The sequence below is a fragment of the Loxodonta africana genome, chromosome 5 (genome assembly GCF_030014295.1).
Source record: "Loxodonta africana isolate mLoxAfr1 chromosome 5, mLoxAfr1.hap2, whole genome shotgun sequence".
NCBI classification, from domain to species: Eukaryota; Metazoa; Chordata; class Mammalia; order Proboscidea; family Elephantidae; genus Loxodonta; species Loxodonta africana.
This window is the reverse complement of record NC_087346.1, coordinates 110,827,486-111,115,843: the sequence shown is the minus strand read 5'-3', so window position 1 is coordinate 111,115,843 and position 288,358 is coordinate 110,827,486. Positions and strand designations below refer to the sequence as shown.

Below are 288,358 nucleotides of genomic sequence, written 5' to 3'. Positions count from 1 at the left end.
TCATCTTAACCTGGTTTGGGTTCAAATATATCTGATCTTTGTTGCTTCCTCATCTCACCCATCTCCTCCCATAACTTTGCAAGGTAATAGAGGAGATGATCACTGCCCCCTATTCTGCAATGCACCAATGATTGGCAGGTGTGGAGATATCAGAGCATGAGCACTGACAGGACGATTCAATTGCTGCTTAGCCTGGCCTCTTCAAACCAAAACCAAACCCACTGCCCATGAGTTGATTTCAGCTCTTAGCAAACCTATAGGAGAGTAGAATACCCCATAGTGTTTCCCAGGCTATAATCTTTACTGGAGCAGACTGCCATGTCTTTTTCCCACAGAGCAGCTGGTAGGTTTGAACTGCCAACCGAGAGGGCTCCTTGCCTGGCCACTACATGGGTACATTGAACAAGATATACTGCTGTTAGTCCCTTTCTGTATTAAGAGATGTCACCCTACTCCCCTTCACTGCATGCTAATTTGCTCACATGCCCCTTCTATGTTGATATCATTTAAAATTAAGGTTACAAATAGTACTTAAAAAAAAAAAAAAGTTTTACATCATTCAGCTCACTAACATACCCTTTAGATATAACTGTAAACTTCAGTAAATTCTTTGCTCACCAGTGATTTTTACATCCCAAATTTGTTTTTCTTCTCGCTGAGTGTACCCTTTAATACATTTTGTCAGATAGACTGCTTATAAACTTTTAAAGTCTTTGCGTGTTGGAAAATATATTTATTTCCCATGCACCCTTGAATGATAGGTTGGCTGGGTATAGACTTCTAGCTTCATGTTCTTTTTCCTAAGCACTTGGAAATATTGTTCCGTTGTATTCAGTATTGCTAACGAGAAGGCTTCTGACAATGGCATTACTGTTCATTTGTAGGCAATGTAACTTTTATTTTGGTGGCTTTTTATAGACTTAATAAGGAACATCTATTCATTAGTTCATTCCTTTACTTAAAAATATTCATTGGGAATCTACTGTGGGTTGAATCTGCTGTAGATATTGGTGCGGTGAACAAAAAATTCATAGTCCTTCTCAGGGGGCTGGACAATCTACAGGGGACACAGGCACAAAAAAATAAACAAAATAAATAATATAATGCTAGGCAGTGATAAGTGTCATAAAGAAAAGGCAGCAGGGAAAGGTGCCAAAAAGAAGTCAAGATAATGTGAGAAGACATTTCTGAGGAGCACTCTGAATGAAGTAAGCAATGTAACCTTGCAAAGATCTGAGGAGAACACTCTTGGAAGGAGATCTCATCAAAATGTATCGAAGTAGAGCTGTCTCTTTTCTTTATGTTAATTTACCTTGCACAGCAGTGGTCAGGTCATATCAATCTGCCAATCATGATTTGGAAATTTCTGGTATTGTTCCTTCAGATAGTGCCCTCTATCTGCTCTCCAACCTACCTGAAGCATACCTAGTACACTGATGCTGGAGTAACTTCAGTTTTTCTTTCATGTTCTACTTCTTCTTTTTTTTTTTTTTATTTTAATGGAGGGCCAGGCTTGTGGTGCTTGGCTGATGGCAGGTCAAACTTTGGCAAAAATGAAAAAGAGGGTGGAAAGGGCCTCCAGATCATTGAGTTTGTTCTGGGAGAGGAAGTGAGGAGTAGATAGAAGCCTTTTCTCACTCAGCAAAGAAGTTCTTCTCTCAAATCCTCAAATATAAACTGTGGGGAAGGAATGCACTCAAATATCCTGTGACAGTAATTACAGGCCTGAACAGGACAAAGAGAGTCATCTGCTTCCACACATAGGCAATTTTATAGGCCAAGGAATGAATCCACAAACTCAGGAAAGAAAATGTCTCCAGCTCATGAAAACTTTCCAGGAATGTCAAGGAAGCTTCCCCAGATATCCTGGGACTTTTGTCCAGTAGTGAGTAACATTTTGACCTAAAAGGATGTTTATAACTCAGGGACCACTGATTATGCTAAAATTTCCTAAGAAAAACCTTGGAGAGGTGTGGCCACCAGCAAGCTCTTTAGTTCCTGGCATCATCCTCAGGTGGCTTCAGGCTGTGTGTAAATTTTAGGGTGTCAGGTGATTGGAAACAGCCATCCCTTGTGGTCATTTTCAACAGACAAGCAGGAGTTCATGTGTGATTCTCCCCCCACCAAACCCTACATCAGAATGAAATGCTTGGAAAACATTCCCCTTCTCCCACTCCCTGTTTGGCTATGAGATATTTAGAACTCTTACTGTCCATTCTTGCTCTCATTCCCAATTCCCAGGCTTTGCTCAGATAATTTAATACTTTTTTTTCCAGATTTTTATTGGATATTTTTTCCAACTCATCTGTTTTCTCTTAGGTGTTCTTTTGGAGCCCATCTGTCACTAGGAGGCAATGAAGCGTGGGCTCTGGAACAAGATGCCTGATTTGATCTTAAAGACACCACTTATCAGCTAGATGAGTGAGGCCAGAAGTTTAACTTATCTGTGCCTGCATTTTCTCACTTGGATTATGACAGCACCTCCTCATGGGTGGTTGGAAATTAAGAGAATTGAAGTAAAATGAAGATGATGTCATGCCTTCTCAGTGGGTGGTTGGGAGGGTGAAGAAGTTTAAGAAAATATGGAGATTTGATAGTACCTTCTTTGGAGGTGGTTGTAAGGGTGAATTGTTTGATGGAAAAGGAGATTATGATGTAAATTCTCTGTGAGTTGTCAAGAGAGCTAAGAAGGTTGACAGAGTATGGAGATATGACAGCATCTTCTTTGATTGGGAAGATGAAGTGGCTTCACTGAAAATGGAGGTTATAACAATCGCTTTCTAATGGATGGTGTGAAGATGAAGTGGGTTGCTCTCTGTGGGTTGTTGGGCAAGTGAAGTGTGTTAATCGAAAAAGGAGATTGTAACAGCACTTACTTCACAGGTATAGAAAGGTGAAGAGGGTTAAAAGAATATGACGGTTATGACAATGAAGGTTATGACAATGCCATTTTCTTAAGTGGTGGAGAGGATGAAGTGTGTTGATGGAAAATGAATGTTATAATATGCCTTCCCCATGAGTTGTGGAGAGGGTAAAGTGGGTTGATTGAAACTGTATATTATTACAATTCCACCCCATAGAGGGTTGGGAGTAAGATACAGTTTGCTAAGTAAAGAAGAGTAGGATATGCCTTCCCCTTGAGTGGTTGGGAGGGTGAAGAGAGTTTATGGAGTATGGAGAACATAGTATAATAAATTAATTCCCATGGGAATTTACGAGGGTAAAGTAGTTGATAGAAAAATGTAGATTACGACAATGTCACCACATGGAGGTTTGGGAAAGAAACATGGTTTGATGAAAAAGAGATAATGATGTGCTTTCATTTTGGAGGGCTTTTTCTTATTGTCGATGGGTTCAGCTTTTTTTTTTTTGGTTCTTGTTGTTAGGTGCTGTGAAGTCAGTTCCAAATTGTAGCAACCCTATGTACAACAGAACAAAATGCTGCCCAGTCCTATGTCAGCCTCACAATAGTTGCTGTGTTTGAGCCCATTGTTGAAGTCACAATGTCAATCCACCTCTTCCAAGATCTTCTTCTTTAGCACTGACCCTCTACCTAACCGAGTATAATGTGCTTCTCCAGGGACTAGTCCCTCCTAATAACATGTTGAAAGTACATGAGACCAAGTCTCTTCATCCTCCCTTCCAAGAAGCCCTCTGGCTATACTTCTTCCAAGACACACTTGTTCCTTTTTCTAGCAGTACTTGGTATATTCAGTATTATTAACCAACACCATAATTCAAAGGCACCAATGCTTCTTTGGTCTTCCTTATTCATTTTCTAGCTTTCAAGTGCACATGAAGTGATTGAAAATGCCATGGATTGGGTCAGGTGTACTTTAGTCCTCAAACTGACATCTTTGCTTTTCAACACTTTAAAGAGGACTTTTGCAGCAGATTTGTCCAACGCAACATGTAGTTTGATTTCTTGATTTCTACTTCCATGGGGGTAGATTGTGGATCCAAGTAAAATGAAATCCTTGACAACTTCAATCTTTTCTCCATTTATCCAACTCATGGTGATCCCAGATGTTGCTTATTGGTCCACTTGTGAGAATTTTAGCTTTCTTTATGTTAAGGGGTAATCCGCACGGAAGGCTGTAGTCTATGATCATCATCAAGAAGTGCCTCAAGTCCTCTTCACTTTCAGCAAAGCAAGGTTGTGTCATCTGCATATCCCAGATTGTTAATGAGTCTTCCATCAATCCTGATTCTGCTTTCTTCATATAGTCCAGCTTCTCTGATTATTTGTTCAGCATACGGATCGAATAATTACGGTGAAAGTACTCAACCCCAATGCACGCCTTTCCTGATTTTAAACCACGCAGTATCCTCTTGTTCTGTTAGAACAATTGCCTCTTCATCTATGTAAAAGTTCCTCATGAGCACAATTAAGTGCTCTGGATTTCTCATTCTTTGCAATGTTATCAGTGATTTGTCATGATCCACACCGTTGAATGCCTTTGCATAGTCAATAAAACACAGGTAAACATCATTCTTGTATTCTCTGCTTTTAGCCAAGATTCATCTGACGTGCACAAATATATCCCTCATTCCATATCCTCTTCTGAATCCAGCTTGAATTTCTGGCACTTTCCTGTCTATGTACTGCTACAACCCTTTTTGAATTATTTCTGCTAAATTTTACTTGATTATGAAAGTAACGATATTGCTTGATAGTTTCCCGATTTTGTTGGATCACCTTTCTTTGGAATGGACACAACTATGAATCTCTTCCAGTCAGTTGGCCAGGTAGCTGTCTTCCAAATTTCTTTGTATAGACAAGTGAGCACCTCCTATGCTGCATTCATTTGCTGAAATTTCTCTGTTGGCATTCCATCAATTCCTGGAGCCTTGTTTTTTGACAATGCCTTCAGTGCAGCTTGGATTTCTTCCTTCAATACCACTGGTTCTTGATCATATACTATCTCCTGAAATGGTTGAATGTTGACCAATTCTTTTTGGTACAATAACTATGTTTATTCCTTCCATTTTCTTTTGCTGCTTCCTGTGTTATTCAACATTTTGCCCATAGAATCTTTCAAAATTGTAACTCAAGGCTTGAATTTTTATTCCAGTTCTTTCAGCTTGAGAAATGCTGAGCGTATTATTCCCTTTTATTTTTCTATCTCCAGGTGCTTGTCATTTCATTATAATACGCTACTTTGTCTTCTTGAATTGCCCTTTGAAATCTTCTGTTTAGCTCTTTCTCTTCATCATTTCTTTCTTTGGCTTTAACTACTCTAAGTTCGAGAACAACTTTTAGAGTCTCTTCTGACATCCATATTTGTCTTTTGTTTTTTCCTGCCTTTTTAACGACCTTTTGTTCACCTCATATCTTTGATATCATTCTACAACTCATCTGGTCTTCAGCCATTAGTGTTCAGTGCCTCAAATCTATTCTTGAGGTGGTCTCTAAATTCAGGTGGGATATACTCAAGGTCATGTTTTGGTTTTCATGGACTTTTTAAATTTTCTTCAGCTTCAGCTTGAAATTGCATATGACTAATTTATGGTCTTTTCCACAGTCAGCCCCTGGCTTTGTTCTGACTGATGATATTGAGCTTTTCCATCATCTCTTTCCACAGATGTAGTCGATTTGATTTCTGTGCTTTCCGTCTAGTGAGGTCCACTTGTGTAGTCGCCTTTTATGTTGTTGAAAAAGGTATTTACAATGAATAAGTTGTTGGTCTTGCAAAATTTGATCATGCTATCACCAGCATGGAAAGCCTGGTGGCGTAGTGGTTAAGTGCTACGGCTGTTAACCAAAGGGTCGGCAGTTCAAATCCGCCAGGTGCTCCTTGGAAACTCTGTGGGGCAGTTCTACTCTGTCCTATAGGGTTGCTATGAGTTGGAATCGACTCGACGGCACTGGGTTTGGTTTTGGGGTTTTGATCACCAGAATTGTTTCTATCACCAAGGCCATATTTCCCAGCTACAGATCCTTCTTCTTTGTTTCCCACTTTCTCATTCCAATCACCAGCAATTTTATTGCATTATATCTTGATTGCATATTTGATCAATTTCAGACTGCAGATGTTGGTAAAAATCTTCAGTTTCCTCATCTTTGGAATTAGTGATTGATTTGTAAATTTGAATAATAGTTGTATGAACTGGTCTTCCTTGTAGGCATTTGGATGTTATTCTATCACTGACAGTGTTGCACTTCAGGCTGTTGTTGTTGTTGTTGTTAGGTGTCGTCGAGTTGGTTCCGGCTCATAGCGACCCTATGTACAACAGAACGAAACACTGCCCAGTCCTGAGCCATCCTTACAATCGTTGTTCTGCTTGAGCTCATTGTTGCAACCACTATGTCAATCCACCTCGTTGAGGGTCTTCCTCTTTTCCACTGACCCTGAATTCTGCCAAGCATGATGTCCTTCTCCAGAGACTGATCCCTCCTGAAAACATGTCCAAAGTATGTAAGATGCAGTCTCACCATCCTTGCTTCTAAGGAGCATTCTGGTTGTACTTCTCCTAAGACAGATTTGTTCCTTCTTTTGGCAGTCCATGGTATATTCAATATTCTTCACCAACAGCACAATTCAATGGTGTCAATTCTCCTTCTTTGGTCTTCCTTATTCATTGTCCAGCTTTCACATGCATATGATGCGATTGAAAATACCATGGCTTGGGTCAGGAGCACCTTAATCTTCAGGGTGACATCTTTGCTCCTCAACGCTGTGAAGAGGTCCTTTGCAGCAGATTTGCCCAATGCAATGCGTCTTTTGATTTCTTGCACTTCAGGATAGATCTTGAAATGTTCTTTTCGATAATGAATGTGACACCATTTCTCTTCAGTCTGTCATTCCTTGCATAGTAGACTATAGGATTGTCTGATTCAAAATGGCCAATACCAGTCCATTTTACTTACTAATGCCTAAAATATCAATCTTTATGCTTTCCATTTCATTTTTGGCTACTCCTAATTTTGCTAGATTCATACTTTGTACATTCCATGTTCTGATTATTAATGGATGTTTGCAGCTGTTTCTTCTCATTTTGAGTCATACCACATCAGCGAATTCCCAGAGCTTGACTCCTTCCATGCCATTAAGGTCCATTCTACTTTGAGGAGGCAGTTCTTCCCCAGCTGTCTTTTGAGTGCCTTCTAACATGAGGGGCTCATGTTCCAGCACTGTATCAGACAATGTTCTGATGCTATTCATAAAGATTTCAGTGGCCACCTTTTTCAGAAATAGACTGCCAGATCCTTCTTCTTAATTTTTCTTAGCCTGGAAGCTCTGCTGAAACTTATCTACCATGGGTGACCCTGCTGGTTTTTGAATACCAGTGGCATAGATTCCAGCATCACAGCAACATGCAAGCCACCACAATAAGACAAATTGACAGATGTGTGGTTGTTTGGGTGGAATGGGTCGATTGAAATAGGAGATTACAATGTCTCTCCCAACACATCAAGGGAGCAGGAACAATGGAAGGAATGGTGGATATTTGATCTTTTAAGGCTTTGAATTCCCAGCTGAAGAGTTTGGCGTCAAAACAGGATGGTACTTATATCCTTGGAAGGCATAGGATTGGGAGAGCAGGAGGAGGATCTGAGCAAAAGGGAGATCCAATCTAGAAATATCTTAAATGCCAAAGGAAGCACCACACATGCTTCCTTTCTGCTGCCTTCTTGTCAGCCCTCACTAAACCCCAGGGCTCTGTCTTCCTTCACCTTAAAACCTGTAGTGCTGCCCAGTTACCTCCAGTCTCCCTCCCAGAGTCCACTCACACCAACAGCATTTAGAGACCACCTACCAATTCCTGATGCTTTCCCCACCCACAAACTAATCGTCAAACCGACTGGGTAGAGATCAGATCCTGCTCATGGTGCTCCTGCACCTGTGTCTCCTCACTGATTCCCAAAGTCTGTGCTACTCAAGAGCTTTTCCTGTGCCATCCTCCCATATCTGTCAGTCATCTCCACCCGTCCAAAGCTCAGTGACTCAATTAGTAGCCCCATGTACAGATGGGTCTGCTCATTTATCCAGAGTCCATTCCCACAAGATCTCTACTCTGTGTCTTCTTAAGCAGGGGTGGTATCTCCAGCCAGCAGACAGGAAGGTGGGGTGCAGTCATTGTGTGTCCCTCCATCTTTTGCTCAATATTGGGGAGCTGGTGGACTGCCACGACCTTCATCATCAGGCACCTCTGAGTTTGGAAAGTAAAATAATGTCCTCAAGCTACCACAGACCTGGGGAAAGGGAATCTAGAGTTACTTCTGTGTTTCCTTTTGGCTATAATGCATGAGTGAGTGGCTTCTGCCAGATGTGTACCCAAGCACTTCTCATGCACATCTCCTGGATTTCTCCTCATAGCCCCGTGAGATGTGTTCTCTCATCCACCCCATTTCCAAAGTTGAAAGCTGAGAGCTGCAGATGTCATTTGCCTGAAGTTACACAGCAAGAAAGTGCTTGAGCATAAGATCCATCTGACTCCAAAACCCTTGCTTGGTGTCGCCACTCCAGGTATGGCACATCTCAATCTCATAGAAAGAGAAGCATCTCATGGTTCATAATGCAATGACTGAACATATTTGAGCTGCTTCCATACACAAATACTGTGCTCAGGACTGGGGATATGAAGGTGAAGGAAGAACGGGTTGCCTGGCCTTCAGTTTGCTTAGTCTCATGGGGAAGCACCGACATGAATCAGACAGTTCAGTGCTTCATGACAATCGTGATAAGAACTGTGAAGAGGTCAAGGGCATCTATACACTAGTGGTGGGGCCAGGGAAAGCACCTCAGAGGACATGGCTATAATATACGAACAGGTGGTTAAGCATCGGAGGCTGAGGGAACAACATGCGGAGATGTTCAGTGGTGCAAGGGAGTTGAGTCCATTCTAGCATTTGGAAAAAAAGTCATTAAGAGTCATTAAGATTGAAGAGGAGGGTGATGTAGAAGTTGCGAGAGAGGGGACATGAGCAGCCCCATTCCTGGGACTGTAGCAGTTGATCAGGAGACATAGGTCAGGAAGACCTCATCCCTGAGAAGCTTTTTTGCAGGGAAAGATCTCCTAATTGGTTGGCAATCAGTGCATCTGTTGTAGCAAAGAACCGAATAATGGTTGTGAAAAAAGAAAGCAAAATTTTTCTATCTCATGTAAAAGAAGTCTGGGTACTCAATAACAACATTAGAGATGCTATCTCCATCTTTCTGCTCCACCATCTTCCATGTGGCTTCCATCATCAAGTCACCTTATGCTCCATGATGACTGGGGAGCTCCAGCCGTCACGTCTACCTTCCAGGCATTTAACAGGAAGAAGTTACAGCAGTGCAGGGGCTGCTTCCTTCCTTTCAGATACTCTCCAAAAATCCTACACTGCCCTTCTTTTTTTTAAAACGTCATCTTGTGGCCACACCAGGGTGCAAGGGAGCTAAGGAAATATACCTTTCGTAGATGAGTGCTGGCTGCCCACAATAAATTCTTTTTGTTATGGAAAAGGAGTGAGTGGACATAAAGATAACAGAAACTATTTTAAAACCACCAGCAGGTTACTGGCTTATTCCACTAGAAGCTCATGTGACTGGCCCATAGATGAATTCATGGTCTGCATGTAGATTCCCTCCCTGCAGGGACTGAGAGGCTCAGCCCCTGCCATCTTCTGAATCCACACTCCTCTGGGCCAAACCTTGATTTGCCCTCTGACTTACTTTCACAACAGTGACCACAAGGATTACACTGAATCTTTCAGATTCTTTTTCCTTTTTTGGTACTAGTGAGATATTTGTGTGAAGGGCCATGTTCTGTTGCTCACTTTTATTCATTCCACACCTTTAGCACTGACCACAGAGTGAGCAAGATGCTAGGAGACAGGAGGATACAAAGTTGATGAGATTTGACTTTGATTTAAAAAGGCCCACATCTCCTCAGGATAAATGCAAATGTTGGTAGTAAGAAAGTGGGATGGGCACATGAGACATTTAGGTGTTTAGATTTTTCTAGATATGTGCTAGATAAGCTAAGTTACCTTCAGATTCATGTAACATAATATCTGGTCAAGAGTGACTTGAACACAGGTGGTTTTAACCTCAGCAACAAAAAGTCCAGAGGCAAGAGTTTCCAGGGTTGATTAATTTGACTGCTCAGCAAAGACAGGCCTTTGTGATAGCTTCTCCAGTATTTTCTTGACCTCTTTCCTCATGGTTTCACATTGGCTGCTATAGCTCTAAACCTCACTTATCCACCCTACCAGGTCAAAGGCAGAGTGAAGATTCATTCTTACCATATACTTTTCTCTGGTTAAAGAAGGAAATACCACCAGCTTCCTATAACCAACTTCCTTTCAGGTCATATTGTCCTAATCTAGGTCAACTGTCCCCCACAAAGAGGACCAGGAGGACAGTGTCTGGTTTCCTCCAGCCACAGTTCGTTGCCTGGGGACTAGCCTGCTTTCTAAGCACATTGCCTCTTTATCATGACTATTATTTAGTGTGGAAAAATAAAGAAATGGCTGTTGGCGAAAAATACCAACAATTTAATAGGTAGCAAGGAGGTCAAGGACCCAAATGTCCAGATATAGAATGGATAGTCTTTGTGGATGTAGAAGTCACTGAAATTGACTACAGAGAAGTGAGTGGCCCAGCAGCTGGGGCTGAAGTCTTCACTGATGATGGGGGTGATGGAAAGGAGGGCAGACCAAAGCACAGGAGGGTGACAGGTGCCGTGAAGGAACCGGCTATTTCCATGATCTCAGATGAGCAGCCTACTCCCCTGTCCCTCTGGTTCCTGTCATCCTAGTCTGTCAGCTTTAAGCCCCTGTCTGATCATGGAGTCTTGCCTCTCTGTCCTTGCCTAGGCCTCCTGCACCCACTCACCCCTGCACTCGGTACCCCTTTAACTGCAGTCCCCTATCCTCAGACACAGATGTCAGGCCTCAGAAGCAGCAGTGGCAAAGGGAGAGTGTGCAGCATGAGGGCACCAAGCTGGTTTATGGTCACCATGGAAACATCAGGCCTTGGCGGCAGTTAGTGGAATTGGGGCTTAGGAGGGGGCGGAGATGATGCAGAGGGCAGGGTCCCAGAGATAGACTCACACCACAGGACAAAGAAGCCCTGCCTTTGCCCATTTCTCAGGTCCCTGGGGATCTCTGTGCATTCAAGCTTTAGGAAACACCAAATTCTGCTGGCAGAGCTTCAGCGAAGGGTCCATGGGCTACACGTATGTGTATTTCAGGTTGTTACATCTGTACTCTAGGATCTGTTAGGAGAGAGACTGAGGTTGGAAGGAGGAAAAGACTGTCTTGGGGACTGATCGGCCCAGGGCAGGAATAGCCAGGAGCAGCCAGAGCGGGTGGAAGGAAGGGATGAAAGGCCTGTTGCAGGGCATAAGGTTAAACAGAGAAGCTGGGCTAGGAGAGATGACAACTACACTGCTGCTGACATTCCTGTTCTAGGCCCCTCTGTTCTTCTCTGCTGAGAAGTCTCCCCTCACCCACTCATTCTCTCCCTGCGCCCCTGCCCAAACTCTACTGTCCAGCTTGCATTCGCACACACATTCACCCCTCTTTGAGTCCCTGGATTCCCACTAGTCTGAGGAGCCCTTATCCCAAACCACCATCTTTGAACTTCTGCTCATCCACCAGCAACCAGAATCTGCACTGGAAGTCACCTGAAACCATGCCCACCTGTAGTCCGCCCTTTGCCTTTACCACTTCATCTTTGGACCTTTGTCTTTGGACACTTAATCTAAACTCTCTGCCCCAGTCAGCAATGGACAGCTTTGTGCCCACATTCAAAACCCCCTTAGCCTAGACATGTTTCAGCATCCTTCATACGAGCTCTACCTGTAAGACTTCGAACTCACTCATGGGCAGCGACCAACTCACATTTCGAGTCTGCTGGACTTTGGCTTGCTGGTAGAACATTATTTGAAGGTCTCCACTTCTGACTTTCCTCTCTGAAAAGAACAAGGGCTGATGTGCATCGAAAGTCTGCTGGGCTCCATTTCAATCAAGTTCTGTGCTGCAGACCAGCACTCAACTTCTCTCATACTGGTGCCAATCTGAAGATCCTACATCCAAGCTTTCCACCTTGGACTGCTAGCCCTAGGGAGGTCTTAGACCAGTACTAATATCCCCAGGAATCCTGCCTGCCTGAGGAACCGGGACTTCCGAATTAGCAAAGGTAGCCACAATCCAACATTAAGAAGCCCAATCGGCCTGCACTCAAGAGTGGATCTTTCATCCAATATCTTTGCCTTGGATGTCAAGCTTAGCCAATGACAGCCATCAGCCAGCACAGTGTCCCCTGGACCCATGTCCTCATCCACTCTCTCCATCTTCGATTCCAAGCTCAGCCAAGGGCAAACATGGACCAACATTCAGAGGCCCATGAATGACCCCTCATCTTCATTGCAACCCCTCAATTCCCACCGTCCTCCTTCATCTCCCTGCTTAAAAAATGGCAGCCATTGAAAAGCACTAAGTGTGCCCTGGACCCGAGCTCACCTGTAGAGTCTACATCCTAACCACTTTGTCTCCACACTTAAACCAGAGCAGTCACCAATACTCATTCGGCTTACCCTAGACTCCTACATGCCAGTTGTTCCTTTGGACTCCCCAGTCAGCCAAGGGCAGCCATGAACCTGCATTCATAGGCCCATGGACCTGGACTCAGCTGGGGACCCCCAACCCAAAGTATCTTCCCTGGACACCATGCTTAACCAAGGGCACTCACTAACCCACATTCAGGATCCCCTGGACTCCCACTTACCTGCAGATCATCTTGACTTCCCCAATTAGCCAGGGTAAGCTACAATCCTGTGTTCAGAGACCCATGGATCTGCACTTACCTGAGAACTGCCCATCTAATATTTCTGCCTTGCACTGTATGACTAACCAAGTGCACTCACTAACCCTCACTCAGCATCCCCTGGACACCCACCTACCTACCGCTCATCAAGACTCCCCGATTATCCAAGGGTAGCCATGATCTTACATTCAGAGGGGCCCATGGACATGCGCTCACCTGTGGAACTTCCATTTAATGTAACTGCCAAGGTAAGCCACAACCAGGCATTCAGATTCCCACAGACTCCCATTCCACTGCAGCCCCTTCACCCCCACCATCTGCTTCCATCCCCTTGGTTAGTAAAGGGAAACTGTTGACTAGCTCTCAGCTTCCCCTGGAAGTGTGCCCTTTTTGAGATCTTATTTCCAAGCTCTCTGTATTCGAGTCCCCACTCAGCCAAGACCAGCCATGGACTCGATTTCAGAGGCCCATGGACTCCCACTCCAGTGCAGTTCCTCTACTCACAAACTCTGCCTTTAGCTCCTGCTTAAAACATGGCAGCTGCCAACAGGAACTCAGCTTCCCCTGGGCCAGCACTTAACTGTATTGTCCATATCCTTGGCCTCTAAGCTCAGCTAAGGAAAGTCACCAACCCTCATTCAGCATCTTCTGGAATTTTCTGCCTGGTTTTGGACACTCTGGATTCCTCAAGCAGCCAAGGGCAGCCTCATAAGAGCATTCAGAGGTGCATGGGCCCCTGCACTGCTGCATGCCTCCACCCCAACCCTTAACCCACATACCCCTGCTTAAAAAAGGGTAGCTGACCACCTGCACTCATGTTTTCTGTACCCTCGCTCATCTGTGGTGTCCACATCCAACCTCCTCTTTGGATCCCCATTCAACCAAAGACAGCTGAAGAGCAGTTTTCAAAAGCCCTTGGACCTCCTCTCTCTACGATGCTTTTATCCTCTATCTATTTTTTCATTATCCTGCTTTAAAAAAGGCAGCTACCATCTAGTATTCAGCATCCACTATACCTGCGCCAGCTTGGGAACCCTGTATTTGAGCTCTCAGCCTTGGACTTCATGTTCAGCCACTCTATGTCTGTTGGACTCCTGCCTGACTGTGGATCCACCATAGAATTTTCCCACCCTAGACCCTGCACTCATCCAAGAACAGCTGAGGACAAACATTCAGATGCCCATGGACAACCACCCTACTGCAGCCCCTTCATCCTCACCCTCTTCCTTCGTTACTCCCTCCCACCTTAACAAAGGGTAACTGTCAATCAAAAATCAAGATCCTCTGAATTCACAACTGCTTGCAGTTAATACATCAGAGCTTTCCACCTTGGAATCCCTGCACACCCAATGGAAGCCGGCAACACACACTTTGAGTTTGTTTTCCAGTAAACCGAAAATCCAAGGCTTCCACCTTTTATGCACCATTCAGCAAAGAACAACCAGCAGAACCTTCACTCAGATACCCCTGGACCCCTGCTTGCCTGGGGACCACTTTTCTAGTCCCAGGGTCTTACCTTCTAGCATGCACCTCCCAGTCCTGATCTGCTTAGGGCTGCCAGCACCACTGTCTGGGCCAGGTAGCCACTGTGCACATAGCTGCTACGTAGCTAATGTGAAATGCCTCAGACCAGTTCAGAGGGCCTCAAAACCACACTACTCTTTGAAAATTTGAGAATGAGGCTACAGCAAGTGAGAGCCTCCCTCTGCCTCCTGAATAGGTTGATGCTGGCCATGTCCCTGGCTCCAAGTTGTACCCTAACAGCCAGCAAGGGAAGAAGTCATCACACTGACCCTTCCTGTGTGGCCACAAGAAAATCATTCCATTAAACAGGTGAAAGACCAGGAAACAGGGCTGAAAGAACAACCAGAATCAAATAAAGTGCAGCATCATTATTCAAAAAGGGAAAATTTGCAGCCACTAGCACAGACAGAAATGTGCCTTGCAATGGGGAAGCCAAGTCCATGTTTACCATGAAGGAAGAGTTTGCTGCCTCACTACAAGGTGTTCATGGGTATCTAAACCGAATGTTGAAGATCCCCTAATTCTCAGAAGTGTTCAGAGACGGTTCCGATGACTCAGTGTGCTGTGGAGCTAGAGGGACCATGGCTTAAAGACTTTCAGCTGGGGGCTGACTTAAACCTATTGTCCTGACAGCATAGCATTTGGGGAGCCCTATGGAGTCCTGGTGGCATAGTGGTTAAGTGCTACGGCTGCTAACCAAAAGGTCAGCAGTTTGAATCCACCAGGTGCTCCTTGGAAACTCTATGGGGCAGTTCTACTCTGTCCTACAGGGTCGCTATGAGTCGGAATCGACTTGATGGCAGTGGGTTTGGTTTGGTTTTGGTATGAAGTCCTGGTGGTACAGTGGTTAAGAGCTATGGCTGCTAACTAAAAGGTCAGCAGTTTGAATCCACCAGCCCCTCCTTGGAAACCATATGGGGCAGTTCTACTCTGTTCTATAGAATTGTTATGAGTTGGAATTGACTCGATGGCAATGGATTTTGGTATTCTTTTGGGGAGTACTCTTAGTCAGAAAGATTGAAAAATAGCAAGTTCATGAGCAGACCAACCTGAAGCTGGAAATGGTGTCCAAAGAAATGAGGTACAATAAGTTAAACTTTGCTGGAATTTGAATAACAACTTACATTTGTGAAAAGAGCTTTTGAAAAACCCAAGAAGGAAGTGTGTGAGGTAAAAAAGTACACTCAGAATACTTGAAGACAAAAACCAAAGGTTGGAAAAGACACTTCTTAACTTGGGGTTACAGGAAGGCCAGGATTTGAAGAAATTATTGGGAAAGTCTGCTGCCTCTGGACACATTACCAGATGATATGGGGCATTGTGAACAAGCTCCAGAAGAAACCGGGGTCCTGGAAATAAATGGCAAATCCCACTGTTGTTATATCTGTAAACATTCCCAGGCAAATGTTTTTGCAACCATGTTCCTTTGGAAAGTGTACACTGAGAAAGAATCCTTGCAATAGTATTCTTCACCACTTCACTTTCTCTGGATTATTTTAAGACACCAAAAAATGTGTTTTGTAAGTGTTTTAGAAGAATTGAAGAACCCTAAAAACTATGTTGAAGTAGTGCCATTATTGGTTATTTTAGAATCAAAAACAGTGTGACTATTAGAACTAGGCAGGAAGCCCACCCTCCCGATGGACCTGACAATATACTCCCTGTAGTAGTATTCAATTTAATAACACAAAGCAAACCATTTGCCATCGAGTCAATTCTGACTCGTGGTGATCCCAGGTGTTTCAGAGTAGAATTGAGCTCCGTAGTGTTTTCAATGGCTGTGATCTTTCAGAAATTGATCCCCAGGACTTTCTTCTGAAGGCACTCATCCCTGAGATGTCTGTAGTACCAGCACTACTACAAGATGCCCTAGAGTTGATTCTGATTCATTGTGGCCCATGTGTGTCAGAGCAGAACTGCACTCTATAGGATTTTAGATGGCTGATTTTTCTAAAATATATTGCCCGGCCGGGGTGCCTCTAGGTGAACTCAAACCTCCAGTCTTTTGGTTAGCAGCCAGTAGAGTTAACTGTTTGCAACACCTAGGATCTCCAAGGCATCTACACAAATACTGTCTTAGAGTGCTGGTTGTCAGACAGTAAACTTTGCCAGTAAAGTTTTAAAAAATTAAAGCATGCACATGGACATTGCAATAAAGCCTTATTAGAATTCTTAAAAGTTGAGAGTCTCTGTTTAAAAAAAAAAAAAAACTACCATGACCTTGCAAAGTAAATATCTACAGGCCTAAAAATTAAAATTAAATATAAAGATCACTGCACTCCAGAGAAAAGACCGTGATTTTCCATAAAGCTTTGGATGAACTAATTCTTAACAAAGAAGACAATTTAAAAATCAATGTTTTTGTACTAATAGACGATACACCTATAAATACATAAACAGGCATTTTGAATTATATACAAATCCCGAAGCCACGTTCAGTTTCTCGTAAGACCTCCACAAGTTACAAGAAATGTCAGAGAAAACATTAAAATGCCACTGTAAAATTTACGTTTATAATTAAATTCAGACTTGCATAAAACTGTTTTTAAGAAGCTAAATAATTTTAGAAAAATCATTCCATGAGAATCATCAGTTCTGTTGCTGTTCTGTGCCATTGAGTCAATTCTGACTAATAGCAACCCTACAGTACAGAGTAGAACTAACTACCCTATATGGTTTCCAAGGAGCAGCTGGTGGATTCAAACTGCTGACCTTTTGGTTGGCAGCCTAAGCTCTTAACCACTTCAACACCAGGGCTCCAGCATTAGTTCTTGTGGTACTATCTATGAGTTTGGAATTGACTCGACGGTAACAGGCTCATCATTAGTTCTAAGTGTACTAAAATGTGTATTTCAAAGTCTTTATTAGAAACTTATTCCAGTATTGTCATAGAATTATAAAATACTCTTAAAAGTTCCAGTAACAGTTGCATCAGCAGAAAAATCCTTCTCATAAAATATTTTTGTGACTTTTCGGGGAGCTGCTCCACCCACCTGAACTAACCCCGGGAGGCGGCCCAACTGGTTAGCGGAGGCTGTACGGCAAAGCGGCTGGAGGGACGAGAAGTCCCCGGGAGGCAGCGACTGATTTTGGAGTTGAGAGTGCACCATCCCAGTAGGGGAGCCTTGAAGATGGGCGTGGGGCTGGAAGCGGAAGATCTGACCTTGACTCCAGCGGTTCAGACCCCCCGGGGGCAATCTCCACACAGCCAGCACACATAGGCGACGCGCCCCATGGGAATCTCAGATATAATAGTCATTCCAAGCAAGACAAGCAACTCTGGCTATATTCTGAGGTGCTACTCTCCTATCTCTCTGTTCCCTCCCCCACCCTCCCCAGGTGGCTTCATTAACGTCCGAATAGCCTGAGCTAGAGGGAGAACTCTGATAGGGATCTGACTGTATTTTTTTTTAGTGGATTTTCTGGAAAAACTAGTTTCCCAGTGATGGCTCGGAGACAACAATCCATATCAAACCACTTAAAGAAGCAGACCATGACAGCTTCTCCAACCCTCCAAACAAAAGAATCAAAATCTTTCCCAAATGAAGATACAATCCTGGAATTATCAGATACAGAATGTAAAAAACTAATTTACAGAATGCTTAAAGATATCACAAATGAAATTAGGATAACTGCAGAAAAAGCCAAGGAGCACACTGATAAAACTGTTGAAGAACTCAAAAAGATTATTCAAGAACATACTGGAAAAATTAATAAGTTGCAAGAATCCATAGAGAGACAGCATGTAGAAATCCAAAAGATTAACAATAAAATTACAGAATTAGACAACACAATAGGAAGTCAGAGGAGTAGACTCGAGCAATTAGAATGCAGACTGGGACATCTGGAGGACCAGGGAATCAACACCAACATAGCTGGAAAAAAATCAGATAAAAGAATTAAAAAAAATGAAGAAACCCTAAGAATCATGTGGGACTCTATCAAGAAGGATAACCTGCGGATGATTGGAGTCCCAGAACAGGGAGTGGGGACAGAAAACACAGAGAAAATAGTTGAAGAACTCCTGACAGAAAACTTCCCTGACATCATGAAAGATGAAAGGATATCTATCCAAGATGCTCATCGAACCCCATTTAAGATTGATCCAAAAAGAAAAACACCAAGACATATTATCATCAAACTCGCCCAAACCAAAGATAAACAGAAAATTTTAAAAGCAGCCAGGGAGAAAAGAAAGGTTTCCTTCAAGGAAGAATCAATAAGAATAAGTTCAGACTACTCAGCAGAAACCATGCAGGCAAGAAGGGAATGGGATGACATATACAGAACACTGAAGGAGAAAAACTGCCAGCCAAGGATCATATATCCAGCAAAACTCTCTCTGAAATATGAAGGCGAAATTAAGATATTTACAGAAAAACACAAGTTTGGTCAGAGAACCAATAATATCACATATCAGCACAACACAAGGTCACAGAGCAGAGCGTCCTGATGTCAACTCAGATAGGGAAATCACAAAAACAAACAAATTAAGATTAATTAAAAAAAAAAATACACATAACAGGGAATCATGGAAGTCAATAGGTAAAAGATCACAATAATCAAAAAGAGGGACTAAATACAGGAGGCATTGAACTGCCATATGGAGAGTGATACAAGGCGATATAGAACAATACAAGTTAGGTTTTTACTTAGAAAAATAGGGGTAAATAATAAGGTAACCACAAAAAGGTTTAACAACTCTATAACTCAAGATAAATGCCAAGAAAAACGTAACGACTCAACTAACATAAAGTCAAACACTATGAAAATGAGGATCTCACAATTTACTAAGAAAAACGTCTCAGCACAAAAAAATATGTGGAAAAATGAAATTGTCAACAACACACATAAAAAGGCATCAAAATGACAACACTAAGAACTTATTTATCTATAATTACGCTGAATGTAAATGGACTAAATGCACCAATAAAGAGACAGAGAGTCATGGACTGGATAAAGAAACATGATCCATCTATATGCTGCCTACAAGAGACACACCTTAGACTTAGAGACACAAACAAACTAAAACTCAAAGGATGGAAAAAAATATATCAAGCAAACAATAAGCAAAAAAGAAGAGAAGTAGCAATATTAATTTCTGACAAAATAGACTTAAGACTTAAATCCACCACAAAGGATAAAGAAGGACACTATATAATGATAAAAGGGACAATTGATCAGGAAGACATAACCATATTAAATATTTATGCACCCAATGACAGGACTGCAAGATACATAAATCAAATTTTAACAGAATTGAAAAGTGAGATAGATACCTCCACAATTATAGTAGGAGACTTCAACACACCACTTTCAGAGAAGGACAGGACATCCAGTAAGAAACTCAATAGAGACACGGAAGATCTAATTACAACAATCAACCAACTTGACATCATTGACTTATACAGAACTCTCCACCCAACTGCTGCAAAGTATACTTTTTTTTCTACCGCACATGGAACATTCTCTAGAATACACCACATATTAGTCATAAAACAAACCTTTGCAGGGTCCAAAACATCAAAATATTACAAAGCATCTTCTCAGACCACAAGGCAATAAAACTAGAGATCAATAACAGAAAAACTAGGGAAAAGAAATCAAATACTTGGAAAATGAACAATACCCTCCTGAAAAAAGACTGGGTTATAGAAGACATCAAGGAGGGAATAAGGAAATTCTTAGAAAGCAATGAGAATGAAAATACTTCCTATCAAAACCTCTGGGACACAGCAAAAGCAGTGCTCAGAGGCCAATTTATATCGATAAATGCACACATACAAAAAGAAGAAAGAGCCAAAATCAGAGAACTGTCCCGACAACTTGAACAAATAGAAAGTGAGCAACAAAAGAATCCATCAGGCACCAGAAGAAAACAAATAATAAAAATTAGAGCTGAACTAAATGAATTAGAGAACAGAAAAACAATTGAAACAATTAACAAAGCCAAAAGCTGGTTCTTTGAAAAAATTAACAAAATTGATAAACCATTGGCTAGACTGACTAAAGAAATACAGGAAAGGAAACAAATAACCCGAATAAGAAACGAGAAGGACCACATCACAACAGAACCAAATGAAATTAAAAGAATCATTTCAGATTATTATGAAAAATTGTACTCTAACAAATTTGAAAACCTAGAAGAAATGGATGAATTCCTAGAAAAACACTGCCTACCTAAACTAACACATTCAGAAGTAGAACAACTAAATAGACCCATAACAAAAAAAGAGATTGAAACGGTAATCAAAAAACTCCCAACAAAAAAAAGCCCTGGCCCGGACGGCTTCACTGCAGAGTTCTACCAAACTTTCAGAGAAGAGTTAACCCCACTACTTCTGAAGGTATTCCAAAGCATAGAAAATGACGGAATACTACCCAACTCATTCTATGAAGCCACCATCTCCCTGATACCAAAACCAGGTAAAGACATTACAAAAAAAGAAAATTATAGACCTATATCCCTCATGAACATAGATGCAAAAATCCTCAACAAAATTCTAGCCAATAGAATCCAACAACACATCAAAAAAATAATTCACCATGATCAAGTGGGATTTATACCAGGTATGCAAGGCTGGTTTAATATCAGAAAAACCATTAATGTAATCCATCACATAAATAAAACAAAAGACAAAAACCACATGATCTTATCAATTGATGCAGAAAAGGCATTTGACAAAGTCCAACACCCATTTATCATAAAAACTCTTACCAAAATAGGAATTGAAGGAAAATTCCTCAACATAATAAAGGGCATTTATGCAAAGCCAACAGCCAATACCACTCTAAATGGAGAGAACCTGAAAGCATTTCCTTTGAGAACGGGAACCAGACAAAGATGCCCTTTATCACCGCTCTTATTCAACATCGTGCTGGAAGTCCTAGCCAGGGCAATTAGACTAGACAAGAAATAAAAGGTATCCGGATTGGCAAGGAAGAAGTAAAGTTATCACTATTTGCAGATGACATGATTATATACACAGAAAACCCTAAGGAATCCTCCAGAAAACTACTGAAACTAATAGAAGAGTTTGGCAGAGTCTCAGGTTATAAAATAAACATACAAAAATCTACATCAACAAAAAGAACACTGAAGAGGAAATAACCAAATCAATACCATTCACAGCAGCCCCCAAGAAGATAAGATATTTAGGAATAAATCTTACCAAGGATGTAAAAGACCTATACAAAGAAAACTACAAAGCTCTACTACAAGAAATTCAAAAGGACATACTTAAGTGGAAAAACATACCTTGCTCATGCATAGGAAAGACTTAACATAGTAAAAATGTCTATTCTACCAAAAGCCATCTATACATTTAATGCACTTCCGATCCAAATTCCAATGTCATATTTTAAGGGGATAGAGAAACAAATCACCAATTTCATATGGAAGGGAAAGAAGCCCCTGATAAGCAAAGCACTACTGAAAAAGAAGAAGAAAGTGGGAGGCCTCACTTTACCTGATTTCAGAACCTATTATACAGCCACAGTAGTCAAAACAGCCTGGTACTGGTACAACAACAAGCACATAGACCAATGGAACAGAATTGAGAACCCAGACATAGATCCATCCACGTATGAGCAGCTGATATTTGACAAAGGACCAGTGTCAATTAACTGGGGAAAAGATAGCCTTTTTAACAAATGGTGCTGGCATAACTGGATATTCATTTGCAAAAAAATGAAACAGGACCCATACCTGACACCATGCACAAAAACTAACTCCAAGTGGATCAAAGACCTAAACATAAAGACTAAAACGATAAAGATCATGGAAGAAAAAATAGGATCAACCCTAGGAGCCCTAATACAAGGCATAAACAGAATACAAAACATTACCAAAAATGATGAAGAGAAACCCGATAACTGGGAGCTCCTGAAAATCAAACACCTATGCTCATCTAAAGACTTCACCAAAAGAGTAAAAAGACCACCTACAGACTGGGAAAGAATTTTCAGCTATGACATCTCCGACCAGCACCAGATCTCTAAAATCTACATGATTCTGTCAAAACTCAACCACAAAAAGACAAACAACCCAATCAAAAAGTGGGCAAAGGATATGAACACACATTTCACTAAAGAAGATATTCAGGCAGTCAACAGATACATGAGAAAATGCTCACGATCATTAGCCATTAGAGAAAGGCAAATTAAAACTACGATGAGATTCCATCTCACACCAGCAAGGCTGGCATTAATCCAAAAAACACAAAATAATAAATGTTGGAGAGGCTGCGGAGAGATTGGAACTCTCATACACTGCTGGTGGGAATGTAAAATGGTACAACCACTTTGGAAATCTATCTGGCATTATCTTAAACAGTTAGAAATAGAACTACCATACAACCCAGAAATCCCACTCCTGGGAATATACCCTAGAAATACAAGAGCCTTCATACAAACAGATATATGTACACCCATGTTTATTGCAGCTCTGTTTACAATAGCAAAAAGTTGGAAGCAACCAAGGTGTCCATCAACGGATGAATGGGTAAATAAATTGTGGTATATTCACACAATGGAATACTACACATCGATAAAGAACAGTGACGAATCTGTGAAACATTTCGTAACATGGAGGAACCTGGAAGGCATTATGCTGAGCGAAATTAGTCAGAGGCAAAAGGACAAATATTGTATAAGACCACTATTATAAGATCTTGAGTAATAGTAAACCTGAGAAGAAAACATACTTTTGTGGTTACGAGGGGGGGAGGGAGGGAGGGTGGGAGAGGGTTTTATATTGATTGATCAGTAGATAAGAAATGCTTTAGGTGAAGGGAAAGACAACCCTCAATACATGGAAGGTCAGCTCAATTGGACTGGACCAAAAGCAAAGAAGTTTCCGGGATAAAATGAATGCTTCAAAGGTCAGCGGAGCAGGGGCGGGGTCTGGGGAACATGGTTTGAGGGGACTTCTAAGTCAATTGGCAAAATAATTCTATTATGAAATCATTCTGCATGCCACTTTGAAATGTGGCGTCTGGGGTCTTAAATGCTAACAAGCGGCCATCTAAGATGCATCAATTGGTCTCAACCCACCTGGAGCAAAGGAAAATGAAGAACACCAAGGCCACACGACAACTAAGAGCCCAAGAGACAGAAAGGGCCACATGAACCAGAGACCTACATCATCCTGAGACCAGAAGAACTAGTTGGTGCCCGGCCACAATCGATGACTGCCCTGACAGGGAGCACAGCAGAGGACCCCTGAGGGAGCAGGAGATCAGTGGGATGCAGACCCCAAATTCTCATAAAAAGACCAAACTTGATGGTCTGACTGAGACTAGAGGACTCCCGGCGGCCATGGTCCCCAGACCTTCTGTTGGCACAGGACAGGAACCATCCCCGAAGACAACTCATCCGACATGAAAGGGACTGGTCAGCGGGTGGGAGAGAGACGCTGATGAAGAGTGAGCTAATTATATCAGGCGGACACTTGAGATTGTGTTGGCAACTCTTGTCTGGAGGGGGGATGGGAGGATAGAGAGAGAGAGAAGCCGGCAAAATTGTCACGAAAGGAGAGACTGAAAGGGCTGACTCAAGAAGGGGAGAGCAAGTGGGAGTAGGGAGTGAGATGTATGTAAACTTAAATGTGACAGACTGATTGGATTTGTAAACGTTCACTTGAAGCTTAGTAAAAGTTAATAAAAAAAAAAAATATTTTTGTGACTTTTCATTTGCTAAGTGTGACCGACATTGTTTCATTTATCTATTTAAAATAAAATGAAATTTCTAAAAATATAAATTTTGATCATCTAATAAATGAATTTTCAGAACAGCTAGCCAGAAAAACCTTATGATCAATCAAGATGGCACATTAGTAACATATTTTTATTTTTTTTATTTATTGTATTATATAAAATCGATGCCAAAATTTTTTTAATTTGTAAATTTATATTGCCCCCCATGTATCACTATTACTCCTATTGTTTTATAAGTAATAAAATGGATCAATCACTACTTGCTTGTAAACCATAACCAGTTGCCATAGAGTTGAGTCCAACTCATGGCAACAGCATGCATGTCAGAGTAGAGTGGTGCTTGTGATGGTTAAGGTCGTATGTTAACTTGGCTGGGCCGTGATTCTCAGTGGTTTGGCAGTCATATAATGTTGTGATCACCTCCATGATGGTATCTGCTCTGAGCAGCCAATCAGTTGAAAGGGAGTTTCCTTGAGCATACGGCCTTCATCGAATATAAGTGGACATTCTGACAAGGCTGGGGACTTTTCTTGCTATGGATTCTGCAGCTGGCTCCTGTTCATCTGACTTTGGGTTCTTGGGACTTGAACTAGCAGCTTACCTATGGTCTTGCCTGACTATCTTGGAATTTATGTATCTTCTCAGTCTGTGAGTAAGAATCCTTCTCTCTGACCTGCCGATCTTGAGTTCGAAAACCCCTGCAGCTATGTGAATCAGGAGAAGCCTCTATCCTGACCCATGAACTTGGGATGTCTCAACCTCTACAACCACGTGAGCCATTTCCTTGACATAAATGTCTCTCTATACATATTTATACACTTTACTGATTTTGCTTCTCTGGAGAACCCAGCACAAGGCAGTGTGCTCCCTAGGGTTTTCAATGGCTGTGACCTTTCAGAACAGGCCTGTCTTCCCAGGTACCTCTGGGTGGATTCGAACCTCCAAACTTCCTGTTGGCAGCCAAGTGTGTTAACTGTACCACCAGAGACTCCCACTTTCCTGTAGTGGTTGTCAGTTAAATGTCACATCCTTGTTTGGCTTTTCCTCCCATGTTTTACTGCTACTGACGCCCCCCTTTGAGTTACTAGGCCCACATCCCAAATAAACTACCCACATGCAAACTCTTGTATTTTTTAAAGAAAAAACTTTATATTTTAGTAGCTTTAATAGCACTTTTGTCTGTTTTTTGAACAAGGTGACTTTCATTTTCACTGGGCTGTACAATTTATATAGCCATCCCTACACAGAACACACAAATGTAACATGTAATCTTGCTAAAAAAACCTGGAATTAAAGCCAGTTATAATCTATTTGACTTTGGCCAAGCCATATATTTCTGTGTTCCTCAGTTTCCCTGTTTGTAAAATGTGGATATGAAAACAGAGTTCACAGGGACTGACTTAGAAATAAAGAAGATGAAGTATATGTAAGCAATTTGTAAATGCTTTATTATCAGAATGTAAAAGCAATATAGTGACTACAGACTCCACTAAAAGAACATCAGAATAATGTGTTGATCATGCAAAGCTGAGCTTATTTCAGGTTGAGAGTCAGTAGTACCTCAGAAAGGGGAGTAGGGTTAGATAATTAAAGGAATTTAATGTCTTTGATTCAGTGGTTTAAGGTTGGGCTTTCCTTATTGGGATCTAATTGGGGTTGGTCAAAATTAGTGACAGCACAGGATTTGTTGACACAGGGATGAAAGGATTTGAGTGCTGACTAGTTAATAGTTGTTTGATGAGCAGGTAGCTTTCCAGCTGAGTGATTTATTGTCCTGAGAAGGTGATTGTGTTAGTGGACTATTGTACAGATAAATTGATTTCTGGTAAATTCCTAAAGCATTGAATGAAGTAATTTGTGGGCATAGTCTTATCTATCAGCAAGAATTTTCTGGAACAAAGTTTTATTCCTAATAGTTAAGCTATGTGGGTGGAGGAATGTTCATTCTCAAGTATTACTACTATTTCTCAAAATAGACACTGATTAGAAAATGCTAGAGTATGAAGTCTGACTGTCATAAAACTTATAATTTGAGATGAAAATATCCAGAATATACCTTATCACTGAGCTCATCTTTGTGGGCAAGCTATCTCCATGTGACCATAACACAGGGGTGAATCACATGGTCATAGCCCCAGGATGAGGCCATGCTCCTCGATGGAAGACCCTGGAGGTCTTAACTGGAAACCTGTTGTTGTTGTTCAGTGTCATCGAGTCAGTTCTGACCCATAGTGACCCTATGCATAACAGAACAAAACACTGCCCGGTCCTGCATCATTCTTACAATCGTTGTTATGCTTGAGCTCATTGTAGCAGCCACTGTGTCAATCCACCTCGTTGAGAGTCTTCCTCTTTTCCTGTGACCCTGTACTTTGCCGAGCATGATGCCCTTCTCCAGGTACTGATCCCTCCTGAGAACACGTCCAAAGTATGTAAGACACAGTCTCGCCATCCTTGCTTCTAAGAAGCATTCTGGTTGTACTTCTAAGACAGATTTGCTTGTTCTTTTGGCAGTCCATGGTATATTCAATATTCTTCGCCAACACCACAATTCAAAGGCATCAGTTTTTCTGTCTGCCTTATTCCTTGTCCAGCTTTCACATGCATATGATGCCATTGAAAATACTATGACTTGGGTCAGGTGCACCTTAGTCTTCAAGGTGACATCTTTGCTCTTCAATACTTTAAAGAGGTCCTTTGCAGCAGATTTACCCAATGCAATGCGTCCTTTGGTTTCTTATTTGCTGGATCCATGGGTGTTGGTTGTGGATCCAAGTCAAATGAAATCCTTGACAACTTCAATCTTTTCTCCGTTTATCATGATGTTGCTTATTGGTCCAGTTGTGAGGATTTTTGTTTTCTTTATGTTGAGGTGCAATCCATACTGAAGGTTGTGGTCTTTGATCTTCATTAGTAAGTGCTTCAAGTCCTTTTCACTTTCAGCAAGCAAGGTTGTGTCATCTGCATAACGCAGGTTGTTAATGAGTCTTCCTCCAATCCTGATGTCCCGTTCTTCTTCATATAGTCCAGCTTCTCAGATTATTTGTTCAGCATACAGATTGAATAGGTGTGGTGAAAGAATACAACTCTGACGCACACCTTTCCTGACTTTAAACCAATCAGTACCTCCTTGTTCTGTCTGAACAACTGCCTCTTGATCTATGTAAAGTTTCCTCATAAGTACAATTAAGTGTTCTGGAATTCCCATTATTTGCAATGTTATCCATAATTTGTTATAATCCATAATTCACACAGTTGAATGCCTTTTCATAATCAATAAAACACAGGTAAACACCTGCAGATGTGTATTTAGGTGCAAGAGACAAATGCCTCTTGTTTAAAATTCTAGAAATATAAAAAATAATCATTTGATATCATATTTTCATAATTTTCATGTTCACATCGAAGATATCCCTTCCAATACTACAAACAAAAGAAATAGATTCAAAATCTCAGGACATCAACACTCAGGTATTCAGAGCTGTTGTTGTTGGTGTCATCGAGTTGGTTCTGACTCATAGACAGCCTATTTACAAAAGAACGAAACACTGCCCCATCATACACAATCTTCACAATCATTGCCATACTTAAGCCCATTGTTGCAGCCACTGTGTCAATCTGTCTCTTGAGCATCTTCCTCTTTTTCACTGACATTTTACTTTACCAAGTATGATGATTATTTCTTTTTCTAGCTTAATTGCTCTGGGTAGGACCTCCAGCATAATTCTGAATAAGAGTGGTGATAAAGAGCATCCTTGTCTGGTTTCTGTTCTCAAGGGGAAGCCTTTCACATTCTCTCCATTTAGGATGATGTTGGCTTTGTATAAATGCCCTTTATTATGCTGAGGAATTTCCTTTCTATTCCTATTTTGCTGAGAGTTTTCTTTTTTAAATCGTGAATGGGTGTTAGACTTTGTCAAATGCCTTTTATGTATCAATTGATAAAATCACAGGGTTCTTGCCTTTAGTTTATGTAATGGATTACATTGATTGTTTTTCTAATGTTGAACTGTCCCTGCATACCTGGTATGAATCCCACTTGGTCATAGTGAATTACTATTTTTTAATATGTTGTTGGATTCTACTGGCTAGAATTTTGTTGAGGGTTTTTGCGTCTATGTTCATGGGGGATACCAAGAAAAAACCCAAACCCAGGGCCGTTGAGTTGATTCCAACTCATAGCAACCCTATAAGACAGAGTAGAACTACCCCACAGAGTTTCCAAGGAGCATCTTGTGGATTCGAACTACCAACTCTTTGGTTAGCAGCCGTAGCACTTAACCACTACACCACCAGGGTTTCCTCATGAGGGATATAGGTGTGTAATTTTCTTTTTCTTTTTTTTGTAGTGTCTTAACCTGGTTTTGGTATCAGGGTTATTCTAGTCATAGGAACAGAATTGAGGCAATGGAAGTCAGAATTAGTGAGACAGAAGATAAAGCACTTGACACCAACTTATATGAGGTCAAATCAGATAAAAGAATTTTAAAAAATGAAGAAACCCTAAGAATTATGTAGGACTCTATCAATAGGAATAGGCTATAAGTGATTGGAGTACCAGAATGGGGAGGGGAGGGGATAACAGAAAATACAGAGAGAATTGTTGAAGGTTTCTTGGCAGAAAACTTCCCCAGTATCGTGGAAGACAAGAAGATACCTATTGAAGATGCTCATCAAACCCCACATAAAGTAGATCTCAAAAGACAGTCACTGTCAGGGATTGAACTGATGTGGGTAGGTGAGGACCCTGCTTAAGAGGCAGAACAGTGTCAAATCTCATGAACTTGCCACTCCACCATACAGCTGATACAGTGAATTTAGACTTAAGGTACATACCCCGTGTTACGGTGCTAATGCGGGCCTATGCTGTTAAAATGGGCCCACACAAGTCTATGCAGGGGTGAAAGGCATTCAAAGTCCATGGACCCCTTATGCCTGTGTCCAGGTGAAGAAGATGTGCCTGCCCTGAGTTCCTGGCTTTGGGGAGCTGGCAGATTGTTTTTTCCTGTTTGTTAATTTGTTCCCTCTCCAAGGCCTGGAAAATGGCTCAGGATATGTGACAGGTCTTAGTTCAGGCCCGGGGAATGTGGCAATCTCTGAAGCTGACCTGGGACCTGGTGCAGAGTGGGGAGGGAGCAGGTAAATGGGACAGAGGTTCTTCCCAAAGAGAATGTTTTTTGATCTGCATGGTAGGTTAGATGCATTTACTTATTTTTTGCCAATTGACCACTGCTTTTCACTGGTTCTGAAGGCATGAGTAGACCATCTGCCACTTGGTCTTTCCCAATGTGGAAAACACTTCCCGAATGCCACTGCTTGCCTCACCGCACACACTGGCTGATCCGATCTGCAGGGTGCTGGTTCCTTTTGGGTCAGTTCTGGCAACTCCTCGCTGCTTCTGAGTCATCTCTCCCTCCCGATGACACTCAGTCTGATTCCTCAACTTTGTTTTTGATGATCTGGGCTCCCAGACTGTCATATATAATCAATTCACTTGTTTTTTGTCTTTGTTGTAAGAGGGATCACTGGAAGCATCTGACTACTCTGCCATCTTCTGTCCTTTGATTTTTGATGGCTGCTTCCATGGATGTTGATTGTGAATCCAAGTAAAATCAAATCCTTGACAACTTCGATATTTTCCCTGTTTATTATGATGTTTATTGATACAGTAGTGAGGATTTTTGTTTTCTTTGTATTGAGGTGTAATTGATACTGAAGGCTTTAGTCTTTGATCTTCATCAGCAAGTGCTTAAAGTCTTCTTTAAGTAAGGTTGTGTCATCTATATACTGCAGGTCATTAATGAGTCTCCCTCCAATTCTGATGCCACATTCTTCTTCATATAGTTTGGCTTCTCAGATTACTTGCTTAACATACAGATTGAATGAATATGGTTAAAGGATACAACACTGATGCACACCTTTCCTGATTTTAAACCATGCAGTAGCTCCTTGTTCTGTTTGAATCGACTGTCTCTTGGTCTGTGTACAGGTTTCTCATGAGCACAATTAAGTGTTCTGGAATTTCCATTCTTTGCAATGTCATCCATAATTTGTTATGATCCACATGGTCAAATGCCTTTGTATAGTCAATAAAACACAGTTAAGTATCTCTGGTATTCTCTGCTTTCAGTCAAGATCCATCTGGCGTGAACAATGTTATCCCTCATTCCATTTCCTTGTCTAAATTTGGCTTGTATTTCTGGAAATTTCCTGTGGATGTACTGCTCCAACCATTTGGGAATTATCTTCAGCAAGATTTTACTTAAATATGATAATATTTATATTGTTCAAAAATTTCTGCATTCTGTTGGATCCCCTTTCTTTGCAATGGACACAAATATGGATCTCTTCTAGTTGGTTCTCCAGGTAGCTGTCTTCCAAATTTCTTGGCACAGACATGTGAGCACTTCCAGGATTGCACCCGTTGCTAAAGCATCTCAGTTGGTATTCTGTCAGTTCTTGGAGTCTTATTTATTTATTTATTTATTTTGATGACTTCAGGGCAACTTGGACTTCTTCCTTCAATACCATCAGTTCTTGATCATATGCTATCTCCTGAAATGGTTGAACCCCAGCCAATTCTTTTTGGTACAGTGACTCTGTGTAATCCTTCCATTTTCTTTTAATGCTTCCTATGTCATTCAATATTTTGCCCATAGAGTCCTTCAATATTGCAACTTGAGGCTTGAATTTTTCCTTCAGTTCTTTCAGCCTGAGAAAAGCTTAGTGTGTTTTTCCCTTTTGGTTTTCTAACTCCAAGTCTTTGCACATTTCGTTGTAATACTTTACTTTGTCTTTTTGGGCAAAAATCTTCTGTTCAGCTCTTTTACTTCATCATTTCTACTGTTCACTTTAGCTACTCTATGTTCAAGAGCAACTTTCAGAGTCTCTTCTGACATCTGTTTTGGCCTTTTCTTTCTTTCCTGTCTTTTTAATGATTTTTTTCTGTCTTCATAAATGATGTCCCTGATGTCATCCCATAACTTGCCTGGTCTTTGGCCATCAGTGTTCAGTGCATCAAATCTGTTCTTGAGATGGTGTCTAAATTCAGGTGGGGCATAGTCAAGTTTGTACTTTGGCTCACATGAACATGTTTTGATTTTCTTCAGCTTCAACTTAAAATTTCTTATGAGCAATTGATAGTCTGTTTCTCAATGGGCACCAGTCTTGTTCTGATTGATGATATTGAGCTTCTCCATAATCTTTTTCCACAAATGCAGTCTGTTTGATTCCTGTGTATTCCATCTGGCAAGGTGCACTCATATAGTCACCATTTATATTGTTGAAAAAAAGGTATTTCCAATAATAGGTCATTGGTCTTGCAAAATTCCATCATATGATTCAGTCACCAAGGCCATATTTTCCAACTACTGATTCTGCTTCTTTAGACCCAAAGTAATGTAAATGAAGCTGTTAAATCTGTCATTTGGTGGAGTTGAAGCATCAGTGTGTTCCCTCCCATCTCATTGTGTGATATCTAAGCTTTTCATTTATGATGCAAATGCTAGTAGGCAAAGTGCAACTGAAATCAATACAATTTTGCTTAGTATTCATGAAACAGATGCCATCTGTACGGTATTCTTTGGAATAATGTATAACAGAACTATGGAAAGTAATGACTGTTCAAATATAAAATAAAGTTGATTTTTACTGAAAAGCATCCTAAACACCAAAGAAGAAATTGTTGGATCTGCCAGTTCAAAAGACAGTCATATATTTAAAGCAGGAAAGGCATGAAGGCACTCATTCACCCTTATAAGCTTACAAAAAGAGTGACCCACCATTGTTGTAGCAAAAGGAACTGTCAATTTCAGAACACTGTACAAGGAAATGGCAGGATTTAAGAAAGTATTTCACATTATTTTCTAGTCAGGCCATCCAGCACTGGCCATTCTTATTTCTAATGCAATAACTCATGTCCACCTTCAGTAAGACCGATGCCCTGGCTAATGGTGTACTAGGATTTCTCATTTATTTAAAAAAAAAAAAAGCAAACTAAGCAACAACAACGAAATTAAACATCACTCCTTTGGCAGCCAGAACACCAATGCTGCTGCTGTGTTGTGTTTATTTCAATAAATTATGGAAAAGTAAAGCTGCACGTCTGTACCATAAATTCAATATTATAATCATGTATGTCCTCTGTACAGAGTTTCTGCTGACACAAAAGAGATAAAAGGAATCAACAGGTCTGAGAAAATATTGTCCAGGATGATGGGAGTAAGTCTCCTAGAAAATATTACTTTTTAGAAAGTGTTATAGATTAAATTATTTCCTCCCCTCCCCCAAAAAAGATATGTTGAAGTCCTGAACTTTGGTACCTGTAAACGTGACTTTGTTCGGCAATAGAGTATTTGAGGATATCATCCACTATTTTAACATGAGGTCATATTGGATGGAGTTGTGTGAATCCTAATCCTGTATGATTGGTGTCCTTATGAAAGAAGAGAAGAGATACAGACACACAGAGGAAAGAATGCCTTGTAATGATGGAAGCAAATGCAGCTGCAAAAGAAGTAATGCCAAGGATAGCTGAGAGTCACCAGAAGCTGGCAGAGATAAGAAAGGATCTTCCTCTAGAGCCTTCAGGGAGCATGGCTTTGCTGACACCCTGAATTTGCACTTATATCCTCTGGAAATGTGAGAAAATAAATTTCTGTTCTTATAAGCAATCCACTCTGTTTAGTTTACTAAAGTAAACTAACAGAGGGGCTTAGCATTTGGAAGAAATAGTACCCCCACCATGCTTAATCAGTGGCTGGGAGCAGCCCAGAGGTGCATATGGCCTCAGCGTTAATGCCAAAGCACATTCCAAGGTGCAGCAGCTGAAGACCGTCAGCCAATAATACACTCTTCACAGCATGTTCTCTTGATGAAAAGGTTGAGCAGTACACCTCCGTGGCCACCACAATTATATTTGACTTTTCGTAACAGTTAGAGTTATTTTCCAATGACTCTCTACTTTTGTGTTCTATAGAAATTCCTTTAACTCACTAATTTTCTAGGACAGAAATAATTGAACATGTAATTTTTTTTTTCTTTGTTCAAAATGAGTCATGAACATTATAAGTGGCCTATATAGCTTCCCTGAACCAGCCTTTGGCTCTGTTATCATCTCTTACCACTGAACTGTCTACAGCATAAATTTGTACACATCAACTCATGCATAAGATCCTATTAAATAATTCCTAAAATTCATATAGTCATGAACACTGACATAAATAATTTCCCGACAGCTTAGTTTTAAAAATATAGTTAGAAAAGAGTATAAAAGTTGGCAAGTAAAATCTTAAGAGTTAGCAGCCTGAAAGAGAAAAATCCTTATTTGTTTTTCAGAGGCTTAAAATCTCCTGTACATTTTAAAGCATTGTCATACTTGATTGAATAGTAAAAAATAGATTTCCACAAGTCTTCAACTTACAGAAGTTCCTGGCTTCTTAACAGCAAAGATGTCAAAGGCAATGTTTGAAGACACTGGCAAGTGTATTAGATAAAAGCCAGTGGGTTGGTTTGCATTGTTTCCAGGTTATGCATGCTGGAGATAAAAGGAGTTGACACATTTAAGTGCTTTGCTATTTCCAGCCCTGTAACTAATATAAAATGTTATAATGAGTTCAGTGGGTCTGGTTTGTGAACTTACGTAAAAACTGCAGCCCATCTCCAGAGCTGCCTTATACTTGTACGCTGCTGACATGCCAGGAATTACTTCTCTGCCTTCATAGGAACTTGAATTCCATTTTGCCTTTTGAAATCTAGTCGCTATCTAAAAGCATCTCAATCAGTGAGCGCAAGTGAACTTCTTGAATTGCTTTAGATTTTCTAATGCATTTACCTCTTAGTCCAATGAGTTAGAAAACAAATTCACATCCCTTTCAATATGTCTTTTAGTGAGCACTGTGTTCAGTGGTCAAAGTGTATGGTCTTAGCACACATGTAAAGTCTGATGGTCAACAGTCATCAAAGATTCTTGTGTTGAGTAATTCACTCATATATCATCAATTCCTTCTTTATATAAACAAAGTATAAAAATAATTTGTTTTATCCATTGACTATCATCACCGTAATTTGATTCCAGCACCTTTAAACTAAAAAAAGTAGCTTGCTCTCCAATCCTGCTAATGCCTTTTCCCTTAAAAAGGTAGATATTGTTGTTTCACATTATTTGTGCATTTTTTGAGAAAATAATTCTAAAAGTGTACAAAATAAATTATTTTAAATCTACCACTTATTAAGTGTCTACTACGAGCCTAGGCTTTTGTATGTATTAATTCATTCTCTCTCTCACTTCCATTCCTTTCTTCTCCTCTCCTCTCCTTCCTTCCTTTCTTTCTTCCTTCCTTCTTTCTACTCTCCTCCCCCTCTTTCTTCCTCCCTTGTGTCCTCTCTTCTTTCTTTTTCTCTTTTATCCTTTTTTTCTTTACTGAATGCTGGGAACTGGAATTCTGATGACGTGCCCTTCCTCACACTCCACATCATCCATTAAATGCTCATTTTCAAATATTTATGATTGTTGTTGTTTTTAGTTGCTGCCAACTCTTAGCGATCTTATGTATCATAGAAAAAAATGTTACCTGGTCCTGTGCCCTCTTCATGATCATTGGTATGTTTAAGCCCATTGACATAGCTATTTTGTCAGTGGAGGATTTCCTTCTTTTTCGCTGACCCTCCAGTTTACCAAACATGATGTCCTTTTCTAGTGATTGGTCTTTCCTGATGATGTGTCCAAAGTAAGCAAGACCAAGTCTCGCCATCCTTGGTTCTAAGGAGCACTCTGACTGTGCTTGCTCAAAGACTGATTTATTCATTTTGACAGTCCACGGTATATTTAATATTCTAAGAACTAACTCTTTTTAAATTGGTTTTTAACTTGTACTACCGAAAGAGTTGCTGTATTTGTGCAGAGACGTAGGGTCAGGACATGGAACTATTTCTGCATGTTCCTCTTCTATACTTACCCATCTGTAACCTCAGCCACCTACATGAAACCTTTCTAAGGTTCTGAGTAACTTATTTTGAAAACCATACAGTTAAGGCATTTTCAGACCCATTCATGTATAGCAACTAGAAAGAAAAAAAAATATTGAACTATTGGCACAGTTTTAATTCACAGATCAGATTAATTTTGGAAAACCAAACAGTTGAGTTTGAATGTGAGAGGAAAGGCTAACAACCTGGTGTTTTCATTTTCTACTGCTGTGCATCAAGTTATCACAAACTTTACAGTTAAAAAACACACATTAATTAAATCACATTTTCATGGATCAGGAGTCTGAGCATGGCTTAGCTGAATCCTCTGCTTAGTTTCACAGGCTGAAATCAAGGTGTCAGCTGGGGCTGTGGTCTCGTCTGAGGCCCTGGGTCCTATTCCAATCTTATGTGCTTGTTTTGCAGAATTCAGCTCCTGTGGCTGTAGAATTAATGTCTTCAGCCCCTAGAGACCCCCCACAGCCCTCCATAGGGAGTTCATGTAGTGGCAACTTGCTTCTTGAAGGCCACTAGAATAGTCTCTGTAGTCCCAGTCTGTGTAAAGGGAGTTTTACCTAACATAATGTAATCATGGGAGTGACATCCCATCACCTTTTCTGCACAGTGTAACTTAATCAAAGGAGTGACACCCCATTATCTTTGCAATATTCTGTTGGTTAGAAGCATGTCACAGTGGACAGAGATCTTCAGAGTCATGTTAGAACTGTGTTTACCACATCTTGCCTACTACCAGAGAGATCGTAGATGGCCAGAGAGAGTTTAAGATGCCTACAGTGAAAGATGAGAACAAGAACAAACAACAAAAATAGTTCCTTTACAACCTTTGCCAGAGGTTTATCCCAAGATTTTCCATTTTCATTTTTATGTTGTTGTTAATCGTTGTTGAGTTGATCCCAATTCATGGTAACCCCACGTGTGGAGAGTAGAACTGCTCCATAGGGTTTTCTTGACTGTAATCTTAACAGAAGCAGATCGCTAAGCCTTTTCTTTCACAGTACTACTGGATGGGTTTGAAATATCAATTTTTAGGTTAGCAGTTGAGCGTAAACTGTACCACCTAGAAACCTTTTTCACTTTTTACACTGCTTCCCAGTTTACAAAGTACTTTTTATACTTTTTCAAATCTGGCTATTCTTATCATTCCTGTGGCAGATTAAGGGTATCATTCCATTTTCAAAGTGAGGAAAATGAATTTCAGAGAGATTAATCATTATGTCAAGTTCTCATAGGGAATAAGAGGTAGAGCTAGGAACTAACTCAGATTTTTCTGACTTCTGTCCTTAATTTGATATCACATATAATAAGGTTCAGGAGCCCAGGTGGCACAGTGGTTAAGAGCTCAGCTGCTAACCAAAAGGCTGGCAGTTCGAATTCACTCTGTCCTATAGGGTCCCTATGAGTCAAAATCAACTCTATGGTAATGGGCTTGGTTTCTGTTTTTGTGATAAGCTTGAAACCAAGACCAAACCCATTGCTTTCCAGTCAATTCCAACTCATAGTGACCCTGTAAGACAGAGTAAATCTCCCCCATAGGGTTTCCAAGGAGTGGCTGATAATAAGCTTAATGGTCTGTAAAATTTGCCTTAATAAGCACCTTACAATCTCTATAACTATTATCTTAAACCGGTAGTAGACCCCAAATCAAGGCAACCCTATGTGTGTCAGAGTAGAAATGTGCTCCATAGGATTTTCAGTGGATAATTTTTCTGAAGTAGATAATCAGGCCTTTCTTCTGAGATGCCTCTGAGTAGACTCAAACTTCCAACCTTTTGGTTAGCAGCTGAGCACATTAACGCTTATATCACCTAGGGACTCCCAAGAATTACCTTAGGACCCACTAATTCCCCATTTAGGAAGCTCATTCTATGACTATATGGTGCCCACAGCAGGCAAATTGGAAGAGGTATCCACAAATAAGAAAGGTGAAAAAAAATTTTAACTGATGTTTTCGGATGATACAGATATCATGGGATATCTGTCATATTACTTTATTTTCTTCCATCTCTGTAATTATTGTAAGAATTGCCCTTCAGGTAGCATATTTGAGATATCAACCCAAATACTGATGTTATAAGAGAATTTTGAATGAGACCTTAGTTTTTAGTGTACATTTTCAGGACCTATTCACCAAAGCCATGGTATAAATCTCAGAAAATATGACTGGGTTTCAAAGTTCCCTAAGTAAAATATTCTGAATTTGTCACGCCGTATCTCTCGTTATTGCTCTGTGTCAACATGTTCCTTTTGAATAAGTAAGAGTGGAAAAAGTCAGTTGAAAAATAATAGTGTCTTTATGTGAGATAAAAAATTAGATCTGGCCTTTGTTTTTGGTTCCTAAAAGATAACCCTTGGAATTTTCCAAGTAACCAAGATGTCTTTGTTATCTAAAACTGTTGGGCAACACAAGAAAATCTGTGCAAATGAGTAGGGGTCACAGAGGCCACACCTGGTCAGCTAAACTTAGGAAAGGAGGGGGGCATGATTTAGTCAATCATGCATATTTGATGATTCAATCAGTCATGTCTATGTAATAAAACCAATAAAAGGTACTGAATTGGGAGGTTAATGAGGCTTCCTGGGTCTTCGAGAACATTTGCTCTCAGGAGGGTGGTATGACCCTGGGGACAATGGAAGCCTCAAACAAGGACCCCTCCCAGATCTGGCTTAAATTCAGGAAAAGTGTGCATCAGTGTTGTATCCTTTCACCTCATTCATTCAATCTATATGTTGAGCAAATAATCTGAGAAGCCAAACTATATGAAGAAGAATGTGGCATCAAGATTGGAGGGAGACTCATTAACAAAGTTACACCTTGCTATATATTCCTAGTTGCTCTCCTACTAATGAAACAGTAAGCTTCTTCTCTCCACCCTGTACTCCCTTTGTCCATTCAGCCACCTTCTGTCTCCATCTGCCCTCTCATCTTCCCTTGAGACAGGAGCTGCCTACATAGTCTAATGTGTCTACTTGAGCCAAGAAGTCCACTCCTCACTAGTATCATTTTCTATCTCATAGTTCAGTCCAGTCTCTGTTTGGAGAGTTGGCTTTGGGAATTGTTCCTGTCTTAGGCTAACAGAAGGTCTGGGGATTATGACCTCCGGGGTCCTTCTAGTCTCAGTCAGACCATTAAGTCTGGCCTTTTTACGAGAATTTAAGATCCGCATCCCACTCCTCTCCTGCTCCATCAGGGATTCTCTGTTGTGTTCCCTGTCAGGGCAGTCATCGGTTGTAGCCAGGCACCATCTAGTTCTTCTGGTCTCAGGATGATGTAGTCTCTGGTTAATGTGGCCCTTTCTATCCCTTGGGCTCATAATTGCCTTGTGTTTTTGGTGTTCTTCATTCTCTTTTGCTCTAGGTGGGTTAAGACCAATTAATGCATCTTAGATGGCCACTTGCTAGCGTTTAAGACCCCAGACACCACTCACCAAAATGGGATGCAGAATGTTTTCTTAATAGATTTTGTTATGGCAATTGATTGACCTAGATGTCCTCTGAAAACCATGGTCTCCAGACCCCCGCCCCTGCTACTCTGGCCTTCAAAACATTCAGTGTATTCAGGAAACTTTTTTGCTTTTGGTTTAGTCCAGTTGTGCTGACCTCACCTCTATTATGTGCTGTCTTTCCCTTCACCTAATGTAGTTCTTGTCTACTATCTAGTTAGTGAATACCCCTCTCTATCCCTCCCTCCCAACCGTCGTAACCATCAATGAACATTTACTTCTGCATTTAAACTATTTCTTGAGTTCTTATAGTAGTAATCTCATATAATTTTTGTCCTTTTGCAGCTAATTTCATTCAGAATAATGCCTTCCAGATTCCTCCATGTTATGAAATTTTTCATTGTTTCTTCATTGTTCTTTATCAATGCATAGTATTCCTTTGTGTGAATGTGCCATAATTTATTTATCCATTCAGCCATTGATGAGCACCTTGGTTACTTCCATCTTATCGCTATTGTAAACAGTGCTACAGTAAACATGGGTGTGCATATATACGTTTGTGTAAAGGCTCTTATTTCTCTAGGATATATTCCAAGGAGTAGGATTGCTGGATCATATGGTAGTTCTATTTCTAGCTTTTTAAGGAAGCACCAAATCGTTTTCAAAATTGGTTGTACCATTTTACATTCCCACCAGGAGTGTTCAAGTGTTCCAGTCTCTCCACAACCTCTCCAACATTTATTATTTTGTGCTTTTTGGATTAACGCAAACATTGTTGGGGTGAGATGGAATCTCATTGTAGTTTTGATTTGCATTTCTCTAATAGTTAATGATCATGAGCATTTCCTCAAGTATCTGTTAGCTACCTGAATGTCTTCATTAGTGATGTGCCTTTTCGTATCCTTTGCCCATTTTTTATTGGGTTATTTGACTTTTTATTGTTGAGCTTTTGCAGTATCATGTACATTTTAGAGATCAGACGCCGATTGGAAATGTCATAGTTAAAAACTTTTTCCCAGTCTATAGGTAATCTTTTTACTCTTTTGGTAAGTCTTTGGATGAGCATAGGTATTTGATTTTTAGGAGCTCCCAGTTATCCAGTTTCTCTTCTGGCATTTGTGCATTGTTAGTAATGTTTTCTATACTGTCTATACCATGTATTAGGGCCCCTAGTGTTGTCGGTATTTTTTCTTCCATGGTCTTTATCATTTTAGATTTTATTTTTAGGCCTTTGATCCATTTTGAGTTAGTTTTTGTGCATGGTGTGAGGTATGGGTTTTCTTTCTTTTCTTTTTTTTTTTTTTTTTTGCAGATGGATATCCAGTTATGCCACCGCCATCTGTTAAAGAGACTGTCTTTTCCCCATTTAATAGATTTTGGGACTTTGTCAAGTATCAGCTGCTCATATGTGGATGGATTTATGTTTGGATTCTCAATTCTGTTCCATTGGTTTATGTATATGTTGTACCAGTATCAGGCTGTCTTAACTACTGTGGCAGTATAATATGTTCTATCATCATATAGCATGAGTCCTCCAACTTTGTTCTCCTTTTTCAGTAATGCTTTACTTATCTGGGGCCTGTACCAATTCCTTTTGAAGAAGCAAAGTTTGAGAATGTGAGGCATGGTGGCATGAAGAAGGACAGGAGAGAGCTTTCTTTCTATCTGACATTAAAAGTTTTTGAAGCAACATTATATCAAATATTAGCTCTGTAGAACACTAGAGATATTGAAAGGAAAATTTTACAAAAAGCCTTATGCTGTTACGTAAGTGTAGGAATACAGGCTAAAACAAAGTTGAGCAAATGTAATGCTGCAGGACTTCTCAGAAATTTTACAAAACTAATGTGTATTTTTGAATATGTATGTGAAATCAATAATGGCAGTGGTAGTTCAGTGGTAGACTTCTCACCTTCCATGCTAAAGATCTGGGTTTGATTTATACCTCGTTAGCAGCCACTAGTGGTATGTCAGTGAAGGCTTGCATGTTGCTATGATGCTGAACAGGTTTCAGTGGAGCTTCCAGATTAAGATGGACTGAGAAGAAAGGCCTGGTGATCTATTTCTGAGAATCAGCCAATGAGAACCCTATGAATCACAGTTGTCCCATCCACAATGAATCATGGGAATGGTATATGACTAGGAAGCCTTTTATCCCGTTGTGTGTGAGGTTGCCATTAGTAGGGGATCAACTTAATGGAAGTTAACAATAACAAAGTGTGAAATCAATTTCTTTGGCACTAGGACTATTTATTCAAGAAACATTCTAAAATCTCATCAAACATCTGTGTGTCAGTCAGGTCCTCCAGGAAGTGGATCTTGAGGTAGAGTAAATAGTAAAAAAAAAAAAAAAAAAAATAGTACAAGAGTTTTATTAGGAGAAATGTTTGTGGGAAAGGAAAAAAAAAAAGCAGAAATAGCAAGATCAGACAGGGAGACAGGGAGTGTGTTAAACTGTGATGAAAATATGACAGAGTCTTCACCAAACCCCAGGAATGTCTGGAACAAAAACTGCCTGCTAGAAGAGTTCCATAATGGGGAAAAGTGGGCTTATCTCAGTGCCCCCATGATCAGTAATTGGTTGGGAGTTGCTCAAGAAGAATGGCCTTGGCTTGAGTGCTGGGGCAGATTTTGAAGGCATTAATTGCTGGAAGCTATCAGGTAACTGCACTCCTTGCCACCTAAATTTCTTCTTGATATGAGACCCATATGGTGCATTTCCATGGCTGCCACAACTGATATTTTAAGGAACCTAGTTTGAGAAATCCTGACAATGATACATTTATATGAACAGGCCTAATCAATCATTTAAGCAAACTTAATCATGTGTGTGTTTTCTTCTCTCTTATCAACCACAAAAACTCAAACCAAACCTGTTGCCATTGAGTCAGTTCCAACTAACTGTGACTCCATGTATGTAAAGTAGAACTGCTCCATAGGGCTTTTTTGGCTGTAATCTTTACAAAACGAGATCATCAGGCTTTTCTTTTGTGGCATAGCTGTGTGGGTTTGAACTGACAACCTTTAGGTTAGGAGCCAATTGCAAAGTGCTTGTGCCACCCAGGGACCTTTTTCTGTCTTGTTAAAGCAGCAGCAAAAACTGCCAGCTAATATTCCTGAGATTTCACAGGACATAGAGTTTCCTCATTTTTATGTTCTGGTCTGCAGAGCGAATATAAAATGACTACTGGCTTTATTCTTCATGAATACCTTCCATATTCAACTCATATCTGGAAGTAATGTCTGGTGACTGTGGTGTTTAACTCTTGCTTCATAAAGGTAAAGCTTTATGATCCCTCTTACATAAAGCAATAGGTGGGAATCAGAAGGATTAAAGGAATACAAATTACCTGGGATGGCACAATCTATAGCTGAGACACCATCTAAGTAGAAATCTTTCTGGAAATCTACCCAAAGTCCCGCAGACTTAAATTTGTGCTATGATTACAAAACAACAAGAAATTTGTTGCATTCTAGGTTTAGCTCAGGACAAATCCATATCACATTGGTTTCTCGACTGAAGATGATGGATGAGTTTTTCCTCCATCTTGCCCTCAGTTTTTGCAGTTTTATTTGTAGTGACCTGTGAGTCATTCCTGACTTGGGCCAGATGTCGAATGAAAATACCAACTGTAAAATGTAATTATTTCAGTGAACTAGGTCACATTTTGTGATTGCTTTATAAGAATTTGGCTTTGATTTTTAACACGGCCCACACATACAAGGGGAAATAACTTAAATAACATTCTTATATGTTTACTATACTCTATACTCTGTACCTCTACACCACCAGGGTCTCCATTATGAAGACAGCAGTGTCCAAAATGTCTGTTGTTCTCTGTAATAAAATGGATAAAAACATGGATTGATAAGATTGAAAAAATGGTTGAGAGTGGAAAGATGTGATAATCTGATGCTCTTCCAAATAACTGCAAATCCCAATAAACCTAGATTTATAAAAATAGATAGCAGGCCAGGTTTGGACCTCAGGTCATCGTTTGTTGATGTTATTGTAGAGTAACTTTGTAAAAGTTTGGAAACATGGAAACAACGAATCTAAACTTCTCTGACTTCTGACAGCTGACTCTGCTACTTACTCTCACATCTTCATTTTTTCCAGAAGCTTTAACATGGTTGTGATCACTTTTCAGCAGCTGAAACAAGCACTTCGATTTGTAAAATATACAGATCGGAAGTTCTAGAGGAGATTTGCATCAGTTGGGGGCAACCATTTCTTGCTTTGATTCATCTTTCCTCATGCTCATTTTCAAAATCCTGCTATACCCACCCCTGAAAAGAATAGGAATTTTATATTACTCAAACCTGTATCCGTGTCTGGTACCCCAGACGGAGCAGAATGGACATTTATAGAAGGCTAGTACTAGGAAGCTGGCTTAATTGAAGTCACTGAGACATAAGATGTGTTGTGCCTTATGTTCAGCAACTCTGAAATCTGAGCTAGAACTTGCCTCAGAATTGCAAGTATAAAGCCTAGAAAATCATAATGGATCAGTCAGGGTATTGGGACAAATCCAGTGCATGTTATGTCTTCAGTTCATAAAAACGCAAGAAAATATGGATCTCTCTGTGTAGGTTCACTGAGATTGGTAAGCAGAATTTAGGACTCACCATCTGTGTTTCCACTAAGGGAAATTTTATCCTTTTCATACACAGGGATTCCAGCTTTAAATTGTTGTCAGCATAATGCCATTTCCTTATTGCGTGATTCATCAGCTTCAATAAATGAAACTCAGATCATAGCAGAGTTGTATTCAGTCAAGCATTTCTGTCACTAAATTAGTCCCTAAATGTCCCCATCATTATTCACTTAAATCCCCTGACCTGAAGTGAGAAGCCCACAAAGCCAAACTACTATTTTTTTTCCTTGGAAAATATCCCAGATCTTTCTACATATACAGTAGACATTAGAGAAATCTAAGGGCCACTCCAAAAGATGCTATTGTCTAGGATTTAAAACTCTCCTGTCAAAAATGTTCAGAACAACAACAACAAAAGTTACTCCTGTCATAGAACTCTGAATTTATTGATTCTGCCTGACTTCTTTTATTAGTCTTTTACTGTTAAGGATAAATCTCAAAGGCCATTAGTATCATACCTTTGTCTAATATGGAACTTACCTGTTCCACATGTATTTTCCAACACTGGCACTAATTCTGTGTCTCATGAACAGGGTTGCTTTTATTTAGGAATGGATGTTTGGGTAATTCTGTGTTGGTACAGTTTGTATTTCACCATTCATCTGTCAGTTTGTTATACAGTGGGGGCTTTCATGTTGCTATGATGCTGGAAGCTATGATACTGGTATTTGAAATACCAGCAGGATCACTCATTGTGAATAAGTTTCAGCAGTTTACAGACTAAGCAGACTAGGAGGAAAGGTCTGGCGATCTACTTACAAAAATTAGCCAATGAAAACCCAATGGATCACAGAATATTGCCTAAGACTTTGACTAGCTTACTTTGGATATGTCATCAGGAGGGGCCCATAACTGGATAAGGATATCATGTTTGGTAAAATGGAGGTCCACCGAAGATGAGGGAAATCATCGATGAGACAAATTGACACAATGACCATAACAATGAACTCAAACATACCAACAATCATGAAGATGGCAAAGTATTGGGCAACATTTTATCCTATCATACATGGGGTTGCCATGTGTTTGAGCCTACATGATGGCAACCAAGGACAGCAGCTTGTGTATGTGTGACTTCCATAATAATTGTGATAATTACTTTTAATAGTTATTATGTACTGAGTGACTTCTCCTTGAGAGACAAAGAGTTTGATGTTTATCTCTAATCCTTATATAAGCCCTTTAAAAGAACATTATACTCAGTTTACAGTTAAAGATACTGAGTATGCAAGTGTTTCCTTGACTTGTGTAAAGCCACACAGCTAAGAAGTGACAGTGTCATTTTTTAAATTGTGCTTTAAGTGAAAGTTCACAAATCAAGTCAGTCTCTCATACAAAAACTTATACATACCTTACTATGTACTCCTAGCTGGTCTTCCCTGTGTCCATTCAACCAGCTTCTGTCCCCCCGCCTTCTCATCTCACCACCAGACAGGAGCTGCCCACATAGTCTCATGTGTCTACTTAAGCCAAGAAACTCACTCCTCACCAGTATCATCTTCTGTCCTATAGTCCAGTCCCTGTTTGAAGAGTTGGCTTTAGGAATGGTTCTAGTCTTGGGCCCACAGAGGGTCTGGGGACCATGACCTCTGGGGTCCCTCTAGTCTCAGTCAGACCATTAAGTCTGGTCTTTTTATGAGAATTTGAGGTCTGCATCCCAATGTTCTCCTGCTCCATCAGGGATTCTCTGTTGTCTTCCCTGTCAGGGTAGTCATCGGTAGTAACTGGGGCACCATCTGGTTCTTCTGGTCTCAGCTGATGTAGCCTCTGGTGTATGTGGCCCTTTCTGATGTCATGTTTTAATCTCTGATCTGTTTAGTTTCAAAGATCTCCTCTTGTGTATTTTTTATTTTGTTTTGATCTACCTTGTCATGCTTATCTTTCCAGAAATGGAGTAAAAATGTGCCCTTCCAGGTTTATATTTTTGAACCAAACTCATCAGCTCATCACTGGTTAGAAGGCTACCTTCTATCAGCTACCTAGCAGCAAAGAGCTTTTCCTTTAAAAAAGGAAAACTGTCTCATTTATCTCCTTCTCAGAATTCCAATGTTCACAGGGCTGCGTACTAAACAATGGATCACTTAAGCACGTATAGTTTTAAAGAGTTCTCTGATGACTTCATGTAATTTCCCTAATTTAATTGTAAATCTTTGAAGGTAAAGTACATGCTCTTTTTAAGCCTTCACAGCAATAATTTCGCTTTAGTGGACCGAAGTTCTATGGCTATATATGTGTGCTTCAGACAGTGTTGCTATAAACTTTCAAAAACCCACACAGTGAGTGTCCACAGAAATAAGTACAAATACCAAGAGAAAGAAAAAAAAAATTACATATGTTCAAACTAGATGGTGATTGCATATAACTATATATATATATGCTTTGTAAAACTGCAGAAATGTGATATATGAGTATGACAAGAGTATTTAAGAATGATACAGATCACATTTTTTTTTTTTCCTACACTCTTTTGGAGCAATGTTTAATGTATGTATTCATACTGATTTAGGAAGTATGTCCGTGGCTCTGACAAACATTCTTCCCTAGATAGGGAGATATCTGAAGCCTCATTCATCACAATGCCACACAGGGAATCTAGAGACTCAAAAGTTGATGGAATTATATTGCCTGAGTAGCATGCAAGGACATTGTATGAACATGAACAGTACATTTCCTTCTGTCTCGCTTCTCTCTAGTTAAGGATTGAACAGAGCCAAGAAACCAACAGAATGGATTTCAACTTTGCTTAACCAATCTATTCTGACAGTAGACTTTTAAGTATTAGAATGAGTTATTTAGGGATGCTGTGAAATCCACTTCCTCTTGAAAATCTAACACCCAGTCATTCCTACCCAGAATACCAAGAGATAAAGTGTTGGATTAGGGTCCTTTCTCCAATTTTGATTAACAGGATATTTTCTCCTAACAATTAAACAAGATCAGTATATCTAGATAGTCATTTTTTGTTATTGTTTTAATTATTGTTTTCAATTACAGATATTAGTTTTGTACTCAAGGCAAGGTAATAATATTGTATATTCAAGCATTACACTGAGGAGGGATTAAGCCATTTGAAGAGTCTTTTTAGATTCATTTTGAAACAAAACAGAATATAAGTAAACACATTAATTAAAAGTCAAAAAAGTCTTCCTTTGGTCAATTTGTTTCATCTTAATTCTGTTAGAAGTGTTTCTGCATGGAGAATTTTAAAACTAATGAAAAACAGAATGATAAAAACTTTAAAATGCATATTTTGAACTGTTGTTAGGTTGTCGATGTTATAGTAGCATTGGACGGTACATCAAATTTAGTCAAAAACCTCAAAATAATCTTGGTAACATGGTTTGGTTTAAGCATTTATTACTGCAATGGGGCAACATTTCTTTACTCTAACTCCTAAATGAAATCGAGTCTTTTGAACTTAATTAATGTAATTCTTTTCACTGGTAAGCAACCAGTGAAGCAAAGAGGGAAGAAAGGAAGAAGTGATATAAGATGAAAGTTTTGAATTAAAATTTTTAACTTCAAAAACCACCACTTATCTATCAGTCTGTTGTGCTGAAGAGGCTTCTGTGTTACTGTGATGCTGAAAGCTATGCCACCAGTATTTCAAATACCAGCAGGGTTACCCATGGTAACAGGGTACAGAGGCACGTGCAGACTAAGACATACTAGGAAGAAGGACATGGCAGTCTACTTTTGAAAAAAATGGCTTGGAAAAAACTTATGAATAGCCCCAGAACACTGTCTGATACAGTGCCAGAAAATGAGCCCCTCAGGTTGGAAGACACTCAAGGTACGGCTAGGGAAGAGCAGCCTCCTCAAAGTAGAGTCAACGTTAATGACATGGATCTAGTACAGGTTTCAGGGCCTTCATTGTTGAGGTGGCATGATTAAAAATGAGAAGAAACAGCTGCAAACAACCATTAATGATTGGAATGGGAAATGTATGACATATGAATCTGGGAAAATTGAAAGCTGTCAAAAATGAAATGGAAAGCATAAAGATTGGTATCCCAAGCATTAATTAGCTGGAATTAACTGGTATTGGCAATTTTGAATTGGGCAATCATATAGCCTACTGTGCTAAAAAAGCTAAGAATGACAAATTAAAGAATAATGATGTCCTGTGCATATAAGGTGGTAGAAAACACTATGGCTTGGGTCAGGAGTGCCTGAGTCTTCGAGGTAATATCTTTGCTTTTCAACACTTTAAAGAGGTCTTTTGCAGCAGATTTGCCCAATGCAATGCATCTTTTGATTTCTTGACTGCTGCTTCCATGGATGTTGATTGTAGATCCAAGAAAATTAAATCCTTTACAGTTTCTATCTTTTCTCCATTTATCATGATGTTGGAGCCCTGGTGGCATAGTGGTTAAGAGCTTGGCTGCTAACCAAAATGTCAGCAGTTAGAATCTACCAGCTGCAACCTGGAAACCCTGTGGGGTAGCTCTACTCTGTCCTGTAGGGTCGCTGTGAGTCAGATTCCCCTCAACAGGAATAGGTTTGGTTTTATCATGATTTTGCTTATTGGTTCAGCTGTTAAGATTTTTATTTTCTTTATATAGAGGCGTAACCCATAATGAAGACTGTGGTCTTTGATCTTCATCAATAAGTGACTCAAGTCCTCTTCACTTTCAACAAGCAAGGTTGTGTCCTCTGCATAATGCAGGCTGTTAATGAGTCTTCCTCAAATCTTGATGCCACATTCTTTTTCATATAGCTCATCTTCTCGGATTATCTGCTTAGCATACAAGTCGAGTAAGTATGGTGAAAAGATACAACCCGGACACACACCTTTCCTGACTTTAAACTACTCAGTATTCCCTCATTCAGTTCCAATGACTGCCTTTTTTATCTATGTACAGGTTCCTTATGAGCACAATTAACTGTTCTGGAATTCCCATTCTTTTCAATGTTATCCAAAATTTGTTTTGATCCACACAATTGAATGCATAGTCAGTAAAACTCAGGTAAACATCTTTCTGGTATTCTCTGCTTTCATCCAGGATTTACCTGACATCAGCAATGATATCCTTAGTTCTATATCCTTTTCTGAATCCAGTTTGAATTTCTGGCAATTCTGTGTTGATATACTGCTGCAGCCACTTTTGAATGAACTTAAGCAACATTTTACTTGTGTGTGACATCAATGATGTTGTTCAATAATTTCCACATTCAGTTTGATCACCTTTCTTTGGAACAGTCATAAATATGGATCTCTTTCAGTTGGTTGGCCAGGTAGCTATCTTCTAAATTTCTTGGCATAGACGAGTGAGCACTTCCAGTGCTGCATCCATTTGCTGAAATATCTCAACTGGTATTCCCTCAATTCCTGGAGACTTTTTTTTTTTTTGCCAATGCCTTCAGTGCAACTTGGATCTCCTCCTTCAGTACCATTGGTTCCTGATCACTTGCTACCTCCTGAAATGTTTGAACATCGACCAACTCTTTTTGGTAGAGTGATTCCATGCATTACTTCCATCTTCTTTTGATGCTTCCTGAGTTGTTCAATATTTTTCCTGTAGAATCCTTCAGTATTACAACTCAAGTCTTGAATTTTTGTTTCAGTTCTTTCAGCTTGGGAAATGCCAAGCGTGTTCTTCCCCTTTGGTTTTCTATCTCCAGATCTTTGTACATATCATTATAAAACTTTACTTTGTCTTCTCGAGCCACCCTTTGAAATCTTCTGTTCAGCTGTTTTACTTCATCATTTCATCCTTTTGCTTTAGCCGCTCTACGTTTAAGAGAAAGTTTTGGAGTCTCTTCTGACATCCATTTTGGTCTTTTCTTTCTTTCCTGTCTTTTCAATGACCTCTTGCTTTCTTTATGTATGATGTCCTTGATGTTATTCCACAACTAGTCTTTGGTCATTAGTGTTCGATGCATCAAACCTATTCTTGAGATGATCTCTAAATTCACGTGGGATATACTCATTGTTGTACTTTGACTCTCATGGACCTATTTTAATTTTCTTCAGCTTCAGCTTGAACTAATATATGAGCAGTTGATGGTCTATTCTGCAGTCAGCCCCGGCCTTGTTTTGACTGATGATATTGAGCTTTTCCATCATCTCTTTCCACAGATGTAGTCAATTTGATTCCTGTGTATTCCATCTGTGTAATCCCACATGCGTCTGTCAATTTGTCGTACTGAGGGGGCTTGGGTGTTGCTGTGATGCTGGAAGCTATCTCACCAGTATTCGAATACCAACAGGGTCACCTGTGGCAGACAGGTTTCAGCTGTGCTTCCAAACTGAGACAGACTAGGAAGAAGCACCAGTCTACTTCTGAAAAGAATTAGCCAATGAAAACCTTTATGGCTATGGAATATATGTGTATATATACATAAATATGTGTGTGTGTGTGTGTGTATATATATATATACATATATATATACATATATATATATACATATATATATATATTTTATACACATCAAAACCATTGTAGTGGAGTAGATTCTGACTCATAGTGACCCTCTAGGACACAGTAGAACCGCCCTCATAGGATTTTCAAGAAGTGACTGGTGGATTTGAACTACTGACCTTTAGGTTAGCAACTCAACTCTTAACCACTGTGTCACCAGAGCTCAAGAGTCATCAAAATACATGTTTAAATCCCAGCTTTGACATAGACTAGCTATACATACTAGAGTAAATTATTTAGTCTTTCCTCTTTTCACTTTTCTCATCAGTAAAAGAACATAATAAAAACTACTTCATGACTTTAGTGAGGATATGATAATTTATTCAGAGTCTAACTGAATGACTGGCACATTTAGGCTTCTTGCTAATGGTATGTGACATCTTCACATGGGAGGTATGGGTGCTTGAAGGGCAATACCTTAGTGACTGTTCTGATTTTATGGCGTGTTGTTGTTATCAATAGCATAAAAGAAAATGTACACACTTTTCTACTCAGTCTTTCATTAACAACTAGATAAAACCTATTTATGCCAGTGTGAATTCTATTCTTATGATATATTTTTTCATGAAATAGTTTATAGAAAATTACCTCCATTTAATAACTATTATTATTTTTTTATAGTCACTGTTATTAATCCCATTAAAAAGTAATTGTTGTAATTAACATCCAAAATAACTTCCCAACAAACCACGCCTTCTGGTATCCACACCACTGTACAGTTCTCTCCAAAGTCGAAATAGCCTGGCTTTGTGTAAAAATAGAAGGTGGTGAAAAAGACTTCTGAGACAAGGTCATAAGATGTCTTGCGATTTTTCTCCGTGTGTCTTAGAAAGCTTAGTGGATGAAGCTGGTAATCTTGTAAGAAATACAAATATTCTGGATAGCCAAGTCATGAGGAAGTAAAATCTAGACACGTAAAGAGGCAACATGAAGAGAAAGAGATGGTGGCCCATCTCCAGCAGTTATGAATTAAATTGTGTCCCTCAAAAATATATGTTGAAGTCTTAACCTGTGGTGCCCACGAATGTGACCTTGTTTGAATTAGGATCTTTAAATTTGTTATCAGTTAACATGTGATCACATTGAAGTAGAGTGGGCCTTAATGTAATATGAGTAGTGTGATCATTAAGGTTGGGTGTCAACTTGGCCAGGCCATGATTCTCAGTTGTTTGGAAGTTATGATGTAGTTTGGCAGTGGTATAATGATGTAATCACTTTCATAATGAGAACTGATATAATGTGATCACCTCCATGATGGGATCTGCTGTAAGTAGCCAATCAGTTGAAAGGGAGTCTCCTTGGGAGTGTTGCCCACATCCAATATATCTGGGCTTTCTGACTAAGCTTGTGGTCTTTTGTTCTGCTCCGCATCCTACTTGTCAGCATCTGACTTCTGGTTTTGGAGATTTGGGCCAGCAACCTGCCTCCTTACCTGTGGACCTTGGGTTCATCAGTCCCTACAGCTATGTGAGTCAGGAGATGCCTCCAACCTGACGCCTGACCCATGGACTTAGGACTTGCCAGCCTCTACAACCACATGCCCCCATATGTCTGTCAGTTTGTCCTACTGAGAGGGCTTGAGTGTTGCTGTGATGCTGGAAGGTATGCCACTGGTACTCGAATACTATCAGGGTCATCCATGGTGGCAGGTTTCAGATAAGCTTCTGGACTAAAACAGACTAGGAAGGAGCACCCAGAGGTCTAATACTGAAAAGAATCAGCTGATATGAATAGCAGCAGAACATTGTTTGATACAGTGCCAAAAGATGAGCCCCTCAGGTTGGAAGGCACTCAAAATACTACTAAGGAAGAGCTGTCTTCTCAAAGTAGAGTCCATCTTATGATGTGGATGGTGTCAAGCTTTCAGGACGTTCATTTAGTGAGGTGGCATTACTCAAAATGGGAAGAAACAGCTGCAAACATCCATTAATAATCAGAACAAGGAATGTACAAAGTATGAATATAGGAAAATTAGACATCATCAAAAATGAAATGAAGCACATAAACATCAATATCCTAGGTGCTAGTGAGTTGAAATCAGCTGGTAATTGTCATTTTGAATTGGACAGCCCTATGATCTACTAGGAAACCCTGGTGGCACTCCTTGGAACCTCTATGGGACAGTTCTACTCTGTCCTGTAGGGTCTCTATGAGTCGGAATTGACTCAACGGCAGTGGGTTTGGGTTTTTGGTTTTGATGGTCTACTATGCCAGGAACAACAGCTTGAAGATGAACGGCATTGCATTCATCATCAAAAAAAAAAAAAAAAAAAAATTTCAAGACCTGTCTTGAAGTACAATGCTGTCAGTACCAGGACAATATCCATACACCTATAAGGAAGACCAGTTAATATGACTATTATTCAAATTTATGCACCAACTGCTAAGGCCAACGATGAAGAAACTGAAGATTTTTACCAGCTTCTGTAGTCTGAAATTGATCAAACATGCAATCAGTATACATTGATAATTACTGGCGGTTGGAATGAGAAATTTGGAAACAAAGAAGGAGGATCAGCAGCTGGAAGATATGGCCTTTGTGATAGAAATGATTCTGGGGACCGTATGATAGAATTTTGCAAGACCAATGACTTCTTCATTGCGAATACCTTTTTTCAACAACATAAATGGTGACTATACACATGGACCTCACCAGGTGGTATATGTAGGAATCATATTGACTACATCTGTGAAAGGAGATGATGGAAAAGCTCGATATCATCAGTCAGAACAAGGCCAGGGACCAACTTCAGAACAGACCATCAATTGCTCATATGCAAGTTCAAGCTGAAACTGAAGAAAATTAGAACAAGTCCACGAGAGCCAAGTATGACCTTGAGTATATTGGACCCGAATTGAATTTAGAGACCATCTCAAGAATAGATTTGATGTGTTGTACACTAATGACCAAAGACTGGGTGAGTTGTGGAATAACATCAAGGACATCATACATGATGAAAGCAAAAAGTCACTAAAAAGACAGAAAAGAAAGACCAAAATGGATGTCAGAAGAAACTTGCTCTTGAACTTCGAGCAGCTAAAGTGAAAGGAAGACATGAAGAAGTAAAAGTGCTCAACAAAAGATTTCAAAGGGTGGCTCAAGAAAACGAAATAAAGTGTTATAACGACATATGCAAAAGCCTGGAGATAGAAAACCAAAAGGGAAGAGCACACTCGGCATTTCTCAAGCTGAAAGAACTGAAACAAAAATCAAGCCTTGAGTTTCAATTTTGAAGGATTCTATGGGGAAAATATTAAATGACTTAGGAAGCATCAAAAAAAGATGGAAGAAATATACAGTCACTGTACCAAAAAGAATTGGTCAGTGTTCAACCATTTCAGAAGGTAGCATATGATCAAGAACAGATAGTACTGAAGGAAGAGGTCCAAGCTGCACTGAAGGCATTGGTGAAAAACAAGGCTCCAGGAATTCATGGAATACCAGTTGAGATGTTTCAACAAAATGGGTGCAGTACTGGAGGTGCTCACTCGTCTGTGCCAATGGGCTCATGAACAAAATGGCAATGGTGGCAGGGATGGGGGTTATGCATGGGTCCAGTAATACTGAATTTCATTCACCAAGGCCAACTTGATTGCAGCCACTGCTGAGTGCCCAATCTGCCAGCAGCAGAGACCAACACCGAATTCCTGATATGGCACCATTCCCAATGTGATCAGCCAGGAACCTGGTGGCAGGTTGATTACATTAGATGGCCGCAGTCATGGGAAGGGCAGCATTTTGCTCTTACTGGAATAGACACTCACTGTGGATATGGATTTGCCTTCCCTGCAGGCAATGCTTCTGCCAAAACTACCATCCACTCACTTACAGAATACCTTATCCACCATCATGGTGTTCTATACAGCATTGCTTCAGATTAATGGACTCGCTTCATAGAGAATGCTTATGGAATTCACTGGTCTTACAATGTCCCCTCTTATCCTGAAGCAGCTGGCTTGATAGAATGATTGAATAACCTTCTAAAGACACAGTTGTGGCACCAGATAGGTGACAATACCTTGCCAGATTGGGCAATTTTCTCCAGGAGGCTGTATATACTCTAAAATAACATCCAATATATGGTGCTGTTTCCCCCATAACCAAGATTCATTGATCCAGGAATCAAGGGGTGGAAATGGGAGTGGCACCACTCACTATTAACCTTAGTGACTCACTTGCAAAGTATTTGCTTCCTGTCCCCACAAATCCGTGGGTCTAGAGGTCTTAGTTCCAAAGAGAGGAATGCTCCCACCTGGAGAAACACCACTGATTTTATTGAACTGAAGTTAAGAATGGCACCTGGCTGCTTTGAGCTCCTTATGCCTTTGGATTAATAGGCAAAGAAGGGAGTTACCATACTGGCTATTGTGATTGACCTTGAATACCAAGAGGAAATTGGGTTGATATTACATAATGGAGGTAAAGAAGAGTATGTCTTGTATGCAGGAGATCTCCTAGGCTGCCTCTTAGTCGTACCAAGCCCTATGATTAAAGCCAACTGAAAACTACAGCAATCCAATTCTGACATGACTACCAACAGCCTAGACTGGAATGATGCTTTGGATCACCCCACCAGGCAAAGAACCACAATCAACTGAGGTCCTTGCTGAGGGCAACAGGAATACGGAATTAGTGGTGGAAAAAGGTAGTTCTAAATACCAGTTATGACGACATGACCTCTTGCAGAAATGAGGACCGTAATTATTACGAGTATTTCTTCCTTGTATATGTACATCAAAATTTGTGTTTTTTTCACTTACAAAATAAAATATGTACACAAGGCTAGTGTGTTTTTGGTTGTACGCATCTCAGTTATATCATGTTAGGTGCAAGTATGATTTTATAATTTTCTTTCTTCAGAGATTATGAATGGTTTGAAGAGATGTGTACAGGCACCAAGTTAACAGGGGGTGCACTGTGAGGGTTAAGGTTGTGTGTCAACTTGGCTGGGCCATGATTCTCAGTTGTTTTGCCTTTTTGGTGTAGTTTGGCAGTCATATAGTGATGTAATCACTTCCATGATAAGACCTGATATAATGTGATTACCTTCATGATGGGTTCTGCTGTGAGTGGCCAATCAGTTGAAAGGGAGTTTCCTAGAGGGTGTGGCTTGCATCCAATATATATGACTTTCTGGCAAAGTTCACAGGTTTTTGCTCTGCTGTGGATTCTGCACACAGCTCATCAGCATCTGATTTCCTGTTCTTAGGAGTTGGGCCAGCAGCCTGCCATCCTACCTGCTGATCTTGGATTTGTCGGCATTCATGGCCAGGAGCCAGGAGCCTGATTTCTGTCCTGTGGATCTTGGTTTCATCAGTCCCTGCAGCTACATGAGTCAGGAGAAGCCTCCAGCCTAACAAATGAAGCCTGATGCCTGACTCATGGACTTGGAATGTGCCAGCCTCTATGACTGCATGATCTGTTTCCTTGAGATAAATATCTCTCTGTATATGTTTGAAATACATACATATATGTATGTATGCATGTATATATGCTTCACTGGAAACCCTGGTGGTGTAGTGGTTAAGAGCTACAGATGCTAACCAAAAGGTTGGCAGTTTGAATCCACCAGGCAACTCTTGGAAACCCTATGGGGCAGTTCTACTCTGTTCTGTAGGGTCAGTATGAGTTGGAATTAACTCAAAGGCAATGGGTTTGGTTATGCTTCTCTAGAGAACCCAGCCTAGCACAAGTGCTGTCCTCATAAAAAAGAAGACACACAGAAGAAAGATGGTCATGTGGACAGAGTAGCAATTAAAACGCCAAAGATTGTCAACCATCACCAGAAGATAGGAGGGAGGCATAGAACAGATTATCCCTCAAAGCCTTTAGAAGGATTCAACAAGTTCTCATAGTCTCCAGGACTATAAGACAATAAACTTATGTTCTTGTTTTGTTGTTGTTGTGAGGTGCCATCGAGTCCGTTCCAACTCATAGTGACCCCATACACAGCATTATGAGACAGCACCTGGTCATGCACCATCCTCATGCCTAAAGCAAAATGGTCTTCACTGAGCTACTTACTAGGCTTACTTGACTTAAAGATGACTTTCAGAAACCAGTTTTCTCAAAGATCAAGGTTCAAATGAAGATCTCAGGGCAATGACCTGGGTGGGTCACTCCTACTCCATGAGTGCTAGAAATATAGATTTCAGGAAAATTAAAACTGTTCCTCACTGTTCATTTTTTTTTTTTCACTGTTCACCCTGAGTTCAAAATTGATGAACTCAAGGAGGACAAAAGATAAATCTGCTTTTGATCCCTTCCCACCTTCAAGTAGCCTGTGTTTTTTCTATTACTCTTCTTAAGATTCAGGTAGACATAAGTAAGAAGTGAGTTTGTTAATATAAATTTATTTTGAAATAATGAAACATTTCTTTTAGAGCTCTGTTAAAATCTAGACATATTTATGTATTTTATTAGCAAAGCCAATTATAAAAATTATGACATGTAGCCATTTTCCCCCAAACTAGAACACTTTTGTTTTTATAAATGAAAAATATTTTATCGTATGAAGAAAAATTTAAAAGAAAATATAATTTTCTTAATTTAGCAGACTAGAAATACAGAACATAAACTACTTAAAGAATGTGCTTAATTGAACAAGACACATATTACAATGGGCTGTATAAGTTTTCTGTGGTAAGTGTATATATTTGCATTTATATTAACACTGTCATTTAAACTGGCAATAATTAGCCTCTATCTGTTAAGTGAAGCCTGATTTATACAGTTATAGTCCATCAGCTCTGTGATTCCTGATACTTAGACCAAAAAAATCTGGTTGCAAGGCAAGAGTGCACTCTGAGGCCAAAGAGAAGCCAGGAAATGAGAAGACCAACTAACCTCTCATCATTTGGAATAAAAAAGCACTTGTGTTTCAAGATGTCTTTTGTCTTACACCATGCAGGTAGAACACATGTGCAATGCTGAGCTAGATATAATACTGTAGTTCAGCATGTTCCATCACACCTACTTGAATGAGAATAGCAGCATGATAAAGGACAGAAATAAATTTATGCATTATCGATTTGATTATGGAATTTTGAGCCCCAAAGATGCCCTAGCTCTGCAACACAGAGAAGGATTTCTGGTTTAACTTTGATGTAATTTTAAAAATATATAGGGCTTTAGTGGTATTCAAAATCATTTCTATCAAGTTGGAATACATACCCATTTCTCTGGTAGGATAATAATGCCACCTACCATATACCGAGTGCTTATGCTACACCAGGCACAGCATATTAAAGACAATCTTCCATGGAATCATCACAAAACTCCATTATTGCCATTTTTTTTCCTAATGAACAAAATGAATTTTTGAAATGGCTTAATTTTGGAAATTGTTTAATATCATAAAATTAGTAAGTGGTAGAATCTGTCTGATTTCCAAGTACATGCACTTAACTATTTTTGTAGGCACGTTTTGATTATTGAGGTCATCATTTATTAGAAATGCATTTTTTATTTTTCCAAATAGCTTTTATGTTCATTGTCTTATTTAATATCTGTCAAAATTAAATGATCTTGGGAGGGCAGATATTTTTTTTTAATAATAATTTTTATTGAGCTTTAAGTGAATGTTTGCAAATCACGTCAGTCTGTCACACATAAGCTTATATACACCTTATTCCTTACTCCCACTTACTCTCCCCCAATGAATCAGCCCTTGCAGTCTCTCCTTTCGTGACAATTTTGCCAGTTTCTAACCCTCTCTACCCTTCCATCTCCCCTCCAGACAGGAGATGCCAACACAGTCTCTAGTGTCCACCTGATACAAGTAGCTCACTCTTCATCATCATCTCTCTCCTACCCATTGTCCAGTCCCTTCCATGTCTGATGAGTTGTCTTTGGGAACGGTTCCTGTCCTGGGCCAACAGAAGGTTTGGGGACCATGACTGCCGGAATTCCTCTAGTCTCAGTCAGACCATTAAGTCTGGTCTTTTTATGAGAATTTGGGGTCTGCATCCCACTGATCTCCTGCTCTCTCAGGGGTTCTCTGTTGTGCTCCCTGTCAGGGTAGTCATCAGTTGCAGCCGGGCACCATCTAGTTCTTCTGATCTCAGGATGATGTAAGTCTCTGGTTCATGTGGCCCTTTCTGCCTCTTGGGCTCATAGTTATCGTGCGACCTTGGTGTTCTTCATCGTCCTTTGATCCAGGTGGGTTAAGACCAATTGATGCATCTTAGATGGCCACTTGTTAGCATTTAAGACCCCAGATGCCACATTTCAAAGTGGGATGCAGAATGTTTTCATAATAGAATTATTTTGCCAATTGACTTAGAAGTCCCCTTAAGTCATAGTCCCCAAACCCCCGCCCTTGCTCTGCTGACCTTGGAAGCATTCAGTTTATCCCAGAAACTTCTTTGCTTTTGGTCCAGTCCAGTTGAGCTGACCTTCCGTGTATTAAGTATTGTCCTTCTCTTCACCTAAAGTAGTTCTTATCTACTAACTAATCAGTAAATAACCCTCTCCCACCGTCTCTCTCCCTCCCCGCCTGGTAACCATAAAAGTATATGTTCTTCTCAGTTTATACTATTTCTCAAGATCTTATAATAGTGGTCTTATACAATATTTGTCCTTTTGCCTCTGACTAATTTCACTCAGCATAATGCCTTCCAGGTTCCTCCATGTCATGAAATGTTTCACAGATTCATCACTGTTCTATATCGATGCGTAGTATTCCATTGTGTGAATATACCACAATTTATTTAACCATTCATCCGTTGATGGACACCTTGGTTGCTTCCAGCTTTTTCTATTGTAAACAGAGCTGCAATAAAAATGGGTGTGCATATATCTGTTCGTGTGAAGGCTCTTATTTCTCTAGGGTATATTCCGAGGAGTGGGATTTCTGAGTTGTATGGTAGATCTATTTCTAACTTTTTAAGAAAACGCCAGATAGATTTCCAAAGTGGTTGTACCGTTTTACATTCCACCAGCAGTGTATAAGAGTTCCAATCTCTCCGCAGCCTCTCCAGCAGTTATTATTTTGTGTTTTTTGGATTAATGCCAGCCTTGTTGGAGTGAGATGGAATCTCATCGTAGTTTTAATTTGCATTTCTCTAATGGCTAATGATCGAAAGCATTTTCTCATGTATCTGTTAGCTGCCCGAATATCTTCTTTAGTGAAATGCATGTTCATATCCTTTGCCCACTTCTTGATTGGGTTGTTTGTCTTTTGGTGGTTGAGTTTTAATAAAATCCTATAGATTTTAGAGATCAGGCGCTGGTTGGAGATGTCATAGCTGAAAATTCTTTCCCAATACGTAGGTGGTCTTTTTACTCTTTTGGTGAAGTCTTTAGATGAGCAGAGGTGTTTGGTTTTTAGGAAATCCCAGTTATCTGGTTTCTCTTCATCATTTTTGGTAATGTTTTGTATTCTGTTTATGCCTTGTATTAGGGCTCCTAGAGTTGTCCCTATTTTTTATTCCATGATCTTTATCGTTTTAGTCTTTATGTTTAGGTCTTTGATTCACTTGGAGTTAGTTTTTGTGCATGGTGTGAGGTATGGGTCCTGTTTCATTTTTTTGCAAATGGATATCCAGTTATGCCAGCACCATTTGTTAAAAAGACTATCTTTTCCCCAATTAACTGACACTGGGCCTTTGTCAAATATAAGCTGCTCATATATGGATGGATTTATATCTGGGTTCTCAATTCTGTTCCACTGGTCTATGTGTCTGTTGTTGTACCAGTACCAGGCTGTTTTGACTACTGTGGCTGTATAATAGGTTCTGAAATCAGGTAGAGTGAGGCCTCCCACTTTCTTCTTCTTTTTCAGTCATGCTTTACTTATCCGGGGCTTCTTTTCCTTCCATATGAAGTTGGTGATTTGTTTGTCCATCACATTAAAAAATGTCGTTGGATTTTGGATCGAAAGTACATTGTATGTATAGATGGCTTTTGGTAGAATAGACATTTTTACCATGTTAAGTCTTCCTATCCATGAGCAAGGTATGTTTTTCCACTTAAGTAGGTCCTTTTTAGTTTCTTGTAGTAGTACTTTCTGGTTTTCTTTATATATGTCTTTTACATCTTTGGTAAGAATTATTCATAAGTATTTTATCTTCTTGGGGGCTACTATGCATGGTATTGATTTGGTTATTTCCTCTTAGATCTTCTTTTTGTTGATGTAGAGGAATCCAAGTGATTTTTGTATCTTTATCTTATAACCTGAGTCTCTGCCATACTCTTCAATTAGTTTCAGTAGTTTTCTGGAGGATTCCTTAGGGTTTTCTGTGTATAAGATCATGTCATCTGCGAATAGAGATAATTTTACTTCCTCCTTGCCAATCCGGATGCCCTTTATTTCTTTGTCTAGCCTGATTGCTCTGGCTAGAACCTCTAGCGCAATGTTGAATAAGAGTGGTGATAAAGGGCATCCTTGTCTGGTTCCCGTTCTCAAGGGAAATGCTTTCAGGTTCTCTCCATTTGGAGTGATGTTGGCTGTTGGCTTTGTATAGATGCCCTTTATTACTTTGAGGAATTTTCCTTCAATTCCTATTTTGCTGAGAGTTTTTATCATAAATGGGTATTGGACTTTGTCAAATGCCTTTTCTGCATCAATTGATAAGATCATGTGGTTTTTGTCTTTTGTTTTATTTATATGGTGGATTACATTAATGGTTTTTCTAATATTGAACCAGCCTTGCATACCTGGTATAAATCCCACTTGATCGTGGTGAATTATTTTTTTGATATGTTGTTGAATTCTATTGGCTAGAATTTTGTTGAGGATTTTTGCATCTATGTTCATGAGGAATATAGGTCTGTAATTTTCTTTTTTTGTGATGTCTTTACCTGGTTTTGGTATCAGGGAGATGGTGGCTTCATAGAATGAGTTCGGCAGTATTCCGTCATTTTCTATGCTTTGAAATACCTTTAGTAGTAGTGGTGTTAAGTCTTCTCTGAAAGTTTGGTAGAACTCTGCAGTAAAGCCATCCGGGTCAGGGCTTTTTTTTTGTTGGGAGTTTTTTGATTACCGTTTCAATCTCTTTTTTTGTTATGGGTCTATTTAGTTGTTCTACTTCTGATTGTGTTAGTTTAGTTCGGTAGTGTTTTTCCAGGAATTCATCCATTTCTTCTAGGTTTTCAAATTTGTTAGAGTACAATTTTTCGTAATAATCTGATATGATTCTTTTAATTTCAGTTGGTTCTGTTGTGATGTGGTCCTTCTCGTTTCTTATTTGGGTTATTTGTTTCCTTTCCTGTATTTCTTTAGTCAGTCTGGCCAATGGTTTATCAATAGTGTTAATTTTTTCAAAGAACCAGCTTTTGGCTTTGTTAATTCTTTCAATTGTTTTTCTGTTCTCTAATTCATTTAGTTCAGCTCTAATTTTTATTATTTGTTTTCTTCGGGTGCCTGGTGGATTCTTTTGTTGCTCACTTTCTATTTGTTCAAGTTGTAGGGACAGTTCTCTGCTTTTGGCTCTTTCTTCTTTTTGTATGTGTGCATTTATTGATACAAATTGGCCTCTGAGCACTGCTTTTGCTGTGTCCCAGAGGTTTTGATAGGAAGTATTTTCATTCTCGTTGCATTCTATGAATTTCTTTATTCCCTCCTTAAAGTCTTCTATAACCCAGTCTTTTTTGAGCAGGTTATTGTTCAGTTTCCAAGTATTTGATTTCTTTTCTCTCATTTTTCTTTTATTGATTTCCACTTTTATGGCCTTGTGGTCTGAGAAGATGGTTTGTAATATTTCTATGTTTTGGATTCTGCAAAGGTTTATTTTATGACCTAATATGTGGTCTATTCTAGAGAATGTTCCATGTGCGCTAGAAAAAAAAGTATACCTTGCAGCAGTTGGATGGAGAGTTCTGTATAAGTCAATGAGGTCAAGTTGGTTGATTGTAGTAATTAGGTCTTCCGTGTCTCTATTGAGCTTCTTATTGGATGTCCTGTCCTCTGAAAGTGGTGTGTTGAAGTCTCCTACTATAATTGTGGAGGTGTCTATCTCACTTTTCAGTTCTGTTAAAATTTGTTTTATGTATCTTGCAGCCTTGTCATTGGGTGCATAAATATTTAATATGGTTATATCTTCCTGGTCAATTGTCCCTTTTATCATTATGTAGTGTCCATCTTTATCCTTTGTGGTGGATTTAACTTTAAAGTCTATTTTGTCAGAAATTAATATTGCTACTCCTCTTCTTTTTTGCTTATTGTTTGCTTGATATATTTTTTCCATCCTTTGAGTTTTAGTTTGTTTGTGTCTCTAAGTCTAAGGTGTGTCTCTTGTAGGCAGCATATAGACGGATCATGTTTCTTTATCCAGTCTGAGACTCTCTGTCTCTTTATTGGTGCGTTTAGTCCATTTACATTCAGTGTAATTATAGATAATTATGTGTTTAGTGCTGTCATTTTGATGCCTTTTTATGTGTGTTGTTGACAATTTCATTTTTCCACTTACTTTTTTGTGCTGAGACGTTTTTCTTTGTAAATTGTGTGTTCCTCATTTTCATAGTATTTGACTTTATGTTTGCTGAGTTGTTACGTTTTTCTCGGTTTTTATTTTGAGTTATGGAGTTGTTATACCTCTTTGTGGTTTCCTTAATATTTACCCCTATTTTTCTAAGTAAAAACCTAACTTGTATTGTCCTATACTGCCTTGTATCCCTCTCCATATGGCAGTTCTGTGCCACCTGTATTTAGTCCCTCTTTTTGATTATTGTGAAAAAAAAAATTTTTTTTTTTTTTTTTTACTTATTGACTTCAATGATTCCCTGTTTTGAGCATTTTTTTTTAATTAATCTTAATTTGTTTTTGTGATTTCCCTGTTTGAGTTGATATCAGGATGCTCTGTTCTGTGACCTTGTGTTGTGGTGTTATCTGATATTATTGGTTTTCTGACCAAACAATTTCCTTTAGTATTTCTTGTAGCTTTGGTTTGGTTTTTGCAAATTCTCTAAGCTTGTGTTTATCTGTAAATATCTTAATTTCGCCTTCATATTTCAGAGAGAGTTTTTCTGGATATATGATCTTTGGCTGACAGTTTTCCTCCCTCAGTGCTCTGTATATGTCATCCCATTGCCTTCTTGCCTGCATGGTTTCTGCTGAGTAGTCTGAACTTATTCTTATTGATCCTCCATTGTAGGAGACCTTTCTTTTATCCCTGGCTGCTTTTAAAATTTTCTCTTTTTCTTTGGTTTTGGCAAGTTAGATGATAATATGTCTTGGTGATTTTCTTTTTGGATCAATCTTAAATGGGGTTTGATGAACATCTTGGATAAATATCCTTTCGTCTTTCATGATGTCAGGGAAGTTTTCTGCCAACAGATATGCAACTATTCTCTCTGTGTTTTCTGTTGTCCCTCCCTGTTCTGGGACTCCAATCACATGTAAGTTATTCTTCTTGATAGAGTCCCACATGATTCTTAGGGTTTCTCCATTTTTTTAAATGCTTTTATCTGATTTTTTTTCAGCTATATTGGTGTTAACTCCCTGGTCCTCCAGATCTCCCAGTCTGCATTCTAATTGCTCGAGTCTGCTCCTCTGACTTCCTATTGCGTTGTCTAATTCTGTAATTTTATTGTTAATCTTTTGGATTTCTGCATGCTGTCTCTCTGTGGATTCTTGCAACTTATTAATTTTTCCACTATGTTCTTGAATAATCTTTTTGAGTTCTTCAATTGCTTTATCAGTGTGTTCCTTGGCTTTTTCTGTAGATTGCCTTATTTCATTTCTGAGGTCATCCCTGATGTCTTGAAGTATTTTGTAAATTAGTTTTTTATATTCTGTATCTGGCAATTCCAGGATTGTATCTTCATTTGGGAAAGATTTTGATTCTTTAGTTTGGGGAGTTGTAGAAGCAGTCATGGTCTGCTTCTTTATGTGATTTGATATCGACTGCTGTCTCCTAGCCATCACTAAGATATTGTAGTGATTTATTCTATATTTGCTCACTGAGTCTTATCTTGTTTTGTTTTCTTTCAATATACGTAGATGGGCTACTAGATTGCACTGTCTTGATTGTTGTAGCCCTTGACTCACTTATGTCCTATTATCAGCTGGTGTGGGCTGTTACCAGATATATAAGCCTGAGTCCATTCACTATTCTTGAGTAGAATCTGATTTTGGGTCCACCTAGAGAAGTAGTGGTGATAGTTTTGTGCACCAGACCTTAGGCCCCCAGTGCAAGTACCTCTACAGATTGGTAGGTGTCATCCTCCTTAGACCCCTAAGGCAGGAGGCTAGGTGGTCTGGGGGGAGCTTCAGCCCTCAGTTCCCTATTGTGGGTCAGTGAGAGCTCTGTTGAATATGCACAAATATCAGACCTGGGAAACTTGTCTTTCCAGTAAATCTGCTAAAACAATTGCAGTCAGATCCCTATCAGAAATGCCTTTGCATTTTAATAGCCACCTTGTTCCCTGTAGGGATGAAAGCCCAAGACTGGATCACATATGCTTAGCTGGAGCTGGTTCTGTGTTTTTAGTCCAATTAGGGAAGAACTTTTGGTCCCTGGTTTTTTTGTGGTTGCTTCTCTCAGGCCAGAAGAATGGGTTAGGAAAAGACCAAAAAAAAAAAAGGAAAAGAAAAACCTCGGAGCAGTTCTCCCTCTGGCTCAGGAAATTCCAATGTTAATGAAGCCGCCTGGAAAGGGGAGGCAAGGTTCAGATAAACAGGAGAGAGTAGCACCCCAGAATATAGACAAAGTTACTTATCTTGCTTGGGATGACTGTTTTATCTGAGATTCCCAAGGGGCGTGTCGACTGTGTGTGCTGGGTGGGTAGAGATTGTCCCCGATGGTCAGGCCCATGTCCCGTGCTTGTGCTGTCTCAGAAGCCGTGGTTAGTTCCTCCACTCCCAGTCCAAAGCCCGGCACCAAGGTTCCCTGGCAGGGACGCCGCACTCCTGGCTCCAAAACCAGTCGCTGCCTCCTGGTGACTTCTCCTCCTGTCAGCTGCGTCACTGTGCTGCCTGCGTGCACTGGCTGGGCTTCCCCTAAGGCCAGTTCAGGGGGTTAGGGCTGCACCCCATGTTTGCACCATCTCAGGGTGCCATGTTCAGCTCCCCTGCGCCCAGTCCAAAGCCCGGAGCCAAGGTTTCCTGACTGGGACGCTGGCTCTAGGCTCCGAAAACAGTCGCTGCTTCCCCTTGGTTGTTAGTTCTCAGTCTCTGTCACTCAGGTCAACTCTTTAGATCTGTGTTTGATGGTCAGGGTTTGTAGATTGTCATGTATGTGATCGATTCACTTGTTTTTCTGAGTCTTTGTTGCAAGAGGGATCCAAGGTAGCATCTACCTAGTCAGCCATCTTGGCCCCGCCCCCAGACATTTTATTTTTTATTGTATATAGATGAAAAACCTGAGAATGATAAAATTTTTATATATTGTTTATAATCATGCAGTTTACTAGGTGTTCTGGCTGGACTCAAACCCTAGTTTTCTAGCTCAAAATCTAGTGCTTCTCATGGCTTTTCTTTATGTTTGCTTTGCCTCATGTATGCACTCTGGTCAGTGGAGAAAGATTCCTCAGTCTAAAGAAAGTTCCTGAGAAAGAATGCAATTTTTAACTAGAAGACTTGGGCTTCCATGCTACTCGAATGAAAGGTGATGTAAATGGTTAAGGACTCTACTATTAATGGAAATGTTGAAGGTTCAAATCTATGCAGAGACACCTTGAAGGAAAGGCCTCATGTCTACTTCCAAAAGATCACAGCCATTGAAAACCCCATGCAGCACTGTTCTGTTGTGAAACACATGAGGTTGCCATGAATCGGAATCTATTTGAAGGCAACTGATTGAACAAATTCACAGGACTGTGATAACCAGAAACATCATTAAAAAAATAACGTTTTAACTTTCATGCTCCCTATCTTCTGAATATTCCCTACTTTGCTTTTCCCCAAACTATAATCCAGTTTCTTGGAACATGTTCTAAGTTTTCTCCAAGATCTGTGAAGTGAACATTACGAAGAGCTTAAATTATTAAAAATTTCAAAGTGAGAATGGTGAGAATTCCACAGATTTTTTTTATTTTTGGTAGGATAATCTGCTTAATTGTTGCAAGCATAGTTCATGCTCTTAAGAGAAAAAATTTACAGTATAGTTTAAATGATTTATATAAGGCTGGTGCAGGACCACACAGTGTTTCATTCTGTTATACACAAAGCTTCCATGAACCAAAGTCAACTCGCAACAACATACAAGATAAAACAATGTCTTAGAGATATCGCTAAAGAATAGCATCTTCCTCAGCCCAAGGAAGCTGTCCCTGGGATATTGTGTTTGGTAGGAGACAGGTATAGCAGTGATGGAGGTGATTTGGTCCCATTCACCTAGACAAAAGGGTCTTTGAGTAGATGACAACAAACTGACTCTGTAGATGATAGCACCATTCAGCAAGTACCCAAGCCTGTCTGATTCATTGCTACCTACCAGTTCCTGACACAGTCCTGACATAAAGTAAAAAAAAATATATGTGCTGATATTTTGAGTGACCGAGAGAAGAATAGCAAAATGTTGTTAACAGTGTTGCAACCAGGCTGAAGAATAATCTTGAGTGAGTTTGATCAGTTTTAAGATGGCGGAGCACAGAAGCTCCATATCTGTGGAGATTACTCAAGAGGTACTATTTACTTGGGGGGTTTCACTGAACTTGAGGAGCTTGTAACTGTACCCACCACCCTCACCACCTTCGTCCATTACTTGCTTTTTTGTCACATCCATGGGAGAAGCTTTTGGAAAAATAACCTTGGAAGATGAAGAGAAAGGAAAGGGAAGGTCCTCCTGATTAGGGGAAAACAGCTTGGAGGTGTTTTTTTTGTTTACCTGGAGGTATTTACTGGAATTAGGATAGTTAATTGTGAGGAGGTAGAATGTTTAAGATTTTTCCCCCACTTAATATTGACTGAATATGGCTTTGGACCCACCTTTTCAGGGAGGAGTAGTGAAGCTGGAGTCTTTCTGTAGGCAGCTGCCCTGACAAAGCTTGGGTAGGTGGAGGTCCTCATCAGAATACATATTTGGATAAGTAAATATCCAGACACAGCACACATCTACGCTCTTTAAGGAACAACTGAAGAGGTCTCGAGTAGGAAAAGAAATGCCCTTTGCTGCCTGAACTGTAAATCAGGGATGTTAGAAACATATACTCTGGAGCTGGAGCGCCTAGATTTGAATTTTGGCTTTCCTACTTACTAGTTATATGACTTTGAAAAATTTTTAACCTTCCTACGCCTGCTGGTGCAGTGGTTCTGATACTAACCAAAAGGTCAGCAATTTGAGCCCACCAGTTGCTTGATGGGGGAAAGACATGGTGGTCTGCTTCCATAAAGATTACAGCCTTGGAAATCCTATGGGGCAATTCTACTCTGTCCTATAGTGTCACTATGGGTCGGAATCTACTCAATGGCAGTTTTTTTTTTTTTTCTTTCTTTTTTTAATGCTTGATTCATCAACTGTAAAACAGCAACAAGCAACTGCTATGGATTGTTATGAAGATCAAATACCTTAATGCTTGCTAACTCTTAGGTCAGCACAAAGCATATGCTATATTAGGTTGTTGTTGTTAATTGCTGTTAAATTGATTTTGATTCATGGCTACCCTATGTGTGCAGAGTAGAACTGCTCCGTAGGGTTTTCAAGGCTTTGGCTGTTTGGAAGCAGATTGCCAGGCCTGCCTCTCAAGGCGTATCTGGGTGGTTTTATATCACGAACCTTTGAGTTAGTAGTTAAGAATTTAACTGTTTTCGCCACCCAGGGACTCCTATGTTAGGTTAAACCATATTAAATTGTCATTTTTATAAGTGAATAATATTTTGAATATCAGAAATTTCACAATCCCAACCTAATATTACTAGTGTTATGGATTGAATTGTGTTCCCTAAAAATATGTGTTGTAAATCCTAACCCCTGTACCTGTGGTTGGAGATCTGGTGGTGCAGTGATTAAGCATTCAGCTGCTAACCAAAAGACTGTCTCAAATCCACCAGCCGCTCCTTGGAAATCCTATGGGGGCAGTTCTACTCTGTCCTATAGGGTCGTTATGAGTTGGAGTCAACTTGATGGCAATGAATTATTTTTGGGTTTTATAACTGTGCCAATGGGTTTTTCTTTGCTATGTTAATTTGACAGTGTTAGTATAGGATGTGTTTTAAGTCAATCTCTTTTGATAAATAAAAGAGATTAAGCAAGCAAGCCAGCAAGCAGAGATGGGGGAAGAGAGATGCCAAGCCACATGAAGATAGCCCAGGGGCAGAAGCTCAAAGAAGCAAGGACCTTCCTCCAGAGCCGACAGAGAAAGAAAGACTTTCTGTAGAGGCAGGACCCTGAATTTGGGCTTCTAGCTTCCTAAACTGTGAGAAAATAAATTTTTATTTGTTAAAGCCACTCATTTTTGGTATTTCTGTTATATCAGCACTAGATACCTAAGACAACTAGTATTATCTGACTAGCTAAATATATCTGATTATTTAAGAATTAAATCAAATATCAATTCCTTCCAAAGCCTTCCCTAACCTCTTACCTTCTCTACGTGACTAAATTTGGTTCCACATCTCTCTTTTCTGCTACCACAGTGCAGCATATATATCTCTATTAACCTTGCATCATGTGTGTTCTCTGTTTATTTCTAGATCTTAAAACATCTTTTTCAAGATTATGCTTTTAAATTTCATAGCTACAGCACTTATCATGTACCTCACTGTGTTAGCAATATCAAAATTATGTTAAAAATATCAGTAGCAATACCAGTCCACGGCTTTTCTTCTCAAATTGTCACATGCTATACAGCCACCCTGTGACTCTACCCAGAAATAAACACACAGCCCAGTTCATGGGCTTTTCTCTTCATAGCTTTTCCATGCAACTGGCTCTCAAGCTACTTGGGATGCAGAGACACAGCAAAGAGCAGCACTGGCACCTATACCAAATGAAGAGAAAGGGGCAATAGAAAGGAAATTGATCCCACCTTTAGAATTGTCTGCACAACAATCCTCCAGAATGAATTTGGGGTTTTCAAAAAGTAATTTTTCCTGGATATAAAATTATAGCTACAGGAGTAATGGAAGATTTGATACCAGACGGAGCTCATGATTTCTCGTATAAATCTATTGTCATACAGTGAAAGACAAGTACTGCAATTCTACAGACACTTAATCTTGAATATTATGTGCTTTTGTAAGAAGAAAGAATGAAAAGAGGGAGGGAGGGAGAGATAGAGGAAGGAGGCAGGGTGGAAAGAGGCAGGAAGGGAGGAAGGAAGGAAGGAAAAAAGGAAGAGAATGAAAGAGAAGAAATAAAGACAAAACTAATAATAGAAAAAATACCTTTTTGATTGCTTGTTTGTTTTAACCAGGTGTGCATTTATTTCACCATGAGCACAAATGTAGTATGATGGCTAGTAATTGAGCTCAAGAATCATTAAGAATTCTATGGAGCCCTGGTGGTACAGCTCTGCCACTTATTGCCTAGGTGGTTTTCAGTAAGTTACTTTTCCCTATATACTTCAGTTGCTTCACCTATAAAATGGGGATTGCAATTGTAGTATTTACCTCAATAAGTTATGAAGAATAAGTAAAATAATGTGCATAAATTACTTAACACAATTTCCAGTAGGTAGTAATAGCTCAATAAATGTTCATTAATGTATGAAAGAGATAGTGCAAGTTTGGAATCAGATAAGTCAGGGATATTTATTTTAAAAATACAACAATCTTTGATAAGAATATTTTCAGATACCATTATCCAAAGGAGATTTCAAAATGTTTCTGTGGTTCTAAAAACTTCAAGCAATGATTATTCTTACTTATTTTTCATATCCGTAGTGCTGGACACCCAGACTCTTGTGGTTGTGTTCTGCCTTTTATAAGATGTTACTTTTATCCATTCACTAGTCAGGGTAATATATTATGTTGCCAAATTAGCTCTTAAATTCCAAGTACCAGAGGCTAATATGAAAAAGGCCTATTGTTTACTTTCTTACAGCATATCATCACTAAGGGGCTCTGCTCCGCATTTAGTGACATGGGCTGCAGGAGGTTCTACCATGTTACTGTAGCGTCATCAAATGGAAAATGAACTGTCCTTGGTCACCATGGCAGATGTAGAGAGAAACTGCAGAGTAGCACCCGGATTTTTCATTGCCTAAGCCAGACAATTATATATATATCACTTCCACTTCCACTCACAGTTCAACGGCCAGGAGTAGTCGTTTGGCCTTACCTAACTAAGTACATGGCCTGGGATATGTAGGAATGCGTGAAATGTTTGAGGACCATTACTGTTTCTGCTATGGCTCATATTTTTCAAAATGGCTTTATTTCAGCCAAAGGGAGGGGATAAAAAGAAAGTGGAGGGTAGTCCTCTTTAAGGGAAAATATGGAAGGTGTACATATCACTTCCATTCACAATTCATGGGTTGAACTAATGACCACCACTGGACCTAATGGAAGCTGCAAAAAAGACTAGGAATATGGTATTTATTCTGGTAATCATGTGCCTTGCTAATATTTAAGGATTGTGTTACTAAAGGAAAAAATAACAGAATAAATATTGAAAGACAAATTGCGGTCTCAACCACAACATTTGCGGACAGAATTATACAAAGTCACTTCAGTTCAGTTCATCTTTAGGAAACTTTCATTTCCAAATTCTGATATGAACCAAAATCCAGGGTAACCGTGAGGTACTTCCTATAGATCACCAAAATAATTGTTTTAAAATCAATAGTCAATTTATTGTTCCATTGACACATTATCTTTCCACATACTGAAAAGAAATTCCTTCTGAATTACCTAGGCAACCTGCAGACTTCTACTGGTAAGAAATCTTTTAGGCTGTCAGTGATATGAGTTGAATATAGATTGAAGAAAGAAGAAACGCAGATTTATAGCTCACAGTTTATCTTTCTTGGCCATTACACGAAGAGAAACAAGTCATCCATTAACATTTTTCAACAGAGTTTTGATGGTTTTTATTTTCTCTCAAGAACAACCCAATTCTTTGAAAGATACAGATTTGACAGTTCCAAGAACTAATGTTCTAGCTCTATAATTATATCAAAATCAATTTAAGGAAGATAGTTGCTAGTCAGTTTTTTTTTCTTTTTAACTTTTTTTTTTAAAGACAATGTCAAAAGCCCCGCTGATAGCCTTCTCATTCATCCTTAGATTTTTTCTTAATGTTTTGTCATTGACCATCTAAGGATTGAAACGTAGCTAACTGGTAGAAATTATACTACTATGCTAACCCTTACAACAGGAAAGACTTTTTTCATCAGTATCTCCTGCAGTGAATCTACCTTGTTATCAGGAAAAGGTATTGTTTCCTGTTATGTTCCTGGCAGACAGATTTGCAGTGGACTGCTTCTCTTTGGAAACTGCCACCTATCTTGAGACAATGCATGCATTAGAAACGCATGGTAGTTAGCAGAAATGTTATTATAACTCTAAGACAAGGTACAGAAATGGAGAATTATCATCCCATATGTTGAACACACTTGATGGAACTCTCCAAGTTTGCTCAGCTATAACTTTCTACCCTATGCTTGTGATGAACCTGCAAGATCACATAGCATTATCTTCATTCTTATAGGTTTGATCTTCTTGAGAGGAAGTCTCCCTGAGTTCTGATGCCATGTTGTGGTAAGACCTATGTCCTCATGGCAATCTGCCTACTTAGTCAGCCAGACCCTCAGGCTAAGGCTCCTGATCTGTTACATTGCTCAGTTACATGAGTGGACATCACTTCACCTCACAGCTTTAGCTTCACCCATTGCCTTCTGTCCTAAATTCAACTACTGGACCATTGGAGGCTGCTTATTCTACCTTGAGATTGTCTTCCCCAAAATGTTCCGTGCCCGACTGGATGGCAAATCTGGACATTCAGATGTGATGAGCTCTGCAGAGTGAACTTTGATGAATGCAAGATAAGAAACAGGAACTTTCTATAGTACAGTTGTTCTCTCAGACGTCCCTCACTGAACAACCGACTGTGCCTATTATATGGTTGTAGCCAGCTCAGAAATGCAGCCCCTAGAATTGGCTTTCCCTCTCTGGTTCATAAAATGTTAGCACTTAGGTTTTGTTTTTTGTTTTTCTTCAGGCTCTCTTTTATATGGAACCTTGATTAAGATAATTATAATTTATAGATTCTTAATGAAAACAAAATCAGCTATATTTACCTTTCTTCCTTGTTAATTACATTCCTTCTTTTCTGTTTATTCTTCCTTTTTTAATTTCTTGTTTAGAATTTGTAACTAACCATGAGGATGTTCTACAGGATTAACAAGAGTCAAAAAGTTTATACATGATAACATAAGCTATGCTGTTTTTCCCTTTAAATGGACCTAATTCCTCAAACAACCCCCAAATTAGCAGTTATTATTAATGATAGGAGCCCCGGTAGCACATGCAGTGGTTAAGTGCTTGGCTGCTAACCAAAAGGTTTACTGTTTGAACCCACCAGCTGCTCTGCAGAAGAAAGATGTGGCAGTCTGCTTCCCTAAAGATTACACCCAGGAAACCCTGTGGGGCAGTTCAACTCTGTCCTATGGGTCAGAACTGATTCCATTGCAATGATTTTTGGTTTATCATTCTCAATAGGAAAAATATCATCTGGAGATGACTTAGGAGTATTGCTGTCAAATTGTAAAGCATTGCTTATAGGAAAAATTTGGGCATAAAACCTTGATAGTTGTAAGATAATTTTTTAAAATAATTACATAATTAACACATTAATCTGTATTAGGAGTTTTTTTTTTTTTTTTTGCAAACATATAAAATGTAATATATGAGACTTGAAAGGACCTAGCATTCACCTGGTCTTAACTTTTATTTGTTATATAGGCAATTAAAACTCAGAAAGATTAAGTGACTTTCCTACTCACACAGTTTCCCAGGTTTGGAGACTCAACTAAGACCCACATCATCTGAATCAGGGAACAAAGCCTTAAGTCACTTGTAGTTAGTTTGCTTTATGCCTCATCTTTAATGTCCTTTCCATTTCAACTTTGAGAAACTACAACCACAAAGTTCTTGTTGTTAAGTGCTGTTGAGTCGATTCCAGCTCAAAGTGACCCCACTGGCAGAATTAAATTGCCCCCTTAGGATTTTCCAGAGTATAGTCTTTATGGGAGCAGATTACCAGGTCTTTTCTCTTCTGAAGTCACTGGTAGGTTTGAACCCCTGACCTTTTGATTAGCAGCCAAGCACTTAACCATTGTGACATCAGGGCTTCTTATACAAAGTAGAAGGGGGGGGGGAACCCTGAGGAACTGTACACTAGACTATGAAAAATCTTATTAAAATGATGGATTTTATTTATCTCCCCTACTAAAGAAATATCCTATAGCTTTGTTTCTTAAATACCAAAAACCAAACCAATTGCTGTTGTGTTGGTACTGATTCTTGGTGACCCCATGCATTCACAGTAGAACTGGTCATAGAGCTTTCTGGGCTGTGCTCTTTACAGAAGCATATTACCAGGACTTTCTGCAGTGGTGCAAGCTGGGTAGGTTCAAATCTCCAACCTTTCGGTTAGTATTCCAGGGCAAACCATTTGCACCACCTAAATAGGTACTGCAAAAGATAAGGCCATGGATTCTAAATGAGTCAATCTCATGTCTCCCAAAAGGCATGGCTTTAGATCACAGGCAACGAGGCTTTTGGCAGTGCTTTTCACATTTCATTATAATATTTTACTTTGTATTTTGAGCTGCCTTTTTAAATCTTCCGTTCAGCTCTTTTACTTCCTCATTTCTTTCATTCATTTTAGCTACTGTACAGTTAAGAGCAACTTTCGTAGTCTCTTCTGACACCAATTTTGGTCTTTTCTTTCTTTCCTGTCTTTTAAATGACCTTTTGCTTTCTTCATGTATGATGTCCTTGATGCCATTCTACAACTCATCTGGTCTCTGGTCATTAGTGTTCAATGTGTTAAATCTGTTTTTGAGATGGTCTCTGAAATCAGGTGAGCTGTACTCAAGGTCGTACTCTGGCTCTCCTGGACTTGTTCTAATTTTCTTCAACTTCTACTTGAACTTACATATGAGCAAATGATGGTCTGTTCCACAGTTGTCCCTGGCCTTGCTCTGGGTGATTATATTGAGCTTTTCCATCATTTCTTTCCATAGATGTAGTCAATTTGATTCCTGTGTATTCCATCTGACAAGGTGCACATGTATAGTCACAATTTATGTTGTTGAAAAAAGGCCATTGGTCTTCCAAAATTCTATCATGTGATCCCTGGTGTTATTTCAGTCATCAAAGCCATATTTTCAACTACTGATTCTTCTTCTTTGTTTCCAATTTGTGCATTCCAACGGCCAGTAAATCATCAATGCATCTTGAATGCATGTTTGATCAATTTCAGACTGCAGAAGTTGGTTAAAATCTTCCATTTCTTCATTTTTGCCCTTTTGGTTGGCTCATAAAGTTGAATAACAGCCATACTAAGTGGTCTTCCTTGTAGGTGTGTGGATATTATCCTGTCACTGACAGCATTGTACTTAAGGATAAGTCTTGAAATGTTCTTTTTTGATGGTGAAGGCAACACCATTCCTCTTTAATTTGTCATTCTCAGGTTAGTAGACCATACAATTGTCTGATTCAAAATGGCGAATATCAGTCCATTTTAGCTCACTAATGCCTGGGATATCAGTGTTTATGAGTTTATGGGGTAGATAGATATTTATATCTAACTTATCATAGTCTATCATAAAATAATATTATACTACTTTGTGTATGACATCTTTGCATTATCAAAGACGTCACTTTGAGGGCTGAGATGTGCTTGACTCAAGCCATGATATTTTCAATTGCTTCATATGCATGTGAAAGCTGGACAATAAATAAGGAAGAATTGAACTGATGCCTTTGAATTATGTCATTGGTGAAGAATATTTAATATACCATGCACTGCCAGAAGAACGAACAAATCTGTCTTGGAGGAAGTACAGTCAGAATGCTCCTTAGAAGCAAGGATGGCAAGACTTCATCTCATCTGCTTTGGACATGCTATCAGGAGGGACCAGTCTCTGGAGGATGACATTATGCTTGATAAAACAGAGGGTCAGCATAAAAGAGAAGAGACTCAAGGAGATGGAATGACACAGTGATGGCAACAATGGGCTAGAACACAGCAATGATTGTGAGGGTGGCATAGGACTATGTGGTGTTTCGTTCTGTTGTACATAGGGTTACTATGAGTTGGAACTGACTCAATGGCAGGTAAAACAACAACAATTTTATGTATAGAATAAGAACAAAGTTATATTTCCATTTCTTTCCTATTGTTCTTTGTGCTATTATTTTCAGACATTTTCTTTGTACATATGTTACGAACCGTGCAAATTAAATATAAATATCATATGTCTACCTCATAAACTCATAAATGTTAATATTCTGGGCATTAGTGAGCTGAAATGGACTGTTATTTGCCATCTTGAATCAGAAAATCACATGGTCTACTAGGCCAAGAATGACAAATGAATATTTTTCTTTACATAGTAAATTATATTTTAAAAAGATTAAAGATAATAAAAAATATTTTGTTTTATACTTATTTTTACTATTTCTAATTAGCTTAATTTTTACTACAGATCCACATTTTCATCCAAATATTGTCTTCCTTTTGCCTGAAGTACTTTCTTTAAGGTTTCCTTGAGTAGAGGGTTGCTGAAAATAAATTCTCTCAGCCTTATTTTGTCTTCATTTTTGAAGTTATTCTCACTGGTTATTGATTTTTTGTGTTGAGAGTATTTGTCTTTGCTTTTGTTTTCCTTTTTCAGTACTTTAAATGTGTTCCCACTATCTTCTGGCTTGCATAATTTCACATAAGATGTCTCACATAAGTCTTCTTTTTTTTTTTCTCCTTTTTATTTAATATTTCTCTGGCTTCATTCAAGGTATTCTTTTTGTTTTGGTTTTAAGTAGTTTGATTATGATGTAGTTAGGCATCTTTGTCTTTGTGGTTGCTCTTGGATTTCTCAGAGGTGTGCTTGGAATTTCTGAATTGTGGTTTGTTGTTTTTCATTAGTTTTTGGGGAAAAAACTTGGTTATTATCATTTCAAATATTCATTCTTCCTTGCTTCCTCAGATTTTAATTATGTTAGACCATTTGCTAACATCTTGCACTTCTTAGATACTTTAGATTCTTTCCCTTTTTTCACCCTTTTTCTCTTTGTATGTAAGCTTGCATAATTTCAATTGACCTCTCTTCAAGTTTATTGATTTTGTTCTCCTCTGTCGTGTTCAGTTTTCTACATATCATTGATAAAATTCATTATCTCTGATAACACCACAACTTAACAGCCTCCTTAATACTACTAGAAAAGGTTTGTTCATATGACAAAATAAAGCAATTTCTTGACATCTATAAAAGTAAGGAAATAATAGTTTTTATCACGTTTGAATTTTTCCCAATTGTTTTTAGTAGATTTCTTTTTCTCATTCTTATTTATTTATTTTGAGCCAGACAACCCTTTGATAAATTAGTTTCATCTTTTTTAGCTCCATTAGATAAAGAAGATGTAGGTGAATGTTGAGAAAGCAAGTCTTCTAATTTCCCTTCTTAAGCAATGGCCCACCCCTAATTATAAGAAAAGTACATCATAAATTTTGTTTTCTTTTAAATAAAACATAAATTTGAAAATAATAACAGACATACATAAAATTTGAAAATACGTGAAAGGTTTTTTGAAAAAAAATTATATTGCAAAACAAGTTGACAAATTGTACCTACTGTGTGTCATATTTACAGGTATGTGCAAGGAAATTTTTGAGATTTCAAAATGACTATCAGATGATACTAAGGTTGCATAGATTATAACAGGTATAATCAAAAGTAAGAATACAGTAGAGGTACTGAGAACAAACTGAGGTAATCTCTAAATCTCTAAATAAGCATGTTACCAGAAAAAATCTAGAAAACACAAAACAGAAGCACATATTTCATTAACCATCAGAGTGATGTTATTACACATCACATAGTCTCTAGAAAAACTCCAGTAGTTAAATGACGAGACTGAGAGTAAAAAGGCAAATCATGCCTTAGTGTTACTATGATAATACTTTTGACCTCACAGACCTCATGAAAGAGTCTCAGGGGTCCTCAGGGATCTGTGGACTATACTTTGATAATCACTGCATTAGTGTTCCATTTTTGCTTTTTTTAGTTCTCTAATTCTTGGCTATCACTTTTTATATTAAAATTTCCCAGTTAAAACAATCAATAGCATTCTAGCTGATTTATACCCTCCCAGCGACTGCTTCCCAGGAGAGGGCTGCGAAGTGCAGCGCCATTTTTACCACATCTCCTCAGAAAAAGAGACATTAGCTTTGACTGTAGTTTGTTATTGCTGCTGAATAGATTCCAACTCTTAACGACCCTGTGTAACACAGAAGAACTGCCCCATAGGGTTTCTCAGGCTGCAGTCCTTACGGGAGCAGATAGCCAGGTGTTTTTCCTGCAGAGTGGCTGGCAGGTTCAAACCACCAACCTTTCAGTTAGCAACCAAGCACTAAACGACTGCGCCACCAAGGCTGCTTGCATCTATTCTACACGTGTCGTGTATCAGGTTTGGTTGGGTTTAGACCATACAGAGCTCTCTTGCACAAACCTATCAAAAGGTTAATTCCAAAGTAATCCCTCATTCAGCTTTTATCATAGACCATGTAAGTGATTCAAAGTGGCAAAATTTGTTCTCAGAAAAATGTTTTTTTGAGTTAAGTGGCAGCCTCAATAGCTTAATTCCGCAGCTTTGTTAAATTTATTTTATTTTTATAAACCTCAGTTTATTAGTTTGCAATGTAAGAACAGTAACCACCTCTCAACAATAATTGTTTTGAGTTAGATGTGATAATATGTTTGAAATTGTTTTATAAATTTCAAAACTCTACATTGTTACAACAGTTAGTTTTTACTTTTGTCCATTTTTGCTACTACTAATAACTATGCATTATCAAGGAGCCCTGGTGGTAAAGTAGTTAGGCACTGGGCTGCTAACCAAAAGGCCGCTGGCTTGAACCCACCAACTGTTTCATGGGAGAAAGATGTGACAGTATGCTTTTGTAAAGGTTGTTGTTGTTGTTGATAGGTATGTTCAAGTCAGTTCTGACTCATAGTAATGCTATGCACAGCAAAACTAAACACTGTCCAGTCCTGCGCCATCTTCACAATTGGTGCTATGCTTGGACCTATTGTTGCAGCCACTGTGTCAATCCATCTCCTTGAGGGTTTTCCTCTTTTTTGCTGACCCTCTACTTTACCAAACAGTGTCCTTCTCCAGGGACTGATCCTTCCTCATAACATGTCCGAAGTATGTAGTAGTCTTGCTATCCTAGCTTCTGAGGAGCATTCTAGTTGTACTTCTTCCAAGACAGATTTGTATGTGCTTTTGGCAGTTCATGGTATATTCAATATTCTTCACCAACTCCACAATTCAAAGGTGAAAATTCTTCTTCAGTCTTTCTTATTCATTGTCCAGCTTTCCCATGAGTATGAGGTGATTGGTTACACCATGGCTTGGGTCAGGCACACCTCAGTCCTCAAGGTGTCATCTTTGCTTTTTCTGTAAAGATTACAGCCTTGGAAACTCTATGGGTTGCTATGAGTCAGAATCAACTCGGTGGCAATGGGTTTTTGATTTTCAATGCATTATCAACTTAGTCAAAGAAAAATATTTGTTAGAAACTGTCATGGATTGAATTGTAACCTCCCCCCACCCGCCAAAAAAAATGTGTCAATGTGGTTAGGCCATGATTCCCCGTATTGTATGGTTGTCCTTCATTTTCTGATTGTAATTTATATTAAAGAGGACTAGGGTGAAATTGCAGCACCCTTACTAAGGTCACATTCTTGATCCAATATAAAGGGAGTTTCCCTGGAGTTTGGCCTGCACCACCTTTTATCTTACAATAGATAAAAGGACAGGGAAGCAAGCAGTGAGTTGGGGACCTCATACCACCAAGAAAGAAGCACCAGGAGCAGAGCATTCTTTGGACCCAGGGCTCCTGCCTGGAGAAGCTCCTAGCCCAGAGAAAGATTGATAAGAAGGGTCTTCCTCCAGAGCCAATAGAGAGGGAAAGCTTTCTCCTGGAGCTGATGTCCTGTATTTGGACTTTAGCTTACTAGACTATGAGAAAAATAAATTTATGTTTGTTAAAGCCATCCACTTGTGATATTTCTGTTATAGCAGCACTAGATGACTAAGACAGAAACTAATTAAACTATTTATTCAGTCTCATTCAAATAAATCAACTAGTTGATTGACTGTAATGAAATCTTCACATTTTTCTCAGCTTGATCACTGTGAATATTTCATGGAGAACTTCTCCAGAGGTGATGAGATGATGTGAAACATTTTACTTTTAGCTTTGTGAGTTTTTTACATGTAAGTTAAAGAGATATTTTTGGTGAAAAAAAAAACTTTGAAAACAGCATATGTGACAAAAATGAATAAATTATTTCCTTCTTGGAAACAATGGCAATTACTAACTTTCAGTTTTTGCTATGTGGTCTGCATCATACTAAGAATTTAACATGCATTATCTCACTTATTCCTCAAACAGCTTAATAAGTAGCATCATAATTCTCATTTGATACATAAGGCAATTCAGGCTTAGAAAGGTTATTTTTCCAAAAATTAGGCAGCTAGAATCTGCCAAAACTTGTACACAACTCTAAATTTAAATGATTCCAGATTCCATACTCTTAACCACTACAGTGCTTCCAAATGAAAATAATGGCTATAATACCATTATTGCTCCTCAGTGAGGATATACAATCTTTGAAATTATTTGTACCAAACCCCCTCTTTCAGGATTTACAAATAGTAATGGATAGTGTGGTACTTTAGTATATAAAATATTAGGTTCATTTAGTGTAAAATCACTAAAATCCTTTTTACTGGCATTATTATATTAACTTTACCCATCATCTTGTTTTACTGTCAGAGCTGGAATTTTTATCAGCACAAAACCAATATTTTGGAAAGAACCTTTTATCTTTCCTGGACATTTATACCAGTAGCTAAAAAGGTAGTGTCCTCTCTATTCCCTGTCTTTAATTACATAGTTGTAATAATTAATTATATTAAATTGTTTCAGGGTATTTTTTCATTATTGAAGGAAAAAAGGACTCAAAACTCTTTATCTAAATTGAAAAATGTGTCTGAGCTTCTTCCATCAATTAGGAGTTGTTATTCTTTAGAAAGTTTGAGCCAACCTGGCATAAGCAATAAAGATAGTTTTTTGGTGCGTGTAACTGAGAAGGCCAGGGGTATGGTTGCCTTGAGGCACAGTCTGATGTACAGGTATAAATGATATCCTTGGCATCTGTTTCTCTCTACCTCTTAGCTGAACTAGACTATTCTTCAGGCTTTGACTCTGCTCTAGCTGTAGGCTTAAAAAACAAACGGAAGCTTCTCTTCAGCTTCAGTTTCCTTAGAATAGGGCAAGATTCTCTTGCATAGATTCCTAGGAAAATCTTATTGTGTCTCATTGTTTTAAATTGGACCTTGTTATTAACTGCTTTCCAGGTGGTGCTGACTCATGGTGACGCCATGCCCAAGAGAACGCTGCCTGGTCCTATGCTATCACAATGGATCAGACCATTGTGATCCACAGCATTTTCATTGGCTGATTTTCAGAAGTCGGTCAACAGGCCTTTTGTCCTGATCCATCATAGGCTGGAAACTCCACTGAAACCTGTTCGACAACACGCAAGCCTCCACTAACAGTGGTGGTGGCTGCACATGAAGTGCATTGGTTGGAAATTGAACCCAGGTCTCAGTGTGTGGAAGACAAGAATTCTACCAATGAACCACCATTGTCCCCCATAAACTCATTCCTGTGGCAGGAGAATATGGGGCACCAACTGACTTAGGGCCAAGTCATATGATCCACCCCTGTCCTAAGTCAAGTTTCCCAGAAGCAGACTTTAAGACAAGGATTCCCGTGTAAGTGATTAAGGCAGTTTTCTTAGAAGAAAGCAGAAAGGAGCATAGGGAAAGGGAGAAAGTCAAATAAAGATATGATTTTAGGCAGAGTCTAAAAGATGTCTTCAACCTTTTTCTGCAAGGAAATCTGGTGTATAATTTACTCTCACATGCTTCAATTATTGGCTATGGGTAACTATCAACTTTGAACTTTTTGTACACGGGGGAGAGAGGGTAATTATCTGAAAATGAGTCTTAGATGCAGGCCCCAAATTAAATTTCAAAAAATAGTAGAAATGCTCTTTTAATACAATATTGGTTAATAATTGAAATCCTGTCTTTATGTATTTAAGGGTGGTCAGAATCGACTAGATGGCAACAGGTTTTGTTGTGGGTGTTATTAGTAAATTAAGGGCCTGTTGTGTAGTGGAATGAGCGTAAGATTTAGTCAGAAGTTCTGGTTTCTGTCTCTCATTTAGAGTGTAAATTTGGACAAATTAATTAACCTTTCTATGCCTCAATTTCCTTATCTGCAAAATGAGAATTAAATATGAACACCTTTACTAGTTGCAGGAAAAACCAAAAGAGATAATGAATGCAAGAGATTTTGAAACCGTGACATTGTTTGGAATGTTAATGGAGCCACCTTGCTTATTAGTGTGTAAATTCCTGAAGACTGTAATCTTATCCTCAGCAATTCTCAGTGTTTAGCCTAATGTTGTCATTGCTACCAAAAACCAAACTAAACCTGTTGCCACTGAGTCCATTCTGACTCACAGCAACCCTATAGGACAGAGAAGGACTGCCCCACAGGATTTCCAAGGAGTGGCTTGTAGATTCGAACTGCTGACCTTTTGGTTAGGCTGAACTCTTGTTGTTAGGTACCATCAAGTCAGTTCCAACTCATAGCGACCCGGTGTACCACAGAACTAAACACTGCCATGTCCTGCGCCCCGCTCAGTAGTGTCACTAGAGGGGTAGGGGTTGGGGTGGGGACTGCATCAGTTGACACTGTCAGGGGTAGGGTGAAACCAAAATGACTGTCTATAAAATTTTTGTCCAGTGTTTCAGCAGAAGTTTATTATTTTTTATAAAAAATGGTTATAACAACAAAAACATTTTTCGTAAGCACAGTTTGCATGTATCAATACACCTACAAGTCTACAACTTTACGCTAATTTACTTCTTGAAACTTCTAATGTGTAAAGTGTCAGCAAAAAAAAGGAAGACCCTCAGTGAGATGGATTGACACAGTGGCTGCAATGATGAGTTCAAAAAATAACAACTGTGAGGATGGTGCAAGATCAGGTAGTGTTTCATTCTGTTGTACATAGGGTCACTATGAGTCAGAATTGACTCGAAGGCACCTAACAGCAGTGACAACAGCCACGATCTTTTTCCAGGGATTGGGCCCTTATAATAATATGTCCAAAGCAAGTGAGATGAAGTCTTGCCATCTTTGGTTCTAAAGAGCATTCTGGCTGTACTTCTTTTTAGCCTAACACCCACAGTTAATTCACACTTCTTGAAGGTTTAATAAAGGAAAATATACTTGGTAGGCAAGATTTTTGCTGTGGTAGCTGTATGTTCTTAGGCATGATCGGTTTACCAAAAAAAAAGTATTTTGATTGAAAATAATAAACTATTTCAGATTTTTTAAAATACTATCCTATATCCTTTGTGTGATGTAGAGGTTAAGCACTCAGCTGCTAACCAAAAAGTGGATAGTTTGAACCAACTAGCAGCTCGTGGGAGAAAGATGTGACAGTCTGCTTCTGTAATGATTTTACTGCCTTGGAAACTCACTGGGGCAGCTCTGCACTGTCCCATAGGCTAACTGTAAGTCAGAATCGACTTGAAGGCCATGGGTTTAGGTTTATATTTGTCTCCTGTCTTCAGGTTTTACAATTTTCCTTTTTAATGGGGCAGAAATTATCTATGCATAAATTCCAAACATTTGAGAACAACTAGCAGTCATTTGCTGTCAGACTAGTCTGTTCCTTCAGAAGATTAAGTTTGTGTGTGCCTGGAAGTGAGCTGTCTGCTGGTGCTTTTCAGTATTAGGTATCCTCAAACACTTTCTAATGGGAAAAAAACAAACAAACAAAAAAAACATTTGTTGCATGGGGGGAGACATAGATAGAATTAGAGATGACAGACAGCCCATGTCAGGTATTTTAGTGACTAATTTTTTAGACATTGGAACAAGGTTAAAAAAAAAATTTTTTTTGTTTTGTTTTGTTATCCTGGGTTATTTCAGCTCTGTGCTACAGTTTCCTTATCTGTTGCTGTTGTGGTTAGTTGTGGTCCCGGTGGCTCTGGGTTCAGCTCCTGGCCAGTTTACCTCATGTGTAGCCTTCACCCACGTGTTAATGGAGGATTGTGCGTTGCTGTGATGCCGAACAGGTTTCAGAGGAGCTTCCAGACTAATATGGACTAGATATCTACTTCCCAAAATCTGGCAATGAAAACCAAATGGATCACGATAATCCAATCCACAGCTGGTCATGGAGATAGCGCAGGGCCAGGCAGTGTTTTGTTCCATTGTACACAGAGTGCCATGAGTCAGGGCCAATTCCATGGCAGCTAACAACAATAATCTTTGGAAATAGATGGCCAGATCTTTCTTCCTAATCTGTCTCAATCTGGAAGTTCCACTGAAACTACCAGGGCCGACCAGCTGGTATTTAAAATACTAATGGCATAGCTTCCAGCATAATAGCAACATACAAGCTACCACAATATGACAAACTGATAGAATGGCACTGCTTTCACATGTTGTTGTGAAGACTAATTGTTTAAATGTATCAAGAATTTTGTCAAAACACATGCCTTGCTTTACTCTATTTACTTTACTGTTAGCTTAAAATACCCATAGATTAAAGACATTCAGGACACTGCACAGTATCCAGGAACATTAACTGAAAAATAGATCAGCTCCTTTCTTTTTAAGTGTGGATCAAGGAATACTTTGGCATTTGTGTCAATAGAGACAGAATCGTTGATGATTGGCAAAGGAATTCTCAGTTTCTTCCTCTCTTCCCCATATAATGCAATAGTCACAAAATTTGACAAACATAAGCTTTAGATAGACCGTCTTTCTTGAAGGTAGACAAAGAAATAAATCAAACTAAATCACCTATTCTGCTGATAAAATGAAGATTTGGGGCTCATTGCATCGTACTGTGCCCAGGTAATATTGACCCTCAATTACCAGCCTGTGGACAAGTTACTTAACTGTTGTAAGTTACAGTTTAGTCATCACTAAAATGGGGATAACAATCCCTACTTCATAGGGTTGCTACACTTAGCACACTGTCTGATGTAATATGTTAGTCCATTTTCACCAACATACTGTTTTTGTTGTTTTTGTTTTAGTCATATTAATCTGTTTTTATTAAAAAGTCACTCATAGATTATATTGTGTCCCCCAAAAATATGTGTCAACTTGGTTAGGACACGATTCCCAATATTGTGTGGTTGTTCTCCATTTTGTGATTATAACTTTATATTAAAGAGAATGAGAATGGAATTGTAACACCCTTACTAAGGTCACATTCCTAAGCCAATACACTGGGAGTTTCCCTGTACCACCTTTCATCTTATAAAAGATAAAAGGAAAGGGAAGCAAGCAGAGAGTTGGGGACCCCCTACCACTAAGAAAGCAGTGCTGGGAGCAGGAGTGCATCTTTGGACCTAGGGTCCCTGCGTGGAGAAGCTCCTAGCCCCTGGGGAAGATTGACAAGAAGGCAGGCAGAGAGAGAAAGTATTCCTCTGGAACTAATGCCCTGAATTTGGGCTTTTATCCTACTAGATTGTGAGAAAATAAAATTTATGTTTGTTAAAGCCATTCACTTGTGGTATTTCTATTATAGCAGCACTAGGTAGCTAAGTCAGTCACCAAATTTTTTGGCTCCAATAACGACATCTGCTTGCAACTCTATAGACTGTGACTAGTTAGCAAAACCTTCGATTTAAAAAAAGAAAATATAAAAAACAATTAAAATAGTTTTTAAAAAAATATTTTTACTTCAACTTCTAGAACATCCAAGATACTGTCACAAATCAACAAGAAAACAGTACACTTGTTAGAAAAATGGAAAGAGAACATGAGCAGTCTATTTACAGAAACAGAAACCCTGATAAAAACCAAAAAACCACACCCAGTGCCATCGAGTTGATTCTGACTCATAGCGACCCTGTGAAACCTTGATAGCTTTATGAAAAGGCAACTCCACTAGGAATTAGAAAAAAAATGAAATAAGGCCACAGTGATATACCCTTAATTAGACTGACAAACATTAGATAAATACGAAGGGTTTAAGATTACATGACACAAAAGGAACCTTTATGAATTCCTTTTAGCAGGAATGAAGATTGGTACAGCTATTTCTGGAGAATAATTAACAGTGGGAATAGTAAAATCAAATATACATATATAGCATGACCCAGAAATTCCACTCTCGGTTCAAACAAGTGTTCAAATGGTCTCAAAAGGGAGTATTTTGGGGACATGTACAGTAGCATTGTCTGTGGAAGCACCACATAAGAAATAATCCAAACGCCTATAACTAGGATAACAATTAAATACGATGAATGAATGTGCACTATGGAATGTTATGTGGCTCTATAAGTTAGAAGCAAAGAACAACATTTATCCTCACTAACGGATTTATCTACACTAGCCCTGTCTCTGACTCATAGCAACCCTATAGGACAGAGTAGAACTGCCCCATAGAGTTTCCAAGGAGAGCCTGGTGGACTTGAACTGCTGACTTTTTGGTTAGCAGCTGTAGCACTTAACCACTATGCCACCAGGGTATACGGTCACTATGAGTTGGAATTGACTTAATAGCAGTGGATTTGGTTTGGTTTAACCCTGTCTCCTGGCTTTGGGGAGAGAACAAACAAACAAGGAAATTGCCAGCTCTCCTAAACTGGGAGCTCAGGATTAACAGTGCACTAACAAGTTTTTTTTTTTTTTTAACAAGTATCCAGGCTTTAAAAAATCACCACACCCCCAAAGCCAGGAATTCAAGGCAGGCACTCCCCTTTTGCCAAGGCAGAGGCATAAGGGGCCCATGGAATTTGAATGCCTTTCATCCCTGCCTAGACCTGTGTGGGCCCATTCAACAGTGTAGGCCCTCATTATCATAGTACAACAGGGTATATACCTGAAGGCTATTCTCAACTACAAGAGCTAAGGGGAGTGGCAGATTCATGATATTTGACATTGCCTTGCTAATTAAGCAGGGTACTCACCCACCCACATGAGGGGCCTGAGAACTGGTGGATTAACTCATTCCACTTAGGCACCCATGACAGGGGTCTGAGAATAACTGATGCCTCCCAGTCCTTAAAGCCAACAGCACTGAATGCCCAAAGTTTTGCTCTAAAACTCACCCATCTATGTGGTCTAGGGGACCGGGACATGTCTTCTACCTAGGCACTCAGGGGCAGCTGTCAGCGCCCTGCCTTGCTCAGCATATGACCCCCTACTGCAGCCAGATACCTGTGCATGCTCCAATCACCCCTACATAGCCCTGCCCATCTAGGACTGCAGGTAAGAGCCTGCACCACACACTCACTGACCAAAGACCTGGACACCTGAGCTGAATTCACACAAGAAAAGTAAATGGACTCCTGGGCTCACACCTACTAGCAGCTCTAACCATCTGGTGACAGGATGTGAGAATTTCAAATACACCAATAACCAAGGTAGCTCACATGCCCAGCCTATCTGGACATATCAAAACAAAACAGCATAAGAAGCCAGGACACAGTAAAAAAAAAAAAAAAAAAAATTCTGACTCACAGTGACCCTATAGGACAGAGTAGGACTGCCCCATAGGGTTTCCAAGGAGCATCTGGTAGATTTGAACTGCCAACCTTTTGGTTAACAGACATAGCTCTTAACCAGTATGCCACCGGGGTTTCCAGGACACAATAAGCAAACATACAATAATTAAATATAATAACTTACTGATGGTTCAGAGACAACAGTCAATATCAAATCACATAAAGAGGCAGACCATGATGGCTCCAGCAAGCTACCAAAACAAAGAACGAGAAAACCTTCCAAAGAGAGAGTAGTGTTGGAATCACCAGAGGTAGAATTCAAAAGATCAATATACAAAGCTCTTCAAGAGATCAGGAAGGAAATCAGGAAAAACTCAGACCAAGCCAAGGAACACACACACAAAGCAATAGAGAAACTTAGGAATGCTACACAAAAGCAGGAGGACAAATTTAACAGGCTGGTAGAATCCATAAAGAGACAGCGAATATAAATCCAAAAGATTAACAATAAAATTTCAGAATCAGACAACTCAAGAGAATGTCATAGGTGTGGAAATGAGGCAAGAGAAGTCAGAATTAGTGAGATTGATGATAAAGCACTTGACGCCAACTTGTTTGAAGAAAAATCAGATAACAGAATTAAAAAAATGAAGAAGGTCTAAGAATTATGTGAGACTCTATAAAGAGGAATAACCTACAAGTAGTTAGAGTACTAGAATGTGGGGGTGGGGGTGATGAGGATAAGAGAAAATACAGAGAGATTGCTGAAGATTTGCTGGCAGAAATCTTCCTTGATATCATGAAAGACAAGATATCTATCCAAGAAGCTCATTGAACCCCACACATGGTAGATCCCAAAAGAAAATCACCCAGACATATTATAATGAAAATTGCTAAAATAGAAGTTAAAGAGAGAATTTTAAGAGTGGCCAGGGATAAATGAAAAGTTATCTACAAAGAAAAGTCAATAAGACTAAACTCTGACTACTCAGCAGAAACCATGCAGGCAAGAAGGCAATGGGAGACATATATAAAGCCTTGAAGAAAAAAAAAAATTGCCAGTCAAGAATTATATATCCAGCAAAACATCCTCTCAAATATGATGGTAAAATTAGGGCATTTCAGAGAAACAGAAATTAAGGGAATTTGTAAAAATGAAACCAAAATTACAAGAAATACTAAAGGGAGTCCTCCAGCCAGAGAACAAATAATATCAAATAACAACCCAAGACTAGAACACAGGACAAAACAACCAGATATCAACCCAGTTAGGGAAGTCACGAAAATAATTCAATGCTAAAACACTGAAAACAGGGAAACAAGGTCATCAATATGTAAAAGATGACAACATTAAAGCAAAAAAGAGGGATGAAGTAGTATAGTCATAGAACTTTCATATGGAAAGGAAGTTAAGGTGTTATAAAGAAATAGAAGATTGGTTTAAACTTAGAAAAATAGAGGTAAATTTTAAGGAAACCACGAAGCAAGCCAATAAATCTACATATCAAAATAAAAAAGAAGAAAAAAAAGGACTCAGCAAATACAAAACCAACAACAGTGAAAAAGATGAAAAGAAAATACATAAAGAAAAATGACTCAGTACAGAAAATTAAGTGGAAGAAACTGTCAATACCACACCCCCCCCAAAAATACATCAAAATGACAACACTAAACTCATACTTATCAATAATTGCACTGAACATAGACTAAATGCACCAATAAATAGACACAGAGTGGTAGAATGGATTAAAAAATGTGATCCTCCTATATGCTGCCTAAGAGAGACACACCTTAGACTCAAAGACACAAACAAACTAAAACTCAAAGGATGGAAAAAAAAAAATATATCAAGCAAACAACAATAAAAAAAGAGCAGGAGTGGCCATATTAACTCTAACAAAATAGACTTTAAAGCAAAATCCACCACAAAGGATAAGGAAGGATAGTAAGTAATGATTAAAGGGTCAATACACCAGGGGGAGATAACCATATGACAGGGCTCCAAAATACATAAAACAAACTCTAACAGCATTAAAAAGAGAAATAGATAGCTCTACAATAATAGTAGGAGACTTCAACACACCACTTTGAGTGAAGGACATAACATCCAGAAAAGAAGCCCAATAAAGACACAGAAGATCTAAATGCCACAATCAATCAACTTGATCCCATACACATATACAGAACACTCCACCCAACAGGAGCCAAGTATACTTTCTTTTCTAAAACTCATGGAACATTTTCCAGAATAGACCAGATATTAGGCCACGAACCAACCCTTAACAGAATCCAAAAATTCAAAATATTACAAACCATCTTTTCTGACCATAAAATCACAAAAGTAGAAATCAATAATAGAAAAAGCAGGGAAAAAAAATCAAATACATGGAAACTGAACAACACCGTGCTCAGAAACTACTGGGCTATAGAAGAAATGAAGGACAGAACAAAGAAATTCATAGAATCAAATGAGAATGAAACGCATCTTACCAGAACCTTTGGTACACAGCAAAAGCTGTGCTTAGAGGTCGATTTATAGCAATAAATGCACATATTCAAAAAGAAGAAAGAACCAAAATCAAAACATTAACCCTACAACTCAAACAGACAGAGAGCAGCAAAAGGAGCCCTTAGGCATCAGATAAAAGGAAATAATAAAAATTAGAGCAGAAATAAATAAAATAGAGAATACATAAACAATTGAGAGTCAACAAGACCAAAAGCTGGTTCTTTTCAAAGATCAACAAAATCAATAAACAGTTGTCCAAACGACAAAAGAAAAACTCAAGAAAATGCAAATACCCTGAATAAGAAATAAGATGGGCGATATCACAACAGACCTAACTGAAATTAAAACAATTGTAACAGAATACTACAAAAAATTGTACTCCAACAAATTTGAAAACCTAGAGGAAATGGACAAATTTCTAGAAACATACTACCTACCTAAACTAACACAAACTGAGGTAGGAAAACTAAACAGACCCATTAAAAAAGAAGAGATTGAAGAGGTAATAAAGTGTCCCAACAAAAGAAAGAAATGGACATGATGACTTCATTGCAGAATTCTACGAAACTTTGAGAGAGGAGTTAACACCAGTACTACTAAAGGTATTTCAGAGCATAGAAAAGGATGGAGTACTTACAAACTCATTCTATGAAGCCAGCATAACCTAATACCAAAACCAGGAAAAGACAGCACAAAAAAGAAAATTACAGGCTAATACCCCTCTTGAATGTAGTCACAATAATCCTCAACAAAATTCTAGCCAATAGAATTCAACAGCATATCAAAAAATTAATTCATCATGACCAAGTGGGGTTAATATCCTGTATGCAGAGATGGTTCAACATTAGAAAAACAATCACTGTAATCCATCACACAAATAAAACAAAAGATAAGAACCACAGGATATTATCAATTGATGCAGAAAAGGTATTTGTAAAAGTTCAACGCCCATTCATGATAAATACTCTAGCAAAAAAAGAAATAGAAGGGAAATTCCTAAACATAATAAAGAGCATTTATACAAAGCCAACAGCCAAAGTCATCCTAAATCGAGAGAGTCTGAAAGCATTCCTCTTGAGAATGGGAACAAGAAAAGTGTGCCTTTATCACCACTCTTATTCAACATTGTCCTGGAGGCCCTAGCCAGAGGAATAAGGGAAGAAAAAGAATTAAATTTCACCTAGATTGGTAAGAAAGATATAAAAGTAACCCTATTTGCAGATGATATGATCTTATATGCAGAAAACTCCAAAGAATCCACAAGAAAACTACTGAAACTAATAGAAAATTTCAGCAAATTATCAGGATTATCAGGATACATGATAAACATACAAAAATCAGTTGGTATCCTCTATGCTAAGAAAGAGAACTTCAAAAAGGAAATCACCAAATTGATACCATTTATTGTAGCCCCAGAGAAGATAAAATCCTTAGGAATAAATCTAACCAGGTATGTAAAAGAACTATACAAAGAAAACTACAAGACACTACTACAAGAAACCAAAAGAGACCTACAAAAGTGAAAACACATGCCATGCTCATGGACAGGAAGACACAACGTTGTGAAAATGTTTTTTCTACCCAAAGCGATCTACAGATACAATGCAATGCTGATCCAAATTCCAATGACATTTTTTAATGAAATGGAGAAACGAATCACCAAATTCATATGGAAATGGAAGAGGCCCTGGATAAGTAAAACGTCACTGAAGATGAAGAACAAAGTTGGAGGCCTCACACCACCTGAGTTTAGAAACTATTATACCACCATAGTAGTCAAAACAGCCTGGTACAGGTACAACAACAGATACATAGAATGATGAAACAGAATTGAGAATCCAGACATAACTTCATTTACCTATGAGCAGCTGATATTTGACAAAATCCCAAAGTCTGTTAAATGGTGCTGGCATAACTGGATATCAATCTGCAAAAAAATGAAACAAGATCCATACCTCACACCATGTACAAAAGCTAACTCAAAATGAAGTAAAGACCTAAATATAAAATCTAAAATGATAAAGATCATGGAAGAAAAAATAGGGACAATGCCAGGAGCTCTCATACGTGCCATAAACAGAACACAAAACATAACTAACCATGCACAGACAGCAGAAGAAAAACTAGATAACTGGAAGCTCCTAAAAATCAAACACTTATGCTTACCAAAAGACTTCACCAAAAGAATAAAAATACAACTTACAGACTGGGAAAAAAAATTTTGGCTATGACAATATCTGATCAGGGTCTAATCTCTAAAATCTACAAGATACTGCAAAACTTCAACAATAAAAAGACAAATAACCCAATTAAAAAAATGGGCAAAGGATATGAATAGACACTTCACCAAAGAAAACATTCAGGCAGGTAAAAGATATAAGAGGAAATGCTCACGATCATTAGCCATTAGAAAAATGCAAATCGAAACTACAATAAGATACCATCTCACCCCAACAAGGCTGGTACTAGTCCAAAAAACACAAAATAAGAAATGCTGGAAAGATTCTAAAAGAATGTAGCACTTATGCACTGCTGGTGGAAACGTAAAATGGTACAAACACTTTAGAAATTGATTTGGCACTTCCTTAAAAAGCTAGAAATAGAAGGACCTTACAATCCAGCAATCCCACTCCTTGGAATATATCTTACAGAAATAAGAGCTGCCACACAGATAGATGTATGCACACCTATGTTTATTATATCACTGTTCACAATAACAAAAAGATAGAAACAACCTAGGTGCCCATCAACAGACGAATGGATAAACAAATTATGGTACATACACACAATGAAATACTACTCAACAATAAAGAACAAGGATGCATCCGAGAAACATCTCAAGACATGGATGAATCTGGAAGGCATTATGCTGAGTGAAATTAGTCACAAAAGAACAAATATTGTATGAAACCACTATTAAAAGAACTCAAGAAAGGGTTTAGACACAGGAGAGAACATTCTTTGATGGTTACAAGGGTGGGGAGAGACGGGGAGGGAAATTTACTAACTAGATAGTAGACAAGAATCATATTAGATGAAGGGAAGAACAGCACACAATACAGAGGTAGTCAACATAACTAGACTAAACCAAAAGCTAAGAAGTTTCCATAAACAAAAGCAAACACTTTGAGAGACACAGTCATTGGGGCTGTGGTTTGGGGCCCATGGTTTCAGGGGACACCTAAGAAGATTGGCATAACGAAGTTTATTAAGAAAAAGTTTTGCATCCCACTTTGGTGAGTGGCGTCTGGGGTCTTAAAAGCTCACGAGCGGACACCTAAGTTACATCAATTGGTGCCAACCCACTTGGAGCAAAGGAGAATTAAGAACACCAAAGACACAAGGAAAATTTTAGCCCAAGAAACAGAAGTGCCACATAAACCCCCCTCCATCAGCGTGAGACCAGAAGAAATAGATGGTTCCCGGCTACCACCAATGACTGCATTGACAGGGAACAAAAGATACAGTCCCTAATGAAGCAGGAGAAAAGTGTGGAGCAGAACTCAAATTCATGTAAAAAGACCAGATATAATGGTCTGACTGAGGCTGGAGGAACCCCCCCAAAGCCATGGCCCCTGAACAGTCTGTTAACCCAGAACTAAAACCATTCCCTAAGTTCACTCTTCAGACAAAGATTAGACTGGACTATAAACCATAGTATAACACTCTTGAAGAGTTTGCTTCTTAGTGCAAGCAGTTACACTAGACCAAATGGGCAACTCCTGTCCAGGGGCAGGATGAGAAGGCAAGAAGGGACAGGAGCTTGTTGGGTAGACACAGGAAACCTGGGGTGGAAAGGGAGAGTGTGCTTTCACATTATGGGGATTGCAACTAGTGTCACTTAACAATATGTGTATAAATTTTTGTATAAGAAATTAACTTGAGTTGTAAAATTCCACCTAAAGCACAATAAAAAAAGAAAGAGAGAAATTTATTCTCTCAAGGTTTAGGATGCTATAAATACAAAATCAGGGTGCCAGCTCTAGGGTAAGGCTTTCTCTCTATCTTGGTTCTGGAGGAAGTCATCATCAATCTTTCTCTGTTCTAGGAGCTTCTCAGGTGCAAGGACCCTGGGTCCACAGGACAAGCTTTGCTCCTGGTGATGCTTTCTTGGTGGTGTGAAGTCCCCCTGCCTCTCCACTCACTTCTTTCTTTTATATCTCAAAAAAGATTGGCTTAAAACACAACCTAATCTTGTAGTTTGAGCCTTGCCTCATTAACATAACTGCCTCTAATCTTGCCTCATTTTCATCGTTGAGGTAGGATTTACAACACATAAGAAAATCACATCAGATGACAAAATGGTGGAAAATTACACAATACTGGGAATCATGGCCTAGCCAACTTGACATACTTTGGGGAGACACAATTCAACCCATGACATATGTTTATGAGAAACTTTTGATTGTAAGATAAATTATTTTGTAGTTTGTGAAGTGGAGAAGGGAAAAAGAGAGGCTGCCCGGATAGAACTTGTCTATTATTTTCTGACAGCTCTAATCCTAGCACCTATGTGCACGCCTGACACTTAGTAGTTGCGCTACTTTTATATTTGTTAAATTAATGAACAGATATGATAATCAGCAACATGACCCATCTGTCACCGGTGGATTTTGCTTGCATATTTAAGAGTTTAAGCTCTCTTAGTGATTTACTAATCGCATTTCACGAATAAGAAACATAATCCTAATGCTCGATGATCTCCGTCTCTCCATACATGTGTACAATCACTCAATTAATGAAACCTGACAGATGTGGTTGCCTTCTATCCCCATGCTAATGAAAATGACTCTGGTGGTATATCGGAAGTCTTTGGATCTGATGGATATACCAGCATTCTGTTTGCTGTTTGAAGCTCATTATCCAAAAAGGATAAAGTGAGGCCCTAGGCCTGAAATGATTCGCTTGCCATCTTCTCTTCTCTGCCAAGTGTGCAGCCAGTGTGATGGTATTTCTGCCACAGAGTTTCAGCTGTGTTCTCATTTCATTCTCACCCCGGATGCTTTAAAGATTCGCCAAACCCTCATCAGCCTCTTCATCATGATTGGGAGGGCCTTACTCTCTCTGATCTCAATAGGACTCAATCTCCCCGTATTTGGGGTATATGCCAACTCCCAGATCAGAGCCTTTAGATATTTAATGCATATCGATCAGACTTACCCATTGCCTTCGAGTTGATTTTGACTCATAGTGACCCTATGAGTAGAACTACCCCACAGGGTTTCCAAGGAGTGGCTGGTGGGTTTGACCTGCTGACCTTCTGGTTTGCAGCCAAGCTCTTAACCACTATGCCACCAGGGCCAGTCCTTATTTATTCCCCATTTATGGATGCAATATTCTGAGTCTTTGGCTTATCGTCTCCTCAAACCTCGGCCACATCAATTTTCAGGGTACTCCCCTCTTTTTGCCCACCTAATTCCCATAGTGATTTGTGATAGGTATCTGCATGTTGTGCCTTCAGTGATAAAGTGTCTGTACTGTATAAATGTGTTTGCTAAATTTTCTTTTTCAGTTATCAATGATTGGTAACCCTAACTGTACTTTGTTTTGTTAATTAAAAATAATGTATTCCAGTGAATATTTTTATGTCTTGCTTGTATTGTAATAGAAAAAGCATTTTCTTTTTTCAAATAATGGTGATCACTGCCTGTAGTATTTGGAAGAGATAAAATGTCTTTGTATTATAAGTGACTTAAATACTACATAACAATAAAATGTAAGTTTGTATTTTCTAAAATATTCCAGCATTAACAATCTCTATATCACATCTTATTCTTCCTACGCATTGACTGAAAATTTAAAAAAAGTTTTAAAATTTCTTCACAGAGTAAATATGACTTGCTAATTAAATTGACCTCACTTGCCTTCAATACTTACTTAGTACCTATTCATTTTATATTGATGGCAATGATTAAAATAAATGTAGTAATAGTAATAGACTTTATTTTGAAGTATTGTGTCTCACACTCAATAGAAACTTGAAACTATATCCTAAATTCTCTAGCAATGGATAGTAACGCCAACTACCACCAAGGATTGTTGTGAGAATTAACCAAAAACCCAAAGCAATCCATTTGCCATCAAGTAGATTCCAATGCATAGTGACCCTACAGGGCAGAGCGAAACTGCCCCACAGTTTCCAAGGCTGTAATCTTTACGAAAGCAGACTGCCACATATTTCTTCCATAGAGTGGCTAGTGGGTTTGAACTGCCAATATTTTGGTTAGCAGCTGGGCACTTAACCACTGTGCCATGAGGGCTGCTATATGAGAATTAAAATTGGCATATATTAAGTGCTCAATCCATGTTATATAAGATTATTAATAAGTACTGCAGTGCCATATAACGTACAAGAGGAAATACTCAGCATAGCTTTATATTGAAATATGACAGCCAAAAGAGTTCAGTGCAATGGTCACTGTAGTCATTAAAGAATTACATTATTGATAAGCATGGAGGAGAATGTTTACAACTTTCTGTGGATTTTTCTTGAAGCTGGTCTGTCTCCATGGTTCACTCAGTGGCATCAGTAGGGTTAGTGTCACACAGTGTGGTAACTAGTGGTGTCGCACCCCCCTCCCATGGACCTCCATCAGTACCAGACCATACAGAATCCCTATACGATAAAAAAAAATAATAAATTAGCAATATTTGAAAAAAAATGTAAAATGTCAATTTATTGGATATGTTAGTTCTATCAAATGTAAATTTTAATGTCAGTATTTTTTAAATCATAATTCAAACTTAAACCCTGAAGATTTCATAAAAATCAGATACATATTTGCAAGACAGTGATATTTTTAAAGAAAATTTTAAAAAGACTAAGTTTTTGTTTTAAAAACTGAATTCAGGATTTAAGTTATATTTCTAAACATGTAACAAGAAACATAGCATTTCCCCCACTTTATGTTTTAAACTGTCATTCGTTCTATTTAGTTATCAAATAATTATATAATCAATAATTATTACACATGTAAGTTTATTATCAATTTTAATCATAGGATAATATGCGATCAATATAGCTGTAAATTGCTTAAATGTAATATTTCTTAGATTATATGAACACTAACAACAAAATTGCTTTGTAAAATCTTTCTACATTTGCAACATTATTAGTAACTGAATTGAAGCCTTTTTTTTATTTTCCTCCTTCTTTTCCTTAATTACTACTTCTTCTCAAAAAAGGTATGGATGTAAGTTCACAAACACTACTTACCACAATATTGAAGCTAAAACGCCAGAAAATTTGACAAAACCAGCAACTATAAAAACACTAGCAGCAACAAAGACAACAGTGCATGCTTGTAGCACATGCAGACAAAACCGAGTGATTCCAAGCACCGTTATAATTGAGTAATAACGACAGCTGGAACTGGAAGCATTAAAAGGTTCAAAAAGTAAATTAGCATAGATTTTTAGCCTTGTAGGTATATTGATACATGTAAGCTGGCTTTATGAACAATGTTTTTGTTGTTATAACTACAGGGATATTTTTATTAAAAAAATAACAAATTTCTGCTGAAGCACTGCACAAAAGTTTTATAGACAATCACTTTGATGTCACCTCCTCTGAAAATGTCACTCCATGTGGTCCACACCCCCTGTACTTCCCTAGTAATGCCACTGGGTTCACTCAATCTATGAAGACACTAATGAGGGCTTTGGGGTTAACATTTCAGAACAAGATCTCCTTCTGACATCTCCTGTGGTGGACATTACTGCTGGGCACAAAACGTAGTGCTCATCACATGGAGCTACAGAGGGTAATAACAGGACACACTGGTTTCCCTGCTGGACTGTGTAATGCAATCTGCCTTTTTATTCAAAACCAAGGTCAGCAATCTCACTAATCAGGATGCATTTTGTTTTGTTTTCAATTAGAGAGCTATAAGCAGAATCTTTTATATTGACATTAGTAATACAGTCTGTGTCTCAAGAATAAAAATTCAGGCTGGAGGCTTTTTTACCCAGTCACTTGTTTATTTAATGTGCATTGTAAATTTATCTGTCACCCCATTATCTAATAAATCATATTGTTAGATGTTTACATAGTACTTGCTATCTCTAGATTACAAATCATTTCTCAGGCAACTCATGGGAAGTCAGAGAAACTTCATGCTATTTATGAATAAATAGACACAAACACGCACATATATGTACATAAAACCAAAACCAAACCCAGTGCCGTCAAGTCGATTCCGACTCATAGCGACCCTATAGGACAGTGTAGAACTGCCCCATAGAGTTTTCGAGGAGCGCCTGGTGGATTTGAACTGCCGACCCTTTGGTTAGCAGCTGTAGCACTTCACCACTATACCACCAGGGTTTCCATATATGTACATACATAGTTAATATTTAAAAAAATTCTATTTCTGAGAGAATAAAGCAGTCTAAACGATATTTCAACAGGTTGAAAACTGGTTTCACATCATTGAAGCCAGATGTGTATATATAACTTAGTGCACAGTGAATTTATAAGAGATTATTTTGTTTATATTCCCAATATCTATTGGAATATCCTTGTTTTTTACAGTTATCTAAAAGATCTCAGACATCTAAATTCCAGGGCTTCGAACTGGTTCAGTCATAGCTGATGAAGCAAAACCGGAGGAGTCTTGAATTTTCACAATTTGGGTGATCCCAAACAGTAACCAGAATGGGAAAAGTTACAGTTTGAAGCCCTGGAATGGGGTACGAGGAAGAGGTATAGTAAGCCATTTCAGGAACCTTCTGCTTAAGGTGGGACTATGTGGACTGTGAAGAGCAACGTATGCCATCTTTGAGTGGGGCACACCAGTTTCCAATTCGGCTCAAAATCCAGTGGGGAAGAGATCTGGTTGTTATGCAATGCATATGCTGCCCTTGTTTTCTAAGAGGGCTATTAAGTTTCTGGCAGGGCTTTGACCTGTAATTTTTCCCATTCTGATTACTATCCAGTTCACCCACATTTTAAAAATTCAGGTCTGTTCCAGTGTTGCTTCCATGGCCAAGACTGGACTGGGAAGAACCAGTTCAAAGCCCTGCTAAACTTAGCAATTTCATGTAGCCTCTGGGAGTAAGAGAGAGAGAGATCAGAATTGGAAATTAAATATATTTTATCTTATATTCTTGTGTGTGTGTGTGTTTTTTTTTTGTAGTTCTGGTTGTTGTTAGGTGCCATCAAGTTAGTTCTAACTCATAGCAACCCTATGTACGACAGGATGAAATATTGCCCGGTGCTGGGCCATTGTCACAATCATTGCTATGTTTGAGCTCATCGTTGCATGCACTGTGCAATGCATCTCATTGAGGCCTTGCTCTTTTTCACTGACTGTTTATTTTCCAAGCATGATGTCCGTCTCCAAGGACTGGTCCCTCCAGATAACATGTCCAAAGTATGTGAGATGAAGACTTGCCATCCTCACTTCTACACAATTTATGCTACACAATTTAAACATTATGCTACACAATTTAAACATTATGCTAAACATAACGTTTAGCAATCTAAATTGGTGAAACCACATTGTTTGCTACTCAAAAGAGAGCTAGCAGTTTTCTGAATACTATTAAGAATAATAGTGGTAATAAATCATGAAGCAAAGGAAGTCTCTTTTCAAACAATGACATTTTAGGATTAATTTGAATCCTAAGAGAGAGCATGACATACTGCCTAAGAGAATAGGCCCTGATGCCAGATCACCTGGGTTAGAATACTAACTCTGCCACTGCCAATTATTTAATCTCCCTGTGCAATTATTTCCGTATATTACAGTAACGATAATAACAGTACCCAACTGAATGGATTATTGTAAGGATTAACTGTGTGATTACAAGTAAAATATATGCAAGGGTGATATTATGTAATAAGTATATTAATGTCAAAAAACACAGATTTCTTAATATCAAAAGTTAATAGATCTGAAGAAAAAAAGTAGGATAAACAATTTGCAATAAATATGACAACATTTGATCATACTATTTTTTTCCTGTGAAATGCTTAATATAGATCAATGGAGAAAAGACATAGATAATTCACAAAAGAGGAAACACATTGTTTATACAAAAAAGTAAACTTCATTGGTAAACAAAGAAATACATGCAAAAACATAAAATATTTTTATCTTCCAAAGTAGCACAGATATAAGGGAAGCAAGAATATGTGCTGCAGGAAGTTTTTACTGAAAAGGACATTCTTATGTAATGCTGGCTGGTGTGTTAATATGTACAACTCTTTTAGAAATCAATTTGGAAATAATTATCATGGGAGTTAATATTTTTATCACTTGATCTATTAAAGTTTCCCAGAGATAGAAAATAGAGTTTCTTGGCCTAGGAATAAAGGACACCAACCAAAATTTCTATTCGTTACAAATGCCTGCCTTTCCAGAAACTAGAATTTAAGGTCCTCCAAGTAGATTCTGTCAGTTCAGATAAGCTTCTGTAACACACAGTCAACCTTATCTAAAGGACCCCTGGTGTCACAGTGGTAAAAAGTTATGGCTGCTAACCAAAAGGTCGGCAATTTGAATCCACCAGTCACTCCTTGGAAACTCTATGGGCCACTTCTACACAGTTCTATAGGGTCACTATGAATTGGAATCAACTTGACAGCAATAGGTTTCCTTTCGGGTTTTTGGTGGTACGAAGGTTAAGCCCAAGGCTGCTAACCAAAAGTCAATGATTCAAACCCACCAGCCTCTCCATGGGAGAAAAGACCTGGCAATCTGCTTCTGTAAAGATTTCAGCCTAGAAAACTATGGAGCAGTTCTAGCTGTCCTATAGGGTTGCCTTAAGTCAGAATTGACTGGTTGGTACACAGCAACAATATTATGTAACTCAGTGCCCAAGTCCAGATAAGGTAAAACGCTCGGTTTCAATCAACCACGCAAGAAGCTTGCTTCCTTCTGCTTTTGCTGATAAAAGCACTCCTTTCTCATTCCTAATCAGAGCTCCCAGCCACTTGTATTTTGGGTTGCTGCCTAATTCATGAATTTTCCTGTGCTCAAATAAAATTACCAAAATTTTATTAAAAATGAATTTTTCTTTTTATGGATCTAAAAATAAAATTTTATAATTTTGGTTTTAGGATAACAGAACTTTAGGCAAAATGACAATTCATACACAATAATTTGCAACACAAATTATTAGAAACAATCTAAAATTAATGTTAAGTATGTTATTTTAATTTTAATTATTAAAATTATTTTTGTGAATTATATATAACATGAAGTATGCTTGTGATGAAATGTTAATTTAAAAAAGAATAAAAAGAAGACTATGTAAAATGACCACAATTACGTAAAACAAACAAATACAAAAAAGTACACATGGACAAAATGTTGAGAGAACTACACCAAAATATAATAAAAGATTATTTGTGGCTAAATAATAAAAAATGACCTTTATATTCTTTGTTTTTCTAATTGTTTTTTATTTTATATATTGAGAATATATTACTAATAAAATTGAAAAACTATTTTAGATAGAAAAACATTAATAAAATGTTTACATTCTTAAAAAGATTTCAAGTGCAATTAATTGAATGCTACAGGAAAAATAAGATATCTCACTTTTAATCTTTTAACTTAGTAATAATATTGTACAACCATCATCAGCATCCATTGCCAAGTTTCCCATCACCATAAACAGATACTCAATGCTTCCTAAAGAGTTTTTAGCAAATAAAGATGTTGACCTAAATGGACTCAATTTACCTTCCTGATCAAACAATTCACCTTGGTAAGTATTTAGGTGATACACTACAAGGAGAGGAGCATCCCAGCCCTAGCATAGATGTTCAGAAAAATGCAATTGCTATGAAGGACTAGGCTGTGTGAATCTGAAAGAGAAAGATTAAAAGCAGACATAGGAGAAAGGAGAGTTAATGAAATGTCAGCTGAGAACTGCATTGTACAGGCTTATTTACGAAAATTCCTAGGGGAAGAACGAACTAGAGCAGTGTAAAATTTTCATCAGAAAACCCCAAACCACATGAAAATGCCTTTTTCCAGGTTTGTGCACACATTTCATACCAATGGAATTTCTGTCAGATTTGTGGAATGTTGCCCCCTTAGTCCAGGAAATTTTCATCAAAAGAGAGACCTGTTACCCTATCTAGAGAGGGTTCCTTCTTCGAGGTTGATTTTTCAGCTCTTTGCTCTGTGTACCAATAGTTGTACAAGGTGCAAAGGTGTGTGTTTGACTCTCCTGTGTTACTGCATGGAAAATCAGAACAAGGTTTTTTGATAACACCTGAAAGAATTTTCAGCTCCCAATGATCATTAGTGATACGAGAGAAAGGACTGTATGAGGCGCTTCGCCTGGCCTCGTTCTTATACATTACTCCCCCAACTCTGTTGACTCTCCTGTTACGTATTTCCACACCTTCCCCATGAGGGACCAATGAACCTTTAGTTAAAGATCTCTTCATTCCAGTACCTTCTGCTTGGACATGTTTTCACATTCTCCCCTTCATATTTAGTGGGGTTATAATTAGTTATATATAGAATCTTGAAGTTCAAAAGGACTTTCAGAATCATATAATTCAACATCTTCCTCTTAATTCATTACTACATTTTTCCTCAATTTTTTTTTTTTTTTTTTTTTTGATGGCATGTGTTTTCAGTATTGGAATGCATGCTTACAAATTGAATGTGTTTAAATTTTTGGTTGATGATAGGAACCTGAGAAATATGATTTGGTGATACAAGCCACAGATATGGCAGGAAGCACTATGGTGCCACCAATCTGTGGTATGACAATGTGCCAATAAAAGCCAGGTAAGTAATTTATTTGGGGTGCTTTTCTATCAGGTTACATAGGGAACCAATGGTTTTCCAAATATGTCACAGAAAAAACAAAACAAATCCATCAAGTCTCCCTAACTATCACACAGGAAAGCCATAATTATGCTTTCAAGCCTTATCTCAGAGAAGTGAAGGAAAAAAGGGCAAAAGTTTACAAAACTAACATATCCAGGAAGCACCACCTAAGAGAATGCTCAATGACTGACACCACAATGAGGCTCCAACTCAGGTCTGCTGAGCTTCACTCATTCCAAAAGGGACTCATCTTGGCACCAAATGCATTAGAACAGGAATAATGCCTTATCTCTGAGGTTCAGAGGCATAAAAAGTGGCTGATATACTGTTAATACAATGGTAATGAAAAAGTTTTAATTGCTAAAGGAACTGCAAGTTTATGACATCCTCTAACTTGCAGACTTGTCCTGCTCAGGAGGCAAGTGATAGGAAACAGATGCTACATTCCAAGTTTCACAATATTTAAATGAAAAGCCTTCCAGTACATCCCTGTTGCCAACGAGTAGATTCTGACTCAAAGTGACCCAATACAGCAGAGTAGAACTGACCCTTAGGGTTTCTAAAGAATGGCTGGTGGATTCCAACCGCTGACTTTTTGGTTAGCAGCCTTAGCTTTGTTACTGCACCACCAGGGATACCTCCGGTACGTTGATCCATCTATTATCCTGTTGCTTGTAGGATTTTATTTTAAAATAAATAGAGAAACACATAAATTTGTCATAAATAAACTGTTTAGTTTATTGCAAGCTAGTAATGACACAGGATACTGATAAGACCCGAAGACATTCATTGAGACCTGGAGAATCAGGGTAGGGTAAAATTAGTCCAATGATTAAAATCCAAATCTCCAGTCTTCAGGTGTTTATCTTTAATGAATGGTCTCAGGTGAAAGGCTTGACCAGGAGCACTTTCTCAGTGGCTATCCCTCGTAAACTGGGGTTCAAGGGTGACGGCGGTGGGCAGTGTCTCTGGCAGGGACTCTAGCAGAGTGTCAGTCTTTGATGAAAGTCAGAGACTTGAAGGATGGGGTATCTTTTTGCCCCTACCTAGCTCTCAATGGGAAACCCTGGTGGTGTAGTGGTTAAGAGCTACAGCTGCTAACCAAAAGGTCAGTGGTTCAAATCCACCAGGCATTCCTTGGAAACCCTACAGGGCAGTTCTACTCTGCCTTTTAGGGTTGCTATGAGTCTTTTTTTTTTTTTTATGAGTCAGAATTGACTCAGTGGCAATGGGTTTTTAAAATTTTTTTTTTTGGTTTAGCTCTCATTGGAAGAGCAAAAATGTGAGGTTGTTATATGATTTAATCCCTTTGGTCTTGCATGATTAAGGTTATTATCAGGGTATGACCAGCTCGTATTGCACCAGGTAAGTCACATCATAGGTTCACAATCAGGGGTACACATCTGGGGTTTCTCAACATTCTTACATAAATTAACTAAGGGTTAAGTCTCACCATATCGCACCAAAGCAACTACAACAAGGTAGTCACCGATAAGATAAGATTAGAAATTGTTTAGCCAGAGAAGTTATTTGTCAGTTTAGGCTGTTTACAACCTAGGTTTATTGTTTAAGTCACACATTAGGTGTTTCACATATATATGATTTGGGATCACTATGTTATAAGCATATATCACACCATGTATCTATCACCTTTGCTACCTCTCTAAATTTAATGTAAAGAAATGCAATATTTCTGTCTGTGAAATTTTCTAATTCACATGTTAAGGTTTTCCTGAATTTTAGAATAAAATTTCCCCTATCTTTATAGAGTTTTAGCATGTGGGGTTAAGGTAAAGTTGTTGATGAAAATTAAATAAGCATTAATTTTACAAGCATTATACCAAAAAATTCATTGCTGACTCATAGTGACCCTATAGGACAGTGTAGAGCTGTCCCATAGGGTTTCCAAGGCTGTTAATATTTAAGAAAGTAGACTGCCATATCTTTCTCCTGCAGATCAGTTGGTAAGTTCGAACCACTAAACTTTCAGTTAACAGCTGAGCGTTTAACCACTGCACCACCAGAGCTCCTACAAGCATTACAGGTAACATTAGTCTCTTCATTCTTTGTTTTCCTTTAATACATCATTCATTAATCTTTTTTATGGTTTCTGTAATATCGTACTTGCATGTATCTCTTTATAGGCCCTTCTTTTTTTTATAATATAAGCCTCTTGATGACAGGGCCTATGAATTCTTTATTTTTATACCTAATATTGTATGTAGCAAATAGTAAGGACAGAATGACTTTTTGCTAAGTGAATGTTATTTTTTTAAACTAAAGACACAGTGTAACCTTAACTAAATACAGTATAAAAAATCATGCGAAGGTACATATGTCAATGAATTACTTTTAAATTTAATTTTAGAACTTTTGTGCTTATTGAGAATTGAGAGATATTTAAGATTGACTTGTGCGGTTTTTAAAAACTGCTCAATTTCTTTATATAAAACCATAAGAAAAATAAAACAGTAAAGAAGTCTAGATCATATAAATCATGATTATTAAAGCTATCCTATAGTTTAAAAAAACATGCATACACATGGGCTTGAATGGGTACCTTATATCTAGAATTATAAAAAAGGACAGAAAGACTGCCTGTCAAGGATATGCAAAGAGTTTCTGGGAGTTTCAGTTTGTCTAAGACAACACGGAGCACGGTTTTCTGTAAAAGTGGCATTAACATATACTAACTTCAACTTCTAAATCTCCAATTATTCTTTATTCATTCCATGTTGAAATAATTTTTCAATAGCAGAAGTAGGTGTGTAGTGAATGTAGCTCTTAAACAGTATAACATTTTTCATATTATAATTCCAAGTCTGCATGCATTAAAATTATTACTATTACATATTACATCAGGAAAGACCAAATGTTTCAGGAATAAGGGGGCGACAATTTATTTGTCTCCTGGATTTAATTTTAAAAGAAGAAGCTTTATACATATGATTATTAAGCCAGTGACTAGATAACATGTACTGAAACATTGCCTAAGCTGTAAAGGAGAGGAAGTGAAAAATCCCATCAGCATATCCTGACTCAATCTTCTTTTGGATCTTGCCAGAAAAACTCCTCCTTAGATTTTTCATTTTCCAGCCAAGCAAATAATCCTGCATACATCTTGCATGAATGAAAATCATGTTACCTCTAGCTTTTCTCATTTTATACTGATATATCTAATTCTAATTAAACACCACAAGAATCTTCCGTCATTCTCCATTTATCTTTTCTTCCACAAGAAGAACCGTAGCCTCATCTTCATTGCAGCATTATTCACAATAGCAAAAAGACAGAAACAACCTAAGTGACCATCAACAAATGAGCAGATAAACAAATTATTCTACATACACACAGTGGAATACTATGGAATGCTAAAGAACAGTGATGAATCTGCAAAACACCTCACAACATAAATGAATCTGGAGGGCAGTATACTGAGTGAAATAAGTCAATCACAAAAGGACAAATATTGAATGAGACCATTATTATAAAAAATCAAGAAAAGGTTTACATGCAGGAAAAAACAATCTTCGATGGTTAGGAGGGAGGGGAGACATAGGGAGGGCATAAAAAAGTCTCAATAAAATAAGAATAGAAAGGAAATCCCCCAACGTATAAAGGGCATCTATACAAAACCAATGGCCAACATCATTCTCAATTGAGAAAGGCTGAAAGCATTCCCCTTGAGAACGGGAATAAGGTAAGGATGCCCTTTATCACCACTCTTATTTAACATTGTGCTGGAAGTCCTAGCTAGAGCAATAGGCAAGAAAAAGAAATGAATGGCAAATTGGAAAGGAAGAAATAAAACTATCCCTATTTGCAGGTGATAAGCTAATAAAGAGAGAGAACCCCTAAGATTAGACAAGAGAACTGATAGAACTAACAGAAAGATTCAACAGAGTAGCAGGTTATAAGACCAACATAAAAGAACTAGTTGGATTCCTATACACCAACAAAGAGAACTAAGAAAAGGAAATTAGGAAAACAGTACCATTTATAATAGCCCCTAAAAAGATAAAATACTTAGGAATAAATCTGACCAGGGACTTAAAAGACGTATACAAAGAAAACTGCAAAACACCATTGCAAGAAAACAAAAAAGACCTACATAAATGAGAAAACATACGCATGGATCACAAGACTCAACATTGAGAAAGTATTAATTCCACCCAAAGTGATCGTCAGATATAATGCAACCCTGATCCAAATACCAGCAGCATTCTTTAACGAGATGGAAAAAAACTAATATCCAACTTTATATGGAAAGGAAGGAGGCCCTGGATAAGCAAATCATTACTGAAAAAAAAAAGAACAAAGTAGGAGGCCTCACACTACTTGTCTTCAGAACCTCCTATACAGCCAGAGTAGTCAAAGCAGCCTGGTACTGGTACAGTGACAGTCATATAGACCAATGGAACAGAATTTAGAACCCAGATGTAAATCCATCCACCTATGGCCAATTGATCTTTGACAAGGGACCAATGTCCATTAAATGAGGAAAAGGCAGTCTTTTTAACACATGATGCTGGCAAAACTGGATGTTCATATATAAAAAAATGAAACTGGACCCACACTTCACACTATACACAAAAAATAACTCAAAATGAATCAAAGACCTAAATATAAAACCTAAAATGATAAAACTTATGGAAGAAAAAATAGGAACAATGCTAGGGGCCCTAATACATGGGATGAATAAAATACAAATCACAACTAACACTGCACAAACACAACAAGAGAATCTAGATAACTGGGAACTCCTAAAAATTAAATATTTATGCTCATCAAAGGCTTCACCAAAAGAGTAAAAAGAGAACCTACGGACTGAAAAAAAAAATTGGCTATGACATATCTGAAAAGGGTCTAATCTCTAAAATCTATAGAATAATTTAATACTTCCACAACAGAAAGACGAATACTCTAAAAAAAAAAAAAAAGTGACCAAAGGGTATGAGCAGACACTTCACCAAAGAAGACATTCAGTCAGATAATAAACACATAAGGAAAGGCTCTCAATCATTACCCATAAGAGAAAGGCAAACAAAACTACAACGAGACATCATCTCATGCTGTGATTACTAACACTAATCCAAAAGACACAAAATAACAAAGGTTGGAGAGGTTGTAGGGACATTGGAACTCTTATGTACTGCTGTTGGGACTGTAAAATGGTAAAACCACTATGCTAAATGGTATGGCACCTCCTTAAAAACCTAGAAATAGAAATACCATACAATCCAGCAATACTACTACTAGAAATATATCCTAGAGAAAAGAGAGCTGTCACATGAATAGACACATGCATACCCATGTTCATTGCACATTATTCACAATAGCAAAAAGATGGAAGCAACCTAAGTGCCCATCAATAGATGAATGGATAAACAAATTATGGTACATATACACAATGGCATACTATGCAGTGATAAAGAACAATGAAGAATCCGCAAAACATCCCACAACCTGGATAAATCTGGAGGGTCTTATGCTGAGTGAAATAAGTAAATCACAAAAGGATAAATTTTGCATGAGACCACCACTATTATAAAAACTCAAGAAAAGTTACACAAACAGAAAAAAAAGTCTTTAATGATTATGAGGGAGAGGAGAAATCACTAAGTAGATAGTAGACATGTGTTAACTGATTAAAGGAAAGATAACACACAACATAGAGGAAGTCAGCACAAGTTGACCAAGGCAAAGTCATAGACGCTTCCTAGACACATCCAAACACCTTGAGGGACCAAGTTTCTGGGGCTGAGGGCTGGAGACCATTGTCTCGGGAGACATCTAGGTCAATTGGCACCTCGGTCAATTGGCATAGGAGTTCACAAAAAAAATGTTCTACACATCTTACTTTGGTGAGTAGTATCTGGAGTCTTTAAAGCTTGTGAGCAGCCATCTGGGACACACCTATTTGTCCCACCCCGTCTGGAGTAAAGGAGAATAACGAAAACCTAAGATACAAGGAAAATATTACTCCAAAGGACTAACCTACCACATGAACCACAACCTCCATCAGCCTGAGCCTAGAAAAACTAGAGGGTGTCCAGCTACTAGCACTGACTGCTCTGACGGAGATCACAATACAGGGTCCCAGACAGAGGTGTAGAAAAATGTAGAACAAAATTAGAATTCATAAAAAATAAAATAAGGAGGACCAGACTTACTGGTCTGGCAGAGACTGGAGGAAGCCCTGAGACTATGGCCCCCAGATACCCTGCTAACACAGAACTGAAACCACTCCCAAAGTCCACCTTTCTGCCAAAGCTTAGACAGGCCTATAAAACGGCATATTGAATATAGCATGAACTGCCAAAAGAACAAATCTGTCTTGGAAGAAATACAGCCAGAATGCTCTTTAGAAGCAAGGATGGTGAGATTTTGTCCCACATAGTTTGGACATGTTATCGGGAGGGATCAGTCCGTGGAGAAGGACATCATGCTTGGTAAAGTAGAGGGTCAGTGAAAAAAGAGGAAGACCCTCAACAAGATGGATTGACGCAGTGGCTGCAAAAATGGGCTCAAGCCTATTGTGAGGGTATTGAAGGACTGGGCAGTGTTTTGTTGTACATAGGTTGGTATAAGTAGGAACCAATTCTACCAGCACCTAACAACAACGTAAAACAAGCAATAATACATGTTAGGAATGCGTGTCTTACATGAATCAAGTATTCTGTACAGAGATTTTTGAACTGGAGTTGCTTAGCAAATACTAATTCAACAAGGCGTAAAGGTGATAAACCAAGCTGATATATTTTACAATGTCAGAGTTTAAATAAGACTCTGATGAATTCAAAACTCTAAAGTTCTAACTCAAAGCGTGTTTAAATGGGCAACATCTGCCCAAAAGCAAAGACAAGAATGCAGGAAGGGACAGGAAAACTGGATGAATGGACACGGGGAACCTGGGGTGAAAAGAGGAAGAGGAAGAGTGCTGGCATAATGTGGGGATTGCAATGAATGTCACAAAACAATTTGTGTATAAATTTTTGAATGAGAAACTCAAAAAAAGAACCCTAGTTCCCAATAATATCACTGTATTATTTTCTCAGTCCTAAAATATATACAATATAATATCTAGTTCTGTACCCTGGAAGGATGCAGAAGTAATGGAATCCCCATCACTATAAAGATACCTCTCACCTATGTCTTTGTTGCTAAATATTGTTTCCCACTAAAAGCACAACAGAAAACAGAACTCCCTGGAGAAATGCCTGATTCTAGTGAAAGTACAAGGTGATTCTGGAATATCTTATTGTGCAACGGCAGGAACCAGTTTGACAAAACTTTTATTGATAAAACCTAGGAAAGTAAAATCATTAAAATAAAGGACGGTAGTAATAAATTATAACATGTTGAATATAAAATAATTCATGAGTTACATGTTAACACTAAAAGAACAATCCCGCAAATAAATGCAGGGAGAAGAAAAGCACTTCCTTATAGTAGAATGCCCGCTAATAATTACAATTACAGACAGAATTATAGAGTGAGAAAAATCACCATTCTGCAAACATCACATGTTGTTGTTGTTGTTGTTAGGTGCAGTCAAGGTGATTTCAACTCACAGAGACCCCATGTGACAGAGTAGAACTGCCCCATAAGTTTTTCTAAGCTGTAATCTTTACAGAAAGAGATCTCCAGTCCTTTCTCCTACTGATCAGCTAACCCATAAAACCCATTGTCATCAAGTTGATTCCGACTCATAGCGACCCTATAGGAGAGGGTAGAACTTCCCCTATAGGACAGGGTAGAACTGCCCTGGAGAGCTTGGTGAGTTCGAACTGCCAGCCTTTAGGTTAGCAGCCATAGCACTTAACCACTATGCCACCAGGGTTTCCACTGAGCAGCTAGGTGGGTTCAAAAGCCTTCCTTTTGGTTAGCAGCTGAGTGTTTAACTGTTGCACCACCAGGACTCCTTCACAGCCATCATAGTAATAATAAAATATTTATTTATTTATTTTTTAAAGTACAGGGATTTATTTTCTCACAGGTCTGGAGGCTCGAAGTCTGAATTCAGGCCCATCCTGGTCTATTTCAGTTTCCAGTAGCTGGGACAATCTTTGGTCTCCCTGGTCTGCCCCTCCTCCTCCCACTGTGTGTGCCTCTCTGTCTGTCCCGCTCTTTTTATACCTCGGAGGGATTAGGTTTAGGACCCACCCTGCACTGGTATGACCTCATTAACATAACAAAAGAAATGTCACTATTTCCAAACAGGGCTCTATCCACAGGTGCCGGGATGAGGACTTGCACATATTTTGAGGGGATACAATTCAGCACCAGTCAGGTATCAGGGTTGGTAGTCTTTCGAGACACGTGGTACAGACAGAGTCAAATGGGTGACCAGGGGCATTAGGTGGGCTGCAGGGCCAGTGGTTAGTGAGGAAGAGGTGCTGGTTGGAGGTTCCATGGATTCCCAGGTGGGTGGGGGTCAGGGGGTGGGATGTGTGTCTGCAAGGTGGGGCCCTTACAGGTCAGTGGTCCCTGTGTCTCAGGATGGGAAGGAGTTTTTGTGGTGAAAGAAGTGGTCCCCGGGGACAGCGTCAACAGCCTTCTGCGCATCCTGGACGTCATCACCGTGAGTGACCAGGCAGGGGTGTTGGGTGCTGGGCATGAAGGATCAAAGGTGGGGAGCAAGAGTGTAGCCAGAGCCGGGGGGTCATCCTAGAAATCCCAGTGTCTGATACGCCCCTGAACCTGCTGGCGGTCCTTAAAGGGATAGGTGTCAGGAGGGTAGAGGGGCAGCGAGGACCTCTTGGGGCCAAGGGCCCAGCTCCTGACCAGAAGCCCGCCTGCCCCCAGGGTCACCAACATCCGCAGCGCACGGTGTCTGCTTGGGCTGCCCGCGACTCCACGGTGCTGTGGCTGCCAGTGGAGGCCCTCTCTGCCGTTTTCACCAAGTACCCCGAGAGCCTCCCTGGAAGCGCCCGCGGCCCCACTGCTGAGTCGCTGTATCTCCATGCCTGTGGACATCTCAGGTTCAGAGCACCGGGTGGGTGGGCTGGAGGGTGCAGGCCATCAAGCTTCTGGATTTGAATCCTGGCTCCACCACCTGCCAGGCTTGATTTTCTTATAATCGTTGTCATGCTTGAGCCCATTGTTGCAGAGGCTGTGTCAGTCCATCTCGTTGAGGGTCTTTCTCTTTTTTGCCATCCGGTACTAAGCATCATGTCTTTCCCCAGGGACTGGTCTCTCCTGAGAACATGTCCAAAGTATGTGAGATGAAATCTTGCCATCCTTGCGTCTAAGGAGCATTCTGGTGTACTCCTTCCAAGACAGATTTGTTCATTCTTCTGGCAGTCCATGGTATATTCAGTATTCTTCACCACTACCATAATTCAAAGGCATCAATTCTTAGGTTTTCTCATTCACTACCCAGCTTTCGCATGCATATGAGGTGAATGAAAATACTGTGGCTGGGTCAGGCACACCTTAGTCCTCATAGCCTTAAGCAACCACTAATCTACATTCTGTCTTCACAGATTTGTCTATTCTGGTCATCTGATATAAATGGAATCATATCATGTAGTCTTTTGTGACTGGCTTTTTCACTAAGCATAATGTTTTCAAGGTTCATCCATGTTGTAGCATGTATCAGTACTTCATTCCTTTTTATGGCTGAATAATAATCTCTTATAGAGATAGATCGGTTGTTTCCACCTTTTGGCAATTATGAATAATGCTGCTATGAACATTTAAGTGCAAATTTTTTGTGCAAGCATATGTTTTCATTTCTCTTGGGCATATACCTAGAAGTCAAATTGCTGGGTCAAATGGTAACTCTATGTTTAACTTTTTGAAGAACTGCCAGACCTTTTTCCAAAGTGGCTGTACCAACTTACCTTCCCACCATGTATGAGGGTTCTGACTTCTCCCCAACATTGATAACAGTTGTTATCTGACTCTGCTTGTAGCCATTGTAGTGAGTGGGAAGTGGTATTTCATCATCATTTTGACTTGCATTTCCCTGATGGCTAATGGCATTGAGCATCTTTTAATGTGCCTACTGGCTATCTATATGCCTCCTTTGAATAAGTATCTGTTCAAATCCTTTATCCATTTTTAAATTGGGTTATTTGCCTTTTTTTTAATAATTTTTATTGTGCTTTAAGTGAAAGTTTACAAATCAAGTCAGTCTGTCACATATAAGCTTATATACACCTTACTCCATACTCCCACTTACTCTCCCCCTAATAAGTCAGCCCTTCCAGTCTCGCCTTTCGTGACAATTTTGCCAGTTTCTAACCCTCTCTACACTCCTATCTCCCCTCCAGACAGGAGATGCCAACACAGTCTCAAGTGTCCACCTGATACAAGTAGCTCACTCTTCATCAGCATCTCTCTCCAACCCATTGTCCAATCCCTTCCATGTCTGATGAGTTGTCTTCAGGAATGGTTCCTGTCCTAGGCCAACAGAAGGTTTGGGGACCATGACCGCCGGGATTCCTCTAGTCTCAGTCAGACCATTAAGTCTGGTCTTTTTATGAGAATTTGGGGTCTGCATCCCACTGATCTCCTGCTCCCTCAGGGGTTCTCTGTTGTGCTCCCTGTCAGGGTAGTCATCGGTTGCGGCCGGGCACCATCTAGTTCTTCTGGTCTCAGGATGATGTAAGTCTCTGGTTCATGTGGCCCTTTCTGTCTCTTGGGCTCATAGTTATCGTGTGACCTTGGTGTTCTTCATTCTCCTTTGATCCAGGTGGGTTGAGACCAATTGATGTATCTTAGATGGCCGCTTGTTAGCATTTAAGACCCCAGACGCCACATTTCAAAGTGGGATACAGAATGTTTTCATAATAGAATTATTTTGCCAATTGACTTAGAAGTCCCCTTAAGCCATAGTCCCCAAACCCCTGCCCTTGCTCCGCTGACCTTTGAAGCATTCAGTTTATCCCGGAAACTTCTTTGCTTTTGGTCCAGTCCAGTTGAGCTGACTTTCCGTGCATTGAGTATTGTCCTTCCCTTCGCCTAAAGTAGTTCTTATCTACTAACTAGTCAGTAAATAACCCTCTCCCACCCTCCCTCCCTCCCCCCTCGTAACCACAAAAGTATGTGTTCTTCTCAGTTTATACTATTTCTCAAGAAAATCGTTATTTTTATAGGGGGTTTTTGTACGTTTCTACATTACCTATGACTTAATTCTTTGTAAGTGAAACTATGAATAACAGTTGTAATATGTAGCCCACATGAATATAAAAGAATAAAGTTTTATAGAAAAATCCCTATTAAAATTCTAGATGCAATGCTGAATTCTTTATTTCTAAACAGTTCTGAATTTAATGGTGTGACTTAGAAATCCTAGCAACACTTTAACTGATTATGCAAACTGTGTAACTTTTAGCCCTGGTGACACAGTGGTTAAAGTGGTCAGGTGCTAACTGAAAAGACTGATGTTTGATTCAAAGCCACTAGCTGCTCTGTGGGGGAAAGATGCAACATTTTGCTTTTGTGAACATCTGTAGTGTTGGAGACCCAATGGGGCAGTTTTACTCTGTCCTGGAGAGTGTCTATGAGTCAGAATCGACTCGACAGCACTGTTTTTTTTGTTGTTGTTTTGTTTTTTACTTCTCCATTGCTGTTTCTAATCTTCAGAGTCATTAACTCTTTTTCTGATGACTTCTGATGCACCATATGTTCTTCTCTAATTTTCTTTTTGTGTCATTTGAGCAAACTGGTAGTAACATTAAAGTATAAAATCGACTATTTTACCTACACACTCTACCATTTTGCTTTTCTAAAATTATTTAGGTATTTCATTGTTAACCACCTGAGCTACTCAGTACTTCTATATGTATTGTCAGTACTTAAAAACAGTTAGTTATATTTGATAAATTGGTGAAAAACAGTAAGGGAAACAATAAGCAGTAATAATGAAACTTTTAAGAAAATTCCTTAGCAGCAATTTTCTGAATTTATCAATTGTTTTTGTCCAAACTGAGCATATCTTTATAATATTTAAAAGATCATGTAACTTTCACATTCTAAAGTAATGCTGACTTTGTCCTCATAATACCCCTATAATTTGAGTATGAAGGTCATGATTTCCTTCTATTTACAGAAAACAACTTAGAGCCAGACCCTCAATGTGATTGTCATAAAACCGGTAAAGGTGGATTTGGTAAAAACACTCAGTCTTTTTGAATTTTAGTCTGCCTAACATTTTTTAAATTGTGTGAATGTTCCCAAATCAGTGTCATTTATGGAAGACTTTTAATGAAGTAGTATAAAATTTTTTGAGCACAGTATCAATTATACAGCCACTAATTAGACTTTTATTTGCCCATATGTACTGTAAGTCCAGAATAGAGTAAACCACTCTTAAACATTGTCAAGTAATAGAGAAATTTGATGGATGGCTTCCTTAATTATAAAAAGAACAGAGGAGCACTGTTCTCAAGCGTTTATTCATGCTTGTACTAAAAATGCATAGCCTTGCTTCTTCTCCCTTTCCAAACCTTGTATGTTCTTCTCAGGGTCCCAAATTCCAGGTCAAATCAATCAAACTGTCTTTCCTAGCAATTCTGATATATATTGATTTCCCTCCCTCTTCACTCCTCCTCTGCTAGTTGATTATATTCAATTAAGCTAATTTTATATCTCCAAAAAGATTGTAAGTCTCTACAATGTTTATATCTCTTCTTCCAGTTTTACTTTCTATGAGGTGCAAGTATGTATTATGAGTCCAAGAGGCAAACTTTGAATTGAGGCTACGATCTAAGTTAGTTGTAGAAATAGAAAATCAGTTGGAAACTTTTGGTTATCTAAATCTACATATATATTTGAAATGATGTGATTCACACCTTAGTGTAGTCAGGTTCTCTGTCATAATAAATGTCTGTTTCATCGCTGCTTAAAAATCTAACTTGAGATATATTCCAGTACTGCAGACATAAACTTTCTGACAAGTTGAAAACACAAAGAAAGTAATTGAACAACTCATTTCTTTATAAATCTGTCCACAAAGTTTATTAAAATGTCCAGATCATTCTTTGATTCATCAAATTCCTTTGTCTTCTCAGAAATAATGAAGTCAGACATCAAGACATTTGAAAATGGATTCTCTAAAACTAGACCTTGTGTTATAAAAAACATCTAACCTATCTAGAAAACTTCATGTCCTTGTACATCATAATAACTGATGTGTGATATAATTGTTATAACTCATCATTGTGTTAAAGAAATCCTGTAATTGAGGGAAGAATAGAAAAAACTGACTAGTGAGGAAAATGCAGAAATATTTGTTATCAGTCTATATTCGAAGTCAACTAACTGGGTAAGGATTTAGTCTTATTAAAAAAATGCGAACAATTCTTCTCATTATTTAATAATTGTAGCAAATACTATATAAGTTTATGCCCTTGAAGTATGAATATATAAAAGACGTAGGTAGAAGAAAATGGCGCCACTTAGCTTGGGAAGGTATTGCAAGTGCAAATTAATCTTCTTCTTAATGGCTTAAATATACATATATATATATTTTTTCTTTTTGCATGGGAGAAATATAAATGTCTACAGCAAGCCTTAGGAATTAGGAAATGTTACCTGAAATGCTGAAAAATCAGAATCATTAAAATTTACTTCAAGACAATCAGTTTCTGCAAAGGGCATAAAATATGACGTGATCTTAAATATTGCTGACATATAAAGATAATTTATGTAGGCCTGCATTACTGATTAGATTGTTATTTTGATTATATAACACTCTCATCCCTTCCACCCTGCCTGCCCCATTTCCATCCATCCAGTTTTCCTGACCCTCCTTGTCTTCTCCTCTTTGCTTTTGTGTAAATCTTGACTGTTGGGTCAGGTATAGTTGGTTGTTTAAAGGAGCACATTCCTCACGAGTGTTACTGTTTATTTTATAGTCCAATCTATTATTCGGCTGAGAATGACTTTCTAGAGTGGTTTCAGTTCCAGCTTAAGGGCTAGAAGAATTTTGAGGTGCTTAACAGTAAAAGCCTAGATTGCCTTGAAGAGACTGTTGGTAGAATTATGGACATAAAGTGCAATTCTGATGAGGGCTAAGAGGAAAATGAGGGGAGCTATAGAAAAACTTCTATCACCATGAATAGAATTTTGCTGGGAATGTGGACCTTAAATGATGTTAAATATGTTTCTGTTGAGGCCTTAAAAGGAAATGATAAAAAATGTTATTAGACAGTGCAGGAAAGATGATTCTTGTTATAAAGTGGCAAAAAACTTGGCTGAACTATGTTCAAATATCTTGTGAAAACGAGAAGTTGTAATGATAAACTTGGATATTTGGCTATTTCTAAGCAAATTATTAAAGGTAAAATGCAAAAGGGAGGAGATAAATTGAGGAATGAACTATTAAGCAAAAGGAAACAAGAGCTTGAAGAATTGGAAAATCCTGTTGCAAAAATTAATAAAGAATGCTCTAGAGAGGACACCCAACCATGTGGCTCAACAGTAATTTATTAAAGAGATTAGGTATGTGAACCGTAGATCTAGTTAGTAATTTATCTTAGCAGAAATACTCCCAGTTTAGACTGAAGGAACACAGAAAGGACTGAATGAAGGAAAGCTATCCAATTCCTGGAAATCTACAAGAAGGAAAAAATGGGACGACGCAGCAACTTGGCTGCAAACATCTATTGCTCTCCAAGAAAAGAAAAGGACAATCATGGGAAGAGTTTGTAGAACAGCAGGACAGCCCAAATGAGCATGGGGTAGGGTTGTGACTTCCTCAGTTTCAGGGGCTGAAAAGATCACTTCAGTTCTGGAGGAGGGGGGTACTAAGAACAATGAACATCCCAAAGTTAGGGAGTCCCAATTCCCTCATTTCTAAAATTAATTTAATCAAAAATTACTATGGGAATCAATTTTGGTGGTATATTAAATAAAAATTGACTTATATACTGTGTTGTAGTATTCAATCCTGAGGTATTAGTTTTACTCCAACTTTTAAAATTATTGTGGCTTTCTCCTCAAGAGACCTTTTAATATGTGTTTTCTTACTTCTTCTTATTGAAGAATATGTCTTATATTTCTAATTAAGGATTAAATATGAGACAAATTGATCACTAGAAGTGATTATTTATAAATGAAGGAGACTTGGTGGTGCAGTGCTTAAGCACTCAACTGCTAACTGTAAGGTCGGTGGTCGTTACCACAAGCCTTACAGCAGGAGAAAGATGTGGCAGTCTGCTTCCATAAAAATTTACAGCCTTGGAAACCCTATGGACAGTTCTACTTTGTCCTATAGGATCACTATGAGTTGGAGTTGACTCAACAGCAATAAGTTTTGGGTATTTTATAAATAAGTACATTAAATCGAGTTAACCATGGTAGAATATATTGAATTTGCTATGTGACACCATGCCAACCAGGCCTGGGGAAGTTTGTAGTCTTCCCTTTCCAGCTGTCAGTAATTTCAGTATCCCTAGCCCTTTGCTTCATTACTGCCCATCAGGCTTAATGTACTCAGGTATACATTTATCCATAGGGCATTTAAGCTTGTGAGTCCAGTCCCCTCTTAGCAAGAAAACATTTCTCACCTCTCTCATATCTTTTGGGGCTAGACGACCTGGGCTGGCCAAAGTAACAGTAAATAAATCAGAGAGGAATGGTGTTATAGCAGAAACAGCTCTGGAATTAGACGTGAAAGGGCTCAAGTCATTGGCCTTTATTTGCTGTGGCTGTTGTTCTTAGGTGCATTCCAGTCAGTTCTGAGTCATAGAGGCCCTAGGTACAACATAATAAAATGCAGTTGGATGGATAGGTGGCTGTCTTCCAAACTTCTTGGTATAGACAAGTAACCGTTTCCAGCCTTGCATACAATTGTTGAAACATCTCGGTTGGTATTCTGTCAATTTCTGGAGACTTGTGTTTCACTAATGCCTTCAGAGAAGCCTGGATTTCTTCCTTCAGTTCCTTGTTTCTTGATCATATGCTACCCCCTGAAATGGTTTAACATTGATTGATCCTTTTTGGTACAGTTATTCCTTCCTTCTTCCCTTGATGCTTTTTGCATTGTTCAATATTTTGCCCAAATAATCCTTCTATACTGCAACTCGAGGCTTGAATTTTTTCTTCAGTTCTTTCAGCTTGAGAAATGTCCAGTGTGTTCTTCCCTTTTGGTTTTCTAACTCCAGGTCTTTGCATATTTCCTTATAATACTTTACTTTGGTTTCTCGAGCTGCCCTTTGAAATTTTTTGTTCAGCTCTTTTACATCATCATTTCTTCAGTTCCCCTTAGCTACTTTCTATTGGACAGCAAGTTTCAGAACCTCTCCTGACATCCATTTTGGTCTTTTCTTTCTTTCTGTTTTTTTGCTTTCTTCTTGTATGATGTCTTTGATGTCATCCTACAAATCATCTAGTCTTTGGTCAGTGTTCAATGCATCAGATCTATTCTTGAGATGGTCTCTAAAATCAGGTTGAATATAATGAAGGTCGTACTTTGTGTCTCATGGATTTGTTCTAATTTTCTTTAGCTTCAACTTGAACTTGCAAATGACCAGTTAATGGTCTGTTTTTCAGTCAGCCTTTGGCCTTGTTCTAACTGGTGCTATTGAGCTTCTCCATCGTCTCTTTCCACAGGTGTAGTCAATTGTTTCCTGTGTTTTCCATCTGGCTACATTCACATGGGTGGTCACCATTTATGTTACTGTAAAAGTATTTCCAACGAATAAGTCGTTGATCTTGCAAAATTCTATCATGTGATCTCTGACTGTGTTTCATTCACCAAGGCCATATTTTCCTCTTTGTTTCCTATTTTCCTACCCCAATCATCAGTAATTATTAATGCATCCTCATTGTAAGTTTGAAAATTTCAGACCGTAGACATTGGTAAAATTCTTCAACTTCTTCGTCTTTGGTATTGTGGTTGGTGCATAAATTTGAATAATAGTCGAATTAACTGGTCCTCTGTGTAGATGTGTGGATATTATCATATCACTGACAGTATTATACTTCATGACAGATCTTGAAATTTTTTTTTTTTGACAACGAATGCAATGATATTCCTCTTCAATTAGTCATTCCCTGCATAGTAGACCATATGATTTTCTGATTCGAAATGGCCAATACTAGTTCATTTCAGATCACTAATGCCTAGGATTTCAGTCTTTCGGCATTTCATTTTTGCCAACTTCCAATTTTCCTAGATTCATGCTTCATGTATTTCATGTTCTAATCATTAATGGACATTTGCTCTTGTTCATTCTCATTTTGAGTCATGCTATGTCAGCAAATGAAGGTCCTGAAAGCTTTATTGGATCCATGCCTTCCATGTCCACTCACTTTGAAGAGGTAACTCTTCCGCAGTCTATTTCCAACCAGACGGGTTCATCTTCTTGCACTATCCCAGACAATGTTCCACTGCTATTCATAAGGTTTCCACTGGCAAACTTTTTAAGAAGTAGATCACCAGGTCCTTCTTCTGAGTCTGTGTTAGTCTGGAAGCTCCACTGAAACCTGTCCACCATGGGTGACCCTGCTGGTATTTGAAACACCAATGGCATAGCTTTCAGTACCAAAGCAACACGTAAGTCACCATAGTATGACAGGCTAACAGATGAGTGTTGGGGCCTTTATTTACTACCGCTTTAATCTTGGAAAATAACTAGCTCTCTTTTACTTAACAGTGGAATGGTATTAGTGATGCTCTTTGGCTACCTCCTAGTGTTGTGAAGATCTCATGGAATAAAGCCCCTTAAAATGTTTTATAAATAGTAAAATATATAAAGTGCAAGCATATATTATAGTGCAAATGAACTCATCCATACTAATAGATTGAAGCAGAGAAGACTGCCTATCAGCCTCCCGTCATTAAAAGGAGATGTATAATTGTTTAAAAGGAGTCCTAGTGGGGCAATGATCAAGCACCAGATGCTAATCAAAAGGCCAGTCATTCAACCCCACCAGTCACTCAACAGCAGAAAAGACCTGGCTGTCTGCTCCGCATAAAGATTTTTGCTGTTGTTGAATGACTTTGAGTTGCTTCCAACTCATTGTGATCCTGTAGGGTGGAGTAAAACTGTCTGATAGAGTTTCCAAAGCTATAATTTTTTATGGAAGCAGACTGCCACATATTTCTCCCTCAGAACCCCTGGTGGGTTTGAACCACTGAACTTTCAGTTAGCAGAACCACCAGGGCTCCTTTGATCTGTAAAGATGGGGCAGTTCTTCTCTGTCCTATAGAGTTGCTATGAGTCGGAATTGACTTGATGGCACACAACAACCACATGATTGTTTAACAGATGCTTTGCAGAAAAAAGATTTTACCTCTTTTGCTTGAATCCAAAGGAATGGCATAGAAGACAGGGTGGTGAAGGAGATGTTTATTTGGGGAAGGGCTATAGGTATCATTTATTAAGTGCCCATGATATTCTTAGTGTTCAAATATATCTATATTTAGATATACCCAAAATACCTATGAAATAGCTAGCCTTTATCTGCATTATCTCTGAATTTTATGAAAAACATGCAAAGTAGAGATGATAGTGTAGTTATCAATTTTGCCTGTCAAATATTTTCAGTTGTTTTCTCTTCTGGGTACATAATAGACTTGTATTTCGTAGATCCTTGATGTTGGGTGGGGCCATATGCCTATATCTGACCAATGAATTAATAATGGCTGTCATTTTCAAGTCAGACATTTAATTACCAAATTGAAACCCTTTGGAGCTCATTTTCCACCTTTTTTATGGTAAAAAATCAGTTGTCATCACGTGAATTCTGACTCATAGCAACCCTGTGGGTGATAAGCAACATTTGTCTGATGGCTATGCTGTCAGCTTAAGTCCCTAGGTAACTACAATGAATAGGACCAAGAGGCAATGTAAGTGGGAAATAAAATTTTGTTGCTAAAAATTGGGGGTTTGTTACAACAGCATAACCTGGTGTATCATTACTACTACAAGATTTATACTCATTTTAAAAATGAGAAAATTTAGTATCAAATAGTATGTGCTATTTGTTACAGTCCACGCAAATTTCATGTAGAAGATACTAACCTACTTCCATATAGTTCTAATTCCTGATCTCTATTTACTACCATACTAGCTTCCACATTGCGATTGAAGCCTGGAGGCCAACCCCAGTCAATCTCTGCTGGCTGACTTAACACCCACCCTCAGGTGAGAAAAACTGAAAAGGGTAAAGGCATTACCCAGAAAAACCTTAGGGTAAGAGATACCTAGGATAAGGAGAAGGAAAAACAGCCTTGAATTAAACATAATTATTTATTGATCTGTGAAATGGAATGAATGAACATTACCCAGTTGACTTCTCTTTTTGTGAGATGCAAATCCATTAATTTATGCAGTAATAAGGACTATCATGTTCTGAGAATTCTTCTGGAAAACAATGATAACAAATTCAGACATGGTTCCTCACCTTAAGAAATGTAGATTTTGGCAGGATTCTGAATTTATACAATGTGCTTAGAAATGCTTTGCAAACTCCACTATATTATCATTGCATAACATAGGTAATTTATTATGAAAAAAGGAATAGTTTCTTGCTATGAAACTATTTTTAAGAGTAGCTACTGATGATAAGAAAATTTGGAGAATAAAGTAAACCTAAAAAAAAAAAGTAATAAGGAAAAGGAAAGGAGTATTAATTGAATATGTTCTATGTGTCAGGTTCTCTATGTATGTAAGGTGTATTATCACACTAAATCCTCAGAATTTGCTATGAGATAAAAAAAATTTTTTTTATAGGTCCTAATATTTCCCTTTTTTTTTTGATAAGGAATGCTTTGTATATTGTAACATAACGGTTAATTTTTTTTTTTTTTTTTTTAACTATTAGATGGCAGAAATTTTAAGATGCCTTTGTCTAAGGTACAGAAACTTATTGGGCTTGACTCATTTTTAACTATTCATGTTGTTATATTTTTTTCTAACTAAGCAATTTAAATCATATTTTGTAATGCAATATTCAGGAGAGTAGGCAGAACTTTATGACTACATTTTCCCTTGTGAGTGCATTGTTCATCAGAGATATTTAACTAATGATGAACTTTTTCTTTTTTTACTATGAGTTACTCCTTGCTGTAAATCTCAAGAAATATCAGATATTACAAAATAAAACTTTGTGAACTTTTGGTTCCATGTATTTTACAGCTGAATATATTATGATATATTTAAAATATAAATGTTTCATTTTATTGACCATGATGAAATAAGCAATTAATTAATTAAATATTTAATGTATGATTTAAATAAATTATGAACAATATTTCATTAGATGTATTTTTCTGCCAAAAACTTATGTAGAATATCAATTGGCATTTTAAGCTCTGACTTCTCTTCCACATTTTTGGGTAGATTTTGAACATTTTTGCCTTAATGGATCAGTACTTCAAAAATAAAATGAACAAAACAAAGCTTATTGTGTTATCTTCAAAATCTTGCACAAAGATTCTTCAAGTAACATAAATTTGAACACCACTTGTTTTTCTTTCCTCTCTCTCTCTTGCTACTTAAGTCTGTTTAATTATAAAGGTTAGCTATTCTTCTCAATCTCTCATTTGTTACCTGAACTTTGTTTCCAATGTATTGCCATAGTTCAGGTTTTCTCTCTCTCCTTATTTCCTGTCTAATTTCCCCATCCCTAGACTCTGCCCACATATTTCCTGTTACATATTGTCTCCAGTGCTGCTATAACAGAAATACCACAAACAGAAATTTACTCTCTCACAGCCTAGTAGACTAGAAGTCCAAATTTAGGGCACCTGCTCCAGGGAAAGTCTCTCTCTCTCTTTGGGCTCTGGGGAGAAAGGTTCTTGTCATCAATCTTCCCCTGGGTCTAGGTGTTTATCAGTGCAGGGACCCCGAGTCCGAAGGATGTACTTCACTCCCGGCTCTTCATTTTTGGTGGTGGGAGGTCCCACTCCTTTCAGCTGAGTTCTCTCTTTTATATCTCAGAAAAGATTGACTCAAGATACAAACTAATCCTGTAAATTGAGTTCTCCCTCATTAACATAACTGCCTTTAATTCTATCTCATTATTGTCACAGACGTTAAGATTTACAACACATTAGATAATCACATCAGGTCACAAAATGGACAACCACACAATACGGGGAATCATGGCCTAGCCAAGTTGACACATTTTGAGGGGACACAATTCAATTCATAACACATAGTTTACGGATTCACTTTACAGATTGTTTTACAGATGAAGAAAACTAGAAAAGCATGATTAATTAACTTACACACAGCCTCATAACTAGTAAATGGTGGTAAGACCAAGACTCAAGTTCATAGCATATAATTTCTACTTTAACCTCTTCAGTTCTCTGAAGAGATTATTTAATGTGATAGGGCATACTCTCTTTCCACAGCCTTTTGGATTCCCATGCAAAACAGGGATAAAGTCAGGTTTACCCATCCCTGGTAACTTGGTTGATGTGTGTGTATGTGCGCATGCGTGTGCAAACGTTTGTGGAGAGGGAGTACCTTGGTGTAAAGATACACAAACAGAAAGTCAGGAAAAGCCAAAAACTAATGTGGAGAAGATCATGACTTACATGAGATTCGTGGCCTTTTTGGGTATAGACATATTCTTTTTAATATTCTTGATAGATGATCTTAGGTATGCATTCTTCTGTTTGATTATTAAATAGCTCAGCTACTGTCCTTCTGTCTCCTTTTTTCTCCTGTCCTCCTCATCTTCTGGGTATCTTCCATAAACCAATAGCTTTTGTCATGTCAATTTTTTCACATTTTCAGCTTAGCTATCTTATGTATTAATTCAGTTTACATTTATTGAGTCTCAGCTACATGCCAAATACTGTAATTGCTGAGGTACAATGAAAAAATGGGCTTGGTCTCTGTCCTCGTAGATCTGATAGTTCAACAAATAATTCTAAATAATGTGTCATTACAATTTGAGATAAATACTATGACTGTAAAGACGTGCAATAAAAGACTCTTCTGAGAAAATCTGGTTTGGGTTTTGAGGGAGAGCCTAGGAGAGACTTCTCTGGGGAAATTACCTTTAAAATGAGTTTGAAAGCGATCTACCCAATTGTCTGAATATGGCTTCTTCTAAAAAATGCTGTGGAAGATGACAACAAGGATCAGCAGTGAAAAACTAGCGAGACTCATAGAGGAAAGATGAATTGATCTTCGCCATAAGCAATCGAAGCTTAACATGACAGGACCTTCTTAGGAGTGTATAGAATGCCTCCCATAATTTTACACCTTAGATTCCACAAAAAGAAACATCAATCCATTAGATGGCTTTACCTATTTGTTGAGGGCTTATTCAGGAGTTTTTAACTATGTGCTCTTCCAGATTGTACCGGTGCACACGCCAAGTTGACTCCCGCTTCCCTGTGTCCCATAACACTGTGCATGAAAAGGCCCAGGGAAGAAAGTGAAAGATGCAAGTCACCACCTTGCATGGCTGTATTCCTTGAAGTTGACGTGGAACGACACATGCCGCCTACATTACATGAAGTGGGACCTGCAAGGTATTGGTCCACAGATAAATGGCTAAATAAGCAGAATATGTAGATCTCCAGAGATAGGAAAGAAATGGGCATATTCAAAGAAATTAAGAAAGGTCAGTGAACCTGGAGAAGAGTGAAGATAAAGGTGGAGGATCAGTAGAGGCAAATAGTACGCTTGTTAAATTATTATTTATTTTATTACTGAAGCAGTAATAAATATTTAAAAAGGACTACATAAGGGATGGGTCAGCCCCAAGCCATGGTCTTTTCTATCACCTCATGCATATGTATGCAAAACTTGGTGAAAAAGGAAGACAGAGAAAAACTGATGCTTTTGAGCTATGGTATTGGGAAAGAATATTGAATATACTACAGATTTCCAACAGAACAAACGAATCAGTATTAGAAGAAATACAGCTGGAACACTCCTTAGAAGCCAGTATGGTGAGACCTCAGGTAGCTTGCTTTCGACATGTCTTCAAGAAAGACTAATCATGAGAAAAAACATAATGTTTGATAGAGAGTCAGTGAAAATGAGGGAAACTCTCAATTAGATGAATTGACACAATAGCCACAACAATGGACCAAACATGCAATGATCATGAAGATGACACAAGACTGGGCAATGTTTTGTTCTATTATATATAAGATCACCATGAGTTGAAGCTAACTCAACAGCAACTAACAACAACACAAGGGATGTTTTTCTGAGTCATGACCTTACATTTTCAGTAACCATTCCCAAACACGTCATTTTCTGTGTTTCCAAATTCAGTCTTGAAAGTGCTCTGTAAAGAAAGAAGGGACCCTGAAAATGAAATGAAGGAAAAATGAAGGCTGTGGAATTTAGGAAATAAGTAATAAACTATGTTGTTGTCATTAGATGCCCTCAAGTCACTTCCGACTTATAGTGACCCTATGTACAACAGAACGAAGCACTGCCCAGTCCTGAGCCATCCTCATAATCCTTGCTATGTTTGAGCCCATCATTGCAGCCACTGTGGCAATCCACCTTGTTGAGGGTTTTCCTCTTTTTAGCTGACCTTCTACTTTGCCAAACATGATGTCCTTCTACAGGGACTGATCCCTGATAACATATCCAAAGTAATTGAGACAAAGTCTTGTGATCCTCGCTTCTAAGGAGTATTCTGGCTGTACTTCTTCCAAGACAGATTTGTACGTTCTTTTGACAGTTCATGATATATTCAAAATTCTTTGTCAACACCGTAATTCAAAGACATCAATTCTTCTTCGGTCATTGCCCAGTTTTCACATGCATTATGAGGCAATTGAAAATACCATGGCTAGGGTTAAGTACACTTTAGTCCTCAAAATGACATTTTTGTGTTTTAACACTTTACAAAGGTCTTGTGAACCAGATTTGCCCAATGCAATACGTCATTTGATTTCTTGACTGCTACTTCCATGGCTTTGATTATGGATACAAGTAAAATGAAATATTTGACAACTTCAATCTGTTTTCCATTTATCATGGTGTTACTCATCAGTCTAGTTGTGAGGACTTTTTATTTCTTCATGTTGAGGTGTAATCCATACTGAAGACTATGTTTTTTGATGTTCTTCAATAACTGCTTCAAGGCCTCTTCAGCAAGGGAGGTTGTGTCATCTGCATATCGTAGGTTGTTAATGAGTTTTCGTCCACTCCTGATGCCGCTTTCTTCATGTAGTCCAGCTTCTCAGATTATTTTCTCAGCATACATACTAAATGAGTATAGTGTCATGGATTGAACTGTGCTCCCAAAAAATAACTGTCAACTTGGTTAGGTCATGATTCTCAGTATTGTATGATTGTGTACCATTTTGTCATCTGATGTGATTTCCCACGTGTTGTAAGTCCTATCACTATGATGTAATAAGATGGATTAGTGGCAGTTATATTGTTGAGATCTACAAGATTATGTAGTGTCTTAAGCCAATCTCTTTTGAAATATAAAGCAGAGAAGCAAGCAGAGAGACATGGGGACCTCCTACCACCAAGAAAGCAGTGCCGGAAGCAGAGCTTGTCCTTTAGACCTGAGGTTCCTGTGATGACATGCTCCCAGACCAAGGGAAGACTGTTGCATTGCAAGGGCCTTCCTCCAGAGAAGGCAGAGAGAAAAAGCCTTCCCCTGGAGCCGGCACCCTGAATTCAGACTTCTAGCCTACTGGACTGTGAAGGAACAAACGACTCTTTGTTAAAGCCATCCATTTGTGGTATTTCTGTTATAGCAGCCCCAGATGAATAAGACAAGTGGTGAAAGGATACAACCCTGACACCCACATTTCCTGACTTTAAACCATGCAGTACCCCCTATTCTGTTTGAACTATTGCCTCTTTTTCTATGTACAGATTCCTCATGAGAACAATTTAGTGTTCTGGAATTCCCATTCTTCCCAATGTTATCCATTATTTGTTACATCCACACAGTAAAATGACTTTGCATAGTCAATAAAACACAGGTAAACATCTTTTTGGTATTCTCTACTTTCAGCCAAGATCCATCTAACATCAGCAATGATATCTGTTGTTCTAAGTCCTCTTCTGAATCCTGCTTGAATTTCTATCAGTTCCCTATTCATGTGCTGTATAATCATTTTTAAATGATCTTCAGCAAAATTTTATTTGCATGTGGTATTAAAGATATTTTTCTTTGGAATGGACAAAATCCATGGGACTATCTCTTATAGTCAGTTGGCCAGGAAGCTGTTTTCCAAATTTCTTGGCATAGATGAGTGAGCACCTCCAGGATTGCATCCATTTGTTGATACATATCAATTGGTATTCTGTCAATTCTTGGAGCCTTGTTTTTAGTCATTCCTTTCAATGCACCTTGGACTTCTTCCTTGAATACCATCAATTCTTGATCATATGCTATCTCCTGAAATGATTGAACAGTGACTGAGCATGTCAAAACACACACCCACACACACACACAAACTAATGCAGACCCTGAACTCATCTAACGTGATTTTGGCTCCAAGATTCTGATTAGCCTCGTCAAACTTTTCTTGGAACTAAACTGCAGTCCTAGAATCCTCTGACTCAATTCTTCCTTTGTCATCTCCTTTACAGGTTTCAGACCTGCATCGCAGTCTGAGGCTCTCCCTACCTTCTCTGGCTCTATGCCCTTCACTTTTCTCTAGTATTTCCCCCCTAATCAATCTCTTGCATATCTAATCCCATATTGGCTTCTCTTTCTTGGATAACTCAAATTATTTCACCATACATTTTCCCCTGCCAACTCACCATTGCCTATGCAAAAAAGAAGGCATTCTTTTAGAGAATGAGCTTCCAATATTTACTTCAAAGAGATCACACTAAAAGAATGAGTAAAATATTCCTATAGTTTGAGACCCAGTAGAAATTAAAATATTAGCTATTTGGTTAGACTAGATGGTCCTGTTATCCTCAATTATATATCATCAATTATATTTGAAATTGCTTGATGGTTCTTAATTTCCAAAGTTGGGTTTTTAAATTCAAGTGTTTCTACATAATTTTTAAGCCCAAACATATCATGCTGTGTCTGGAAGAATTTTTTTGAAACGGAATTGAGTAACAGATGGTTTTTTAGGTATTGGAAGGACTTTGATTGAGATTTTCAAGATGAAGTTCAAAATACTTGGACTGTATGCAACTGTGCTGGGACTCGTAAATGAGAACTGGGTGGTATATTTAATGTGATTGAATGCAGTAGATAGCTCATGCTCTGTTTTACTCTAACTGAATTTTGTTCGTTTGTTTGTTTCCTACAAATATTATAAGGGTAATACATGCCAAATGATTACCATGAATAGAAGCACAGTCAGGGTCTCACAAAATATATAAATTAACACACGAGAGCATTTAATATACCCTTGGGTAAGTGTCCATTGATATTCAAAGAAAAGATTCAGTGTTGAACATTTAGTAAAGTTTTCTTTTTCTTTTTTTTTTTTTTTTTAGAAGAATTGAATATTAGAAGTAATCAGTGAAAAGGTTGATGGGGTCAAAAGAGAAGAGCTGAGTCTAAGGATGTGTGAGTGTGTGTGTGTGCGTGTGTGTGTGGTTTGTGAACACTCAAAACCATTAAATAAATTATATTTAAATTCTAATCCATTTAAATATGAATTAGAACAATAGGAAGATCCTTCATGTGCTCTGCAATTATTGTTTCAATTTCCACAGGTTACTAGATAATTTCAAATTTGTTGTACTGATGTTTTATGATTCCTTAAAGTATTATTTCCCTAATAACTGTTCTCATTGACCCTAAGGATAATTTAGCTTTAATTTATTGCTTTTTTGTGTGCTTTGAAAATTACATAATGATAGTATGTTTTTATGTTTGTGACATTTTAATAACTTGGAAATAAAACATCATTCTGAAACAACCACTTAGAAACATAACCCATGATGACTATAATATTTCTTATTAAGAGCCACCTCTCTTAATGTTTCTGTGACTTGACTGTTCATTTGTTTTGCATTTTGTAGGGGTAACCACATTACTCTTATACCTCTTCGTATCACACCATAAAGGAAGGAAATCTACACACACACTGTATTTAGTCTGACAAGGATATTAAATGAAACATTCTGTAGTAGACAGCAAAGTGGTGGATTTTGGATCCAGTATAAGTTCAAAGCTTGCTCTACCATTTGCCAACAGCATGAACCAACAACGTGACTACAAAAAGATAATTCTGTTACTCAAAACTACAGGACCTCATTTTAAAAGTGGGATTAATAGCACTGCAGGAATTAAATAAAATAATGTATTGAGTATTGCTGTGGACTAAGCTTATGTTGAAAATGAATCTTATTTCCTAACATGGCTCCATTTTCTATCTCCAACCGTCTCCACAGCCAGGTATTTTTTGAATAGTAGAATTAACACATCCATATAAACAGCTAACATGGTTTTCAAGCTGGTGTGAAAACCATGTTCTGTGACATTTTCTGTGGGAAAGAAAAATAAGAAAGATCATGTAAGCTTAGAATATTCAGCATGGAATTAATTTTAATAAATTACAAAATATTTTTTATTAAATACCCTTTAGTACACGCTACTTCATTACATACACTTGATTTGAAAAGTCTTCAGAAATGATAAAATTGCCAGAAAGAAATAATCTATAATTCATTTTTTCAAATGGTTCTTTCTCTTGAGGTATTAAAGTATACTTCTATATGAACACATTTATTACTCTAACATACTTTTTTCAAAGTCCTTTAGTTAACATTATTTTACATGTATCTGAAATATCATGCTAAACATTCAGCCTTGTGAAAATGAAATTCCAGCATCAAGAAAATCCTCTACGAAGTTATATCATCATAATCTCTGCGGAGTATTTCTGATCACAACACTCTTTTCAATTATTGTTTCAGATGATTGTGGCAATATGTATTCAGTGATATTCCCTTTCAGGCATGGAAGTATGTTTCCTCAATTTTATTTGCCACAATTTTATATAAGAATGTATTACGTATACACATAAATGTGAGACCTATGTTGTTGTTGTTGTTAGGTGCCATTGAGTCAGTTCTGACTCATAGCTACTGTATATACAACAGAACAAAACGCTGCCTGATCCTGCGCCATCCTCACAATCCTTGTTATGTTTAAGCCCATTGTTGCAGCCACTGTGGCAATCCATCTCATTGAGGGTCCTCCTCTTTTTCACTCACCCTGTACTTCACCAAGCATGATGTCCTTCTCCAGGGACTGAACCCTCCTGACAACGCGTCCCAAGCATGTGAGACATAGTCTCACTATCCTTGCTTCTAAGGAGCATTCTGGTTGTACTTTTTACAAGACAGAGTTGTTCATTCTTTTGGCATTCCATAGTGTAGTCAATATTCTTCTCCAACACCACAATTCAAAGACGTCAATCTTTTTTTTCTTCGGTCTTCCTTATTCATCGTCCAGCTTTCCCATGCATAGGATGCTATTGAAAACACCATGGCTTGGGTCAGGCACACCTTATTCTTCAAAGTGACATTTTGCATTTCTACACTTTGCAGCCAATTTGCCCAATCCAATGCGGCTTTTGATTTCTTGACTGCTGTTTGCATGGGTGTTGATCGTGGATCCAAGTAAAATAGAATCCTTACGGCTTCAACCTTTTTCCCCACTTATCATGATGACACTTATAGGTCTAGTTGTGGGGATTTTTGTTTTCTTTATGTTAAGGTGTAATCCATTCTGAAGGTTGATTTGTTTCATCTTCATCAGTAAGTTCTTCAAGTCCTCTTCACTTTCAGCAACGATGGTTGTGTCATCTGCATAATGCAGATTGTTGATAAGTCTTCCTCTAATCCTGATGCCCTACTCTTCTTTATATAGTCCAGCTTCTCAGATTATTTGCTAAGCATACAGATTGTATAGGTATGGTGAAAGGATACAACCCTGACACACACCTTTCCTGACTTTAAACCATGCAGTATCACCTCATTCTGTTCGAAAGACTGCCACTTGATCTACGTAAAGGTTCCTCATGAGCACAATTAAGTGTTCTGAAATTCCCATTCTTTTGAAATGTTATCCCTAATTTGTTGTAATTCCACACAGTGGAATGCCTTTGCATAGTCAATAAAATACAGGTAAACATCTTTCTGGCATTCTCTGCTTTCAGCCAGGATCCATCTGATGTCAACGATGACAGCCCTGGTTCCACATCCTTTTCTGAATCTGGCTTGAATTTCTGGCAGTTCCCTGTTGATACACAGCTCCCACCGCTTTTGAATGATCTTCAGCGAAGTTTTACTTGCATGTGATATTAATGATATTGTTCAATAATTTCTGCATTCGGTAGGATTGCCTTTCTTGGGAATAGGCATAAATGTAGATCTCTTCCAGTTGGTTGGCCAAGTAGCTGTCTTCCAAATTTCTTGTCATAGATCAGTGAGCACTTCCAGAGCTGCACCAATTTGTTGAAACATCTTGATTGGTATTCTGTCAACTCCTGAAGCCTCATTTTCCACCAATGCCTTCAGTGCAGCTTGAACTTCTTCCTTCAGTACCATTGGTTACTGTTCATATGGAACCTCCCGAAATGGTTGAATGTCAACTAATTCTTTTTGGTATAGTGACTCTGTGTATTCCTTCCATCTTCATTTGATGTTTCCTGAGTCATTTAATACTTTGCCCATAGAATCCTTCAATATTACAACTCAAAGCCTGAATTCTTTCTTCAGTTCTTTCAACTTGAAAAATGCAGAGTGTGTTCTTTTCCTTTTGATTTTCCATCTCCAAGTCTTTGCACATGTCATTATAATACTTTGTCTTCTCGAGCTGCCCTTTGAAATTTGCTGTTCAACTATTTTACTTCTTCATTTCTTCCTTTTGCTTTACCTAGCTGACATTCAAAAGCAAGTTTCAGAGTCTCTTCTGACATCCACTTTGCTCTTTTCTTCCTTTGTCTTTTTAAGGACCGCTTGCTTTCTTCATGTATGATGTCATTCCACAACTTGTCTGGTCTTCAGTCATTGGTGTTCAACACTTCAGATCTGTTCTTGAGATGGTCTCTAAATTTAGGTAGAATATACTCAAGGTCATACTTTGGCTCTCGACGAGTTGTTCTAATTTTTTTCGGTTTCAACTTGAGCTTGCATATGAGCAATTGATGGTCTATTCCATAGTCAGCCCCTGGCCTTGTTCTGACTATGATAGAGTTTTTTCACCATCTTTTCAAACAACAAAAAAAAAAAAAATTTTTTTTTCCCCACAGATATAGTGGATTTGATTCCTGTGCATTCTATCTGGATAGGTCCAGGTGTATAGTCACCTTTCATGTCAGGAAAAAAAGGTGTTTGCAATGACAAAGTCATTGGTCTTGCAAAATTCTATCATTCAGTCTCTAGCATCTTTTCTATCTTCAAGGCCATATTTTCCAACTACTAATTCTTCTTCTTTGTTTCCAAGTTTAGCATTCCAATCTCTAGCAATTATCAATGCATCCTGATTGCTTGTTTGATCAATTTCAGAATGCAGAAGTCGGTAAAAATCTTCAATTTCTTCATCTTTGGCTGGTTGGTGCATAAATTTGAATAATAGTTGTCTTAACTGGTATTCCTTGTAGGCATATGGATATTATCCTATCACAGACAGCGTTGTACTTCAGGATAGATCTTGAAATGTTCTTTTTGACAGTAAATACAATGCCAGTCCTCTTCAAGTTGTTGTTCCCAGCATGGTAGACCATATAATTGTCTGATTCAAAATGGCCATTTCAGTTCATTTCAAATCACTAATGCTAGGATATCAATGCTTATGGTTTCCTTTTCATTTTTGAAAACTTCTAATTTTCCTAGATTCATACTTCATACATTCCACATTCTGATTTTTTTTTCAGATCTGTGCATTTTATTGTATGTAAATTATACTTTGATTCAACACAACTATAGGGACTGAATAACAATGTAGATTTTTTTCTTCTTAGTTAGTACATTTTCTATTATCACCATCTTGTAAAATGCTTATACACCAAGACCCAAGAGAATTAAGCCAGCTATGTGAGAGACTTGCATGATTTTTTTTTCTTTAAATATTCCTTCTATATGTTTTTTAAGGAAAAATTTTATTGAGCTATGGGATTAAGTTCAATCACTATAATAGGCGTTTGTAATCAATTTAAGTGGTAGGCCAAGATTATATCATATACATCCAATTCTCTGTTTTATGAGAAAAGATGCTAAAAGAGCTGTGACAATTCCCAGAGAAATTAAAAGGGATATCTCCTATACCCTTATACAAGAGTATACAGTATGACATTAGAAGGCCTGAGAGAGGCTACTAGAGTTATGCTGTGTAGACAAGGAAAATTCCACACAATGGTTTCATAATGACTTCTCCTCGTAGATGCACACGTGCTTGGCATTTCAGTCACGTCAATATCAGGTGTTTATCAGATCTCAAAATCAAACATGATATTTTTTACTAAAATTTTGTGGGTTTTTTTTTTACTTGTTCTGTTTCAAGAAGTGTCAATGACAAATTTGAAATTGTGTCCTCATCAAGAAATTTATGAAAATCTGTAGTAATTTCATAACTGTTTTTAGTTATGAATCCATTTGTCATTTTCCAGAAAAGAAAAACCTGCACAAAATTGTGTCTGTGTTCTTTACAGCACTAACAGTAGTTTCATATGCCAATGAGGAAGAGGTCATTTAAATTTTTTCTCATGTCATTTGAGATATATTTTATTCCTCCTCCTCTTCCTCCAGTGCTCCCCCGGAACCTCCAACATACACCCAAGGGACATTTATAGGTGTTTTAAATAGCCCCGTAGCCCCTGCCGCTATGAGTTGTAATCGACTCGACAGTAATTTTTTTGTAGCCTCTTGGGGTATGTTTTTCCAAATTAAGAAAAGGTTCCTCTTTTAAGAAGATGACATTCCTATGGCATTTAACTAGTCATTGATAGGTTTTTGGCGGCATATCCACACAATGGAATATTATTCAGCCATAAAGAGAAATGAAGCCCTGACACGTGCTATGGCCTGGATGAATCTTGAAAACATGATGCTGACGGAAATAAGTCAGTCAGAAAATGAAAAGCAGTGTATGATCCCACTAAGACAAAATATCTAGAATAGGAAAATGCACAGAGTAAAATGTTCATTAGCAGATACTGTGGGATGCAAGGAGGAGGAAATGGGGAGTTATTGCTTAAGGGGTGCTGAGTTTCTGTTGTGGGTGATGAACAACACTGGGAACGGTAGTGGCTTTAGCTGCAGAATGTGGTGGATATAATTAATATTTCTGAATCGTACAATTAAAAGTGGTTAAAATGGCCAAAAAATTATGATGATGTGATACAAAAAACAAAATCTTTCCTGCTCATTCCAGTTGTTGAGGCTCATGGTTTTAAAAACATAAATAATTTTTTTTGTTTCGAATCTTTCAGTTCCATTTCCTTTGACTATATAAGAAATTGGAAACCCTGGTAGTGTCGTGGTTAAATGCTATGGCTGCTAACCAAAAAGTCAGCAGTTTGAATCCACCAGGCACTCCTTGGAAACTCTTGGGGGCAGTTCTACTCTGCCCTATAGGGTTGCTGTGAGGTGGAATTGACAGCAACAGGTTTTTTTTTTTTATTAATAACTTTTATTAAGCTTCAAGTGAAAGTTTACAAATCCAATCAGTCTGTCACATATACGTTTACATACATCTTACTCCGTACTCCCACCTGCTCTTCCCCTATTGAGTCAGCCCTTTCAGTTTCTCCTTTCGTGACAATTTTGCCAGCTTCCCTCTCTCTCTATCCTCCCATCCCCCCTCCAGACAAGAGCTGCCAACACACTCCCAAGTGTCCACCTGATATAATTAGCTCACTCTTCATCAGCAATTCTCTCCCACCCACTGACCAGTCCCTTTCATGTCTGATGAGTTGTCTTCGGGGGTGGCTCCTGTTTTGTGCCAACAGAAGGTTTGGGGACCATGACCGCCGGGATTCCTCTAGTCTCAGTCAAACCATTAAGTCTGGTCTTTTTATGAGAATTTGGGGTCTGCATCCCACTGATCTCCTGTTCCCTCAGGAGTTCTCAGTTGTGCTCCCTGTCAGGGCAGTCATCGATTGTGGCCGGGCACCAACTAGTTCTTCTGGTCTCAGGATGATGTAGGTCTCTGGTTCATGTGGCCCTTTCTGTCTCTTGGGCTCCTAGTTGTCGTGTGACCTTGGTGTTCTTCATTTTCCTTTGCTCCAGGTGGGTTGAGACCAATTGATGCATCTTAGATGGCCGCTTGTTAGCCTTTAAGACCCCAGACGCCACATTTCAAAGTGGGATGCAGAATGTTTTCATAATAGAATTATTTTGCCAATTGACATAGAAGTCCCCTTAAGCCATTTTCCCCAGACCCCCGCCCCTGCTCCGCTGACCTTTGAAGCATTTATTTTATCCCGGAAACTTCTTTGCTTTTGGTCCAGTCCAATTGAGCTGACCTTCCATGTATTGAGGGTTGTCTTTCCCTTCACCCAAAGCCGTTCTTATCTACTGATTAATCAATAAAAAACCCTCTCCCTCCCTCCCTCCCTCCCCGCTTCGTAACCACAAAAGTATGTGTTCTTCTCAGTTTTCACTATTTCTCAAGATCTTATAATAGTGGTCTTATACAATATTTGTCCTTTTGCCTCTGACTAATTTCGCTCAGCATAATGCCTTCCAGGTTCCTCCATGTTATGAAATGTTTCACAGATTCGTCACTGTTCTTTATCGATGCGTAGTACTCCATTGTGTGAATATACCACAATTTATTTACCCATTCATCCGTTGATGGACACCTTGGTTGCTTCCAGCTTTTTGCTATTGTAAACAGAGCTGCAATAAACATGGGTGTGCATATATCTGTTTGTGTGAAGGCTCTTGTATCTCTAGGGTACATTCCGAGGAGTGGGATTTCTGGGTTGTATGGTAGTTCTATTTCTAACTGTTTAAAATAACGCCAGATAAATTTCCAAAGTGGTTGTACCGTTTTACATTCCCACCAGCAGTGTATAAGAGATCCAATCTCTCCGCAGCCTCTCCAACATTTATTATTTTGTGTTTTTTGGATTAATGCCAGCCTTGTTGGAGTGAGATGGAATCTCATTGTGGTTTTAATTTGCATTTCTCTAATGGCTAATGATCGAGAGCATTTTCTCATGTATCTGTTGGCTGCCTGAATATCTTCTTTAGTGAAATGTGTGTTCATATCCTTTGCCCACTTCTTGATTGGGTTGTTTGTCTTTTTGTGGTTGAGTTTTGACAGAATCATGTAGATTTTAGAGATCAGGCGCTGGTCGGAGATGTCATAGCTGAAAATTCTTTCCCAATCTGCAGGTGGTCTTTTTACTCTTTTGGTGAAGTCTTTAGATGAGCATAGGTGTTTGATTTTTAGGAGCTCCCAGTTATCGGGTTTCTCGTTATCATTTTTGGTAATGTTTTGTATTCTGTTTATGCCTTGTATTAGGGCTCCTAGGGTTGTCCCTATTTTTTCTTCCATGATCTTTATCGTTTTAGTCTTTATGTGTAGGTCTTTGATCCACTTGGAGTTAGTTTTTGTGCATGGTGTGAGGTATGGGTCCTGTTTCATTCTTTTGCAAATGGATATCCAGTTATGCCAGCACCATTTGTTAAAAAGACTATCTTTTCCCCAATTTACTGACATTGGTCCTTTGTCAAATATCAGCTGCTCATACGTGGATGGATTTATATCTGGATTCTCAATTCTGTTCCATTGGTCTATGTGCCTGTTGTTGTACCAGTACCAGGCTGTTTTGACTACTGTGGCTGTATAATAGGTTCTGAAATCAGGTAGAGTGAGGCCTCCCACTTTCTTCTTCTTTTTCAGTAATGCTTTGCTTATCCGGGGCTTCTTTCCCTTCCATATGAAGTTGGTGATTTGTTTCTCTATCCCCTTAAAATAGGACATTGGAATTTGGATCGGAAGTGCGTTATATGTATAGATGGCTTTTGGTAGAATAGACTTTTTTACTATGTTAAGTCTTCCTATCCATGAGCAAGGTATGTTTTTCCACTTAAGTATGTCCTTTTGAATTTCTTGTAGTAGAGCTTTGTAGTTTTCTTTGTATAGGTCTTTTACATCCTTGGTAAGATTTATTCCTAAGTATTTTATCTTCTTGGGGGCTACTGTGAATGGTATTGATTTGGTTATTTCCTCTTCGGTGTTCTTTTTGTTGATGTAGAGGAATCCAAGTGATTTTTGTATGTTTATTTTATAACCTGAGACTCTGCCAAACTCTTCTATTAGTTTCAGTAGTTTTCTGGAGGATTCCTTAGGGTTTTCTGTGTATAAGATCATGTCATCTGCAAATAGTGATAACTTTACTTCCTCCTTGCCAATCCGGATACCCTTTATTTCTTTGTCTAGCCTAATGGCCCTGGCTAGGACTTCAAGTACGATGTTGAGTAAGAGCGGTGATAAAGGGCATCCTTGTCTGGTTCCCGTTCTCAAGGGAAATGCTTTCAGTTTCTCTCCGTTTAGAGTGCTATTGGCTGTTGGCTTTGAATATATGCCCTTTATTATATTGAGGAATTTTCCTTCAATTCCTATTTTGGTAAGAGTGTTTATGATAAATGGGTGTTGGACTTTGTCAAATGTCTTTTCTGCATCAATTGATAAGATCATGTGGTTTTTATCTTTTGTTTTATTTATGTGATGGATTACATTAATGGTTTTTCTGATATTAAACCAGCCTTGCATACCTGGTATAAATCCCACTTGATCAGGGTGAATTATTTTTTTGATGTGTTGTTGGATTCTATTGGCTAGAATTTTGTTGAGGATTTTTGCATCAATGTTCATGAGGGATATAAGTCTGTAATTTTCTTTTTTTGTAATGTCTTTACCTGGTTTTGGTATCAGGGATATGGTGGCTTCATAGAATGAGATAGGCAGTATTCCGTCCTTTTCTATGCTTTGAAATACCTTCAGTAGTAGTGGTGTTAACTCTTCTCTGAAAGTTTGGTAGAACTCTGCAATGAAGCCGTCCGGGCCAGGGCTTTTTTTTGTTGGAAGTTTTTTGATTACCGTTTCAATCTCTTTTTTTGTTATGGGTCTATTTAGCTGTTCTACTTCTGAATGTGTTAGTTTAGGTAGGTAGTGTTTTTCCAGGAATTCATCCATTTCTTCTAGGTTTTCAAATTTGTTAGAGTACAATTTTTCGTAGTAATCTGAAATGATTCTTTTAATTTCATTTGGTTCTGTTGTGATGTGGTCCTTCTCATTTCTTATTCGGGTTATTTGTTTCCTTCCCTGTATTTCTTTAGTCAGTCTAGCCAATGGTTTATCAATTTTGTTAATTTTTTCGAAGAACCAGCTTTTGGCTTTGTTAATTCTTTCCATTTTTTTTCTGTTCTCTAATTCATTTAGTTCAGCTCTAATTTTTATTATTTGTTTTCTTCTGGTGCCTGATGGATTCTTTTGTTGCTCACTTTCTATTTGTTCGAGTTGTAGGGACAGTTCTCTGATTTTGGCTCTTTCTTCTTTTTGTATGTGTGCATTTATTGATACAAATTGGCCTCTGAGCACTGCTTTTGCTGTGTCCCAGAGGTTTTGATAGGAAGTATTTTCATTCTCCTTGCATTCTATGAATTTCCTTATTCCTTCCTTGATGTCTTCTATAACCCAGTCTTTTTTCAGGAGGGTATTGTTCATTTTCCAAGTATTTGATTTCTTTTCCCTAGTTTTTCTGTTATTGATTTCTAGTTTTATTGCCTTGTGGTCTGAGAAGATGCTTTGTAATATTTTGATGTTTTGGATTCTGCAAAGGTTTGTTTTATGACCTAATATGTGGTCTGTTCTAGAGAATGTTCCATGTGTGCCAGAAAAAAAAGTATACTTTGCAGCAGTTGGGTGGAGTGTTCTGTATAAGTCAATGAGGTCAAGTTGATTGTTTTAAGTAGGTCTTCCGTGTCTCTATTGAGCTTCTTACTGGATGTCCTGTCCTTCTCCGAAAGTGGTGTGTTGAAGTCTCCTACTGTAATTGTGGAGGTGTCTATCTCAGTTTTCAATTCTGTTAAAATTTGATTTATGTATCTTGCAGCCCTGTCATTGGGTGTATAAATATTTAATATGGTTATGTCTTCCTGATCAATTGTCCCTTTTATCATTATATAGTGTCCTTCTTTATCCTTTGTGGTGGATTTAAGTCTAAAGTCTATTTTGTCAGAAATTAATATTGCTACTCCTCTTCTTTTTTGCTTATTGTTTGCTTGATATATTTTTTTCCATCCTTTGAGTTTTAGTTTGTTTGTGTCTCTAAGCCTAAGGTGTGTCTCTTGTAGGCAGCATATAGATGGATCGTGTTTCTTTATCCAGTCCGTGACTCTCTGTCTCTTTATTGGTGCATTTAGTCCATTTACATTCAACGTAATTATAGATAAATAAGTTTTTAGTGTTGTCATTTTGATGCCTTTTCATGTGTGTTGTTGGCAATTTCATTTTTCCACATACTTTTTTGTGCTGAGACGTTTTTCTTAGTAAATTGTGAGATCCTCATTTTCATAGTGTTTGACTTTATGTTAGTTGAGTCGTTACGTTTTTCTTGAGTTATGGAGTTGTTATACCTTATTGTGGTTACCTTATTATTTACCCCTATTTTTCTAAGTAAAAACCTAACTTGTATCGTTCTATATCGCCTTGTATCACTCTCCATCTGGCAGTTCAATGCCTCCTGTATTTAGTCCCTCTTTTTGATTATTGTGATCTTTTACCTATTGACTTCCATGATTCCCTGTTATGTGTATTGTTATTTATTTTTTTTTAATTAATCTTAATTTGTTTGTTTTTGTGATTTCCCTGTTTGAGTTGATATCAGGACATTCTGTTCTGTGACCTTGTATTGTGCTGGTATCTGATATTATTGTTTTTATGACCATACAATATCCTTGAGTATTTCTTGTAGCTTTGGTTTGGTTTTTGCAAATTCTCTAAACTTGTGTTTATCTGTAAATATCTTAATTTCACCTTCATATTTCAGAGAGAGTTTTGCTGGATATATGATCCTTGGCTGGCAGTTTTTCTCCTTCAGTGCTCTGTGTATGTCGTCCCATTCCCTTCTTGCCTGCATGGTTTCTGCTGAGTAGTCTGAACTTATTCTTATTGATTCTCCCTTGAAGGAAACCTTTCTTTTCTCCCTGGCTGCTTTTAAAATTTTCTGTTTATCTTTGGTTTTGGCGAGCTTGATAATAATATGTCTTGGTGTTTTTCTTTTTGGATCAATCTTAAATGGGGTTCGATGAGCATCTTGGATAGATATCCTTTCATCTTTCATGATGTCAGGGAGTTTTTCTGTCAGGAGTTCTTCAACTATTTTCTCTGTGTTTTCTGTCCCCCCTCCCTGTTCTGGGACTCCAATCACCTTCAAGTTATCCTTCTTGATAGAGTCCCACATGATTCTTAGGGTTTCTTCATTTTTTTTAATTCTTTTATCTGATTTTTTTTTTCAGCTATGTTGGTGTTGATTCCCTGGTCCTCCAGATGTCCCAGTCTGCATTCTAATTGCTTGAGTCTGCTCCTCTGACTTCCTATTGTGTTGTCTAATTCTGTAATTTTATCGTTAATCTTTTGGATTTCTACATGCTGTCTCTCTGTGGATTCTTGCTACTTATTAATTTTTCCACTATGTTCTTGAATAATCTTTTTGAGTTCTTCAACAGTTTTATCAGTGTGTTCCTTGGCTTTTTCTGCAGTTTGCCTTATTTCGTTTGTGATGTCTTGAAGCATTCTGTAAATTAGTTTTTTATATTCTGTATCTGATAATTCCAGGATTGTATCTTCATTTAGGAAAGATTTTGATTCTTTTGTTTGGGGGTTGGAGAAGCTGTCATGGTCTGCTTCTTTCTGTGGTTTGATATGGACTGCTGTCTCCGAGCCATCACTGGGAAACTAGTTTTTCCAGAAAATCCGCTGACTGGTACGCTGGCTCCAGGCTCTGAAAACAATCGCTGCCTCTCCGTTATTTGTTCGTTCTCCGTCTCTAAATCTGTGTTTGTTGTTCAGGGTTCGTAGATTGTTATGTATGTGATCGATTCACTTGTTTTTCCGAGTCTTTGTTGCAAGAGGGATCTGCGGTAGCGTCCACCTAGTCCGCCATCTTGGCCCCGCCTCCACATTCTGATTTTTAATGGATGTTTGCAGCTGTTTCTTCTCATTTTGAGTCTTGCCAAATCAGCAAATGAAGGTCCTAAAAGCTTGCCTCCATCCATGTCATTAAGGTCGACTCTACTTTTAGGAGGCAGCTCTTGTCCAGTTGTCTTTTGACTGTCTTCCAACCTGAGGGGCTCGTCTCCCAGCACTGTATCAAACAATGCTCTGCTGCTATTCATGAAGTTTCCACTGGCTAAATCTTTTCAGAAGTAGACTGCCAGGTCTTTCTTCCTAGTCTGTCTTAGTATGGAAGCTCAGCTGAAACCTGTCCACCGTGGTGGACCCTTCTGGCATTTGAATACTGGTGGCATAGCTTCCAGCATCACAGCAATGTACAAGCCCCCACGGTACAACAAACTGACAGACACGTTGGTGAGACCTATAGTTTTTTTTTTTTCCAATTTTTAGAAGAAATTTTCTGTGAAAGTCAAATTTTTCATTGTTGTTTTTAAACATTTGAATTCTGGTCCTTGAAATAGTAAAATAATTCATTGTTAACGTTCTCTGGCTTCACGCCTTTTTCATTGATTCACATTGTCGTTGTTTTTGTTTCTGTTGTTAATATTTTCATGTCAATCTTGGACATTTCATGTTGCTTTATTGCTATTGTGTAATTGTACAAAGTAGTCTAAGAAGTTCAAGTTTTTCTCTGATTGAGGTTTTATGTTCTCTACTTTTCTCACTTTGCTGGCATGCATTTTCTTTGTTCCCAATTGCTTTGCCAGTGTTTTGTCTATTTTAATTTTTTTCCTGTATTTATCAATTCAACTCATGTTTTATAAATTTATAATCGTCTCCTTTATTCGATTTTTTCTCTTATCCACCTTTTCTGGTATTAGTTTGATTACTTAATTAAATGGTTATTCAATTTATTTTCTTTCCAGTTGAAATGATAACATTTAACACTGTCCATTTGCATGATAAAATATTTGCTGCATTTCGTACTTTAAAAAGATCTTATATTTGTGATGTTTTAATTGCAGTGTAATTGTGATTTTTTTATTTCTTTCTTGAACCATTATTTCAGTGGTTTTTTCAAATAATAATTATTATTTGCTTCTTATATGGTAGCTATTTTGGCCTCTGACTTTGTGCAGTTACAACACAGAGGGCAATGAATCAACCAATCCATCCATATGTGTGTACATATTTATAAAAGTTACTGCTTAAAATAAGTGCTACAAAGTAAATAAATCAGGCTCAGAATAGTTAGATATAGAAGATAGAGAATAATTTTTGGGGGGGTACCTTTACAGGATTGTCAGGGAATGCCTCCTTTAGACTACAGTTAGGCTCAGGTCTGAAAGATAAGAAAGGGTCAGCAAAGCAAACTATAGGGAAAAAATAGTCAAAGCAAAAATAACAGGTCATGCCAAGGTTCTTAACTGGCATTAGACAAACTTGTAGGCAATGGCAAGGCCAGATATTGCAGGGATTTCCAGGAAAGGAGTAACTTATTTAAAAAAAAAAAAAAAAAATTTTTTTTTTTTTAGCTTGTATTAAAAATAAATAACTTAAGCTGCTGTGTGAAGAATTGATTGCAGTGACCTAGAGTGGAAATGGAAAAAACTAGAGTCTAGAGCCAATTTAGGAGTTCAGGAGCAGTAATGAAGATGGTGTGTACTGGTTTAGAGTAGTGATGCTACAGAAAAAAGAATTGTAAAAGAAACAGAAATGTAGTGTGTGTGTGTGTGTACGTGTTTTCCCAAAATCTTGAAACATAGTCATTTAAATGCTTTTAGCTAGAAAATAACACTTTTTGATTTGTTACCAGAGTTACCAGCCCACCAGTGTTGACTAGGCATCTTCAGGAATGTATATATTCAGGTAACCTACTTTGCCTTGAAGGCATTTAAATTAAGAAATGTCTGTATCTATATTTGTATCTGGGTATGTATCTATATCTATAGAGAGAGAGAAAAAGGGAGATACACATCCCCTTTCACTCATAAAACTCGTGTACATTAAGAATAATTGAATTGGGAGGATAATACAGTACAGAGGTTATAACATTACTATTACTAAAGAATCTTAGGCTCCATCCCTCAGAGCTTCTTTAAAAAAAAAAAGTTGTCGCAGTTACTATTGCTATTCAACAAACTGTCCCAAAACTGAGTGCTTGAAACAGTCGTTTTAATATGCTCAATTTTTGTAGAACAAAAATTAAGAAAGGGCACAATGGTGATGGTTTGTCTTGATCCCACCATGTCTGTAGCCTCATGAGGGAAGACTTGAAGGTTAGTGGTGATTCAACCTTTGGGGGTAGGAATCACTTGGCGGCATCTTCACTCACATGTTGAGTAGTTGATACTGGCTGTCAGCAGGGACTTCAGCAAGCTATTGGCTAGAACTCACCTACACATGAACTCTTCATGTGATAGCTCTTCTGGGGCTATGTTAGGTTTCCTCATAGCATCTTTGCTAGATTCTAGGACCTAGTGCCTCAAGAGAACCAGGCAAAACTGTGTGGTCTTTTGTTATCTAACATCAGAATTCTCATCACATTACTCCGAACCACCAAACCCAGTGCCGTCGAGTGGATTCCGACTCATAGTGACCCTAAAGGACAGAGTAGAACTGCCCCATAGAGTTTCCAAGGAGTGCGTGGAGAATTCGAACTGCTGGCCATTTGGTTAGCTGCCTTAGCACTTAACCGTTATGCCACCAGGGTTTCCATAAGGTTACCACCACTATAAAAAAAAAAAAAAAAAAAAAAACACTGTCCTAGAGTGGATTCTGAATCATAGCGACCCTATAGGACAGAGTAAAACTGCACCATAGAGTTTCCAAGGAGAGCCTGGCGGATTCGAACTGTCAGCCTCTTGGTTAGTAGCTATAGCACTTAACCACTATGCCACCAGGGTTTCCACTATAGTCATACAAAAAAACAAAAACGAGAACAAAAAATAGTTGTGGTGGAGTCAGTTCCAGCTCATGGTGACCACATGTGTCTGTGCTTCATAGAGTTTTCAATGGCTAATTTTTGGAAAATAAATTTCCAGGCTTTTGTTCTCAGGCACCTTTGGCTGCACTTGAACCTCCAATTTTTTAATTAGCATTTGAGCACTTTAAATGTTTACACCACACAGGGACTGTTTTGTTGTTTTTACTATAATCACAAGTCAACTCAGATTTAAAAAAGAGAGAACAGAGGATGTATTCTTGATAGAAGGAGGATAAAAGTTATATTGAAAGAAGAATGTTTATTGGGAAATATCATTGAAATCATTTTTGGAAAAAAAATCTACATGCAACCAGTAGAGTAAATAATGGAACTCTAGCATCCTGATGGATTAATATAACTCTCAGAGAGACAGTTACATTTTTACTTCACTGAATATGTCGTTTTAGTTTAAATGTTATTTTAATTTTCATATTGGCAGCTTAAAGAGAGGAGGCCGTGGTTGAAAACTACACCATTTAAAGACCATTAGGAAACATACATTTTCCAGAATAGTAAAAGAAGCATTTCAGCATCTTATTAGCTTTTTCTGTGATGAATCACAAATGAATGAGCTTTACACTAGGAAGTCAGCATGGCTCAATAAACTAATCAATGAACTATGGCTTGAGCATATGGTATACACACTCTACTCCCCCCAAGATATTTTCAGTCTCATCAAAATAATCCAAACCAGATGCCTGACCAATTTTTTTTAATGCACCAGTGAAATCCATACCGGAAATGATTCTTACAAACCCTGTAGAAGCTCTTACAGTATATTCACATGCATTTTGAATGTCTACTTTCCTTACTCTTCAACTAATCAGTCAAAATGTCCTGGATACTAGCTTTACAAACTGAGGAAACCTGTAGTATAGTTGGTTCTTTGTGATTATATGTATTTATTGGGAAGGAATAGAAGAATGATGAAAATAATGGATCATGACTAACACGTAGATTGATACCAATATATCCTTCTTTTAGCAGGTGTTCAGCATCACAGAATATGAACTCAGCACAAGGGTTATGGGAAGAATATTCAACTAGGCATCCATGCCCATCAATAATGATTTGCTGCAGGCAAGTAAAGATGCTAAATGCTTTAATCACTTTGATTTTTTTTTTTTAGTGTTTGCAATAAGACTGTACAGTGTCTTAAACAGATAGGGTTTGTTCTGTTTTTGTTCAAATCCATAAAGACAAGAAATTTTGAGATAAGCAGTGTAAGGCTTATATGGAAGCTCAGGAGTGAGTATAAATGATCTATATTCCTTTCATACTTCACTTTTGCACTTCCTGGTTTTGTGTTTGAGTTTCAGAAAAGAAGAGGAAAGCCAAAAGCTGACATACACATCCAAGGGCTGATTACACACACTGGTTACTATATTCCTTAAGAAAAAAAAAAAAAAAAAAATAGCTTTACAGAAAGTCCCACTCAGGCACTTTTTTACATATCATCGATGATGATCACATACCAAAACCGAACCAAACCCCTTGCCGTACAGCCTATTCCCACTTGTAGCTATCCTATAGGACAAAGTAGAACTGCCCCACAGAGTTTCCAAGAAGTGTCTGGTGGATTCAAACTGCCAACCTTTTGGTTATCAGCCGTAGCACTTAACCACTGGCCACCAGGGTTCCGATGATTGCGTGGTTACCCTTAAGTTATAAGAAAGTTAAGGAATCCAAAATATATTTTCTTCTTTAGTAGAGTAGAGCACTGTTAAGGGGATGGCATAAATATCCTTTTTTATCAGCCGCTTCATAATGTCTCCTGCACACCCTAATTTGTCAGTTCTATTGTTGTCATCTATGTGTCATCTCTGTTTTACAGTTGGGAGGAATGTGGCTTGGAGAGGTTAAGTAACTTTTCCAATGTCATAAGGTCAGTAATAGTAGAGTTGGAATATGAACTGGGCTTCTAAATTCAGAGTCATGTTCTCAACTGCTATACAATGCTGCCTGATATTACTTTCCTGGATCAAAAAGTCCTTATTTCAAGAATTCTCCTTTTCATAAGCCTTTCTCCTCACGTAAACATCAGTGGGAGATATTAACTATTTTAGAGCAGCTACAGAATGTCAAGTGTGTCCAAAAATGATCTTTGTTAAATCCTTTCAATGATACATTAGTCCCAACTTTTCAATTTAAGAAATAAAAACAGTTGAGATTTATATATTTAAGCAATTTGGCCCTGGGTATGTATAATAATGGGATAATAATGGGAGGGTCAGGATTTGATTCCAACTCTATGTAATTTCAAACCTGCTTTATTTTATTTTTTTTACTACACAAAGCCTGCAATTTTTCTGATGATAATGACTAGTCATGATCCCATCTATATCCAGTCTGAAAAGATTTTAGAAGTAGTTTTAATTAACAAAAAGATTTAAAACAGTAAATCTGTAGACTACATTTGGAAATTGCCCCCTTCCTTCCTCCTTCATCCTCATAATACCATTTCCTTCCCAAATTTATCCATAGCATTCGTGGTCCCTAGAAAATGACGGAATTTCCCTCTCCCATGCTAGGACATTTAACCTGTGGCTTTTGACTTTCAAGTTATATGGATTAAAATAAATAATCTTCTTTCTCTGATTTGTCAGATCCTTAAATAAATTTTCTGTTTTGAATCCCATACTGGACATGTGTGTTCTTCCTTCTCCTCCAAAATCAGTGACTACAACCCTGCTCTCGTCTTGGCCCAGTTTCTCTTCCTGTATTGGAATTTTCAAGGAAAATAGGTGCACAATGAAGACAAAGAGGGGAGGAGGAAATAAAACACTTATATTAGCTGGGTTTTTGACAACAAATGCCAATTTTTTTTTAATCTAGTAAATTAATCTTTGGCCCTAAATTCAAACACGTACCTAGAAACTCATTGCATTAATATGCCAACCATTTTACTTGTTCGGATTAGAGGAGATGGAGATAAAGAGATAGAGAACAAGCTTCTTTAAGTGCATGGGTGAAACATGCAAAGGCATCCTGGCCCATGGACCCTGCAAAGGAGACATAGAGCTCAGTATTCCCAGGGGCTGCCTCTGGCTCTTTTTCTTCACATAGGAGGGGAGTAAATATGCGACTATCAAGTTCAATGACTTTAACCAATTCTGAATCCCACAATAGTGTCCTCAAACATTCTTCTGCCTATTTTACCTTACAAATATTTTCTCCACTGTTCTGCCCTCTGCTCTGTACCCAACTAACCTAGATGGACTGGATCAATAGCCCCTTTCCCTCTTGTTTCCAGTTAGAAGTTGCCAGTGGGGGAAGTGGTGGCTCTAGTAGAAGATTAGAGAGAGGAAGGCAAGTAGCATCAATGGAATATTTATTCCACAGGTCGCCACTGGCAGATTTGCCACAGCGGCCTCTTTTCCTCAACTGAAGGTCCCAGTTCCTGGCAAGTGTCCTTCTGTTCTGTCCACAGCAATTTTTCTCTGCTTCCTGTAACAGCTCCTTCCCCCATTCCCCACCCGCACCCCTCACCCCCAGTTAGTTCCAGGAAACTGGAATAACCCTTGGGCTTTCCTCGCTCTTGCCCATACCTCTGTAAACAGTCCTTTTATTAAACTCTCATCAAATTACACAATGTGAACACCTACTCATTTGTTCTCCTTTTGGGTAAGACTGAAAAAAAAAAAAATCTTGGGGCAGGAGAAGATTTTAACTTACTTATCCTTGAGGAAGACAAAGGCAGGGAAGATGGAGGGATTATGGATGCAGTCCATATGGTTCAGATGCCATTATTATATGCTTTAAAACTGGTTTACACTGTAAACAGAATTTATAAGCAAAAGACTTGAGCCTGACATGTATAATACTGTGTAAGTCACTTAAGCTCTGTGATTCACTGTTTTCTGTTTGAAAAATGGAGTGTTAAATAGGCTTAATAGGCTTTGCTATTGATCAGCTGAAATCATTTATTGTAAAGTGCTTGTAGAGTAAAATAATATCCTAATACTAGTTATCGATGTTATCAAAATGAGGCAAGGTTTTTAAAATTTGAATTTTTTATTATGATAGTAATCTTTAAGAAAGACAAGCCATAATGAAAAAATAAAATTTTAACAAAAATGGTGTGGAGGAAAGAAGTTAAAAAATAATAATAAATTCAAAATCTTACTATGGATATAAGAAAATTTTCTTAGTGTATTTGAATTCAAACATTCGGTTTATGGTATATGTAAGTTATGTTATTACTAAACTTATCTATTCTCCAGTATTATCTTAAAGGAGCTCTCCTGTTTTATTCAGAATCTGCAATTTTTAGCAAACTACTCTTTGTGGCTACTGGAAATGTAAATTTTAATAATTGAATGCACATCCTGAAATACAGAGGGACAGCGCATGAGTAATGTGCAAGGTGAATTAAATATTTATTCAAATGAAATTATTCAGAAAGAACTGCTTGGATTTTAATACCCCGAAAAATGTTGTTAAAAGCAAGATTTCCTCTTGACACAAACAATGTTAATGAGGAAACATACTTTATGTTGTCTCATGGGGGAAAATCATTAAAATTACTTTAGTATCTACATTTATCACTTTCCTTTTACTTAAAGTATCTTGTGTCAATTTTTGTGGTAACAGCAATTTTCTCTCTAGTTTAATCTACTTTATCTACTTCAAGTAACATTGAAATAATTATGAAGATGCATGTATTTTCATTAGTGAAACATATCACAATAATTTTTACAGGTTATAAAAAAGAGGGCGTAGCTTTGATTAATGTCCCTTTGAGAGGAGTTGATGGTATGAAATACAGAGGAGAGCAATCATGATCACAAACTCTACAACAATGAAGTAGGCCATCGTTAGGAAAATTATAGAGAAGACACGCTTTAAGAGAATGTAACCCTTTATTTCATAACAAGTTATTATGTTCATTTTGCATTTAGAATCATGAAACTACAGAGTACTATGAAAAATTGAGATCCCTTTGCCACAAACTTACAAAATACTCCCCAAAATGATGAGGTGGAAGCAGAACAATAGAAGCCATTACTCACGAACCATAAAACGTTATTATACAAGGTGACTACAGACTCTTACTGGACAGAAATAATTGGTATTACAGTGATTTATTGAGAACCAAACTATTTCCACTTAGGTAAACTACATCTTAAAATTTAGTTTTAGCCCTTTCTGCCTAACTGAATTCCAGTTATCATAACATGTCTTTCCTATTCATAGACTCAAAGGATGTAGGTTCATTTTATTGTTCAACACTAAAACATCATTTATTTATTCTGAGAAAATGTTTCAGAGAGTGTTTTTGAGCATGGGTATAAATCAGCTTTATGGATTTTTCTGGCAACCACAGTAGCCTTTTTCTATTTGTAGTTCTCCATTCCTCTCTTTGTCCAAATACATTAACATTGTTTTTTAGAAAAATAGCACAGCCTATTTGAAATGAAAGTCCATTTAAATAGGAACACATTAAATAATAATAACAATAATCTGGAAAGACCTGCCTTATAACTTGTACTTCAGGAGATTATGTTTTTTCTCTTCCCTAAGTTTTTTTTTTTTTTAGGGGGGAAAAACAGCTCAATATACAGGGGAAAAAATAGCATTTGATTAAAATGTCTAAAACAATTACAAACAAGATTGTTTAACACATCCAGAATTTCCTTGCTGTGTTTTAATGGTGATTCACATACAGATATGTATTATTCAATTCAGGACACCTTCCTCCCCTCACCATATCACTCAGTCAATGCTGCCTGTCAACCAAAGCTTGATGTCTCCTACTTTTCTTTCTTATTCACATAAAAAAAGGGTCTTTCTTTTTTCCCCTCCATGCAGCTTCTATCACCAGAGTACTGACCGTCTTCTCAGCTGCTATATTCTAGAAGCTTCCTAACTGACTTTTCTTATTACGAACACCACCAATAAGATGTCATTCCTGCAGCTCTAATTATGGTTATTTTTGTACTCAAGTATCTTTATGAACTCTATATTAATTTATAATGTCACCAGCTTTCTAAAGCTATCATTCTTTTCTTTCTCCCCGTTGGGTCTCAACCTATCTTTCTAGCCTCATCTTTCATTGTCTTCTATGTGAATCTTACCCTCCAATTAAGGTGGAATTTTCATTTGTGCCAAGCCTCCTGTTTCCTTCTTCAAGCTGTTTACTCAACTAGAAATTGTGATCTCTGTTAAGTTTACCCATTGACTTACTAAACCTTCAAGCTCCCATCTTTAAAAACATGTCCTCCAAGAAACCTTTTCAGAGTTATCCTTCCTCCCTTAAATTGTATAACTAATCCTGTTATCACCCTGACTCTATTATATTCCATATTTTATCTAGAAAGAGTCCCTGGGTGGCACAAATGATCAAGCACTGGGCTACTAACTGAACGGTTCACAATTTGAACCCGCCCAGAGGCACCTTGGAAGAAAGCCCTGGAAATCTGCTTCTAAAAGTTCACAGCCTTGAAAACCCTCTGCAGTGCAGTTCTGCTCTGCACACTTGAGGCTTCCATGAGTTGGAATATGCTGGACGGCGACTAAGAACAACTTTGTATCTAAGCGATACTTTGTGTACAGAAATAGCTCCATAAATATTTGAATTTTATTGCATTACTTCTGAAGCAGAAACATAAAAAGGCAGACCTAACATTACATTTACCTGACACTGTTTGCAAATTCCATGTGGAATGACATTGATAGAGACTTTGTCATAGTTTCTCTGACTTTATGGTGGCACATCAAGTGCCCCGAGCAGTGAAGGGCAATAAAGGATAAGGAACAGAAAAAAAATACCAAGTATGTCTGACCTTCATTTTGTATGAATACATTCTATGATATTTAAAAAAAGAAAATAGCTCAGTCAGAAAATATTTTCAAAATATTTTTAGTGGGACAAACACTAAATCATTAAGGGTCTCTTTTGTCAATTGAACCCTAAAGCCGAGATCAAGGAAGTAATTGTGAACTTGGTATCTTGCTGCAGAAAATCTGCAAAAGTGAAAAGAAGACACTGGTATAGAGCTTTGATTATTTTATGTATGTATGTATTTGTTTATCATGCATTTATTCAAATATTGGCTATTAATTTCAGTTTTATTCATACAAACCCCTTTAAAGTATCTCTTTTGTATGATCCAAATTTATGATGTATTTAGTCACAACGTATTGATTTGTAATACAATACCACATTTTACAATATGGGCCCTTGGTGTTCGAAACATAGTGCTATCAGTCGTGGTTTTTGACGATGAATCATTGGCAGGAATGCAGCCCTCACTTTTGGCCTTGTTCTTAAGAAAAAATATAATTTGTTTTATGATTAAATATTAGTATTTAGTGTGGGAATACACTAAAGCAAAAAAACAAATCTGGTAACTGCCTGTATATTTACACACATTTATTATGCTTTAATCGCCTAAAAGTTCCTTAATAAAGTTTACATCTTTAATTTAAAATAAGATGGGCCTATTTACCTCAAAATTGTACACTTAGTTAGATTTATGGGGAATTTTGCTTTTTTCTACTGAATCCTCAGGTAATATAAGCTCTTTTTTTCTTTTTCCCCCCTTTCAGAAACTACTCGGCACTACAGAAATCCATTTCAAGGGAGCTTAATTTTTCTTTGCTCTCCAAGAATAAATAAAGTATTGCCATGCCGTTATAAGCCAAGAGACTAAAACCATGCCAATCACATTTCACCTTCTCAGGTCTTCTACATTGTGGTCACCTTTTTAAAGGATGTGTCTATATGAATTAACATTTTTCTAAACAGTCCTAAATCCTTCTGCTCTCATTCTCTATATCTACTTTCTTGTTCTACATTAATGTTCAAAGATTTAAAGCAGGCACGAAATACAATTCACAGTCATTCCAATAAATTAAGGCGTGACTCACTGGGGAAAGAAGAGTAACTATTTTTTTTTTTAATCATTTTTCAAGATAATAAAACTACACTTGAAATAAGAGAGAAACAGGAGTTGGAGTGCATCCCCTTTGAAAACAAGCTCTAACTGATTTCTTATAAAAAGAGTCTAAATGCATTTTCACCTTTTCATTCTCACTCTTAGAAATAATAAGATTTGTACAGGTCGCTTACTGGTCTGCATACTTAAATAAAACTGCTCAAAATATCACTGACTAAAAATAACAGTGTTTGTTGTTATGGTGTATACAAGGACTATATATAGAAAAGAGTCTTTCATATTTTCATCAATTTTATATCCACTTGTAAATATTGTCAACATTTAAAACCAAGTCAATGGAACACCAATGAGAAAATCGAGGCTACTTATAGTAAGTATTTTTAAATAGAGCCAAGCTTAGGTCCACTTGAAAGAGTTCCAAAAATTAAAATTGCCCCATAATAATGAGCAGGCTACAGCTTAAAACACATAAATGGTCATTATACATTTTAGTGAAATGTTTTATTCTTCATGAGTACTTCATTTTTCCTTTATCCCTAAATGAATTTTCATTTGAAGAATATTGACCAATTCCCTGTGTTTTAAACACAAAGACATGAAAACCTATAAATGAGTATATACATGGCCAAAGTTTTATTTGGCTCTCCATTCAAAGAAAGCAGCGTCGGTGGATATTTAGGCATTGTAGTTAAATTCATACTTTTTTTCTTTTTTTCCAGAGGTTTATAAACAAAGTGAAAAAAACGCAGATTTAGCTGCGGAGCACATAGAGAAACTTTTTTAGATTAAAAAACAGCAACAACTATATTTTCTGAAAACCTAAGTACAATCATGCCAGAATCCCACTTACTCATTTTACTTATTCTTCCAAAGCCTTGCCTACATACGTGCTAACCATTTCGGAAGATTAAACCCAGCACCGTGGAGTGGAGTCCATTCGGACTCATCGCGACCCAATAGGACAGAGTAGAATTGCCCCATAGAGTTTCCAAGGAGCGCCTGAGCGGATCCGAGCTGCCGACCCTTTGGTTAGCAGCTGTAGCTCTTAACCACTATACCACCAAGATTTCCGGAGATTATCACATGCACAGCTGATGGCTTCTTCCTCATACTTTAATATAGAGCTTGATCAGAAGAACTCTTCGTCTGATAATTGCTCTTGAAAATGTAAACAATTTTGAAAATTATCTTCATGCTGACCCTGGTCCTTCTCCAGGAAATCAGGTGGACGGTGAAGGAATATGGAGTTCTTTTGAACAATTGATACCTCAAACAATTTTCAGGAATACAGTGGTTGATGCCTAAATTTAGCTCTCCCCTTAAATAAGAGATATTTAGCAAACAATTAACTTAGAGATTTTTCCTGCATGAGACATTCTCTACTCCTGTTAATAGTACACGTTTAAAATATATCCTCGAAATAACTGCAAATAAATTTGCCAGAGATTAATTCTTTAACTACCATGAATAAATGCAAGCACTGTTCCTTAATTTATTTCTTAGTATAGGGAATGGAACACTCTTCTACAACATAAAGAGTAAAAATAATTTCTATCTGCATTTAATTTCATTATTGATGGATTTAAATATGTCAGTGCTAACCTCTTCATAAGTACTATGCCACAGAGAAAAAAAAAATGGCCAAAGGTAACAGTCTTTCTAATTTTTTTTACCTTGCATTCAAAAGAAATGACTTTGGTGGTTTCCATCTAAGTTTATAAATCCCCAAAACTAAATATAACTGATGTTCTGTTTAATATTGTGTCAGGAAATTAAATGTGGATAGCTTAAAATACAGGTAAAAATTGGCCTGTGTAAGTTTTCTTTAATTGATAAAGAATTGAAAAATAAATAAGTTTGTTCTGGGAAGTAAAACACCTTGGGAATAAATCCAGAAAAATCATGGTTTTATATTTTTAACGATCTGTATTCCAAATAGGGCATAAAAATAAAAAGAAACCAAAAATAATCAAATTAACAATTTTTTTTTAGGTTTGTATGTATTTTATCAATACATACAATTTTATGTTTTTATAAAAACTACAGAAATATTAGGTATTGGATTAGCATCCCCTTGAAAACACTGATAGATTATATTTAAATAAAAGGTGCATTAAAATTATTCCATTTTAAAATTAGAATGACAGAACTTACAAATCCAAAATCCTAATATCAGTAAAATAAAAAATCAAAGTAAAAATATATAATAGTATTTTAATACACTATACTTTGCAACTAATCTGGTTCATATAAACTTAAGTAAATCAATGTAAAATCTGCTAATTTATTCATCTTTGAAAACTTTTAGATAGTTACAATATTATTCACATTTTAACCATTGGTTTCTCTGCATTTTAAACTTCATGTTACTGAGGTACAATAGATTTTACTGGATAAGTTAAACTTCTTAAAACCATCACCTAGTAACTCTGATTTATAAGTAAAGATAGCCAACCCAATACACCAGATTAAACAGGGCAAAAGCTGTTGGGAAAAATATTCGAGAATAGGAGTCAATTTTGGCAATGCGGATGTGTATCCTTCCTTCCCTCCAAGATCCTGTTCTGCAGTCTTCAAAGCAACAGAAGAAGCTGGCACAATCTTTGCCCTCCAGACACTGATAACCGTAGTCATCTTCTCCTTGTGGCAGAGAAATGCTACTCATTGGAATCAGGGTGGATCCAGGATGGAGACCAGAGGGCACCTAAGTAAAATAAATAATGAGTTTTTGAGGAAAAAAACATATCATAAAGACAGATCAATTTGTCTCCTTAAGGCAAACTCTAGGAGACTGGCATACAATAAAAATAATCTTGCTTTCCAAAAATCAAGTATTATTTTCAATTCTAGTGTTTTTTAGCATATAATTTACTTGTGACACATAACTTAATATCTTTCACATTCCACAGAATATATAGAAAAGAAACACACCCCAAAAATGTATATTTTCTAACTTAAGCCAATCCATCAAAATATTGTCAACCATAAATCTAGTTCTGAATAATAATAAACTGTATACTTCCATGACATTTTACACTAATTTACAATGCTATAAAGATCCCTCTTTATTTGCCATTATATGTTATGTTGTGTACTTATTTTGTAATAATGAGAACAAATACCAAGAAAGCATTCTGATAAAGCAGAAAAGCTTTGAGCAGCTGTGTGAATGGATATGAAACATGGGCTTTGTAGTAGTGGAGAGGTATACCAAAAAACCAAACCCACTGCCATTGAGTCGATTCCAACTCATAGCGACCCTATAGGACAGAGTAGAACTGCCCCATAGAGTTTCCAAGGAGGGCCTGGCAGATTTGAACTGCTGGCCTCTTGGTTAGCAGCCGTAGCACTTAACCACTATGCCACCAGGGTTTCCTGGATAGGTATAAGTCACCTTATTTGGGAGAGAGAATGTGTAAAAGTTAAAAATTCTGATTTGGGAGCAATTGGTGTTCAAAATTTTGCTTATTCTACCAAAGTAGCTTTGCTTATTGCTGGAATTGTTTTCACTCCTACTTTTTGTGGTACTTGTGATGAATAAATTTCATAATATACAAAATGTTTTGTACTCCATCTCAATAGTAAGACTAGGTATTATTATTAAGATTAGTTAGAATCCATCAGCTGCTCTTTGGAAGCCCTATGGGGCAATTCTACTCTGTTCTATAGGGTTGCTACGAGTCAGAATCAACTTGACGGCAACGGGTTTGGTTTTTCTTTTTTTTTTTTTATTAATATCAAATTCACTTTTTATACCAGTTTCTGATTAATACTATAAAAATAAATTTTTAAATTATTATTAAAGAGTTGAAGAAAGAATACTACAGGGCAGTAAAGCAATCACCATGGAGTCAGACAGGCCACAATTCTAACTCTGCCCAGAAATGTGACTTTTCTGCCTCCACTGCTCCACAACAGTCACAACACCATAGACCGAAGATTAAATGAGATGTTGCAAAAAGGGCTTACCAAAATATTTGAAACATAGTAAGTACTCAGATATAGGTACGTAATATTTATAGTTTTTATTATTACCATTATTACTGTTAATTTCTGAAAAGGCTATATCATAATTGGCTACAAGAAAAGCACTAAAACAAACGACTGTAATAACAACAAATGAGATCTCATCAAAAATGTTACAGGAAAGAAAACGTTAATGAACCCTTGAAAAAAATGACAAAATAGGAATGAAGACTGTAGGCTTTAGTGATTTTTCACCTTTCAAAACTCCTACATATGTCAGGGATAATTTTAAGATGTGAATCTTACTAACGTATTATCATCAGCGATTTTATTATCTAAATGCGAAATACAATATTGAGATTATGAAGCTTGTTTTCACTTGGTCCGAAATCCTTTCTCTTTAAAATGCTTACAAATTTTTTTCACCTACATTTTAAAATGAATACATTCCAAAGCCATGAAAACTAAACATTTTGTGAAAAATAATTTCTAAAACCATTAAACAAAAAACATAAGATTTTTTTTAATTTGAACCTATATTGAATCTGAACCACTAACTATTCAAAATTCAGTAGATGCAAAAGATAGTAAATAATCCCATTTAATGTTATTTTTAAAAGATGAAAGCATCTTGTAGGTCAAAAACCCATATTAGGAACAAAATGTGCAGCCTGAAGATAAGCAACAATGCCCCAAATTTGCCTACACTTGCCTAGACAATCGTAAAACACAGAGGTAATGTATTATTAAATGTTAATAACGTATCTTTCAGGATGACATTTGGGAATACTTGACTAGACTATTTCCTAAATTTTAGTGGAGCGATAAAATTATGTTAAAAATAAGACAAATTGGTATTTATTTCCTTGTCGCTTAATACTTTAAAGACATATGTTCAAATGCTAATCAGAGTGAAAAATGATTAAAATACAAGTTTGTTAGTTTGACCATTTCAAGATTATGTGGCATAAAACACACTCTGCATATTTCTCAGCACGGCCATAGACATTGGGGTTTTTCAGATATCAATTGTACTTGAGAGGGAAGATTACCCATTAAAGCACACAAATTTGGTGAAAACCTGCGTATTGTTCAGTTTATAACGAGGCTAATCTTTGGTGGTCAATATCACAAAAGGTTTATATTACAGCAATACTTTAAATTGACAGGTTTCCAGTAAACTAAACAGCATCTCCCCCCCGCCCCAAAAAAGATAAACACAAGGTCATAAATTGAAAGCAATTGTATTTCAATGAATGATTGAAGTGAAGAGAAATGGGCTTTATATGTGGTAACATAAAAACAAAGGCTGACAATGAAATAAAATATTGGCTGACACAGTGACTTAAAAACTGAAAACCCCTGGAAGATTGATCGGAAGAATATATACATTCCACGTCTTATCTGAAGTGCAGCCTATGCTATATAAGCTACGTGCATCTTGAAACTTCTCAAACACTGAAATAAACAAATAAATAAACCACTTTTGTGACATAAAATAACAACATAATTGAATAGGATGTACTTTAAATGACTTAATTTTGAGAATACACTATTTGTTACTTAAACAAGTCCCTAAGAATATAGCTACATGTACCATTTTGAGAAATTGATCCCATTCTTACTATCAAAGGTATGTATGTGTGTGTGGTTATATATTAAATATTGTATTACTTACATGTTACTAGTGCAGTTAAACATATAGTTAAGGATGTGATTAAAATATATTTTAAACAACAAGACATATACTAATGTCAAATAATTATCAAATAGAAAATAAATGTTTTGTGTACAAATAATATCTTTATGTGGATATATTTACATAATTACAATTTATACTTTATACTAATATCACTAATGTTACCAAATATTAGTAATAAAATAACAAATACAATTAGGTGATGCTGACTCGACAGCACTGGGTTATTAATATTAGAATATTGACTAATATTACTAGTATCGATTTCCCATTTAAAACATTGCAATGAGAATGTCAGCCTAAGCACAAGTGTTCTTTTTTTCTTTACCCTATTTCAAAAATCCTTGCTAAATATCAGTAAGAATGTTTAAAAATTACAAAACCTATATGTGTCAAAAAAAAAAAAAAAGACCTGGAGTGTATCTTGGGAATGGGATTCTGTCAATTAGCATGTCAGAGCTTTGATGATTTTCTGAAACACACAGAATAAATGGAAAAATGCCAAAGGATAAAATGTTGTTGTTAGATGCATTTGAGTTGGTTCCAACTCATAGTGACCCTGTGTACAATAGAACAAACACTGCTCCATCCTGTACCACCCTCACAATCACTTCTATGTTGGAGCCCGTTGTTGCAGCCACTGTGTCATTCTACCTCTTTGAGGGTCATTATGAGTTGGAATCGACTTGATGGCAACAGGTTTGTTTTTTGTTTTTTTCCTACTTCACCAAGCATGATGTCCTTCACTGGGGACTAGTCCCTCCTGATAACATGTCCAAAGTATGTAAGGTGCAGTTTCACCATCCTAGCTTCTCAGGAGTATTCTGGCTGTACTTCTTCCAAGACAGATTTGTTCATTTTTCTGGTAGTCAGTGGTATATTCAATATTCTTACCAATGCCATAACTCAAAGGCATCAATTCTTCTTCAGTCTTCCTTATTCATTGTCCAGCTTTTGCATACATACAAGGCAATCGAAAACACCATGGCGGGTTTAGGTGCACCTCAGTCCTTAAAGTGACATTTTTGCTTTTTAACACCTTAAAGAAGTCTTTTGCAGCAGATTTGCCCAATGCAATACTTCGCTTGATTTTTTTTTTTTTTAATTGTGCTTTTGGTTAAAGTTTACAGCTCAAGTTAATTTCTCATTCAAAAATTTATTCACATATTGTTTTGTGACACTGTTTGCAATCTCCACAATGTGACACTATGAGGGTGGTTAAGGTTCCTCATGTTGGTATTATTGTCCTAGTAAAGCCCTCATTATGCTCCTCGTTTCTGCCCGAGTTCCCTGTGTCTTTGTCTAGTTCCTGTCCCTTACTGCCTTCACGTCTTGCTTTTGGACAGAAGCTGCTCATTTGGTCATGTATATTTGATTGAACTAAGAAGCACGTTCTTCACATGTGTTATTTTTGTTTTATAGGCCTGTCTAATCTTTGTCTGAAAAGTGGGCTTTGGGAGTGGTTTCAGTTCTCAGTTAGCAAAGTGTCCAGGGGCCATAGCTTCGGGGGTTCCTCCAGTCTCTTTCAGACCAGTAAAAAAAAAAATGTGTTTTTTTTTTTTTAATGGATTTGAATTCTGTTCTACATTTTCCTCCCTTCCCTTCATTTGATTTCTTGACTGATGCTTCCATGGGCATTGATAGTGGATCCAAATAAAATGAAATTCTTGACAACTTCAATATTTTCTCTGTTCATCGTGATGTTGCTTTTTTGTCCAGTTGTGAAGATTTTTGTTTTCTTCATGTTGAGGTGTAATCCATACTAAAGCCTGTAGTCTTTGATCTTCATCCGTAAGTGCTTAAAGTCCTCTTCTCTTTCAGCAAGTAAGGTTGTGTCATCTGCATATTGCAGGTTGTTAATGAGTCTTCCTCCAATCCTGATTCTGCACTCTTCTTCATGTAATTCAGCTTCTTGGATTATTTGTTCTGCAAAAAGATGAAGTAGGCCAAAGGAAGCCACAGCTCAGAAAAGGGTCAGGAAATGGGAACATGAGTGTGGGATCTGTTCTTCTGTCAAAGCACCAGAGAAGCTTACTCTGAGGTAGGAAGAATGGTAATTTTAAATAAGATATAAAACATAAAAAATAAAAAACCATTGCCATCAAGTCAATTCTGACTCATAGCAACCCTATAGTGCAGGGTAGCACTGCCCCACAGAGTTTCCAAGGAGCGCCTGGTGGATTCAAACTCCTGACCTTTTGTTTATTAGCTGTAGCACTTAACCACTACGCTACCAAAAAAAAAAAAGGTTTGTATTTATTAAATATCTATCTCCAGAAGAGCTGCATCAGTTGGAACTACTACTTATCTACTGTGCATCCAGGTTAGTTTTTACTCATGGTTAGAACGCTATAATTTCTCAAAAGAAAACTCACACCCCACTCAGATCGTGAGGGTGATTAAGGCTCCTCATGTTGGTATTAATGTCCTAGTAAGGCCTTCATCATCCTATTATTTGGAGTGTATGTGCGAATGTTTGGAAGCAATCTGACCACATGCTTTCCATACACACACGAAAGTGAAATCTGACAGTCGCACTGTTCAACAGTTACACACTGAGCTTGTAAGATCTATTGGGGAGCAATCACCAAGGACTTTCAAGGTAAACCAGAAAAGCAAAAGAAAAAAGGGAAAATGAACAGCTAGAATTATTGACCCTGTTAACTTGGGAAACATGAAACATCAATCAGGGAACGTTAAACATTCTAATTAGGCTACTGGGAAATACTTGAGAAATGTTTGCATTTGTTTAAGAAAAAAAAGACAGTGAATGATTAAAAAAACAAGAGTTCTCAGAAATTTAAATAATGTGTGCAAATTTTTAAATTAAAAAAAATTAAAATAAAACCTTGAGGAAATTTTCCACAGAAACAGAAAAAAAAAATGCCTACATGAAAAATATGACAAAAATAAAAGCTGGAATACATAGAATATAAATCTAGTAGATATTTAAAAAATCTAATAAGAATTTTAGAGGAGAAAGTAGAAAACAATGAGAACGAAGAATGAAGAAAATCCTCAGAATTAAAGAATAAAACCAAAACCCATTGCCATGGAGTCAATTCTGACTCGTAGCAACCCTATAGGAGACAGTAGAACTGCCCTATAGAGTTTCCAAGGAGAGCCTGGTAGATTCGAACTGCTAACTTTTTGGGTAGCAGCCATAGCACTTAACCACTACATCACCAGGGTTTCTGAATTGAAGGGTAGGTGTATTAAATAACAAGGAAATAAATGAGGGCAAAAAACAGAAGGTATACTGATCCCTAAAAAATTTTGTACACCATGGAGTAACAGAGGATGCTGAAAAGTTTTAGGTAAGAAAAGAAAAAGGTTAATGTACAAAGAATAATGATCAGTTTTGCACTAGAAATAGCCAGAATGAATCAAGAAATAGAGATTTAAATGTATTATTAAAATTTTTTGTATATAATAATTAAAGAGTAAAATAAAATATTGAAAAGGAAAATAGTAAGGAGAAAAAAAGAGAGCTCATTTTTCCATCTTTCATCCAAAGAGTTAATAGATACTTTCAAATTAGGTGCTCCTGTAATTAGATGTATAATGGAAATAACCATCAGAGAAAAGAAGAAACAGAAATGGTTAAAACGTGGGATTGGGACCAAGAGTAGTGGGCGGGGGAAGATATTGCTTTTCTTTTGTTCATTTAAATATCGTTTTATTAGCTTGTTTCAACTATGTGCATCTATTACTACTAAAATTAGTTAGGTGTTTGCTTTGTTGTCATTTTTTAAATGACAGTTCTACTGAATGCATACAAAGCTCCCTTTCAGCTATGGTATTTTGTAGAAAGAGAAATATGAAGGAATAATATTTGGAAGCCAAGGTGGAATGGTAGATATTGCTTGTGTTATCTATATACATCCAGAGCAATGTCATGTGACCATTGTCACAATTGATATTAAATGGTTATTCTATCTATTGAGAACATTCCATCATCCACTGACTCTTTACAATTACTTAAGTAACCTTGCTATCTTTCACATTCCACCAATATCACATAATCCCTCCTGGGAGCTTCGCCAGATACTATTACAGAAAAGAAGCTTTATAATTTTTGAAACTGTGTATTAGTACAGCTTTTCATGAGTCAGAATCAACTCCATGGCAACTAACAACAATAAGTATGCTGAAAAGTATATGAATATTTATTCATATAGCTATGTACTAGCTAAAAATAAGATCTTTTCATACAGAGAAAGGGAGGTGAGATGTGGCAAAGAAAAATTCCGTCACACATCATGGCCATGCTAATGTGTTGGTTCAGGTTCCCAGTAATACATTACTTCTTGAACTATTGCAATAGTCTCCACATTTATCTTCCTGCCTCTCTTGCTATTCAAGCACATACTGTATGACGTTTCCAATTATCATTCAAAAACAGAGATCCAATAAAGTAGGAGGACTTGCATTACCTGACCTCAGAACCTACTATATAGCTACGGTAGCCAAAACAGCCTGGTACTGCTACAACGACAGATACATTGACCAATGGAACAGAATTGAGAACCCAGATGTAAATCCATCCACCTATGGTCACCTGATCTTCAACAAGGGCCCAAAGTCCATCAAATGGGGGAAAAGACAGCCTTTTTAAGAAATGGTGCTGGCAAAGCTGGATGTCCATCTGCAAAAAAATGAAACAGGACCCATACCTCACACCATACACAAAAACTAATTCAAAATGGATCAAAGACTTAAAAATAAAACCAGAAACTATAGTGGTCATAGAAGAAAAAACAGGATCAACACTAGAGGCCCTAATACATGGCATTAACAGAATACAAACAATAACTAACAGTACACAAACTCTGGAAGATAAGCTAGATTACTTAAGCTCATCAAAACACTTCACCAAAAGAATAAAAAGAGAACCTACAGACTGGGAAAAAAAATTTTAGCTATTGCAAATCCTACAAAGGTCTAATCTCTAAAATCTACAGGAAAATCCAATACCTCTATGACAAAAAGACAAATAATCCAATTAAAATGGGCAAAGTAAATGAACAGACAGTTCACCAAAGAAGGCATTCAAGTGGGTAACAGACACATGAGGAAATGTTTTCAATCACTAGCCATTAGAGAAATCCAAATCAAAACCCCAGTGAGATACCATCTCACCCAGGAATTAATGGCACTAATCCAAAAAAAAAAAAAAAAGAGTAAATAACAAATGTTGGAGAGACTGCAGGGGATTGGAACTCTTATGCACTGTTGTTGGGAATGCAAAATGGCACAATCATTTTTGAGAAAAAATATGGTGCTTCCTTAAAAAAAAAAAAGCTAAAAATAGAGAAATGCCATATGATCTACCAATCTCACTCTTAGGAATAGATCCTAGAGAAATAAGAGCCGTCACAGGAATAGACACATGTACATCTGTGTTCATTGCAGCATTGTTTACAATAGAAAAAAGATGGAAACAACCTAGTTGCCCAATAACAGATGAATGGATAAACAAACTATGGTACATACACACAATGCAGTACTTTGCAATGATAAAGAACAATGATGAATCTGCGAAGCATCTCACAAAGTGGATTAACCTGGAGGGCATTATGCTGAGTGAAATAAGTCAATCACAAAAGGACAAATATTGTACGAGACCACTAAAAACCTATGAAAGAGTATACACACAAAAAGAAACAATCTTTGATGGTTACCAGGGCGGGGCGGGGGAAGGTAGGTGTAAGGATGGAAAAACACTAAATAGACAATAGACAAGTGGTAACTTTGGTGAAGGGTAAGACAGTACATAATACTGGGGAAGCCAGCACACCTTGACCAAGGCAAGATCAAAGAAGTTCCATGGACACATCCAAACTCCCTGAGGCACCAAATTACTGGGCTTTTGGGAGCCATGGTCTCAGGGAACACCTAGCTCAACTGGCATAACATAGTTTATTGAAAAAAAAAGTGCTCTACATTTTACTTTGGTGAGTAGTGTCTGGGGTCTTAAAAGCTTGTAAGATACTCCACTGGTCTCACCTCATTGGGAGCAAAGGAGGATGAAGTAAACTAAAGATACAAGGGAAAGATTAGTCCAAAGGACTAATGGACCACAACTATCACAGCTGCCACTAGACTGAGCCCAGCACAACTAGATGATGCCTGGCTACCACCACTGACTGCTCTGACAGGGATCACAATAGAAGGTCCCGTACAGAGCTGGAGAAAAATGTAGAACAAAATTCTAACTCAAAAAGAAAGACCAGGAGGGGGGGCCAAGATGGCGGACTAGGTGGACGCTACCGCGGATCCCTCTTGCAACAAAGACTCGGAAAAACAAGGGAATCGATCACATACATAACAATCTACGAACTCTGAACAACAAGCACAGACTTAGAGACGGAAAACGAACAAATACGGGCAGACAGCGACTGTTTTCAGAACTAGGAGCCAGCGCACCAGGCAGGTGACCTTCGGAACTCGATCTGGGGCAGAGCCCAGGGGGGCAGACGGCACAGAAAGGGGGCCCACCCCTTCCCCCCCGAACCCATCCCGGGAGGAAGTCTAGCAGGTTGGCGCGGGCTGGGTAGGGGCGCAGCCGGAGGGAGAAGCACCTGGGAGGCGGTGACTGATCTGGGAGGGGGGAGAACAGCGTCCCAGCTGGGGTGCCGTCCCGCCGGGAGTTAGGCGAGAAGCCGACGGGGCGCGAGCGGAGGTGGGGGTCAACTATATTTCCCTAAAGTGACCCCAGGGCGGGGCCCACACGTTCGTGCGGGAGGACGCACACCCAGTCCGCGCGTGTGGCACGGCACACCAGAGGGAGAAATCCCCGGAAGTGTCTGGTCTCAAAACAGGGAAAGCAGCATCCCAGACGGGGAGCCATTCCGCTGGGATTTGGGCACGCGCGTGCGCTCGCAGGCGGGGCATGAGCGCGGGGTCCATTTTTATTACCCTGAATTGACCCAGGGCGCGGGACCACCTGGTCGTGCGAGTGACGCCCTCCCAGTTTGCGCGAGAGGTGTGGCACACCGGAAGGAGAAGTCCCCGGGAGGAACTGATTGGTCCCGAAGCGCAGAAAGTAGCGTCCCAGACGGGGTGCCGTCCTGCTGGGGCTTGGGCGCGCGCACGAGCGGGGCGTGAGCGCGGAGTTCATTTTTATTGCCCTGAATTGACCCAGGGGGCGGGCCCACCTGGCCGTGCAGGTGACGCCAAACCAGTTCGCGAGAGAGGTGTGGCGCTCCGGAAGGAGAAGTCCCGGGGAGGAAGTGACTGGTTCCCGAACAGGGAAAGCAGCGTCTCAACCCGGAAGTCATCCCGCTGGGATTTGGGCGCGCGCACAGGCGGGGCGTGACCGCGGGACCTAATTATAATCGCCTGAATAGACCCTGGGGGCGGGCCCACCCGTTCGTGCGGGAAACGCCCACCCAGTGCCCACGAGCGGTGCCGTGCACCGGAGGAAGTCCCCAGGAGGAAGTGACTGGTTTCCGAGCAAGGAAAGCAGTGTCCTAGCCAGGGACCTGTCCAGCCCGGATTTTGGCGAAAGGGGGCTGAGCGTGAACGTGGTGTTCAGCTCTATATTCTGTGGTGCTACACTCCTAGCTCTCAGATCCCTCCCCCACCCTTCCCAGGCGACCCCATTAACATCCAAATACCCGGAGCCAGAGAGAGAATTCAGATAGGGATCTGACTGCATTTTTTTTTTAGCTGACTACTTGGAAAATCTAGTTTCCCAGTGATGGCTCGGAGACAGCAGTCCATATTAAACCACATAAAGAAACAGACCATGACAGCTTCTCCAACCCCCCAAAAAAAGAATCAAAATCTTTCCCAAATGAAGATACAATCCTGGAATTATCAGATACAGAATATAAAAAACTAATTTACAGAATGCTTAAAGATATCACAAATGAAATTAGGATAAATGCAGAAAAAGCCAAGGAACACACTGATAAAACTGTTGAAGAACTCAAAAAGATTATTCAAGAACATAGTGGAAAAATTAACAAGTTGCAAGAATCCATAGAGAGACAGCATGTAGAAATCCAAAAGATTAACAATAAAATTACAGAATTTGACAACGCAATAGAAAGTCAGAGGAGCAGACTCGAGCAATTAGAACGTAGACTGGGACTTCTGGAGGACCAGGGAAACAACACCAACATAGCTGAAAAAAAATCAGATAAAAGAATTTAAAAAAATGAAGAAACCCTAAGAATCATGTGGGACTCTATCAAGAAGGATAACTTGCGAGTGATTGGAGTCCCAGAACAGGGAGGGGGGACAGAAAACACAGAGAAAATAGTTGAAGAACTCCTGACACAAAACTTCCCTGACATCATGAAAGACGAAAGGATATCTATCCAAGATGCTCATCGAACCCCATTTAAGATTGATCCAAAAAGAAAAACACCAAGACATATCATCATCAAACTTGCCAAAACCAAAGACAAACAGAAAATTTTAAAAGCAGCCAGGGAGAAAAGAAAGGTTTCCTTCAAGGGAGAATCAATAAGAATAAGTTCAGACTACTCAGCAGAAACCATGCAGGCAAGAAGGGAATGGAACGACATATACAGAGCACTAAACGAGAAAAACTGCCAACCAAGGATCATATATCCAGCAAAACTCTCTCTGAAATATGAAGGCGAAATTAAGATATTTACAGATAAACACAAGTTTAGAGAATTTGCAAAAGCTAAACCAAGACTGCAAGAAATGCTAAAGGAGATTGTTTGGCCAGATGACCAATAAGATCAGGTACCAGCACAATACAAGGTCACAAAACAGAACGTCCTGATATCAACGCAACTCAAACAGGGAAAGCACAAAAACAAACAAATTAAGACTAATTCTAAAAAATAAATATATAAATAAAAATAATACACACAACAGGAAATCATGAAAATCAATAGATAAACGATCAAAATAATCAAAAAGAGGGACTAAATATAGGAGGCATTGAACTGCCAGATGGAGAGTGATACAAGGCGAAATAGAAGGATACAAGTTAGGTTTTTATTTAGAAAAATAGGGGTAAATAAAAAGGTAACCACAAAAAGGAATATCAATTCCATAACTCAAGAAAAAAGCCAAGAAAAACGTAACGACTCAATAAATACAAAGTTAAACATTATGAAAATGAGGATCTCACAAGCTACTAAGAAAAACGTCTCAGCACAAAAAAGCATGTGGAAAAATGAAATGGCCAACAACACACATGAAAAGGCATCAAAATGACAGCACTAAAAACTTACTTATCTATAATTACGCTGAATGTAAATGGACTAAATGCACCAATAAAGAGACAGAGAGTCACGGACTGGATAAAAAAACACGATCCATCTATATGCTGCCTACAAGAGACACACCTTAGACTTAGAGACACAAACAAACTAAAACTCAAAGGATGGAAAAAAATATATCAAGCAAATAATAAGCAAAAAAGAAGAGGAGTAGCAATATTAATTTCTGACAAAATAGACTTTAGACTTAAATCCGCCACAAAGGATAAAGAAGGACACTATATAATGATAAAAGGGACAATTGATCAGGAAGACATAACCATATTAAATATTTACGCACCTAATGACAGGGCTGCAAGATACATAAATCAAATTTTAACAGAATTGAAAAGTGAGATAGACACCTCCACAATTATAGTAGGAGACTTCAACACACCACTTTCGGAGAAGGACAGGACATCCAGTAAGAAGCTCAACAGAGACACGGAAGACCTACTTACAACAATCAACCAACTTGACCTCATTGACTTATACAGAACTCTCCACCCAACTGCTGCAAAATATACTTTTTTTTCTAGCGCACATGGAACATTCTCTAGAATAGACCACATATTAGGGCATAAAACAAATCTTTCCAGAATCCAAAACATCGAAATATTACAAAGCATCTTCTCAGACCACAAGGCAATAAAACTAGAAATCAATAACAGAAAAACTAGGGAAAAGAAATCAAATACTTGGAAACTGAACAATACCCTCCTGAAAAAAGACTGGGTTATAGAAGACATCAAGGAGGGAATAAAGAAATTCTTAGAAAGCAACGAGAATGAAAATACTTCCTATCAAAACCTCTGGGACACAGCAAAAGCAGTGCTCAGAGGCCAATTTATATCAATAAATGCACACATACAAAAAGAAGAAAGAGCCAAAATCAGAGAACTGTCCCTACAACTTGAACAAATAGAAAGTGAGCAACAAAAGAATCCATCAGGCACCCGAAGAAAACAAATAATAAAAATTAGAGCTGAACTAAATGAATTAGAGAACAGAAAAACAATTGAAAGAATTAACAAAGCCAAAAGCTGGTTCTTTGAAAACATTAACAAAATTGATAAACCATTGGCTAGACTGACTAAAGAAAAACAGGAAAGGAAACAAATAACCCGAATAAGAAACGAGAAGGACCACATCACAACAGAACCAAAGGAAATCAAAAGAATCATATCAGATTACTACATAAAATTGTACTCTAACAAATTTGAAAACCTAGAAGAAATGGATAAATTCTTGGAACAATACTACTTACCTAAACTAACACATTCAGAAGTAGAACAACTAAATAGACCCATAACAAAAAAAGAGATTGAAACGGTAATCAAAAAACTCCCAACAAAAAAAAGTCCTGGCCCAGACGGCTTCACTGCAGAGTTCTACCAAACCTTCAGAGAAGACTTAACACCATTACTATTGAAGGTATTTCAAAGTATAGAAAAAGACGGAATACTACCCAACTCATTCTATGAAGCTACCATCTCCCTGATACCAAAACCAGGTAAAGACATTACAAAAAAAGAAAATTTTAGACCTATATCCCTCATGAACATAGATGCAAAAATCCTCAACAAAATTCTAGCCAATAGAACCCAACAACACATCAAAAAAATAATTCACCCTGATCAAGTGGGATTTATACCAGGTATGCAAGGCTGGTTTAATATCAGAAAAACCATTAATGTAATCCATCACATAAATAAAACAAAAGACAAAAACCACATGATCTTATCAATTGATGCAGAAAAGGCATTTGACAAAGTCCAACACCCATTTATGATAAAAACTCTCACCAAAATAGGAATTGAAGGAAAATTCCTCAATATAATAAAGGGCATATATGCAAAGCCAACGGCCAATATCACTCTAAATGGAGAGAACCTGAAAGCATTTCCCTTGAGAACGGGAACCAGACAAAGATGCCCTTTATCACCGCTCTTATTCAACATCGTACTTGAAGTCCTAGCCAGGGCAATTAGGCTAGACAAAGAAATAAAGGGTATCCAGATTGGTAAGGAGGAAGTAAAGCTATCACTATTTGCAGATGACATGATCGTATACATGGAAAACCCTAAGAAATCCTCCAGAAAACTACTGAAACTAATAGAAGAGTTTGGAAGAGTCTCAGGTTATAAAATAAACATACAAAAATCACTTGGATTCCTCTACATCAACAAAAAGAACACCGAAGAGGAAATAACCAAATCAATACCATTCACAGTAGCCCCCAAGAAGATAAAATACTTAGGAATAAATCTTACCAAGGATGTAAAAGACCTATACAAAGAAAACTATAAAACTCTGCTACAAGAAATTCAAAAGGACACACTTAAATGGAAAAACATACCCTGCTCATGGATAGGAAGACTTAACATAGTAAAAATGTCTATTCTACCAAAAGCCATTTATACATACAACGCACTTCCAATCCAAAAACCAATGTCATACTTTAAGGGAATAGAGAAACAAATCACTAATTTCATATGGAAAGGAAAGAACCCCCGGATAAGCAAAACATTACTGAAAAAGAAGAAGAAAGTGGGAGGCCTCACCCTACCTGATTTCAGAACCTATTATATAGCTACAGTAGTCAAAACAGCCTGGTACTGGTACAACAACAGGCACATAGACCAATGGAACAGAATTGAGAATCCAAATATAAATCCATCCATTTATGAGCAGCTGATATTTGACAAAGGACCAGTGTCAGTCAATTGGGGAAATAATAGTCTTTTTAACAAATGGTGCTGGCATACCTGGATATCCATTTGCAAAAGAATGAAACAGGACCCATACCTCACACCATGCACAAAAACTAACTCCAAGTGGATCAAAGACCTAAACATAAAGACTAAAACGATAAAAATCATGGAAGAAAAAATAGGATCTACCCTAGGAGCCCTAATACAGGGCATAAACAGAATACAAAACATTACCAAAAATGATGAAGAGAAACCAGATAACTGGGAGCTCCTAAAAATCAAACACCTATGCTCATCTAAAGACTTCACCAAAAGAGTAAAAAGACCACCTACAGACTGGGAAAGAATTTTCAGCTATGACATCTCAGACCAGCGCCTGATCTCTAAAATCTACATGATTCTGTCAAAACTCAACCACAAAAAGACAAACAACCCAATCAAGAAGTGGGCAAAGGATATGAACACACATTTCACTAAGGAAGATATTCAGACAGCCAACAGATACATGAGAAAATGCTCTCGATCATTAGCCATTAGAGAAATGCAAATTAAAACTACAATGAGATTCCATCTGACACCAACTAGACTGGCATTAATTCAAAAAACACAAAATAATAAATGTTGGAGAGGCTGCGGAGAGACTGGAACTCTCATACACTGCTGGTGGGATTGTAAAATGGTACAACCACTTTGGAAATCCATCTGGCGTTATCTTAAACAGTTAGAAATAGAACTACCATACAACCCAGAAATCCCACTCCTCGGAATATACCCTAAAAATACAAGACCCTTCACACAAACAGATATATGCACACCCATGTTTATTGCAGCTCTGTTTACAATAGCAAAAAGCTGGAAGCAACCAAGATGTCCATCAACGGACGAATGGGTAAATAAATTGTGGTATATTCACACAATGGAATACTACGCATCGATAAAGAACAGTGACGAATCTCTGAAACATTTCATAACATGGAGGAATCTGGAAGGCATTATGCTGAGCGAAATGAGTCAGTTGCAAAAGGACAAATATTGTATAAGACCACTATTATAAGATCTTGAGAAATAGAAAAAACGGAAAAGAACACATACTTTTGTGGTTACAAAGGGGGGAGGGAGGGAGAGGGCTTTTTATTGATCAATCTGTAGATGGGAACTGCTTTGGGTGAAGGGAAAGACAACACTCAAAACAAGGAAGGTCAGCCTAATTGGACAGGATTAAAAGTAAAGAGGTTTCCGAGATAAAATGAAAGCTTCAAAGGATAGCGAAGCAGGGGCTGGGGTCTGGGGAACTTGGTTTGAGAGGACTTCTAAATCAATGGGCAAAACAATTCTATTATGAAAACACTCTGCATCCCACTTTGAATTGTGGCACCTGGGGTCCTAAATGCCAACAAGCAGCCATCTAAAATACATTAATTGGTCTCAACCCACCGGGAGCAAAGGCAAAGGAAGAACACCAAGGTCACATGACAACTAAGAACCCAAGAGACAGAAAGGGCCACTTGAACCAGAGACCTACAATATCCTGAGACCAGAAGAACTAGTTGGTGCCCAGCCACAATCGATGTCTACCCTGTCAGGGAACACAACAGACAACTCCTGAGGGAGCAGGAGACCAATGGGATGCAGACCCCAAATTCTCATTAAAAGACCACACCTAATGGTATGATTGCGACTAGAGGAATCCCAGAGACAATGCTCCCCAGAACTTCTGATGGCACAGGACAGGAACCATCCCTGAAGACAAATCATCAGGCATGAAAAGGACTGGTCAGTGGGGGGGAGAGAGATACTGATGAAGAGTGAGCTAATTAAATCAGGTGGACACGGGAGAGTGTGTTGGCAACTCTTGACTGGAGGGGGGATGGGAAGATAGAGAGAGAGGGAAGAAGGTAAAATTGGCACGAAACGAGAGACTGTAAGGGCTGACTCAATAGGGGGAGAGCAAGTGGGAGAAGGGAGTAAGATGTATGTAAACCTACATGTGACAGACTGATTGGAATGGTAAATGTTCACTTGAAGCTTAATAAAAATTTAAAAAAAAAAAAAAAAGAAAGACCAGAATTACCGGCCTGACAGAAACTAGAGAAATTCTGAGAGTATGGCTCCTGGATACCCTTTTAGCTCAGTAATGAAGTCACTCCTGAGTTTCACCGTTCAGCCAAAGATTAGACAGGATCATAAGACAAAAGGAGACTAAAGGGCACATAAGCTCAGGGGCAAGGACTAGAGGGCAGGAGGGGACAGGAAATGGTAATAGGGAGCCCAAGGTTGAGAAGAGAGAGTATTGACATGTCATGGGATTGGTAACCAATGTCACAAAACAATTCATGTACTAACTGTTTAATGAGAAGCTAGTTTGTTCTGTAAACCTTCATCTAAAGTACAATAACTAAGAAAAAATAAACCAAAAATAGAGCTCTAAATATGTCATTCTCCTGGAAAACATTCATGTCTTACGAGTGCTAACAGGGCAAAATGCAAATTTCTTAGTATGACACTGGAGGCTTTGTCCAGCTTGACCACAAACCACCTTTGTATCCTTGACCTAGATTACTTTCTTTCCTATCCTCTAGACCAGCGCTAGCCAGTAGCACTTTCCATGGTTAGGGAAAAGTTCTATATCTGTGCTATCAAAATGGTAGCCAATAGTCATATGTGATTATCAAGCACTTGAAATGTGAATAGTGCTACTAAGATACTGAACTTCAAATATTGTTTAATTTTAAATAATTAAAATTAACACAGCCACATGTGGCTAGTATCTACAGTATTGTACAGCAGAGCTCAAATCTCACATTTAAGCCTCAACTCAGCTTAAATGATCTCCTCTTATTTAAATATTCTAATTTGTTCCCCTGAGAACTTCAACTTATCTTAAAATAAATACTTCAAATATGTCACAATTTCTCTGAAATTTTCTCTACCAAAATTCCTTTGGAAGAATGAGTTTACATGCTATTTGAATTAATTATTTACACTTGAAATGAATGGCAGTCTCCCTACTCCACCGTGGCCCCTATTGACATAATCTTCTTCTCAATACTATGTGCCTGTTAATCTGTATTGCACAGACCACATCAACTGTTGTCTCAACACTGTCTCAGATGCAAGGCATAGGCTACAAGGGTTAGGCTTTGTGGTACTTCTTTCTATTTCAATGAGAACATCTCCTTTAAAAATACATATCTCATGTTTTATAAAATAAAAATATTTTATAGTTTATTTAAAGTTTATAATGTCATCATGATAAACATAGAAAATATTGAAGTTGTAAAAGATTTCATTTTACTTGGATCAATAATCAATGCCCATGGAAGTCAAGAAATCAAAGGACACATCGTGTTGGACCAATCTGCTGCAAAAGACCTCTTTAAAGCATTAAAAAGCAAAGATGTCACTTTAAGGACGAAGGTGTCCCTGACCCAAGCCATAGCATTTTCAATCACCTCATATGCATGTGAAAGCTAGACAATGAATAAAGAAGACCAAAGAAGAACTGATGCCTTTCAATTCCAGTATTGGTGAAGAATACCAAACATGCCATGGACTGCCAGAAGAATGAACAAATCTGTCTTGGGAGAAGTGTAGCCAGAAGTGCAGCTCCTTAGAAGTGAGTGTGGTAAGACTTCATCTCATATATTTTGGACATGTTATAAGGAGAGATCAATCTCTGGAGAAGGACATCATGCTTTGTAAAGTGGAGGGTCAGCAAAAAAGAGGGAGACCCTCAGCAAAATGGATTAACAAAGTGGCCGCAACAACGGGCTCAAGCATGACAACAATTGTGAGGATGGAACAGGACCAGGCAATGTTTCATTTTGTTGTACATAGAGGTGCTATGAGTTGGAAACAACTCAGTGGCACCTAACAACAACAACAGCAATGTCTTTGTCCGCAATCAGACTAAAAGTTTCTTGAAACAGAGAACACGTTCTACTTTGTGCCCAACATATCTTACCCATGGTTGATGAAATAAGTTTCATTTTAACCAAATCAATAGCTTACAAATAAGTAAATACTACCCTCAAATGGGTATAGCAAATTCCCTGATTTGGAAATGGCATCACTTTATGAGATTCCTGATCACCTGTAGGCTGAGCATTCAAATTTCATTGTAAACTACACTTTAGTTGGCAACAACTGGTTCACTATTTTTTTAAAAACAAATATTGATAACACACCTGAATCATATTTATAATGAAAGGAAATAAAAACACAACATATGATGGATGGTAATGTAGACCTTATCAAAATATCATTGATTTCACAAAGAAAGAAAGAAAAAGCAAGAGAGGTAGAGAAGGAAGGAAAGAAAAAAAGAAGGAAGGAGGGAAAGAAGGAAGGAAAGAAGGAGAAAGAGAAGGAAAGAAAGAAGGGGAGAGAGAAAGAAAGAAGGGTAAAGACAGAGAGAGAAGGAAGGAAAGAAGGAAGGGAGGAGAGAGAGACAGAAAGAAAGGAGGGGGAAAAGGGGGATGAAGAAGAGGTAAAGGGAGGTTAGGAGGGGGAGGAGAGGTGAGGGAGGAAAAGGCTCTACAATCCATGTGGAGAGTAAAGTAGAAAACAGCTTTATTAATTTGGGTTTTTCTTAGAAGTTTTATTGAAGCTGAAAATCAACTGTGTTCAAATATCATCTGTCCTTGAAAAAAATGAATCAGGTGATTCTAGGACTCTCAGTTAAGCCGAGTGACATCAAGAAGAGAATTTTAGTTATGCTTAATAGCAGACATGCTGAACTTTCTGTGACTCTAGCCAAGGTCTTTGCTCCTGGCCTGACTTTTGCTATAAATAATTTAGAGAAAAATAGGGAAATGCTAGTTTTTAAACTACTCAGAGTTTTGAGCATATAAAGGAAAATGGGCAGTCTCTTCACTAAATGATGCTGGCAAAACTGAATAACCACATGTAGAAAAATGAAACATACCATATAAAAAACTAACTCAAAATGGATCAAGGAACTAAATGTTAAAGGTAAAACCATAAATTTCTTGGAAAAAACATAGGAGCAAAACTATGGGACATAGTTTTTTTTTTTTTTTTTTAATAATAGATTATCAAACACAACTACAAATGCAAGAGCAGCAGAAGACAAAATAGACAACAAAATAAGGACCTCATAAAAATTAAATACTTATGCTCAGCAAAAGACTTCATCAAAAGAGTAAAAGGACAATCTACAGACTGGGAAAAAATCTTCAGGAAAGACATATCTGATAAGAGCCTAATCTCTAAAATACACAAAAACTTTAACAACTCACCAAAAAAAAAAAAAGATAATCCAATTTAAAAGTGGGCAAAGGACATGAACAGACACTTCACCAAAGAGGACATTCAAGTGTGCAAAAAACACATGAAAAGATGTTCATGATCATCAGCCATTGCTGTTAGGTACTGTTCAGTTGGTTCCCACACATAGGGACTCTATGTACAACAGAACGAGACTCTGCCTGGTTCTGCACCTTCAGCAAAATTGTTACTATGTTTGAGCCCACTGTTGTTTCACTATTCATAAGGTTTTTACTGGTCTTTTTTTTTAAGAGGTAGATCACCAGGTCCTTCTTCCTAATCTGTCTTAGTCTGGAAGCTCCAGTGAAAACTGTCCACCATTGGTGAATTTGTTGGTATTTGAAATACCAGTGGCATAGCTTCTGGCATCACAGCAACATGCAAGCCGCCACAGTAGGACAAACTGGCAGACGAGCATTAGCCTGTAAAACAAAAACCAAACCCATTGTCGTCGAGTCAGTTCCAACTCATAGCAACACTGTAGGACAGAATAGAGCTGTCTCATAGGGTTTCCAAGGAGTGGATGGTGGATGTGAACTGCTGACCTTTTGGTCAGCAGCTGAGCTCTTAACCACTGCACCACCATGGCTTCATTAGTGAGCCATTAGTGAGATGCAAATCAAAACTACTCTGAATATTATCTCACCCCTGCTAAAATGGTACTGATCAAAAACAGAAAACAACAAATGGTGGCAAGGATGTGAGGAGATTGAAACTCTTATCCACTACTGGTGAGACTGTAAAATGGTACAAAAACTATGGAAAACAGCATGGTGCTTCCTCAAAAAACTAAAAGTATAACTACCTTATGATGTCACAATCCCACTCATAGGTATATACCTTAGAGACCTAATAGAAGTGACACAAACAGACATGCACATCTATGTTATTGCAATACTAGTCACAATAGCAAAAAGGTGGAAACAACCTACGTGTCCATCAATGGATGAATGAATAAACAAAATGTGGTACATACATACAATGGAATACTAACCTTTTGCCATCGAGTCAAGTTCAACTCATAGCAACCCTACAGCAACAATGGAATACTACTCAGACATTAAGAATAATGATGAGTCCTTGAAACACAACATGGATGAATCTGGAGGACATTATACTGAGTGAAATAAGCCAATCACCAAACCCAAATTCATTGCCATCAAGTTAATTCCAACTCATAGGAACCCTATAGAGCAGAACAGAACTGCCCCATAGGGCTTCCAAGGCTGTAAATCTTTATGGAAGCAGACTGCCACATCTTTCTCCTGCGGAAGTGGTTGGTGGATTCGAACAGCTGACCTTTTGATTCACAGTCAAGTGCTTAATCTCTGTGTCACCAGTGCTCCTAAGTCCATTACAAAAGCACAAACATTGTATGAGCTCATTTTTTTAAAAAAGACCAGAATAGATATGCATAAAGAATCCAACATTCATTGGTGGTAACCAGGGATGGGAGTAGGTGGGAGGAAGAATCACTTTTTAGACAGCAGACACTTATTTTTGGTGATGGGAAATGTAACATCAAATGTGACTGAAGTACTCACAACTTGACCACGGTAAATGAACTTACTAAGAAGTACACAAGAAAAAAAGGACGTTTTTGATAAATGCTAAAAAAAAAAAAAAAATTTTTTTTTTTTAAATCCTAGGACATATACAATTTCATAACAACAACCAAACAATATATATGTAGTTACATATGCATGTATGTATGTACGCATATGTGTATTGTATATATGTTGTTGTTGTTAGGTGCTGTCTAGTTGGTTCTGGCTCATAGTGACCCTATGTACAACAGAATGAAACACTGCCCAGTCCTGTGCCACCCTCAAAATTGTTGCTATGTTTGAGCCCATTGTTGCAGCTACTATATCAATACATCTCGTTGAGGATCTCTCTCTTTTTTTGCTGACCCTCTACTTTACCAAGCATGATGTCCTTCTCCAGGGACTGGTCCCTGCTAATAACAGTACAAAGTATGTGAAACGAAGTCTCGCCATCCTGGCTTCTATGGAGCATTCTGATGGCACTTCTTCCAAGACAGATTTGTTCTTTCTTCTGGCAGTTCATGCTATATTCAATATTCTTCGACAATACCATAATTCAAATACTGGGCACACTTTTTAAGCCTTTGATATTACTTTGAGATTATTATCATTACCATTATAAAAATAAAATAATCATGTAATGCTTAAGTATATTAGAATCAATAGGATCAATTCTAATATATTAATTTAATGCTATATAATTTAAAGCAGGTATATAATTGAGAAGGAGGAATAAGGGAGTGAAAATATACAAACAGCAGAAAAAACTTTATAGTTTATGACTTTCAAAAGTAGCTGGGTATTAACAATAATGTGAGATTTTTTTCTCTCAAAAGTTAATTTTGAGAGCTACCCTTAATGGGTTTGTTTTACCCATTGTCAGATGTACAGATAATAACACAAAAATAGAATCACAGTGAGATTTTAGTTAGCATTTTAGGTACAAAGAATCTATCACTTGTGGAAAATTTCACAGCAAAAGAAACCACTCTTTTTCAAGGACCATTCAATCATCTTTTCTAAGCAATAATATAAATGCATTTTCCTTGGTGGTCAGTGTAAAGTACTCCAGTTTGACCCCAATTTTATTCATCTGTTGCCTTGGCATTTTAAGCATCCATATAATTCTAATTATTATTATTATTATCCTGGAACTACGGTGGCCCAGTGGTAAAGAGTTCAGTTGCTAACCAAAAGGCTGGCAGTTTGAATCCAGCAGCCACTTCCTGGAAACCCTATGGGGCAGTTTTACCCTGTCCTATAGAGTCGCTATGAGTTGGAATCCACTCGACAGCAACAGTTTTTTTTTTTTTTTTTTGGTTTTGTATTATTCTAGGCAATTATGACATGCATATTCAAACCAGTAACACTAGGTAACTTGGTAGTTAATGAAATAGAAATTGTTTACATACTGAGGCCTTGTTTCTGAGCTTCCTGTCTCTTGTAGTCTTTCCTTTTTTGTTGCTGGTAAAATAATGTAAGGTTCCATATTCCATCAAGGCTGCAAAAACAAAAATAAAACAAACAGAAACAAAGAGATCCATCGCTGTCACATAGGAAACTTTAGGTAAAGACTTCCTGGCTATTGTACTCAGGGTTGTCATAGTCAGAACTGTAGTGATACCTACAGAGAGAAAGAGAAAGAAAAAAAAAAGATGAAAAATAACTGGCAATTTATGAGACCACTTTTATTCTTGCATCTGATTTGGCAATATCATGAGTGGAAATAAACAATGGAAAAAAAAAGGATATGATTAGTAATGATTTGCAGAAAGGATTACTAGTAACCATAGCTACATTACATACCATATCCTCTTTGTGTCTCTCTGTAAATTTTAATCATTTAAAACACTTTGGACTACAAAATATCTCCCAATAACCGTTATTCCTTTACTCCATAGTAGTAGTAGTAGTAGTAGTAGTAGTAGTTGTTGCTGTTATTCTGACTCCTAGCCACTCCATGTACAACAGAATGAAACATTGCCCAGTCCTGTGCCATACTCACAATCATTGCTGTGTTTGAGCCCATAGTTGCAGCCATTGTGTCAATCCATCTTGTTGTGGGTTGTGATAGTTAATATTATATGTCAAACTGGCTAGGCCATGATTCTCAGTATCATGTAATTATCCTCCATTTTGTGATATAATGTAATCCCCTTCATGATGTGATTTGATTTGATCAGTTGTAAGGGGAGTTTCCCTGAGGGTGTTGCCTATAGCCAATATACATATGGACGTTCTGGGAAAGCTCAATTGCTTGCTCTGGATCCAGTTTCTGGCTTGTCATCATCTGACTTCTGATTCTTTGAATCTTGGGACTTTGGGGCTTGAACCAACAGTCTGTTGCCTGACCTGCCGACTTTGGAATTTGCTGGCTTCTGCAGCCCTGTGAGCCAGCAGCCTTCTGACCTGCTGATTCTGGGTTCGTCAGCCCCTGCAACCATGAGTCAGGACAAACATCCAGTGGACACCTGACACACAGGCTTTGGGACTTGCCAACCTCTACAATCACGTGAGCCATTTCCTTGGGATAAATCTGTGTGTGTGTGTACTTATACATATATATAAACATATATATATATACACACACACACATACATACACATATATACACATACATACATGCATATATATACATATAAAACCCATATATATATACATATATATACACACACACTTCACTAGTTTTTTTTTTTTTTTTTCTCTATAGAACCCAGCCTAGGAAAAGGCTCTTCCTCTTTTTCTCTGACCCTCTGCTTTATCAAGCATAATGTCCATCTTCAGAGACTTGTCCCTACTGAAAACTTGTCTAAAGAGGATTCTGGCTGTACTTCTTCCAAGACAGATTTATTTGCTCTTCTGACAGTCCATGGTATACTTAATATTCTTCACCTACACAATAATTGAAAAACATCAATTCTTCCTTGGTCTTCTTTGTTCAGTGTCCATATTTCCCATGCATATGAGGCAATTGAAAATATCATGGCTTTGGTCAGGCTCAACTTAGTTCTTGAAGTGTCATCTTTGCTTTTTAACACTTTAAAGAGGTCTTTTGCAACAGAGTTGCCCAACGCAATATGTTCTTGGATTTTTTGACTACTGCATCTACAAAGTTTAGCTGACATTTGGTTGCCTAGAAAAAGAGATTTATTTGCCAGCTTCCTTTGCAGCTAGGTGTGGCCACATGGCTAAGATCAAGTGGAGGTAATTTAAAGGGGACAAGCAAAGGATAAGTAATGTCTAAAAGATAGCATTAAAGAGACATGAAATGCCCCTCTTTCCTTCTTCCTCATTGCTGCCTGCTGGAATATAATGATTAGATCATCAGAAGCCATCTTGGACCATTAGATCATCTTGGGAATTGAAGTCATGCAAAACGCGGCAAAAGGCTAGAAGGCGTCTGGGTCCCTAACACCAATATCACCCCTGGACTTTTACATGAGAAGTAAATACACTTGTACCTAATTTAAGCTAGAGTGATTAGAGGTTTTCCATTACCTACAACTAAAATCAATCCAAACAACTATAGTGCTTTGTGATATGACGTCTTGAATTTGCTAATCTCAAAGATTAAGTGAAGAATACAGGCAAGGTGATAGCAAGAGGATATTTTTAAAGCATAAAATAAATATTCGTATTTTGAAAAATGCAGCATAAAGAACTGAGATATCACCTCAGAGTCCCAGCATATGCATGCATGCATGTGAACATACACACACACATACACACACAGTTCTATAATCTAAGAGATCTGAGGAAAAGTAAAGTTCTTATACAGAGAGTCAAGAAATCTGGAGCCTTCTTCCGCCTCCACTAGTACCGTGAGCATATTATCCTGTCCATAGTTGTTTCCTTATTCACAAGAATAAGGAGAGTAGGTTACACTTACGCCTGTAGTGTTTTTCAAATACAAATGGAGTTATTAGTGTGTAGCACCTTCTAAGAGTTGAAGAGTTAAGGTGAGAGAGAAATGTTCACCATGACCTGTGTGAACATCTTTGAAGTTGTCTCCCCATTGCCTTTCTCGTGGTTGTTCTATCTGTTAATCTTAGGTCCTCTAACTCACAGCTGCTAATGTGATAACCCTTCTCACCTAATCTGCCATAATTTTTATTCTTTGCCCTACCGCATATGGCCCCATGAGTAGATTTGTTTATGTTCTCAAAAGTTCTAAATAGATTGCCAAATCCTTCTTAATTTGATCAATATTTTTAGAGTGGTAACATCTGCAATGGATAAAATGGGAAGGGGCTGCTTCAACAGAGTCTCTTTTGTATGGTGACGTTCTCTGTTTTCCTTATGTCTCCACTGAAATATGCCCTAACAATTCCTCTGACACACATGTCATTTTACTTCCATAATTATTTAGGGTAAAAAAAAAAAATAAAGATGACGTAGTTGAGATGGGTTTTGAGTAACAGAGGCAAACAGGTTCAATCTATAACTCCTTCACCTATTAGTTGTGTAACTTTAGAAAAGTTTCTGAACTCCTCTTTATCATTCATCTGAACAATAGGTAAAGTATGTGCCTATTGTGTGTGTTGGGTGCCGGTGAGTCAATTGTGGCTCATACAAACCCATGCGACAGAGTAGAAATGCTTTTTGAGTTTTTTCGGCTGTAATCTTTATGGAAGCAGATGACAAGGCCTTTCTCCCACAGAGCTACTGGGTAGGTCAGGGCTGCCACACTTTGGTTAGCAGCCAAGCACTTAAGCGTTTGTACCACCAGGGCTCCTTGGGTACAGTATACAAATATATATATTTGTATATATACAAATAAATACAAAAGATATTTAATTTACTTATTTGTATCTTCTTAAAGTAGAAACAGATTAAATATAAGCATCTTAAAAATATGATTTTCCTTCTAAACACTGCTTTAGATGCATCCCACAGATATTTACATACTGAGTTTTTATTAAAATTCAATTTGAAACATTTTCTAACTTCCCCTTTGGTATTTCCTTTGACCTGTGAGTTATGTAAAAGATCATTTTTGTTATTTCCAAATATATGAAGATTTTACAAGTTATCTTATTAATAATTTTTAAGTTACTTCAAGTTTGCTCAGAGATCATACTCTGGAAAATTTCAGCCCTTTGACTTGTGTTGAGATTTGTTCTGGGTCCTAGCATATGATCTATCTTGGTTAATGTTCCACATACATCTGAAAAAAAAAAAGTATATTCTGCAGTTGAGTGTTATTGTTTTTAGTTGTCACCGAGTCAATCCTGACTCATGGCTACTCCATGTGTTCTGAGTAAAACAGCTCCATAGGGCTTTAAAAGCTGTGACCTTTCAGAGTCAGATATTCAGGCCTGCCTTTCGAAATGCTTCTGTGTGGGTTTGAACAACCAACCTTTCAGTTAGCAGTTGAGCACTTAACCATTTATTAATCAGGTCAAGTACTTGATAGAAAGAAAAAAAAATTTTTTTTTTTTACTACACCCTAATTGACTGGTGTAGTTCTTACTCTCAGTGAACAAGAGAGGAATGTTAAAAATGTCTAGAATTACAGATTTCTCTATTTTTTCCTTATTCTCGACAGTTTTGGCTCCAAAGCTTGAAGCCAAAACTGTATTTAAAATTATCACAGTGTTTAACTTCAAAAGAGTATAGTGGATCGCCTACTAAAATATTTCAGAGTTCATGATAGTAGAAAAACATTTGGGACATTAAGAGGATCCATTACTATTTCCTCCATGGCTCCCCCTCTTCAAGATCCTACAACAGCTCCCTATCACGTTTGGAATAAAATCCAAAGGCGATACACAAACCTAAAACCCTGTGGTCATCAAGTCAATTCCTACTCACAGCGACCGATAGGACGGAGTATAACTACCCCATAGAGTTTCCAAGGAGCAGTTGGTGGATTTGAGCTGCTGATTCCAACTCATAGCAACCCTATAAGACAGAGTAGAACTGCCCCATAGAGTTTCCAAGGACTGGTAGGTGGATTCGAACTGCCAACCTTTTGGTTAGCAGCCGAGCTCTTAACCATTGAATCACCAGGGCTCCAAAGGCAACATACCAAAAAACAAAAACCCATTGCCGTAGAGTCAATTTTGACTTAAAGTGACCCTATAGGACAGAGTAGAACTGCCCCATATGGTTTCCAAGGACTGCCTGGTGGATTCGAACTGCTGACCTTTTGGTTAGCAGCTGTAGCTCTTAACCAGAATGCTTCCAGGGTTTCCAAAGGTGACAGAATGACCTACAAAGACGTGATGCACCAACTGACCACCTCACAATTTTTACCATTAATTAATTAGCTCTAGCTTGTCTCCTTGTCTAGCTTGTCTTCTTTCTGAAACTCAAGCATGTAAGGAAGATCCAAGTTTAGAACATTTATTTACACTTGCAGTTTCCCCTGCCTGCGCTACCTTTCTTCCAGATATCCACTTGTGGCTTGCTTCTACACTTCATTCAGGTCTCTCTTCAAATGCCACTTCCTCAAAGAGGCCTTCCTGATTTCACAATATAAAATAGCAATCATCATATCTACCCACAACCCATACCATTCTTTAACTGTTTACTTTGCTTTCTCTTCATAACCACTGTTACTCATTGACATTGTATTAAATTCCTTTTATATTTGTATTTTACTTGTACTCTCACAAAAATGTAAGTGCCGTGGATATGAAGAGTTTATATCTTTTGTTTCCTGTTAGCACTATGGTCCCTAGAACACACTGCCTATTAGAAAGAAAGCATTTGATCAATGTTTGCTAAAAAGGAAAGTTGAATAAATGAACTTAGGCTATTGACATTCAATGAATTACATGTGTATGTATGTATGCATGTAAGTATGTATGTATGTGTGTGTGCATACACACATACATAATATTTAAAAAAATTATTGATGCTCTAGGTACAGATAATCTTCTAGTTAGATCTGGCTGCAGCTTATTTTTAAAACTGACTTGCCGGTATCTACCTCAGAATAATGAATTCTTATAGAAACACAGAAATTCCACAATTGGACTTTCTCTTTCATGGCATTCTGCTATGCAGCGAAAATAATTTGTTCAAATTCTCTTTGTAGAAAAATGGGAATAGTATTTAAAAACAAAACTCAGTGTTTGCATCATAGTCACAGCAGCATACTAAGAACCTAAAATAATTTATACACTTTGGAATAGAAAAGAATTTCAAGTAATTCAATAGGAAACCAAACTTAAGTATGAATGGATTTTGTCCACTAGCAATGTCTATAACTCTGTTTTGATTCCCAAGTGAACTGTATTTCCAAACATAGGGCAGGGTGCCTCAGGCTTTATCCTTGACATTTTTGTGTGATTTCCATTTTGCTGTATTTTATTAAATGGAGTTATTCATCAGCTATCCTAGAAAACACACGAAATCCTCCTTATGGTTGAAAACAGAAACTGCCCCAATTTTCTTTGTTTTTTGAGACACAATTATTAGTAGAGTTATTCATGTCTCACACAGACCTTGGGAATGAATCAATTGATAAATAATTTTTCTTTGTATATTAATAACATGAACATAGTTTGTTATTTTCTTTTAAACAAAGGTATAATAATTAGACACTTATATTTTCCTGATTTTAAATATTGAAATAGATTGTTGAAGTAACAGCAAAAGTCTATTATATCAAGTATGAATTACAAATACCTTTTTAATCAATGTCATTGCACAGGGAACTATCAAATAGTCAAAGAAATATTATACACTTTGTAGATTACAGAAACCCAGGAGCTTGTTTCATTCAGCTACCTGCCCTTTGGAACAGGTGACTACTAATTAGCACCATTGTAAGAACGAGGGATTTCAAATGCATACCAGTCAACAAACGCTGCTGCTTAATAGTGATATGGCTGAAAAAAAGGAAAAAAATAGAAAAGTGAATGAAAATATTAATCTAAGTAAAATTCAGGGATTACGTGTGATTTTCATGTATTAATTCTTACAGTGTTCCTATGCTTCCCTTGACCTCAATTAGAAGGAAAAACAAAGAATTTTCTTAAATTTCAAGTTCTTTGTAATTCTATCTCCTATTTGATTTTATATATTCCTTTCAAAACGGTATTGCATTAGAGGTTCTGTTATGTTTTGACTGATTATAGTTTTTTGGAATATTTCTAATATATTCAGCTATAAACTCTTATTGTATTAAAGTGTTTTCAAAACCTTATAATACTATAGCGTAATATCACATGTCATACCCAGTGATGTTCGTGCAGGTACCGCATCTTTATTAATCCAAAAAGACACCCAAGAAAGAACAACCGTCAGAATACATGGAATGTACGTCTGGATAGTAAAATATCCCATCCGTCTGCTCAAGTCAAAAAAAATTGTCATGATAATATAATCCCCTAGGAAAAAAACACAATATGTTATATTTTGACTATACAATATAGAAAAGTATAGAATCCAATCAAAAGACTTATATTCTCTTTACCAGAGATTGTGTGAGAGATTTCAGTTGAGTTCCGTAACCCTACAAATGCAAATTGATATAATCGCCAGTATTTAGGATCGGCCACTTCTACAGAGGGCTTTTTCCATTTATATTCAATTTCATTTTTAGGGTATCCATCTAGAGCAAAAAAAATTTAAAAATATATTGATTAAAAAGTTCCAAATCTGTTACCATTGCGATATCAGTAACTTTCACCTTCTTCCTCATTTTTTTAAATTATGACATATAGAAAATACTGCATAATATACATATACTTTAAAGAATAATCATATAATGATTAAATAATGAAAATTCATGTAACTCCACTTAAATCCAGAAATAGAACCTTTTTCAGCACCCAGAAAGCTCATGTGACCACCACAATATAGTTCTCCCCCTCCCAACTAGAGGAAACTACTTAATTCTGTGATAAACCTTCCCTCATTTTGTTTGTTTGTTTAATTATTTGCTATGGATTTTTCTATATGCATTTCTGAAAAATATAGTTTAGTTTGTACTGTTTTTAAACTCTATTTGATTTCTGTTTTAGTACATACATTCTTTTGTATCTTACTTCCTTTACTACTAATATTTGTGAAAGTCACCCATGCTGCTGTACGTGGTTGTAGTAAAAATGCTCCATCATAAAAATGTACCAAAATTTATTTGTCCATTTTACTGTAGTAGACATTTTAAATATTTTCTGTTGATAGGGCTACTAGGAGTCGGAATCGACTCGATGGCAATGGGTTTGGTTTGGTTTTTGGTTTTATTACTAATATTATTTTGCATGCCTCCCAAAACACGCACCTGTAAGGGCTTCTCAGGGATATATACTGAGGTACAGAATTGCTGGGTCATGTCTTATATATAATTTCAACCTTATGACATATTGTCAACTTTTTTTTTCTGCCCCACAGGGAATAAACCAATCTATTCTCTTACCAGCCAGAGTGTGAAAGTTCACATGGATCTATATTCTCATCAGAATTTGATATGGATAGTCTTTTTCATATTTACTGGCCCATGAAGTATATTTTATTTTCCTTTTAGATATTAGAAGTTGTATGTGTGTGTTTGTGTGTGGTGGGGGTGTACTTCATCTTACCTCATGTATGCAGCCTTTGGTATCCCAGCTCTATGTGGAGATTATCTTCTATTAGAGTTCCTGCCACCACAAGGCTATCAAAATCATAGCTCAAATTGACCTTGTTAGGCAGACGTTCTCAGGTCACAATTGGTGGTAAACCTTACTTTACTTTCTGGCCACACTTTTTTATACGGGTTTTTATGACTAACAGTCCTTCCTATTTGCAATCAATTTTAATAATATATTTCACCCAAGTTTTAAATTGTTTTCAACAGGAGGGTTGGTCTGCCATATTACAGAAACAATATTTACTAAGAAACTTGCAGTTTTCCAAACCAGTGTATCATTATGCATCAGGGTTCCATTATCAGCCATGCAATCAGTTGTCATATCTGACGATCTGTTTAATAATCTGTTTTCTCTTTCGTTCCCTTCATTTTCTTTTTCTTTCTGTCTAAAGCTCTAGCCACCTCCAGTGTAGTCATAGTATACAGTAGGGTAGGCACAAATAAAAACAGTCATCTAGTTATTTAAGTAGTTATCTAGTTACTTTTGAGTCTAGTGATATTAACTTTTAAAATAGGCAGGCATAATGAAATTTTCCACACTTTTTTTTTGTGAAATACTAGATATAAAAGGTTTAGCACACTAATGGTCCCACAGAGAGTGGCTGAAAACTGTTAGCCATGATTATTATATTTCTAGCAGTGATACTCAGTTGCCTTCACAGGAATAGATTATACATTCTCAATAATGACAATGAAAGCCAAAGAGATGTTACCCCAAGACTGTAAATGGAATCCAGGGGAAAAGACAATAACTGCTGCATCTTCACATATTTGCATATCAACTATTTTTTGTGTTCCTATTAAACAAGCCTGTGATTTGGCTGTTTTGAGAAATTTCTAACATTGAGAATTTAAAATCAGTAAGATATGAGTTCATGAATATAAAAGAATTTTTTTAATGAGACAAAATCATTAAGAAAAGCCAAGAATATCATTAACAAAGGGCAAGAAAAGATATCTAGGAATTCAGTAGTGAAGAGGCAGGGTAATGCTTATGAATATGTATATTACATCCCTGTTATCTAAAAATATTTTATTAAACTGCATAAAATGAAATATAAAATTGTTTCATTAAATATATGTGAAAACACATATATTAGTAAATATAAAAGTAAATAGATGTTGCTATAGAAAGATAATAACTATATCTCTGGGAGAAAATTACTAGATTTTTACAAAACCCAAATTATTTAGCTGCAACCATTTCTCTTCATTTCTTTCTTTCTTTGGAATAAAATAATCTCTGTTTTTACATTGGTGTTTCCAACTTACTAAAATCTTCTCAAATATTTGCTTTTCATGTAGCATATACTCTTCACCAAACCACTTTTTGAAAGATAATAAAGTTAAAGCTTGCCTCCAGGATCATGAGTATAATTTGAATTAGCTTTTTATTCACGGGTTGTGTAAAAACACTGAAAAAACTTATCTTCAGTACATCTTTATTTAGACAAAATAATTAAAAGGCACTCAAGGAATCAGCTCAATGGCAATGGGTTTGGGGTTTTTGTTTTGTTTTGGTTTTTGGTAAATAAAACTAAAATTTGCAAAGAATGTTATAATAAAATATATACATTCACCATGAATTTATTGTTAATTTTTAGTTTAAAAAAACAAAAAAATGATATGCAGTTATTTTATCTGAGATAATTGAACACAATTCACACTTCTGAAAATTGTATTTTATCTAATTTATCATTTTTTAAATAAACAAGGTCTGAGGCTAAAATTACATGCTATTATAACATATACAGTCACTTACAACTTGAAAATTCCAGTGGACAGGAATGTTCATCCATAGGAAAGTTATGAAGCTGAAGGTAACATTCTGCATTAATTGTCAATCTGTTTAGATGAAAAAATAAGTATTTTAAAAAGAGAAATAATTTCAATCATAAAAAAAACTTTTGCTTAATTTTTAAATATGAATTTGACCTACAATAATGAACTGCTAGGTATTAGAAAATAATAACTCTAAGGTCTCAGTCTTAAATGGGGATATTGTAATATTCATAAAAGAATGTAAAAATTCTAACATTTTTCTCTTCAGCCAACTAAGTTGTCTCTGTACACATTTCAGTGTGATCTGTGTTTACAGTTGAAAATTCATACTTCAACAAACACACACACACATATACAGAGTACAGACTGTACAATGTTTAATAAAGTGATTCTTCTTACTTTATCATGAACATATTTCCATTAAGGGTGACTTTAGTAAGTAAATATGTTCAAGGTAATAAATTAATAAACCTGAATATTATACATCAACCTTCATTTGATCCTTTCTTAGGCATGTTTTACTACACTATTGAAAATCAGAATATCATAAAATTTTATAGCTAGATGGGCTCCTAGAGAATACCTTGGTCAATCTGTTCATGCCATGACCTTTTCTGCTTTATAGGGGAAAAATCAAGGAGCTTTTCTCTCTGCTTTCAGGCCTTTTCACATATTAACTCTGAGCTTAAAAATTTGTTTCTAAAATATTTTACCATTTTCAGATGTTAGTGCATGAATGAAGCTCCCTATTTATATTCAAGAGCTGTGTAGTTAGTATAGAAAATAAATGAATCAGCTACACTTTTTTTTTTTTTAAGCAGCATTACCTTAGGGTATATAGAACTCGTCCATCATTCCAAATTCGAAGCAGACGATTAGGAGTTGTTATCCAATGAGCATCAGATTTTCTTGAGTTTCTGAAGAAAGTGTCAGGAATCCAAATTTTCCCAACCATATTGCTGTTAAGCATAAGCACTTTCATAGTACTATTGAATTTTAAACGACTATCAAACCAGGTTTGGGCAAAAATTATATCTATTGTGTATTCCTAAAGATAAAGAGAGAGTATTAGTAGAACATATTATTAGAACCACTATTTCAGATGTTGTCTTCAGAAGTTTGAATTTTTATATCATAAAGTTCTTATAAGTAAATAACACATTCAGCTTTTTTTTCTTTTTTTGAGGAAAAAAATGCCAGTTTCTTAATCTTTGTTTTGTTTGTAAAATCTAAAATTTCCATTAATCACTGCTTTCCTGTGTGGTTTCATTCTTGTTTAAATAAATTTTAGTCAAGACTTTGTTATATGTAAGATATACAGATTAAATATAAAATAAAATATCTTAATGTGAATCATTATAAAAATTTGGGTAATACTTAAAAAAATTTTTTTTAATACTTATGTGGTATTAATTCACAAGAAAAATAAATAAATAATATAATGAGTACAAAATCAAGACACAGTTTTGTCCACCAAATTATATAAAGCCTTGACATATTCTTTTATTAGGAAAATTAATGTCAATTATCTATACCCATTGTTTTCAAATGTTTTAAAGCAATCACACACAAAACTTTATTGGGCATTTATAATGTACCAAACACTGTGGTAAAAGTTTTATATATATCATGTCACTAATGGTTAATATAACCTTATGAAATATATACCTTTTTTTCCAAAATGTTTATCAAGCAACTGAGAAACAAGTAATTGTCCTAACACCACAAAATAAGCGGCTGATATGGAAACTGAACGATGCCAGGCTGAATCCTGAGTCCAAGTCCACAACAACTGCAGATAATGATAGTCGTAGTGACACGTGATAAGTACCAAGATTGGACCAAAGGTTCTTTCTATGTTCAGCAAGTGACTATACATAGAAAATTGTTTGGTTATGGGAATATCCTTAGGACTGGGTGATTAGGTATTATCTACCTTTGTATGCTAACAAAATGCCTGTCATACGATAAGCATGAAAATGCCCTTGACAAAATTAATGAATAAGAATGCAGAGGTAATCAATGCTATGAGAGAGTAGGTAGAAAAACATATGTGTGTGTATGCGTCTACATGTGCATGTGTATTACTTTGACAATAAAACAGAAAAAAGTAAACTGTGGTGGGAGAGATTGATTATTTGCTCTAGATATGACAGTAACAAAAAATTGTTAGTTTACATGGAAGGAAATATCTAAGAAATGGAAGTATAGTTAGGAGGTTGACTAAGAATGAAGAATAGAAGAAATTCCGGGAGCATAAATTAACAGATAAGGAGTCACTTTATTAATAGAAAAGTTGGATGAAACTCTAGTTTTTTGGCATAATATTTATAATTGTTTGATAGGAATATAGAGAGTAAATTGAGAGGGGGAAACCTCATTTTATTTATTTTGGATGGATAATGCTGCAAGGGATAAAGCTCATACTGATTAATAATTATTTAAAACCCAACTGTCTTAGGCTGGATTCTCTAGAAAAGCAAAACCAGTGAAGTATATACATATATATATAGGGAGAGAAAGGGAGATTTATATCAAGTAAATGGCTCACGCTGTTGTAGAGGCTGAAATGTCCCAAGTCCATGGGTCAGGCTGGAGGCTTCTCCTAACTCGTGTAGTTGCAGGGGCTGGCAAACTCAAGATCTGTAGGTCAAACAGCAGGTCTCTGGCTCACAGGCTGTGAGCCGACAAATCCCAAGATTGGCAGGAAAGGTGGCAGACTGCTCGCTCACAGGCTGCAAAGGCTGATGAATCCCAGGAATGGCAGGTAAGAGAAGCAGGCCAGTGGCTCAGAGGCTGGGGAAAGCTGATGAATCCCAAGATCAGCAGGTAAGTTGCTAGCTCAAGTCCCGGAAGTCAGATGAGGATCCAGAGCAAGCAAAGCTTTGCCAGAAAGTCCACATAGACTGGATGCAGGCCATACCCCCAAGGAAATTCCCTTTCAACTGATTGGCTGCTCATAGCAGATCTTATCATGGAGGAGGTTACATTATATCAGATCTCATTATGGAGGTGATTACATCATTACATGGCTGCTAAACTACATCATAACTGCCAAACCATGGAGAATCATGGCCCAGTCAAGTTGACATATAACCTTAACCATCACATCAACAAAGGCTCAGAAATTATGCAACTGAGTATGAGATTTATGCAATATGAAGTGATTAAGATATATAGATTAACTACTATGGATAATTTCTCTGTATAATCATGTAAAGTGTGATTTATTGATAATCTACCCATTTATTTAGCATCTATTGTGTGTCAGTCGTTGTTCTTTATGGGTGTGAAGACTGGAAGACCTAATGTACAAGGATACTTGCATAATGACCCACTCTTCATATGGTCTTTGTTGATCTGGGGTTGTCAGAGTGATTTAGAGAAGGAGATGGATAAAATTGTGTTTTTTTCACCTTAATACAAGATGGCACAGAATCAAATTGTACAGTGGAATACAGGCTGAAAGTACTTTTGTAACAGTGTTAAGACTTACAAATCCTATAGTCACATCTTCTGCATGTGTCCTAAGTGTTTGTAACTTAACTCTGAGTCTTGTTGTTATGTGCCATCTAGTTGGTTCCAACTCATAGCAACCCTACGTACAACAGAACTAAACAATGCCCAGTCCTGCACCACCCTCACAATAATTGTGATGCTTGAGCCTATTGTTGCAGCCCCTGTGTCAATCCATCTTATTGAGGGTCTTCGTCTTTCTCACTGGCCCTCCACTTTAACTAGCATGATGTCCTTCTCCAGAAGTTGGTCCCTCCCAATAACACGTCCGAAGTATGTGAGATGTAGCCTCACCATCCTTGCTTCTAAGGAACACTATGGCTATACTTCTTACAAGACATTTTGTTCATTCTCTTGACAGTACATTGTACATTCAATATTATTCACCAACACCATAACTCAAAGGCGACAATTCTTCTTTGATCTTCCTTATTCATTGTCCAGTTTTTGCATGCTATGAGGCGATTGCAAATACCATGGCTTGGGTCAGGCGCACCTTAGTTTTCAAGCTGACAACTTTTTTTTTTTTAAACACTTTAAAGAGGTCCTTTGCAGCAGATTTATCCATTGCAATGCATCCTTTGATTTCTTGGCTGCTGTTTCCATGGGTGTTGATTGTGGATTCAAGTAAGATGAAATCTTTGACAACTTCAATCTTTTCTCCATTTATCATGATGTTGCTTATTGGTCTTATTGTAAGGATTTTTGTTTTCATTACGTTAGGTGTAATCCTTACTGAAGGCTGTAGTCTTTGATCTCCATCAGTAAGTGCTTCAAGTCCTCTCCATTTTCAACAAGCAAGGTTTTGTCGTCTGTATAACACAGGTTATTAATTAGTCTTTCTCTAATCTTGATTCCCCATGCTTCATATAGTCCAGCTTCTCAGATTATTTGCTCAGCATACAGATTGAATAAGTATGATGAAAGGATACAACCCTGATGCACACTTTTCCTGAAGTGAGCATTTCCAGTACTGTATCCATTTGTTGAAACATCTAAATTGGTATTCTGTCAATTCCTGAAGGCTTGTTTTTCATCAATGCCTTAATTGCAGCTTGGACCTCTTCCTTCAGTACCATGGGTACCTGATCATATGCTACCTCTTGAAATGGCTGAACCTCAACCAATTCTTTTTGGTATAGTGACTCTGTATTCCTTCCATCTTCTGTTTTGATGCTTCCTGGGTCAATATCTTCCCCATAGAATCCTTTGACATCACAACTCGAGGCTTGAATTTTTTCTTCAGTTCTTTTAGCTTGAGAAATGCCAAGCATGTTTTCCCTTTTCATTTTCTAACTCCAGGTCTTTGCACATATCATTCTAATACTTTACTTTGTCTTCTGGAGCCGCTCTTTGAAATCTTCTGTTCAACTCTTTCACTTCATCATTTCTTCCACTTGTTTTAGCTACTCTATGTTCAAGAGCAACTTTCAGAGTCTCTTTTGACATCCATTTTGATCTTTTCTTCCTTTCCTTTCCTTTTAATGACCTCTTGCTTTCTTCATGTATGATGTCCTTAATGTCATTCCTTAACTCATCTGGTATTCAGTCATTAGTGTTCAACGCATCAAATCTATTCTTGAGATGGTCTCTAAATTCGAGTGGGATATGCTCAAGATTGTGTTTTGGTTCTCTTGGACTTGAACTAATTTTCTTCAGATCCAACTTTAACTCGCATATGAGCAATTGATGGCCTGTTCTGCAGTCTGCCCCTGGCCATGTTCTGGCTGATGATATTGAGCTTTTCCATCATCTCTTTTCACAGATACAGTCGACTCGATCCTTGTGTATTCCATCTGCCGAGGTCCAGTGTGTATAGTCACTGTTTATGTTGTTGAACAAACATACCTGGAATGAAGAAGTAGTTGGTCTTGCAAAATTCTATCATACACTTGATCTCCGGCATCGTTTCTATCACCAAGGCCATATTTTCCAACTACCAAGCCTTCTTTGCTCCCAACTTTTGCATTCCAGTCACCAGTAATTACATCCTGACTGCATGTTCATCAATTGCAGACAGCAGAAGTTGGTAAAAAGTTTCAATTTCTTCATCTTGGACTTAGTGGCTGGTGTGTAAATTTGAATAATAGTGTTATGAACTGATCTTCCTTTTAGGAGTATGAGTATTGTCCTATAACTGACAGCATTGTACTTCAGGATAGATCTTGAAATGTTCTTTTTGATAACAAATGCGACACCATTCTTCTTCAAGCTGCCTTTCCTGGCATACTAGACCACGTGATTGTCTGATTAAAAATGTCCAGTACCGGTCCATTTCAGCTCACTAATGCCTACGATGTTGATGGTTATGTGTTCTGTTTCATTTTTGATGATTTCCAAATTTCCTAGATTCATGCTTTGTACAATCCACATTCTGATTACTAATGGATGTTTGCAGCTGTTTCTTCTCATTGTGAGTCATGCCATATCAGCAAATGAAGGTCCCAAGAGCTTCACTCCATCCATGTCACTAAGGTCAACTCTACTTTGAGGAGGCAGATTTTCCCCAGTCATCTTTTGAGTGCCTTCTAACCTGAGGGGTTCATTTTCCAGCAGTATATTAGACAATGTTCTGCTGCTATTCATAAGGTTTTCATGGGCTAATTTTTTTTTCAGAAGTAGACTGCTAGGTCCTTCTTCCTAGTCTTAGTCTGGAAGCTCAACTGAATCCTGTCCATCATGAGGGACCCTTCTAGTATTTGAATACCAGTGGCATAGCTTCCAGCATCACAGCAACACGCAAGTCCCCACAGAATGACACAGTGACAGACACGTGAGGGTAATAATACATAATAATGAAGCATGTACATGTTGTAGATGCTTTATCATCCTGCTGAGTAAAACTAATGCACTGATACATAATATGGGCATGCATTTAGAAAGACAACGGACCCATGTATACGGTATCGTTAGCACACTTGCAGAAAATTCTTGGACATCACTTTGGTTATCTTCAATCCCTGTTCTGGCTTCCTGTTTCTCAGGTTAGATGTCTTTTCTTTGGATTATATTATGTTTTACCCAAGTAGTTTTTTCACCTTACACAAATGACTAACCATTCAGAGCCTAATAGTGTAACCTATGTTAAAGACATGTTTTCTAGTTTTAATAGCAAATGTAAATAGAAAAATGGCTCATGCTCATTCTACCACAGTCCCTGGAAAAAGCATTTAACCAACATTATGTACTAGTATTGCATCGTACATTTCTATGAGCTCAAATAGCAAATAATGCCTCAGATAAAGGCAAAGGCTTAAATATGAACCAGGATTATGGCGTGACAAAGACCCAGCATTGGTAAGAAAGTGGAACATCATCCTATTTGATAGATATGATTGGATACAATTTTTCTAACAGGGCATTAAATATAGCCCTTGAGCACTAACTTACCTAGGGTTGAGGTTTTAAAAGCATGTACTAATTCTGCTTAGCCATCGAAAGGACTTTCTAGAGAATACCTGTTTCTAATAGAGATAGTGCTAATCACTGTTGTAAGGGTTATTATGGTTTACCAACGGGCCACGTTCTCCCAAGTGGAGAGTCCTGGGGAAATATGAAAATGTATCTATTCACAATTGCCCCCTCAATATAGAATCAACAAATATAGAGCATGAATCTTGATTATCCATCCTTCCCAGACCATTGCAGAGCCTTTTAACTTATTAATCCATAAAAAATGCCTCACGGGGATAAAAAGGTCATTAAAGTCTGTGTCATTTTTATATGTAATAGAAAAACCCAATTTTGTTTACACATTTGTGTTAGTATAATTTCCAGAAAATGATCAAACTGTGTTCTTGTACTTTGTCTTTCTATTTAGAGGTTATAATTGTCTGCATAAAAAAATAAGCAAAGAAACATAATAAGGAGTTACCATTTACTCAGAACAATAAGTACAGCAGTTTTTAGGATGAACAGTTTGAGATAAGGAACAGTGTATTTAACATTTGAGATCCAGTGTACATTATGTAATTTCCTGTATCTCCTGGCAAATTACCTGACAAAACAGCATTAGCAAATAAAAATGAAATGAGCTATCTTGATTTCTAACTTACCTGAAATTAAACCATAATTAATGAAAGCATGTGTAATGTAGTCATCCTAGTAGATTTTCAGCTTTACAATTATGCACTGTGTCTCACATTTTAAAGCAATGATTAATTCATTATTACTTTCTACTAACAGTGTGAACTTCACACAATATCTAAGAACTACCTAAGCAAACAACTTAAGAACAAAATTTTATCATGAAGTTTCGTTGATCCTGTGCTGGCCTTCCCAATTTTAGCATTAATCTCTCAAACTATCTAGCCATATAGCCAGAATAGATGGTGGGCCAAGTCATGATTAGCAGTAAATCAGGCTCTAGGGCCATAGACATGTAGAACAAGGCTACAAGTGTAGCTACTCAACAGCACAAATTTTTTTGGTATTAAAAGTTCATAGGTAACAGTTCTATTTTGCTCAATTATTGTAAAAGCACCAACTCCTTGATACTATCACAATAAGGTAAGTAAAAAATATAGTGTTGTTCTATTTTTCTAATGGAAAAAGAAGTGAGAACAAAGATTATGTTAGCTGCTTACATCAATGAGATCATCCAGCACCATTGAGAGATATTCAAAAAGTAATCGTGAATCCTGGATTCACCTACTAACCCTTTGGCCTCTTTTTTTTTATATCTCTAAATGTGATTGCCAAAGGCACATAACACCATGTGCATTCATCAGTTAACATTTTTTAGGAAATATCTGTTGAGTGTTCTAGTTACTTCTCCTTATTCTGGATTTACGAAAAAGAAAAAAATATATACCTCCCGATCATGTTTCCTGTGTTGACCTACACTTTTGTCATTTTGTCCCAGCTCTTACTCTACCTCTCAGTGCCATATTTCTCAATTGAATGGATGTAATAACCTATTACAATTCCACTATGTGTTGGTTTTTGTCTCTTTTTCTTTCTCTCCACTCTGAATCTGTTCTGAATAGGCTCTCCCAAAGTCTAAACTGAGGGTTCAAGTTAGGCAGGTACAAAGCAATGCTAGCAAACCCTTTTGTATCTCATGAGTAAACTGTGTTCTATATTCTAGCTTTAATTACCAAACAAACAAACCCATTGCTGTCCAGTTGATTCCAAACCATAGCGACCCTATAGGACAGAGCAAAACTGCTCCACAGGGTTTCCAAAGAGGGTTGGTGGATTTGAACCGCTGACCTTTTGGTTAGCAGCTGAGTTTTTAACCACTGCGCCATAATACTGCGTAAAACATATGTGCTCATCTTAAAATCTATTTTAAGCCTACTGCATCTTTGGTGAAATTCAATATTGACTTGAAATGGAGTAGTTCTTAGTAAAAATACTAATAGTTAACAAATTTATATATAGTTAATATAATGTGCTTTTTATTTAAAATCTAGCAATCAGCAAAATTTACGCTTTTTAGAGAATTAGTTTAACAGTTTTAGAATGTCACATGAAATAAGATTTGCAATAATTGTCCAAAAACTTATATGCAATTTACTCTGATGCTGCTACTTTTACAAAACTGGAAATGGTTTCATAAGCATTTATTTAATTCAATTCAAGTATACATTTATTGGTCTTTTTTTTTAGCAGAGGAAGCTAAACACAATTCCCTTCATAGCATTCTCATTGGCACTCTAGATTCCCTGAAATTGTTTTGGCCCGTTGATTAACTGATATTCCCAAATTCTATCTCCCCATTCTCTACTTATTTCCCCCATTTTCACTGAGACACAAGGAAGTAACTTTCCAAGACCATACAACATGTGAGGAGTTGTAGCCACAAACTCCACGATTTTAATGACTTCAGTATGTGATACTCGAAGTTGTAAATAGAGAGATGAAACTCAATATTGTTTTACAATTACTAGTTTCGACTACTTATTTCATTCTCATATTTTTTTCAGTGCCATTTGTTTCTCTATTATCACTGTGAGATATTTAGATAAACAAATGAATATAACCGCAATAGAGCATATTTCCTAAGTATAACAAGGTATGATAGTAAATTCATACATACATTTAAACTATGCTTCCCCACTATTATCACTATTCGAAGTGTGTTAAGGATTTCTCCACAATGGATGCCTGATATTTAGGTGAGAGCACTGTTTCCCAGTGATGCCGTGTCACTGGTAGGCCATCGTCCTTTCCATCCACATGGGCGACATTTACCAGTGCTACATAGTTAGACTATTTGCTCTATGATCTGAGCGGGTAAAGTGTTTCTGTGTCTGTAATTGTACTGCATGCAAATATCTGTACATTTCTGTCTGAATTCCCTATCTATCTAAGCCAGGCAGAACACTGTATTTGGAAGAGCTATATTTAGAAAGAATCTTCATGTCTCATGTTTTAAATCACTTGTATTAGAGCCACTTTATAGAATTTTTACCACTATCCATATTCTTAATGTAGAGAATGAGGAGCTTTCCATCGCTGTCAGTTGCTGCAAGGAAGGCATTGTTTGCAAGGCTGTCGGAGGCACTCCTGTCACTTGTTTACCTCAGTAGTTTGGATCCTATTGTGCATATTTCAAAGCTCCATGCCCTTACCAGAAATCTGAAGCTTATCACACCATTTGCACAATTTCCGTTAGAGCAAAAATGGAAGTCAAAACATTTCAACAAATTTTCTCTCCTCCCAGTTTAATTAAGATGCAGAGCAACTGATGTTAGTTCAACTCTGTTGCCAAACCAAGACCTAAATATCTAAAACCTTTAGTATTTGCACTGAAAAAAATAAAAATAATACATTGAATGAAGCATACAAAATTGTCTTTAGTTATATACATAATTTTAAAATAATTTTCAGCTAATCAAGGCAATGGATACTTAACACTTAGAAACTGGGTGCTATAGTGAGAACTCATGGTGTAATGTTAGAACACTGTGTGCAGTTAGAAAATCAAGTCCCGATTCTGTGATTTTTTAGAGTATGATGCTGATCAAGCCACTTAAACACTCTCACTGCCAAAATGGAAGTAACAGGCAAGATCATTACCATGATCTTTCCCAGGTCTAAAGCTCTGTGATCATAAGACTATTATAAATAAATTAACAATTAACTTTGTTTCTAAAAATACTGTAAACACCAAGACAAAGGCTAAATGGATAGACTGATATCTCCCAACTACCTTTCCCCATAAAATACTTACTTCCAATCTATAGATATCTGTGCTACTGTCATTGATCCCACCTACCAAACCAAAGCCAAACCTGTTGCCGTCAAGTCGATTCTGACTCATAGTTACCCTATAGGACAGAGTAGAGCTGCCCCATAGAGTTTCCAAGGAGAGCCTGGTAGATTTGAACTGTAGACCTTTTGATTAGCAGACGTAGGACTTAACCATTACACCACCAGGGTTTCTAGTTCCACCTAATTCCTGTTAAATTTAGAATTGAAAATGGATTAAGCCAGCAGATCCCAAACTTCCTTGATTAGACTTCCTTGAAGGACAGTTTCAAAATTCTGACTCTAGGATCAATTCCAGAATCCTGAATCAAAATCAGAATCCCCTGGATTGATGCCCAAGAATTTGGATACATTTTTCTTATATATAGGATATAAAGGTTTGGAAAATTTTGGCTGAAGTTCTATCCCTCCCTCCAGGTGTTTATATCCACTAGGCTTCTGAACAAAAAAAAAAAAAAAAGGAAAGGAAAGGAAAATAGAAACCACAATTACAAAGCTCTAGTAACTCAAGTAATTGATATCTAATGACAGAATTTTAGGGCATTTTACTGGAATTTAGGGTTAATTTCTAGATGGGAATATTTGTCCAGTACTCCTCAAACTGAATCACCTAGGCTGCTACCTCTTTAAATGCTCGCTGTATACATTAAACACTATATAATTTAAACATATTGTGTGTGTGTGTATTTAAGGGAATTTTGTTTTTATATAGCAAATAATTTATATACCACTACACAGTTTTAGAAAGTAAAATGTTGAACCCCATGAAGTTACCTTAGTCTGTGCTAAAGTACTACTGTATGTGCTAAAATGTTTTTTCTTAAATATTTACCATTTTGCTGTGTTTTTATATTATTAACCAGGCATTAACACTCATTATTCTCTTTTTATTGATAAATTTAATATCAAGAAATAAAATAATCAAAGGGATTGCCTAGTGATTTTGTGTTTAGCATTGAAAGCCATTGGTTGGCAAGTCATTCAATTTTAAACAAAGGGGTAAAAAATGAAAAATCATGAGGGTACGTTTGACTCAGCTCTAACGTCTGACAAATGAAATAGCGACTGGCAGCAGACAAGTTGAAAGTAATGCTAAAACTAGATTTTAATCACACACATGAAAGTACGAGCTGAAACAAGTTAGGTCCTCAATCCATCCTGGGCACCTGCCAGAACTTTACCCCTTAAACCTAGCCTGAGGCTCAAATTACCAAGAAGTTCAGGTTCATTCTACAACTTTTTATATCTTCTAATTTATAAAAGAATCAAAATTGCAACTAACCTAGGACTCTCTATCTTTAGTCATATCATTGGGAAAGGATTAAAAATACACGCCTCCAAAATACAACCAAGATGTATTAGAAGTCACAGAAGTGTGCATATCCTTATCCTAAAGAAATGATTATGGGTGGCTAAAAGAATTGATGCCTTTGAATTCTGGTGTTGGTAAAGAATATTGAATATACCATGGGATGCCAAAAGAACGAACAAATCTGTCTTAGAAGAAGTGCTGCCAGAATGCTCCTTAGAAGCAAGGATGGCGAGACTGCGTCTTACATATTTTGGATATGTTGTCGGGAGGGATCAGTCCCTGGAGAAGGACATCATGCTTGGCAAAGTACAGGGTCATTGGAAAAGAGGAAGACCCTCGACGAGATGGATTGACACAGCGGCTGCAACAATGAGCTCAAGCGTAACAAAGGTTGTAAGGAGGGCGCAGGACCAGGCAGTGTTTCATTCTGTTGTGCATAGGGTGGCTACGAGTCGGGACTGACTAGACAGCATCTAACAACAACGACAAAAGAATTTCAAGGAGCCCTGGTGGTGCAATGATTAATGCTCGGCTACTAATCAAAAAGCTGGCTGTTTGAACCCACCCAGAAGCTCCATGAAAGAAAGGCCTAGCAATCTGCTCACATAAAATTACTGCCAAGAAAACCCTACTGGGCAGTTCTACTCTGTCCCATGGAGTCACTCTAAGCAGGAGTAGAATCTATGACACACAACAATAACAGCAAAAAGATTTTGGTGATAACATTACTTTTAATCATAACAAATTAGAAACATCCCAAGTAAAGAATGAATTAAATCTATTATGATACAAATACATCCCTTAATTTTGTGCAATATTTAATGATGCTTTAAAAAAAATAATTAAGTGGAATGACAGTCCTGATATAATAAGTGGAAAGAACGTTATAAAATGGTATATACAATGTTATAGCATTTGGTAAATCTATGTATATACAGTTGTTACAAGAATATTAACAATAGATATCACTGGCTAATGATTTTTCAGAATATTTTAATGATCTCCCCTTTGACCAAATTGCATCACCAATATTGAACATGTATTCCTTTTATAATAAAGAAAACTATTTCATGAATTTTTTTTTTTTTTTTTTTTAAGAAAAACTAGCATCAGGGTCACCATTTGCAACTGAGAATATGTATGAGTTCATACACAATATTTTTCCTGGCTCTTCCCTGTCCGTATTGGTATCATTTGCATTTTTTTGGTCTTCTTTCCCATTAGGTTTTATGCTTCTCTGAAGAAAGGCAGCCATATATTTTCTGAGCAGCCAATGCCCCTAGTATCACAATATAAGTAGCAAATAGTATAAGATGAACAAGTAAAACCACAAAATAAAAATAAAATTGTGTGTTTACATCAAGAAATAGTAAAATTATTTGATGAATTTTAGATATTTGCAGAACAATTTAATTTCCTAATTCTTGAACCTTTAAATTAATTACTATGGGTTTAATGAGCATACTAGATCAAAGAAGCAAAGAGATGAAAATAACATTCATTCATAATCTTTAGTTTTATCACTGCTAATGTTGAGTCAATAATACCTTTTATAGTTTTTAAAATAAGACCCATCAAAATAAAGAGACTTTAGAATATCTAATAGAAAAAAAAAATGTTAACAGAATATGCAGAAATAAAGAAATTAAAACTATGGTAACAAGAGGTTTAAAATATTGTACACATCATAAAAATAAACTTAAAATTTTTAAATAAAAATGCATTTCTTCAAGTACTTTAATCCATCACATCACAGAAGACTAAAACTTTTCTTTTACTCCCGTTAGCATATTGAGGTTAATATTACATAGGAAAAATATCTTGTTGGCACGAATGGTTTGCTCTCGACTTAAACCCTAAAGGTTGGTGGTTCAAAGCAACCCAGTAGTGCCATGAAAGAAAGCCTTGAGGATCTGCTCCCAGGAAGACCACAGCGAAAAAAAACCTGTGGAACAGTTTACTCTGTAACACGCGCAGCTGCCAGGAGTCAGAATCGACTTTTCGGCAATGAGTTTTTTTTTAATTGCTGTTTTAAAATTCCTCAATTTAATGTACCTGGCAAGAAGAGGCTGTTTCCAGTTAATATAGTAAAAGGAATAAACAGGCTTTATTTGATATGCAGAAGCTGTGCCTAAGGCTTTATCTCTTTAAATCTAGAAGCAACAGGAATAAAAAGACAGAGAGAAGGAAGGAGAAGAGGGAGAGAAGAGAGAGACAAAAAGAGAGAGATATACCTCTTGAGCATTAGAACCAATTGTATGAATCAAGCTGCAGTAATGTGCTCCCTGCAACGAAAGAAATTCAAGGAGAAAAACTTTCTTATGAGCATCATCCTTCCCAACGTACTTAACAGTGCTTAAACACAAGTTAGGTCTGGAAAGGGTGTTATCAAAATGAGTCTGATAAGATAAAATAAAGTGAGTGAAAAAAAACTTGGTAATCAGCTCTCATCATTTCAAACAGATTATTAACTATATGCACAAGCACAAGGATACATTTGGATAATTGGCTATTCCACTTAAATGAGCAGAATACAATTTGATTACTAAGAAAACCCCTTTTTTTTTAATTCAGTGTTGTTGTTAGGTGCCACTTAGTTTTTCCACCTCATAGCAACCCTATGTACAACACGAAACGTTGCTCAGTCTTGCACCATCCTCACAATTGTGATGTTTGAGCCCGTTGTTGCAGCCACTGTGTCAGTCCATTTTGTTGAGGGTCTCTTTTTCACTGGCCCTCTACTTTACCAAACATGATGTCTTTCTCCAGAGGTTGGTCTCTCCTGATAGCACGCTCGAAGTAATGTTTATGATTTTCATAGGTTTACTTTTCTCTTTCTCTTTTTTCTTTTAGGAGGGGAGGGGTGGGGAAGACGTTGGATTTTTCTTCTGTTAGAAGGAGTCTATAAAGGTGCATTTTTGTTAAATGTTTCTTTACGGGCCAGAAAGAAAGCATCCTGTCTTTTGCTATGTTTACTTAGTCCTGTTTGTGTACTGTCTGCCCCTCGTAGTCATCTCTAGTGGGTAGTTAGCTTTTAGTACAATTCAGCTGGTTCCCCAACTCCTTTCTCCATTATCCTCTTCACAGCTGATGCCCCGATTCCTTAGCCCTGTCTACATTACCAAGATCAATCACAGTTTCAAGCAGAAAAAGTCTACCCAGCTTTAGAAATACATTTTAGGACTGTGTAACATATCACTCTTTTTATTAGAATAATATAAATGAAGTTTCATAGACATGAACTGGGATCTCGTCCTTGAGCAGTTTCTATGGTTTGTTTCTCTCTTGTCCCTCACTTTCAAAATCCCTATATTGGCAATCTCTTACTATTGATCTGTATAAGGGTGTACCAGTCTCTTCCAGTAAACCCATGTCAAGTTATATCTGAAATTTTAAATAGTAACTATTCTTGCACCTACCAAAATTGGTCTTCGGCCTCCTGTTAGATGCCCAGAGTATCGTCTTATACTCCCTAGATCTCTGATTAATCTTGACTTCATTTGAAGAATGGCTATACCTTTGAATGCTATACTTGCTAGTCAAAAGGGTAAGCTGCTATTGTTTTATTATTGTGTGACATTTAAATACACATTTTTACTTTAAAAAGCAACAACAAAAACCCCAAATACTTGAAAAGTAAAGAGATTAAAAATATTTCTAATATCAATCTAATATACTACACCTAGTCCTCACTTACTATCTCATCTGTTTCACATTTATGACAACTTTGAAAAAATTCTCTGCACCTCCAATGGTCCAGGCCTCACATGTGGCTTCAGCCAGGCTGAGGCACCCTCCCCAGGCCACCCCAAATGATATACCAGAGGCCCAGGTGACAAACGGGCCACACAAGGAATGGTGGCCGACTGGTTACGAGACGACTTCTCCCACTTGTCCATGACATCTGAGTCTGGCTGCAGAAGACACAGGGTGATGACGAAGGATCATGGGTGAGCAGGGGGAGACCAGAGGTGCTGGTGAGGTCAGTGAAGGGAAGCAGAAACGGGAAGAAAGAAGGAGGCTGCACAGGTCTTCAGGGACAGGGCAGAGAGAAGACAAGTGCGGTCCCTGCACAGGACAGGTGGTAGGAGGTGGCAGGCAGAAGGCAAGCAGAGTCATCTCCCCGAACAGATGGTGGGAGGTGGTGGGCAACACCCAACCACCACCACTACCACCCCCAAGCTCCTGAGGGTTCAATGGTGGTAGGGAAGGATTGCTGGGGAAGGGGAGGCCTGCCGAGCCATGTATATCCCAAGACATACCAGGGGCATGTGATGGGCAATGAGCAATGTGGGCAGGGGGGAATGGTACCAAAGATGGGGCAAGGCCCTGACTTTCACATAACAGTGATTTTGAATAACAACCTACCATGTCGATAAGTGATCAATGGGTGAATGAATATTAATATTTTTGTTGTTTTCATGTCTGATTATTTTTGTCCTGTTTATATTTAATATAGTTGGGGCACTGGTGGCATAGTTGTTGAGCACTTGGCTATTAACCAAAAGGTCGGTAGTTCGAACCCACCAGCCGCTCTGCAGGAGAAAGATGTGGCAGTCTGCTACTGTAAAGATTACAGCCATGGAAACCCTATGGGGCAGTTCTACTATGTCCTATAGAAATGGGCTTGGGGTTTTTTTAGTTAAAATTGAACAATCTCTCTTAAAGTTACCGTGTTTTCCAATCTTCATTAACACATCTGTTATTCATTTTGGTTTTAATTTTAAAAATGGAAACTATAGCAATAATCTATTTGTTGACTATTCATTAATTCAACATGTAATTATTGAATATCTAATACGAGATGTGACAGAACTGAAAATATAGACTATTTTTTGATAGCGATACCCAGAGTGAAATTATTAATTTAACTCTGAAAAAAAAGAGCCCATATTGCAGAATACAGCTGTTTCTGTATTATCAATCATCTATAGAGATGCTATTTTATGTAGCTAAGCTGTCAGTTTGTCACACTGTGGTGGATTGCATGTTGCTGTGATACTGGAAGTTTGACATCAGTATTTCAAATACGAGTAGGGTCACCATTTCAGTGCAGCTTCCAGACTAAGACAGACTAGGAAGAAAGACCTGGTGGTCTACTTCTGAAAATAATGGGCAATAAAAATAATGGGCAGCAAATTATTGTCTGACATAGTGCCAAAGAACGAGCTCCTCTGATTGGAAGGCACTCAAAAGATGACTGGAGAAGAGCTGCCTCCTCAAAGTAGAATTTGCCTTAATGACATGGATGGTGTCAAGCTTTTGGGACCTTCATTTGCTGATGTGGCATGACTTAAATTGAGAAGAAACAGCTGCAAACATCTATTAGTAACTGGAACGTAGAATGTAGAATGTACAAAGTACGAATCAAGGAAAACTGGAAGTTGTCCAAATGAAATGGAATGCATAAACATCAATACTCTAGACATTAATGAGCTGAAATGGACTTGTATTTGTCATTTTGAATCAGACAATCATATGATCTGTTATGCTAGGAACAACAAATTGAAGAGGAATGGTGTTGCATTCATCGTCAAAAAGGTCATCTCAAGATCTCTCCTGAAGTACTATGCTGTCAGTGATAGGGTAACATCTGTACACCTACAAGGAAGACCAGTTAATACTATTATTCAAATTTACACACCAACCACTAAGGCCAAAGAGGAAGAAATTAAAGATTTTTACTAATTTCTGCAGTCTGAAATTGATGAAACACGCAATCAAGATGCATTGATAGTTATTGGTGACTGGGACATGAAAGTTGGAAACAAAAAAGAAGGATCAGTAGTTGGAAAACTTGGCATTGGAGAGCTCATGAAAGACTTTTGAAAGGCCAAAGAATTCTTCATTGCAAATACTTTTTTCAACAACATAAACAGAGACTATACACTTGGACCTTACCAGATAGAATACACAGGAATCAAATCAACTACATCTGTGGAAAGAGATGACAGAGAAGCTCAATATCATCAGTCAGAACAAGGCCAGGGGCTGCAAAACAAACCATCAATTACTCAAATGCAAGTTCAAGTTGAAGCTGAATAAAATTAGAGTACGTTCACGAGAGTCAAAATACAACATTGAGTATATCCCACTTACATTTAGAGACCATCTCAGAAATAGATTTGATGCATTAAATACTAATGACCAAAGCCCAGATGATTTGGGGAATGATATCACCTACATCATACATGAAGAAAGCAAGAGGTCAACAAAAAGACAGGAACAAAGAAAAGAACAAAATGAATGTCAGAAGAGACTCTGAAACTTGCTCTTGAAAGTCGAATAGCTAAAGTGAACAGAAGCAACAATGAAGCCTATGAGCTGAACAAAAGTTTCAAAGGGCAGCTTGAGAAGATAAACTAAAGTGTTATAATGAAATATGCGAAGACCTGGAGTCAGAAAACCAAAAGAGAAGAACAAGCTCGGCATTTCTCAAGCTGAAAGAACTGAGGAAAAAGTTCAAGCCTGGAATTACAATATTGAAGGATCCACAGGAAAAATATTGAATGACGCAGGAAAAATCCAAAGAAGATGGAAGTTCAACCATTTCAGAAAGTAGCATATGACCAAGAACCAATGGTACCTGAGGAAGGAGTCCAAGCTGCATTAAAGGCACTGGGAAAAACAAGCTCCAGGAATTAACAGAATACCAATTGAGATGCAACACAGGAGGTGTTCACTCATCTATGCCAAGAAATTTGGAGGACACCTGCCTGCCAATTAGTTGGAAGAGATCCATATTTGTCCCCATTTCAAAGAAAGGTGATCCAAAAGAATGTGGAAATTATTGAACAATATCATTAATATCACACACAAGTAAAATTATGCTGAAAATCGTTGAAAAGTGGTTGCAGCAGTACATGGACAGGGAACTGCCAGAAATTCAAGCCAGATTTAGAGGAGGACATGGAACGAGGGATATCACTGATGATGTCAGATGGATCACGGCTGAAAGCAGAGAATACCAGAAACATGTTTACCTGTGTTTTTTAGATTATGCAAAAGCATGTAACTGTGTGGATCATAACAAATTATGGATAACATTGTGAAGAATGGGAACCCCAGGACATTTAATTGTGCTCATGAGAAACCTGTACATAGATCAAGAGGCAACTGTTTGAAAAAGACAAGTGGATACTGCGTGGTTTAAAACCAGGAAAAGTGCGTGTCAGGGTTGTATTCTTTCACCATATTTATTCAATCTGTATGCTGAGCGAATAATCCGAGAAGCTGGATTATATGAAGAACACAGCATAAAAATTGGAGGAAGACTCATTAACAACCGCAGGTATGCAGATGATGCAACCTTGCTTGCTGAAAGTGAAGAGGATTTGAAGCACTTACAGATGAAGATCAAAGACTGCTGCATTCAGTACGGATTATGCCTCAACATAAAGAAAACAAAAATCCTCACAACTGGACCAATAAGCAACACCATGATAAATGGAGAAAAAATGGAAGTTGTCAAGGGTTTCATTTTTCTTGGATCCACAATCAACACCCATGGAAGCAGCAGTCAAGAAATCAAAGACGTAATCTATTGGGCAAATGTGCTGTAGGAGATCTCTTTAAAGGGTTAAAAAGCAAAGATGTTACTTTGAAGACTAAGGTACAGCTGACCCAAGCTATAGTATTTTCAATGTCCTCATACGCATGTGAAAGCCGGACACTGAATAAAGAAGACCTAAGAAGAATTGATGCCTTTGAATTATGCTGTTGGTGAAGAATATTGAATATACCATGGACTGCCAGAAAAATGAACATATCTGTCTTGGAAGAAGCACTGCCAGAATGCTTTTTGGAATCAATGATGGATGAGACTTCATCTCAAGTACTTTGGACATATTATTAGGAGGGACCAGTCCCTGGAGAAGGACATTAAAAAATGACATTATGCTTGGTAAATTAGAGGATCAGGGCAAAAGACGGACCCTCAGTGAGATGGAGTGATACAGTGGCTGCAACAATGGGCTCAAGCATAAAAATGATTGTGAGGATGGCACAGGACTAGGCAGTGTTTCTTTGTGCTGTATATATGTGGCTATGAATGGGAACCAATTTGGTAGCACCTAACAGCAACAACAAGCTTAAAAAGTAACGATTATTCTGTAGCAAACCAAACTTTGGCTAATTTTTAAAAAATAAAATTGTTAAAACATTAATTTTGCTCCTTAACAGTAACTTGCATTTTATAGATGTTTAAGGGAAGGGAATTACCCCCTTGCTTGATGACACACTCAAGTCAACCTGCTTGATTACACTCACATTCAAAGCAATTTTGTTCATCTTATGAAAACTGAATTCTAATTTCCCTGTACTGTTTAGTTAAAAGAGTCTTCTTTGCAATCTGCTTCTTATTACTCCCTCGTATGGCGATACTTCTCTTTAATGAACACTTTTCTAACTGTTCCATAGAGTTTCTTTGGTCCTGTACGTGCTTTGGTATCACTAGTTTCAACAGCAATTTTGTTTGATTAGCTCTTTTTTTTTCAACTCTCACTACTGTCTAGGGTTACAAGTATGTAATTTGCCCCACTGGGAAAACTAAATCTTTAACACCATGAATCTTTTATACAGGAAGATCATCTTAGAAGCCTCTTGGTAACCATTTCTTTTAAGGTGTTTCCAGAATAGTAACACAGCCTTGAATTCTATCGTGTTTTATTTAAATGGCCACACTTTTTCTTCAATGAATTTATGTAAATTGAAAACAAAAGCCCAACACACAAAAAAATATACATCTCGGAAACACGTAGACTTTTGTATATGTTGGCACAGGGTGAACAATATGAGATTCCTCTAAAGAGAAAATTAACATTTTAGTAATGTATTACTCTATGAAATCTCATATTTGCATAATGTTAAATTTATACACACATGTATAAAGAATGTTTTACCTTTGCAAAAGTCAACTAGTTCTATAGGAATAGTTTTGATAGGAAAAAAAAGAAAAAGAAAAATTCCTTGAAGCTTTTTTTTCCCTTGGTTTCTATGGCACCGCTTTATCTTCATTTCCTTGTCAGCTTACTGTTTCATTTACTACCACATCTTCATCTTTCAGGTCCTTAAACATATGTGCTCCCTAAGGACTGACATTCTGTCTTTTTGTCATCTCTCTGTACTTTAAGATTGATTCCCCCATCTTGCAGAGGTTTAGCTAAGTCCTGATAAATGTTTTGCTCCAGCCCTGATTTTCCCCTATGCATCAGCCCCTAATTTCAGACTAAATTCTAGGCTAGTCCATCAGGACTTCCTACGAGTGTCTCAAATGAAACTTATCCAGAGCTAGAATTTATTCACTTGCATATAGGTAACAAAGACATCATTTTGGCTGTAGCCAAAATGCTATCAGTGTAATAGTGCAGACAGCTGTGAAAGTTAGAGTCACGTGAACATCATGTTGGCTAAGAGAAAAGTTGATCGTGGCTGTAACACTGAAAGAATAAGCAGACGATGGCAATTTTTAGGCGTGTTATGATTCTCCAGGTATAAAGTTTAGGCCTGTAATAAGGTGAAGATTTGATTGTTGTAATATTGAATAAGTGAGCTGAGGGAGAAAATCAGCAAAGTGTTGGAGAATTGTCTTTAGATGGCAAATGCTAAGTAGATGAAAATAACAGGTTGTTGAGCTTACTGAATGGGACCCAGTAGTCTGACTCACAGAAATGGCAATACGGGGGTTTGGAACAAAGCATTATGGAGTCTATTTTTAATGTCTATTGGTTATACTGTGGTGTTATATTCTCCTACAGTAACATTATTTATTCTATTCATAAAAGATAAAGCATAGACAGCAAATTTTGTCACTTTCAAACCTAGTCATCCCTTGATATTTTCTCACACTCTATTTCCCTCCCTTATTTCTCTTATCCGTTCCTCTGCACTCTCTACACCCATCTCTTTATCTCATTCTCTTCTAAGCGAGTTTCTGAAAATAGTAGTTTATAAAAGTAAATCTGTGTTCTTTTTCATTCCCATCCTCCTGAGATCATTACATGATTGCATGGCTATCTCTACAGGACCATTATCTATTTTGGAGACACTATGGCAAGAAATTTGAATATTGGACTAATACTGAGGGTGAAGTAAGGACATTCAACACAGCTGTTAGTCTTTTCCTACCTTCACCATTTTGTTGGGTTTCATCTCACTAACCAGCACCACTTAATTGCCAAAGCCAATAGGCTTAATTTATTCCATTTGTAATCAGTGATTTTCCCCTCCATCTCTATCCTCTTTTGGAGCCCTGGTGGCATGTTGGTTGAGAATTCAGCTGCTAACCAAAACGTCAGCAGTTTGAATCCACCAGCCACTCCTTGGAAACCCTAAGGGGCAGTCCTATAGGGTCTGTCCTATAGGGTCACTATGAGTCAGAATCGACTTGACAGAAATGGGTTGGTTTGGTCTATCCTCTTTGTTGTTGTTGTTATTAGGTGTCATCAGGTCAGTTCCTATTCATAGAGACTCTATATACAACAGAACGAAACAATGCCCAGTCTTGCGCCATCCTCATAATCACTGTTACGGCTCAGCCCATTGCCGCAGCCACTGTGTCAATTCATCTCATTGAGGGTCTTCCTCTTTTTGCTGACCCTTTACTTCACCAAGCATGATGTCCTTCTCCAGGGACTGGTCCTCCTGATAACATGTCCAAAGAACGTGAGACGAAGTTTTGCCATCCTTGCTTTTAAGGAAGCATTCTGGTTGTACTTTTTTCAAGACAGATTTGTTCGTTTTTCTGGCAGTCCACAGTATATTCAATATTCTTCACCAATACCATTAAGTCCAAGGTGTCAATTCTTCTTCAGTCTTCCTTATTCACTGTCCAGCTTTCACATGCATATGAGGCAATTGAAAATGCTATGGCTTGGGTCAGGCACACTTTAGTCCTTAAAGGGACATCTTTGCTTTTTAAAACTTTGAAGAGGCCTTTTGCAACAGATTTGCCCAATGAAATGCATCCTTTGATTTCTTGACTGCTGCTTACATGGATATGGATTTGAATCCAAGTAAAATGAAACTCTTGACAACTTCAATCTTTTCTGCATTTACCATGATGTTGATTTTTGGTCCTGTTGTGAGGATTTTTGTTTTCTTTATGTTGAGGTGTAATCCATACTGAAGGGTGTAGTCTTTGATCTTTATCAGTAAGTGCTCCAAGTCTTCACTTTCAGCAAGCAAGGCTGTGTCATCTGCAGGTCTAGGATTTTTAATGAGTCTTCCTCCAATCCTGTTGCCATGTTTTTCTTCAGATAGCCCAGCTTCTTGGATCCTTTGCTCAGCATATACATTAAATAAGTATGGTGAAAGGATACAACCCTGACCCACACCTTTCCTGATTTTAAACCACAGAGTATCCCCTTTTTCTGTTTGAAGAACTGCTTCTGGGTCTATGTACAGTTTCCTCATGAGCACAATTAAATGTTTTGAGGTCCCATTCTCTGCAATGTTATCCATAATTTGTTATAATCTACACAGTTGAATGTCTTTGCATAGTCAAAAAAACACAGGTAAACTTCTTTCTATTATTTTCTGCTTTCATCCATGATCCATCTGCCATCAGCACTGACATCCTTTGTTCTATGTCCTCTTCTGAATCTGGATTGAATTTCTGGCAGTTCCCTGTCAATGCAACAGCTGCAATTGCTTTTGAATGATCTTCAGCAAAATTTTACTTATGTGTGATATTAATGATATTGTTTGATAATTTCCACATTTTGTTGGATGGATCATCTTTCCTTGAAATAGGTGTAAATATGGACTTCTTCCAGTCTTTTGGCCAGGGAGCTGTCTTCCAAATTTCTCGGCATAGACAAGTGAGCATCCATTTATGGAAACATCTCAACTGGTATTCCTTCAATTCCTAGTGCCTTGTTTTTCACCTATAGCATCTTCTCCCAGTTCTTCTCCTACTCCTCCGACTGTTCTTGATTATGCCCCCTTTCTGTGCTTCTCTTTATTCCACCCGTATCTTACCTAACTTCACGTCACATATCCCCTTAGATTATCTCACACATTTTTGAGGTTGTAAGCTATTTTGTGTGCTGTTTGTCCCCCTTCCTATCCAAATCTATATTTATATTCAGTCCTAACTTCTTTCCTGAACTGCAGGCTTATATATCCTAACCACTGTTGCACTGCTCCTCTTGAATACCCCATTTGCATTTGGAGCATATGTGTCTACAATCTCTGTCTCAAATAATAACTCTACCAACTGCAAAGTTTATCTTCTCTATGTCTTGGAATCAGCCTACTTACAACCAATGAATCACCAAATTCCAAAAAAATCCCTCATATAATATTTTTTGAAATGTGCCATTTTCTTCTCCAGCTTGATTTCTAAACTAGATAAATTCTTTAAGATCTGTTGCCCAGATTAATGCAACAGCTTCTTAACTGACCTCTCTAACTCTGGACTTGACCCCTCAAGTCCATGTTCTAAATTATTTTAAGAGTCAACTACTGAAAATATAAATTTGTCTATGGACACTGCCCTGATCAGAAGTCTCTAGTCATTTTTATTATCAAAGGGATACAATACAAACTCCCTCTTATGAGTTACAAAACCATGCATATGAGGCCCATAAACATCCTTTCAACCTCAGTTCACTACCTTATACCTTATATTCTAGTGGTATCAAATTGCTTTAATTTTGCCTAATCTTAAGAAGGCCCTTCATTCCTCTATACCCTTGTGCACACTTCTTCCTCTGCCAGTATTTCCTTTTCCTTCTCTGACTAATTTTCACTCAGGCCTTCTGCAGAAGTCTTCAGGGATCCATTCCTGATGGATCTGGTGATACTTTTTTGTGTTCGCATGATTTCTACCAAACACAGCACTTTGGAATAAGAGACTACAAATTACTAGGTATTGGGGTATCTAGTTCCTAATACTTAGTATACAATGATTGTATGTGTTGAATTAAAGTCATTTGGAATTATCTATCAGAAATTAATCACATATTTATTCTATTATTTAAAGTGTCCATTCAAGAACTGTAGGACAGATAACTATTTTTAATATTCATTACTCACCATGTTTATGGGATCAACTGGTCCAATGCTGTTTACATAAACATCTGTTTCAATTACTGTTGGCCTCACTGCAAGATACCAATATAAAGAACAGTCAAAGATAAAACCAGAAGTAGTTTTAAATAAACCTTAATAACTGGTACTATGTTGCCATTTCAATCAAAAAATATTCCTCATTATCAAATTTGGAAACCTGGCCCATGACAAAACATAAACACCTTTTCAGTTCACAAATTCAACCACATTAAAAAAAAAAAAATTAATGTTTTTGAATAAAAACACTTTAGTGGACAATCTGAAAATGTTAAATATATATACCTAAATCACCTACTAAATTTAAGGAAATTAATTCAACAAAAATTTCCAGATAAATTGCTTGGAAGTAATCATAGAATTTTAGGGTTGGAATGGATTTTGAGCTCAAATAGTATGTACTCCTACTTAATGCATGTCCCTGAGTGGTGTGTCTTGAGAGGAAAAAAAAAAATTCTGATTTGTAGCTTCTGATGGTTTCCATGTTGTTTATACTCCCACTACCAGTGTGGTATCAAGTAATGCAGAGTTGGGACAACATATTAATAAGTATCTCTTACAAATCAGTATAAGCCAGTTCCAGCACACACTGGAAATTGAAGTATAGTTTTGAGTAAAGTTGACATTGCATATAAAGCAGGGGGCTTCCAACCAGTTCTGTCTAACAAAGCAAAACTGGAAAGAACTCGAATTTGCAAAATGTGAGTGTACCAAAACGATAACCAGAACTGAAAAAATTGCAGATCAACACCCTGTTAGAAACTTAATCTCCATGTTAGGAAACAAGGGCAGTGTGTACATTACACAGCAACCAAATCTCCTAATCAGCAGAGTCAGAAACATCACTGCCCCGCTAAAAGATGGCAGCTGACCACACTGCTTTGAATGTGTGTTGCTCTCCATGGTTGTCCTAGTTGTCTAGTGCCGCAATAACAGAAATACCACAAGTGAATGTTTCAACAAACAGAAGTTTATTCTCTCACAGTCTAGGAGGCCAGAAGTCCAAATTCAAGGCATCAGCTCCAGGGGACGGCTTTCTCCCTTTGTTGACTCTGGAGGAAGGTCCTTGTCATCAATCTTCCCCTGACCTAGGAGCTTCACAGCATAGGGATTGCAGGTCCAAAGAATATACTATTCTCCTGGCACTACTTTCTTGGTAGTATGAGGTCCCCCCAAGTCTCTCTACTAGCTTCTCTCTTTTATGTCTCAAAAGAGATTAATTTAAGACACAACCTAATCTTGTAGATTGAGCCCTACTCATTAACATAAATGCCTCTAATCTTCTCTCGTTAACATCATAGGGGCAGGATTTACAACATATAGGAAAATCACATCATAGGACAAAATACTGGACAATCACACAATACTGGGAATCATGGCTTGGCCAAGTTGACAGATGTTTCAGGGGGACACAATTCAATCCATGACGATGGTCCCAGTAATAACACAATCTCCTGCATCAGACTCCCCTCAGAAGCCTCCTGAAAGGGCTCACTACACCTTTTCCGAGTCTCCCATTCCAGGGCTTCAACCTGTAATTTTTCCCGTTCTGGTTATCATTCTAGCACACCCACATTTCACAAATGTGGGTCTGTTCTGATTTCATGCACTGGCCAGGACTGGACCAGGTTGAAACCCTGATTTAAAACCCCTACCACCAGGTTTTCCTTGCAGACATATGGATATTATCCTATCACTGACAGCATTGTACTTCAGGATAGATCTTGAAATGTTTTTGATGATGAATGTAACACCAGTCCTCTTCCAGTTGTCGCTCCCAGCATAGTAGCCCATATGATTGTTGGAGTCAAAATTGTCAATGCCAGTCCATTTCAGCTCACTAATGCCTAGGATATTGATATTTATGCATTTCATTTCATTTTAGATGATTTCCAATTTTCCTAGATTCATACTTCATACATTCCATGTTCCAATTATTAATGGATGTTTGCTGCTGTTACTTCTCATTTTGAGTTGTGACACATTAGCAGATGAAGGTCCTGAAAACTTGTCTCCTTCTATGTCATTAAGGTAGATTCTACTTTAAGAAGGCAGCTCTTCCCCAGTTGTATTTTGAGTGCCTTCCAACCTGAGGGGCTCATCTTCTGGCACTACATCAGACAGTGTTCTGCTGCTGTTCATAAGGTTTTCACTGGCTAATTCTTTTCAGAAGAGTAAGGAGCGTCTTACCCAAGCCAAGGTGTTTCCAATCACCTCATATGCATGCAAAAGCTGGACAATTAAAAAGAAAACCGAAGAATTGACGCCTTTGAATTGAGGTGTTGGAGAAGAATATTGAATATGCCATGGACTGCCAAAAGGAAGAACAAATCTGTCTTGGAAGAAGTACAACAAGAATACTCCTAAGAAGCAAGTGTGGCGAGACTATGTCTCATATACTTTGGATATGTTGTCAGGAGGGATCAGTCCCTGGAGAAGGATATGATGCTTGGTGAAGTAAAGGGTCAGCGAAAAAGACGAAGACCCTCAACAAGATGGATTGACACAGTGGCTGCAACAATGGGCTCAAGCATAACAACAGTTGTGAGGATGGCGCAGGACTGGGCAGTGTCTGCTTCTATTGTACACAGGGGTCACTATGGGTCGGAACCAACTCTACAGAACCTAACAACAACTACCAGGTCTGGACGGTATGAGGAGCTTAAAAAATATTTATTCATACCTTCTTCCTCCCCTGTTAATTAAGAATATTTCTAAAAGACAGGTATGCAGGTTGTTTATAATTGGCTCTAGTATAAGTTGTCTTTTTACCTAATTTTCACAAATCATCGTGTATGGATGTCCCTATGAATACCTCATCTATTGTTTTATATATAGCCAATCATGCTTTTTCAGTTAATGTTTAAATGCAAAGTATTATTATATTCTATCAGAATGTATAACACAGATCAGCCTTTTAAAGTTTATCAAATGATAGCGTTAACATACACAATAGTGCCATATCTGGTTGTGATGCAGACTTTCAATCTTTGTCAAGTATTATGGCCTTCTTATAATTAGATTGGACATAATAATAATTTATATTCATATGTTTGTTTTATTTGCCATGGAAAACACTTTTTTTTTTTACTACTCTCACTAACACCACCAAATAAGATATATGGGACTCATTTATTGATTCAGCAACTATCTGTTGTGGGGTGGGTGTACAGTAAAGTGTATACAAGGTAGACAAGAAGGAAAAAATATTCCAGGAAGATAATCTCCCACATCTCTCACAGGGAATTATACAGACATAAAGCAAATGAGACAATGCAAATAAACTACCTGAACACATAATAAAGCAGCATGTTTTTAGTAATATGTGTTCAGTTCTCTTTTCTAAATTTTATCTGTTCTGCCTTTCTGGCCTAGTGCTCATAATTATCTTACAATTCACACAGTGTGATCATCCTGAGATAATGTGTCTCTTTCTCTAATACATAGCTGAGTCTGCCTACCTTAGTATCTGTCCAGCCAAAGTCTCGCTGTCTAGGTACTTTCCAATCTGGCAAAAACCTCAATGGAAAAATATGGCCATTTTGAAAAACAGTGTCTACATAATTTTAAAACAATATGTATTTCCATCCCTTGCAATTAAAAAAAAAAAAAGTATACTTAACCAAAAAACCAAACCCAGCACCGTCGAGTCGATTCCGACTCATAGCGGCCTTATAGGACAGAGTAGAACTGCCCCATGGAGTTTCCAAGGAGCGCCTGGTGGATTTGAACTGCCAACCCTTTGTTTAGCAGCAGTAGCACTTAACCACTATGCCACCAGAGTTTCCAAATATATACTTAAGAAACCATTTTTCAAGTCAAGATTTTATAGCATGACATACATATTTTCTTGGTTAGAAAAATAAATAAGAGTTGTTATGAAATAGTTTTGGTAGGCAATATGGCCTCTAGATTTATGCATGCATGAAAATGTAATTCAATCTGCTAGTCGACAATTGGATCTCTTAAATAACTACATATATATATAAAAATACATATATAAGGATAACACAGGACTGAGTAGTGTTTTGTTCTGTTGTACATACGGTCACTATGAGTCGGAACTGACTCTACAGCACCTAACGATGACCCATAGGATTTGTAGAAAATTTTATAGTTTAACAAATGCTGATGACTTCTGAGGTGAGTTGCTTTAAGTGTTTGCCAGTTATTTCTGACTGGCTATGTATTGTAGCCAATAAATGTCATATAATTAAGCTAATTATAGCTATATTCACAGAATGGTTTTTATGAAAGCCAATTAATAACAATAGGCTTATTAGTTTCACTTTTAAGTATATTTATTACCAGTTATTAGCAATTAAATGAAATATTGCACTTTTAAATAATTAGATTTTTTTCAGTTCAACTGATAAACCAAAAAACACTGGGTGCCTGATCTTTATGGTTTGGTATTCAGGACTGCACAAATTTGTCTACTCAGAGATAATGATTCCCAAGGATGTCTTGATTTACAGGATGTACTTTTCACATTTATGATACAGAAAACTTTAGATATGAGTGAGCTCTCCTGTTTTCCTATTAATATTTTTTATCCAATTATGAGAAGAAAATATGCGTACTCGAAAAAATATTAACTGGTATTAAGAGCATGAGCCACAATACCACTGGGAATACTGGGGTACTTCATGACAGACATAAAGCATGCCATCTGGGATGGGACACAAGAACAGTCACATCATTTAGTCCAATTTAGAACATCATTTTGACAAAGAAGTTAATTAATAAATAATTGTTATATATTTGTAAACTTTGGATCTTTTTTGAGTTATCCTGTACTCGATTTTATAACTTTGGGCTGCTGGTATCTGACCATATCCTTTAATCTACAGCTTGAGGAAACTAAAGGAAAGATAAACTTGAAACTGAAATATATGTGAAATATTTCAGATTAACTTTTAAATCACAAGTAGTAATCCTGTGTTTCAAAATATATAGGAAAACTACAGAAATATGTAATTCTACTGTAATAATGACTCATTACCATGGGTACTGATTAATACTATGAACAATATTTGCAGGTGAAATTATTTAAAAATAGACCTGTAGGTGATTGAGTATGTACCCGTTCTTGGCACTAAGAGTTTTCTGAGGCCAAAGTTTGATAACTGTAGGATTTTAGTGACACTCGAAAAGGAAAACATCATATTTTAATCCAAAACTAGACAAATGGAACTAAAAGGGAATTGCCATTCCTGTCTCATTAAATTATGTCAAAAAATGAGCACAGATTATGTGTAATTCAATTCACACAGAGATCAAAGATCTTTCTTCAAGATAATGTAACAATAGGTGAGAAAGCCACATACTGCCACAACAAATTAAATTCTTAATTCAAGAAAGATGGTAGAGATGGCACTGGGTTATTTTTGTAAGGCCCCTTTCTGTGCTGTTATCCTAAGTACTTTGCTTTAAGTATCTCACAGGAATTTAAGTAGAGAAACTCCCAGCAGGAATGAGTATATAGAAAGAACAAAGGTTCAGGGCAACTCAAAGAACACACAGCAAATAGGAAGAGGGCAAGAAAAAAGTACAAAGAGGAAGCATTGATATCAATCGAGTTTCCAGGCACCTAAGACAAAACTGAGGAGAGCCAACTCTAGATGTGGGTAACTGGTTTATTAGTCAGATAATATAAACTAAAAAGGAATTTTAAAATATTTTGTCCATTGTTGTTGTTAGGTGCCGTCGAGTCACTTCCGACTCTTAGCGACCCTATGCACAACAGAATGAAACACTGCCCGGTCCTGAGCCATCCTTACAATTGTTGTTATGCTTGAGCTCATTGTTGCAGCCACTGTGTCAATCCACCTCGTTGAGGGTCTTCCCCTTTTCCACTGACCCTGTACTCCGCCAAGCATGATGTCCTTCTCCAGGGACTCATCCCTCCTGACAACATGTCCAAAGTATGTGAGATGCAATCTCGCCATCCTTGCTTCTAAGGAGCATTCTGGTTGTACTTCTTCTAAGATAGATTTGTTCGTTCTTTTGGCAGTCCATGGTATATTCAATATTCTTCGCCAACACCACAATTCAAAGGCATCAATTCTTCTTCTTTGGTCTTCCTTATTCATTGTCCAGCTTTCACATGCATATGATGTGATTGAAAATACCATGGCCTGGGTCAGGCACACCTTAGTCTTCAAGGTGACATCTTTGCTCTTCAACACTTTCAAGAGGTCCTTTGCTGCAGATTTACCCAAGGTAATGCGTCTTTTGATTTCTTGACTGCTGCTTCCATGGCTGTTGATTGTGGATCCAAGTAAAATGAAATCCTTGACAACTTCAATCTTTTCTCCGCTTATCACAATGTTGCTCACTGGTCCAGTTGTGAGGATTTTTGTTTTCTTTATGTTGAGGTGCAATCCATACTGAAGGCTGTGGTCTTTGATCTTCCTTAGTAAGAGCTTCAAGTCCTCTTCACTTTCAGCATGCAAGGTTGTGTCATCTGCATAATGCAGATTGTTAATGAGTCTTCCTGAAGTCTTGATACCCCGTTCGTCTTCATATAGTCCAGCTTCTCAGATTATTTGCTCAGCATACAGATTGAATAGGTATGGTGAAAGAATACAACCTTGACGCACACCTTTCCTGACTTTAAACCAATCAGTGTCCCCTTGTTCTGTCCGACAACTGCCTCTTGATCTATGTAAAGGTTCTTCGTGAGCACAATTAAGTGTTCTGGAATTCCCGTCCTATTTTGTCCATACATTACATTAATTATATTTTCTTGGACACCCTATTCCAATCTCTTTAAGATATTTTGGCATTTTATGTAGCTTTTTGATCACTTTCAATATTAACATTAGTTCAAGTCAATTAAAAACTCTAATCCTATGTTCTGCACCCCTAGCTTCTAATATAACTTTAAAGTTTGTTACTAATTCCCTAACTTTGATGCTTTAAAAAAAAAGGAATAGTCATTATATTTAGAATCCTATTTAGGATATTTAAGCAATTATTTTATTTAATAAATTTGTTGTTCATTTTACTTTTTAACATTTTCAGTAGAAAAATCAGTCTCTGTTCACAAAAATTTGTCATTAAATGTTGGAAAGCTCCGAGAAACAAAATAAGCATTGATACAAATAGAACAAATATTGGTTACACTTTAAAAAAAAAAAAAAACTCTAATCCTGGAGCATAAGTTTGACAGAAAACTTATTGTCCTAGAATAGATATTGAAAAAAAAAAAGGTGCCAGTGATATAGATATTGCAGTTATCAAACACAGACATTAAAATAAATATGAATAATATATTTGTATTGCTCTAGAACAGACAGTGCGTGTCCTCAACCCAGGAAAAGACACCACAATGAGGTCCAGATCCTTCTTCCCAGGCATTACTAACACGGGAATAAGAGAAATGTAAACTACCACTCTACCGGCTTCCTCAGAAGGTTACGAATAGAGAAAGAAATACTTAAGACTGTGCTGTCTAATGGAGCCCTGGTGGCACAGTGGTTAAGAGCTACAGTGTGCTACCACGGATAACCAAAATGTTGGCAGTTTGGATCCAACAGCCATTCCTTGGAAACCCTACAGAGCAGTTCTACTCTGTCCTATATGGTCGCTATGAATAGGAATCAATTGACTAGACGGCAATGGGTTTTTCAAGGGTGCTTCCTAATAGTTTAGCTACTTGGAACATCCAAACCAAACCAAACAAGTTGCTCTCCAGTCGATTCTGATTCATGACGACCTCACCTGTGTCAGCGTAGAACTGTGCTCTACAGAGTTTTCAGTGGCTGATTTTTCGAAGTAGATAATCAGGCTTTTTTTATAACTTGGAAGCTATGGCTATTTTAATTGCAATATAAATTAATTAAAATTAAATAAAATGAATATTTATTTCCTTGTCGTTGTTGTTGTTAAGTGTCATTGAGTCAGTTCCGATGCATAGCGACCCTATGTACAAAAGAACGAAACATTGCCCATTTCTGTGCCACCCTCACAATCATTATGATCGAACCCATTGTTACAGACACTGTGTCAATCCATTTCATTGACGGTCTTCCTCTTTTTCACTGACCCTCTGCTTTACCAAGCATGATGTTCCTCTTGATAACGTGTCCAAAGTATGTGAGATGTACTCTCACCATCCTTGCTCCTAAGGAGCGTTCTGGCTGTACTTCTTGCAAGATAGATTTGTTCATTCTTTTAGCAGTCCACATTATAGTCAATATTCTTTGCCAGCACCATAATTCAAAGGTGCCAATTCTTCTTTGGTTTTCCTTATTCATTGTCTAGCTTTCACAGTGAAAGCACATGAAGCGATTGAAAACACCATGGCTTGGGTCAGGTGCACTGTGATCAGGGAAAAAAAGATATTAGAGAGGAGTGGCTGGATTTAGAGAACCTGAAGCAGTGTAGTATTCAGCATGCCTACTGTTTAGCATGTCTATGATATTGGTATGTGTTTGTGAGTATAATGCACACCAAAAGAATATAACCGGGCTAGAAACATCTCACCATATTTTGAACCGAGAGCCACCCACCAGCAGCATGTATCACTGGACTAGATTGTCAACAAAAGGAGATAAATGGAGTGGGAGATGTGTAAAAGAACCCATATTTCCCATGTCAAGGAAATCAGCAACATAGAATGCCTATGGAAAAACTCTTATCCCCCTCCTACCTATAAGAGAGTCATTATTTACATGTCTGTTCCTCAAAGTACACCAATGGCTAATTGGTGTTAGCTCATAAAGAAGGTATTGTTAACCAGACAAAGGTTTCAACTGCACCCAGTTAAATGGAGACATACACTATTTCTTCTCTATCTTCCATGTAAGAAGCCCAGGTGGTATACTGATTAGGCACTCAGCTGTTAACCTGCTGTGTGGGAGAAAAGACCTGTGATCTCTTCCCATAAAGATTACAGCCTAGGAAACCCTATGGGGCAGTTATACTCTGTCCTATAGGGTCGCTATGAGTCAGAATCTATTCAATGACATAAAACAACAACATCCTCCATGTACAGGAGTCCCTGGTTGGTACAAAGAGTTAAGTGCTCATCTACTAGCTGAAAAGTTGGCAGTTAAAACCTACCCACAGGAACCTTGGATCACAATCCTGGAAATCTGCTTCTGAAAGTTCACAGCCTTGAAAACCGTATGGAGCACAGTTCTAGTCTTCACAGAGGTCATGATGAGCCCAAATTGACTCAACGGCAACTAATAACAATTCCCCTATGTTCCTAATACTTAAAGTTTAGAAGAGGTAAAGAGTTGGAATAAAAGAGGGGACCACACTCTTCCCTCCCACATCCTTCCATGCCCCTCTCTAAAGGAATTTATCTAGCCTGTGTCCAGGGAGTGGGATAGATTGAAATCTGTTTGAATGTTAAATTTTTAAACAAGAGGAGTACTTAAATAACTGACACTGATGGGAAAATCATAGAAGCTATATAAAAATTTTCTTAAGAAATAGAAAAAGAAGATTCAACACAGAACAGTGAAGTTAAACTAGAAAAATAAATGAGCCCTTTTAATGTTAATTTCCCATTAATTTGAGAAGGCCCCAAGAAGCTGGTTATATAATTTTTCATAGCACCACCAAAGGGAAAAGAAAATACCAAAAATTTTGGACAGAAAGGAATGCCTACAGAGATCATCTCAGCAATTAAATGCACAGATAAAATGCATGAGACAGTTATCTAGGTATATAACACCAGGTGACATCAAGTCAATTCTGACTCAGGGTGACCATGTGTCAGAGTTAAACAGTACTTCTTACAGTTTTCAATAACTAATTTTTAGGAAGTAGATCACCAGGCCTCTTTTGAAGGCTCTCTTGTAGATTGGGACTTCCAACCTTTCTTTTAGTAGCCAAGCATGTTAACCAAATTTTGTACCACCGAGGGCCTTCATTAAGGTACGCAGACAAGCTTAATCTTATCTATTAAACAAAGTGATCATACCGTACATGCATATAGAACTTGAAAGTTCATATCTTAAAATGTTAAATCCACAGAGTAGAGCAATTGTTAAAATAGCTACACATGGACTAAAAAATTTATATGCTTTGGGTTCTGTTTAGCACTTATTTGTTCAGCATTATTACAGAAACTAGGGATATAGTGACTTATACTTTCAGGGAACTTACATTATAGAAAGAAAACAGGCAGTCAAAGAACACCAGTAAAGAATGATGAGTAAAGGAGCCCTGGTGGTACAGTGGTTAAGCCCTTGGCTACTAACTAAAAGATTGGTGGTTCAAACCCACCAGCCACGCCGAGGAAGAAAATGTACAGTCTACTTCCATAAAGATTACAGCCTTGGAAACCGTATGGGGTAGTTCTACTCTGTCCTCTAGGGTCACTATGAGTCAGAATCACCATGATGGCAATCGGTTTGACGATGAGTAAAATAGAAGTACAGACTTCCGTTCTTTCTTGTGATGAGTAATTGGTGTGAAATAACTCTTTCCGTAAAAACAACCTAAAAAATTATTTGAAATTAAAAATAATACACAGATGGTTAAAGGAATTATGGAGCAACTAAGGCAGATGAGATTTTATTCAAAAATTTCCTGGAAAAATTACATTGAGGTGAGCTGTACATTATCGTTCGATCACTTTTCTCCTTGGTACATTTGGTGTTTCACTGTACAGCAATAGTAACCGAACAGAACACAGTGGCCTACCAGCTATCACATTGCTCTGGAGAGACAAAAAATGGAGTTAAAGGTTGTCAAGGCAGCTAGGACTGCCCTGGAATAAAGGAAACCACAGGGAATTTAATTAGATATTCTGTATGCAACTTCCCCTCAAGGCATTTGCTAATTCCTAAACTCTGCATGTGCGTGGTAAGATGCTGAGAAACCAAACATCAGTCAGCTCCTAAAAGTCTAAAATAATATGTAGAGATTTCAGTTATTTCAGGGATGTTTGGACCCACCATGGAAAGGGGTTCCTGGTATACACCTCAGGGTATTAGTGGGGACATTTGAAATTGCCATGCCCTAGGAGAAAAGAAAGTTTTCAAAAAGAAATACACTGGTTTTGACCAGACCAAGTGATTTTCCTTTACTCGATCTGAACAAGTAAAGACAAAATGGAATTCTCTGTGGTGGGAAATACATCATCTAGAATTTTCATTATTTTTCATATACTCTGCTAGCATTAAGTCAAAAATTAACATGCATTTCATGAAACAGAATCAAATCATCTTAACTAAGAGAAAAAAGATTTTAAAAAGTCTCACAAGTAATCAAGATATTTGAGTTATTAGACAAAGACTAAAATAACTAGGATGAATATATTTTTAAAAAATCGACTTAAAGGTGGAAAACTTGACAAAATATCTAAAATCAATTTAAAAATCAAATGCAGGTATCAGAACTGAGAGTTATCAAACTGGAAAAGAGGTCAATAAAAAATAATAGATTGCAACACAGAGAGGGGAAAAAAGAAATTTATAAAAAAGAGTCTATAAGACATAATAGACATGGTGAAAATGTCAAACATACCTGTGATTGAGTCCGGGAAAATTGAGTCACAACCAATATTTGAAAAAATATTGGCCAAGAATTTTCCAGAACCAATTAAAGATCCAACCCACAGATTCAAGCAGAATTAAAATAGGAACCCCCCCAAAAAAATTCCAAAAACCAAATAAACAAAAATTTAGGGACATCAGAGTAAAACTGTAGAAAACCAAAGACTATGAAAATCTTAAAGATAGCCAGAGATAAAAAAATATTTTACCATCCAAATAGCAACATTAAGATTAAAAGTAATAAAAGATTGAAACAATAAAAGCCAGAAGAATATGGGATAATATTTATTAAGTTTGGAAAGGAAACAACAGCCACTCTAGATTTCTAGATCCATGGAAAATACCATTCAAAAACAAAAGCAACTCAAATACATTTTTATATGAAAATTGAAATAATTTGTTGCCAGGAGACTTGTACCAAAAGAAATACTAAATCAAATACATTTCTAATAAAAACAAAATATTGAAGAACATAAGAGAGGATAATTTCATGTAACAGTTAATTTTTAAAACACTTTAAAAGGCAATAATAATGATAATGTCTTATGTTATTTCAAATGCACATAGAATTAAAATGCATGGAAATAATATTTAAAAAGTACTGAAAAGAATATACGAGTTTATGGTGTAAGTGGCTTGTAAGGTTCTTCAGTTTTTGATAAAAGCACTGATTTATGGTTGGGTCTACTAAGTAAGAATGCATATTTTAATTACAAAAAATAATGAATGTATGTCTAATAAAATAATAAAAAGAGAAGACAAAATAATAAATACTTGATAAATCAAAAAAAGGAAAATATGGAGAAAAACAAAAGCAAAATAGAACATTTTAAACAGATTTGAAAAAAAGGAAAAAAACTAGAAAGGCAGCAGATTTAAACAGTATATACAATAATTACCTTAAATATACTTCTACTAACAACTCAATGTAAAAGACAAAAATCATCAGACTTTACAATAAGTTCTACCCTGAGTGGGTTGGTTTACAATAAGGAAACAAAACCGAAATATATTCTTTCTGGGGAAGCTATCTAAGCATGAGAATCAAAAACTTGAAAGTAAAAAGATGAAAAAAAGATATACTAAGCAAATTCTAACCAAAAGAAAGCAGGAGTAGCTATCGAGTAACAATAAAAGTATATTTTAAGGTGAAACATATTACAAGAGAACAAAAAGATCATTTGATAAGAATATAAGAACTAGTTCACCAGAAAGGTGTAACAATTTTAAATTTCTATGTATCTAAAAACAGTTTCAATATGTATAAAACAAAGATTGACTGAACTTAAAAAAAAATCTGTGGTTATGGTTAGAGATTTTAACATATCTCTTTCAGTAAATAATATGCATTATTAGAATAACAAGCCTGACATGAGTAAGCTCCCCAACCAGAAGGGAATGAAGCTAGATATTAATAACAAAAATATATCTAGAATGTAACCTAATTTTAGAAATTAAGCAGCATTTGTTTAATTATTCTATGGCTCCAAGAAGAAACCACAAAGGAATAAATTGTGAAAGGCAAAAATGCAGTGCTTAGAGGAGATTTCTACAAAAAAAAAAAAAAAGAGAGAGAGATTAAATCTATAGGATTAAACTTTTAAAATGTGGAAAACTTTTATGAGTAAATCCTTTAAAAAGTTCCTGAAAGACACAGATAGATGTGAAGAAAATCAAAAGCCAGACCTGGTCCTTTATGAGACAATTCAATGTTATAAAGATGTTAGTTCTTCAAAGCCAGTTTGGAAACCCTGGTGGCATAGTGGCTAAGTGCTACAGCTGCAATCCAAAAGGTCAGCAGCTCAAAATATCCACCAGGTGCTCAGTTGGAATCCACCAGGCGCTTCTTGAAAACTATATGGGGAAGTTCTACTCTAGTCAATTCTGACTTATTGTGATCCTATAGGGCAGAGTAGAACTGCCCCATAGGGTTTCCAAGGAACAGCCGGTAAATTTGAACTGCCGACCGTTTGGTTAGCAGCTGAGAGCTTAACCACTGCGCCACTAGGGCTCCAAAATTAACCTATCCCTCCCAAAATGCCAACAAGACTATTTACAGAGCTAAATGTGTTGATATTAAAGCTCATATAGAAAAGCAAATATGCCAAAATATCCAAGAACAATCTAAAAAGGAAAAACAAAACACAAAATTATGAGGTGGGAATAGCTTTATAAGACATTAATATTTAATATTTTAGAGCTTGTATATACTATTGAATGTTGTTGTTGTTGTCAGGCGGCGTTGAGTCGGTTCCGGCTCATAGCGACCCTATGCACAACAGAACGAAACACTGCCCAGTCCTGAGCCATCCTTATAATCGTTGTCATGCTTAGCTCATGGTTGCTGACTTTAAACCAATCAGTATCCCCTTGTTCTGTCCAAACAACTGCCTCTTGATCTATGTAAAGGTTCCTCATGAGCACAATTACGTGTTCCGGAATTCCCATTCTTCGCAATGTTATCCATAATTTGGTATGATCCACACAGTCGAATGCCTTTGCGTAGTCAATAAAACACAGGTAAACATCCTTCTGGTGTTCTCTGCTTTCAGCCAGGATCCATCTGACATCAGCAATGATATCTCTGGTTCCACGTCCTCTTCTGAAGCCGGCTTGAATTTCTGGCAGTTCCTTGTCGATATACTGCTGCAGCCGTTTTTGCATGATCTTCAGCAAAATTTTGCTTGCGTGTGATATTAATGATATTGTTCTATAATTTCCACATTCAGTTGGATCACCTTTCTTGGGAATAGGCATAAATATGGATCTCTTCCAGTCAGTTGGCCAGGAAGCTGTCTTCCGTATTTCTTAGCATAGACGAGTGAGCACCTCCAGCGCTGCATCTGTTTGTTGAAACATCTCAATTGATATTCCATCAATTCCTGAAGCCTTGTTTTTCGCCAATGCCTTCAGAGCAGCTTGGACTCCTTCCTTCAGTACCATCGGTTCCTGATCATATGCCACCTCTTGAAACGGTTGAACATCGACTAATTCTATTTGATATAATGACTCTGTGTATTCCTTCCATCTTCTCATACTATCGAATGGCACATGTATAGTGTAAATATGGCACATACATAAGTGTGTGGCACATTAATGGTTGAATAGATCAGGCCATGAGTAACTAAAGTGCCTAAGAAAATATATGATAAAGTTGATATCCCAAATAACAAAAGCAAACAATGGCTTTTTAATAAAAGATAGCCATTTGGAAAGTATGATATTAGATTCATTCCTCACACTCGGGATATATGCAAGAAATCGTATATTGACCATTATAGGGAAATTTAAATCTTTATCATATTGAATATTTTAATTATCATTAAGGAGTCCTGGTGTTGCAAAGGTTAAGCATTGGGTTGCTAAATGAAAAGTTGGCAGTTTGAATCCACCCAGCAGCCCTGTGGGAGAAAATTCTGCTTCCAGAAAGATTACAGCCAAATAATACATTTCTTAAAGTTTATATTCTTCCTCCTAGTTTGGTGAGTTGTGTCTGGCGTCTTGAAAGCTTATGAGCAACAATCTAAGATACAACTCTTGATCTCTGTTCATCTCCATGAACCACTACCTTCTCTATCTTGAGACAAGAAGTACTAGATGTTGCATGGCTACCACTACCTAAGGTCTGATCAGGGACACAATAGATGGATCCTGATAGAAAGGGAGAAAAATGTGGAACAGAACTTCAGATTCTTAAAGAATCCAGGCTTACTGGACCCACTGAGACTGCAGGAATCCCCAAGATTATTGCCTTGAGATGCTCTTTCAAGTTTGAAGTAAAACTATCCTCTGAAGTCACCTATTAGCATGTTTTTCACAAATAATGAGCCCGTGTAAATAACGTGTTCATACATATAACACACAGAAACGATGAAATTAAATAGTTCTGGCATAGCATATACCAGGCATGTCTCCTGACTTTTCCAGAAGTGAATTTTGGCCTCACTGACCTGTCCTCCCACAGTACAGGTAAATCATATCATTCTGTTCATTTTCTTTCACTCTGTTCATTTTCTTTAACCTCCTGTTTATGTGTATAAAAAAGTCCAAAAATGTTACTTTTGATCATAATTATGTAATAAAGGAATAAGCCATGTATGGTCAAGAAGCCATGGATCAAGTTTGGTAGTCCTCCAGTAATCAGAAAATAAACAATAGAAACTGTTTTTTGTTTCTATTAAATTAAGTTGATAATCATAGCACATTAGCTCAACAGTTGAATGCGAAAACCTTATCAAATTGTCAGTGACCCTATAAGACAGAGTAGAACTGCCCCATAGAGTTTGCAAGGAGCAGCTCGTGAAGTTGAACTGCTGAACTTTTGGTTAGCAGCCAAGCTCTTAACCACAGCACCACCAGGGCTCCTAGGTTATGTTAGGTCTGCTTATTTCATAGTTTAATTATGTATTTTTTAGTGTCAGTGCCCTGGATCAATGTTCATTAAGTCACCTTAGTCACATGTTTACAAGCATAGGAATATAAAAGGACCGTTGCTTCTTATGCATGTTATATTTGTGGTGAGAAATAGAAATTGAAGTCAAAAACATGTAAAAAAATTTTGCATAGTGCTTACAAAAATAACAGGTGGGAGGCTGCACAGTTGGCAAAAAACTGCACATTATATGCTTAAAAATATCGTAACTAAATAGCAGGTTAGCTAAAAAAAAGTAAAGAATGTCACCCTCAGATACTACACTCTCAAAATTTATCTATATGAAACCAAATGGACCACTATTACTCTAAAGCATAGATGAGAAGTTTGGAGGGCAGTGAGGCTAAGTTATTGAGAGTGAAACAACTAGAGCAGAAATAATGAGAATATTGACACAATGTGAAGAATGTAAGCAGTGCCACTGAATATTATGTGTTGAAGTGTTGAATGGAAACATGTTCTGCTGTGTATGTTTTCACCAAAAATACAATAAAAAATATTTTTAAAAGATTACATCCAAGAAAATCCTACAGAGCAGTTCTACTTTGTCACACGGGGTCACTATGAGTCACAAACCACTCAATAGAACCTTACAACATTACAACTACAGGATATTGACCATTGATTTATTACAATCCCAGTCAAAACCTCTACTGACTCATATGCTTGTTTTTTGTTGTTTTTTGTTTGTTTGAAAGAGTTACAGGGGAAAAATGAGTTTATTATATTATTTAAACTTATATGAAAATGCAAAAGGCCAAGAGTAATAGATCATCTTGAAGAAAACAATGTTGACTTACCAACACTATTTGTACTATCAAGATTTATAATTCTACAATAATTAAAACAGTGTGACATTGGCACAAGATTAGAGCTCTTACTTACCTTTCAAATATTAGCTTTTCTATGAAGTTATTTCTTAGCTCTTCAAAGAGTTTTATCAAAATTCTACCATTTCACTTCTTGTTGTAGCAGTTGTAATATAATTGCATAAAAAATGCTTATGTCTTTCTTCCTGCATCAGGCTGTGATCTTCACAAAACAGTACACCTTCTACCTAATAATTGTTACACCCAGCAGTCTCCAACACATATCAGGTATTATTATAACAGCACTGATGAAGCTGAAAAAATGTTGAATTACTTCAATATTATGCCATTGCTATCTAATCCATGAAAGTCCCACTTCCATACTTAAAACCATTTCATAGCCACCGAAGTCCCAGATGATAACTCAGGCTTACCTCCTATATCTGGGCGAAGTTTATTGTCATAGCCTTGGAGTAATGAGTTGAGAATTTGTGTGATGTCTCCTTCGTGAATCTTTGGTGCCAAGACCCAAGTTTTGTTTGCAGTTAAATCCTCATCATCTTCATCATCTGCTTTATCAACACTAAATAATTCAAAGAAAATTTGGATGACAGGTAGGGCAACCAAATCATGTATGTAAAAAATTTAGTCTAAGGTTATAATATATTAACAGGAAAATAAGTATTGCAAATATGATATTACATCCAGTAGAGTTAAGCATATTTATTATATGAATTGTCCTAATATAGTAACATTCAACAGTTAAGAATTCAGTGCAAGAAACAAATGCACTAATATTAAAATAATAAAAAAAAATCTTAACTATCCCAGAATGACCATTAAAAGCCATATAGGTTAAACACTGAACATGTCAACTAAGTCTCTTAGAGTTGTCTAGTACATAGTCTGCACAGTCATATGTGATTGCCCTAAACCACCACACCCAAAAGTTAGAATTAAAACTTACAGTGTTGCAGGGAAAATTCTGACTATTTATTAAAATGTATCTGTAGAAAAGAGGAATTGAGGGGAGATTACTAAAGAAGAGTTCAAAGAAAAAAATTACTGTATACATCCACTCTTCCTTTGAAGTAAGAAGAACCCAGACATCTTATTCCAAGAGCTTTATCAGAGACTGTCTTATTATCAAACTATGATTAGGTGATTTATGCTCCTCATGATATTTTGGGTTTGTTTTTGCATGACTACCAAATTTTAGGACTGGAAGAGAGAGCTTAGAGACCAAATAAGTTGATGCCTTTATTGTGGGAATGGGAAAAGTGAAGACCATGGTGGTAAGGAACAGGCTGAAGCACAAATGTATTCATTAGGCTTGTTTATTATGTATTATTTTACCTATTATTACATAAAACAAACACTTAAACCCTGACTCTCCAGGTTATGCTTTCTGCTATACCTGTATGTACAACAAACATAAAGATTCAGTTTACATCTGAATTGTGATAGAAAAGTGAGGTATTTTAAGTGTCCATCCACATTCATGAATTTATCCATCAAAAGTAACAAGCTATTCTTCTCTTCATTACCCATAAGTAACCTTATATGCAGTTACTTATGTAGTAGTTAAGAGTTACAGCTGCTCACCAAAAGGTTGGCAGTTCAAATCCACCAGGCACTCCTTGGAAACTCTATGGGACAGTTCTACTCTGTCCTATAGGGTCGCTATGAGTAAATCAGTCTGAACATACAAATCATATTTTAATAAATCTCTTGTACTCCAGTGAAAAAGAGTCCAAAATACTACACAGTTTTATTGGTAAAATCAGATAAATTCATAATATATTAGGTTTTTTTATATATATTCCAGAGATGGAACTATCCCACCACTTATCTTAATAACTGAAGTTAATTTTTCTACATTTATTCAGGTGTCTTTTCTTTGGAACTAAACATCTTTACTCAGCCAGTGCAGACCTCCCCCTACCTCTTTACTCCCAATGAATATATATTAACATTATAAATTATTTAATATCTCATTTAATCTTCAAAAAAACTCTGTTGATAGACATTATTGCCAATGTTTCTCCTGTCCTTCCTGTTGGGGGATTATATTTCTCACCCCACTGACTTCTATCTTGGTCATTATAATTACAGGTCAGATCTGTAATGCCCCTTCCTGCCAAAAAATTATACATCCCTATCCTGCTGATTTCAGATGTGGCCCTGTGACTTGCTTTGGATAATAGAATATAAACAGAAGTGGCGTGTGTCACTACTGAGGAGATTTTTGTCTCACTGCATGGTTCTCCATGCCTTGCTTGTCCCTCTGCTAGAAGACCTGGCATGCTCAGATAGAGGTTATGCCATCACTGCATTCCCAGAGTGATGCTGACATGGAGCAGAGTCATGGTTGAACTACAATGGATACCTAGTATGAGTCAGAAATACTTAGTGTTGTAGGCCACTGAGATTTGGGGGTAGGCTATGACAGCATAATCTAGCGACTTCTTACTAATGCCTCCTTCATGGTCAGGTTTATTTCCACTTAGGATTTAAGAAAACAACTTGAGAGACGACGTTAAGTTAGACATGCCCAAGTTCTACTACTCCAAAATATCAATTCCCCTGACCAAGGCCACTTCAGTTACATATACAATCTAAGCGAAATCTATGCCAACACAATTTTAGCCTCCTCAAATAAAGATAAAATTCTGGAAAATATAATGTTCTTGCTAAACAACCTCAACAAACTTCTCTACTACAGTCAGAGGCAATCTCCCAGACTCCAAAGTCCAAGCTTTTTCCACCATTATTACATTCCACTATTTTACAGATAAGGAAACAATCTGAGAGAAGTTAAGTAACTTGACCAAGTTAACAATGTATGAGACAGATCTTGTGTTCTGACGCCCATATTATGCAATGAGGACAATATAATACTGTTTGCAATTTGAGATCACTTTAAAGAGGAATATGAAAGCACTGCTCTTTTACTAAGAATGCACTAATTACTGCCATGTGTACAAAGATCCACATCATAATCATTGTTATGCTAGAGCCCATTGCTGCAGCCACTGTGTCAATCCATCTCCTTGAGGGTCTTCCTCTTTTTCGCTGAGCCTGTAGTCTACCAAGCATGACGTCCTTCTCCAGGGACTGATCCCTTCTGATAACATGTCCAAAGTATGTGAGACTTACTCTCACCATCCTTGCTTCTAAGGAGCATTCTGGTTGTACTTCTTCCAAGACAGATTTGTTCCTTCTTTTCACAGTCCACGTAACTGAAATATACTTACATGATTTCCTTCAAATGATATCCTATTATTTTCTTTCAAAAATAATTGAATACATAAACTAGGCGATTGAAAATACTTAAGTATTAAGAATTACTGCTGGTGTGTCCTCCAGGAAAGTTTTTCTATCTAATTAGACGTCTTGAGATGTTGGTAACAACCCATGTTCTAGGTATCCATTGAGTTCTAAATCAAAGTTTTACTGGAGGAAGCACCTGGTGGCTAGAGGAAGGCCACTGCAGATATAAAGAGTTGATCTTTTAACACTAGAGGCCCTAATATGTGAAAATGACAGGATACAAACCGTAACCAACAAATACACAAGTTCCAGAGGATAAGCTAGATAACTGGGATCTTCTAAAAAATTAAACACATATGCTAATCAAAAGACTTCACCAAAAGAGTAAAAAGAGAACCTACAGACTGGGAAAAAAAATTTGGCTATTACAAATCAGACAAAGATCTAATCTCTAAAATCTAAAAGAAAATCCAACACCTTTATGACAAAAAGACAAATAATCCAATTAAAAAATGGGGAAAAGAAATGAACAGACACTTCACCGAAGAAGACATTCAAGTGACCAACAGACAAATGAGGAAATGCTCATGATCTCTAGCCATTAGAGAAATGCAAAAAAAAAAAAAAAACACAATGAGATACCATCTCTCACCTTCCCCACCCCCCCCCCCCCAACAATACTGGCATAAATCAATAACAGGAAATAACAAATGTTAGAGAGGTTGCAGGGAGATTGGAACTCTTATGCACTGCTGGTGGGAATGCAAATGATACAACCATTTTGGAAAGTGATACGGTGCTTCCTCAGAAAGCTAGAAATACCATATGCTCCAGCAATCCTACTCCTAGGGATATATTCTAGAGAGATAAGAGCCGTCACACAGACAGACATATGCACACCCATGTTCATTGCAGCACTGTTCACAATAGCAAAAAGATGAAAACAACCTAGATGCCCATCAACAGATGGATGGATAAACAACCTGTGGTACATACACACAATGGAGTATTATGCAACGATAAAGAACAACGATGAATCTGTAAAGCATCTCATAACACTGATGAATCTGGAGGGCATTATGAGTGAAATAAGTCAATCATGGAAGGATAAATGTTGTATGAGACCACTATTATAAATATTCATGAAAAGGTTTACATACAAAAAGAAACAATCTTTGATGGCTACAAGGGAGGGGAGGGGTGGGGTTGGAAAAACACTTAATAGACAACAGATAAGTGGTAACTCTGGTGAAGGGTAAGACAGTACACAACACTAGGGAAGCCAGCACAACTTGTACAAGGCAAGGTCATGGTAGCTCCATAGACACATCCAAACTCCCTGAGGGACCGAAATGCTGAGCTGCGGGCTGTGGGGACCATGATCTCGGGGAATATCTAGCTCAATTGGCATAACGTATTTTATAAAGAATAAGTTCTACATTCTACTTTGGTGAGTAGTGACTGGGGTCTTAAAAGCCTGTGAGTGGCCATCTAGGATACTCCACTGGTATCACCTCTTTGGGTACAAGGAAAAATGAAGAAAACTAAAGACACAAGAGAAAGATTAGTCCAAAGGACTAATGGACCACATCTACCACAGCCTCCACCAGGCTGAGTCCAGTACAATGAGATGGTGCCCAGCTACCACCACTGACTGCTTTGACAGGGATCACAATAGAGGGTCCTGGACAGAGCTGGAGAAAAATGTAGAAAATTCTAACTCAAAAAGAAAGACCAGACTTGCTGGCCTGACAGAGACTGGAGATACCCTGAGAGTATGGCCCTCGACATCCCTTCAGCTCAGTAATGAGGTCACTCCTGAGGTTTGCCCTTCAGCCAAAGATTGAACGGGCCCATGGAACAAAACAAGACTAAAGGGGCTCACCAGCCCTGGGGCAGGGACTGGAAGGCAGGGGGAAACAGGAAAGCTGTTAATAAGGACCCCAGGGTTGAGAAGCGAGTGTGTTGACATTTCATGGGGTTGTCAATCAATGTCATAGAACAATGTGTGTACTGTTTGATGAGAAACTAGTTTGTTCTATAAACCTTCATCTAAAATACAATTAAAAAAAAGAAAGAGTTGATCTTTCCATGGAATATATTCTTATAATCAAATAGAAATTCTGAGGGGGAAAGAAAAAGTATTTTGTCTTTTAAGGTAACAATATTTTTGCAATCAAAAATAAATAAATAAATGTATGTCAATAATTATTTGCATTCCCCTTTTCCCAGGTAGCACAGAGGCAATCTGGAAATTGGCCTCAATAATATCACAAAGCTGTCTTTCCTCATTTTTGGCAATAACAGAAAGGAAATTTCATTATAGTTAATTTACCATACCTTCCCTCCAACCTCTTTAAATTTGAGAATATTTAATAATTACCTTAAATATCATATCGACATTATTTTGGTGATTAAAAATTACTTGCCATAATAAAAACAAATAGTTCTTATAGCATACATGACGCCTTTCTGAAGCTGTAAGATCTTTTTGTTGGGGCATTGATGGTTTAGTGGTAGAATTCTTGTCTTCCATGCAGGAGACCTGGTTAGATTCCCAGTCAATGCACTTCGTGTACACTCACCACCCATCTGTCGGTGGAGGCTTGTGTGTTGCTATAATGCTGATAAAGTTTCAGAGTAGCTCCCAGATGATGGTGGACTAGGAAGAAAAGCCTGGAAATTTACTTGTGAAAATCCTATGGATCACATAGATCCAATCTGCAATGGATCCATATGGATGGTACAGGACCAGACAATGTTTTATTCCATTGTGTATGGGGTTGTCACAAGTCATGGGCCAATTAGACGGCAGCTAACAACAACAAAATGTTTTCGTAATTTTTATATATTTTAGATGACTATAATTTTCTTTTGGTTTATGATTTCCTTAAATAATACTTTGAGAATTTTTACACCCATTTAAGCACTCATTTTTAAAGACTTCGAAAAAGCATAATTTTAACCTTAGTAGAAATATTTTAGACTCCTGCATATATAATTCTGCTAATTATTTATATAATGATTGATATTATTGTTATTATCAGCTATTCAGTGCCTACAATGAACCATTAAATGACTACTATGTTTCAGGAACTATGTTAGGGTCTTTCCTCACTTAATCCAGAGCAATCCCATGAAATAAGTATTAATATTTCTGTTTTAAAAATGAAAAAAACACATAACAATTCCAGGACACTGAGCTATTAAATAATAGAGCCAAGATTAAATACAATTGGTTTAATTTGAAAACTTGTTTTCTCTTTCCTTTCAAGTTTTCATGACACCATCTCATCTGATCATTATTGAACAATCCAGGAGGTCGACTTTTGGATTTTGTAATTCATAAGATCACAGCAATGTTTATACAGTAAGATCTGTGAAAGCCAGAGCCTGTGTAATACAGAAATCTGTCAAAGAAGGAAAACTCACCCAGTGTTTATGAGGTAGGATTCTTAATAAACCAAAAACCCAACCCATTGCCATTGAGTCGATTCCATCTCATAGCAGTGCTACAGGACAGAATAGAAGTGCCCCATAGAGTTTTCAAGGAGCGTCTGGTGAATTTGAACTGCCAACCTTTTAACCACTACACCACCAGGGTTTCCAATAGAGGGTGATATAAAAGTGATAAGCACCCTATGAAAGGTGGACAATTTACAAGGCCCGACAAACAAGGCAGTCCTGCTCTCGTAGGTTTCACTGCAGTAAGCAAATAGGAAGGAGATTTGGAATATAAACCCCATTGCCTTCACGTGGATTCCAACTCATAACGATCCTATATGACAAGGTAGAACTGTCCCAAAGGGTTTCCAAGACTGTAATCCTTCTGGAAGCAGATCGCCATGTCTTTCTCCTGCGGGGATGCTGTTAGGTTCAAACCCTGACCTTTTGGATAGCAGCTGAGCACTTTAACCACTGCAGCACCTTGGCACCTTCGAACTGGAATATTCATGAAATGAATGCTTATTATCCGCCCTTGCATTCTGAGAAGGTAGAATAATAATGTCAAAGAATCATATACTCTCTGATTGTTACGTATTGTGTCCTCCAAAAACAGGTGTTTTAAATACTAACCTCTACCCCATTTGGATGTAATCCCATTTGGGAATAGAGTTTTCTTTATTTTGTTAAGGAGACCATATCAGTGTAGGGTATCTTAAACCCAATCACTTTTTTAAAGGTATAAAAACAGCAAATTAGGCACAGAGAAATAAGCACAAATGGGGAAATGATAGATGCCATATGGAGATCTCCAAGGAACACGGTAAAGAAAGCTAGAGAAGCTGAGACAAGGATTTTACCCCAGAACGGACAGAGAGAGCCTCGCTCTAAAGGTGGTGTCCAGAATTCAGACTTGCAGCCTCCTAAACTGTGAGAAAATAAATTTCTGTTGTTCAAAACCACTTATTTTGTTGTGTTTGTGTTAAGGCAGCACTAGTAAACCAAGACACTGATTAAAGAGACTTTAACATGTGTCCTCAATTCTTAGACCCAATGTTTTAATTCATTTGTGGAGGAAATATTTTGTGCTAGGAATATACTAAGTGCTAGAAATAAAAATTCAAATAAAAGCGTATTCCTGATCTAGATGTTCTCATTTTCTAATATAAGAAAAAGCTATTTAAACAAATGATACAGAAAACATCATGCACAGAGTCAACAATGATAGATCCATATGACAGTATATATATAGCCATTCAAATGACGGCTGTGAAGAGTTTGTAAAAACATAAACTTATGTTCATAGTTTAAAGTCATACAAAAAAGGACTTACAAAATTTGTTTTCACGATCATTTATGCAGAAAATGGTTTAAAAGACTTCACAAGAATACAGCATAAATATACAATAAATATTCTACACTAGTGCGGCTATAATTTTTTTTTATATTTTCTATCTATTGAAAGTATCCTATAATCTTTCTGTATAAATTTTAGGATATAAATTCATGAAAAGGAGTTAACTTGACATCAATACATACGCAAAAATGAACTTGCCTTTTCCTATATACAAAATAGTGCTTTGAAATAAATTTCTAACTTTAAAAAAATTAAACAGGCAGGCATAGCTTTAGCCTCTGTCGAGAAAATTATTGAGCCCATCCTGAAAATTTAACACTCAGCTCTCCTGCTGGAAGAACATAGTTGACTGACAGCTCAGATGCCGTCCTTCTGAATCAGGGCTGCTTATTCATCAGACCCAACCTCCCCTAGGCTGCTTTCAGGCAGTAAATGAAAATGGTAGGAGTAATAGTGAAGATGCATTCCTGCAAGACTAGGAACTCCTCTATAGGACAACTTTGATGGAGGACACCCCCGGCCCTGTTGAATCTCCTTAAAATGATACTGAGGTCTGAGGTTTATCCTACCCAAATTTCCTTCTTTCCTCCTTTGCTTTCACAGGTAATAGAAGGCACTACTGTCTGAACCTTCTTCCTACTCCCACTTTCTCCCCATTATTTTTCACAGGCATTTCTCCTGAACATCTGATTCTTGGCATCTTGTCTTGGCGTCTGGTTCTCAAAGGCTTCTACTCGGTACATTCTTCAATTGAAACCTATAACTATTTCATAAATAAAGTTTTAAGGTCATATAACTATTAGTTTATTTTTATCTTATTAAACTCAATCAGTTATTTGAATATATTATACGCATCTCTATGATAATATAATAAACTACTGTATGTGAAAAAACACTTTAATGACTGCATTACCCTTTTGTTACATAACAAGCAAGAGTTTTGAGTAATGGTAACTAAGAAATTGTTTAACTAAACACAGGCATGCCATGCCATATAATAACGAAGAAAATGCATCTTTATAATTAGAGAAAAAAAAGTATACCCATACCACATCAGTCAATTAACATAAAGTGTTTTTGATACATAATGGAAATATGCAACAAGATTTGCCCAGAAGAGTCCCGGTTTATATCTACTGTCCTAAAGTAATTATTAATAGCACACCTTCTTTCACTTACAAAATGACCTGGCTTAAATAATAAATCACATAGCCACCCTGTATATAATTCACATAAAAGTGACTGCAATTGTCCCAGTTCTGATACCTGGAGAAGTCTCTTCCATTATTCTGTTAAGAAAGCAGAGATGAAACTTAGAGAAACTTAATGAGTTGCCTGAGGAGTATGATTAAACCTTGAACAAATATTGATAGACTTTTTTTGTTTTTTCATTGTTTAAAAAAATGGTATATATTGCAATTGCAAGTGAAGTGCACTAATAAGACCATTATTATACTTCATTGTAAGGAAGAAGGCAAATCACTGGGTAGTAAATGTAATAAATATTTTGTGATTGCTACTTTCACTTCAGAGAACCATAGTCGCATGACTGTTAAGTGCTCAGCTGCTTCCCAAAAGGCTAGTGGTTCTAATCCAACCAGTGACTCCTCAGGAGAAAAACCTGGCAATATGCTCCCATAAAGATTACAGCCTAGAAAACTTTGTCACATGGGGTCACTATGAATCAAAAGCAACTCAACAGCATCCACACAATAATAACAAAACTTCTATTTCAACATTTATGAATTATTTAATATACCATTATATCCCCACAGGAGAAAAATCTACCATGCTTATTAAAAAGTAAATATCAAATTCAGTTATTCATATTATTTTCATGTGAGGCTATCATAGCATTATCATTCAGAAATATACATGACCAATAAAATTTTAAGAGAAAGTTAATCAATTAATTAAAGAAAACTAGATAATATGCACATATACTTGATCCAGGAATCTGAATTCTTAATTTTCATCCTTAGAAAATAATTGTGAATACATTCTAAAATTATGACCACCATTACTATTCCTATCACTTTAATGCCATTGAATATAATTTACTGGGGTGTCTTGGTATCCTCATCAGTGTTCATTTACTTACTTGAAAAAAATCATTAAGTGCTTAAAATGAAAGAAAGAAATATAGGTCCAAGATCAAAATAGATATTTTACATGTTTTTATTCAGCACCCGAGAATCACAATTCAAGGAGGCAGAGCCAACATGGCACTACAGACAGAAGCACACGCTGTCTCTCTGAAGCAAAGACTTGAAAAACTAAGTAAAACAGATAAAAACATCAATTCTGGAACCCTAAGCATCGGAAGAAGGAATAAAGAAATCAACCAAGTGCCAAACGAAATAAGAAACTGACAGAGAACTCAGAATGAGGAGAGCTACAAAGTGAAGATTCCCTACCAGCCTACATGGCAAGGATTTGCCATCTTGGACCACGCTTACCAAGGAATACAGACAGAGAGCACGAGAAGGCAAATTCGTGGAGCCTCCAAAAGGAGACAGAGCACCTGTTCCGCATATCACATCCTTTCACTTCCCTCCTGCCTATTTCTACCATGTGCTGAGCACTGCACCCCCAAGTGACACTGTAGTAGACTCTGGAACCCCAGGCCCTTCCCTGTTGGCTCCAGTTGATGCCATAGACCACCCAGCCACCCCCTCTATCCCTGGACATGCCCTGATGCACCATAGCTGAGCAACTGGCCCTGCCCACATGGAAAGGTGGTGAGAAGTATCATGTCCACTGACGAGCATGCAACAAAACAAGCCCAGCCCACCTGCCCAGAAATAATGGAATAAAACAAAAAAGCAGGATGAAACAAACAAATCTATAATCAATAAATGAAGAAAATACTCCTGAATGTCCCAGAGACAACAGACAATATCAAAACATATAAAAAACAGGATAAGATGGCTCCGGAAAGTGACCAAAATAAAACACCAGATCACCTCTAGTAGAAGAAAAGGCACTGAAACTACTTGACAGAGAATTCAAAAGTCTAATATTCAGGGTTCTCCAAGGGATCAGGAAAGAGATGAAGGAAAACACAGACAAAAATAAGGAAAAAATAGACAAAACCATGGAAAACAGAGAAAATCAGGAAAAACACAGACAAAGCAATGGAAGAATTCAGGAAAATAATACAGGAACAAAATGTCTAAATAAATCAACAACCAGAAATCATACAAAAACAGCAATTAAAAATTCAAAAGATAAACAAGATTTCAGAACTGGAGAGAGCAATAGAAGGTTTTAGGAGCTAATTTAAAACAATGGAACACAAGATCAGCAAAACTGAAGACAAATTCTTGGATAAGACTTTGTGTGAGAAAAAATCAGAGAAAAGAATGAGGAAAAAACAAAGAAAGCCTGAGAATGATGTAGGAAAAAATCAAAATAACACACCCCGACCAAGTGGAATTCAGGTATGCAAGAAAGGTTAAACATTAGAAAATCAATCAACAGAATCCACGACATAAATAAAAGAAACACATGATTATCTGAATTAACACAGAAAAGGCATTCGATAAAGTCCAACACCCATTCATGATAAAAACTCTCGATAAGATAGGTAGTTTTTGTTGTCGTTTGTTAGCTGCCATTGAGTCGGGTCAGACTCTCAGCAACCCTTTGTACAACAGAGCAAAAGGCTGCCCAGTCCCGCACCACCCTCAAAATCATTGTTATACTTGAGCCCACTGTTGCAGCCACTGCGTCAGTCTATCTCGTTCACAGTCTTCCTCTTTTTCACCTGCCCTTTACTTTACTAAGCATGATGTCCTGCTCCAGGAGCTGATCCCTCTTGATAACATGTCCAAACTATGTGAAACGTGGTCTCACCACCTTTGCTTCTAAGGAGCATTCTGGTTGTACTTCTTCCAAGACAGATTTGTTCATTCTTTTCGCAGTCCATGGTATATTCAATATTCTTCGCGAATGCCACAATTCAAAGGCAATGATTCTTCTTCAGTCTTCTTTATTCATCAACCAACTTTCACATGCATATGAGGTGACTGAAAATACTATGGCTTGGGTCAGGTGCACCTTAGTCTTCACAGTAACATCTTTGGTTTTCAACACTTTAAAAAGAGGTCTTTTGCAGCAGATTTGCCCAGCACAATACATTGTTTGGATTTTTCGACTGCTGCTTCCATGGGTGTTGACTGTGGATCCTAGAAAAATGAAATCCTTGACAATTTCAATCTTTTCTCCATTTATCATGATGTTGCTCATTGGTTCAGTTGTGAAGATTTTTGTTTTCTTTATATTGAGGTGTAATCCATATTGAAGACTGTGGTTTTCGATTTTCAGTAAGTGCTTCAACTCCTCTTCACTTTCAGCAAGCAAGGTTGTGTCATCTGTATAACGCAGGTTATTAAAGAGTCCTCCTCCACTCCTGACTCCTGAGGACTGTTCTTCTTCATATAGTCCAGCTTCTCAGGTTATTTGCTCAGCACAGAGATTGAATTGGTGTGTGGAAAGGATACAACCCTGATGCACATATTTTCTGACTTTAAACCATGCAGTATCCCCTTCTTCTGTAGGAAAGACTGCCTCTCGATCTATGAACAGGTTCCTCATGATCACAATTAAGTGTTTGAGAATCCCCATTCTTCGCAATGTTATTCATAATTTATTATGACCTACACAGTTGAATGCCTTTGCATAGTAAATAAAACACAGGTAAACATCTTTCTGGTATTCTCTGCTTTGAGCCAAGATCCATCTGAAATCAGCAATGATATCCCTGGTTCCATGTCCTCTTCTGAATCCAGCTTAAATTTCCATCAGTTCCCTGTTAATAAACTGCTACAGCTTCTTTTGAATGATCTTCAGCAAAATTTTACTTGCATGTGATATTAATGACATTGTTCAATAATTTCTATGTTCGGTTAGATCACTTTTTTTTGGAATAGGCATAATTATGAATCTCTTCCACTCAGCCAGCCATGTAGCTGTCTTCCAAATTTCTTAATATAGATGAGTGAGCACTTCCAGTGTTGCACCTGTTTGTTGAAACATCTCAATTTGTATTCTTCAATTCCTGGAACTTGTTTTTTGCCAGTGACTTCAGTGCAGCTTGGACTTCTTCCTTCAGTACCATTGGTTCCTTATCATATGCTACCTCCTGAAATTGTTGAATGTCGACCAATTCTTTTTGGTATAGTAACTCTGTATCCTTTCATCTTCTTTTGATGCTTCCTGCTTTGTTTAGTAATTTTTTCATAGAATCTTCCAAGATTGCAACTCAATGCTTGAAGTTTTTCTTCAGTTCTTTCAGCTCGAGAAATGCTGAGTGTGTTATTCCCTTTTGTTTTTCTACCTCCAGGTCTTTGCACATGTTATTACAATACTTTGTCTTCTCAAGCTGCTCTTTGAAATCTTCTGGTCACCTCCTTTATTTCATCATTTCTTCCTTTTGCTTTAGCTGCTCGACCTTCAAGAGCAAGTTTCAGAGTCTTTTCTGACATCTCTTTTCGTCTTTTCTTTCTTTCCTGTCTTTTTAATGACCTCTTGCTTTCTACATGTATGATGTTCTTGATGTCATTTCACATCTCATCTGGTCTTCGGTCATTAGCGTTCAACGCATCAAATCTATTCTTGAGATGGTCTCTAAATTCAAGTGGGATATATTGAAGGTCATACTTTGGCTCTCGTGGACTTGTTCTAAGGTTCTTCAGTTTCACCTTGAATTTCCATGTGAACAACTGGTGGTCTGTTCCACAGTCCACTGCTGGCCTTATTCTAACTGATGATATTAAGTTTTTCCATCATCTCTTTCCACAGATGTAGTCAATCTGATTCCTCTGTACTCTATCCGGTGAGGTCCATGTGTATAGTCACCATTTATATTGGTGAAAAAAAGTATTTGCAACAAAGATGTCATTGGTCTTGCAAAATTCTACCACGTGATCTCTGACATCATTTCTATCACCAAGGTCATATTTTCCAACTATCAATCCTTCTTTGTCTCCAGCTTTTGCATTTCAATCACCAGTAATTATCAACGCATCCTGATTGCATGTTTGATCAATTTCAGACTGCAGAAGTTGGTAAAAATCTTCAATTTCCTCATCTCTGGTCTTGGTGGTTGATGTGTAAATTTGAATAACAGTCATATTAACTGGACATCCTTGTAGGCATACAGATATTATTCTATCACTGACAGTGTTGTACTTCAGGATAGAGGTTGAAATGTTCTTTTCGACAATGAATTCAATGCCATTCCACTTTGATTTTTCCTTCCCCACATAGTAGACCATATGATTGTCCAATTCAAAATGGCCAAATCCAGTCCATTTCAGTTCACTAATGCCTAGGATATCACTGTTTACACATTCCATTTCATTTCTTATAATTCCCAGTTTTCCTAGATTCATACTTCATACTTTCCATGTTCCAGTTATTAGTGGATGTTTGCAGCTGTTTCTTCTCATTTTGAGTCATGCTACATCAGCAAATGGATGTTTCAAAAGCTTAACTCCACCCACATTATTAAGGTCAGCTCTACTTGGAAGAGGCAGCTCTTCCCCAGTTGTATTTTCAGTGCCTTCCATCATGAGGTTCTCACCTTCCAGCACTATATAAAACAATGTTCCACTGCTATTCATAAGGTTTTCACTGACTAATTATTTTAAGAAGTAGACCACCAGGCACTTCATCCTAGTCTGTCTTAGTCTGGAATGTCAGCTAAAATCTGTCTACCATGGGTAATGCTGGTATTTGAATACCAGTGACATAGCTTCCAGCATCACCGCAACACACAAGCCCTCACAGTACTACAAGCTGACAGACGTGGGGGAATAAAATAGGTATAGAAGGGAAATTCCTCAACATAATAAGGTGCATCTATACAAAACCAACATCATTCTTAATGAAAGGAGGCTGAAAACATTGCCCCTGAGAATAGAACAAGGCAAGGATGCCCTTTATCACCACTCCTATTTAACTTTGTGCTGGAAGTCCTGGCTAGAGCAATAAGGCAAGAAAAAGAAATAAAGGGCATTCAAATTGGTAAGAAAGAAGTAAAATTCTCCCTAATTGCAGATGATATACTATACATAGAGAACCCAAAAGATTTCACAAGAAAACTACTGGAACTAATAGAAAGACTCAGCAGCATAGCAGGATACAAGATAAACATACAAAAATCAGTTGGATTCCTATACACCAATAAAAAGAACTAAGAACAGAAAATTAGGAAAGAAATACCACTTATAATAGCCCCTGAAAAATCAAAATACTGAGGAATAAATCTAACCAGGGATGTAAAAGACTTATAGAAAGAAAACTACAATACACTACCAAAAAAAAAAAAAAAAATCCTACATAAATGGAAAACATACCATGCTCAAAAATAGATAGACTCAACACTGAAAATGTCAATTCTACCCAAAACAACCTACAAATACAATGCAATTCCAATCAAATACCAATAGCGTTCTTCGGAGAGATGGAAAAACTAATCATTAAGGTTATATGGAAAGGAAAAAGGCCCAGATAGGTAAAGCATTACTGAAGAAGAATAAAGTAGGAGGACTCACACTACTGACATCAGAACCTACTATACAGCTGCGGTAGTCAAAACAACCTGCTACTGGTACAATAACAGACGTGTTGACCAATGGAACAGAATTGAGAACCCAGGTGTAAATCCATCCACCTATGGTCACCTGATCTCCAACAAGGGCCCAAAGTCCATAAAGTGGGGAAGAGACAGTCTTTTTAACAAATGGTGCTGGCAAAACTGAATGTCCACCTGTAAAAAAATGAAACAGGACCCATACATCACACCATACACAAAAAATAATTCAAAATAGATCAAAGACCTAAATATAAAGCCAAATAAAGTAATGATCATAGAAGAAAAAGTAGGGTCAATGCTAGAGGCACTAATAAACCAAAAACCAAAACCATTGCCATCAAGTAAATTCCAACTCATAGCAACCCTATAGGACAGGGTAGAACTGCCCCATACAGTTTCCAAGGAGCACCTGCTAGATTTAATTATCTATCTTTTGGTTAACAGCCATAGATCTTAACCATTACACCACAAGAGGCACGAATACGCTGCAAAAATTGGACACAAACCATAACTAACAATATGCAAATGCCAGAAGATAAATTAGATAACTGGGATGCTCTAAAAATTAAAAACTTGTGTTCATCAGAAGACTTCACCTAAAAAGTGAACCTACACACTGGGGAAAAATTTTTGGCTGCTACAAATCCAACAAAGTTCTAATCTTTAAAATCATAGGAAAATCCAACACCTCTACAAAAGACAAATCCAATTAAAAAAGACAAAAAGACAATCTAATTAAAAAATAGGCAAAGGATATGAGCAGGCACTTCACCAAAGAAGACATTCAGGTGGCTAACAGACACATGAGGAAATGTTAAGGATCACTAGCCATTAAAGAAATGCAAATCAAAACTACAATGATATACCATCTCACCTCAACATTACTGGCATAAATCAAAAAAAAAAAAGGAAAATAACAAATTTGGGGAGGCTGCAGGTAGACTGGAACTCTTATGCACACTGCTGGCAGGAATGTAAAATGGCACAACCATTTTAGAAAACGATGTGGCACTTCCTTAAAAAGCTAGAAATAGAAATAGCATATAATCCAGTAATTCCACTCCTAGTGATATATCCTAGAGAAATAAGAGCCATCACACAAATAAACATATGCATACCCATATTCACTGCACCATTATTCACAATAGCAAAAAGATGGAAACAACTTAAGTGCCAGTCAACAGATGGATGGATAAACAAACTATGGTATATACACACAATGAAATACTATGCAACAATAAGGAACAATGATGAAACTGCAAAGTATCTCATAACATGGATGAATCTGGAGGGCATTTTGCTGAGTGAAATAAGTCATTCACAAAAGGAAAAATGCTGTATGAGACCATTATTATAAAAACTCATGAAAAGGTTTATACACAGAAATAAATGATCTTTGATGGTTATGAAGGAGGGGAGGAGTGGGGAGGGAAAAACACTAAACAGACAATAGATAAGTGGTAACTTTGGTGAAGGGTAAGATGGTACACAATACTGGGGAAGCCAGCACAACTTGACCAAAGCAAGGTCATGGAAGCTTCATAGACACCCAAACTCCCACAGGGACTGAAGTTCTGTGCTGATGGCTAGGGACCATGGTCTTGTTGGACATCTAGCTCAACTGGCATAACATAGTTTATAAAGAAAATGTTCTACATCCTACTTTAGTGAGTAGCATCTGGGTTTTAAAAGCTTGTAAGCAGCCATCTAAGATACTCCACTGGTCCCACCCCACCTGGAGGAAGGGAGAATGAAGAAAACCAAAGACACAAGGTAAAGACTAGTCCAAAGACTAATGGGCCACAACTACCACAGCTTCCACCAAACTGAGTCTAGCACAACTAGATGGTGCCCGCTACCACCACTGACTGCTCTGACAGAAGTCACAATAGAGGGCCCTGGATAGAGCTGGAGAAAAATGTAGCACAAAATTCCAACTCACAAAAAAAGATCAGACTTACTGCTCTGACAGAGACTGGAGAAACCCTGAGAGTATGGCCCCTGGCCACACTTTTAACTCAGTACTAAAGATATTCCTGAGGTTCACCCTTCAGCCAGTAACCGTACAAGTCCATAAAACAAACAACAATAAACATAGCTGTACCACATATACAACACTAAATGGGCACACCAGCCCAGGGACAAGGATGAGAACACAGGAAAGGACAGGAAATCTGGACAAACGGAAAGAGGAACCCAAGGTCAAGAAGGGGAGAGTGTTGACACATTGTGGGGTTGGCAACCAATGTCACAAAACAATATGTGCATTAATTGTTTAATGAGAAAATAATTTGTTCTGAAACCCTCATCTAAAACACTATTTAAAAAAAGAAAAAGAATTACGTTTCAAGGTAAGGTTTCTTACCTTGATTTCCATGAAAGAAAAAGAATTACGTTTCAAGGTAAGGTTTCTTACCTTGATTTCCATGATTAGCCACAAGTAATTTCCCCAGAAGATTTGAAATACTTACATCATCAGCCCTCACAGTAAGCATTTCTAGGATCATAAAATGTTTGAAGAGCATCTTTAGAGATAATAATGCCCTTATTCAAGAAATAAAGAGACTGAAATTATGAAAATATAAATTGTTTCATTAAGGTCATACAACTACTTAATAACTAAAAAGTCCCATATAATTATCATATCATGTAAAATGGTTATAATAAAGCAATCAAAATATATCAATTATACTTCTCATACTGTATAATAGTTACTATGCTTACTGGAAAATTTTCCAACTAAAATATACTAGCAGATTGGTGTAAAGTGTATTATGAAATATTTCAGGGGCTCTAAATGAATAGATAATATGATTATCAACTGTCTGTAAACTGAACACCCAGCTTAAGAAGTAGAACCCTCTACTTTCTCCTCCCTCCCAGGGATAACTGCTACAATAAATGTGGTATCATTCCCAAACGTATTAAAAAAAAAAAAAAAACGTATTAGTTATTAAATTTTACTATATATTCATGTATCTCTAAATGACATAAAGAATGATTTTGAATGGTTCAAAACTTTAAATTAATAGTAAATTGCCCTCTTAGAAGCTTGCCAAAGGCCATCTAAATTACATTTATTTGTTTCAACACATTCAGAGCAAAAGAGGATGAAGAAAACTAAAGACACAAGGGAAATACTAGTTGAAAGGACAAATGGACCACATGAACCACAGCCTCCACTAGCCTGAGCCCGGAAGAACTAGATGGTGCCCATCTCCCACGACCAACTGCTCTGACAGGGATCACAACAAAGAGTTCTGGTAAGAAAAGAAAAAAAAAAAAAAGAGCAGGAGAAAAATGTAGAACAAAATTCAAAATCACAAAGAGACCAGATTTACTGGTCTGACAGTAAATGGAGGAACCCCAGAAACAATCGTTCTTGACCACCCTGCTAACTCAGAGCTGAAGCCACTCCTAAAGTCTGCCTTTAGCCAAAAATTAGGGCTATAAAACAAACAATAATACACTTGAGAAAGGTGCTTCTTAATTCCATCAAGTATACAAGACCAAATGGGAAACACCTGCCCAAACACAAAGACAAGAGAGCAGAAAGGGACAGAAAAATTGGACCAACACACATGGAGAACCCAGGGTGGAAAGGGAAAGAGAGAGAGTGCTGATAAATTGTGAGGATTGTAACTATTGTCACAAAACAATTTATATATAAAATTTTTGAATTAAAAGCCAATTTGTGCTGTAAACTTTCACCTAAAACACATTAAAATAAAATGAAAAACAGTAAACTGCCATGCAGATCCTTTTGCATTGTCCTTTTTTTCTACAAGGAAATTTTTATATCTTTATTTATAAGGAGCCCTCCTGGCACAGTGGTTAAAGCACTCAGCTGTTAACTGAAAGGTTGGTGGTTCGAAGCCACTGGCCACTCCTCAGGAGAATGATGTGGCAGTCTGCTCCAGTAAAGATTACAGTCTTGGAAATCTTGTGGGGCAGTTCTAATCTATGGGGTCACTATGAGTCAGAATCAACTCATCAACAATGGATTATGTATCTATATTTATACATACAGCTATAATAAATTGATATAATCATGTTAATACTATAATTGTGTAATTTATTTTTACCCTCTGCTTAATGAGAAATAGTATCTCATTTTCATTTTACTGCATTCTCCTGATTATTATTGAATTATATTTTATTTATTAGCCATTTGACCTTCTGTGAATTATAATCCAGCTGGGAATTTAACAGTGACTTTTTAAACAACAGGAATTAAACACAAGATTTTTATTAAACTTTATTTGACAAATATCTATTAGGTGCTTATTGTGAGTTGAGCATTTTGCTGGACACTGGAGAGGCAAAGATGAGTAAACTAACCTCTGGAGGAAAGCTCATAGAATTTAAACAGAAAGGTTATTTCTAAACATTCAGTGAGAGTGTGTGCTTTGGGCAAGTCATTAAATTTCTTTGTGCCTGAGGGTTGTCCTGAGAGTTAAGCAAAAGATCTTTGTAAACCCTTATGTGATAAACAGATATTAAATGTTATTGCATTTGAAAAGTTAATTTAACACTTTATTTTGAAAATGGCATAGCAGGAGATGTCCCACTTCCATCCTCAGAAATCAACTAACTATAACTATAACAAGGAGAGAGAAAATAAGACTCCCAAATTCCATGTTTCATAAACAAGGAAACTTCTAAAATCCATAGCACAAAATGAGTGGAAGAGTAGTAGATAGCTGAGAGAGCTGGAAGAGTGGTCCTTTCTGAGGTTAGGTACAAACTTTAGATGTAAAGTCAAAAATCAGATATACTGTTGGCAGATGTGGGTCTGACCTGAAACTGATTAGCCAAAAAATGATAAAATAATAAAAGCCAAGTTGCTGAGGCTGAAGGAAGAATAACACAGATACATCATGATACACTCTATATGCACACAGCTGCTTTTTGGTGAAGTAAGAGGAGAGAATCTTTGTTTTTTTGGTAGCCCTAGCTAGGAGCCCTAGGGGTGTAGCAGTTACACATTCAGCTGCTAACCTAAAGGTAGGCAGTTTGAATCCACCAGGCGCTCCAAGGGAGAAAGATGTGGTGGTCTACTTCCGTAAAGATTACAGCCATGGAAACCCTATGGGGCAGTTCTGCTTTGTCCTATAGGGCACCTATAAGGTCGCTATGAGTTGGAATGACTCAGTGGTAATGGGTTTTGGGTTTATAGTCTATCTGCTTCTCATGGCTGCCTGAACATTTAGATAATAAAGAGAATTTAGTGAGTATTTAGTAATTGGTACAAAAAATTTATAAAAAGAATTAGCCAGTAAAAACATTATGAATAGCAGTGGAACACTGATATAGTGCTGGAAATGAACCTCTCAGGTTGGAAGGCTCTCAAAAGGCAACTGGGAAAGAGCTGGCTCCTCAAAGTAGAGTCAACCTTAATGATGTAGATGGAGTCAAGCTTCCAGGACATTCATTAGCTGATGCGGCATGACTCAAAATGAGAAGAAACAGCTCTAAACATCCATTAACAATCAGAAAGTGGAATGTATGAAGTATGAATCTAGAAAAATTGTCAAAAAAGAAATGGAGTATATAAACATTCGATATTCTAGGCATTAGTGAGCTGAAATGGGCTGGTATTGGCCATTTCGAATCATACAAACATATGGTCTAATATGCTGTGAATGATAAATTTCAGAGGAATGATATTGCATACACCTTCAAAAGGATCATTTCAAGATCTATTCTGAAGTATAAGACTGTCAGTGATAGGATAATATCAATACATCAACAAGGAAGAACAATTAATATGACTGTTACTCAAATTTACACACCAACGACTAAGGCCAAAGATGAAGAAATTGAGAAAGTTTACCAACTTCTGCAGTCTAAAATTGATCAAACATGAAATCAGTATGCACAGATTATTACTGGTGATCGGAATGCAAAAGTTGGAAACAAAGAAGAAGGATCAGTAGTTGGAAAAAATGGCCTTGGTGATAGAAACAATGCCAGAGATCACATGATTGAATTTTGCAAAACCAACAACTTCTTCACTGCAAATACCTTTTTTCAACAATGTAAGTGGTGACTAAACACATGCGCCTCACCAGATAGAATATACAGGAATCAAATCCAAGAGATGATGGAAAAGTTCAATATCATCAGTCAGAACAAGGCCAGGGGCCAACTGTGGAACAGATCATCAACTGCTCCTATGAAAGTTCAAGTTGCAGGTGAAGAAAATTAGAACAAGTCCATGAGAGCCAAAGTATGACCTTGAGTATATCCTACCTGAATTTTGAGACCATCTCTAGAATAGATTTGACTCATTAAACACTAATGACTAAAGACCAGACGAATGGTGGAATAACATCAAATGACATACATGAAGAAAGCAAGAGGTTATTAAAAAGACTTGAAAGAAAGAAAAGACCAAAACGGATATCAGAAGAGACTCTAAAACTTGCTCTTGAACGTCAAGTAGCTAAAGAAAATGGAAGAAATGACAAAGAAAAGAGGTGAACAGAAGATTTCAAAGGACAGCTCGAGAAGACAAGGTAAAGTATTATAATGACACGTGCAAAGACCTGGACATAGAAAACCGAAAGTGAAGAACATGCTTTCAAGCTGAAAGAACTGAGGAAAACATTCAGTAGTGAAGTTGCAAGAGTGAAGGATTCTATGCACAAAATACTGAACAACTCAAGAAGCATCAAAAGAAGATGGAAACAATACACAGAGTCACTGCACCGAAAAGAATTAGTCATTGCTCAATCATTTCAGGAGATACCATATGATCAAGAACTGATGATACTCGAAGAAGTCCAAGCTGCACAAAGACACTGGCTAAAAACAAGGCTCCAGGAATTGATGGAATACCAACTGACATGTTTCAACAAACAGATGAAGCAAGGGAAGTACTCACTGATTAATGCCAAGAAATTTGGAAGACAGCTACCTGGCCAAATGACTGGAAGGGATCCATATTTGTGCCTATGCCTAAGAAAGGTGATCCAAGCAAATGCAGAAATTATCTAACAGTATCATTAATATCAAACACAAGTAAAATTTTCCTGAGGATCATTCAAAAGTGGTTCTAGAAGAGCATTGACAGGAAACTGCCAGAAATTAAAGCCAAATTCAGAAGAGGATATAGAACCAAGGATACCATTGCTGATGACAGATGGATCCTGGCTGAAAGCTGAGAACACCAGAAAGATGTTTACCTGTGTTTTATTGACTATGCAAAGGCATTTGACTACATGTGTCATAACAAATTATGTATAACATTGCAAAGAATGGGAATTCCAGAACACCTAATTGTGCTCATAAGGAGCCTGTACATAGATCAAGAGGCAGTGGTTCGAAGAGAACAAGGGGATACTGCATGCTTTAAAGTCAGGAAAGATGTGTGCCAGGGTTGTACCCTTTCACCATACTCATTTAATCTGTATGATGAGCAAATAATCCCAGAAGCTGGACTATGAGAAGAAGAATGGGACATCAGGATTGAAGGAAGACTCATTAACAATCTCCATTATGCAGATAACACAGCCTTGCTTGCTTAAAGTGAAGAAGACTTGAAACATGTACTGATGAAGATCAAAGACCACAGCCTTCAGTATGGGTTACACTCAACATAGAGAAAACAAAAATCCTTACAACTGGATCAGTAAGGAACATCGCGATAAACAGAAAATATTAAAGTTGTCAAGGATTTCATTTTCCTTGAATCCACAATCAATGCGCATGAAAGTAGCAGTCAGGATATTAAATGACGCACTGCACTGGGCAAATCTGCTGCAAGAGACCTCTTTGAAGTAGTAAAAAGTGAAGATGTCACTTTAAAGACTAAGGTGCACCTGACCCAAGACATAGTGTTTTCAACTGCCTCATGTGCATGCGAAAGTTGGACAATGACTAAGGAAAACTGAAGAATTGATGCCTCTGAATTATGGCTTTGGCAGAGAATATTGACTGCCATGGACTGCCAAATTTGTCCTGGAAGAAGTACAACCAGAATGCTCCTTAGAAGTGAGGATGGTAGGTCTTTGTCTCACATACTTTGGACAGGTTATCAGGAGGGATCAGTCATTGGAGAAGGACATCATGCTTGGTAGAGGGTCAGTGAAAAAGAGGAAGACCCTCAATGAGATAGATTGATACAGTAGCTACAACAATGGGCTCAAGTATAACAATGATCACGAGGATGGTGCAGGACCGGGCAGTGCCCCATTCCATTGTACATAGGGTCCCTACTAGTCGAAACTGACTGGACAGAACCTAGCAACAATAATAACACATACAAAAAAAAAAAGGAATTTTAAAAGCAAGACAATTGTTAATTTTAAGAGTTCATAATATTAAAGTTATCACAATATATACTATATTGTGATATATAGATACTATTTTTTTTATACAATATATACATACAATATATACTATACAATATATTATAAGGATTGCCTGTGGCTATAGTGACGTAGCCATAATAATGTAAGGGTCAAATTTGGCTTCAATCAATATCATCTCCCCGTCTCCAATTTTCTGAAAATTGAGCTTTTGTTTTATTCTCTACAGTTACTGTGTAAATACTGGTCCATTTTGTGTTGATGTTTAAAAACAAAACAAATGAAGATTTCAAGCAAGGAGCTGGCAGAATTTTCTTTTCCCCTCTTTCTCCCCCAGGTTCCAGTAGCTCTTTGTTCTCCTGCGCACAATGGCCAGGTTTCTAGATACTTGTGAGTATGATTTCCTACTTACCTACAATTCAACGTTGTCCCAAACCGGCCCACAGGCATGTGCACCGAGCAGGTCTGTGCACCACGTGAACCCATATCTTTTTCCAAGTTGTTTAGAATAAAGCGGACGTCTGACCTCCCTCAAGGTGGGCCAGCTTTCACAGAATTTTGACCAAGAAATGCAAAAATCACTAGCATATAATGGAATCCTTTTAAAGGCATAGCTTAAGAAGGCAGGCACAGAGATTCCTGGTATCAAGAAGCCAGCTGCCTTCTTCTCATGTTTCCTGATATTTTGGTTGTTCAATCATTCCTTGGACTCTAGGTGATACCCTGTAAGTAGTCATTCGTGTATTTATACTGGTTTGTGTAGTTTGCTTAAGTGTGGTTTTGTTATTTAGGATAAAAAGAATCTTAACATACTACAACAGACATTGAAAAACAGAGAAAAATAAAGATGTCTGCTTGTTGCTTCGGTTTACACTGGAAGGAAAGTAGAGAGAGAAAAGGGGAGAAGCAAATTCCTGTACCCCACCATTAAAGGCACATCCTCCAGCATCTGGGCAGGTAGCTGATGACAAAGCTTCTGTAATACACACATAGCTCTGCAGTGGATGGAAATAACCTTCTCTACCTTTTTTTACCAATAAGCAACTAAAATGTGGGCAGCTTTTGTTCTTAGAATCTGTAATCTTTGCTAGAAGCACCGTGTATAGTACAGTTGTATTACTAAAACCAAAACAAAATAAAGCTCACTGCTTAACACAATGAACATTTGCTCCTACTGTGCTCAACTGAATTAAGCTCAGAATGGACCAATATTTTAAGCTCAATAATGGCTTCGTATATTAACTTGTTTTCTTTTACCTAACACCAACATTCCTTCTGATATTTTCTGACTTCAGAAATGGGTATTTTTTGGTCCATTGTTGTAAGTGAAATAAAACAACTTGTGAAAGCTATATGCCATAATTCTCCATGTGCATCATTCAGTGGTATGTAAAAATAATCATGGTGGAAGAACTTTGATTACCTCGTTCATCTCCCCAGCTTCAAATATAACCGTATTTATGTCATTATTTTGAATATGATTTTACAATAATCTGATGATCATCTCAGCACACTTGAATGCATTTTCCTTCTTACATTTCATTAATTAGCTACTCTTATAGTGTGATTTCTCAGGCAAGTGTTAAATGTACTTTATGAAATAGTGCGAATGAATTGAATAATGTTATATGTACCCCTGGTAAAATAACAGTATATAATGCTTTATTTTTAACCTGACTACCAATGTGATTATTTCTATGCAATCATTCTACATTCTAAACACACACAACAATGCGGATGTACATATATATATACCCTCCTCATTGTCACCTGGTTCCTTCCTTCCTCATTCCCTCCCTCCCTTTTTCCCTCTTCTCATTTCCTCACCCCCACCTACCTATCCACCTGGAATATTGAATAGAAATATGATCTTGACACTGTTTCGTAGATACCAGCAACCTGCCCCATTTTAATTTACATTCTCAAGATACACTCTTAAATCATTAAGCTGTTTTCAACTTAAAAAATTGCATTGTCTAAGAACTTTCCAATTAAACAATATTGCTACTAAATGCTTTGACCTATAAATGCTATTTTATAATAATGATCAATTATTTCTTTAAATGAACTGTTAATTAGAATCATACTACACAAATAGTGATATAACTTCATTGTTAATAGATAAGACCCATTAAAATATAAGTACTTAATTTCATATTTGGTTAAATATTTTATTGATATAAAGATCTATGCTAGAAGAGATACAACCCTAAAAAAAACCATGGGAATATAAATCAATAGGTTTCCTAGCATATCCTGAACATATATTAAATATTTAAATATTTGTCAGAAGTAGTATTAGAGTGAGAGAAAAGTTTACCAGCAAATTGGCAATACTTGAGGAAAATCCTCTATGAAAGATGATCGTAAGTGTGGAATGAAAAAAATACTAAGAGACATATAATATGGGGAAAATTTTGAGGTCGCCAGGGGACATGAGTTAAGATTTTTTATATTATTAAGCCAAGAAACAAATAGTAGAGTCTGCCAGCGTCAGGCCAGTTTCTAAAAATTTCTGCTCTGTGAACATAATAAGCTTTTGCCAAATACATTCATCTTAGATCTGTCACTAAATTTCCTGTGAAGAGCGGCAGTTTGCTCAGTCACTTCAATTGGCAAACAATTTTGTTCAATTCATATTTGCATTGCTTATTATGGTCCAGGCATGCACCAATAAACTAGGAGTTAAATGAGGAGTTTCTGCTCCCAAGCATCTTAAAATCTATTGAAACAAAATAAATACAGTGCTTCTCAATAAGCTTCAAAGACATTGTATTAACCCTTACCACAATCCATAAGTCCAAAGACTTTTGTTAGTTTTGTTCACTGACATATGCCTTTGTTCCTAGAATAGTGCCTGGTAAAGAATAGTCACTCAATAATTATTTGTTAGATGAATAAATGGACATGAATCCTTTAAGGTAGGTGTTATGCGGTGAATTGTGTTCCTCAGAAAGATACGCTCAAGTCCTAAACCACAGTACCTATGAACTTGACCTTATGTGGAAATAGAGTCATTGAAGATGTGATGAGTTAAGCTGATGTGAGGTCATAAGGGTGGGTTTTAATTCCTAATGATTGTTGTCCTTATAAGAAGAGAAGAGACACAGAGACAGACTCAAAGGGAAGATGGCCATGTGAAGACAGAGGCAGAAATTGGAGTTATGCTGCCTCAAGCCAAGGCACATCTGGGACTACTTGAGGCTGGAAGAGGTAAGGAATGATTTTCACTTAGGGACTTTGAAGGGAGCATGGCCCAGCTGACACCTTGATTTTGAACTTCTGGCCTCCAAGACTGTGAGACAATGCATTTCTGTTTTTTAAAGCTATCTACTTTGCAGTAATTTGTTATGGCAGCCCTACTACAGAAGCTAATTATTTAATATAATTTTTTAAATGGAACTACTGAGGTTCTGAGAGTTTTAAATAACTTGCCCAAATTCTTACCATTAGTAAGAGGCATGCGTAAAATTCAGCACTAAGACCAAGATTATTGAAAAAAATCCTCCTAGCTGGTCTTTCCATTTTCACCCGTCTATTCTCAACTTAATAGCTGAAGTGATATTTTAAATATACAGGTTATATTATGGCATTCCTATGCTCGAAATCCTGGATCCCAACCGAATGGTTCCCCATTTCATTCAGAATAAGCAAAGTATATAAGGCCCTGGTGTTCCATCTGACACTCTTCTCTCGCTGCCTCTCTCAGTTCCAGCCACAGTGGCCTCTGTGCTCTTCTGTAAACACACCGTGCATGCCCTTGTACAAGGGCCATTTCCTCTGCCTTGCCCTAATACAGGCGTGCCTACCTCCCTCAACTACTTCTAGCATTTTCTCAAATATGACTTAATCGTTGAGGCCTATCTGACCACCCTATTTAAAATTGCAATCTTCTCTAATCCCCAAATTTTGTACCGACTTATCCAGTTTTTTAATTTTTTTTTCCCCTAGTACTAATCAATTTTGGTTGGGTGGGGAGTGGTGGATCAGTGGTACAATTCTCACCTTTCATGTAGGAGACCCAGGTTCAATTTCCAGCCAATGCATCTCATAAGCAGCAACCATTGTCTGTCAGTGGAGTTTTGTGTATTACTATGATGCTGAACAGGTTACCACAGAGCTTCCAGACTAAGACAGACTTGTAAGAAAGGCCTGGAGATGTACTTCCAAAAATCAGCAGATGAAAACCTCATGGACCGCATCAGTCAGATCTGCAGTTGGTCATACAGATGGTGCAGGACCAAGCAGCATTTCCTTCCATTGTGCATAGGATCACCATGAATCCTGGCTGACTCACTGAAGACTAACAATACCAATCAACTTCTAAAATTCTATGTAATTTACTGATGAATTAGCTTCAATTGTATTAAATTATATTTGACTGTTTTTGACCTACAAAGTAGACAATTTCATAAAATTCAACCCAATAAACGTGTTTATTGCTTATTGTTTTCTATCCGGTTCCCTCTGCTGGAATGTGAACTCCAAAGGGCAGGCATAGTTTTTTCACTGATTTACGCCAGGTTCCTAGAGCAGTGTAGATTACACACACACACACAAAAAACCAAATCTGTCGCCGTCGAGTTGATTCCAACTCATAGCAGCCCTACAGGACAGAGTAGAACTGCCCCATAGGGTTTCCAAGGAGGGGCTGGTGGAGTCAAACTGCCAATCTTTTGGTAAGCAGCTGAGTTCTTAACCACTTTGCCACCAGCACTCTGTAGATTACACAGTAGGCTCGTAATAAATTTTTTTTAATGAGATACCACAAAACCAGGTCCCACCTGTGACCTGCTGCCCAAGATAAGTTAAACAGCATTTACTTATAAACAACAGACCTATTTCTATCTATAAGCATAATAGTCCTGTGACAAGTTCCAGAGAAGGAATTTATTATATTTGTTCTAATGTTGCTGAATGGGAAGATTCCCTGATGTCAAATTCTACATGGGATTGCTTTTAAAGGGTAGGCATGAACATTGATTTTTGATCTGAGAGATTTAAAAAAAAAAATTTTTTTTTTGTCCTTTAACATGTAGCTGCTAAGTCTATATTCTTTTGTACAAAAGATTCTGCCTAGTTTTGGAGCTCTGAATTATTTTTATTGCTCTCAAAAGTTTGTCATAGAAGCAAAATAGGTAAAGCTCTAAGCTCCTTAAAGTCAGGGGCTAAAACGTTCACTGCAATATCATTGGCCCTAGTCCAATGCCTGACATGTAGTAAGTGCCCAGTAAAAATTATTTATTGAATAAATGGAAAGGATGTTAGAGCTCATCTTGTTATTTGCAGGTAAAATTACAGTGAATCCAGAAAATAAAGAACAAATAAAAACTATTGGTCTTAATAAGAGCTTTAATTATGTTAGCTAACTTCACCATAAGGAGCCCTGGTTCCACAATGGTTAACCACTTGGCTGCTAGCGAAAAGTTGGTTTGAACCCATCCAGGGACTCTGTGGGGGAAAGACCCAGTGATCTGCTCCCATAAAGATTACAGCCTAGAAAACCCTCACATAGGGCCACAATTAGTGGCTGACCGATTTTCCAGCACCCAACAACAATTTTAATATTAAATTAATTTAAAAAGACAGTTGCTTTTTTTGATACTAGTATGAATCCATCAAAACTAAAACAAGATAATTTTATTCTTTCTACAACTACAACACAATCTAAAAAATGTTAAGAGGAAATATCACAGAGAAGTTACCTTATGTGAAGAAAACTAAAAAAGAAACAAACTGAGGAATGCAGAGAATGAAAAAATAAAGACCAAGTAAATTTTTTGGCTAGAAAATTTAATATTGCTAATATGTCATAACCAAAATATTTTACAAATATAATGGTTTCAATCAGAATCCCATATATCATATGTAACAGGTAAAAAACCATTGCAAAGTTTATGTCATAGAATCAGTAGGAGAGTTTAAAAGAAACTATTGAAAAAGAATTGTTAGATGAAATTTATCCCATCAGAATACAAATAAAGTTACTGATATCAAAACTTTATTGTAGCAATTCATAAATAGGTATGAACACAAGCATTCAAATCAAATTTCAGTGTACAAAAATTTAGTATGTGATAGAAGTGGCTTTCCAGTTTAGGAATAAGAAAAGGAAGTATTCAGTAAATTACATTAAAATACTTATTAGCCCATTTAGAAAAAAAAAAAAAATTAGATTACTACCCTACAAAATAAATTGAAGGTATACTAAAGACCTAACTAAAACAAAGTAAGAAATATTGAAATATTAAAGAAAATATGGGAAAAAATTTTTGACATTTGCCATAAGGAGGCATTTCTAGGTAACATATAGCCAAACCAGGAAAGGAAAATAAAACAAAAAAGAACTTTTAGATGGCACGAACACGTTCAACAAAGACTAGAAACAAAGGAAAGATTGAAAGAAATATAATTACAACATAATTAGAATATAAGCATTCAGAAGAAAGAAAAGATTAACAAATACATAAAATTATGCTAACGTTTACTAGTAGCAGAAGAAAAACAAGTGGAAAAGTGACAAAACTAGTCATTGCACTGGCAAAATAGTAGAAGATTCGCTACATTCGGTACAGGTGAGAATAAATGGTATTTTCATAACTATTCATAACTATTAGTAGTAAAATTTTTTGTTGTAAAAAACCATAAAAATGGCTTGTTCGGGAAGTCTAACCTCCTCTACTTCACAACGGGGAAGGAGAATCAAGATCAACACCCCAAGGCTGATTCCTATGAGAATGGAAGTCAGACATTCCTCCTCTCTCCAGCCTTTTTACCAATTCTGACACCAGTCATCCCTCCCACAGCACTCTCTACTTCTCTGCTGGGTTCGATAATTTGTTGTTATGGCCACACGGAACTCACAGATAATACGATTATGGGGTTTATTAGGGAATTAAGAGGTTACAATTCAGGATCAGAAATGACTCAGGATACAGTTTTTCAGTCAGGAGAGCCTCTTCTCAGCCCTGCCTGCAGGGAGGTCTCTCTCTGGCTCTCAGCCTCTCAACCTCTCAGTCTGGCCTCTGCCCTGCTCTGGCAAGTGGTAGAAGCTCTTTAGCCTCACCGATAAGTGCCCGGGACACTGCCATTCTGCAGCAAGCCTAGGCCTGAAGGCACTCAGTTTCTTGCTGTTTGTAGTAAGCAATTTGGTAATATCGATTAAGAATTGAAATATGTATATATGGATGCAAAATCAGTGAATCAACATTCATATAAGAAAAATGAGAGAGAGAGGGTGAGAGAGAGGGAGAATGCCTATTATGGAATAATTGAATAAATTATGGTTCTTCTATAATACACAATCCATAAGATTTTCACTGACCAATTTTTTCAGAAGTATATCAACAGGTCATTCTTCCCAGTCTGTCTTAGTCTAGAAGCTCCACTGAAACCTGTCCACCATGGGTGACCCTGCTGGTATTTAAAATACTGGTGGCATAGCTTCCAGCATCACAGCAACATGCCAGCTACCACAGTATGACAAACTGAGAGACAAACAAATATGTCTTGGAAAAAGTACAGATAGAATGCTCCTTAGAAGCAAGAATGGCGAGACTTCATCTCATACACTTTGGACAAGTTATCAGGAGGGACCATTCTCTGGAGAAGGACATCATGCTTAGTGAAGTAGTGGGTCAGCAAAAAAGAGGAAGTCCCTCAATGAGATAAATTGACACAGTAGTTGCAACAATGGGCTTATACATAGCAAAGATTTTGAGGATGGCACAGGACTGGGCAATGTTTCATTCTATTGCACATAGGGTTGTTATGAGTCAGAACCGACTCGATGGCACCTAACAACAACAACATTATATAGACTAGCAAAACCAAAAACCAAACCCACTGCCATTGAGTCGATTCCAGCTCATAGCACACCGTCATTAAAAAGGAAGCAGAACTAAGTGTACTGATCTAGAAGGATATCTGTGATACTAGCTATGTGACAAAAACAAGGATTAAATTTCATTTGTTTAAGAAAATGTATATGTACAAACATATATACACATACTTGTCTAAATTTAGGTGAAAATCTGAAAGAATAGGTTTCAAATTGTTAAGGAGGACTACTTTTGAAAGGTAGATGTACTAAGAGACATTTCCATTGCACTAGGTGATCAAAAACATTATGGCATTATGGAAGTAAGTTAGTTTTGGGTTTTCCCACATATTTCAAAAGAAAATTTTTTTTTATTTAAATACACACAATAGATATACCACTTGAAAATGATTAAGAGAAAAAAAAGGAAAATAGGTCTAACTTGGTGGTGAGTAAATTTAAATGAAAATGTGTTAGGAACATGCAGTAGAACAGAAATTGGATTATATATTGATGATTCTACAATTTGAAGTGTTAAATATGGACCTAGGAGAGAAAATTAAAATGTGACATCTTCATTGGTGGCCAATTCCATATAGCTTCCCTTGTTAAGGTGAAAAATAAAGGGTCCTCCAAAATTACAGCAAAATAAGGAAGTGAGGAAACAAATGCCAGTAAACATTGCTTTTTGCACGTGGTGTTTCACTGTTAGTTTACAAAAAATGGGGGTCTGGACAATTCTTAAACCTATCAGAACATAGTTATATCTAATTAGATTAAATCCAAAAAGTATAAATCTATTAGTTAATGAGCAAAACAGACAAATTGATATTAGAAGAGATATTTTAAAATCAATTACCATAGCCACATGCATTTAATAAAAAACAAAAACAGATCATAAAACAAAGCAGAATTTTTTTTCCTAAAATGTTTAGTTACAGATTTGAAAATTTCCTAGTTCAGTGATTACTCCTTAATATAGCAACAACTACTGCTAATAAAACAATCTCTTCTGTCAATTTTGGGGATTTTTTTTCCGTTTTGTTTATTTGCTTTGTTTCAACAGGTCAACTGTGTTCTTTAAAACAAAGTTTAGAAAACTAGTATCCATGTATTCAATCAAAAGTTTTCAGTGGAAGAAGAAGAAAGTGGGAGGCCTCACTCTACCTGATTTCAGAACCTATTATACAGCCACAGTAGTCAAAACAGCCTGGTACTGGTACAACAGGCACATAGACCAGTGGAATAGAATTGAGAACCCAGATATAAATCCATCCACATATGAGCAGCTGATATTTCACAAAGGCCCAGTGTCAGTTAATTGGGGAAAAGAGAGTCTTTTTAACAAATGGTGCTGGCATAACTGGATATCCATTTGCAAAAAATGAAACAGGACCCATACCTCACACCATGCACAAAAACTAACTCCAAGTGGATCAAAGACCTACACATAAAGACTAAAACGATAAAGATCATGGAAGAAAAACTAGGGACAACGTTAGGAGCCCTAATACAAGGCATAAACAGAATACAAAACATTACCAAAAATGACAAAGAGAAACCCGATAACTGGGAGCTCCTAAAAATCAAACACCTATGCCCATCTAAAGACTTCACCAAAAGAGTAAAAAGACCATCTACAGACTGGGAAAGAATTTTTAGCTATAACATCTCCGACCAGCGCCTGATCTCTAAAATCTGTATGATTCTGTCAAAACTCATCCACAAAAAGACAAACAACCCAATCAAGAAGTGGGCAAAGGATATGAACATGCGCTTCACTAAAGAAGATATTCAGGCAGCCAACAGATACATGAGAAAATGCTCTCAATCATTAGCCATTAAAAAAAAAAAAAATTAGAGAAATGCAAATTAAAACCACAATGAGATTCCATCTCACTCCAACAAGGCTGGCATTAATCCAAAAAACACAAAATAATAAATGTTGGAGAGGCTGCAGAGAGATTGGAACTCTTATACACTGCTGGTGGGAATGTCAAATGGTACAACCACTTTGGAAATCTATCTGGCGTTATCTTAAACAGTTAGAAATAGAACTACCATACAACCCAGAAATCCCACTCCTCGGAATATACCCTAGAGAAATAAGTGCCTTCACACAAACAGATATATGCACACCCATGTTTATTGCAGCTCTGTTTACAATAACAAAAAGCTGGAAGCAACCAAGGTGTCCATCAACGGATGAATGGGTAAATAAATTGTGGTATATTCACACAACGGAATACTACGTATTGATAAAGAACAACGACAAATCTGTGAAACATTTCATAACATGGAGGAACCTGGAAGGCATTATGCTGAGTGAAATTAGTCAGAGGCAAAAGGACAAATATTGTATAAGACCACTATTATAAGATCTTGAGAAATAGTATAAACTGAGAAGAACACATACTTTTGTGGTTATGGGGGGGGAGGGAGGGTAGGAGAGGGTTTTTTACTGATTAGTTAGTAGATAAGAACTACTTTAGGTGAAGGAAAGGACAATACTCAATACATGGAACGTCAGCTCAACTGGACTGGACCAAAAGCAAAGAAGTTTCCGGGATAAACTGAATGCTTCAAAGGTCAGCAGAGCAAGGGCGGGGGTTTGGGGACTATGGCTTAAGGGGACTTCTAAGTCAATTGGCAAAATAATTCTATTTTGAAAACATTCTGCATCCCACTTTGAAATATGGCATCTGGGGTCTTAAATGCTAACAAGCGGCCATCTAAGATGCATCAATTGGTCTCAACCCACCTGGATCAAAAGAGAATGAAGAACACCAAGGTCACACAATAACTATGAGCCCAAGAGACAGAAAGGGCCACATGAACCAGAGACTTACATCATCCTGAGACCAGAAGAACTAGTTGGTGCCCGGCCACAACCGATGACTGCCCTGACAGGGAGCACAACAGAGAACCCCTGAGGGAGCAGGAGATCAGTGGGATGCAGACCCCGAATTCTCATAAAAAGACCAGACTTAATGGTCTGACTGAGACTAGAGGAATCCTGGCAGTCATGGTCCCCAAACCTTCTGTTGGCCCAGGACAGGAACCAGTCCCAAAGGCAACTCATCAGACATGGAAGGGACTGGACAGTGGGTAGGAGAGAGATGCTGATGAAGAGTGAGCTACTTGTGTCAGGTGGACACTTGAGACTGTGTTGGCATCTCCTGTCTGGAGGGGAGATGGGAGGGTAGAGAGGGTTGGAAGCTGGCAAAATTGTCACAAAAGGAGAGACTGGAAGGGCTGACTCATTAGGGGGAGAGCAAGTGAGAGTATGGAGTAAGGTGTATATAAACTTACATGTGACAGACTGACTTGATTTGTAAACGTTCACTTGAAGCTCAATAAAAATTAAAAAAAAAAAGTTTTCGGTGGGATGGTAAATACACAGAAATTGTATATAAACTTCAGGGACCATTACTGTGTGAATACTTGGGTGGGGGCGGGGGCACTGGGGGTGGAGGCAGTGGGTGGGAAGAGTAACTACAATTTTCATTAAGTTCTATTTTTAATTAAAAAAAACTGAGTTGAGAGTATATTAAAATGAACATCAAATTTTCTGTTGTTTCCATTTATATTCATAGTGCCTGACAGAACTTAAATTGGATTTAGGATAAAAAAAAAAAAAAACCTTCATGACATTTGACATTCATATTCTCTAAACCTTTGAGGCTTATACGTATCAAATCGGTCGGTAAGAGCAGCAACAAAATTTGCACAGTGGAAGCATAACATTGAGACCTATTAAATTATAAAACATACCCAAAAACCTTAAAAATAAATGGAAAAAAGAAATGAGAATCAGTACCTCTAAATGCAGAAAGAGATACTATTTTTTTCCTAAGTCTTCAGGGAATGAAATGAGAGAGAAAATATTTTCATTGACATAAGGATGCTTTGGGACCGTTCATTTCAAAAGAGATGGAATACAAACACGTAGAACAAAAACACTCTTTCTAGTCTTATTCCAGTCGTGACAAATTGAAGTTTTCAAAAAGAATTGTAACTAAGAAAATGACACAAACATATACATGCTAAGCCACCTACACACAGAAACATATACATTTATAGAATGCAGATGTCTGATTAACACTTAAATTCAATCTGGCCAATATAGCTACTATATAGTAGTCAATATGGCTATTTTGTGGGAAAGGTAGTCCTTACTACATTTTTTGGAAAATTATTTTGTTAATTATACACATCTAGGATGACTAAGGGAGACCCTGGCGGCATAGTGGTTAAGTGCTACAGCTGCTAACCAAAAGGTCAGCAGTTCGAATCCAACAGGTGCACCTTGGAAATTCTACAGGGCAGTTCTACTCTGTCCTTTAGGGTCACTACGAGTCGGAATCGACTCGATGGCAATGGATCAACAGGTTAGGATGACTAAGAGTTAAATGGTGTCCTCGGACTTGTGCAACTTATAAATTGTGTGACCATAAGTGATAGTTCTAGAAAGTTACCCATAGATTAACTTGGTGGCCAGCACTACTGATTCTAGCAGACTTGAAGTTACCTGGGGAAACAAATCACACTGTGAGTACACTCCTATTAAAATATTTATATTAATAACACTATGTCCTAATCATAGATTTTTGATGTGCTCATCCCAGCTATAGCTTGAATAACAGTGTTTATGTTTTTTATGTTAAATTTATCTCTATATTCCTACTACTTCTTAGTTACTGAATGTGTTTTTGTCTAAAATTAGGAGAAATGTTAAATCTCAGAGTACCTTTTATCTGAAAGGAATGGATTCCTATGCTTCAGAAGTTCACTAATAAACTAAAGTTAAAGCTTTTCATAGGATATTACAATTTTAATGTCATATGGTAGATGACCAGAGTAAAGGATAACCTAGAGATGTAGAAATATAGTTTTCAAAAGACCTACAAAACTGTAAGACCATACCTCTGGCCACAGGATAGTAATGCTATCCAACTCTCTATATCCTTCACTAATACTGACCAAAACATATGCCAACAACAGCTGAAGACATAGAATCTTTTCCTAAATTTGCAATTGATGACTGCCTCCTTTGTGTCCCACTGTACCTCACCTAGATCTTTGACTGGCAATTACAGCATTTCATTGTCTTTACTTGTTTGTATTATTAAACCATCTTAACACTAAGTACCAGAATTTAAGTTACCTTGAAGCAACGACTGCCTTCTCTATCCTGTGGATCTTGCATATTTACTGTCTTATACCTCTACACAAAATCAGTTAGGACAAGGACCTTGTCTTGCTAATCACTGTATCTCCAGATTCCAGAACACTGCTTAACGTATAGTAGGTCTTGAGTAGATATTTGTTGACTGAACGGTAATGCTCAATAATGTTTACTCAATTAATTAATAGCTAGGACTATTAACGGCTTGAACAGGTCTCGTGATCAGGAATCCATAATCTTGTTAGAGAACTTTGTATTGGAAGAGAGTCTGCCTTCATATAACCTTCATTACTTGGTTATAGTTTGCTACACCTATACATACTGAATTCAATCACGATTTTAGATAGCATCCTTAAAAATCAGGCCGGCGTCCAAATTCTCAACAAAATTTAACTAAAAATTCTTACTTTAAACTCTTATGATGTTTTTTCTTGATCAACTCCAGTGTGTCAAAGATTTATTTAAAATAACTAATGTTACACTGCACAAAATATTCCAGAAATTATGTGATAGGTATAGAGTATGTTTTTCTACTTCCTGTGCTTCTTTCAGAGCCCCAGTGGTGCAGTGGTTAAGTGCTTGGCCGCTAACCAAAAAGGTGGCTGTTCGAATCCACTAGCCTCTCCTTGGAAACCTTATGGGGCAGTTCAACCCTGTCCTGTAGGGTCGCTATGAGTCAGAATTTACTGAATGGCAACGGGTGCTTCTATCAGTGAACCCAAGACTGTATTACTTTTCCTCTCTACTCCTGTCCCCTCTCTGTTCTTCGCTCCCTCCTTCCTTCCCTACTTCTTTTTTTTTTTTTCTCTCCTTTACCCACAGCCAGGTTAACTGTGTTGATTTATATTGGATTTCTAATCTGAGATGTGTGGTGGTTAAGAATGCAGGCTCTGGACATAGAACATGTGGATTTCAGTCATGGATTCAGCACTTACTATCAATACGACCTTTGAAAATTTCCTAAATATCCCTGGACCCCAGCTTCCCCGTCTGTGAAATGGAGAGAATAACAGTATCTGGGTGATCCTCATGCTTAACTAGCAATTAGGCTAGGTATAAGCTTCTATGCTGAACATTTCTCTTTAAAATTTTGGAGGCATTTTTCCACCGTTTCTGGAATTGATGATGAGAATTCTCATGCCTTTTAATGCCCTTCCTTTGATTGTGATCTGTTCCAGCAGCACTCTTTGTTCTGAAATTTTTTATTTCTTTTATTTATCCTTAGGGTCCTGAGAGTATCTTTTCTTATTTGGAATTTAAAATACCATAAACTGAGGTCCTTGATTAATACCATAAATACAGGTCTTAGCAGTGACTCTAAACTCCATATGTCTACTCTACTTGCCACTATAAAGCCAGTATATTGCACTGTGTCTAGTGCTTAGCAGGCATCCAATAAACACTTGTTGCATGAATGAATCCTCTCTGCCAAATCCATAAGATAGTTAATAGCACACAAGGAGCCAGAGGACTTCACTCTACTACACTTAAAACCACTTCAGGAAAAATAATACCAGAATCACTGGGATGCCATATTATCTGCTATTATCTCTTCTCAGATAAAATTTTAAGTCCTAGGTTCTCCAAAGAAATTTTCTCACTTGATCTTAAAACAATCTTGAAAGGTAGGTATCATTTTCCACTTGTCAAAAATGAGAAATCTCCACCTAAAAGATGAAAAGTAATTTGTCTGAAATCATTCTAGTGGGAAATGATGGAACTGCAGCTAGAACCTAGATGTGATGCAAAGTCCATTTTTGTCACTTAAGTACCCCGTCCATATGTGAATTATTCTCCTTAGGTCTGTATATTCGATTTATGCCCACTCCTCTGCCTTTCCCCCGGCAGTCATTTGTCATATTTTGATAATCATTTTCTGAGTATCTCAAGAATCATTTTTCAGTTTTCCACCCGGCCTTTTCTTCCCTCCCTTAGACCTCCTTACTTATTATTATATTCTTAGACAAATTTTAGCCACCTTTATATAAGTATAGGAAATCCTGGTGGCATAGTGGTTAAGAGCTACGGCTGCTAACCAAAAGGTCAGCAGTTCGAGTCCACCAGGTGCACCTTGGTACTCTACTGGGCAGTTCTGTGCTATCCTATAGGGTCACTATGAGTCAGAATCAACTCGACAGCAATGGGTTTGGTTTGGTTTGGGTTTTATATAAATATAAAATATTAGTTTATTTAATCTTCGAATGAAATGTTCAACATTTCATTTTGTTGCTTAGCCAAAAGTATGTCTTGCAGTTTTTTAATGAAATACGAGTATTGTTTGTTTGGATAACCTTAAAGACTCTATATGTAGTACATAAATCAATGGTGATATTTGCATTCTATATTTAAAATAATTTTGTCTCCAGTTCTTTAAATATTTACATATTAGTGCAATATCATTAGTTCACTATTTCGTCCTTAAATTTCCATGGTAACTATCAGTATTTTATTTAAAATGTAAGCCAAAAATCTAGATGGCTAAAAAGAAATCAGTCATTAACTTAAATTGCTTAAAAATAATATATTTTTAAAACTAGGGTATTTGAATATTTTCATCTGGGAAACTGAATGCTAAATTTTATAATTATTTGATTTATTCATTGAAATTGTTTTAAAAAATAAACACAAGGGTTTTTTTTAATCAGCTTTTTCAACATATATCTTCTTAGTCAAAGCCTATTGTAGGTTATTTTTTATAGCAGCTAAAATCTGAAAACACATTTCGACACCTTCTTAAAAACCTGGTTATATTTAGATTTTTTTCCCCAACATTACACATGTTATATAAGTTAAACCAAGCTTTTGAGATTTTAACTAACTTGTCAAGATACCACAGAGCTTGTTGGAGAGTGAAATACAAGGAGCATGACTACAGCTTTTAGTGTTAACAACAGGATAGGTTTTCAAAGTTCAGAAACATAAAAATCAATATAATGCCTCTCCTTTATGTTCTTGATGGAAACTAATGAGGAAGCAAGGCATTGCTTCTGATCAAACTTAAGGAAATCCCAAAATTGATTACGTTGCAAGATATGTTTCAGAAACCAGTGTAAGACAACAAAATTCTTACAAACAGACCCCTCTGTGGTTAGTTTTGAGAAGGTTCCTCAAAAGGAGAAAGGGAGTAAGATATATGAATGTGCATGGTTTGTGCAGGTTAACACAAATTATCTCCAACTAAATATTTGTTGAGACCCTGGTGGCGCAGTGGTTAAGCATTTTTATATTTGTTATAAAATAAGAAAAAAGATGAAGAGGTTACCACAAGTATGGCCGGGGGTGGATTACCCAATAAGCAAAGTATGCACTGGTTTACTTACTAAACTGTAGTTCACAATTTCACACTGGTTTCACCACAAAGATACGGAATAGTGCACTACAGATTAGTAAATAAACACAATTAAGCCCATGCATACCTTGCTGAATGGTTAATCCACCCCTGACTGTAGCTACTTTAAAAAGTGAAAACTTGAATTCTCATAATTGAAGCCCCAAGAATTAGACCAGAAACATAGCTTTATTTTTAATATGATTTATTCACTGGCCAGAATAATCCAGCTTATCTACATTACCACAATAAACTGAATTATGTATCTAATTTAATTCCATAACACTTCTCTCTTTCACTCACTCATAGATTTAGTAAGAAAGTATACTGCATTCCCATTTGCAATATCTTTCTTGAAGACTAGTAAGCATGGCCAATGAAGCAATCATTGAATTATTTTATTATTTTTAGCCCAAATCTTAGACATATTGAGTGGAAAACTTGAAGAAATCATAAATGAGCTACTACTCTCCTTCACCAGATGAAGAAACTGTATGTTCAGAGTGGTTAAGGACCCAGATACATGAGGTCGTATCTCCAGTCTCCCAAGTCCATGCTCTGTCCACTCCCCTACACAGCTCCTTGTCTCTGAGAAGCTTGAAGGAGTTCTGGAGCCAATTTTAATGACCATAATGTGCATTTCCTTATAAGAAAAAGACATTTCTGTAAAACAAAACATCTCTTTGGACAGATAATATGGTCTTTTCTAAGCAGCTCGTCTATTATATGAAAATGTAAGTTTGCACTTATAATGAAAGAGCATACAGGTTATCATTTCAGAAAACCACTGGATAAACCTGTCTTTACGTATGAGAACACAGGTTCATTTATAATATTATGAAGATGCATGACAGTGCTGGTACATTTTCTATTTGAGTATCTTCTCTAAAAGTTTATAATATATCCAAACGAATAAGCCATTATGACACAACTCGTGTATAAAAAAATTGAGTAGTATGTTTATGTCCATGCAGATTTACAATTCTAGTGGAAAGGGTAAATAAATTAAGACTGTAATACTTGAAACATGAGCAAGTATCAGAAATTGTCTAGCAAGTCTATTATCACTTAGCCTGCTTTAATCAATTCTATATTTTCTGAGAGAAAATATTGTTGGTAATGGAAAAAATATCCACTCTAGCTATATACTAAAATCAATGAGCAACAATCCACTTAAGCAATGATTGCTAAACATTCAGCAATAGTTATTGAGGAATGTTTCTATCTGCTTAGTGATTGCACTTTACCCTTGAGTTCTAAGCAGAATCACATAACGCAATACTACAATTCTAAATGCACATGTATTTAAAACACTGTTGCATTACATGAATAGTGTATCTGAGATATTTATACTATCTATTCCTTAATCAATATATTTAACTCCAATCACTCACTATTCTGATACATAATCCAGGTGAGATACTTGATCATTTTATTGTTCCATCAGAATGATTTCAAAGTTTATTGAAAGGTATTACAGTCCCAGTCTTCTTTCTCTTAAATTGGAGGTCTGGGTTTGATAATATTGTGTTCGCGCGCACACACACACACACACACACACACACACACACACACGGCATTCATATTACCATGGAATTTTTAATTACTCTAGGACAGCCAATTAAAATAAAAACGATTCAATGCTTGGTCAATAAAATATACATGGTTTTCTGACTTAAATATTACACATTTTCAACTCTGACAATTTTTTGGTCATATATATAATCTTTCTTGATGTAAAACATTGTGTTTTTTTTTTTCCAGAATAGCAAAGTTACCAAAATTGTAATAACGGTAAAAAAGCAACATTAGTATATAGCACAGCAGCCATAAACACCAGGCTGAGAAACAAGTTTCTGAAATAACTTTGTCTTTAAAATGCAGAATCATCCAGAAAGTTAAGAGTTCATCTATGGGCATTCATCCCCTAAATTTAGTTGCAAAGTCATGTCTACACCCCCACCGCCTTTGGCAATTAACTGAATCTTTACTTATCTATACTCTGCTTAAAGTGGAAAACAATTGAGCTAATCCCCATGCTTCTGATACAGGCTAATTTCATTCAACCTGAAAGTGAATGAATCTAATCAAAAAAAATATGGTATGGTATGGTAAAATAACACACTTGTGCCCCTTAAGTGCAAATTATTTTACTTACAGTGATTTTTTTTTTTTTAAGAAAAGGAAATGAAGGGCAAGGGAGTGAATACCAAAGAATACTTTTAAGCCCTTGATTTACTCACCAGTTTCCCAAGTGCAGGGTCAGTAACAAGAACATCAGCCTCACCCCTCTACTTTGACTCCGCAGAAGAAAAGGAGAGAAGAAAAAAGCTTTCCACGAACCCATCGGGCTAGATATTTCGCTCTTTCTGTTTGTGCAACACGAGCTAAAAGTCTCCAACCCAGGGTTTATTCTCCCACCTCAGCACTAGCCCTGTAAGTATGAGAAAGCAGAGTGTGAGAAAGCAGAGTGTGAGAAGGCTATACACCTCTCCACCAGGTACGATGCGACTCCCAGCGGAATTGAGCGGGGGAACCAATCAGACTGAGAAGATGCTGGCATAAATTATCTTTAAAAGATTGGACCAATCAGTAGACCAAAGAGGCGGGGCTTCCCCTACTAGAAAGCTAGCCCAGTAGGGGAAAGGGCTCCGTCCTTCTAAAAGAAAAACAAACCTCTTTTCCCTTGCAGCGGCGGAGAAACGTTTGAGTGGCAAAAGCCGCCTCCCTCTCCCCCGGGCTTTCCTCCTGAATATTCCGGTAGCCACTGCCTCTCTCCATTCCCGCTTTTGGATGTGAACCTGTCTTCCAAGAGAAAGCCTTGAGAAGCGGGAAGTGCCTAGTTGATTTTCCCCAGGCGTGTGGATGTTCTGCTAGTTTTAGTTAATTATCGTTATTAATTTCTGAGGGTGAGAGCATTGTCTCATTTACCTTTGCAGACCCAGCACCTGGCACAATGCCCAACACAAATGAGCACTCAGGAGACATTGAATATACGATTGAATGAACGAGCGAGCTTGATGCATTCCTGGCAAAAAACGTTTCCTTCCTACTCCTGATGCCTTTGCAAGTAGAACTTGTAGTCCTTTCACCCTCCAGACACCAAAAGATAACACTAATGAATAACGCCAAGCGTTTTACAAGAACAAACGAAATCCGATTTTAAAATTGCCCTCTTAGCAATAGGAGTTGTAGACTATTCCATGAGAGACTCCGATTCTTTTCTCCCTTCCCAGTCGCCTTTGCATTTGTTGAGCTATTTGGTACCTAACTTCGGAGGCTCTGTTTTGAGTTTGCTGCAGAGCCCAACAGTTGCCATGGCAACCGGAAAGCCTCTTGGCAGCTGGAACAACTGTGGATTAGAGGACGATGATGGTGGTGCACGCCGGTTCGCTCTGGCGAGCCATCTTCTGTTTTTACGCTTTGCTAAATTCCTGCTTTCCACCGACGCCGCCTGGGGTTGGGGTCTGTGGCTGTCTCGTTAATCACCCAGCAGCCACCTGGAATTGGTCAGATTCCGGGCTGAACTGCAATTCACCACCCAGGGACCTGAGAGTATCTGTCTTCCCACGAATAGTGCATGCCAGAAGTAACAGTGTTTATGCAAGGCGATCAGGTAACTGTTGCTATCCTACCTTCTGAAATCACTTAAAGGAACTGAAGAGGAGTCACAAGGTGGCAGATCTTTTCTTGCCCGAAATAACAGATGGTGCAGTACTGGGCTTTTTTCCCCTCTCTTTGATTGCTTCTCCATCCTTTTAGTCTCCTTTGAAAATAGTATTGACCACCTTGCTTTTCTTTTCCCACTGCAGGTTAATTAGTCCGCATTATTCTCTTCCACAAGGCATGTTTATCAAGGTAGTCCATACCAAGTAATTTACATAACAAAAACATTTAATTATAATACATTTCTAGGGGAGTAAAATTAGGTAAAAGTTGATGTCAATATAATGCCAGTTTTTGTTTTTCCTGTTTCAATTAAGAATGTGCTTTCGATGGCTATTTAACTGTTTCACTGTATGCACTGATCTGATCTGATCAGCCGGTGAACTAGATTCGCTGATCTGATTAGCCGGTGAACTAGAAATTAATTCACTAATTAACCAGAAGAACAAATAATCGAGTTCCGCCTTGCATTTTGCTAAGACTACGTAAGGATTTTGGATGTCCTATTTTTTTTTTTTAATGGTAATAGTGCCTGATATTATGCAGTAGCAGTTGATCGTTCTCCCATCAATAATTCTTAACAAGGTTTTACGTTTATTGTTCTCGTATGTAATTGAAAGATGCTGAGAGCAGTTAAGAGAAATTAATGGACAGGAAAGGTAACGGATAAACCATTGGGTGGTTACAAACTGCCTCTCCATTCTTGTAAAAGATAAAGGATTGGAGTAAGGGAAATTTTCTTGTATTTTCCAAAATCTTGTTTTTTGTCATTTTGGTGCTGAAATATTTTCCAAATTGTTTTATTTTCTTTTAAGTACTTTTCATCCGACTCTTTATTTCTATGCCTCTTCCTTGCAGTTTTTCCCCTTTTTAAAACATATATCTTCTGGGAAATTGACCCTATTCTGTTATCATTGTTAATTATAATTCTCTGTAAAATGTGGACAAGGGATCTGAGCCCTCCAGAACCAGACGGAAGAATGATGATTTTGGATAGAAGCCATGTTTTGACCCTGACAGTTTGTCCCATTTGATTAATGAAGCAACTTGGGGGGGTGTGGGAGATGGATGACACATATTGTGGGTTCCAAATAAAACCAAGAAGGTACCCTGTACTTATTAAATAAACCGCAGTGTCTCATACGGGCACAGTCCAGGGGATGCAGATCAGGTGTCTTGCACAAGTTCATGGGAGAAGACCAGAAGGTGCTATAGATGAGCAAATGGAGAAAGCTCTTCTGTTTTCCATCAAGGTGGTGGTTTTCAACTGGAGGTAATTTGCCCTCCAGTGGGCATTTGGCAATGTTAGAAGACATTTGTAGAGGTCACAACAGAGGGTTTGAGTTACTGACATCTAGTGAGTAGAGGCCATGGTCGTTGCTATACATTCTAAAATGCACAGATAAGCCCTCCCACAACAAGAATTATTAGCCTCAATTTCTCCATAGTGCCAAGTCTGAGAAGCCCTGAGATATGGGTGAGAGGAAAGGTAGTCAGAACCTATTGCAGCTGATGACATTCTTATATTGACATTGAATTCACCATTCCCCTTTGACAGGATGAGCCACAACACTTATCCACTAGTGTTGCATAGGCTGTAATTACTATCAACTCATATTGCATAGCAGTTTTTATTTTTCTCATAATTTGATAAGGGATCATCTTAAAATAAAATGTTTTGGATATGTATTAAAAAGGCAGATTCAAGGGCTTCACTCAGACCTGATGTACTAGAACTCTTACCAAGAAACTTTTGAGATTCTCATGCATCAGAAAGCTTGAGAATCATTGTCCTACATTATCTCACAAAATGGCCAGCCCTAGAAGATTATACATGTACAGTCCTAAGCTTAGCAAAGCTGTTTCAGCATAATTTATCTGCCCATTTTTAATTAATTCATTCAAAAAAATTTGTGCTTGGTATCAAGGCTTACTACTTTGTGCTTCAGTTTATTCTCCTATAGAAAGGCATAAACATCCTGCTTAGTTTATAGAGTTGTTTTAAGGATTAAATGGATTAATGCATGGGGTTTCCTTGAAAAGTGCTTGGAATTTACAAAGTACTCAGAAAAAAAAATGTTAATTGTCATCTCATTGAGGGTAGATTTCAAATCGGATTGATTAAACCCCACCCCTAGTATTTCTCTTTTTTCTAGTATAGTGCCTGGTACAGATTAGTTGTTTTCTAGGGGATACTGATATGCTCACCCCGCAAAAAAAAATTGTCCTCATAACAGGATTGTGTAACACAAGGAGATATTTTGAGCCATGTTCTACATTTCCTAATGTACTTTTCTTCTGTCACAAAATCTGTACTTCAGCCAAGACAAAAATTGCGGTTTGCTAGACTCCTCACTGGATATTACATTTTTTTTTTCTCTTCTCATGCTATTCTGTCAACCTGGGAACCCCTTTCCTCTTCTTCTTCTGTCAAATCCCTCTTCATTCTTCCTGATTAAGTTTAGGGGTCATTTCTTCTAAGGAGCCTTTATTAATTCTTCACTGCATTATTGTCCATGTTACAAAGCTATATAGTAATATAGTGTCCTATATAGTAATAGTGAATATTTACTCTGTGCTTACTATGTGCCACCAGGCATTGTTCTAAACAGTTCTAGATTATAGGTGTATGTAGTTGTCTGTCGTCTTAGAGGAATTATTTCATATCTGTATCACAGAACTTTTCAAATTGTTAAATACTACCTGTATTCCCATTCATACTGTCAGATCTGTGTTTTTCAATTTTATATATTCAAGAATCACAGTGTTTATCAGATCTGGTATGTTGTTGTTCTTAGGTGCTGTCAAGTCAGTTCTAACTCATAATGACCCTATGTACAACAGAACAAAACACTGCCCAGTTCTGCGCCATGCCCACAATTGTTGTTATGCTTGAGCTCATTGTTGCAGCCATTGTGTCAATCCATCTCATTGAGGGTCTTCCTCTTTTTCTTTGACCCTGTACTTTACCAAGCATGATGTCCTTCTCCAGAGACTGATCTCTCCTGACAACGTGTCCAAAGTATATAAGACATAATCTCAACATCCTCGCTTCTAAGAAGCATTCTGGTTGTACTTCTTCCAAGACAGATTTGTTCTTTTGGCAGTCCATGGTATGTTCAATACTCTTCACCAATTTTTTTTTTATATGATGTGTTTAATATTGTGTGTATATTTGATTATTAGCTTTTCCCTCTTAGAATGTAGCTCCAACAAGGCAGGGACTTCATTTCTTGCCATCACCACTGTATCTCTTTTGTCCAAATCAGTGATTAGAAGGTGATAGGCACTCAATATATACCTTAGAATTAATAAGTGTTCGATTTATGATTGAATGAATAAACAGAAAAATGGCTTTAATCCTTATATATAATTCTGGAACCATCAAGGTGTGTCTATTTAACAGCCTAGGTCTCAAGTGCTCAGCTTTAAATAAACAAAATCCAGATCTTGGTACTTGACTTACTCCTTACTGCTCCAGAAAAAAACTGCTAGACCATGGGAATTAATTTTGTTCTTATTTCCAGGTAGTCAGAATCAAAATGAGCAAAACTCATCTGAGTTTAAGTAATCAGATTATTCTGTAAATCACACGGAGATGAAGGGCAGCAAAAAGAGACTTCAAATCACTGAAAGCACATGCCAACCTCCTTAATCCTGCACTTGGCCTTCAGAGTACAGCAAGAAAAGGGAGTTCAGAAGCCGGTCCTGGATGGTAAGGCAGAATGGACCTATAGTCCTTGACCCTAAAGCCATTCTATTTTTGTTTGTTTGTTTCTGTATTATAATTTCTGAATTCCATCTGGCTTTTTTAAAAAGACATTTTGCCACTGTTTATCTCCCCTCTTCCATATTTTCTTTTCTACATGAATTTCCCATCAACAGGCAAGTATGTTCTCATGTCTAAAACCCCCTCTATGAATCTCCCCCATAACATCTATGCCTGTCACTTCACTCCTGCTTTGTTTATAATGGTATCTTTAGTTTACAAAAGAGTGCCTGGAACCCAATTCTCTGTGAATATTTCTCAAATTAAATAAAACAATGAATTAAAAGATACATTAAATATCAAAAATGAAAAGTACAGAATGCTATTAGAGGATGTACCAAACCAAAAAACCAAACCCGGTGCTGTCAAGTCAATTCCAACTCATAGTGGCCCTACAGGACAGAGTAGAACTACCCCATAGAGTTCCCAAGGAGCACCTAGTGGATTCAAACTGCCAACCCTTTGGTTAGCAGCCGTAGCACTTAACCACTATGCCACCAGGGTTTCCAGAGGATGTAACAGAGGATTTAATTCAAATTGGAGAATTGAGACTTCTTTGAGGATGTGACAGTTAAGCTGAGAAAAAAAGAGGACAAGAAAATTGCTACATTAAGGATGAAGAGTGAGGTGGAGAGACTTAGGTATGGGAAAATGATGTGCAAAGCCCTAAAAAAAAAATGAGGCATGGTAAGGGGCGGGGGACAAAACAACAGCTGAACAACCATCATTCTGTCTAAAACACATTGAGAGAGAAAGCTGTAAAGATGGAGCAGGGATTAGAGCAAGGAGCCAGGATATGGAGAGTCTTAAAGGTCATGATAATATTAAAATTAGTCCAAAGCGAAATAGGAAACCATTAAATGGTTTAAGGAGAACATTTTCAGACTTCCATTTTTAAAAGATTATTATGGTAGCTATATAAAGAATAAATTAGAGGTAGCTGAGAATGAAAATAGAAGATGATTGTAGTAGTTCAATGGCAGCTTTGATTAACCGAAAGTAGAGATAGAAATAAGTTGAATAATGATAATAGCGGTAACAGTATTGTTAAGATTAACTGAGCAACTACGATGTGCCTGAAACTATTCTAAGGATTTATATAAATTAATTCATTTAATTTCCACAGAAACCATATGGGAGCTAAAGCACATAAACCTTAAATAATTCTTCTATCTTGACATAGCAAGTAAGTAGAGGACCTTAGCTTTAAACCCAGGCCACTTTATTTATGAGCTCATGCTCCAATCTATTAATAATGTATAGATTGGAGATACAATTTGAGAAAACTGAAAAGAGTTAGTGATGAATCAAGTTATGTATGTCAAGAAAAATCGTGAGGTTTCTAATTTGACTAGCTGGCTGGTATTAGTGGTACATGTATCTGGCACTAAATAGAAATTAGTAGACTTGCAATATGAATTGAGAAAATGTAATTCAGTTTTTTTAAGACAGGAGGTTGCCAAAGGTGAGAACATGATGGAAAAAATAAAAGAAGTCAAACTGATCTTCGAGGAACTGCAAAATCTTGAGGTCAAGCAGAAAAAAGCATGTAAAGAAGCCTAAAAATAATTATCTAGAGATGCATGGGAAAAAGCAGGCAAGCACAGTATCATAACATCCAAGAGTATTTTGAGAAAGAGTAACTGGTCAGCTGCACTAAATCCAGATCATACAAAATGAGCATTGGCAACATAACTGGATTTAGCAACATAGAGGCATTAATGTCACAGAGGCAGAGGTCAGACCAGAGAATTTAATGAGTGAATGGGAGGTGAAGAAATAAAGAAGGTTAGCTGGTAATGGGTGCTCTTGTAGAGGCTGCATTCTGCCAAACTTTGTATACTATCAAATTTTCATGCGTAAAAGTCATTTTCTCTATATTTTTTGTCTATTCTCTAGACTGCTTGCTTCTTGATAGCAAAAGACCTTCCCCCCACCCCCCACCATGCTACCTCCAATGCCTGGGATAAAGCTCCATCATAGCCATGAATAAATAAATGAATAAATGAAAGAATGACCTGAGACATATCTACATTTACTATCTCTATAACTTTGGGCCTTTTATTTCAGTTCTGCAATCTTAAATTTATTCCCTATAAAGTGACATGACATTAATATAGAGTTTACATGGTTGATATAGCATTATATATAGTATTATTAGATAATATAAATAAAATATATAGCACATAATAGATCTCAATTATAGTAGAAATTTGGAATCACAATGGCAAATTCTTGTAATCATGAATCATACAATTGACATACTGGGATAGGTAAGAAATATAGAATCAGATAACATAAATTTAAATCTTGGCAACACTAATTATTTTCATAACCTTTGGCAAATTATAACAGCTCTCTGAACCTCAGATTTTTCAATTACAAAATGAAATGTTTTTCCTACCACAATGGGTCAATATGAAGGTCAAATAAAATAACCTTATATAATTCTAAATTATTAATCAATATAGAAATATTAGTTTTGGCTTTATTGTTATGACTTTATTATAATCAGTACAAAATGACAGGAATTAGAGAAGGCACGAGAAAAAAATATAAAATATCAAGAGCTAACAATTGTATAATTCTCACGTTTTGCCAGACATTGTCTATCTTAAGTGATTTTGATATCTTCACTTATTGAAATTCTACTACAATCCTGTGAGGTAGCTACTATTATTATTCATTTATTTTATAGGTGAGGAAATTGAAGAGTAAATACTTAGTAATTTTCCCAGATCACCAGCAAGTGAGTACCTCAGCTAAGATTTGAACCTAGGGAGACAAGTTGCAGAGTCTATGTTTTGAGCCACTATGAAATACTGCCCTTGGAATGGTAGATGTGTCTCTGCTTTAAAGAAAATTGCTCTTATTTCTTCCAAGGCCACCTTTTCCCCCTCAGGTTAGCTAGCATGGTTATTTCAGTGACTATGTACCAGGGGATCATTGTCCTGAAAACCTTCTGTATTTTACTTTAAAGGGCCATTCCATAAAAATGTCAAAAGCGGGAAAGAATTGTTGAAGAATGACCCTTAAGGAGCCATGTTTCAAAGGAATATAGTCCTGTTTAGGATATGAGACACTTACAGGAAATAGGTCCAACCCTTGGAGATTTATTGAAGCTTGACACTTAATGAAAACCCTAAAGGTCTTGATGGAGCTTTATTATGCCAATTACTCATTCACCTCATATATAACCTTTGAAATTTTATTTCAAAAATGCATTGCTAGCAGAAATGACATTGAAATTGTAGCCCCCAGGGCATTTTTGAATGGGCCGTATCCAATCACTAACTCCCTACTCATCCCTTTTATAGCATATGATATGTCTGCTCATATGACTTTGACTAGCAGCTAAATAATAATAGTTTCCTATGGGCATTGGGGTCAGAGAGAGAAAACATCCTTCTATTTGTATATTTCCCCTCTCATTTGACTTACTGGCTCTTGGTCCACAACATCTACCAAAGAACACAGCTACTACATGTGTATACTGGGAAACTAGACTGCTCAGGTTCTCTTCTACCCTGAGGAGGTGCGACACACACCAAAAGAATTGCCAGTTTTTATCTACAGAAATCTGGGGAACCTATACAGAATTGATTTTAATTATGTTGTATCAGGGAGGAAGGAATATAGTGTTGAACTGGGAAAAAAATATTGAATCTGGTACACTAAGCAAGGACTCTGGATTTAATATTAAATCAATCAGCTAAGAGTGTCTTTAACAGTTTACTTGGGTGATTGACTAAAACCTTTATTCAAAGTTAACCTATGAAAATGATGTTGAAATGGCTTTGGTACTGAAAAGTATGCAAGGTTTTAGGAAGAAATAGATGATAAAGTAGATTTATCCTGGAAGGTTGTTCACCAAATTTCCATTATGTCCCCGAGTTTCTCCAGGGACAATCCCTTTATCAAAGATATGAGAAACACATTCATAATGGGAGTTTCAGCAGACTTGAAAAGCTCTCTGGTAGCTGCTGTGTGTGTAGGCAAGAGATTAGAGTGGGAACTGCTGCCGTCAATCTGGATTCCCAAATTCAGTGGGGATCATGGGGTCTCAGGGCTTCCTTGTATTCAGTGGTCATGATGACATCCCAGAGTGGTGGTAGCAAATTGCCAGAATTTAATCATTAGAGTCATGGTTGGCATGGTTACGGTAACGGGCACCAGAGCCAAAAAAATAACCAACATAGTTGACCTGCAGAAATCCTTCATGTTAGCACGTTAACCATGTTGTCCTTAGAAGTGAAGTAGTTGAGTAGCCTACTAGAGCATTATTGATTATATAGACAAAAGAGCTGTAGATCTGCTGAAGAGACATGTGATTTGAGTCACCATAGTAGAATCCAGCCTCCTCAACCTATTTCTACACTTCAGCCAGTTCCTGCATCCAGATTCACTGTAATAAAGGGCATATTGGGTTTCCTTAAGGGAGTACTAGGCTACTCAGCCAAAAACGTATGCTATAAACCTACCTTTTAGTCTTCTCCCAAAGAGTCCTGCCATCATTTATCTGGGTCATCTGGAAGAAGAATAACCAACCCTTTTGGGAACGTAAGGTCCTATCTCTAACTAACAGCAATTCATGGATACCCAAAATGCCACTGTAGTTCAGTAGTCAGAGTAGAGGCTCATGGAGATCAGGTGATAAATGCAATTATGATTTGAGTCCATCCCACACTAAGGTCTATGGTTCCCTGAACGCACAATGCTGTTGTACAGTGAAACCTGTGAGAGCCAGAACTTGACGGGACCGCCTTGTTTTTCCAGGTCTTGCAAGTTTTCTGCTTTTGACAGGGTGCAGTCTTACCACTTTCCTATCACTCATTTTAGTGGAAAATATTTGAGTTTTTCTTCTATCACAGGTTTCCACCTTACACAGACTCTGGCTTTTGCAGGTTTTACTATATCTAAAAGGCATGATTGTGATAGACACACTCAGCGAACAGCATAACACGACCTAGACCCCTTAACCTGTGAAGTGAAAGCCACAAGAACTACCTTTACCTATGAACATAAGAAAAAAATGATATATTTATGTCACATCAAGTACTTAAAAGATGTAGGAGTTGTGTTTTCTACCACATTCCTATTCAATTTGCCCTGTGCAGAAAGCAAATAGACATAAAAGAATGACAGTAGATTTCAAAGCCTTAATAAGGTAACGATTCCATTTGCAGCTGCTGTTCCAAATGTGGTTTCATTGCTAGAGCTAATCAACAATCCTCTGGCACCTGATACGTAACCGATATTTTACTGGTAAGTCCCATTAGAAATTTTTTTTTTTTTAACTTTCAGCTCACAGGGCCAACAGTACAATGTCACCGACCTATCTCAGGGTGATATGACGTAATATAGTCTTCAGGGACCTTGATCAACTCTCTATTTCATAAGATATTCTGCTGGTCCATTACACTGATGGCATTGTGCTGGTTGGAACTGCTGAGCAGGAAGAAGCAGCTACTCTAGGCACCTTGGTAAATTACATATAAACATGGGAAATAAATCCCACAAAATTCTGGGTCCTGCCACCTTAACAAAATTTGTGGGATTTCCATGACCTTGGTATGTCTAGATATCCCTTCTAAGGTGAAGGACAATTTGCGTAAAATATAAAACAGACTAGGAAGAAATGCCTGGTGATCTAACATCAGAAATAAACCAAAGAAAACCCTATTAATCACAATACAATATTGTCCAATACTGTGACGGAAAATGAGCCCCCTAGGTTTTAAGTCACTACACAATAGATGCAACGATAGATCCAATATACCAATAATCATGAAGATGGCATGTGACCAAGCAATGTTTTGTTATGTTGTACATAATGTTGTCATGAGCCAGAGCTAACTTGGCAACTAACAATAACAACATTATTAAGGAACAAGTGTATGCTTAGTAGGCCTATTTTGGGTTGATTATGCTGTGTTGCTGAGCATCTTTAACCCTTTTGTTATTATATTTTTTTCTCCTTAAATTCCACCCCCCCGCCCCGCCGCTGGCATGTGTTTTCAGTATTGGAATGCAGGCTTACTAATTAAGTACCTTTAAATTTTAGGTTTTTTTTTGCTAATATGGATTTTGAGAAATATGATCTGGTAATTCAAGTTACGAATGAAGTGAGTGACACTATGGCCACTCACTTCATAATCTGTGGTATGACGATATACCAATGAGAGCTACGTAATTTATTTGTGGGTATCTTTCCATTAAGTTACATGGGAAACATCTGGTTTTCTAAATATGACACAGAAAAGCCAAAAGAAACCCATCAGGGTTCCCTAACTATCACACAGGAAAGCCATAATGATGTTTGCAAGCCATATCTCATAGAAGTAAAGGAAAAAAAGCCAGAAGTTTACAAAACTAACACATCCAGGAGGTATCACCTAATAAAATGCTCAACCTACACAACAATGAGGCTCCAACTGTACTCTGCTGATCTTCACACATTTCAAAAGGGACCCACATTGACACTAAAGGCATTGTTGTTGTTGTTAGGTGCCCTCGAGTCGGTTCCAACTCATAGCAACCCTATGTACAACAGAACGAAACACTGCCTGGGCCTGCACCATCCACATAATCATTGTTATGCTTGAGCCCATTGTTGCAGCCACCACGTTAAGCCATCTTGTTGAGGATCTTCCTCTTTTTCAATAACCCTTACTTTACCAAGAATGATGTCCTTCTCCAGGGACAGATTCCTCCTGATCACATGTCCAAAGTGTGTGAGACATAGTCTCACCATCCTTGCTTCTAAGGACCATTCTGGTTGTAATTCTCCCAAGGCAGATTTGTTCGTTCACTGAGGTTTTCCTCTACTTCATGACCCTCTCTATTTTATCAGGCATGATATCCATCTCCAGGGACTGGTCTCTCCTGATAACCTATCCAAAGTGTGCGGCTTGACATCTTGCCATCCTTGTTTCTAAGGAACACACTGGCTGTACTTTTTCCAAGACAGTTTTGTTTGTTTTTCTGGCAGTTCATGGTATACTCAGTATTCTTTGCCAACACTATAATTCAAAGGCATCAATTCTTCTTCGGTCTTCCTTATTCATTGTCCAGCTTTCACATGCATATGAGGTAATTGAAAATACCATGGCTTAAGTCAGACACGCCTTAGTCCTCAAAGAGACATCTTTGCTTTTTAACATTTTGAAGAGATCTTTGCAGCAAATTTGCCCAATGCGATATATTTGATTTCCTGACTTCTGGTTCCAAGGGCATTGATTATGGACCCAAGAAAAGTGAAATCCTTGGCAACCTCAATATTTTCTCCATTTATCATGGCATTACTTATTGGTAAGGTTGTGAGGATTTTAGTTTTCTTTATGTTGAGATGTAGTCCTCTATCTTCATCAGCAAGGACTTCAAGTCCTCTTTGCTTTTAGCAAGCAAGGTTGTGTCATCTGCATAGCACAGATTGTTAATGAGTCTTCTACCAATACTGATGCCACATTCTTCTTCATATAGTCCAGCTTCTCAGATGTACAACCTAAGCTACCCATCATATACTGGTATGGACTAGCCAACAAACCATAAAATCAGACATGGGCAGAAGGAGTTTATCATCGAATGAAAATTATTCTTGTGATATTAGGCTTGACTGGGATATGAAAGCATAGGTAAATTGTATGATCAACTGGCTCAGGTGCCTATGCCCCTTACTTCTGCTACATTGCCCCTATCTCAACCTGAGCCCTTGAGGCCTCACTAGGAGTTTCCTATGATCAGCTAACAGAGTAAGCACAAAACCAAGACATATTAACAAATGGTTCTGGAGAGTTCACTGGAGCCAACCAAGAGGATACAACAATAGCCCTTCAGCCTTAGAGCCCTTTAATATTACTCCAAGATGTCCCTGAAAATAGTGGTGAATGAAAATCTTTATAGCAGGCAGAACTTTGAGTAATTCATCCCTAGTTTTTTATTTTGCCCCAAAAGAGAAATGGTCAGAGGTAAGATCCACTTTGGTTTATAGGCTGAGGCTAAGGATCAGAACCTTAGAAGGAACACATTTGGAAAATTGATGACAAGAAAGATTGGGAAAGAGAAGTATGGGCAGACTTCTCTTAATGGGTAGAGTGGGAAGACAATTTTTGTCCCATATGTGAATTCTCATGAGAGAATAACTTCAGCAGAGTAAGATCTTCATAATCAGGTGAACAAGACAGCCTGTTGTGTGAGTACCAGTCAGTCTCTTCCTCCAGCTGTCTCTAGGGCCGGTCGCTCAGCTATGGTGCAGCAGAGGAAGTCCAGTGGTGGGGAGAATTGGAGATGGGTTGTTTGCAGCACGAACTGGGGCTGACAGGGCAGAGCTGGGCGTGTAGTGTGGGGTAGGTCTGGGGGTCCGAATATCTGTGCTGACCCCACTCAGGAGCATGGCATTCAGCTTATGGTGAAGATAGGCAGAAGGGAAGGGAGAGGATGTGATGTGTGGGGCTTAGTGGGTGAGAAAAAGAAGAGAGAGAAACTGAAAGAAAAAAAATTATAAAAAATGAAGAAAGAAAAAGAAAAAAAGGAAATAAATAGTGACACAGTAGGATTTGGCAAATGGGGCAGGGCAGACCCAGGGAGGTCATGTGCCAGTGGCTGTCTAGTCCAGCAGTGCAGTTCAGCCTGTCAAGAAGTGGCATGAGCAGCCCATGGGACTAGGTGAGTAGGAGAAAGGAAAGAAGGGAAAAAGAAGTATATATATATATATATATATATATATATATATACACTGCTGAGGGAGTCAGCCACTAAGGGTGGGTCAGAATTGCGGTGCCAGCGAGCTGATGTCTCGCTCACCTGGCAGTGTAACATGGCCTGTCAGGAAAAGTCAAAGACAGTGCAAGGGCTAAGTGGGAGATGAAGGAAATGAGAAAAGGGGAAAGATAAAGAAAAATAAAAAATATGATGCTGAGAGAGCCAGCCTGTGGTGGCAGCACAGACCTGATGAGGGCATGTGCCAGAGGCTCTTTAGCCAAGCAGTGTATCACAGCCCTTTGAGAAGGGTGGAGGACAGCAAGCAGGGCAAGGTAGGCAGGAAAAAAGAATGGAAAGAAAGCATAGAGAGAGAAGAAACACACACACACGCAAAACAAAGCAAACAAAAAAGAAATATGACTCTGAAGTAGCCAGCCTGTAGGGATGGCATGAACCCTGGGAGGCCATGTGCCTATAGCTCTTTAGCCCAGCAGTGCAACACTGCCCATTGAGAATGGGTGGGGGCAGCACATGGAGCTAGGTGAACAGGAGAAAGGAAAGGAAGGGAGAGAGAAGAAACCAAAAAAAAAAAAAAAAAATGGTACCAAGGGACACAGCTGGTGGGGGCAGCACAGAAACGGGGGGCCAAGTAGGTGGCTCTCTAGCTGAGTGATGTGGTACAGCTCATCAAGAAGGAGTGGGGATGGCACACAGGGCTAACTGGGCAGGAGAAAGGAAAGGAAGAAGGGAGAGAGAGAGAAGAAACAAACAAAAATACTTAAAAAAATGATGCTGAAGAAGTCAGCCAGTGGCAGTGGGGCAGACTTGAGCAGCATTGAGCTGGTGTCTCTCTGGCTGCCATGTGAACTTGGTCCACTGGAAAGCAGTGGAGGCCAGGCAGAGGAAAGATGGGGGGGGGGAGGAAGATGTGTATCCTTGGTTATTGAGTGCTCTGTTTCCTGTTGGGAACTCCTTGAATTTGCCTTCCCATACTCCCTGTCTGTGTTCCTTGGTGTCTGTAGTCCAAGATGGTGAATCGGTGCCACGTTTAGCTGGTAGCGGACCTCCACTCTGTAGCTCTCCTTGTTCTCTGTTCTCTGTCAATTTCTTATTCCATTCAGTGCTCGATCAAGTTCTTTATCCCTTCATTTAACTTTTAGGGTTCCAGAACTGAAGTTTGTACCTGTTTTACTTAGTTTTTCAGGTCTTTGCTGCAGAGTGACAGCTTCTGTCTATAGTGCCATGTTGCCTCTGCCGAAGGCTCACTCTTTTTGAACAAAGATAAGGGTTAGCCTGAGAGAAGCCATAATAACAAAGTGTCCAAGAATAATAATATCTAAACATTTGAGAATAAACAAGGTTTCATAAAGTTGATCCACAATATAAAGTATATTTTAAATAAATCTTTACGTATTGGTTCCACACACGTGCAATAATGATCACTAGCAATCTAAATCTATTTTCCTATACTCCTATTATGTTTTATGGAAACCCTGGTGGCATAGTGGTTAAGTGCTATGGCTGCTGACCTTGGAAACTCTATGGGGCCAGTTCTACTCTGTCCTATAGGGTCGCTATGAGTTGGAATCGACTCGATGGCATTGGGTTACTCTGTTTTATATATGTTCCATTTATAAAATATAAAACATGATTTTGTATTATGATGTTTGTCACTAAATCATAAGCTGTCTATGGCAAGGACTCTCTCTTCCGTCTTTTTGTCTCCGTTAACCAGCAATAGTAGAGAAAGTGTGATTACTGAATGAACAATAGCGAATCTGTTTGGGGGTTATCTTTCCTGTTTGTCTATTTACAAAAACCTGAAAAAACATTTAAGTGATCAAAACATATGGGCATATAAGAGGTTAATATGGAAAAAAATTTCTCAACAGAAATTGAGAAAGTACAAAGATTTGATGAAATTTGAACTCCTTAGAACTATGGCATATTGCATTGCTGTTCGTTAAAACCAGACTTTAAAGCAAATCAGGAAAATTATGTCGTATCTGATGGGTAAAAGAAAGCAGCCTATTTTTCTGGATATTCAAGATAGTGACAAAGAATAGGAATATGAGCAACTAATCTCTGAAACAAGTCATGAGGCACATAAACTGAGAAGACAGAAGCCAAAGAGATAAAATTCATGTGAAAATATTTTGCTAGTCCAGTGGATGGAGAAAAAAAAGTGTTCACAGATTTATACGACACATACACATAATATTGTAAATATTTCTCTAAAATTGAATATTTGGTTAAGAGCATTGATTCTTACACGTCTTTCTAACTAATCAATCACAGTGTCATTTTTCCCATCATTAGCTTTGCAAAGTGTGGTATGTTATTCTCTGAAATTTGAATTTTATTTTATTACAATATTATTTCTTTAAAGTCAGTAGTTCCATTGGTGATAGTTCCTTCATCATTGCTACAAGCACCCATAAATTATTCTGCACAGAAGAAATGTTGAAATGACTCTAAGGGTATGGAGTTATCTGCCAAGGTCTTCAGGTTTAAATTTGTAATTAGTAATGCTTTCACTGAAACCTCAACCTTAAAGAACATGTTAGATGATGCCATGCTTTATAAACATTGAAAAGTGTTCTAGGTCTTAATAATTTTTACATCTTGTTTCCAAACTTGACTGTTTAACAGAAGGCTTAGTAGAGCTTTTACAAATACAAATTCAAACACCCCACATAATCTGATAAATGTTTCAGTAGGCAAAACCCAAAAATCTGCATATTAAAAAAGCTTCCAAGGAGATTCTCATGA

At 37.5% G+C, this 288,358-nt stretch overlaps 1 protein-coding gene across 1 annotated transcript; it reads right to left on the bottom strand.

Moving 5' to 3' along the window:
* Positions 1-153,495: 153,495 nt before the first annotated feature.
* Positions 153,496-271,861, bottom strand: GABRG1 (gamma-aminobutyric acid type A receptor subunit gamma1). The gene is made up of 9 exons (XM_003411326.3): positions 271,695-271,861; positions 229,559-229,707; positions 212,329-212,396; positions 188,072-188,292; positions 187,225-187,307; positions 184,305-184,442; positions 184,066-184,218; positions 177,289-177,500; positions 153,496-154,114 (listed from the first exon to the last, which is right to left on the bottom strand). Exons 1-9 carry the CDS (start codon positions 271,796-271,798, stop codon positions 153,845-153,847), a joined length of 1,398 nt encoding a protein of 465 aa, XP_003411374.1. The 5' UTR covers positions 271,799-271,861; the 3' UTR covers positions 153,496-153,844.
* Positions 271,862-288,358: the final 16,497 nt, after the last annotated feature.

Excerpts from the sequence above, each read along its gene's own strand:
- GABRG1 (XM_003411326.3), bottom strand. The coding sequence starts at position 271,798 with ATGGGTTCGTGGAAAGCTTTTTTCTTCTCTCCTTTTCTTCTGCGGAGT. Across the intron at positions 212,397-229,558 it reads ACTTCGCCCAGATATAGGAG|TGAGGCCAACAGTAATTGAA; the intron begins GTAAGCCTGAGT and ends GGTATCTTGCAG. Across the intron at positions 188,293-212,328 it reads CAGTTGATCCCATAAACATG|GAATACACAATAGATATAAT; the intron begins GTGAGTAATGAA and ends CTTTATCTTTAG.